At 45.9% G+C, this 288,358-nt stretch overlaps 1 protein-coding gene across 2 annotated transcripts; it reads left to right on the top strand.

The window, feature by feature from the left end:
• The first annotated feature begins 144,738 nt into the window (after nucleotides 1-144,738).
• On the top strand, nucleotides 144,739-266,079 carry Card11 (caspase recruitment domain family member 11). Of its 2 annotated transcripts, none has more exons than XM_051205226.1 (25): nucleotides 144,739-144,957; nucleotides 214,589-214,725; nucleotides 227,279-227,491; nucleotides 231,022-231,159; nucleotides 232,527-232,852; nucleotides 236,149-236,328; nucleotides 237,697-237,849; nucleotides 238,595-238,720; nucleotides 239,782-239,979; nucleotides 242,318-242,494; nucleotides 244,034-244,085; nucleotides 245,903-245,985; nucleotides 246,874-246,974; nucleotides 248,920-248,972; nucleotides 251,028-251,160; nucleotides 252,320-252,521; nucleotides 252,686-252,812; nucleotides 254,128-254,368; nucleotides 255,231-255,327; nucleotides 255,707-255,802; nucleotides 256,825-256,960; nucleotides 259,219-259,398; nucleotides 260,525-260,649; nucleotides 264,641-264,756; nucleotides 265,519-266,079. In XM_051205226.1, exons 2-25 carry the CDS (start codon nucleotides 214,719-214,721, stop codon nucleotides 265,721-265,723), a joined length of 3,465 nt encoding a protein of 1,154 aa, XP_051061183.1. In that variant the 5' UTR covers nucleotides 144,739-144,957; nucleotides 214,589-214,718; the 3' UTR covers nucleotides 265,724-266,079. The 2 variants fall into 2 exon arrangements, with proteins under 2 accessions (XP_051061183.1, XP_051061184.1); XM_051205227.1 differs by lacking the exon at nucleotides 144,739-144,957 and adding an exon at nucleotides 194,850-194,909.
• The last annotated feature ends 22,279 nt before the right edge of the window (nucleotides 266,080-288,358 follow it).

The following is a 288,358-nucleotide window of genomic DNA, read 5'->3' as shown; positions in this document are numbered from 1 at the left end:
CTCCCTTTGCATCTTGGTGAGCCTTAGTGTTTTGTAAGGTTCTCATTTGTATTTTAGAATTGGTAACCAAACCAAAACTTTTGAATACACACACACACACACACACACACACACACACACTCACTCACTCACTCACTCACTCACAGGGTTTTGTTTTCATTGTTGTTGGTCGGATTTTTTAAATAGTCACCTGGTGGGTTTTTCTTTATTTTGGGGGTGTTATGTTTTACTTTTGTTTTCATTTTGGGTGTTTGTTTTGAAACAGGTCTCATTCTGCTGCCCAGTCTGATAAGAGTTCTTGGTTTGTTGAGCCAGAGTGCTTGCTATATAGCTCAGGATGGTCTCAAACTTGTGATCCTCCTGCCTTTGCATCCTGGGTGCCCTGGTATTTGGCTCTTCTTTAAGCCAGAATCAGACTTATTTTGACTCTTGTTTATTTTCTTTATTTTGGTGATGTTGCTAGTGTTTCATTTGTTTGTTTTGTTTGAGATAGAGCTTTTTTCAGTCTGTGGCCCTGAGCTGGATGAACACAGTACTCATCTGCTTCAACTGCAGATGTAATCTGATTAGGAATGCTGTGTGCATATTCTTCACACCATATCTTGTCCATGGTGATGACTGTACTCACCTAAACCAGAGCTAATATAAATTGTTCCTCCTTTAAGTTGCCTATTGTCAGTCAGTAATAATTTTTACAAAGTGACTAATACAGATTGGTTTTCAACCTGCAATGAAGAGTTGAGTGGTTACTAGAATAGTTACTATTTGTTTCCTCCAAAAAAGTATCTGTGTGTATATGTGAAAGGGAGGGAGGGAGGGAGGAAAGGAATGGGAGTGTCTTTATGACATGATGCACACTGAGGGTCGAGGAACAACCGCAGATGTTGGTCTCACTTTCTACATTGATTAGACAAGGACTCTTGTGATTTGCTTCTGCTAGTTCAAGGTTAGCTGACCTGAGCATCCCTGGGGATTCTCTGTCTCCACCCTCCCATCTCATCATAGGAATGCTAGATTCACAGACAAATACTTTAAATGGGTTCTGGACCCATTTAAATGGGACTCTGGACTTTACTCACATAGCCACCTCCACAGCCTCTATTTAGTGTAAGCAAACAGTCTAGAAGCCATAATCCCAGTGCCTGGAAGGCAGGAGGAAGAGGATCATGAGCCTGAAGTTGCTCCAGTCTACACAGCAGTAAGACCATCTTGAAACAAAAACAAAAATCCCAAACCCCAAATCCAAATGAACAAAAATGCAAAAACATTCTAGAAGATTTAGACTTCACATCTGTTCCCCCCCCTTGAGTAAGTCACCCATCTTCCCTGTGATTTGGCAGCGCAGTCTAGTTTCAAAGCTCATCTCGGTGGCTGGAAACCAGCTGGTGTTCAATAAATACTTGAATAACTGAGCCAGAGAGCAAATGGGTATTTGGCAAGGTGGCGTCTTACAGCAAGGACTCTGAAAATTCATCTGGACTGTGAAGGCGGGACTCTGCAATGTTCCCGAGACTTCACAGGATCTGGAGCTCTGTATTCACGTGGCAGTCCCTCAAGTGTCTTTTGGACTGACTTGAATGTGAACACATTTTATTTGCTAAACATTGGCCACCATTTTCTCAGGCTGCATCTTAGCAACCGAGCCAGGGGAGGTTGAGGGAAGAGGTGGCTCCCTTGTACCTTCACACAGATATCTCTATGAACAGAAATGTTCCTGTCTTGGAATGGTGAGGATCTGAACAGCAGCATGGGCAGCATGTACCATCCACCAAACTATTATGTCTTCTTCAGAAAATGGCCATGGTCTTTTCCATGCTATCCTGACAGCACACACTGTCCTTGGCCTTGACAAGCCCATAATGCTCAAGTCCCATCCAGCAGCTGCCCAAGCCCTGCCCTGCATATTATCAAGATTATCATCTAGTAGGGTCTACTTCATCTACTGTGCAAAAGGAGGAGTTCATTTTTCCCTCACCCCTCACCCATCAAGACTAATGTCCAGTGGCCTGGAGATGTGACTCTGTTAGCTAAGTGCTTGCTTAGAATGAGGTTCCATCTTCAACATACTATAAACAAGGTGTGGAGGTACAAGCCTTTAACCCCAGCACTGGGGATATGAAAACTGATGAATTAGGAGTTCAAGGTCATCCTCGGATACATAAAGTCATGCATAGGACAGCTCAGACAGTCTCTGTCTGGAAGAAAGGAAAGAAGGAAGGAAGGAAGGAAGGTCGGTCCAATGTCACTTCCTTCCAGGAAGTCTTTCCACACTTCCCACACTAGAGACATCTGAATAACAGCCAAGAAAAGTGTGACCCTTCTTCCAAACCTATGTAGTATCTTGTCTCTATGAATAAACAGGTAAAGAACAAGACTAAGGAACCAGATTCTAAGATGACAATCTAATCTTAGCTTTTCAGAATTCTAATTCTGTGTGTGTGTGTGTGTGTGTGTGTGTGTGTGTGTGTGTGTGTGTGTGTAAGAGAGACAGAGAGAGGGAGAGAGAGAGAGTGAGAGGGAGGGAGAGAGAGAGATGGCTCACATATGAGTAGTAGAGGACAATTTGCATGAGTTTATTCTCTCCTCCTGCCATGTGGGCTCCAGAGATTGAACACAGTTGCCTGGTTTTGTGGCAGTTGTCTTACCAGCCCCTCTTCATGTTATTTTCTTGGTTGGTCTCTGTCTTCCTGTAGCCTCATTTCTTATTCTGCAATTTCCATGTGACACACTCTATGGTCCTACAATCTCTGAAGTTTGTACACTTATAATTGCCAGCATTTTAGATTTCTTGCTCCAGAGATGTTTTAAGTTTTTCCAAGAGAAAAGACTCCATCTTTTATAACGACAGAGGGGAAACTTCTGGTGGGCTGGGAATATCCTATACATTTGCAAAGGCAGTGGTCATAAAGATGTACCCATAGACCAACATCCATTGAGATTTGATAGTTAATTTTGACTACCAATTTTGTTAGATTAAAAATGCTTTGTTAGATTAAAAAAGGCAAAGAGGATGGCCCTGTGAAAATAGGAATTCATGTTCCAAGAACTCACAGAAAAACAGACAAGTTAATATGCTTGTAACCCCAGAGTTCATACAATGAGGTGCGAGGTGGAGACTGGAGATTCCCCAGAAACCTGCAGGACAGTGAGGCTGGCATACGCAGAAGTAAACAAAAGCTGCAATCTCACCCAAAGTGGAAGTCAAGGATGGACACCTGAGGCTATTTTCTGATCTCCAACGTGTGTGCCATGGTGTACACATGCTTGCACATACACACACACACATGAGTATGCATGTGTATGTAAAAACATCTGTACACCAGAAAGGTAAAAGAAACACATAGGCTGTTGATGAAGTGAAGTTTTCTGTGTATCTGTGAGGGGGTTTTCCAGAGAGGGGTAATTGAAGAGGGAAGACACTTGCTGAATGTGGACAGTGCCATCCCACAGCCAGGATGCTGGACTAAATAAAAAGTAAAGGAAAAGGAGCCTGGGTGTGGGGTGACACATGCCTACGCTCTCAGCCCTTGGGAGACAGTGGTGAGGTCGCCATAACTTTTGGGCTAGTGTGAGCTCTGTAGCAGGCTCCAAGGTAAACAGTGCTTTGTAGGAGACCCAATCTCCCTCTCTATCTCCCTCTCCCTCCCTCCCTCCCTCCTTCCCTCCTTCTCTCTTTCCCTCCCTCCCTCTGCTCCTCCCTTCTCCCCTCCATCCCTCCCTCTCTCTGTCTCTCTCTTTCTCAGAGGAAAGCCAGCTGTGACAGTCAGTGCTGTCAACTTGACAGCATCTAAAGTCACCTGGGAGATGGGCCTGTGGATGTATCTGTGGAGTGTTATCTTAACCACATTAATTATGAATGGGACCATTCCCTGGGCAGTGGATCCTTAACTATATAAAATGGAGACGGCAAGCTGTGTGCCAACATGCATTCACTATTCTCTGTTCTAAGGTAGGGATCCAGTGTGACCCCTCCAGCTCCTTCCACCATGCCTCTTCCCCGTCTGTTGCTATGTCTTTCCCACCATGACGAACTGTACCTTGAAATGTAAGTGAAGACTTGCCCTTTCTCCCTTAGGTTGCTTTTGTCCGGGCATTTTATCATAACGATGGAAAAGCAACCAACACATCAGTTCAACCCTGGCACCCTCTTTTCCTGCTTCCCACTCTGCCAAGATATGAACAAACAGCTTACAGCCACGGAGTCACCTGATCTGTGAAGTGTGAATATGCAGCCTCACTGCCTGCAGCCATGGACACAAACCCGCTTATAAATGTCTGACTGTGCCCATATGCATGTATATACAGTCACACATGCAGGCATTCAAACAGCTGTCTCAGAGCATTTTGTGCAGATTCGTTTCTGTCAAGGAAGAGGGTCTCTGCACGGAGTCACCTGGACATCTTCAGAGAGCCCTGGGGTCCAAGTCTGTCAAAAGCTTAGAGTGATGTGATGCACCAACTGGTGACTGGTGCCATTCACACATTGCTTGCTTAACCAATCAGTAGAGGATATTGCAACATGGGTACCACTGATCCAGCATTCAGTGAATAAAAAAACATTGCTTAGATGACTGGGCCACTCCTGAACATGTGAAATATCACTCTTATCCCTGGTCAAGTTGAAAACTTCACTTTTATTTTAGGAAGATGAGTTGTCATTCAAAGGAGTGCATTTGAAACCCACCTCTCTCTCGAGGGCTCAAACTGAGACCAGCAGTTGGCAGAGCCCACCTTTCTGATGAAGCTGGGTTTCTCTATGACCCTTGAAGACTCAAGAAGGGCCTCTTTCTACGGAAGGGAGGCTGAGCTCCACACTGACCATCCCCTCTGAGAGTTGTCACCTTTGTAGCTCCAGCAACAACATTGCAGCTGCCACCAGGCCCCAAGCATCTGCTAGGGACACACAGCTCCTCGGCCTTGTTATCTTTTCACTCCCAGGCAGGGACTTTGACCTCAGTCAGTCTGGGAGTTGGCAATCCACCAGCAAAGGTCCTGGAAATGTCAGGATGCCAACTCCCAGTCCTGAATTCAGAACAAACCTGATTTTCATCTCCAGCTTATCTTAACCAGGGTCTTACTTATTGCTAAGAGATCAAATGAGCACTTGGTAGGGAAGCGTCTAACTTACCTTGGCAGAGCTTGCTGGCTGTGACAAAGGCAGCTTCGAATCAAGCCTCCTTTTGTTCCCCGATGAGCAGATTTGCTTCCTGAAACCATGCAGTGGCTCAGCAAATAAGGGACAAATGTATGTATGTATGTTTGTATATCACATTCATCTATCACATTTCCATGAAATCCGTGGATATAAAATTTCATATATGTACACAGTATGTGCATATACATAGATGTGCACATGGACATGTATATAGGCACACCTGTGAGGGTGTTTTGATTCTCAGCGCTAGCACTTTGCGTCAAATTCAAAGCACAGCCCTGAGATCTCATCAAGGCTGCTGTTCAGTGAACTTGGCTGCAGTTTCGTGCACTCTACACAGTGAAAGAGTTTCTGTTGTGAGTTTCTCCCTGTGTATGCATTTTTTAAATGTCCCAGGCAGGCCACAAGGGAATGACAGTCCCAGGATTGAGTGCACGGAAGGAACATAGGAGAAATATGTGGGGCGGGCCGAAGTTCCCCCAACGCAGCAGCGGTAATCAACGGCAGGTTTGATTTGAGACTGCCAAGTATCGTCCCTGCTGATAGCTGTACCTTTTGTGAGCCGACGACATACAGGGTCTATACAGTGTTGCCAGCGGCTTTTGTGGACAGCCCTGTCATAAGCCCTCCACAAAGATCCAGTTATGTGGCTGTTGTTATGGGAACGGTACAATTATGGCCAAATTGAAGTGGTAAGGGGGGACAAACAAAAAAGGAAGTGGATTGGGGGTGGGCAAAATTGCTATTTCCATCCAGACGTATTTTGGTTGATCACCTGGACTCAGTGCAAACAGCAATCAGGACAAACAGGTAGCAGGAGCCCTGCGTGGCTCCAGGGATTGTAGAGCCGAGTCTGTGCTTTTCAAAAAAGAAATGTACCGTTAGGAAAGGAAATGCCACATCCTCTTGTTCTCTTTGTCATTTAAAAATATATCATTATTATCATTAATTATTATTATTATTATTAGTGCTATTGATGTGTGTGGCCATGTTGCACATGTGGAAGCCAGAGGACAAGTTGCAGGAGTCTGTCCTTACTGTGAATTTCTGGGATCTAAGTCAGGTCTGTAAGCACCTCTGCCTGCTTCCCCAGTCATTCTGCAAAAGCGTCCTTGTTGTGCATCAAAGCTTGCATGCTCAGCCCTGAGAGTCTCAGTTCCTCTTCTCTTACCCAAGTCCATTCATGTCTGGATTATGCCGTTTTGCAATTCAAGGTTTCTGATTAGCTAATTAAGCTACTGGTAAATAATCCACAAAGCTTTAAAAATATCTGTTATAAAATGTTTGATTAAGGACGATGGCCATGATTGAAAATAGAGGCAGAATTAGCACAGACATAGAATATATAAAAAGGAGAGAGAATCTCAGACATTTTAGAAATGAATACTACGTCAGCTAGAACAAAACCTCTGTGGGTGGACTTGACAGCAGAATGGAAAAGGCAGAACAAACATGAGTAGACTTAAAAGATTGAAGAACAGAAGCTAAATTTTGCTTGATGGTGCATGGCTGAGGCAGGAATATCACTGCAAGTTCAAGGTTAGCCTCTGATATATAATGAGTTTCAGGTCAGCATGGGGTATAGAGGGAGATCTTGTCTCAAAAACAAAACAAAAACAAAAAAAAAGAGAGTAGAAATCATCCAATATTAACAAAATACATGAGGGAACAAAAACACATGAATCTGTGGCAGTATAATAAAAGGTAGAAGGATCCGTCATCTGACTCCAGCAGAGGAGATGGGTGGATCTGAAAACAATACTCAAAGGAGCAGTGTCTGGAGTTTCCAAATTCAATGAGAGAAACAAATAAACTAGTTTCAAGGATTGAGTGAAAAGTCAGGTGTAATAGACCATGTGTGTGGCTTTAGGAAAGCATGAAGACTGAAAGTTCCAGGCCAGCCTGGGGTACATAATAGGGACTCTCAAAAACAAGCCAAGGGTCTAAAGCAGTAGTTCTCAACGTTGGCGGGTAGAATGACTCTTTCACAGGTCACCTAAGACCATTGGAAAACACAGATATTTACCTTATGATTTGCAATAGTAGCAAAACTACAGTTATGAAGTAGCAATGAAAATCATTTTATGGTTGGGCACCACCACAACATGAGAAACTGTTTTAAGGGTTGCAGCATTAGACAGGGTGAAAAACACTGGGCCAGAAGGATGAGTTAGTATGTTGTTGACTACTCTTGTACAAGACCTAGGTTCAGTTCCCAGCACAAACATTGTTGGATAGCTCACAAACACCTGCAACTCCAGTTCCAGGGAATCCAACAACGGCACCTGCGCTCATGTGGCATACACACACACACACACACACACACACACACACACACACACACACACACAATACATTTTAAAACCTCAAAGACAAGGTTCTTTAAGCCACAAACAGGATAAGGTGATGTAAATCTACATCATAGCCAAGGTTATGACAACTCTGGTTTTAAAAAGGAAGATACAGGCTGGTTATATGGCTCAGTGGGCTAGGCATTTGCCGTGCAAGCCTGATGATCTGAGCCTGATTCCCAGAACATGTGTAAAGACGGACGGAGAACCAACCCCACAAAGTCCTTGGACCTCTGCTATATGGAGCAGCATGCATCCTGCCCTTCCAGCCCCATTACAGGCACACAGACATGCCGAAGAAATAAATAAATACAGACCGAAGATAGGAAAAGCAGCAGGTGAGTCTCAAAGGCAAGAAATGAGATCTAACATAGGGAGAACTAGTTCATAGGACAGTACATTTCCCATCAGGAACCATGCCAACCCAGAATTTAACTTTTAGGGAAAACATTATTTTGTTTCATCATTTTGATGAGACAAAACAGAAACTTTAAAAGTTTATTTTTTTTCTGGCCTTGGAATCTTGCAATATTACCCTGGCTAGTCTCCAACACCTGGGTTCAAACGGTCTTTACATCTTTGCCTTCTGAGTAGTAGAGATGATGAATGTATGTGCAGATGTGTGTATATGTATGTGAGTTTGTCTAGGTAGAGAGAGAGATCGGAGGAAGGCAGTATTGGCTCTCTCCCTCCATCATACTCTATTTGAGACAGGTCCTCTCTCTAAATTTGAAGCTAAAGTTTTTTATTGTTTGTTTGTTGTTATTGTTGTTTTCTAGTTTGGCTGGCATTCATTAAGTCTTGGTGGTCATCCTGTCATAGCTCTTTCCTCTGGGCATAACAAGATGTCATCTTAGGCTTTGGCCCTGGTAGCCATGGCAACCAGAGTAGAACAATACAGTAGTAGCCAGGTTCATGATGATGGCAAGAGATCTGTTGGCTGGAGAGAGGGTCAAGACACCGTCACCTGAGAGTCTCCTTTTCAAATCTGCAGCAGATGCTGGGAAGTGATAGCGTGGTGTATGAGAAGTGGAAGGTTGAGTGAATGGGTGGGGGCTTCTGGATACAATTCCATGACGGAGTGGGACTTTGTGATGATACAGATGTTTAGGGGTGTCGCACTGCTTTTGCATATAATCTTTTCCCATGTTCTGTAATTTGAACTTCATGAACTTGTTTTTGGTCTGTTGGTGGTGGCCATTGTGGGTGGGCAGGCAGTTGCCTCTCCCCAGAAAGAGTTAACATAATACCTCCTATGAGTGCCCCATGGTGCTAGGGGTTAAAAGCCTAGGATATCTGCCTGTCTCTACTTCCCAATCTATAGGACAACCATGCCCAGCTTTTTATGTGGGTCCTTGGCATCAAGCTTAAGTCCTCATGTTCCTGCTTCGAGTATTTTAATGACAGCTATCTCCCCAGCCCACCCCCAAAGTCATTTGAAATATATGCACACAACTCTGTTCTCCCTCACCAAGTCCTGCCTGCAGTCAGGGGAAACTTTCCAAACCTTTTCTGACGGAGGGCAACAGTAATGCGATAACTGGACCCCATCCCAGCACCCCTCTTTTACACAAGAAGAGAGGAAAGAGCACACCTGAATGAATCTTCTGAAACCATTGCAGTGGGGATTGAGGCCACTTTAAAAAGATTTAATCACAAGATTGCCTACAGTCCTCCCTCCTTGGGATCTCACCGCCACATCAACAGGACTCCAGGATAATAACAGTGCATTATAGCAGAGAGCTCTGCAAGACATAGACTCTTCAAAAAGAAGTTTCCAGGGAAACCCAAAGACAATGGAAGAGGAAAAAAATACAGGGCATGAGAGGAAATGGGAGGCTCTGACACCTACAGCTCTGGTACACATTAAACACAGCTTGACGCCCTGAAGGATAAACATAAAATCTCACTAAAAAGCCTGTTTGCCTCTGCTCCCACTAGCTGATACATAACATCTGACTTTCAGTGGAAAATTACAGACATGCTAAGAAGCAATGGAGAAAATAGTTGAAGAGATAAAACAAGCATCCAAAGGGGGCTGAGACAGGGTCCAGATGCTGAGAACATCACGCTGGAAGTGTGAAATCACATGGCTAAAATACCAAGGCATCTGGTGGGGAGGGGAGAAAGGGCCACATGTGGGGGCCGATGAGCAGCGTATGGTGGCATGAGAGAGTGGGTATGGTAGCCATGAAATGAAGAAGAAAAGGAGCCGACTGTGAATGACCGGTGGGACAAGGGCAAAAGTTATGTCCCCATAGCAGGGATGCCAGGAAAAGAAGACACAGAACGAAGCAGAAGAAATACTTGAAATGCTAGCGATCCATGAGAACGCCCCAAAATTAATGATCGGTGATGAACCACACCCTTAAGAACCTCAGAGGTGACCGAAGAGGATCAATAACCCAAATTAGCACCCAGGAATGTGAGGGCCAAGCTTCAGAAAATTAAAGAAAATGAGAAAATCTTGAAGGATGGAAATAACTTGCCTAGAGAAGGGCATGGATGAGAAATTCATCAGACTTCTCTTCAGAAACTATGGGAGGAAGAAAGAGTGGAGTGAGGCATTTAAACACGCCAAGAGAGAAGGTTCACGGCAAAAGTGCATACCGAGGAGCTGAATTCTATTCCCAAGACCCATGCCAAAAAAGCCAGCATGGTGGTGCATGCTTGTCATCCCAGTACTGGTGAGGTGGAGACAGGAAGACCTCTAGTACTCTCTGGGTAGCCAACCCAGCCAAATCTGTATGTCTTAGAATGTGAGAGGCCCTGCCTCCAAGTAGAAGGTGCACAGTTTCTGAGGAATGACCTCTGGCTTCCACATTTACATACCCACATTGGCACACACTCACACACACACACACACACACACACACACACACACACGCACGCACGCACGCACGTGCACGCACACACACACAGACACACACACATTCCTTTAAACATTGAAAGGAAATATTATCTCAGGGAAAACTGATGGAATCTCCCACCGTAAGACTTCCTGTAAGAAATGTTAAAAATTCTTCAGGTAGAAGGACATGGTGTAGGTGAAGAACTCAGATCTACATAAAATATGTATAGAATTGGAAAAGGAATAAATAAAGACAATGTAAGTTTATTCATTTCTATCCTTAATCAAAGTAACAGATAACAATTTGTTCAAATTAAGGAAAATGGACTGGATAAGGATAACTTAGAAATAATAGTAATGCTGCAAGAATCTGAGAGAAAATTAAGAACCCTCTGCTACAGAAAACCTACACTATCCATAGCAATATTTGAGGGAGATTTGGAATGTATAATATAAACTGTAAGTCATTTCTTAAGGAAAATATAACTGCCATTCTAACTGGGGAGAGAAATGTAACCACAGAATGTCCAGTTACAGTCAGAGAAAGTTGAGAGACAGGAGAAAACAAAAAGAAAAGGGTCAGAAGGGAAAGGAAGGGAGTGGAAGTTGTGGAAGGAGAGAGGAGAGGAGGGAAGGAAATACGAAAACAGAGACACAGGGAAGAGAAAAGAAAGGAAACAGGAAGGGAGGGGAGGGCAGAGAGGACACAGAAGAGGAAAGTATGATGGTTAGTTTTAACTTTGACCCAAACTAGAATTACCTGGGGAGATAATTAATGAGGAATTAAATAGATCATGTTGACCTGCAGACATGCCTGTGGGAGATTATCTTGACTATCAATTGATATAGGAAAACCCAGCCCATTCTGGGTGGTTCCATTCCCTAGGCAGGAGATCCTGAACTGTGTAAGAAGAAGCTAGCTGAGGCCAAGCAAATGAAGTGAACAAGCAAGCAAGCAGCAAGCAAGCAAGCAAGCAAGCAAGCAGCAAGCAAGGGTGTGTTTATTCTCTGGTCTTGGCTAAGGATGTGGTATGCCTAACTGCTTGAGTTCCTGCCTTTATTTCCAGGGAAATGATGAACTGTAACTTAAAATTGTGGCAGAATAAACCCTTCCTACCCTCAGTTGCTGATTTGGACAGAGATTTTTATCACAGCAGCAGAAATGAAACTAGGAAAGAAGGGAAAGGATTGGAAGGAGGATTAGGAGAGAGGAAAAAAGGAGAGAGGAAAGTGAATTGGAAAGACAGGGAAAAGAAGAGGAGGGGAGGGAGGAAGAGGAAGGAAAGGGATGGGAGGAGAAAGGAGGAGGGGAGGGAAGGGAAGGAAGAGGAGACAAGGATTCTAAACAGTAAACAGTTACGTATGTGGTAGATACTAACACAGCATTAACAAGTTCAATTTGGAGAAGCCTCAGTCCCGTTCCTGTCACTCTCATGAGCTCTCCTGGACCACAGATAATTGCTGTCACTAATTTCCCCTTTTCACCCTTCTTCAGAAACACACACATACAGGGACACACATGCATGCACACACGCATCAGCATATTACAATTCTCTTTTACAACTTTGCTTTCTTTACCTTATATTGTGGATAATTATGCTAGCTTAGCTCTTAGATTTACTTTCACTGTAAATGGCCACACAATCTGCTCTCAGGAGTTAAGCAGGTTGGGCTTGGTTAGTACATGGGTGGGAGATCTTCCTTACTGTTGACACAGCTGTGTCTCAGTCACTTGCATGGAGATACCATTATTTATTTAACCATATTTTGCTATTAGAACTATGGGTGTAAGAACTAGCTTATTTGTATATTGCTTCATACTTCATACATCTCCAGAATAAATTCTTCATAGTGGGATTGATAGGATCAAAGGCAACTGCTATATTGTTAGTTAGCTACTTCCAGGATTCCTTATGTAGAAATTCTCCACTTTGTAGCATGGCCAGGAATGTCTAGGAAGACTTATATGGTATTTCTCTTTCAAAGTATCCAAGTCTTTCTCTTCCTCCTCCTTCTCTTCTTCTTTTTCCTCCTCCTACTCCTCCTCCCCTTTCTCTTCCTTCTTCTCCTCCTCCCACCCCTCCTCCTTCTTTTAAACAAGATGAAAGGTATTGCTTGGGTGACAAACATCAATTGACAGAGAGAACTTGAAAGCAGAAAGATGTATTTTGGCTCACAGTTACAGGGGGTTCAGGCCATCCAGGTGAGGAGGGTATGGCAGAAAAGACCCCTGGTCAGAAGCAGAGAAAGGTATAGCTGCAATCAGATAACTTCCTTTCCCTTCTTGTATTTCATCCAGCCCTGTAGCCTATGTTATGGGACCATCCACACTCGGGTGGGTGTTCTCTTAGAGGTAATCCTCTCAAATAACACCATAACACCTTATACACAAGCCCTTGGCTGTGCCTCATAAAGTCAATTTGACAGTGAAGATTAACCACATGGTAGTTTTCATTTCTATTCTCAGGGTGGCTTTAATTTCTGTGCCTCTTATTAGAGGAAGGGTTTCAGGAGAGTCGGGGGACCAGAGAAGTTCACACTGTGCAGGCCAGGAAGCAGATAGACATAAAAAAAGACACTGGTAGCATATAAAGCAATGGTAGAGAGACAAACATCACATCAGAATTTGATGGCAGGAACCACAAAGCTGTTAAAGGAAAGCAATTGTCAGGAAATAACTGCACAGCCAGATGAGCTAGTACTACTTGAGTGTGAGGGACAAGTAAAGCTATTTCAACATTTAAAAAAAAAATGAGGACAGAGGCAAGCAGATCTCTTAGTTTAAGGCCAACCTGGTCTTCAGTGTCAGTTCCGGGACAGCCAGGGCTACACAAAGAACCCCTGTCTCAAAAAACCAAATTAAAAATATTGTGGGTTAGTCGTACACTACGTAAAGGTGTATTGCTATGACTGATGTAATAAAAAGCTGAAGAGCCAATAGCTAAGCAGGAAGTGTAGGTGGGATTGCCACACACAGAGTGAAAGTAGGAGAAATCCAGGCGGGAGAGATAAATACAAAAGGAGACATGGAAGAAGCAGGATGGGCAATATGTGACAGAATGTAGATTAATAGAAATTGATTAATTTAAGTTATAAGAGCTAGTGAAAAACAAGGCTAAGCTAAGGCCACGATTTCATAATTAGTAAGTTTCCTTGTCTTTATTTGTGTGCTGGCAGCCCAAAGAAAAAAAATTCAAATACATATGGCACCCAGTGTGGGGCTAGAATATCCAAACTTAGGCCTAAGAAAGCTAAGAAAAGTTCCCAACAAGGAGCCAGTCATGGCTTCCTCATCCTGCAGTCTCTCAGACAGGCTAATGCTCAGCATACAGAAGCACAGCTGTCAGCCACTGCCTGTGGGCTACAGCCAGCAGCCAGTACCTTGGGCTAAGCTGAGTCATGATGACATGGCAGTTGAGGTTTGTCTCACACAGTCAGAGAACACTGCAGGCACTTAGTAAAGTCAAGTCCAGATACAAACAAAAGAAACCTCTGCAAAGGTACAGTGTGTTTTAAAATGTGCTTAGATAATAAAGAAAGAAAGAAAAATTGGCATTGACAGTTATAGAAAAACTGATTTAAAAAAAATAAAGTCTTTAAAGAAAGAACAAAGTAATATAAAAAAAAGCCACACAAAGATGAAAATACACAGAGTGTCTGCATCTTGTATGATGCTTTGTTGACCTTTAAGTTTTTAAAAATTTTAATAAACAAAAAACAATAGCTGCTAAGAGACAGTGGACTATGGCAACTGCTAAATTAAACCAACCTGTGTATTTTAAGACTGTATTAACTTCAAAATAGAAGCTAAAAATATGTTTCATTGGGAGGGAGGCTATGCCTTTGTTTCCACAGGAAACAAAAAGTTATGGTTCTCTTCAAAATGAATGAAGATCAGATTTGATTTGGGGAGGCCTCCTGAGGACCTTGGCACAGATGTCAGGAGAAAAGCCAAGAAAGACTATAGGACAGGTGATGTATATGCTGATCCCTCTACTATGGGAACAGCTCTAAGACTGGATGAGACATGATATATCTTGGTTATGGAGTCCTCATGATTTATTATTGCCATTATTATTATGTGCCATCCTTTCATATGTCATGGACAGAGGTTTAGTTGCACAGTCCAAACAGACTTATAAAGTTAACAGATGTCTTTTACCTGTTCAAACATAAAACAAAAAGAAAATCATCTTTAACTGACTTGTGCACAGTGCACATCCCATACTTATGTTAATACATGCATGTTGCCTTTAAAAATTTATGTGTTTTCAAGAATAAAGGACCAGACACTAATAAATATAAGTAGCCCAGGTGATCCAGCCTTTCAGAATGCATCTGTTGCAGTTTCCTCAAAAGTCTTTATACAGAACAACTTCAAAGTTGCTAACTGAGATGGTCCAGTCTCACAGACTATCCAGCCAAGACTTCAGAAAAGCTACATGTTCCCATCACACAGAAACTAAATAAAAATGATACAGCTAGCTCTCCTAGGGATTGACCATTATCCCATTTTTCTCTGGATACCCTAAAGATGCCTTCACTCTCAGGAAACAGAAAGTAATTATAAGAATATTATGTCCACATTCCCAAGAGGTGAGGTGGGTGGTATTTTGATCATTTTGTGGATTATAAATGTTTGTCATAGTTTAGTGGGGTTGGTTACAAGTTGTTACTGGTCATGGTAAGGGAGAAAACTGTAGAGGGGAGGCTTTTCTCCATTCTGCCTGTCCCACTGGACTAGTTTCTCTCCATCCACTGGGTCTCCACAGCCACTTAATAAAATAACCACTGTGAGGCTTAATATCAGTTACAATTGTTTGGCCAATGGCTTAGGCTTATTATTGGCTAGCTCTCTCTTAAATATTAACCCATCTCTAATAATCTGTGTATCACTACATGGTTATAGTTTACCAATAATGCCCTGGCATCTTGCTTACCCAGCAGCTACATGACATCTCGTGACCCTGCCTTCCTTTTCTCTGCATTATTGTTAGGATTGCCTGCCTAGCTAAATTCTGCCTGTCTAGCTTTATTCATCAACCAATAAAAACAACACATATTTGCAGCATATAGAAGGACATCCCACATCAGGAAACTAAGTAAGGGAGGTTGGATTCAATGATCTTTTTCTGTAAAGAAAAAGGGGGTTACAGGAATGATAGGATAAAAGACAGATTATTTAATCTACTTTTAACTAAAAAAAAAAAACTATTAATCTCCAATATTTTATATCGGTATGAATTTTTGTATATTGATACAAATTTAAGGGTTCTTATACTATATATATGCATATATACACACACACATATATATATATATATATATATATATATATATATATATTCTTGTATAAGGTATTGTACCTATACAGCTCATTTTAAGATGTAAAGTTCTAGTCCTTAAAAAAAACTATTAGGATAATTTTTAAAAAAAATTACAAGTTAGTAACTAGTCATCTATAATAATCGAACTTGTAAACATATTAAATATGTTTCAAGGTTAAAGAGATATATTCTAGATAGATAGGTGGTCTTCAAACACATCAGAGACCTACAGAATATGGCATTTAAAATGTTTTAATAACCTAATGTTTTTCATGACAGTGAGACATGTCTGCTACTGGTAGCACCATTTTAGTTCAAAGAAAGATGATGGGCATCCAAGAACCTTCATAGGGAGTTTGCTTTTATTGTGACAAAGTTAGCCACTGGGCAAAAGACTGCCTTTGCCTTGACTGCTGACAGTGTGCTATCCAAATTGGACAAGCAGGACATAAGGATAAAGGTAACAACTGAACTTTGCCATTACAACATAGAACAATTCCTGCTTCACCAAAAAGTCTGTCAGATGATATAGGTCCATAGGCTGAAGATGGATGCCCCAAAGTTGTGAAGGAACCTTGCATGACTGTCCAGACAGTCAGTTGTTTCTGTTATTTCTATAGTGTGTTCTGCACTTTCTGTTTACTCAGGGAACACTGTATCCTTCTCAGGTCTCTCGTGGGATTGAAGATGAGATAGTTATAGTTTTATAGTTTTCTTTGTGATCAAATTCAGAAAAACACTCACAAAAGAGGTGAAAATTTTATAGTGGTTGAAAGACATAAAAGCTTAAGTTTTTTAATCTAAGAAAATGTTCAGAGATCTAAAAGGATAGCTTTTGGTTGGTAATACAAGTTAAGAAAAAAAGTAAATTAGGAGCAAAACATTGGACTCACCAAGATAGGATACATAATGAAATATTTTCTCTAAATTTGCCACATACATGTAGACTGGACATTGTAAATGCAATTCTTACCTGGTAATTGTTTTCATTGCATGTAGTTTTACTATGTCAGAATTATAACCTTTCCTTTTAATTTAGACAAATGGGGGTAAATGTGGGATATCTGTATACTGTGTAAAGGTGTATTGCTGTGATTGGTATAATAAAAAGCTAAACAGCCAATAGCTAAGCAGAAGGTATAGGCAGGACATCTGGGTAGAGAGAGAAAGTAGGAGGAGAAATCTAGGCAGGTGACAGATGTGAGGAGACACAGAGAAAGCAGGATGTGGTGTGTGACAGAACTCAGATTGATAGAAATGGATTAATTCAAGTTATAAGGGCTAGTTAAAAGCAAGTCTAAACCAAGGCCAAGCTTTCATAATTAATAAGTCTCCGTCGTTATTTGTGAGCAGGTGGCCCAAAGAGAAAGAGAGTTTATGCCCAGATTACTTTCTCCTGAGGGAACCACTGAAGGGTGTGCTTCGGCAGCAAAGACAGTGCACTCTGATGAAGAAACAGGAAACAAAGGTAAGAAACATCATTAACTATGACAGCAAGTCTTGTGGGTTGGGTCCACTTCCATACATGCACATGTGAAGGCCCTCAGGTGTTTTCTGTCACTGTCCCGGAGGTGAGGAAATCCACATCCATGCATGCACATTCAAGTCCCCCTCTGGTGTTTTCTAACACTCTCCAGCTTGCATCATTTAAGACAGGATTTGTCACTGAACTCAGAGCTCCCCAGATCACTAGCCAGCAAGTCCCTGGGCTCCACCTCTCTCCTCCTTCCAGCCCTGGAGATTCCTGTGTATGTTATTCACTCCCAGCTTTTTTTCTCTATGTCTATGCTGGAAACTGAACTCAGGTCTTCATGTGCAGCAAGTGATTGGCCCTCTGATTATCTCTCCAGCCTGGCAAATCTTAACCATTGACTCTAAAACCAACCCTTACAAAGACAGCCTTGACGTCTGCAGAGGAAAAATGAGAAAGAAGGAACAGAATTCATTGTCTATTTCCTTGCTTGAGGGACAAGGACACCTTATGAGTCACAGTGAAAGAACTGGAGTGATTATCATTTCCAAGACAGAAGAAGAAAGAGGAGATGAAAAAAAAAAAAAAAAAAAAAAAAAAAAAAGCATTGTGAACCCACAGAAATCAGGAAAGGAAAGAAGGGAAGCATAATAAATAAGAAAACACAAAAGAAGACGACAGAATTAAATTAAATTAGAATGTATCCACAACCAAATAAATGTAATTCAGTTAAGTTGGGTTTTTTACATCTCATATTGGATTGGCTTAAGATCAAGGATACTTTCTTGGGTGTTGGAGATTTTTGTTTCTCTTATCCCCAGGACAAGGATTTACCTCTGTCTGTACCCCAGGCTATCTCAGCCTCCTGAGTGTTAGGATTACAGGTGTGTGCCACAACACCCAGTTTGTTTGGTGGAAAATATCTTATTCCATATGCCTATTGTACCAGTGTTGGTGGTTAGTGGAATGGTGTCATGTTCATATAGTGATGGCCTTCCTGCTGTGACCAACTTTAAAAGATCTTAGAAGACTGAGGAAAAGGACCTCAAGCACTCCACTAGAGTCTTTCAACTTCTTTTCTTTTTTTGTATTTTGTATGCCCAAAGTGTGTGTGTGTGTGTGTGCGTGCGTGCGTGCGTGCGTGCGTGCGTGTGTGTGTGTGTGTGTGTGTGTGTGTGTGTGTGTGTGTGTGTGTAGAGGCTGGAGGACCTCAGTTATCAATCCTCAGGTGCCATTCACTTTCCTTTATTGAGGCAGGGTCTCTCAGTTGGCCTGGAACTTTGCCAACTAAGCTAGGCAAGCTAGCCAGGAACTCCAGAAACTCTTCCTCTCAGTGGTGAGATTACAATTGTAGTCTGAGCCACAATGCCCAGCCCTCATGTGTACTCTGGGGACTGAACTCTGGTCCTCATGCTTGTAAAGCAAGCACTTTACTGACTTAGCCATCTCCTCACTCCCCTCCAACTCTTTATTTGGGCATCCATTCAACAAAGTTTCAAGTTCACCTGGCCAGTCTTTCATTCATTCTACTATCTTCCCCTTTTGCCCAGACATTTTAACCTGCAAGAGCTTTGACCTCCATGAGAGCTCCTGCTAACAGCAGATTTTTCTATGAAATCCCAAGTAGCTCATTCCTCCTTCCCAAGTTGAGAACAAAAACTATCAGGCCCTCTGCAAGCGCCCGCATTCCTGAGTCTAAATTAGCACAACATGCCTCCTGCACTCAGAACGCCTTTGATGTCTGTTCCTCTATTTTTATTTACCTCTTATTTTTTTTTCCATTTGCAGTAATTGAGAAATAAAGGTCCCAAACACAGGAACTAATGGGAACTCAGCGAGAGTGAAGTGAAGCCCTCTTTCCGTGTTCACAGACTCGCCAAGCATGGTGTACCACAGGACTGCCTGTCTCTTTCCTCGGATACTAGAATAATTAATTACTTGACTGTGACTTCTATTGGAGGTGCTTTTATTCTGGCTGACAGTCACATGCATATATAGACATGTCTTATGCTGCCGTTGAACATGGCTTTATTTAGAACATGTTCATTATTTCTTGGGTGATTTCACTCATAAGAAACTGAAGAAAATGAAGAGACAGTGGGGGAGTGAGCAGGAGGGATGTTTCTACTTTTTTTTTGTTTCCAACAAAAGGAAAAGAGGCTAATGCCATTGCAAAGAACTTGGCTGTCTCCCCAGGCTATGGGAGAATTGAGATGCACTGGAGAGCAGTCAAGGGTATGCTGGGGGGGGGGGGAACAGGCAGGGAGCCAAGGGCAAAGCCAAGGTTAGCAGCCTGTGGTGGGTCAGGTCTTTATTTGACCTTCTTTCCAAGGTTGGGAATGGATTTGAGGTCAGTGTATGCAGAGGAAACAACAGGAGTGGAGTGTCTCGGATTTAGCCTGCTTCCTCCTGGCAAATCCTGCCAGCCTCAATGCATGTCACTGGGGAGACTTCAATAATAAAAGCAATGCCTAAATATCACCATGTGTTTTGTTACATGTCAGGTACTTTCCAACCTGATCTCACTTCACCTTGAACTTAACTCTATGAAGTACATGCTGGAATCATCTCCAATTTATGGATGAGGAAACAGACTCACATTGGTTAACATTTGCTAAAAGTGGTTCAGCTCAGCATGCTAGAGCTAGGTTCTGAACGATGGCTGGTGTTGACTTTTCCTGTTAATGTTTCTTTCCCTTCCTTCCTTCCTTTTGTCCTTCCTTCCATTCTTTCTATCTTCTTTCACATGTATCTAAGAAATAGCCTCATGTAGCCCATATGTTCTACCACTGAGCCACGCCCCAGCCCCTCACTGGGAGATGCTAGGCAGGTGCTCTACCACTGAGCCATGCTCCACTGTTTTATATGTAGCTTTTATTTTCCCATGTAATTATCTTCCCATGTAATAGATGCTGCCATGCTCCTGCCTCAGCCTTCTGAATGCTGAGATTACAGTTCTGTGCCACCTGGCTGGCAGCCTCATTTATATGCATGAGTTCATTCACTCTCACAAGTGCCCTACTGGGCAGATACCTCAAGACCCAAGGAAGTCAGACCCTACATTGGAAACTGCCACCCAGCAAAACTTGCAAAGCCATTCATTCAGCACACAGTGTATGTGGGGTAGGGGGGCAATTGTTAATCTAACTGAAGAGCACCCCAGTATTCAAAGTTTAGCCATAACACGCCTCTGGTGAAAGAATTAAAGACAACAGAACATGATAGCACATGCCTGTGACCCCAACACTAAGGAGGCTGACAATGAGCCACACAGCAAGACCCTGTCTCAAGAAGAATGGAGAATAAAGGGAAGGAAGGAAGGGAGAGAGAGAGAGGAAGGGAGGGATGGAGGAAGGGAGGGAGGGAGGAAGGGAGGGAGGGAGGAAGAAAAGACAGGAAAATGAATTACAAATGATGTTAGCTTAAAACATACTCCCAGAGCCCAGCGCACACACAGTAGGGCTGGGTTATTGGTGAAGTTCTCACACTGTCCCTGTCCCTTCTTGGAGTGAACTCTAAAATCACAGTGCCACCCAGTTAAATGGGGGTAGTTTACTTGTGGAGGAAGAAGATCTGATGGCGACTAATCTTATTTTATCAGTGGATTGTCTGATTGATCGTTTTGTTTGCTTGTTTGTGTGGGTTACTTTTCTTTGTTTGCTTTTAAGATAGTCTAGCCTACAACTCACTATGTAGCCAAGGATGACCCTGAATTCTCGGTCTTCCCGCCTGTACTGTGCTGGAATCTCTGGTGTGTGTTGCCACACTTGGTTTAACCTTATTTTAATACAGGTACCTCTAAAAACTACCCTGGATCTGGAAACCTATTCAGCCAGACTGCCCCAATTTCTTACACAATAGCTATCTTAATGAAATCTCAAGTTCATTTACTAAGGGCCTCTTAAAAGTAAAGGGACCTATGTTCCCAATGCTGATGTTGAGATGGCTGGTGACTTGGGGGTGACCCAGGGGTCAATGGCCCTTCCTACAATAATGTTCTTGGAAGCAGACACACCTATTTGCCTTCTTCAAGGTAAATTACATGTACTGGCATGTGCATATATGTGTGTGTGCATGCACACTGTGTATTCAGATGAGAGTACATGTGTGAAACCAGGTGTATCCTTAGATTTCATTCCTCAGAAGCCATCCATTCATTTTGGGAGTCTCTCACTGAGACCTAGGGCGCACCAATTAGGGCCAGCAAATTCCAGGCATCCTCCTATCTCTGTTTGTCCCAGCATTGGAATCATAGGCATGTACCACCCTGCTTGGCTTTTTTATATAGGTGCTGGAGATCAAACTCAGATTGCCATGTTTACGTGCAAAGCATTTTATTTACTGAGCCATCTATCCAGACCTAGCTGATACATCTTTTCGACTGAAAATGGACCATGGGAACCCAACCCCCATTGCTCGCTTTCTGAAGCCTCCTCTCCACAGAGGTCCTCTCTGTACTTCAGCTGCTGCAAAGACAGAAGCCATCACCTGTGGGTGACAAGATGGTGCTACCTTGGTGGTGAGAGTAGAGAGGGTACAGTAAGGATTCCATCCTACCTGGGCTGAAATCCCAGCTCTGTGACCTTGGGCAGTATTACAACTTCTCTGGGTGTCATAATTTCTTCTTATGTGAAACAGGGGGTTTTGTTGCATGGATAAGATAGATCAAATTGCCTGTGTGAGATGATGCAAACAGTGCTTGGGACAGAAGCTCTCCTGGGGAATTCGGGGTAGATGTAATATGAATAGTAATACAAATAACAATAAACACTATTTTATTATAAAATGGAAATACGCGTGAATTCTCTAATCCAGGGAGCTCAGCTCCCAATTCTGTTGTTACAGATAGATTCCCCCCATGAAGACACTGAGATTTTCAACAGTACCTGGTATGTAAGGTCAGAGTCTGCCATAGGAAAGGCATTTGCTGGGGTTCGGGAGTATGACAAGTTAAGAAATAGCAGAGGCTGCGTGCTGGGGTAACCTTGTCTGTCTAGGACAAGGCCACACAAACCCTCCATATTCCCATCATTTACTTCATAAGCAATGAGTACAGCTGCTTGTATCCATGGGTGAAGAGGAACCAAACACTCATTAATCCCTCCATGGAGGGAGCCAGACAAAGTGGCTCCTTATAGCTCTTCTCACGGAGACCGGCTAGCCTCAGACAACAATACCTCCTGCACAGTCCCCTCTCTGCACCTGTCCATCTGTCTCCCCTCACCAGCTCTCTCTAGCTTTGTTTATGTGGAGAGTTTCCCCAGTCCTATCAAGCAGTTTCCTTGATGTTGCTGGAGTTATGGCATCAGAGCCTAGGCCAGGCAGCAGCAACAGCCCTAACAACCTGGGCGTGGCTGGTCACCCATTCGGCCAAACAGCTGCACAAAAAAAGGGAGGCAGAGTGTGCAGAATGCACACCTTTAATCCCAGCAGAAGCAGGGGAATCTGTGAGTCAAGGAGAGCATGGTCTACAGAGCGAGTTCCAGGACAGCCAGGGCTACACAGAGAAACCCTTTCTCAAAAGAACAACAACAACGAAAAACAAAAACAAAAAAACAAAAAAAAAAAAAAAAACAGAACAACATCAAAACAAACACCGCCGCAAAACAACAGTGAAAAGTGGAGAAAGGAGATTTGTTCGAGGTGGACAAATTGCGAAGAGGAATAAAGCGACCTCTCCCCTCTCTCAAGTTCCGACAGGAAGCCCAGGTTTAAATATCAAAGTGGACTCATGCAAGGTTTTGCCCTGCCCACCCCCCCACTCCCACCCCCAACCCCCACCCGCTCCCACTCCCACCCCCCCTCCCGCTCCCACCCCCACCCCCCCTCCCGCTCCCACCCCCACCCCCACGATTGCATCCTTCCAGTCTCTCCTGCAAAGTGGTCAGGAATGTGTAAATCTCTTCCTAGGATACAGATTTCTCCTCAGGCTGGCTGCCAGAGTTTTTCTTCTGCCAGGATGAGATTCTTGGAGGAAGGAGGAATTCCAGTTCCTCAGGGTGCATTTTTCACTGACCTGATGGTGGAAGGGAGCAGCACAAGCTTCTTTTTAGAATTCTCTGCTTCCTGCCAGGATGGTAACACTATTGAAACTGCTTCTCCCTGACTCAAGACCCCCCACCCCCCACCCCCACCCCCACCAATTCTCCCTCTAACAAGTTTTTCCTTGTAAAATCTGTGAATTTTTTTTTGAGGAAAAAGAGAGAAAAGAAACATCTCCTTCCACTCCAGCCCCCTACAAAAGGGTCTCCTAAGAGCTCTGTTTCTTGTGTTTGGAGAAGGTTTCTCTGTTCCTGTGGTTTCTCTCAGTTCATAAGACACAGAGTCACAACTTTCAAGTGGTCTCAAGAAAAGGAGTTCACAGAGGAAACTCCTGGGAGATGAAGAGTGACTCTCTCATTCTGTACAGGTGACTGCCCTCTCCCTGTGTGCCTCTTCTGCCCTCCTGCCCCACTCCTCTTATACTGGGCATGCATTTGAGTCTGGAGGGAAGGCACCGAAGTTTCCAGGTCTTTGTGTCTCTTTACAGTGAATTGTAGAGGTGCGCTGATAATTATAGGAGTGGAAATTGTTTATTATGAGAGAGAGGGCCAGATGAACTCCGAGATGCACCAGCACTTCTCTGCAGCTGACTCCAGAGGGTAGAAAGGAACCCTGGGGTCCCTCTGACTCTACCTCCTCAGCACTGGGATTGCAAGGGTATACCATCACACCTAGCTTTCTTAATGTGGGTTCTTGAGATCAACTCAGGTCCTCATGCATGCAAGGCAAACACTGGGCTATCACATCAGCCCCTAGTACAGGGGATCTGATTGGCTCCCAGAGCCCAGTCTTCACCTCTCTAGTCTAATCTGAGGCCAACATAAGAAGCGTGGCTACTTTGACAACTATACAGCAGTGGACACTTTTCTCCAAATGGGATCCATGAGGGTGATTTTCAGAATACTCCTTTGTTATAATTTGAATAATTTAAAAGCACCCTCCACAAGCTCATGTGTTGAACACTTGGTCCCTGATGCTAATACCATCTTGGAAGTAAGAGCTGCACAAATGCGAGGGCCTGAGTTTGAGAACCCAGCACCCATGTGAAAATTGAACATGGCTACACCTGCATTTCTAACCACAGCACTGTAGGGTGCAGAGACAGGAGGATTGGAGTGACTAGCTCCTTGCGTAGCCCTTCATCCAATGAGATACCTTGTCTCAAAGGGATACTCCTCTGGCCTCTGCACACACATGTAAAAGTATGTACATTTGGACACACATACATGTTCATATACCATACACAAAACATATATACGCAAAAAACTTATTTGAAAAAAAAATATGAGACTCAATTGTGCAGCTTTTATCTGTGAGCTTTGAAGATAACATCATTGTGTCATGGTGCCAAAAGTTTGGACACCCCCCAGAAGCTGTGAACACAATAAATCTTTCTTCCTTCAAGTTGTCCCCATGCGTTTCGGTCACAGTCACACAAGAGTAGCTTGTTAGTTACTCGTTCAAGCAGGGCTCAAGAAAGCCCTTAAAATTTCAATCTGATAAAACTGGACTTTTCAGAAATCAGTGTGTTAAAAAAAAAAAAAAAGCTCCAGTTGCTTACTTTGTTTAGTCCTGGCTTTCTGAAGCATCAGCTTTGCCTGTGGTAACATACCACATGGAAGAGAATTGGTTGTCTTTGTGTAGTTACAGACCCCACTGCAGGATGCTGAGGTTTCAACATGACCCAAATAGAAGTCAATTTCCCATCTATGCCATGCTCAATTTGACATTATATGTGTGTATGTATATACGTGTGTGTGTATATATATATATATATATATATATATATATATATATATATACACGTGTATATACACACACACGTTTTACTCAGTGAGTAAAGTGCTTGACACACAAGCATAAGCACCTGAGTTCAGGTCCTCAGTCCCCACATAAAAGGAAGACATGGTGTCATGTGCCTGTAACCCAGACATAAGAGGACCCATGAGGCTCACTATGAGGCTAGCCAGTCTAGCTGGTCAGTGAGCTCCATGTTCAGCAAGAATCCCCATCTCAGCAACTAAGGTGGAAGATACTCATCATTGACCTCTGGCCTCTACATCCATCATATATAAATGCATGCTTGTGCATGCATGAGTACACATACACACACACACACACACACACACCTGTACTTTTTGCCACTGTTCTAGCATGGGCACCCCTTTTTTCTTTTCTTTTTTCTTTTTTTGTTTACTCAGATTTTTTTTAAAATATGTTTTTCTTATTTTACATATCTATCCCAGTTCTCTCCCCCTCCCATACTCCCATCCCCCGTTCCCCCCCACCCGTCCACAGACTCCCCATCCCATCCCCCATCCAGTCCCCAGGGAGGGTGAGGCCTTCCATGAGCGATCATCAAAGTTTGTCAAATCACTTGGGGTAGGGCCTAGGCCCTCCCCATGTCTCTAGGCTAAGGGAGTATCCCTCCATGGGGAATGGGCTCCTGAAGTCTGTTCCTGCACTAGGGATTCATCCTGGTTCCACTGTCAGAGGTACCAGAGACTTCCCAGGCCTCCTAACTGAGACCCACCTTCAGGAGGTCTGGGTCGGTCTTATGCTGGTTTCCTAGCAATGAGTCTGGAAAACCCCTGTTTTTCTTTCACTAGTTCTAGCGTTTGAGGTCTCACTCTGCTGGCACTACTGTTTGTTGAATAATACAAAGGCAGCCGCCAAGGTAAAATAACGAGGACAGGCCTGTGTGACTGAGGTTGCCCTGCAAGGACCAAGTCAGGGATCCCCAATTAGGGGTTCACAAACAATGTGAAATGGCATGTTCTGAACAGACTTGCTGATAAGAATGTTCCAGCTAATTAAAATGTCACGGTTTCCTGGTCGGCCGAGATTTATCATTGGACTGGAAGGTAACACTTGTCCGCTGGTCAGTTCCTGCTGATAAGAAGTTCTGCCTGACAGTGACAGAGGTCTTTGATAAATAAAATATGGGGAAACAGATGAATTATTACTTAATAAATGCAGTATTGTCGGGTGATTTCCAGAGAGCAGAGGTTGTAAACTGGCAGCCTGTCGGACCAGCTGATGTGTGGAGAACTTTCACTCTGGCTACACAGGACTTGGGACTGTGTTGTATGAATTTGAGCCAACACACAAACAAGATACCCTCCTATGCAAATGGCTACTCTTCTCACATCCGTACATATATGTGCACTCCAAATCCACTGTGACTCCCTTTCAAACTTGCTAGCTGGGGCTGAGGCTCTCAGTGGAGAAAGTATTTCATGCCCTGGCACAAAGGCCTGAGTTCACATCCTCAATAGCCACATAGAAGCCAGTTGCAACACTGTGTCTGCTACCCAGTATGGAGGAGGTAGAGATCCATGGAGCACACTGAACAACTAGTCTGGCTGAATCCATGAGATCCAAGTTCAGTGAGAGACCCTGTTTTAAAAATAAAGTAGAGAGCAACTGAAGAAGACACCTAACATTGACCTCTAACCTCTAAACACACACACCTGTGCATGCAATACAAATAAGTGCACAGTACACACACACACACACACACACACACACACACACACACACACACACACACACAAAAGCACCCTACTTAAAAAGAGAAAGGAACTGAGAAAAGAAGCCAGGCAAGTGTCACCTAAGTATATTTGACCTTCCCTTGGTCCCTCTGATGGATAGTAAACCATGGCCTGGGCCTCAGTCTGGCCCAGCTTTCATGTTTGTTATTGAACTTTGGTTGCATTTTGTTTGTTTTGATGTGTTGTACAGTACTGAGGATGGAGCCTAAGGCCTCATTGGCTCATCCAAACTGGTAGGCGCTGGCTCCCATACAGAGTTGCAGTGGGAATAGAGTGGGGATGTGTGGCACATCCATGAATAACATAGGTATGGCTCCTTGCTTCTGAGATGCAGTTCTGAGCTTCTCTGAAATCCAGCTCCCTAAACAAAAATAGGAGACAGGACATGATCCTATTCCCACCCCCACCACACCAGTTTAATGCCCTTACAGCAGGGTCAACCCCAAGGACCAGATGTCCATAGGCCTGCTCCAGTGAGCTCACTGGGGAACGGAGGATGAAGATGCAGGAGGCTGAAATGGAGAGTCTGGGGGGGATTGGGGCACAGCCACTTTGACTTGGCTTTCCCACCTTTGTGCCATCAAAGGGAGGCACGATGGCAGAGCAAAGAACAATTTATATCGAGCTGATCTGAGGAAGAGATCTACCACCAGTAGTATTAACTCTCTATGGTTAGCTGTGGGCAGGCAGAACAACTCTCACCCTCGATTCCCACATTCCAACAACCTGATGGAAGCTGCAATGTTTACCGGATTCTTACAAGAGGAGAAACTGAGGCTCGTGAGATCAAGCGACTTGCCCATGCCATACTCTAGAACTCTTTTCCTTCCTGTAAAGGGACAGTTGACACACATGACCCTGATATCTTTCTGTGTGCATGCATGTGTGTATGTATATGTACATGTGTATATGTATTCATGCATTTGTGTTGGCAGATATGTACTTATGTGTGCACGTATGTGTGTATGTATGTGAGTATATGTATGTGTGAGTGTACGTGTGTGTTCACTCAGTGTGTGAACATTCGGAGACTAGAGTACACTGAGTACTCTCCTCAATCACTCTCCACCTTGTTTTTTGAAACAGGGTCTTTCACTGAACATGGAACTCACTAGTTGGGCTAATCTAGCTGTCCATGGAAATCCCAGGATTCATCTGTCACACACACATCCAGTGCTGGAGTTACAGGCCAGCTCTGTCATACTCAGGTTTTTACATTGGTGCTGGGGATCTGAACTCAGGTCCTCCTGCTTTCACAGCAAGCACTTTACCCACTGGACAATCTCCCTAGACTAGACTCATAGCATCTTACGTAGGATATTGAAAGCTCCAAAATTAGCCTCTGTCATAGCTACTGCTGAGTTACAGCAGGGACTGCCCATCCTGGGAGGCTGTCGCATCAAACCTAAGGTCCCTTTCAACTCATCTTCTGCCTCCCAGGCCAGTATCATTTTCCTATGTGATTGCTTTCCTGGAAATGGGACTGTAGAGATGGCCTGTTATCCCACCCCACTACAATCCTTACTACATTCAATTATCCTGGTTTATTGAGCTCTTTAAAGATACTTTATTGCTCTCCCCTTGCCATGAACCTAATCTCCGTGTTCCTCCAGCTTCCCTCCAGGGTTATTGCTCCATCAAGAGAAAGGTCACCACAGATTCAAAAGAAACAGAGAAAGAAGCCACCGAGAGATGACCCCATGTCAAGTTTGTTTTCACCAATATTAAATTGATTGATGAACGGGGAGGCTCAATGCCATATTTATCCCATCTCTCCTCAAGCTACATCTTGCTAGATGTCAGTCTTGGAACTAACAACTGTCATGACAAATAATAATAAGAATTCTGTGAATGTAACATTTTCTGGTGGACTTTACTGCATATGAAGATCTTAGCTCATTTGCAAACCAGTCCTGTGGTGTAAGCTGCTATTGCACATACTGGAAGATAAGAGCTGACAGAAAGTTCTGCTCTGGACAAGATGGAGTAGCCCTATTCTTCTGGGGCCCTTTCACTCACACAGCAAAAGAAAACCCTTGGGGCTGCCAAAAGGAATCAGTCAGTAAAAACTCATACCTTGCAAGCATGAGGAATTGGGTCTGGATCCCTAGAATTCAGGAGCGCAGATGCCTGTCTGTGATCCCAGTGAATGGGGGGGGGGGGGTAGATGGAAAGGAATGTTCTCAGTGTCCTGCAAAGAAAATAGAGGTAACAGTGTGGCGAGGCAAATTCTTCTTAAATTGAGAATGTTCCTTGTGCCTAGACCCAATCCAGGCTGGCAAGCACAGGGGAGGTGGGAACGTCACTGAGTTTTTAATTATAACACAGGTGGTGGCCATGCTGTATCCCATTGGTAGGAGCGTGACCTCATAATCTGACTTACTGGCTAGTTCACCTTCAGCAGAGGGAAGTGGTGAGGCTGAGTCAGGTCTCAGGAATGTCCAGGGGTGGGACGAATGGGCACGGATACCAGATTTTCTCAAGATAGGTTGTGGAATGTTGGCCTTTGGTAGGCTGAACACTTCTGATAAGGAAAATAATGTTTCTTACAACAGAGACAGATGGGTCCCTGGCAGCTAGTGACCTACATGGTGACATCCTGGGCCAATAAGACACACTTTCTCAAACAAAAGGGTAAAAGGTGCCTGAGGATAGACACCCAAAGTTAGCCTCTCACACACACACAAAACATACACACACACACACACACACACACACACACACACACACACACACTACACCAATTATCATAAGTGTGTTTCAACAAGCAACTATAAATTAGTAAACTTAGTAAAATATTATTAATAATAATAATTTAAAAAAAAACCCAAAGGACCAAATGGAAATCAGAGAACTGAAAAACCACATTTACCAAGGAGAAGAAAAGTCTCACTACATGGACTGGATGAGCATGACAGAGGAGCATCTCAGTGAATGTGGGCACAGCCACAGAACTCACTCTGGAGCCAAAATCAACTGGAAAAAAATAGTCTTAGAGGCCTGGAAGACAGTAAGAAAAGAACAAAAATTCTGAATCCCAAGAGAAGACAGAATTAGGCTGAAAAGGGACTCAGAGAGGTGTCTGCAGGAAGTGTCCCACATTTGGACAAAGACCATGAACCTGTTCATCCAAGAAGCTGAGGAAAACTGAAGTGTTACAAAACAACTTTTAACTAAAAGTTTAAAGATCCACATAATAAACTTCTGAAAGCTGACCCCCAAAATGTTTAAGTAACCAGAAGGGAAGCAGAACGTGTTTGGGAATGGTAAATTGAATGACAGCAGGGTTTGGCATTAGTGGGGATAAGGAAGTAGTTTGACACTTCCCAGTAGTAAAAGGCCTGTCAACTGTGAGAATGTCCTTCAGAATCAAAGACTGATGGGAAGGGGAGGGGGTGGCTGCTGAATTACCTGGCATGTAAACATAAAAGACCTAAGTTCAGATCTCCAGCACCAAGTGGAATGTAGAGGTGTAAATAGGTAACTCCCACACTTTGGGGGTGGTGAGATGCAGATATCCAGGGCTCACTGGCCAGCTCTTCTGGTGGAGTCAATGAGCTCCCAGTTCAATCAGAGGCACTGTCTCAAAAGAGAGTAGGACTGAAGAAGACATTCAATGTCAACCTTAGGCTTCTATGACCACATACGTGCATGTGAACATGACTGTATAGATATAACATGCATATGCACATATACACACACAGAGAGAGAGAGAGACAGAGAGAGAGAAAGAGAGAGAGAGAGCAGGGAATAACATCATTTTTAAGCAGAGGAAACACAAGCAGGTATTTTATTGGCTAATGATCTCATAAAGACTGTAATGTGAACAGCTGAAGCCCATTGAAACCCGGTGATGCTTGGACCACAACCTTCCCATCAAAGCAAGTCCCAGACCCAGCAGTGGGGCAGTGGGGAATGCGTTCATTTGGTGATCTGAAGCACTTCAGAGCCAGGGGCAAAGAAGCAGGGACACAATTTTGCAAGCCAGGGTCATGCTTCCTTGGCCAGCACCCAAGAAAGAAGGTGAACATTAGAGCCACTTGGAGAGAAGCAGAAATAGGCACAGGCCACCCCAGGGTCAGATCCCAGAGACAGGGAGGAATCTGGCCCCTGGGTCCTCATTGCTGCCTGACTCAGCTTGATGAAAGGAAAATGAACACCCTTGCTGCCCACCACCCAGAAGAGGGCAGGATGAAGCCCCATGGCTTAGTCTTCATGACATGGCCCCTGCAGACTCTCTAGGCTCTCCACCACCACCACCCCAGCCATGCTGTGTCCCTAGCAAAGCTGCAGGTCCCTGAATATGCCTTCTATTTGTCCTCCACCCTCATCTGTTCTGTATACCAAGTTCCTAAAATCTCCTTGGGTCTCTAGCAGGCTGCAAGATAATGGCAGATGGAATCAAAGAGGAGTCTATGCTTCCCCGGGTACAGCGTTGCACCCCTTGTTGGGTATAACTATCCCCTAACTCTTTCCCCAGGATGACCAAAGCAGGGGACTGATGCCAGGGCCTAGAATGTCCCTGTAGGGTTCTGCTGCTGCTGCCCAGGTGGTAGCTGGGATAGCAGTGCCGCTTTGCTGAGCTAATGTCCATTTGTATGTTGGTTTTGTCATTTCCTGCACTTCTCAATAATCTTTGGTATGGGGTTTGTTTTTAGGAGGGGGCCTCAAGATTAGTCACACTGTCCTCATTTTATTGGTTCTTTTGGTATGGGTATGCATATGTGTGCAACCATCAATCAAATCCAGGGAAAATACTGATAAGTCATACCCTTAGGCCCTCACTGGGTGATTCTAGGCAGGTGCTCTACCACTGAGCCATACCCCAGCCCCTCACTGGAGGATTCTAGGCAGGAGCTCTGCTGGTAAGCCACATCCCCCAGGCTCTCACAGGGAGAATTCTAGGCAAACACTCAATGGCTAAGCTCAAACCCTCTTCTTTGTTTCCAGTACTCAACTTCAAGCTGTCTTTTGCAGTCTCTCCCTGCCCCCATGAAGCCCATTTCCTTGACTCACCTGGTTCAGGCAGGTGAGAGGTACCTGAAAGCGCCAAATGGGAGAGAGAGCAAGAGGAAGGCCTCTGTGCTACCTTCTGTTTCAAAGATGCTCCAGGTGGCTGGGGGCAGGTGAGGTGGCTAGACTAAGAACCAGCCCTGCAACCGGCTGCCTGCCCAGATGAAGTACAGAGTCATCAGAGAATTCTAATTCTCCGCGTGACACGGCACAGGCTTCCTGCCTCTGGGCCCTAGGCATTAGGTTTGTCTCCCTTCACATCCTGTCTGGACACCTTTGACCTGGTCTCTTAGGCGCTGAGAGGAATGTGGGTCAGACTCTCTCTGACCCAGCTTGATAACAGAAGAGCTGATTTAGACTACAGCTTAAGCATGTAGCCTAGGCTCTGGGGATGTTGCTGGCTGCTCAGAAAAGATGCTATCAACCGGACAGGCAGAGTCTTGCTTCTTGTTTTCTGTGGAACTTCAGCAATTTTATCCGAGAAAGAATACTGGGCCCAGGGGAAGAGGCCCCAGAGGCACACATTCCTTTGTTTCTCTGTCCTCTGTTCCCCACACAACTCTCCTGGAAGGAATGAGGATCAATCTGGAGACATATGTCCCCACCCTTCTGCTGTCAGACCATCACAGACCCCAAGGATCTGGAATTTCCCCAGGAATATCACTCTGGGTGAAGGAGAAGGCCGAAGCCCCAAATGCCAGCCAGAAGGGGGATGAACTTGTCTCACAGGAAGAGACTTCATATAGTTCTGACAGGCTTGTCACCTTACAGGAGAGACAGAATCCCTGACAATGATGGGTCAATGATTAGCAGGACCACACTTTGACCAGAACAGCTTAGCTGCACAGTCTTCTTCAATTAAAAAGAAAAGCTTTTTGCATGCATATATATGTGGGTGCATGTGTGTATGTGCACGCATGCATGTCAGGCCATGATTGATGATGGGAACCTTGATTGTCCTTCATATATTGAAGCAGGAACCCAGAGCTCATCGATTTAACTAATCTAGCTATCTGGCTTGCCCTGGGACAGCCTCCTTCTCCCAAGTCCCGGGGTCACAGGCGGGCCACCATGACTGTCCAGCATTTACATAGGTGATGGCTACATAAACTCCAGCTTAGTAGGGCAAGTACGTGAAGCTTTGACTCAACTTGCCTTTTATTTAAATTTAAACCTCAGGAGAGAACCCCAGTGATGATCAAGGGAGGCCATGGGGCCTCTTTGTTCCCCCTGTGGCCACAATGAATAAGTTTCCTTTTTCTATTCTTCACCGTGCTTTGTATGCTTAATTGTCTTATTGGGGGAGCTGGGCTGAGCCTGGCTTGTCAGTGTTACCGTGGCCCAGGCCCTGACCGTGACAACTGTAGTGTTACCCATACCAGGTGCTGGCCCAGCCCAGGGCCTGTGATGGGCTGAGCCATACCCTATCAAATTATCACTTTGAGGTCCTAACCCCCAAGACTATAGGATGTGATTATATAAGGGGTTAGGGGGTTAGGGCATATAAAAAGGGAGGAAAGGAGGCGGGGAAGGGAGGAATGGAAGGCTGGGGAAGGAGGAGGAAGGGAGGAAGAGAAGGAGGAAGGAAGGATGGAAGGAGGGAGGGAGGCCTGGGAAGGAGGGGCTGACTTCTCTGAAAGCCATTAACTCCTCCCTATTACTGAGGAACCTGAAAGAATCTTCCGGGGTGCTGGCCTTTCCGCTCCCGGGTGCTGACTAGCTCGCTCTTGCCTTCTAGCCATCACCCTGCCTGGGCTTGTCCTTTGCTGCATGTGCCAGGTTCTCAAATGTGCCTCTCATCCTGACACCAGACTCTTACCAGATAAGGACAGAAGACTCCTGCCATCACATATTCTTCCAGAGTGGAGGCCATGTTGTCTGTGCCATGCCCGCCTCCTGGCAGATGAAGCTGGGCAGAAGTAGGGGAGGGGGACCTTTGTCTTACTCTTCCAGGAGTGTTAGGCCAGTGTGTCATTCACAAGCAGCCAGTGTGCCAGGAGGAGCTGAGTGGCTTCTTCAGAAAAATTAAGCAGGCCTGGCTGGGGAGACAGTTCAGTGGGTAAGACATTGCTGTGCAAGTGGGGGGCCTGAGTTCGAATTCTCAGAACCTCTGTGAAAGTGTGCAAGTGGGATCCTGTACTTCAGATCTGCAATGTCAACAGTCCTACGGGCCACTGAAGGCAAGAGGACTCCCAGAACCTGGCACATGCAACAAAGAACAAGAGATCCTGCCTCAGACATGATGGAAGGTGAGAACTGGCAATCAAATGTCTTCTGATAATTATACATGTGCTATCGCATTCACATGTCTGAGTTCATGCATATGAACAGGCACCACACACACACATCAAATAAAATAACCAAGTTACTAACCCCTCAGGCTAACACTGACAACAACTGGACCAGTGTGTAAGTCTCTGAGTAATTCATGTGGCTTTCAGAAAACTAATACTGGATCAGTATTTGAGGCCAAGCAACACCCATTTGTGGGTTAGAAATCAATGTACTTCAGCAATAAATGGGGGGAAACTTGGTCTCTAGTTAGCTTTCCCAAGAGTATTAAATAAAATTGCAATTTAGATGCAATCAGTAGACATTTATTGAGTGTCTATTCCATGCCTGTGAGATAGTAGGCTTTGTTGGGGGTGTAAAAGGGGACTAATTTTGGGAGCCCACTGCTGAAGTGACTTTGCTGTACTCACAGTGTCTAACTTAGCCTGGAAAATAACCAACAGAAACATCCCTGGCAACACCAAGAAAGTGAGGAAGGGAAAGGCAGACCTTTGCATCTGAGACCATAAGGCAAGTACAAGCTGAGAGAGGCACACATCCCTTCCCTGTGAGCTCAAATCCCACTCATAACTATGCATTCCTTCAGCTACATTTTGCCCTTTAACTAGAACTTTTAGAAGTAAGACAAATTCCAGGGTTAATGGGTAAATCTTTGGCCTCCTAAATGCTAGCAGCTTAGACTGAGTCCCAGCAAATAAAGCTGGGTGTGGTGGTGTGTGTTTGTAACACTAAGGCTGGAGCATGGATAGAGGACAACTTCTAGAGCTCAATGGCCAGCCACTTTTGCCCAATCAAGGAGCTCCAGGACCTTAGAGAGACCCCAACTCAAAAAAAAAAAATATGGAGTGATTGAGGGTAACACAAACCAGGCACATTTACTCACCTCAGCAATTCTAGGACATGGAGGCAGGCAGATCAAGAGTTCAAGGTTATCCTCAACTACATAATAAGTTTGACACCAGCCAAAAATGTACCTACTTTCCACCCTAGTGATACCTCTGGCAAATATCACCAATCAATCAACATCCTTTGCATTGGTAAGCAGAGTGAACCTCAGAAACCTCCTCAACATGGCCCTTCAGAAAACTCCCATCCAGGGATTCAGAGCATCGTGCACACAGGGAGGACAATATCTGGCTTTGTCTAGCATTTCTTGCATTGGTTGTCTTAGAAGTTTTTCCATGTTTATGCCCATGACCACAAAGCATTTGACAGCTGTGTAGCTTTACATGGTGTGTCTACGTCATGATTTATTTAACCAAGTTCTTCTTGGAGGCAATTTGGACAGTGTCCAGTTTTTCTGCAATTACTATTGCTCTAGATTGATGTTTCCTTCTACTTACTCCTTTGTGTAGACATGCAGGTGTTTCCACAAAATAGAGTGAACTCACATCAGCAGGCTCATAGCGTATGCTTTTGTGTTTTTGTAGACACTGTCCAGTTATAATACTGCATAACAAACATGGATCCAGCTGTGGTTGAGATCCCCACTGCCCAACCTCCCATGCACAGCATAATACCCATCTTTTTACCTTAATTTTATGAGTTGGCTTTCTATTACTATAACAAACACCCTAGATGATCAGCTTATAAAGACACAAAGTTTGTTTGGTCTCAAGGTTTTGGAGGTGTCTGACCATGATTGGTTAACTCTGTTGCTTTCAGCCTGTGATAGGGTGAAACTACTTACAGGGAAGTTGAAAATAAGCTACTTCCTCAATGACCTAAAATCCTCCCTCTGGGCTCCATCTCTCTGAGGCTCTAGCTCTCCCAATCACCCCATCTTGTGGACCATATCTATCAACCATGGGCTTTTGAGAGAAACTCCAGGTCCAAAGGCAGTGCCAATCTAAGGGCAGGCTATGGCACTGTTACTGCAAATTTCATTTCCTGTTTTGCTACTTAGGCTGAGCACATTTTGCAAGCCCATTAGCCAATCACATTTAACCTATAAAAAATGTCTCTTCATATTAATTAGGACAATTTGGGAAGAAGCAACAACAAAAGAAATGACTCAACTTTCAAAACTAAGAAATTTCTCTTGAGTGTGAGTTTAGTGTATATGTAAGGTGTGGGCTTATGTGTATGCACAAATAGTGCAGGTCAATGCTCGTGTGTGTGTGTGTGTGTGTGTGTGTGTGTGTGTGTGTGTGTGTGTGTGTGTGTGTGTACAGAGATGTGAAGTCCACAAGTCAATATCAGGCTCTGGGATTACTTATTCCTTCTGTCCTCTTAGGTGTAGTTAATTTTCCCTTCAAAGTGAAGTTTTCCTTTTTGTGTTCTCTGTAGAAGAGGATTGCCCTCTTTAGCTATGAACAAGATTGAGTCCATTAACTCTCCATCATGAAGGCATGAGAGCCTCGTGACTCACCCCTCCTCCTCCAGGATTAATAGAGAGTCAGCAATTAATATGAGCCATCCCCTGACCCCAATGGTATGTAAGTAATTAACTGCTGAGAGAAACAGAGAGATGTTATTTTCTCCAGTGTTGTAGCTGCCTGCACATCATCTATGCTCTGTGTAAGTAAACCCTGACTAAACTCATTGTTTGACCAAGCTAGACCTGGGTTTGCGCTGTCACTGGTACCCCACCTGGGGTGAATAGATGTTTGTTTATATACCTGGGGGAAGTTCATGTAATACAATCCCACAGGGGCACCCTGCTTGTAGGAACACTGTCTCTTCTCCCATTCAATCTCAAATACCATGGAGATTAATTCTGTTTGGAGCTCCACCAGTTTCTACAATATGGTCTGTTCCTTAAACAGGGATGCTGATGGTCAGGGGTGTGGTCAGAAACAGGAACACCTCTCAGAGCGTTGAACATTTGAAGCCACATAGTCATGATGGGTACAAAGGGTGACTTTGTGTGGAACCCAATGCTTGGTGCATCAGAAGGAACAGCCCAGTGTATCCTGGATCCTCAAATGACAAGTGATACTGAGTGAAGAGGCTACCTTAGACTCCCACTGTTTTTACCCAACTGCTGCACAGCTGAGGTGACCAAGGGGTGCACCACCAGACAGAGTTCCACTTGCACCCTCAAGCTTCTCCTGCTGGTTTCCTAATGAGTCTGAACAAGGGGACCTCCCTTCTGGCCGTGAACTCCTGGTTCAGGCCTACCTTTCACCCAACTACTCAAGAGTGAGCAGGAAAACTGAAGGTTCAATACCAGTCTGGCTACAGGGCTAGTCCAAGGCTGTCCTGAACAACTTAGTGAGACTCTGACTCAGGTGATAGCATGATGTGGTAGAGCACCTGCCTAGAATCCCCCAGAAAGGGGCTAGGGGTGGCTCAGTGGTAGAGCATCTGCCTAGAATCCCCCAGTGAGGGGCTGAGAGTGTGGCTTAGTGGTAGAGCACCTGCCTATGATTCTGCAGAGAGGAACTCAGCCCTCTACTCCAGCCATGTCCATATCCCCTTACTGGGGAACTCTACGCATGCACACATTCTTCTGCTGAGGTATAATCTGAACCCTTTTACTTTCTCTTCTAGGGCAGGTTCTCTAGGCTGGCTTTTAACTCCCTCCATAGCCTAGGAAGGCCTCAAGCTTCAATCCTCCTGCCTCTGCTTCTGGGGTACTGGGATGTCACTCTATATATCTTCCTTTGTCTATGAAATATCATTCTTGAATTTAGACCCAGTGGTCACCCTTTAGAGGCTCCAGAGGCTCCAGATGCCCTCTCCTGGCATCAGGAGGTTTACTACTGCCACTTAGCCTTAGCCACTGTTTCCCGATTGCCTTTCCCAGAGCTGGGACTGTTTTTGTAGAATATTCAGTGCCATAAAATGAAGCTCAGAGTGGCATACCTGGGCATCCACAGAGCCTGCTGGGAAAAATGTAGAGTACAGAAACTATTTATACAGCAAGGGGGTGTTTTGGCGAGAAGCTTACAACTGACGTTTAGAATTAATTTAGCACCTTGTCTGCTCCGAGGACATATGCCATGTGTCTAGAATTCTGACACCGTCAACACCATCTGTGCCTGCTGGATGTGGCGGAGAAGGACTGAGGAGGCCCTGATACAAGGACAGGCAGTTCCGGGTGGCGGCGACAATCACACCTCCTTCCGTGTGTGAACGCCACCGATGTGTATAGGACCCCAGACCTCCAATCAGCAAGCAGATGGTGCATGTCTTGGTTTGTAAAAAGCACCAGGAACAGACAATAAATAGTGGGGTGCAATCTGGGATCGGATGGAATGTGACCTGCACAGTGTGTTGTGTGGATTTGATAGGAGTGGGAGTCCAGGGGGTGGGGGAGGCGAGTGTGAGCAGGATATGTCCTCCAGGGCTGAATGGGGATTAAAATGGTCATTAGTGAGGATACTGGGTCTAGACCCAGGAATCAGAATCACCTGTGGATTAAATGACCACTCTGGGAGGTAAAACTCAGAGGCACTTAAGCTGTTGCTGATCACAGAGCTTCAAAGTCCCTTCTATCTTCCCCCTCCCCCGCCCCGTTTAAATACAAATGTGGAGGCTGAAAGCTCAGAGACAGAACCTTAAATCAGGTGACAGCCATGGGCCATGCTCACTAACACTGTTCAAGAAAGGAAGCAGGCTACCACCAGCCTTCAGTGTTTCACTTTCCCCATGGTACAAACATACAAAAACAAACAAACAAAAAGCCACATTGGGTTTTCTGTGATGTCAGATTCATCGTGCACTTAACAAATCTCTCTTCCCAGTTTGCATTCTTCCTCTTCTCCTTCTTCCGCTTCCCTCTCCTTCCCCTTCCCTATGTTCTACCTCTCCTTTCTCTGTCCTCTGTGTGTAAGTGGGGGTTTGGGAGACTGGGACTAGAGCTCAGGGTGCACATTATGATCAAACGCTTTACTTTTGAACCATGCCCCCAGCCCCTCACTGGGGGGGGGGGGGGACTCTAGGCAGGTATCCTACTACTTGAGTCATGTGCTCTGGCCCCCTTCTTACTTTTTATTTTTAAGCACAGTCTCTTTAAGTTGACATTGACTAGGATGGCCTTGAAATTGCCATTCCTCTGCTTCAGTCCCTAGTGTAGCTAGATAATAGAACTGAGGGTTACCATGACCAGCACCCTAGAAATCTTTCTGAGCATCACTGTAACATTTTGTAGCTTTAGCTACAAAAAGGAAAGAAAAGAAAAGGGAAGGAAGGAAAGAAGACAGGAAGGAAGGAAGGAAGGAAGGAAGGAAGGAAGGAAGGAAGGAAGGAGAGGACATCCCCACCTGCTGGAGTGACATTCCACTTGGAGTCATAGCAGGAGACCAGACAAATGACCAGCTAATTAGTCATGAAGAAAAGATGCTACAAGGAAGGATGGGAGCTGCAACACAGGCTGGACTTGCATGTTAATTTATGAGAGACAGAGAGTGTATATCTTTGTGTGCATGTAGAGGTCAGAGGATAACTTTCAGCTGTCTCCTTCCCTGCTAATGCCAGGAATTGAACTCAGGTTGTCAGTCTTGACAGCAAGTGCCTTTACCATTTGAGCCATATTGCCAGTTCCTAGATTTGCTAAATAAATTTATAACTGGGAAGGAGCCATTGAGAGGCGACCTCTGAAACAGGCAAATCACAAGCCATTGGGGAATGCAGAGAGCCAGTGTGGGGTGTCAGGGAGCCAAGGAGGGGTGTCAGGGAGACAAGGAAGAGGTTTCAGGGACTTAAGAAGGCAGAGGCATGTTGAGTTAAGGACATCAACTACCTGGAGAGGGAGACAGGAGAGACAAAGGTTCAAAGAGGGCCCAGGAGGTCAGGCCACCATGTAGTGACAGAGAACATGAGCTCAGAGTGTATGAGGACTTGAGGTTTGACTTGGTGTGCAATGAGGAGCCATCTAGGGGTTCCAAGAAGAGCAAGGGATCTGAGCCTCATTCAGAAGAACCCCCTATAGTGCTCCATAAGGGGTACACTGTGTCAGAACTCAGGTGAAAACAGCATTAAAAATGGGCCAGGTGTATTGACAAATATCTGTAATCCTAGCACCTGGAAATACAGCTGATGCAGGAGGGTCAAGAACTCAAGGCATCTTAGGCTATGCAGCGAGTGTCCGTCAAAACAAACTTTGGAGAAAGAGGACAGGATAGCATGTGTGAGGCTGTGGGTGCAAAAGTACTGCACAAAGAATAAAAAAGTTCAACTCCTAGCAGACATGGGGATCACACCTGTCACCCCAGCACTTAGGAGGCTGGAGCAGAAAGGTTCCGAATTTGAGCTACATACACAATTTTGAGGCCATGTCAGTATAGCTTCACTTGCATTGTGGTTTACTTACACACACACACACACACACACACACACACACACACACACACACTTTTGTGAGAGTTATGGGAAGAAATGTCATAAAAGGGCGACCCAGAAAGGCTCATTTTATCCTTGGAATATGCCGTTCATATCAAAAACATTTGGGCAAGTTTCTCTGACATCCACAGTGCAGACCCTACCGGCTTGCTCCCCACCTTCCATAGAAAGCCTACTCCAAAGAAGCACAAAGACACAGTGGGAAACCTGGGGGGAGGGGAGGGGGCTTGTTCACTCGAACACCAAGAACTCATGACTCCTTGACAAACTATTGAAAGTGCCTGGCCTAGTTATCCCCATCCATCAATGTAGACAGTCATGAACTCCGCATCTCAGGGCATTGAGATGAGATTGCAGAGGCTCAAGCATTACCAATGAATATGCTTAGCTTTTCCAAGTAGAGTTCTAGGGGGTGAAGCCAACACTTCTCAGCCTGTGTCCCTCATTCAAGCTGGGGCAAGGTGTGGCACATGTGCTTGCAGCCAGCAGCAAACATCTGCCCACTCAAAATAAATGCCTATTGTTTCAATGCTGGTGTCAGGGCACCCCACAGCACCCAACAGGAGGCAATTTCCAGGAACTTCTGCAAAGCCTGTGTTGACCCACTGAAAAGAATAAGCTAGCTTCTGTTCTCATCACAGAACACCCCCCCAAAAAAGTCTAAACGCCCCCACTCCCTGCAGCTAGCAATTTGCAAGAAATTGCTTTCCCCCTTTTCATTTAATAATCACCAAATTCATCCTCCAGTTGTACAAACTGAAAATCAGCTCATGAGCCGAGAATAACCTTGCCACCCATGGAACAAAAGAAAATGTTTAATTGGGCTTGCATGGAGTAAAACTTTCAAATAGGACAAGGAGGGGGTATATATAGTGAGAAGTTGCCACCCTCTCCTGACCTCTGACCCAGAGACTGCTGACAACACTTGTGCATCCTCCTAAGGGTGACATCTACATCTGCACTGCTGTTACACGCACGCGCGCTCTGTGTGTGTGTGTGTGTGTGTGTGTGAGAGAGAGAGAGAGAGAGAGAGAGAGAGAGAGAGAGAGAGAGAGAGAGAGAGAGAGAGAGAGAGAGAAATTAGTAAGGAAGAGTCAAGATGGAGAGTCTGGAGAAAGCAGAACCGCCAGCCCCCTCTCACTGGTAAGACCACGTGGAAATACATAGAAATGGGTTAATAATTAAGACAGAGCTAACTGATAAGAAACTAGTAACTGGCCAACAGAATTATATCAAATACAGAGTCTCTGTGTGTTATTTGGGGGCTGGCGCGGCGGCGGGACAAGACCGGCGGCGGGAGGAAAAACCCATACACCTTACATCCCTCTATCCCTCTCTCTACCTTATTTTTTTATGGTCAGGTTATGATGGTTAGTTTTAATTACCAACTTTGACACCACCTGGAATCACCAGAGAGAAGAGAGGCTCTCAGTGAGGAATTGTCTGGATCAAGTTAGCCTGTGGGCATGTCTGTAGGGCATTGTCTTAATTGATGTGGAAGACCCAGCCTTAGATGATACCATTCCCTTGGTTTGGGTTCTAAACTGTATGAGTATAAAGAGGGGCTGGACACAAGCAAGCGTACATGCAGTGGATTCCTTTAGCTGTGGATGCAGTGGGACTAGATGCTTTAAGTTCCAGGCTGATTTCTCCTCAGTGATGAACTATGAGCCAAGCAAGCCCTCTCTCCTCTAAGTCTTTTTTGTCAGAGCACTTTATTGTAGCAACAGAGATGAAATTCAGACACAGGGTACTGTGGTTTGAAGGTAAAGTGTCCCCCATAACCCCATGGGTTTGAATACTTGGTCTCCAGCTGGTGGTGATGTTTGGGAAGGGTTGTAGAACTATTAGGACATAGAGCTTCACTAGAGAGAGGGGGCCACAGGGAAGTGTGGTCTCTGTGCTTTCTTACTATATTTGCATTATAACCAGTCACCTGCTGCTCCTGCCACAATGGTTTGTGTGGTAGTTTGGATGAGAAAAGGCCCCCACAGGCTCAGGTATGCGAACACTTAGTCCCCAGATTGGTGGTGCTGTTTGGGAGGTCATGGAGTCCTTAGAAGTTAGAATTATGTCATTGGGGTGGACTTGGAGAATTTATAGCCTTTCTCCACTTTCAGTTCACTCAACTTCATGTTTGCAGTTGAATATGTGATCTTCCAAGCTTCCTACCCCAACTACCTGCTGCCATGCCTCCTCCCCTGCCATTATGGAGTCTCTTTCTGGAATGATAGGCCAAACCAACTCTTGCTTATGCTGACTGCGTCATGGAGTTTTATCACTGAAACAGAAAAATAACTAATGCAGTCTACAGCTTCCTAGAACTGTGAGCCAAAATATACCCTTCCTTTCTTACATTGCTTCTTCTCAGGTATTTTTAATCACAGCAATGAGGAATTAAACTAGCACTCAGGGCCTCTCACCTGGTGTTCGTTGAGTTAGTCAGTCTGGCTCATCAATGGGCACCAAGACCCTCCTGTCACTACCTGCCCGGTATTATGTTTATGGATGTGCACAGACCCACCCGACTTTTTACATGGGTACTGGGGATCTGAACTCAGGCTCTCGTGCTCCTAGTACACTTTACCAACTGAGCCATCTCCCCCAGCCCTTGTCTGTGGTATTGTTGAGACTAAGTCTCACCAGGATCCCACATTATAATGCCAGGGCATTCAAGGTGACCATCAGTGATTGGAATCACAGGTGGGCATTTCCTTGTAGCTTAGATTCCAAAGTCCTGCCAAATAAAAAATCAGAGTCAATATTATGTTTGACAAAGACCTTCAGGAGTTTAAAGCCAACCATGGATTTCTTTTGTCTGACTTTGCTTTTGAGATGAGGCTTTCCCAGGAGTGGCAGCACTTGGGGTGTCAGTGCCCTGCCCCTGTATATTTGTTAGGATGTGGGCCATGCCTCCTCTGCACTTAGGGGAGATGCTCTATTCAGGAAAAGTTCATGGGTACCCGAGTTCCGCGTCAGCCCTGCTGCTCCTCTAGCAGGAACTTACACTACAGGTGTGTTCACACAGGACAATGACAGAAACTCAGAAGAGGGAAGGCAACCCAAGTCAGCCCACAATGAGAGCTCTATATCTAACCATACAGATCTGGCCTCTTCTCTCCAACTGAATCATTTTTTTTCTTCCTTGCCTTGGAGCTCACAAGTGGACAAATATGAAATTGTCAATTTCCCAGGGCATCAGGCTTAGCTTACAGTTCCCTTGCTCTGGTCTGCCAGCAAGATGAATGGCCCCTTCCTAGGTGACAGTGACCCCAGGGATGGCCCTGATCCTCCCAGCAGCCTCTCCAGCCCCTTTTGCAGTTCCTGTCACTGCAAGAAGGAAGTCCCACTGCAGGCCACTTGCCCCCTTGATGAAGCATGCATGGGTCCTGAACCTTGACAGCCAGGGGAAACCAAGGGGAAAGAGCTGCTGGAACCTTCCCAGTTTCCATGCTTATGTCATCTAGACAGATGATGACTATGAACTGAGCAAGTATCAAAGCAGGAAACACCAGCCCCTTCTTGGGGGTGTTGACAGCTATAGAACATCCCTGGTCCCATTGATGAATTCCATCATGAACAGGGGTGTCTATTCCAGAAATTTCCTCATCTACTTCATCCTATTATCCTATCCCATCATGAGGCACCTCAGTGCTTTGCCCCCATTTAAATATTATTTAAAGACCATCCTTGGTAGGGGAAGGGGTGAGGCAAGGTGGAGGGCGGGGCTGAGTAAAGTGTCAGTTTAAGCAGAGCAAAGACAACAGGTTGTTCCCAATTCCTAATTTATGGACTGCAGGTCTCTGAGTCAATTTCCCACTGGGAGCAGCAGGTGGCTGAGAAGCAACAGCTAAACAGAAGGGAAGACTAGGGAAAATCTTCCAAAGGACACTGCAAAAGCCAGATGTCAGCCTGTGAATACATGGCTCCCTCCCTGATTAAAGAAAAAAAAATCCCTGAGCAAAATTTACAGCTAGCTGTTCACGGTTAATCCGAAACACCCGACACTATCAGGGCCCATAGGCAGCTTGTGATGGATGTTCTGAGGTGAAGAATTTTGTTTGTTGGCCACAAGTTTCCAATTAGGATTTCAAAGGGGCAACCTGAGAAGGGTCCAGGGATCAGAAGGACGAACAGAAGTCTCTTCTCAGGACTCCCAGGCAAGATAAGAGGAGCATGGAGCATAGGGTGAGTTCTCCAGCCTTCCCAGAATGGCCCAGTCTTGCTAGGAGGAGGGCAAAAATTGAACTGGGAGATAAGAAAACAGGAAAGTTGGAGCTCCTCGACAGTGTAAGGGCCCAAGTTCAAGCCCCAAAACCAATGTAAAAAGCCAAGCACAGTGGCAAATGCTTGTACTCCCATTGAGGGTGAGATGGGAGGCAGACAGGTGGATCCCTGGAACTTGCTGGCCAGTAGCCTAGCCTACTTGGTGAAGTTTAGGGCCAGTGAAAGACCCAGGATAAGGCCAATAAGGAAGTCACCTAAGGAATGACACCCAGGGTTGTCCTTTGAAGGCACACGTGCACACATACACACACTGGCACACATGTGCATACACGCATACATAAATGTATTAATGAGCATACGCACATACACACAGGCAAACATGCACATACACAGATGCATATATGCATACACACATAAGCACATGTACATGCACGCACACACATAGGCACACGCACAGGCACATGTGTGCATGCATGCAAATACACACAGGCATACATATACACAGAGAGACAAAACAAGAGACACCTTTCATAGTAGAAAGTGGAAAGTTTTGTTTTTGATTACTTAAAGAGCTGTCAGGGATTGGGAAGATGATTCAATGGATAAGGGTGCTTACTCTGCAAGCATCACCAGCGTTTCAATCTCCAGCATCTACATCAAAAGCCAGACATGGCTGTGTGTGCCAATAACCCCATCACTGAACAATAGACACAAGTGGCTGGCCAACCTTGCTGAAATGGCGAGTTTCCAGTTCAGTGAAAAACTCTGAATGGGGCAATAAGGTGCATCCTGCTCTGGCCTTTATTTGCATGTGTGTGTGTTCCTGTGTGGGCAGTTGCCTGTGTGTGTCCAAATGTGTGTACATTTGTATATAGGGCAGAAAGTCATATCTGCTCTCCTTCCTCAGAATACCACCTACCTGGGTTGTTGGGACAGTAGATTAGAACTCACCAAGCAGACTCCATGCCTGGCCAGTGAGGCCCAAGGATCCACCAGCCTCTGCCTTCCCAGCACCACTATGGGCAGCTTTTAAAAGTGGGCTCTGGGGATTAAATTTACATCTTCATGCTTGTATGGAGTGAGCCATCTCCCCATGCCTCTTTCCTCTTTTAAGTTACTTTCTCAGGTATTTTTGTCACAGTGATGAAAAGCTGCCACGTAATTTTATCTTCTTCAATGTTTTAAGAGTAACAAAACCAAACCCTGGAATAATTTGTCACAAGTATAGTTTAATGGATTATTTGCGACAGTGTGCCTCTATAGGGATGGGGCATTGTGAGCAATGCATTGTGGGGATATGCTAGGATTCTGCTCATGTGGGCCATACCCAGCAATGCTCCTGGGCAAAGAGCAAGTTTCATTGTGACCTCTTGGGTCTGGACCTTAAAGTTCAAAGTCAAAGAGTCATCTGCTAAGAGTTCTTGTTGCCAAGTCACAAATTCATTATAGAGAGAACACAAGAACAGAAACTATAGTTTTGGGGAAAGCAGTCATTGGGTGCAAATGTGTTTTGAGGCTTAGAGTCCAGTGAGTTGTGTAAATAAAGGGAGCTTTGCAAACTCCTTTTTAAAAGTTTCAGGGATGGCTCAGTTGGTAAAGAATTTGCCTTACAAATATGAGTACCTGAGTTTGAGCCCCAGAACCCACATTAAAACAGAACAGGGCCAGGCTGTGGTGTCGTACACCTTTAACTCCAGCACTCGGGAGGAAGGGGCAGGTGGATCACTGTGAGTTCTAGGCCAGCCTGGTCTACAAAGCTACACTGTCTTGAAAAACAAACAAAAAACAGAAATGGGCTGGGCATGGCAGCACATGCTTTTTACTCCCAGTGCTGCAGAGGCAAAGGCTGGAGGATCTCTGATGGCTTATTAGCCAGCCAGATGAGCCAAATCAGTGGGTTCTATGCACTCAAAAGCCCCAAAGTTAACAACATCTGAGAAATGACAGCTGAGGTTGTTCCTGGCCTCCACATACAGGTACATGAATGTTCATGCATCCACATGCACAGGCACACACAAGCATAGACACAAAACTTTCTCTTAAAAGATCTAGGGCCAAGGATGTATCTCAGTTGGTAGGGTGCTCATCTAGTAGGCACAAAAACTTGGGTTCGATCCCTAGCTGTGGGTAAATCAGCACTGATGACATATGGGTATAACCCCAGCACTTGGGAACTGGAAGCTGGAACATCAGAAGTTCAAGGTTATCCTTAATTAGTTACATAGGGAGTTCAAGAATGGCCTGAACTATATAGAATCCCATTGGAGCACAGGGGAAAAGGTTTGCATTTGAAACTACATTGATTACCCTGTTCCTGATTCCCACAGGGTTTTTTGTTGTTTTGTTTTGTTTTATACTTAGACATATTTTCAGACACTAGCAGTTCATTATTAGATTTATTCAAACACTCTACTCAGATTTAAAGGAATCTAAAAGTTTTGCCTCCTTACAACCCATTCCTTTACCATTTACAAATTTACAGATTAAAGGATATTAAATACTGGGATGACACAGAGACCTCCAAAAGGAACAGTCAGATGTCCCCTCTTTCCATCGTACCTCACAACAAAGATGGCTCATAGGAAGCATCAGGATCCCCAACAGTTGGTCACTTGTGGGGCTGGGACTGCTCGCCGTGAGAAAGCCATAGAGCCCTGCTCTGGAAGAATTTGTAATCCAGTGATGACCTAACAAGGTGAAAAGGCAATGGCAGGCATGCACCTGTCACCCAGCATTCAGCTGAGACAGAAAGATCATGAGTTCAAGACCAGCCCAATTCCTATATTTACACTCATGTGTCTCTATCAGCTTGTCATTATAGACTGTCCTGCCATGAATGTCCCATCTTCCCTGTGTTCATGCTGCTGTGGTTTGAGTGTGATCCCTACCCTCTGCCTCAGGCTCATGTATTTGAATACTCGGTCTCCAGATGGTGGTGGTGTTTGGGGAGGCTACAGAATCTGTGGGGTACAAGGCATGGCTGGTGAAGGTGGACAACTGAGAGGAGACCTTTGAAGTTTCATAGCCCTGCTTCTCTCTCACTTCTAGCTCAGATCTCCACTTCCATATCTGCTAACATGTAAGTAGTAATGTAATAAGATCTCACTGTCATAAACAGAGCTGCCCCCATCATGTCATCTAGACTTATCCACCATGATGGTCTGTGCTGTGAGAATTTCTCCCATGGGGAGATAAAACAAACAAAAAAAAACCTGTTCCTCCTCAAAAGGTCCCAATATCAAACCAAAGTCCAATTCCACTCAAGTTCCTTCAAGGAAACCAAGTAGTGTAGGGGGCTTATGTACAAAGAGTGGGTGAGGATTATGGGTAGGAACGTAGAAAAATGCAGAGAAGAGTCACTGGAAAGTCTATCCAGCATGGATGGTGGCCTCCCTTTAGCTGCATAAATAGAGTTCCTTCCGTTAGCATTACCTAGCCTTTATTCTTTCACACCTACTAGATACTGAAATCATGTATAGCTAGGGCAGAATTGCATATAAATGGCTGGAGAGAACAGCTGGGACCTCAGGTGAGGTTCCAGGGATCCTTGCCAACTTCTCCTTTGAGGGAATATCAATGTAAGGAGTACGGGTTTTTCCTCCCGCCGCCAGTCTTGTCCTGCCGCCGCACCAGCCCCAAATAATACACAGAGACTCTGTATTAGATATTATACTGTTGGCCAGTTACTACTTTCTTATCGGCTAGCTCTGTCTTAAGTGTTAACCCATTTGTGTTAATCTATGTATTTCCATGTGGTCTTCTTACCGGGAGCCGGCTGCCGTGTACTGCTCTCTCCAGACTCTCCATCTTGGCTCCTCCTTACTACTTCCTATTTCCTCCTTGTCTCTCCTATCTTCCTTTCCTATTGGCCAACAGTGCTTTATTATTACCCAGTATGAGAAACATACAGAATGACATCTCCCATCACATCAACAGTCAATATGCCTGCTCCAGACTGTATCCTGCAGCAGGCCCAGCTGATCAGATGGAGAGGGTGGCTGCTTCATTTGGAAGACTGAGTTCTACAATGGACAAACATCCCCTAAGACTGTGAGCCAAAATAAAACCTTCCTCCATTAAGCCATTTCTGTCAGATACTCTGTTCCAGCCACGAGAAAACCAATCCACATTTCCCGTGGCAGCATTGGTTCCTCCTATGATTGGAATGGAGTGTGATGGTGTGTCTGCTCCAACTGTAGATCCAAGGGAGTCCACGGTGTACTTTCTTCTTTCATCTTCTGCCATCAGCGTCAGTTGAGCATGCCTAGAGAAATGACTGTCTCAAGAGGAGGGGTGATGGGAGATGCCATTATGTATATATGTTTCTCATACTGGTTAATAAATAAAGCTCTGTTGGCCAATAGGAAAGGAAGATAGGAGGGACTAGGAGACAAGGAGGAAAGAGGAAGTAGGGAGGAGGAGTCAAGATGGAGAGTCTGGAGAGAACAGAACTGCCATTCCTCCACTCTCGGTAAGACCACGTGGAAATACATAGAAATGGGTTAATAATCAAGACAGAGCTAGCCGATAAGAAACTAGCACCTGGCCAACAGCATAATATCAAATACAGAGTCTCTGTGTGTTAATTGGGGCTGGTGCGGCGGCGGGACAAGACCAGCGGTGGCGGGAGGAAAAAACCGTACTCGTTACAGAGGGGAAACATTGATCAGACACATCTTGGCTAAGCTCACTGATCTAGTTTTATTTCTGCTGCCATCGTAAAACATCCTGGCCATCCCCCCCCCCAAGGTAACTTCAAAGAGAAAAGGTTTATTTTAGCTCACACATCTGGGTTACAGTCCATCACTGTGGGGACGGAAGTCATGGCAAGAACTTGAAACAACTAGTTACATCCCATCCACAGTCTAGAACAGAGGGAGTGAATGCAGGCACATCCATAGTCAAGAACACAGGGCGTGAATGCAGGCATGTTCCTTTGCTGTGCTCAGCTCCCTTCCTCTGCTCCCACTCAATGCAGGAATCCCTGCCTAGGGAATAATGCTGCCCACGTAGGCTTAGGTAGGCTTGATATACCCACATAAGCTAATTTTGGTATCCCTGCCCTCTGCCTCAGGCTTGCCCCCAGACCAACCCAGTGTAGACAACCCCTCATTCAAACTCTCTTTCCAGGTCACTCTAGATTGTGTTGAGTAGGCAAAGATAGCTATCACATTCAATCTGGTTTTTCCAAACTCCTACTGAACCTTGAAACCAACAAGACTGCTTTCAGCCACTGAGCTTTGGGGTCATTTGTTAAGCAGCGATTTCATAGCTGTAGATACCTGATACACCTCTTCCATAAACTGTTCAGTGATCCCGCTCCACATCTAGCTTCTCTGCATGCTTTTCCAGTATTGACTTCCTAAGCCCCTTCTTCAGCACCACCATTGATTTTCCAGTCCATCAATTTCCCTTATATTGACATTTCCATCTCCCTTGAGCCTTTCTCAAGCACATAGCTCCTCTCCTATCTGTCTCTGGCCATCCAGCCCTCACTCCCTCTCACCCCTGCATTTGGCCGTCCTCTCTTCCTTCCTTCTCTACCCACCTCTCCCTTCTTTGTAGCATGAACTGGTACTTGCTTCTCCAACTGTGTCCCAGTTCTCTCTTGCAGGAAAGAATTCAGCATCACTCTGAGAAAATATTATTCACACATGAAACACTGTCACCATTGACGGAGTAGGTGGATCCCACAGTGGGACTCAATGATCTCCAATGCCAAGACCTCCTGGCAGAGGAAGCCATGTTTGTGTATGACAAACTCAAGCTTGTCTGGCAGTGTGTAGTCTCTGCCAACAGCAGAGTCTGTGGACTGCAACTGCCATTTGACAGCATTTGTTAACATATTAATGACAAGAAAAGGCTTCTTGGCATAAATATCTTGTCCTTCAGTCTTCTACTCTGAAAGAAAGGACTGGATCCATAGGGGAAGGTTAAACAGGTCCAGAAAGAGCCAGTTTCTACTGGAGAGGACCCCTAGTTCCAACATTGCCTTCAAGTATGGGCTTTGAGGGGTGGTTGTTTTCTGTGCCTCAAGTCCCAAGTCACATGTCTGATTGCAAAGGACAGTAACCTGCACAGCTAATGAAAGGGATGCCTCTGTCAGGACATACCAGAAAAGATGGTATGCTAAGCTCAAGATGATTCAAGGTAAGCTTAGAGAGAGAGAGAGAGAGAGAGAGAGAGAGAGAGAGAGAGAGAGAGGCTACTTAGAATGATGGAAAAGGGGATAATAAAGATGTAGTTCATTTGGTAGAGTGATTACCTAATATGCATGAAGTCCTGGGTTTAAGTACCACATGGGATCAGATGTTCTCCTTGGCTACAAGTGGAGTTCAATGCCAGTCTTGGCAATGTGAATGTGAAACCACGTTGGCGTGTGTGTGTGTGTGTGTGTGTGTGTGTGTGTGTGTGTGTGTGTGTGAGAGAGAGAGAGAGAGAGAGAGAGAGAGAGAGAGAGAGAGAGACTGTGGCTGGTGGTACAGCAAGGCCACCTCCAAAGAAAGATAAGATACTGAGATACTGAAAAGGAGGATGTTCCACAGATAATTGCTTTAGAGGGACACAACTGTCCCAGCAGGATCCTACAAGGAAGGAGGTGGAAAACTCATTCCCTTGTCTGTCCTTCTGGACTGGGTTCTGTCTAGGGGCACCTGACCCAAACAGGAAGCCAAAAACAGGGTGGTCCATTCAGGTCAGCTTGCTGGGCTGTGAAGAGTGCATCTGGGTCTTAACAGGTCAAAATATACCCCAGCAGCTGTCTGGGGCTGGGCATTGCACTCTTCTGGATACCTCTGTACCAGTACCCCATCATCAGGAATCAGTACTCTTTCTCACCAATATGTTAAAGGACTGAGGAGATGGCTCAGTCAATAGAGTACTTGCCTTGCAAACATAAGGACCTGAGTCTAATCCCTACAACCCACATAAAAATGTCTGCCATGGTGACCTGTGCTTGTCATCCCAGTGCTGGGAAGGCAGAAACAGGATGATCCTTAGAGTTCACTGACAATCCAGCCAGTGAGACCCTGTCTCACTGGAGGTGAACAGTCCATGATGAATGACAGCCGAGGTTGTTCTCTGACCTCCTCAGGAACACACACACACACACAAACACAAACACACACCATAGTTGTATTGTGTAATGTCATAGAGACCCTCAACTGGTCAACATGTCCTGGATAAGAGACTGTAGACTGTTATAAATAATGTATACACATCACACCCCTCCTCACTAGCCTCAAGACTCTTTTCAGGAGAAGAAGCACAAATGTTGTCAGAACTAGAAGTGGCAGATAACACCAAAGGGATGGTGTCTTCTGAACACAACAAGACAGTTGCACAAATGAACTTACAGCAATTGTAATACCATGCCTAAGAATGGTACAAGCTCAAGCCAGACAAAACTCCAGCATGCACCGAGAGGTAGGCACTAAACCCTACCTCTAGCTGGAGAGCTATTGGCACTGACAACTGCTGAGAAAGAAATAATCAGTTTTCTTTAATTGTGTGACCCCTGGGAGACTGACCACAGGCCGGGGTGCCCTATACAAACTAGACTCAATAGGGTGGGGAATAAAGCTTGAAACTGTGTGAGCAGAGAGTTAATGGTGAATAGGATGGAGCTAGGAGGAGTTGGGGGAAGATTGAATATGATCAAAATACATTGTAGGAAATTCTCTAAGAAATAGTAAAAATGTTTTTAGGTAGTGTCAAATAAGCCCTGTGTCCATGTTAGAAGGAGAAGAAGGAGGAGGAGGAGGAGAAGGAGAAGAAGAAAAAGAAGAGAAGAAGGGAAAGTCTAATTGAACCACTTTAAATCTTACAACCAAATTCCAGGATAGAAGATGCTTTTGAGCCTCCAGGTTGCTCTGACAACCACTACTGGGGCACACCTCCCTCTGTAGGTGTCTTAGAATGACATGGGTTTGTTTGGTCATTGGTCATTCATTGTCTTTGTGTGAATTTCTGTGGAATGGACACAGAAGACTGGATGTGAATGCAGGGTCTTCTTCAGGTGGTAGCTCTACGAAGCATAGGTAGAGATTGGGAAAGTGAAGCCAGAGAAGGAACTCAGTAACAACAGCATCAAGCCAACTACAGCTGTGGCAACCGTGACTCAACTGCGGTATACTATAATCCTCCAAGCTGAGCTGGTTCAGACTGGATGGCCCTGAGTGTGATGTTTATAGTTATGTTTATATTGCATTTTGGAATATTTATTTATATTAAATATAATAAGATGAGTATATTAAATATGCATTTGTCTATATATGTCAGTCATTGGCTGAAGGATATTGAATGCATAGGCTTATTATTTCTCAGATGTTTTGGGGCTGGTGAGAGGACTCAAGGGGAACAGCTGCTTGCTGCTAAGCCTTGTTGACCTGAGTTCAGTGCCCAGAACCTACATGGTGGATGGAGAGAATGAACTTCTTCCAGTTGCCCTCTGATGTCTACTTGCTGTAGTATGAACAAATACATGCATATGTGCCCACCCACATACTCCACATACACACACACACACACACAAATATACATACATTTATTTTATATGTCTATACAAACCTTGAGCATTGTACTTCAGAGGCTTTTGTTTCCAGAGGCCAGGGTGTCCTTAGGTAGTGGGCATCATTGTCTCATTCACTCAGGATTTGTTTAATCACGTATGGTAAAACACTGGTACAGACACAACTGACAAGAGGAAAAAGAAGTCAGGCATGGTGGCAGATACCCATCATCCCAGCCCTCAGGCAACAAAGTGGAAAGGAATAAAAGGCTAGCCTGGACTACATGGAGACCACGTCTGTTTGTAGAACTCCATCCTCCAAAGGTAACAGCCATTACCATCTCTGCAAGAGCAGCCTTAAGTATCATAAGCATCACTCGAGATCAGAGTTTTTGACAGTTCCTTAGGGAAGGATCCCCCATGGAGAGGGTCATCTCCCATGCAGGGAGTGAGAGTTTCCAGTGATGTAGCTGTTTGGGGGTTACACATGCTTCCATAATTAATCCCCCACCCATGCTCTGTAAGTACCCTCACTTTGTGCTGTGGAAGTAACCCCCACCCAAGTTCAGTGATTCGGGTTGGACCCTGACAGAATTATTAGTCTATTGTTGGTCCACTATCTGAAGGAAGTAAATATTTTATTATGATGCCTTCCCAGAAAATGATCACCTTTTTATTGTATGTATTTGAGTGTGTGTGTGTGTGTGTGTGTGTGTGTGTGTGTGTGTGTGTGTGTGTGTGTGTATACATGTATCTACATGTGTGTGCACATGCACTGAGGAGCTGGGGCATGACTCAGTGGCAGAAGATTTTCCTAGAACTGGCCAATCACTAGGTCCTTGATTTTTATCCCCTGTTCTAAAAGAAAATAAAATAGATTGCTGGCATATAGACTCTAAAAGACTGGCTTATAGGTGACAGATGAGCTCAAAAGTGATCCATTTCTGGAAACTGAAAGAGCTGGCAAGGACTGTGACATCTAAGTCAACAAGGTTCCAAGATGTCAAAGCACCAGATAAGAACAGAAACTGTGGTTGTGCAAAAAGAAGGCCAGAATGAGAAAGAGGGTTATGACAGCATCTTTGACAGCCAACTGTTCACTAGGAAGTTATGTTCTACCACTGAGCCACACCACAGCCCCTCACTGGGGGATTCTAGGCAGCTGCTCTACTGCTGAGCCACACCCCAGTCCCTCACTGGGGGATTCTAGGCAGGCACTCTCACTGACCTGTATCTCCTTGGGAAAAGAAAGGCAGGGGAACTGCAGTGAATACTGGGTCTGTGTCCTTACCACCTGTGGAACATGGTCAGAGACTTTGGCTTTCCCCAAGAAAGCAGCACCATGTATTCCAGGAAGCCCAGGAATGTGTTCCTGGTTGAGTCTGGTTGTTGCCAGGCATGGGCACCAGGGATTCCCTCTTGTAGCCAATTCTCCAAGCAGTTGGGCACACACTGTCTTTCCCAGTGCCAGGGCTGGCCTGGAAGATACTACCCACTGGCTTTTCAGGACATACTGTCTTCTGCCAGATAAAAAGTTGTGTTCTGCTTTCTCTAAGGCCTTTTGGGGAATTTGTGGGTCTCTGGTTAAGGGTAATTAGAAAGGGGTGTGTGAAGAGTCCTAGTGGTGGAGAATGGGGTGGGTAGCACAGGGTAGGGGCCTGAGAACAGGCAGATCTATCCAGATGGGAAGGCTCTCATGTCAATAGCAACTTCCTCCTCATCCTCTCCCTCCTCTCCAACCCTCATCCTCATTCCCCTCCTTCCCTGCTCTCTTTCCTCCCCTTCTTCCTTCTCCCTCCTTTTTCTCCTCCTCTCCTCCTCTGTTGTCCTACCCCTCCTCCTCTACCAATACCTTCTCCCTTCTCTGCTCCTCCTTCCCTGTTCCTTCCCTCCTTCCTCCTATTTCTCCTTTATCGTTTGATTTACAGTGCTGCTGATGGAAGTCAGAGCCTCGCACATGCCAGGCAAGCACTCTACTACCTAACTACACCTATACTCTCAGCTGGCTGCCCTATTGGCTTCTACACACACATACACACACACACACATACACACACACACACACACACACACACACACACAATCCACTTTGAAAGATGGGTTCTTATTGAGTCTTCCAACACAAACATTCTTCAAATAAGACAATTAATTTTTCACATCCAAATCTCATCTTCCCAAATCCACAAGTTTTCTTTTACTAAACTCTGACCATGACTGTAGCTAGAAGTATTCAGCCCCAGTAAACATGAGAAAGCGCCCCTCAAAAGAAAAAGCATGGAGAAACAGCTGTGGGGAGGCTTGGGAAAGGAGTCTGTTTCTGTAACATCTGTGGAATTATTGCAGGGCTTTATTTATTTAGCTTCTGTATGTGTGTGGTGGTGTGCTTCACGTACAATGTTTACACCTATATACACACAATTATGGGGAGGCCAGAGGTTCAAGGCAGGTGTCTTCCTCCATTGCTCTACTCTACACTGTATTCTCTGAGGCAGGGTCTCTCACTGAACAAAAAGCTTGCTAATTTAGCTAGTCTGGTTAGCTGCAGGGATCCTTTGTCTCCATCTTTTAAGCATTGAGGTTGTAGGTGGGCCATAGTGATCATCTGACTCTTGGGAAGGTTGCTGGGGATCTGAACTCCAATCCCCATACTTGCAAGCAAGCTCTTTCTCTACTCAGCCATCTCTCGAGCCTGGTGGTTGGTTGGTTGGTTGGTTGGTTGGTTGGTTGGTTGGTTGGTTGGTTGGTTGGTTTCTTGAAACAAAGCCTGCTTCTAAAGTAGACTTTTGGCTTGTTTGTTTTTTTTTTTTTTTTTTTTCATTTTTTCCCCCAGTACTGAGAACTGAACCCACAACCTTATCCAGGCTGATCTTGAACATGCTATGTAACTCAGGCTATCCCAAACTTCCCAATCCTCCTTCCTTGGCCTGATGAGGGGCAGGATCACAGCTATACATCACACACTGCCTCAAGAGCGTCTCTGCAAGAACTATTTGTCACTTTCTCATCCCTGGATGGATCTCTTTCTGGGACCCTTCTCCCATAACTTCTGGAGCTGAGGCCTATCCGGTCTCCCAAGTTCTCACTCCCTGGGTAACCAACCAGGTCTCTGCTTCAAGAGAGCCTGGCAAAGAACATTTTTGGCTCAGCCTCCCCTGCCTCCAGTGTAGCATTGCGCAGAAATGCATAAAGCCCAGGACAGTTGCAAATGCCTCTCTTCATTATGATTTTTTTTCCTAGAGCTTGCTAATTAAATCATTAAAATTTTATCTTCACTTAACCATGGATAAAGAGCATTTGAAACATTTAATTAGTATGCTGCAAGAGAGCCACAGAGAAGCTAGGAATCCTTACAAGTTGAACCTGTTTAGAAAGGGAAGAGGAAGAGGTAGGGAGGGAGGGAAGCAAGGGGGTGAGATGGTTTCTTTACAAAGGAATTTGTAACTGCTTTCCTGTTTGTTTGTTTGTTTGTTTGTTTTATGAAAGCGGGGAATCATATCCAAAGAGCTGTATGTGTATGAGAGAGAGAGACAGAGACAGAGAGAGACAGAGACAGAGAGACAGGCAGAGAGAGACAGAGGGAGAGAATGCAAAGAGCAGAGATCACTGGAATTTCAGTGCTCTTAGCTCAGCTTCTAAATAGCATTTCCGAGTCTGCATAAATTTACATGTACCTCTCTGCATTCTCTGGCTCTCTCCCAGGCCTGACCAGCAAAATAAAATATCATGGAATAAAACTGGAGTGGTACAATGCCAAGGCTGGGGTAATATTCAACAGGTTAGGGGAAGAAGCCCTGTCAGCCCCATTGCCTTGGACCCCCTCCCCCCGGCTCCCTAAGCATTTCTTTCTTTCTTTTCATGCACACTTAGCTAGCTTGAACTCACAGTCTTCTGTCTCAGTCTCTCTGTAACCCAGGCTAGCCTCAAACTGGCAAATCTATTTTAGTCTCCAGGGTGCTGGGAGTACAGGTATTGGCTGCCTTTTGCTAACCATTTTCAATGACCTCCCATAATCCCATGACGACATCACAGTTAGCCATCAGTGTCTCTCTGTTGAGGAGCAATCTTTGATAATAACAGTCTTCTGAGGATGCAGTTACACAATGCAGCACATGGAGGCTTAGAGCAGCCAGCATTTCTTTTCTTGAAGTTCCAGAGGCCAGGAGTATGATCCAACAGCAACCTCCCACAGGTCCATCCTGGCTTCTCCCAGTTCCCAGCAGCCCCTGGCTTCCTGGTTTGTGTCCAAATCATTCCAGCGTCCCTCATGCACATTGTCTTCTCTGCCTATGTGTCTTTGTCCTCCTTCGCACACACATACAGCCATACTGAATCAGTGTTGTCCATCCTCTTGACCAACCTTAATTTAACTGCCTCTGCAAACACCCATTATTCCATGGGAAATAAGAATCTGGGAAACAATAGGCTCAAGGATGTTTATTCAGGGAGAAATCACTTACACCAGAAACAGATAACTGTGGCAGGTTCCCTATTCAAGGATGCCCCTGGATGCTTTCTGTCACAGACCAGGAAGTGAGAGAGAGCTGGGGTCTGGGACCCCAAACCTAGTCCCCAAAGGTCACGCCCACCTGTCCTCATGCCCCAGTGGGCATGGTCAGTGCAACAGGTGCTGGCAGGGTGGATATCTCACTACAACCCATTTCTTCCAATACAGCTGAATCCCCAGGTCCTGGAGGTCCACCTCCAACACCTCCTCAGGACACACCATTCACCTAGAAAAACAGCCCTGGGAGATTTGGAAGGTTGTCCAAGGTCGCACAGCTGGCTTATGAGTCATATTTCTTGTTACTAAACTCCAGGAGGCAAGCCAGAGAGAGAAGAGGCTGGAAAAAGACAGAGGTGGGGGTGGCCACCCAGCCTTACTTCTTAGCATCTGGCTAAGTATCTGGCAGCCTTGATGCAGAAGCAATGGCTTCTGATGGCTTCATGTGTGTGCTTGATGGAAATACAGGAATTGGATAGCCCAGTAATACAGGCCTGGGGAGGCAGTGACTTGAGATGCTCAAGTGGAAAGATCAGAAGCGCAAAGCAGCTAGGATGGACCACATGCAGAGAGAGTTGAAGACCAGCCTAGGCAACTCAGTGGGACCCAGTTTCAAAATGTAAAAGGAGAAAGCTGGGCAGAAGGCTCAGAAGTTAATTGAACTAGCAGCTCTTTCAGAGGGTCCAAGTTTAGTTCCCAGCCCCCACATCAAGTGGCTCACAACCAATTGTATCTGCAGCTCCAGCAGATCTAATGACATTCTCTGGTCTCCATGAGCACCTGCACACATGTCTCACACACACACACACACACACACACACACACACACACACACACACACACCTAAGTAAATAAATAAATAAAAGTAATCTTTATTAGTATAAAAAGATACTGGGGGCAGAACTCAGTGGTAGAGCACCTGACTAGAATCCCCCATGGAGGGACTGGGAGTGTGACTCAGTGGTAGAGAGCCCATCTAGAATACCCCAGTGACAGACTAGAGGTGTGGCTCAGTGATAGAACGTCTGCCTAGAATCCCAAAAAATGAGTAGGGTGGGGTGTGACTCAACGGTCAAGTGCCCACCCATGATTTGCAAAGGCCCTTGGGTTCCACCCTCAGTCCTGAAAAAGTTAAAGGAGTGAGTCTGTGGCCCCATGCTGAGAGTCAGACTCCCTTGGGCACTCTGGACCATTCACCAACTTTTCTGCAGGAGGAGATTAGACAAGGGAAGGATTCCCCCCATTAAACACAGTAATTATTCAAATCCTTTGAGGCAACCTGCAGGAACAAGTATGTAAAACATTAAAGGAAAACTTCTGGTAGGAGCTGCTATTATGCTGTCAAGTTGTGGCAAACACGAGGATGTCAGCGCTCAGAGAACACCATGATAGGAGGTAGTATGGAAAGCAGTGGTGACAGCTATTAACCTGATCTGTTTGTTAGGAGATAATGAGAGTATGCAATTCTTTGATTTCCGCTAACTGCTTTGAGAGCTTAACCCTTTGCTGGGAACCACCACTCTGCAGGGTGGAAGGTGCCATCTGATGGCACACCTCCCAGCAAGCTCACCTGTGTGAGCCAAGCAGGAATTTGGATGCTTTGAGAATAATAGACTCAAATCTAATAGTAACAGGGTTTGAATGGGTGACTTACTAGGTGTTTTTGGGAGCCAGGTGCACTGAAAGGGGGAGAAGGTGTCTGGCTGTTGCAAGGATCAGGGAGCCAGCCTCACCCCACCATCACCACCTGCCATTTGGTCCTCCTTGATGGAGGGAGATGCTGGGAAAGGCTTTTCCACCCACTCAGAGCAAAGGAAATCTCATGCTACGTTGCCAAGGAGTCAAAGAGGCCCTTGTGCCCAACTGTCCTGGTTACATTCTTGGGCTTGGCTGAGTCGGGTTGTGGCGGTTAGTTTTAATTGTCAACTATGACAGCCTAGAGTCACCTGGGAAGAGTCTGCATAAGGGACCATCTAGATCAGGTTGATTGGTCAGATAGTGGGAACCTGTCTTGACTGTTAGTTGCCCCAGCCCACTGTGGGTGGCGCCATTCCCTGATTCAGAGTGTATGAGAGTAAGGACAGTGAGCAGGGCGATTGGCAGGCATGCCTTCATTTCTCTCTGTTCTTGACTGGGGATGTCATGTGACCAGCTGCTTCAGGCTCTCCCTGCCTTGATTTCCCTGCAAGAATTGGCTGTAGCCTGGAGTTGTGAACAAGTCATTTTGTTGGAGCATTTTATCACAGCAATAGAAATAAAGGCAGACCAGAGGGCAGCCTCTTTCTTCTTTCCCTATTAACCTGAAACATTCCAACAAACAAAATAAGGAAAGAGTTTGTTAGGTGTGACTTCTCTATGGCTCTCCAGGGCTCCCTGGAGCTTTCAGATTGCCCTTGGTTCAGAGGTAACCAGGACTCAAGGAGAGCTCCTAAGTTGTTCTGAGTTATTCCAGATTGTCCTCTCATTCCTTCTTGGTGACCTTCCCTAGTCACCAAAGAGAAGCCTGTGTGCCTGACAGCTGACCATGTACTGCTCGGGAGAAAGTGCCCTGATTGATGGGTAACCCTGTGTACTAACATATGTCACGTTACCATGTTCTACTCATGAGATGTAGCATTAAAATGATAAAAAAATAAAGCCTGGTGTGGTGGTGCACCTATAATTCCAGGACTCAGGACTCTGAGGCAGGAGGATCACAAGTTCAAGACCAGCCTAGGATACAAATTGAGATTCTGTTTCAGAAACAAAACAAGGGGCTTGTGAGGTGGCCCACTGGGTAAGAGTTCTTGTTGCATAAGCCAGATGACTTAAGTTCAAATCCCCAGCACTCATGTAAAAATGGCCAAATAAATACTAGCACTGAATAAAACCTCTAGCATGATGGAGTGTGGAGACAGATAGATTTCTAAGTCTGCTGGCTACCACCCTAGCTCCTAGTTCAGTGAGAGGTACTGTTTCAAGAGAGTAAGATGGAGAGTTATGGGGTAGGATGCCCAGTGTCTTCTTCTGACCTCCACAGAGGTAGAAGTATACATGTATACCACATATACCACACACACACACATAAACACACACACAAAACACATATACACACAGATACAAACATTAATAGACACACACATCAACACATATACATACATGCACAGACACATACCTCATACACAAAATACACACAAAAATGCACATACACACAGACACAAACATTAACACATACATGAACACACACACTTAAGCACAGACACACAATCAACACCCATAACACAGGCCACAGGCATACACATATACATGCATACACAGACACATAGCTCATACACACATATATACATGCATAAACATATACACACACATACCATACACATACAGACACACAGACATAAACATAGATACATACCTCATACATACACAGAAACATACACACATGGATACACATATATAACACACACACCTCCCCACAATAATAATATATACATGATTTTAAAAGAAAATGGCAGTGATCTTGCAGTTGCTTAAAGACAGTTCCAGAGGATAGATGGATCCACTTCTCCTGCCTGACCTGGAAAGCCCCACCCACAGCTGCCTTGTCTGGGTCCAACTGCTGGAGGTATGCTCACAGTGCTAAGCTAAGCCTCTTTCCTGGTTCAGCTGTCCTCGCAGCTTGCTGGTCACAGTTTCCATTATGGCTGAACCCAATGCAACAGGTTCAGACTTTAGCAGGTAATCCAGAGGTCTGTGATTGAGACCCACACACCTGCTCAGACCACCATTGGCCCCACAGAACCTGGCAGCTTCTACCAGGGCAAACAAGCTAGACCTTCCCCTCCAAAATACTCACATGCATCACTAAGGGGAGGTAAGTTCACCCACCCTTGGCCATCATGTAGAAACTCCTGAACCCTGTGTCCTGGAGCTACTCTCAATCCTCTCCTATGAGTAAAAGAAAGAATTCTATTATCCCAGGGAGACACTAATTGTGTTGTATTTAGCGGTTAGAAATGAAACACACCAAGCTGGAGCTGGAGCTTGGTAGACAGGGTGCTTGTCTAGCATGGAGGGAGCCCTGAGCTTCATCCCCATCTTTGCATAAACCATGCAGGGTGGTGCATGCTGGGAATCCAAGCACTTCAGAGGTAGTGGCAATCATCCCTGGCTACATACTGATCCTGATGCCAGCCTGAGCTCCAGGAGACTCTGTCTCAAAACAAAAAACAAGACAAAGGGCTGGTGAGATGGTTTGGTATGCGAAGGTACTTGCTACTAAGCTTGACAACCATTCCTTCAGATATTATTTGTGTGTCCATGTGCATATTTATGTGTGCACTACTGCATATGTTTGTTTGTGTATATATGTGTGCATAAGTGAGTGTGTGGGAGGGGTTGTGGGTGTGTGGGTATGTGAATGTGTGCATGTGCACAAGGAGGCAAGAAGTTAGCCTGAGAGTGTCTCAATCACTATCCACCTTGCTTTTTGAGACAGGGTATCATGCTGAACCAGGAGCTCTCTGATTTATCTAGGATGGCTAGCCAGTGAGCCTCAGGGACCCTCCTGTCTCTACCTCCCCAGTGCCAGATTTACAGCCACACACAGAGAACCTGCCTTCATATGTGGGTACTTGGGATCTTAACTCAAGTCTTCATACTTGCAAGCTGAGCATTTTACCAACTGAGCCATTCCTGCTGATCCCTGAGCTGGTATCCTTTAATGAGCTCTAATAGGTCAATTTCCAGATCTCCTTGGAAAGAGAATCAAGGGATAACAAAGTAAACTTAGGGGACAGAGTCTTCCTTATCAACCCATCTTGTAGACACATACACTCAGGGCTGGCTGGCTTAACCCCTAAAGTATCTCAATCATTGTGCTATACTGCCCCCTAGGGGAGCATTAGGTGGTGGCAATGACCTTCCAAAGAGACTACATGGGAAATCAATCAGAAGCATGAAAAAACAATAGAAAGAAGAATCCTGATCTCCCACATAACTCTCATCTAGCTTAAATATGTTCTACCTCACACCCAATATTATGGTTTGTGTTTCCTCTACGGATGCCGGGGCAGCCTCAGAGCCTTTCAAAACAAATACTGGGACATTCCATCGCTTGATCTGGAAGCGTCTTTCCAAAACTAAGCACAATCCACCATTAAAGCTAAATCTAATCACAGCTCCTGACTATCGTCAAAGATAGCCATCTTATAAAGCACTGGGGATGGAACCCAGGGCCTTGACATGCTAGGTCCCTCACTGGGAAATTCTAGGCAGGTGCTCTACCACTGAGATACACCTCCAATCTTCTCCATCTTTAAGGATGCTGAGTTGTTTTGCATGGATCAACACCCCCAACATTAGAATAACAAGTTTCAGTGGGGTCTGCTTACCAAACTTCAGGTTGTTCCTATCTGTTCATCCAACATGTTCAGATGTTGATGCATGATACACATGTAAGGTAAGACAGAAAGGCTCTAGAACCCAGCCAGATGAGAAAAGGCTGGGACCTCTCCCAGTTCAAGACTGAAACCTTAGACTCAAGTTTCCTATGGTAGAAACATCCCTAATTTCGTGATGATTGATGTGGGTGCTTCCTCAGAGCCTTCAAATGCATACACGCCATACACATGCACACTCATACGAGCACATAACCACTGTCCACCAGAAAAAATATCTATCCACTTTACCCCACCTGTATCATTCATAATCCACCAGTTCATCCAGACTGACAGACTAAATTATATCTTCTTTTTTATAATTAAAAGATTTTAATTTGTACAAGTCTGTGTATGAGGTATATTCATGCACACAAGTGTGCATGTGCCTATGTATTCACTTGTGCCTATGTATTCACTCTCCCAAGTAGAGCCATGGGTTGATGTCACGTGTCTTTATTGCTCTCCACATTGTTTTTAGAGACAGGGTCTCTCACTGAACCTGACACTTGCCTGCCTCTTCAGCTAAGCTGGCCAGCCAGGAAGTCCCAGGAATTCTTGTGTCTCTAGACACAAGATCCCAGAGCTGAGATCATAGATGTATGCCTCCGTGCATAGCTTTTGCATGTGGATTCTGGAGATCCAAACTCTGTCCTAATGCTTGTGCTGCAAGCGCTTTTCCCTCCTTATCCATCTCCACAGCCCCATGGATGGTGCTTTCTAAGGCAGAGCTATGTAACTAAGTGTAGATGATTTCTTTTTGTTCCCATCACATCTCAGAACCCAACACAGTGAGTTCTGTGGCTGAGCAGCAAAGCCTTGTGGTGGCAAGTGCATGTCTAGCTTAGGGGAATTCATAATACCATTTCCAGGGCCTATAGGAACCCACCATATCCAGTTTATTTGTTCAATCCCTGTTCAGGACTGGCTAAGAGAGGAGAATTATTTGTACTCAAAAAGAAAGAAAGAAATATAAGAAGAAAAGGAAGAGAGAGAGAGAGAAACCAATCACTTTTGTATGGCTGCTTTTCAGGCTTCTGCCAGTCTCAATAAAAAGCAATAATAAAAAATAAAAATAAAAAATAATTCTTATTTCTTTTTCATATGGAAAAGTTCATTTCTGTTCTGCCACTGAGGGATGGTGTTATTGATTTATTTAAAATTGTTATACCAGATTACAACATTAAGATAGACACATGCATTAGCATGAGTGATAGCAAGAAGTTTGTTTCTGAGCAGAAAGTTGAGACGGCTGTGCCTACAAACATCCAGTGCCCCTTGTTCCCCTAATGGCAGGCACCTGCGGATGAATGACTCTACAGAAACTTGGCATTTCAGTTCATTTCTGCTATAATTGGCATGGTAACACATGCCAGTGTCTCCTGCTTGAGAGGGAAACGCAGAAGGACACACAATAGCTTCAGAAACGTTCCAGTTTCTTCCTAAAACTCTAGCGGAGAGATCTATAAATGGCAGGTTGGGCCTCACGCCCAGCAGAGCAATGGGTTTCTCAACATAAGGGCAGGGCCGACCTGGAAACCAGCTAGTTCAACTTCTTAAAAAGACCATGGCATCAGAAATTCCTCCTTGTCATCCCGGCAGTCGGGAGGTGAAGTCAGGAAGGTCAGGAGTTCCAGTCCAGCCTTGGATATATAATAAGTTCAAAGTCAGGCTGGGTTCATGACACTTTTCTCAAAAATCAACCAAGCAAAGACAATGGGAGGGGTGAGGGCTGTGGAGATGGCTCGGTAGATGAAGTACTTGCTACATCAACATGAGGGTCTGAGTTTAGATTCCCCCAAACACCTGACAGAACCAGGTGTGTGCTATAAACCCAGAACTGGGGAAGTGGAGACAGGTGGAAAGCCGGGCTCTCTGCTCAGCCACTCCAGCCTATGAACTCCAGGACAGAGAGACTCCAACTCAGAAAATAAGGTAGAAGACACCTAAGGAGTGACAACTGAGGGTGATCTCTGGGTTTTACATCCTCACACACAAGTGCACACACACACACACACACACACACACACACACACACAGTCCTGCCACTTTTGTGCAGTGTGCCCTTGGGAAGATTGGTTAGACCCTCTGAATGTTGAGATGGAAATGAATAATTGAAACATAGACAATGTTCTACCCCTTAGTCAGTAACTTGCAGTTGCTGACCACCATCAGACCATTAGATGTTGCTGACCCTAATCTCACCCCTTGCCAATCACATCCCCATTTCAGTACCCAGCCCTGGTTCTTTTGTGTGTGTGAAAGGGGCCCACATGCACATATATACTCCAGTCCTTGGAAGCCAAAAGACAACCTTGAGTGTCATCCCTCAGGACACAATCCACTTGTCTTCTGAGACTCCCACTGGCCAGCCAGCTCCAGGGACTCTCCTGTCTCTTCCTCCCCAGTGCTAGAGATTATAAGTGTACACAGCCACCAGACTGGCATTTTAAACATGCCTTCTGGGATTGAACTCTGCTCCTCTAGAAGAGAAGCAAGTGTTCTTGACTGCTGAGCCATCTCCCCACCCGTATCTTAGTCCTTGATGGTTGCTGTAGCCTATTCTAATTTTCATCGCTGCTGGCTTCTGACTTTATCATCCAGCCCATAATGTCTTTCTCCTTTCTCTCACATTAATATGAACCTTAAGGAACACACACACACAACAACAACAACAAAACAAAAAATCCCTTAAGTTAGTGGTTCTCAGCCTGTGAGTCATACCTCCACAAGGGTTGCATATCATATATTTACATTATGATTCATAAAAATAGCAAATTTGTTATGAAGCAACAACAAAATAATTATGTTTGAGGGTCACCATAACATGAGGGGCTGTATTAAAGGGTGGAAGCATTAAGAAGGTTGAGAATCAGAACCACCACTGCCTTACACATTCACCCCGTATTTAACACCCAATATGTCACAACAGTGGTGACTTCTCAAGGTCTCATTGCTTGACACAGATTCTCGCTGTGTATCTCAGGCTGGTCTTGAACTCAAGGTCATTCTGCCTTTACCTCCCAGTCATTGGGATTACAGGTATACCCCCTGCTCTTAGGTGCAGAAGCCTTCAATGTGTAATGACTTATTAAATGTTCATGACTCTTGCTATTGCTCCCATTACATGAATAGGAAGATGGAGATGTTGGGTGGAGGCATCCCAAAAGATAAATGGGCAGTTCACAGAGGAGAAAATAAAAATTGTCTTTCCAGCTTTGGGGGTAGAGTTCAGCCATGCTAAGCAGCCCGGGGAAGTGGGAACAACATCAATGGTGGGTAACCATCCTTCATTGTTAGATTAATAAATGAATCTATGTGCTAATAGCTTCTGATGCTGACCAGACTGTAGGAGGCCAGATTCTCCCTCACCTGGTTCTTGAGTGTAAATCTTTATGACCTTTAACAAAATTAGCCTTTGAAATATCCACTGAAATTTTAAATGTGAATCCCCTAAACATGTTGTCCCACTGCTCGGACAATCTTCTGGAGACCAGTAAAACCAGGGATGCCTAGAAAGCTTGGGTGGGAGATGTTCTTTTTTCATTTTCTTTTTATTATTTTTATTTTAAAACAATCTTATTTTATTAACCTATTGCTACCACTGGTGGCATTAGGAGAAAGGGGTTCTTACTGCCCTGCAACTATGTGACTGAAAAAGTAGAAAAACTTCAAGGATTCTTTTAGGGTTTTTTGTAATGGGGGTAGGGGGTAGAAAGAAATGAAGAAAGGTTTTATATTCTGGGAAACTATTTTCTATCTTGGTTGTGGTAGTAGAGTTTCTTAGAGATTAAACTGCAGGCCAGGTGCATACAAAGCAAGTGCTCTACCTCAGCCCCTCACTGGGGGATTCTAGGCAGGTGCTCTACCACTGAGCCACACCCCAGCCCCTCACTGGGGGATTCTAGGAAAGTGCTCTACCACTGTACTGCGCCCCCAGTCCCTCACTGTAAGGTTCTTGGCAGGTGTCCTACCACTGAGCTACATCTCCAGTCCTCAATATTTCAAGACAGGATATTTTCCAGAAGCCAAAGCTGGCCTGGACATCATGACTCTCCTGCTTCTGTCTACTGGATCTATATTGCACCTTTTAAGCAGGAAAATACAATACTATGTTCCCAGCTCATTCAAAACCCCCAGCAATTTCCTAAAATTACTAAAACTCTCTCTAACATTCGTCTAACAACCCACAAAGTATTTCGTTTTTGCATAACAGAGCATTTAAAACACCAATAACCTAATTATTTAACACTTAATGAACCCACTAGAGGATGTGTGTGTACACACTCCATATAATGTCTTCCTCCTCTACAGCAATTAGCATACCCTGTAATAAAAGCAAATGGGAAAGCAATATGCTAAAGACAGAGAATGGGGGGGGCAATGCAGTGAAGGAAAGCAAACAAGGGATGTTTCAATAACGGCAATCTCAGTTAAACTGCCTATTATCAATGGAGGAGGTGAGCAATGATGAGTGGTGGATGTCCCCACAATGGCTGGGGGTGGCACAATGGGAAAGACGTCTTCCCCTGTGAGTCCTTTCTCCTGTGAAGACCACATCTCCTTCTGGAGGCTGACTGAGAAATGTCCCCTGTAGGTTTGTGTATTTGGACATTTGGTCCTGGCTGGCCGTGCTGTTTGGGGGGTTATGAAGCCCTTAGGAGATGCAGCCTTGCTGGAGGAAGTGAACTTTGAGAGTTCATAGCCTCACTCCATTTAGAGTCCACTCTCTCAGATTCCTGTGTGTCAGAATGCAGCCTCTCAACTTCCTGCTCTGGCCAGTTACTGCTGTACCTCTCCTGCCATTATAGATTTCCCTTCTGAACCATAAACCCAAACAAACCTTTTCTTCCTTAAGCCTCTTTAGGTCATGGTGTTTTGCTATAGCAACAAAATGTAGATTATATACCCGGAGTCAACATCCCTTCCCAGACAGCTGTCACCCAGCAACCAGGAGATGAATTCTCAGCTTCCTGATCAAATTCACAGTCTAAACCTCAAGCAGATCTTGTTGTATCTCCACCAAGGACAACTTGTATATTTTTAAAGCCTTGGTTCTTACAAACCTAGAACATGTGTGTATGTGTATGTGTATATTTGTGTGTATGTATATTTACACGTGCATTTGTGTTATGTATGTATGTGTATATTTGTGTTTATGTGTATGTGTGTGTATCCGTGTGTGTGTGAGTGTATGTATATGTATACATATATATTTGTGTGTGTGTGTGTGTGTGTATGTGTGTGTGTGTGTGTGTTGGAGTAGACTTTTGGTGACCCCTTCATGCTCCTGTATGTAGCCCCAGCAAACTCACAGGCCCACCTTGCTGGACCTGGATGAACAGTTTCTAGAGTCAGTTGTCAGCCCCTCTCTAACATTTGCTCACATCTCCCAGAAGAAGAGTGTCTCTCCAAGCCACCTTAGGACTAACTCCAGACAAAACAGGGACAGTTTCAAGGACCCAGAGCATACTGGAATCATTGAAACAAGTCATCCCTGAGCGTTACAGATATGATTCAGTGTGTGTATCCTGATGACCCTAGGGTTGAGCTCTAGCATTGAAAAAAAATCAAAACCAAACAACAAAGCAAATGGCCCATGTTAACCCTGTCTGTCCATCCTTATGCATCGAAGCCATACTGAAGGCCCTCCTGACCAGTGTGAGTGCTTCCCAGCATGCCCAGCAGCATTCCCTGCCTCCCCATCCTGGGGATTTGTGAGTATAATCTTCCTCTGGGGCAATCATTTCTGTGAAAGCATGTCTCACCATCTGTGACAAAAACAAATTCTAAGTGCAATGAAAACAGCAGGCCTGCCTGCCAGGTGGAGCGCTGGCCCAGGGGACACAAGGAGATGTGTGTTGCCCTCTCTGGGGTCCACATGGCAGTGGCCAGAAAGGAGGAAGTACAATGCAGTGAAATGTGTCTACAGGCTTCACCTGGGGACCTAGGGAAGCTCAGCCAATGGGCTGCATGGGACAGAGAGGGCTGGAAGGAAGTGGGCTCCTCAGAAGTGGGAGGTTCAAGGGCAACCCGGGGGACAAGCTTGCATCTGTGGGTGCTCACACAAGAGAAAGCATGTGCGGGAGGGGCTGAGGCTGGAAAATACTGGCCTTGAAAGGATGAGGGTTGGAGGAAGTGAGGCTTGGATGGTGATGGAGATTCTAGTGAGGCAGGCAAGCATGGGAACCCCACTTGGCTTCACCAACACAAGCATCCTTTTCTCAAACATGTAATTACAATCTGGGAACCCCACCTTCATCAAGCCCCGTGCACACTCTTTTCTATGGGAGTCTATGCTCACTCCAAACCACAGCTCCCTAGAAATCCTCCCTTTGTGGCTAAACACATCCTGAAGCATGTTTTGGAACTCAGAGCAGTGGGTCAGTGCCACCTGGACCAGTTTTAGGTTCATATACAATAAAGCAAACTGTCCTCTGGGTGAACTTTTAGAAAAAAGTCCTTAGTTTGCCATCTTATTCATGCTTGGTTGTGCATATGTTTAAAATCAAATGCATTGTGGGAAAGGGCATGCACAATAAACAAAGGCTCACACAGCCCAAGCATGTCAATCAAAACAGAAAACCACCCTCACTCCACCCATAGCAATCAATACCTAAGGAACCCGGGAAGTCACCAGAGGTCCTTCAATTTCTTGCTTGCTCAGAGCTCTCCATTCTCTTACAGCATTACCTATCCTGTGCCTTCACTTTATAAACAAAATCCCTCCCTGCATCACTCTTTGTGCACACTTCTTCAAGTCTTTAAACAAGATGCCAAGTTGCTGAAAAGACATCCCATCTAGACAGACTGCTAGGGTAACACTAGCAAAAAAAAAAAAAAAAAAAAAAAAAAAAAAAAACTGCTGGGAGCTTTGGACCCTGTTAGACAGAGAGGGTCCCTAATAAGGGCAAGCTGAAACGGCGCTCGGCTCTGTAGTGAGATAGTCCTTCTGTGGCACTGACCACGCCCATTGGAGGTGGAGCCATGAGCGGAAGTGACCTGTGGAAGGAAGTTGGAGGGACAGCCGGGAAAAGCTCTCTTGCTTGCGTGACTCAGACAGGAGAGGGTTGAATTTCCTGGTGTTCATCTGTCTAGGTTGTAAGTTATTTCTCCCTGAATAAACATCTATTCGGCCTATTTGTTTATCCTGATCCTTATTTAACTGAGATGTCTATTTAACCGCGATATCTGGTGTCAGAAGTGGGATTAGGATTTTCACGGGACCTGGGTGAAGACGCCGCTCCCCTCCCCCACCTTCCCCAACGGGCAGGGTTTAACCAGGCTGGCCTCGAACTCGTGGGCAGTGCCACAGGGCAGTGCCACAGGGCTCAGATGGATGCCCGTAGATTCAAGGTGTGCACTGTTCAGTGTTATGATTGTGAAATGCTCACCTTAGGTTCACGTGATTGATGCTGCTAATCAGGGAGTTTAGCAAACCATTAGAAGGAGGAGCCTAGCTGGAAGGAGGGATCAGTGCACAGTTTTGATTGAGGTTATACATTGACCTACATTTCTATCCAAGCTCTTTATGTTTCCTAGTCTGAAGCTCACAGTGTCTGTGGCTACTGTAGCCCACATTGTCTATGACTCTTGTACCACACAGGGTCCATGGCTCCTGTAGCCCCAGATAGAGCCAATCCCGCTGCCACACCTTTTCTGTCATGGCGTCCTACATCCCCTTTAACTTCAAGCCCAAATAAGTCCTTCCTCCCTGAAGCTGCTTCTGTCAGCTCTTTTGTCATAGCGAGGAGAAAAGTAACTAACATTAACTCAGCTCCTTGAGCAGATGGAGGGAGCAGCTGTTGCAAGCAGAGATGTAGGAGCGGACAGTCTGGAGTCATTAGGGATGTGCCATCAGGTCTGTGACTGAAATATATGCGCTTTGGCTAGCAATGAGCAGAACAAGACTAGCCTGGGAGTCCCTTGACTCTAATCGGAAAACTGGGGGTTGCTGGGTCACATGGCTAGAGCGAGGGCAAGGGCAGCTTTGAACTAGGGGTTGGATCCTATATGGGAGCAAAGTGCTTCTTGAACACAGACCTGGTAGGGGAGGGGAGGTCTCGGAAGTCATGTGTTCTTGTCAGCATGCACTATAAACCTTGATTCCAGGGATCCATTTCCTCAAGGTTCACAAAACAGCTCTAACCTCTTGGGACTCGGTGTTCCAACAAATGAGCCTATGGGGGACAGGTCACACTGTGTGACCATCATGTAGAGCTTGCTTCCTTCTTTTCTCCCTCATCATTTCCCTCCTTTTCTTCCTCCCTTCCATCCACTCTAAGTCGTGTTTTGAGCATTAACCTATACAGGCATTAAAGAAACCCTGATACTGACTTCTTGTGATGTAAAAAAAGAAACGCCCAGTTTTACAACTTTTTCTTTTAAAGCTATGGTCTCATGTAGTCCAGGCTGGCTTTGACCTCACTATGTAGCTGAAAATAACCCTGACCTTGAGTCTGATATTCCTGCTCCTACTTCCCGAGTACTGGGATCACAGATGGATGCCACATTCAGTGTTGTCCAACACTCATGCTTACAGCAGGCAAGCACTCTACCAACTGAGCTATATGATCAGCCCTTAGAATGCCTCACTGAGGCAAGGCCATCCTCCTGCCCCAGCCTCCCAAGTGCTAAGATGACATGTGTGCATCACCATTCCTGGTCTCCAGTCTATTTTTTTTTTTCAAACTTAGAGTGAATGAGGGTTCGTTTACTCCAGATAAGGCCATGATGGTGAATGGGAAAATGTGTGGAGGAAGCCAGAACTTGTCAGGTGTCTTTCTCAGTTGCTATCTGCTTTTTCTTTTTTAAAAGCTTTTATGGTATTTTTAAAATTGTGTTCATATGTGTATGAGGCAGTTTTACAAATATGCATGCAGGTGCTGGTGGAGGCAGAAGGAGGCATCAGATGCCCTAGAGCTGGAGTTACAGGTGGTTGTGAGCTGCCTAGAAACCCAGGTCAGGTCCTCTGCAAGAGCAGTATATATTCTTAACTGCTGAGCCATATCTCCACCTTGTTTGTGAGGCACAGCTTCTCACTGAATCTAGACCTTGCCTATTGGAAAGACTGGCTGGCCAGTGAGCCCCAAGGATTGGCTGCATCTCCAGCAGAGGGGTTACAGATGCATGCTGCCATACACAGCTTTTTATGTGGGTGCTGTGGCATCAAACGCAGGTCCTCACCCTTTCTCAGAAAGCACTTGTCATTGTCCCACCACCAGCAGCCCTGTCTTACTTTAATGTTTAGACGTGGTAAGCCTTCTGCCATTGACCTTGGAGGTGTTCAAACATCCCACCCTCCTCAAATGGGGATTGCTTCTCATACTCTCTCCCAACTGTGCCCCTTGTCTCTGCTCTACCCTCATGGGTAAGACTCATGACCCCTACCCTCAGGTTGATTTCCTTACCCCCATTCTTCCCCCGTTCACACCGATTTCCTCCATAAGTGATTTCAATGCAGAATGGGCTCCTTCCTATGAGAGTTAACCGTGGAATAAATTGCAGCCATATTTTTCCCTTCTCATTTTTCTCCCTCGTGGTGCGTGCTTCATCATCTTAAAGATCCCTTTGTTTGACAGTTAAGTGCATTAGCGAAGACTGGAGTGATATTTCTTCTCTATTGTAATAATTATTTCCTCTTATAATTTCTGAGTTGTATCCGAGCTTCAAGCGTTGTTCCCCTAGCCCTTGAACATAAAGATCTCTACTGTCCTCCCATAGCACGTCAAACATACAGAAAAAGAAAGACATCAGCGAAACTGAGCAGACATATGTAGACCTCTTATAAGAATAAAGCAGAGAGCACTGATTATCTAAGCAGGGAGGAAAAGTGGGCCTTGTAAGAGAAATACTGGCAAATTCCATTTTCAGGAGCTCCAAACAAAGCCAGCATCACCATCAGGGTTTAGTGCAGCTCCTATCTTCTCTAATAATAAAGTAATTCTCTGCAGTAGTAGCCCAATTAGGAAGCTCAGATGTTTGTTCATCAAAGAATCGGAGAGGCCACCCAGAAAGTATCTGAGCACAGTTCAACATCACCATTGAAGTCCCATAGTTCCCTAGTGTAGAAAAGAAATGAAGCCACATAAGAGGAGCTTGGTCTGGAGTTGGGGGGGGGGGCGGGGGGAATGGTTCCATTGGGTAAAGTGCCTGATGCACAAACATGAAGGTTAGAGTTCAAGACTCAGAACCCATGTTAAACACTGAGTGTGGTGGTACATGCCTGCTACCCTGGCACAGGAAGGTACCCTGGGGCTCACTAACCAGGCAGCATAGTTGAGATGGGGAGCTCCAGGTCCAGTGAAGCTTGTTTCATAAGATCAGGAAGGTAGAAGTGATGGAAGATATCATTGGAAGAGCTGGAGAGATGGCTCAGCATCAAGAGCACATGCTGCTCTTGCAGAGGGTCCGAGTTTAGTTCCAAGCACCCATATCAGGTGCCTATAACTCCAGCTCCAGGTAAATCTAACCCCCTCTTTATGCCTTTGTGATTACCTGCACTAACATACGTACATCCCCACACAGACACACATGCACACATATAATTAAAAACAAAATAGATCTTTAAAACTATTTTTAAAAATTAAGGCAGAGTGATTAGATGGAGAGCAATTGAGAGAGACACTCTATGGTCTCCACATATATGCAATCCAACACATACACCACCCACCCACACACACACACACACACACGCATGCATGCACAGGCACACACATACATATACACCCGTGCAAGCACACACAAGAACGAATGAACACACACCCCTCCCCCCGCCCCCCCCACACTCCTTGGCCCAAAGCTTCAGTTTATTTCAACCTTAACCATCTATGTGTATGTCATTCTGGGGTTTTGAGACTGTTAGTAAACTCCCCATTCTGTAGGGTGAACCAAGAAGTTACTGACAGAGTTGACAAGGAACAGTGAAGTTGGAGCTACAAGCACAGTGATGGTGAACACTTATAATCCTAGAGCTGCAAGAGAGGAGGCAGACAGGGAAATCTCTGGAAGCTGGACAGCCAGCTAGCCTGGCCTATGCAGGGAAGTATATAGCGGTATATGCGTGTGTAAACATGCACGTGAGGCCAGAGGTGAGCCTTGGATGTCTTCATCAGTTGCTTTTCCACCTTGTTTTTTTTTTTTTTTTTTTGTTTCTTGTTTGTTTGCTTGTTTTGTTTGTTTTGTTTTGGGGTATTTTTGTTTTTTGTTTTTGAGACAGGATCTCTTACTGGCCCTGGAGCTCATCAACTGAGCTAGATTAGCTATCCATGGATCCCTAGGAACCTTCTTTCTCTAGCTGTCTAGTATTAGGATTACAAGTGTTCATGACTACACCTGACTTTTACACTGGTTCTGGGAGTGTGTGAACTCAGGTCCTCACGCCTGAGTGTAAGGCATGGAGCTCCCCCTCCCCACAGGCCATGAGATCTGTTTTGGTTTTAAGTCTTTTTTGTTTGTTTTTGTTTGTTTTTTTTGCATTTATCATTTATTTATTTATATGGTCAGGTAAAATAAGAAGTTGTTATTTTGTAACATAGTGTTAATTACTATAACTTCAAATATTCAAGAAGGATCCAATTCATACTTGCATATATGTATTTGCAGTTTGTGGCTTATTCCTCAACTGTGGTGACTTTATTCTTACCCTAGCTTCCTCAAAGCTTTCACAGGTCATACACACTACATGACAAGTTCCTTTTTGGTAGTATATGGCTAGTTTTATGTCATCTGAGGGGAGGGCAACTCAATTGAGAAAATGCTTTCATAATATTCCACTGTATGCAAACAAGCTTGGAGGGCATTTTCTCAATTAGTAATTGATGGAGTATGGACCAGCCCATTGTGGTCCTGGGTTCTATAAGAAAGCAGGCTGAGAAGCCCAGAGAAGCAAGCCAGTAAGCAGCACCCTTCCATGGCCTCTGCTTCAACTCCTGCCTCCAGATTCCTTCCCTATTTGAGTTCCTGTCCTGACTTCCTTCAATGATGGGGAAGTGTAAGCCAAATAAACCCTTTCCTCCCCAAATTTCTTTGGCCATGGTGTTTCATCACAGCAATAATAACCCTAAAACTGGCATTGTCCCTGAGTCCTCTCCCAGACTCCTCAGGTAGGTGTTTTGCCTCTGTTTCGTCTCCTTGCATACAACACAGAGCTTATGCACCGGGTCTCTCTGGCAGGAATCTGGTGAAGACTTGGTATTTAAAATAAAATGATTCTCAGCCATGCTGCCTCAGGAATACTAACTAGGATGTAACCTATGAAGGTTCCCCAGCTTCTAAATCTGGCAACGAGAGAACAGGAGGGTGGGAGGCAGGGAGGAAGAGAGGGAGCTATTTTTAATTCCTGGCCACGAAAAAAATTTTTAAATCCACACTAATATTATGAGTTCAGCTTGTTCTAACAATGAGTTCTGTTTCCGTAATTGTCCTGTCCACAGTCAGCGCTGGGAGAGGGAACAGAGAGCGGTGGTGACTTCTAATCGAAATCTCCATTTCCCAATGGTGGAGTGGAGGTGGGGTTTCTTTCATAGTCCCAGGAGAACCCCCGACAGAAGGAGATGGTGACCCTTCCCAGGGTTGAGCCATATGACTTGTAATTAATATTTAACACTGCTTTTAAAACTAAGTGACAGGCCCCTTAATCAGCACATACATTATCTGGGGTCAGGAGCAGAAGAAAGGCATGTATTGATTGAATTGCATTTTACCCCTCACCCCATTCACATGCCTCTGTGGCTATGGTGATCGATAAGGTCCACAGCGTCTAGATATTTTTAAAGTCTTTTGGGTGTGGCTGTTAAGCCAAGCCAACTCTTGCCCTGTGCATGGGATGCTGTGAGGGGAAGGCATGTTGGCTAGAAAGCTGCTTGTCTAAGGAGAGCAATTTTGTCTCCTTTTGCTGTCACCCCTGCATTGAGACAGTACACTGGCCTTTGAAGAAGATCACATGGATCCAGCATGTAGTTTCTCACTGGCTTTTGTGTATCGGCAGTGTTTAAAAACACAGAAGAGTACAGAGAATAACAGAACAAATTCCAGGTACTCAAGATGGACAAAAGCCAGATTCTCACTTTAAGGTTGTTTGTTTTATTTTGTTTAGTATAAAATAGATAAGGTTGGCATGGTGGTGCATGAACAGGCATATAATGCTACCACTTAAGAGGCTGAGGCTGGCAGATTGAAAGTTCAAGGTTAGGGTCTGAGCATGTAGCTCAGTTAACCCTGTGCTGGCATTGTATTTCTGAGACTACGAATTTGATCCCTAGCAACAAAAAGGAAAGGAAAGAAAGCTTGGACTAGCTCTGGCTACAGAGTGAGTTCCAGGCCAGCCTAGGCTGCAATGAGTCTAAAGGAAGCATCAGCTACATAAGTGAGTTCTGAGCCAGCTTAGACTATAGAGCTGAGACCCTGCTCATACCACATCTGACACCAAAGCTAAACCTTACAGATCAGCCCCCATCTGCAGGGTCTTTCCCTCCACGTGCTCTCTGCAATGGGGTGTGTGTCCTTGGTCATCACTGAACAATCTATAATAATACTGTCGGACTGCATGAGTTCCTAGGATTTGCTCCCCCTCTACCTCTTGATATTATATTTTGGTGATTAACTGCATTGCTGCATGCTGGTCTTGTTTATGTGCTCCAGCTGTTCAGACTTCTCCAGCTGTGTTCCTCTCTCCTTTGGTGATGGACATTTACATTCTTGTCTACAGAGTAAGGTAGAGGCTGAGGCTCTGTCTCAAAAAAAAAGAAAGAAAGAAAGAAAGGAAGGAAGGAAGGAAGGAAGGAAGGAAGGAAGGAAGGAAGGAAAAGAAAAAGAAAAAAGGAAAGGAAAGGAAAGATTGTGGTGGAGAGAAAGGTACAAAGTGAGAGATGAAGGTAAAGAAGAAACAAAAGAAAGAGAGAGAGAGAGAGAGAGAGAGAGAGAGAGAGAGAGAGAGAGAGAGAAGGGAAAAGACAGACTGATAGAATTTGAGGGTGTGAGCTAGAGTGGCCACTGTGGAAAATTTGTATGGCGGTTCTTCAAAAACAAAAACTACAGCTACTGCAATCCAGCTGTGCCATCCCTAGGTGTGTACTGAAGTCAGCACAACACAGCCATGGCTGAATATCCGTGTTTTGTCTTCTGGATTTTTGGTACAGAATTTCACTTGTAGCTCATGACAGTGATTCTGCCCCAGCCCCCCAATGCAGGATCATTGGCATGAGCCACTGTGGCCAGCAGTCGTGTTTACTACTACACTATTCACAACAGCTAAGATTTAGGATCAGCTTACACAACTGTCACCAGATGCACGAGTAAAGAAAGTGTGGCATCTACTCACAGAGGGGGTTTATTTAGTTACAAAGAAGGAAAGGGAAATCATGTCCTTTGCAGGAAAATTGATGGAACTGTAGATCACCATGTTAAATGATAAGTCGGGCTCCAAAAGATTAACATCTTATCTTCTGTGTGCACACGTGTGTATGAAAGGAGAAGGGGGCCTATATGGAGGGAGGAAGGGAAGCATCAGATGAGGAAGGGGAGGCAGGAAAAGGTACTGCAAGGTGTATTAGACTACTGTTACCTGTAACCCCCGGAAATAACAGACCAGTCTTGTGTTACAGATCTGCCATCCTAGCTATTCTAGAGGCTAAAGTGGGAGTGTATCAAATTCCGGACACCCTGCACTACAGAGGGAGTTCAAGGACAGCCTGGGCAAATAAGTGACACTTCATCTCAAAATAAAAAGTTAAAAAAAAAAAAAACCACTGAGGATGGATCTTAATGGTAGAGCACCTGCCTAGAATCCCCCAGTGAGGGACTGGGGGTGTGGCTTAGTGGTAAAGCACTTGCCTAGAATCCCCCAGTGAGGGGCTGGAGCGTGTGGCTCAGGAAAAGGATGCTTGCTGAGCATGGCTGAACCCCTGGATTCACTCCCCAATCCTAAAGGAAAAGAAAAAAAATGAAGTGTAACATCATGTAAAAGGCCTAGGAGCATTCAGGCATGTGTTAATGGCCCAATAAATATTCCTAACAGGAAATTCTAGCAAACAGAGCTTCCCTGTGGGTTCAGGCAAACTTTGCTCAGGAACCTTGACCAAGAGCTCCACAACGACACATAGTACACAGCATAACGCAGTCATGTCTGAAGTCTTCCAGGCACAGAGAGCTTCACTCTCCTGAATGTAGACTTTAGCGGTGTGGTGAGGGCAAAGCTATGCTCCATCCAGCCCTGCCTGGCTCTGCACCCGAAGAACACCTGGCCTCCCAAGTCTGGTAAAAACTCCCGGCGGAAAGAAGAAAGGAGTTTTCTGACAGGACAGAGACCGCACTGCCTACAGAGGCTGCCCCCATGCATGGGTCCAGGAAGAGGGTAGATTGGGCTTTCTCTGTAGGAGAAACAGCATCAGGAGGTGACATCATTTCTTCCCTTCCTCTGAGACGTCCCCTGCCAGCATTCCGAATGACAAGAAATTGCTCATTTCTGACATGGTTTCCTTTTCAAAGTGTTACTGTAAGAAGCATCCGGCCGCCTGGCTTCAAACATGGTTCAAATGGGGTGGGGGGGACTAATCTCGCTATTATTATTTATTTATTATTATATATAATATATTATATAATTATTTATTATTAATTAAACAAGATTTTCAAGATCATCCTGATCGACACAGGAAGATGTGAACCAGGCATCATACTAAATATTTTGCACCCAGCCCACCACACATTTAAGGGAGGGGCTTCCAAGCAAGTTTCCCTTCATAGTGAATTCAAATACCTACCTGTGCTGTCTGCTAGAGATGCTCCACAGGTGCGGATGCTGGGATATTTATTATTTCATGTTCCTTAGATTGACATTTGTGTGTGAGGACAAATGACTAATGTCTTGCTGGTCATTTGAACAGGTGTAAAGTAAAGATTACTTAACACTGTCTTTAGCTTCTGCTTTTGGTTATCTGTCAATAGATTCTCTGTAAAATGACAAATAAAACCTCTGGGGGAAAAATGATCAACATATAAGTAAGTGGGTTCTGTGCCCTGGTTGGTTGGGAGCAGACTTTCCCTTTTATGATCTTGTTACCATTGCAAATTTATGAATTCTAAAAAATTTAGAGACAATGTGAAATATTTAAATGCCTTTTAAAGACTCTGTATAGACGATGGAGCTGTAACCCCAGAGCATCCAACATGGTCTCACAAGCTGGAGGTTGGCTCTGAAAGGACTTGGCCTGGTCTGGCCTGAACTGTGTGTGATGCACGGATGTGTGTGGGTGCCAGCACACAGCAATTCAAGCATGGAGTGTCATCTAAAGGGATGGGGGGGAAAGGAAAAAAGAAATGCCTCAGTTGTGGTTGGTTTTATTTGAGACAGGATCTAGCCATGTGGTGCTGGCTAACCTGGAACTTCTGATCCTGTTGTCTCTGCCTCTTAGTACTGGGATTATGGACACATATCTAGGGTCTTATCACCAAGTCCCTCACTGGGGGATTCTAGGCAGGTGCTCTACCACTGAGCCACACCCCAGGCCCTCACTGGGGGATTCTAGGCAGATACGCTACCGACTTAGCTGTATCCTAACCATCTGTACAGAACATTAAAACAGGAATAAAACCCACTAACAGTCAATTTTTTTAATTATTACCATGTGCCAGCTAATCTACCCAATGCCAACTGTCTGCCTCTCTCCCCACTCTTTTCATTGTTCTAAATTCTACACAGTGTCGCAGTTACAGATGAGTGTAACTATACAGCTTCCAATTAGCACATTGTTTGATCTGTCCTCTCAATAAACAATGTGTTGGTTGTGAAGGATAATTTGGAGAAGTCCCAGGTACACAGTTGGAGCTCCATACATGGGGGGCTCAGCTGTGAATTGTTCCTATGAAATAGGCGCTCGCCAAGATTCTGGGCTGTTGGGCTTGTTTCTGTATATGGTTCAGGTCTTCAACTGTCATGCATAACACATTTCTGTGCTTAAACAGTAGATTCAGCATAAGCAATCACACAATTACTGCAAAGGCAAAGAAAGAATTTGTGTGATCTTGATTCTGCCTTTCTTTGTCCCCAATGAATTTTGCTTTGTTTAACATGTGAAACATAGCTCAGGCACTAAAGACACCTACTGACAAACCTAATCACCTGAGTTGGATCCTTAGGACACATGTGGTGGAGAAAAACAATTCTCATAGGTTGTCCTGTGATCTACACACACACACACACACACACACACTAAATTTTTAAAAACATTTTTAAATAAGAAAAAGAAATGAGGAGGGTCATATTTTTGTATGATATGTGCCTATTTTAATATGCATAAGAGATACCCCACTGAATCCAAATAATATGCATTACATGCAGAAGATAACCTTGTCTTATAGAACTACTTCTATAAAAACAAGCAGACTAAAGAATAACAGACTACATATAAATGCCTATGTGCTTAACACACTAGCCTTAACACATTGGCAGCACTCTACACTATTTGGTGCATGTGGTCTCAAGTTCAAGTCTATAAGTTTCTGCCCAAGTTGTGTCTGTAAGACTACATAGACCTTTCTCTACAATTAATCTCAGAATAAACTACATAAATACATATTACTGCCGCTACGAGAATCATGTAGGACATCATCACATTAGTTGTCTATTAGGTTATAATTGAATAGTGATGTGTTTGTATGTCAACTTGACAAGGGGTCAATTGTACTATAAGCTTTTGTCAATTTGACACAAACCTAGACATATCTGGGAAGAGAGAATCTTAACTGAAGAAAATACCATCATTAGTTTGAACTGCAGGCAAATCTGTAGTGCATTTTCTTAACTAATAGTTGACATGGGATAGCCTAGTTCACCAGAGGCAATGCCACACCTGGGCAGTATAAAAAGCAGGCTGAGCAAGACATGGGGAGCAACCCAGTGAGTGCCACCCCTCCATGGTCTCTATATCAGTTCTTGGAATTACGGGTGAGCCACCATACCTGCCCAGGATTCATGCAGGCCCTAGGGATCTAAACTCTGGTCCTCACATTTGTGGGTTAAGCACTTTGACCACAGAAGCACCTCCTCAGCCACACGCCTTATTTTTTGAGACAAGGTTTCTCACTGAACCTGGGGCTCATTGATTCTGCTGCTCTGCCTAGCCAACCAGTTCCAGAGACACATGCCCAGTTTTCCCGCCCTTCCCTGGTGTTATAACTATAGACACTACCTTTTATCTATGTGCTGGGGATCTGAACTTGGGTTCTCAGTCTTGCATGGCAGGTACTTTATCGAATCCCGTACTCCTAGACCCCAAGAGGACCTTTTGTCGCCTTCCTAAGCTCAAATCTTGTCCACGCTGATGGTTTAATTCAGAAGATTTAAAAAACAAAAATGTCTTTTAGTAAGGCACACAGAGTTGTGTTATGTCTCTGTCACTTGCATCCAGAAACTTCTGACAAATACATAAGCTGCTTTGACAAGACTTGCTACTTCCTAGAACAAGAAACCCACTCTTCCTTCCTTTGATGATGAAGCACCAGTTAATTTGTATGCAAATGAGACAGTGGCCTCCCCCTTATCAGCTGGACTTGATTTTGTTTTAAAAACAGAAACACACATTCTAGTTTATACAAATGGTACAATACAGGGCTACAGCCTGAAGCAAATATTTCTCTATGTTTTTTCCTCCTTCAGTTGCTAAGCACGACATCACTTGCTATGTAAAGGCTTTTGTAACCTTTGACACCAGTTGCTTCAGATCTTTCCTCCTGAGTGAAACTTTAGGCAGAAAGGGCTGGGTCAGGAGCTCTCATCCGAAAGCAAATCGCCCACAGCCCACATGATCGAAATGCAGAGTGTGTCTGTCTCTGCCAACTAGCACTCTAGAAAGAGCAATTGAGGGGAGATGAATGTATCCATGCCAGGTCTTGGTTAGCATGTCAGTACTGGGAGGCAATGACCCTAGATTCCTGTCAGAGAAGAACACAGATTGTGAAAGCCCTGACAAGGTGAAAGAGAAAGAAGGATCTCCATAAGATATTATTGAGCCACAGGTGTAAACTTGGGTACCACAGTGATGCTCCCAGTGATGGTGAGCCACAGGTGTAAGTTTAGGTACTACAGTGATGCTCCCAGTGATGGTGGGCTACAGGTATAAGCTTGGATACCACAATGATGCTCCCATGGACAGTGAGCCTAACTTCTAAAATAGCCATAATCTAGAAATATTTCTTTCTTCAGACTAGTGTTCTACTCTTTTAGAGCCTTAGCAAACTCTGAGAGAAAGCAGCAAGGACACTAGTGTGTGTGTGTGTGTGTGTGTGTGTGTGTGTGTGTGTGTGTGTGTGTGGTGTATGCACATGTTACTGTGTTTGTGCATGTATGAATGTAGGTGCATGTGCATGTGGGAATGCCCTTGTGTGGAGGCCAGAGGCAAATGTCAGGTGTCCTTCTCAATCACTCTGCACATTTTTGAGACAGCGTTATTCACTGCCTGGCCAGTAAACTCCAGGGGGTCCTCCTGTCTCAATGCACACAACCCAGCACTGGAATTACAGACACACACCATTGTACCTAGCTTTTTACCTGGGTTCTGGGGATCCAATTCAGGTCCTGGTATTTATGTGGCAAGTACTTTACTGATAGAGCTTGCTCGCTCCCCAGACCTAACTTCTAACAGTTCAGAAATCTTGGTTCCTTCATATCTATCTTCATTGTTTTAGGAGCTTTATTTGATTTTGTGTGTGTGTGTGTGTGTGTGTGTGTGTGTGTGTGTGTGTGTGGTCCATGCATGTGAGTGTGCACGCACACATATGCATGGGCCCACATGTGGAGACATGTAGGACATTGGTGCCTTTTTCTATTGCTTTCTGCCTAATTGCCTTGAGACACCATCTCTCACTATACTGGAGGCTTGCTGTTTGGGTTAATCTTGCTGACTAGCAAGCTCTCAGGAGCTGCCTGTCTCCTTCACCCAACCCTGCCATGTACATGCGTGAACACATGTGTGTGCGCATGCGCGCGCGCACACACACACACACACACACACACACACACACACACACTTTCAGAGTTTAATGAATTCTGAGAAAAGCACCAACATATCAACATCTTTTATATTCTCAATGGCTGCATTTATATCTCTACAATACAAAGTGACTTAACATGCATCCATTTACTGTCGTGCGGGGTCTGGAGGCTGAAGGCGGCTCAGGGTGCCTCATGGGTTCACAGTTAGACATTGCATAGCATGGTGTTGCACTTTGCATGAGAAATGTCCCCCACAAGCTCATATGCTTTAACCCTATTCCCCAGCTTGGGGCACTGAAAGAAGTGGGTGACTGAGGGCAGGCCTTGAAAGATGGCCACAAGCTGACCCTGTGTGTGCCTCAATGCTCTGCTTCCTGATGGTCAACCTTCATGGCAACATTGCCACAAATGTGAGCTAACCCCACCACCATGGTGGACTGAACCATTTCAAATTGTGAGCCAAAAAAGAAAAAGGATCCTGCGTCCCTTGAGTTGTTCCCATTGAGTGTCTGTTAACAGAAAGAAGACTAGTGGAGACTGGCGATAACTGGTGATGACTGGTGGTGGCTGGAAAGGGGCAGGGCACTGAAGCCTCTGCAGAATGCTGGCAGGCTGTGATCACCATCAAATAAAGGGCTCAGGGCTGAGACAAAGAAAGGTTCATTACAAGAAAATTCCACACTCTGGAGCAGCAGTTCTCAACCTGTGGGTCACAACCCCTTTGGGGTCACATATCAGATACCCTGCATATCAGATATTTACATTAGAATTCCAACAGTAGCAGGGTTAGAGTTATGAAGTAGCAACAAGACAATTCTGTGGTTGGGGTCACCACAACACTAGGAACTGTATTAAAGGGCTGCAGTGTTGGAAAAGTTGAGAACCATTGCTGTAGGGCATGTGGGCTTCTGAAGGGAGGGTCTCTTTGGTGGGATTTTGGGTAGCTCATTTTATGGGAGAACCTGAATCAAGAGAGCATTTCTCCTGAGTGGAAGTGGTGAAGGAAGGGCATTTTCTTGAAACAGGGTTCACTCCCCTTTTCAGTCCTTATGAGGACTTAAGTATTGTTCCTTGGAAGACATTCTTCTTGCATTACTATTATTATTATTATTATTATTAACATCAGCAGCAGCAGCACTTTGCTTCTTTGATACAGGGTCTCTCTATATAGTCCTGGCTATCCTGGAACTTATGTAGACCAGGCTGGCCTCTGCCTCCCAAGTGTTGGGATTAAAGGCATGTACTACCATGCTTTACCAATCCATTCCAATCCATCTGCCTTTTATTTATTTATTTATTTATTTATTTATTTATTTATTTATTTAGATCAGGGTCTCTTACTAGGACCTGGAAACAGATGATTAAGCTAGACTGTCTGGCCAGTGTCCTTGAGACCAGCCTGTATTTACCAGTATGCAAAGCTAAGATCACAAACCCACAATGTCACACCCAGCTTTTTACATGGGTGCTGTGGCTTGAACCCAGGTCCTCCTGCTTGTCCAGCAAGCATTTCACCCATCAAGCCACCTCCTCATCCCTGTTTTTGTTTCTGAGGTAACATCTCACTCTGCAGCCCAAGCAGGCCTTGAGCTGGATGTCCTCCTACGTTAGCCTCCCAAGTGCCTGGATGAGAGGCCTTGCACTGCCATGTGCAAGAACACATGAACACCCACAACTACATGCACACATTCCTTTTGGCAAAGACATGAGTCACACACACAAAGTGACAAAGGGCTTGGTCTCATTTCTGGGGGCGGGGCAGGCAGAAGAGGAGGGAGCAGAGTGGTTGATGGGCACTTGTGAAAGATGCTGGGGACACCAGGCTTAAGAAGGTAACTGTCTCACTTGAGTTGAGGATGAGGGCTCGAGAGAAGAAAGACATAGAGGTGGGGTGGACAGGCAGGTCCTACAAATGGGACTCAAGCCTTGGAAGCCACCCTCTTACCTGGAGGCCCTGTACCATCTCTGCATTGATCCCCGCATGGATGCTGCAGTCTCCCGCTCATCCGATGAATAGCAATGCTTCACTCTCGCCCTTGCTCTCCACATGACTGACAGCTTGGATCCATCAGAGGAAGGGCTCACAAGCTGCATCTGTCATTATTAAACAGAAATCGATAGGCACGTTCCGTGGAGGAGGCTGCAGGTCTGTAACAAGGCAGTGTTTCCTCTAATCTCCCAGACCCACCCCTGTTCCCCAGATCCAGGGTTTTCAGAGACCCTGTTGGAACTGAGTCCTAGAAACGAATGCATCAACCAAGGGGATTAATTGTGTGTGTGTGTGTGTGTGTGTGTGTGTGTGTGTGTGTGTGTGTGTGTGTGTTCATAAAGGTACAGGTACATATGCATGTGCTTGGGTATGAGTACATATGTTCACATGTTTGCACATGCATGTCCAGTTCACTTGTAAACCTCAGGTATTATTCCTTGTTACTATCCACCTTGATTTTTGAGATAGGACTCTCTTATTAGGGTATGGTGACCAGCCATCAAGCCCCATGAACCTGTCTTTGCCTCATCAGCACGGGGAATATAAGATCACACCACCATGACCAACTTTTTTTTTTTACATAGTATCCTAATCAGCTTTAGTTGTCACTGACATAGCCTAGGGATATTTGAGAAAGGAGTCTCAATTAATGGATTGCCTGGGTCAGGCTGACCTGTGGGCCTGTCTGTGGGTGGATGTCTTAACTGTTGATTGATAACAGGAGAACCTAATCCACTGTGGGTGACACCATTCCCTAGGCCGGGGGCTGTGAGTGAGCCAGCTAGACATGTTCTCCATGGTTTGTGCTTCAAGTTCTTGTTTGATTTCCTTCTAGTTGTGTGCCTGTAGGTGTTGTTGAAGCATCCTGTATCACTTCAAATGCCTTTGCCTTGACCTCCAACCTCAGCAGCCAGTGCCTGTCTCTTCAAACAAGCAGCTACCTTCTTCCTTCTGGAGCCTATATCCCTGCTCAGCACAAAGAACTGGTCTTACCTGAGTATGGAGCATGGTTACACCCTAACAATCTCCCATCACTATATAATAGGCAACCTTCACAGTTATCTCTGTGTGCATGCGTGCGTGCGTGTGTGTGTGTGTGTGTGTGTGTGTGTGTGTGTGTGTGTGTGTGTGTGAATGTAGGTGGGTGGTAATAGTATTTGTATGTGGGCATCTGTACACACATATGTATAGAAACATGATATTAATTTCCAATATCTTCCTCTATCAGTCTCCACCTTTTTTTTTTTTTTTCCCAAACAAGTGCTCTCACTGAACCTGAAGCTCACTAATGCTAGACTGGCTATCCATCAAGACCACAGGACCTACTTGTCTTGACCACCCCAGAACTAGAATTATAGATACTCACCAATATGTCCCACTTTCAGATGGGTGCTGAGGATCTGAAATCAAGTCTTCATGCTTGTGCAGTAAGGACTCTACCCACTAAGCCATCTTTCAAACTCAGTCATTTAAATGTAAGAAAACATTGGCCACACCATTTCTGTGGGGTTGGGAGTTTGTGGGTGTTCTAATTTCCTTTCTGTTGCTGCACTCTGACCAAAGGCTCTGATTTATACTTCTGTGTCACAGAACACAACTGAGGGAAGTCCAGGCAGGAACTTGAAGGCTGGACTGCTTGCTACTTCACACTGTTTTACCTCCAACCAAGGAACTCATTTCACAGCTGGAAAAGTAATACAGAAATTATGAAGGATGCTTCTTGTTGCTCAACTAGGTCTCTTATACAGCCCAGGGCTGGCCATCTGCCTAGGGAGTGGTGCTGTCCACAGTGGGCTGGGACTCTCTGTTTCCATTAACTATCAGGACAGACATGCCCACAGGTCAATTTGATCTTGGAAATCCCACAACTCACGTTCTCTTCCCAGGTAATTCTACTTCTATCAAGTTGACAGTTAAAACTAGCCAGTGCATGGGGATTCCTCTCCTAGATGGCCTCTGGTTCAGTCTTACATGATATCAGCAGAGGGGCGCTGTATCTAAAGGTCCATGAGCACTTAGGACAGCCACCACTGTGATGATGTCATACCAAGGCCAAGCTATTAGGTGGCTCTGGGAAGGAGGCCCCCAGCTCCTTGCCACTTGGGACTCTGAATTGAATATCCTCACAGCTCAGTGACCAGCTTCTTCCAGAGAAGAAGAAAAAGGGAGAGCTTATAAGGACCTTAGTGTCTAGCCTGAAGCCACACATTATCTTTTTCATAGTGTCCCCTGTTTCGAGATGGGAGGTGCTGTGCCAGGCTCCAGATCCTAGTATGGAAACTTCTTGGAGCTGCCATGCAAATGCTATTTTCCATGATACCATGCCCTCCAGAGCCTCTTTCTGTTTATGGACCTGACCCCTGATCTGTAGTCAATCTTGCTTGGATCTGTCCTTATTTTTCCTTTTCCTTTACTTCATTTTGATTACCTTAGCTTATCTTAGTTTAGCTTAGCTTAGCTTAGCTTACTTTATTACTGGGACAGAACCTAGGACTTCAAGCATGTTAAATAATTGCTCTACTACCAAGCCAATCCCTAACTCCCAGTGGGATTCTAGGCAGGTGCTCTACCACTGAGCCACACCTCTAACCCCTCACTAGGGGATTCTAGGCAGGTGCTCTACTGCTGACCACTGAGATATAGCACCAACCTTTTAAAATAAACAGACACCATTTTATTTTAGGACAGGATCTCACACTACATTGTCCAACCTGAGCTTTTACTTGCTTTCTATCCCAGGGATTTTCCGATTGTTCTGCCTCAGCTTTGTAAGTAGCTGGGATCACAGGCTGTGCACCCAACCTAACAGCATTTCTCCTCTGGAGACTTTCACCTTCCCATGGACACTCGCACAAAGATTTGCAGCAAATTCCCAGTGTGTGACATCCAACCTCCACAGCTCCTTTCTGCTTCTCACACCTTCTCACACCATCAGAGTGCCACTGGGAGCCTCACCCTCCTTTGCAGTGTCCCTGGCTTGCCCACAACAGTCCCCTTCTCTCGTGTGTCTCTATAGTCATTAGCTGAGATCCAGTCAGAACAGAGTGAGTGACCATCCAGGTCCCAGGACCAGTGATAACTTTTTAAAAAGGTGGTCCTGAGGATTGGGCCCAGATCCAAGAGTTCTACCCTTGAGCTAATTACCCAACTCCCACCAATATCCTCTGCTAACTCCCAGATGGCCCTTCATAGCAGTTATCACTGTCTGCCTTTCACAGGAGCAATTTCTTTGTGTGTGCATATATGCAGTTATATGTGTACACATGTGCATGCATGTAAAAGCCAGAGGGCAAACCTGAGTGCCATTCCGCGGGGTTTCAAATCTTTCCCTCAAGATAGTATCTCTCACTAGCCTGGAGCATACCTTGCAGGTTATCTGTCAAGTTACTACACCCCCAGCGCCCCCCGCCCCCCGTCTCTGCCTCCCTGTCTGGTATTACAAGCACACATCACCACACTAAACTTTATATAGACTCACATCCTCACACCTGCAACAAAGCACTTTACCACCCAAGCCATCTCCCCAGTCCATAGGAAAGAGCTCTACTTGAAGAAAATAAGCAAAATATTTAAATTCAGATAGTTTGCCTCAGAGCTGTCACTTAGACCCACATCTGGAACGTCTGGAGCTTACATCTGCTCCTTGGTCATTCTCTCTAGCTGCTGCTGAGGTCCAATCCTCATACAGGAGGCTACAGATGAAGACAGAGATAAAAGTCACAGCTGTCAGTCACCCCATCCTGTGGTCCACATCTACTTTTACTGGCACACTGATGACTTCAATACCCACACTGGGAAACCCCAGTATGCATTTGCTTTTCCTGCTTTGACCAGCCCAGGGCTGTGGTCATTCTGGTGAGAGCATATAGACCTCTGCTGTGTTACCTTCTCAGCCTCAACTCCCACAATTCAGAAACTCCACATCCTCTGAGCTCCAGACATCCTGCCTAGCTGCTGCAGGTAGAAACACCTCCTCTCAGACAAAATGGTCTTCTTCTCTCACACTTGGAGTGAGCCTGAGTATGTAGGCTTGGTGGAGTTCATACTAATGCCCCTTAGTCATTCTTTCCAGCTGCTGCCGAGGTCCAACCTTCTTACAGGAGGCTACAGATGGAGATTAAGTCAGGACAGGAACTCACCTATGCAGTTTGGTGCATAGGTGAGATCTGCTTTAGAAATGACTCAGTGGGTGAAGCACTTAGCATAAGACAGACGACCTGAGTTCAACCCCCAGAACTCAGAGTGGGAGAGGAGAACCAATTCCTAAAAGTGGTCCTCTAGCCTCATCATTCAGGACTCTTCTCCGAGCCAACTGCAGCCATCTTGAGTTTGGCTGGGCCTGCTCATTACAGCTGGGCTTGTTAACAGTTGACCTTCCCTTTTGGAAGGAAAGAAGGAGGGGTCAAGGAACCTTCTTCACCTTAGTGTCTAGCCAACTCTCCCAACCAGTTATATGTAATTTTGCCCTAACATCATATTGCTTGGAATCTCTCTGAGAAGGGCTAAAAGAGATAGATTGGGATATAAAGAATATTCTAGCTACACACCCGTGGGTGTCAGATCCAAAGGAAACTCCAAGCATTTGTTAGGATTTCTATTGCTGTGATGAAACACCATGACCAAAAAAAAACCTTGGGGAGGAAAAGGTTTATTTAACTTATACTTCACAACACTGTTCATTACTGAAGGAAGTCAGGACAGAAACTCAAAACAGGGTAGGAACCTGGAGGAAGGAGGTAATGCAGATGTCATGGAGGGGTGCTGATCACTGGATTGCTCCTCTTGGCTTGCTCAGCCTTCTTTCTTATAGAAGTCAGGACCCCCTCTTTCTTCTCTCTCTCTCTCTCTCTCTCTCTCTCTCTCTCTCTCTCTCTCTCTCTCTCTCTCTCTCTCTCTCTCCTTCCCTCTCTCTGCTCCTGATTCTCTCATGGCCAGATCCACTCTGTTGGCTTTGTTCAGTCTACTACTTTCTCTCTCTGCCATGGATTCTTTCAGATGCCTCTAGCCATTCTCTCTCTCTCTCTCTCTCTCTCTCTCTCTCCATTCTCTCTCTCTCTCTTTCTCATATCTACATCTACAATAAAAACTTACCCCTTAGCTAGGCAGTGGTGCATATCTTTAATCCCAGCACTAGGGAGGCAGAGGCAGGTGGATCTGTGAGTTCAAGGCCAGCTAAGACTACACAGAGAAACACTGTCTTGGGGAAAACAAAAGACAAAAAAAAAAAAAAAAAAAAAGAAAGAAAGAAAGAAAAAGAAAAAAAAGCTTTCCTCTTAACTAAAACATGGAGATATCATGTGGTCAGTTTGTAAAATAGGGAGCCATCATCATGCTGGATGCTAGCTTTTCACTGTAGTCACCCTGGCTGCTTTAAGCCACTCAGTCTCCCACAACTCTCCTCTCCTGTTTCCTGTAAGTCTAATAAACCCAGTGGTTTCCCAGAGTGAACTTTGGTAGATAGCACCTTGGTTTGCTCTTGGGACCAGGGAAGGATGGGTAGCCATTGTTTACCTCTCCCTCAGGGAAGAAATTTTAACAACATACCTCCACAAGCACAACATGGAATGCTCACACATGCACACAGGCATCGATAATCCAAAATAAGATAATTTTAAAAGAAAGAAATGGCATCATTTGGGAACTGATCAGAGGTCTCAATGGTAAAGTGCTTACTGTAGAAGCATGAGGACCTAAATTTGATCCTCAGAACCCATACAAAAAGAAAGCCATGTGTGGTAGTGCATGCTTATAATACAATTGCTGAACAAATACAAACAGATGGATCCCTGGAACTCAGTGGCCAACTAAACCAGCTGAATCAGCAAGCTCCAATCCAGTGAAGAGATCCTGCCTCAAAACATCAAAGCAGGCAGCGTCCTGAGGAATGACACCCAAGACTGATGTCTAGCCTCCAGTCATACCTTCAATCATATGCATGGACACCAGCACACAACCAAGTATGTGCACACAAACACACATACCACACATACAATTGCTGTCCCTCCATTCACATTCACACCATCCTTCCTCTGTGCAAACATTCCTCTCTAGACTGATAACCTGCTGAACCCCTTGAGGGCACAGGGGTCTTCACCATACAGAATGGTTCAAATGACCCATGGAGAAAGAGCAATCCATCAGTCAGTGCTTCTGGTTGCCTTCCACAGGTTAGCTCTTTATAGTCAAAGATGTCTCCTACTGCTCTCCAACCACAGGGAAATAGAATGAAGTTCTGCAAATGCAGATAATTAGTCCCAATCTGTTTATGGGCTGGTCAGAGCTGTTGGGCTATAGAAATACAGTTCAGAAGCTGTCAGCAGCAGCTTTTGAAAAAGTGTGTGTGTGTGTGTGTAGAGAGAGGGGGGGGATTGAGGGAGGGAGGAAGAGAGAGAGTGAGGGAGGGAGGGAGAGAGGAAGGGAGGGAGGGAGGGAAGGAGAGAGGGAGAGCTCAGTTAGTAAAATGTTTGCCTTATAAGCATAAGGATCTGAGTTCAATTCTACAAACACCAATATAAAAAAGGCAGGTGTGGTAGTGTGAGCTTGTAAGCCCGGTACAGGGAGATGGAGACAAGAGGCTTGATGGGAGATATTCTGTACACATGTTTCTCTTATTGGTTAATGAATAAAGCACTGTTGGCCAGTAGGAAAGCAAGATAGGCAGGACTAGGAGATGAGGAGGAGAGAGGAAGTAGTAGGGAAGAGTCAACATGTAGAGACTTGAAAGAACAGAGATCTGGGTCCTCTCTCCGGTAAGATGAGACCATGTGGAAATACTAGAAATGGGTTAATATTTAAGACAGAGCTAGCCGATAAACTAGTAACTGGCCAACAGCTTTATATCTAGTACAGCCTCTCTGTGTGTTATTTGGGGCTGGCATGGCACGGGGACCAGGCTGGCGGAAAAACTACCCTTAACAGGCTCACTGGCCAGCTAGTCTAGCCTGATTGGTAAACTCCAGGACAATTAAGAGACCCTATCTCAAAGAAGGTGAATTGCATTCCTGAGGTTGTCCTCTGGCCTCCACACTCATGTGCAACACTCATACACACACACACACACACACACACACACACATTAAAGAAATGATAATAATAGATCTTTTGGGAAAGAAAAACAGCATTGAGCTGGAGAGAAGGCTCAGTGAATAAAATGCTTGCAATGCAAACTTGAGGACCTGAGTTTGAGCCCCCCCCACACACACACGATGTAAAAAGCCAGGCATGGCTATGTGTACCTATAACCTCAGAACAGAGGAGCAGAGACAGGGTTCCCTGGAGATGCTGGCCAGTCAGTCCAGCTGAACCAGTGAGTTCCAGGCTGAGTGAGAAATTTTGCATTAAAAAGTAAATCTAGAGAGCAATCTAGAGAGATTGCTCAGTGGTCAAGAGCAATGGCTGTTCTTACAGAGCACCCAAGTTTAGTCCCAAGTGGCTGTACATAACTATCTTTAACTCCAGTTTTAGGGAGTCCATAGCTTCTTCTGACATCTCTGGGCTCCTGCACATGCATGGTACACATAAACACATTCTGGCATACACACACATATGAATGTAAAATAAAATAAATATTTTTAAAGGTAGAGCGTGACTTAGGAAAACACCCAGAGTTAACTTCTGACCTATATATATGCATATGAACACAAGAATATTTCATACTAAAAACGAAAGAAAGGAAGGAAGGAAGGAAGAAAGCAACTATGTGGTCGGCTCTATAGCCAGCTGCTATGACCAAGAGCGTCAGAAATAGACGCACATTGGCACATACTTGTAATCCTAGCAACCAGGTAGGAGGGTCTCCACAAGTTCCAGGCCAGCCTGGGCTACATAACAAAACCATGTCTCAAAAAAAAAAAATCAAAGAGAGAGAGAGAGAGTCACAGGCAGTTGGGGGAGATGGCTGAGAAAAGTGGCCGTATGTGGTTTCCACTTCAAAATATATTTGGTGCTCTCACAGGCAACTAAATATGTATGTGATGCAGAATAAAACTCATGAGCCAAAATCCAAACAAAAAAGAAAAAATCTTGGACCTCTTCCTGCCTTGGAATGCATCCTGGGGGAAGTTTCCTACAAAGCCAAAGAAAATACAAGGTTAGCCTTTTGTAGGGAAGTCACACAATCAGCTCTACAAGAGTTTGGGAAGGCCTAGCCTGAATTACCATAGTTTAAGAGCAGATGGAAGACAGAAGGAAGCTTCCCGGGCAGGCCCTGGGGAAAGGAAGAGGACTGAGGCTCCTAATCTTTCTGTAAACCTTCAATGCCCTTTATTTATTCAGTATCACTCTGCATACATTGTGTTACTGTGTTGGTTATTTTTCTGTTGCTATGACCGAAGGACTCCATAAGGTGAAATTTAGCATAAGTAGGAATGGTTTATTTTGCCTCCATAGTCTACTGTGTTGGGGAAGGCATAGTGGTGGGAAATGAGGCCAGAAATGATGCTGGACTACAAAATCTCAAAGCCCACCCACCCAATGACACTCTTCCTCCAGCAAAACTCTGCATCCCAAGAGTCCTATCTCTTTCCTAAACCCCTATCATCTGGGGACCAAATGTCCAAACACATGAGTCTACTAGGGACAGTTCACACTTAAACCACAACATATGGTAGGAAGCTATCTTTAGTGCTAAGTACAAGGGTCATCCAGAAACCTCATACATCACATCCAAGCCCTGGATGGTCTTAAAGGCCAGCTTCTCCATGCACCCTGAGCTTCTTCATCTCAGAAGTTCCCAGTAGGAGAGGCTCAGAGGGGTGTCAACAGAGTGTTCATCCACAGAGAGCCAGGTAGGTGCACGGCCTTTCCTTACCTGGCCTTAGGGATGGCTCAGCATCACCACCTGCTACATTCTTTTGGTTTTAACCATCACATTGGATTGTCCAGTCTGAATCCAAATGGAGAAGTGTTGGGATCTCTATATCACTTGGGGCATAGCAAAGCCTCCCTGAAGAAGCACAGAGAAAATATTGAGTAGAATGAGGGTATACCCATTCCAAACCATGCCTGCTTCTTTCCACCCACCCTCTGCATTTGCTAGAATACAAACCACCTGTGCCTCCCCTAATACCTGTGGCAGTGTTTGTGTAGAATCTGCCAGTGAGCGAATGAGAACATGGACACAGAAGCAGAGCTCCTGCCTGCAATCTGACAATAAGAGGGCTGGAGCATGACTCAGTGGTAGAGCACCTGCCTAGAATCCCCCAGTGAGGGGTTAGAAGTGTGACACATGACAGTAAGGATCTGAAGAGCAGTGGAACACCTGCCTAGGATCCCCCAGTGAAGATCTAGAGGCCTGGCTCAGCAGTACAGGACCTGCCTAGACCATGCCAGGGAAGGCCTGAGGGCAGATCGACAGGTGACTACGCCAGCCCCCCCCCTCTACAGTCCTATTCTGGTTTGAGCGAGAATAACTCCATAGTCTCATAAGTTTGAATGCTTGGTTCCCAGCTAGTGGAAACATTGAGAAGGATTAGGAGGTGTGGTCTTGTTGGAGGAAACATGTCTTTGGGCTTTGAGGCTTCAAAAGCCCATATCAGGACCAATTTATCTTTCTCCCCCCCCCCCACCTCTGCTCCCTGCAGATCAGGATATAAATCTCGTAGTCTGCTCCAGCACCACACCTGTCTGCTTCCGGACATGATGATCATGGACTAAAACTGTAAGCAAGCCCCCAATCAAATGATTTCTTTTGTAAGAGTTGCCTTGGTCATGGTGTCTCTTTGAAGCAATAGACCTAACAGTCCTAACAGTCAAATATGTCTCTTGCACCCCACCAGGATCACCTGATGTTCCCAGAACAAAGTTAAAGGGCCTGCCATGACACAAAGATGCCTGCAGTCTGACCTCTGCACACCTCCCAGTCATCTCCCCAAGAGTTTGAAGGGCATCCCCCTCACTGACTGGTACTCAGACATCAGACTCCGTGTACTGTACGCTCCTGCCAGTGTGTCACTTTCCTCTGCTCACTTCAGGGTGACACTAGCTGAAAGTTAGCAGAGGAGACACTGGGGTTAGAAGGTGGAAGTACACCATGTGCCTAAGCTCTGTGGCTCCTGTTAGCTTTACCCACTCCCTGTGGACTTTTAGTTCCAACATTAAGGGCCTCCAATTCAAAAAAACAAAATAAATAAAAAACAAAACAAAAAACAAACAAATCTGGGTTAGGGTTATGCTCAATCTCATCTGACCAGGGTAGGCCTGGAAGTCAAGAGAGCATGAACTTCCCTTTTCTAAGAACAGCTCAGATGGAATTTGGAAAGGTGGAAGTCAAAAATAGGGAAAGGGAAGTGAAGTGAGGGCCCACAGTCAGATGGAAACAGAACTTGAGTCCCAGGGTTTCATGGTATCTTCATAAGAATGTGAACACTCAGGAGAGGAAGGCAGGGGATCTTGGGTTCCAGGCCAGTTAAGTAAAAAGACCTTATTTCAAACAAACAAAACAAACAACAAAGTCAAGTATGGTGACACAGACCTGAAACTCCAGTTACTTGGAAGCTGGGGCAAAAGAAATGCAAGTTTAAGTTTGACCCAGACAACTTAATGAGACTCTGACTCAAAAAGCAAAAAGTTACCTGAGGGTATAGCTCGGTTATACCTACCTAGAATCCCCCAGTAAGGGGCTGGGGCATAGCTCAGTGGTAGAGCACCTGCCTAGAATCCCCCAATGAGGGGCTGGGAATGTGGATCAGTGACAGAGCACTTTCTCCAATGTGCAAAGTTCTGGGTTCAGAAAAAAAAAAAAAAAAAAAAAAAAGGAAAGTTCTGTTCCTACTTGTCTTGTGCATCATTTGAACTGCATTAACTTTAATAGCCAGTTAAAAGTGTCTGTCTTGAGGCAAAATGGAAATTCAGTAATTTTTGTGAGGTTTTTTTTTCCAAATTAAAATGATAATAAAACTACTTTGGAAAAGAATATAAGAAAACTGACTTAAAGAGGCCCAGATACATCTGTCTGTCAGTCTCACTGGCATAAATAGAACTAATCCACACATTTAAGTGGCTTCATGGTGTGACTCTATTGAGTTTCCTGGGCGAACACTGTCTGTGTAGAATGCTGTTAGCTATGATTTGCTGTTCTCTAATTTATTAGATTCCATCTACATGGTGCTGTACTTATTTTAACAAAGAGGTTTTTAAACAAATAGAAATAAATGTAGATTTAATTTATTTCTTCACGTGAAGAATTTTCAAGAAAATCAATTTTCATTTGCACAGGTATCTCAGGAGCCTGGCATCCCTCTTACTTCATGCTTACTCCTTCCATTGCTGGCATGTATGTGACAGATGGCTTCATTTCCCCAACATGGTTCTATTGCTTGATATATATATATATGTGTGTGTGTGTGTGTGTGTGTGTGTGTGTGTGTGTGTGTGTGTGTATATATATATATATATATGGCCCATTAAAGGTCTTACTTAAAATGACAAAAATCACTAAGCTTAAGTCGACTTCGTCTTATTATGTTTATTTACTTTTAGTGTGTGTGTTTGTGTCCACCTGTCATAGCCCATGTGTGGAAGTCAGAGGACAATTTACAGGAGTCATTTCTCTGTTCCCACCATGTAGGTCCCAGGGATCAAACTCTAGTCATCAGGTTTGGTGGCTGGAACCGTTATCTGCTGAACCATCTCAGTGACTCCTGCATAGTCTAATTTATTCAGGCAAACAAAAGACATCCAGGAAGGTGAGTGGTGCCCAGAGCAGTGATACATGTTTGATTTCATTTGCAGTCCCTGGGCATCTGTTCATTAACAGATCTGTAATAGCATCAAAATGGAACAAGGGGTCTCCACCCCAGCATGAGAAGGTCTAAGGATGAAGTCTCCCTCCTCTTTTAGAAATTGCATTTCTTGGGACAAGGGAATGCCTGAGATGGCTGCCCCCACAGTTATAAAGCTGGTAGATCTTAGGTCTTGGGTCTGCTTCTAAGGGGTCCAGTTGAAGCGTGTTTGTGTGTGTGTGTGTGTGTGTGTGTGTGTAGCAGAGTTTGATGTCAGCTATCTTCCTCAGTCATGCTAAACCTCAATTTTTTCTATTAAATTTATTTATTTATTTATTGGGGCAAGGGTCACATGTTTCAGATGCACCATGACATACATGTGGAGGTCACAAGACAATTTGCAAGAGTCAGTTTTCTCCTTCTGCCATGTGGGTCCCGAGGATGGAACACAGGTGGTCAGGGGTGCTGGCAAGAACCTTTACTCTGCCCCATCCACCTGATGTTTTGAGACAGGGTGTCTCAATGGACCTGAGAGTTCACTGATCAGGCTAGACTGGCTGGTCAGCAAAGTCCTGCCTGTGCCTCCCCATCCAGTACTGGGGTGTCAGACATGAGCCACCATATGTACCTTTAAGCAGGTGTTGGAGATCTGCACTCAGATCCTCGTGTTCATGGAATGAGCACTTTACTAAGAGATCCATCTCTCAACCCTCTTGGTTATACTTTTCTTGGTGCCTTCAGCCTTGAGTGGAGAGGAGACAGTCCAGCTATCGAGAGCCCGACACTCCTGGAGTGATCAATATGCTCACATTCAGAGGTCAGCGGGTGACTGACCAGAAGGAAAGGAGACAGGCAGAGGATGAATACGGAGATGTGGGGCCTTTCTTCTTCTTGTACTCACCACGTAGACCTGAGAAAGGATGGGGCTTTATACGGAAGCAGCCTGTTATACATATTCAGGGAGCAAATATTTGTTGAACTAAGAATACAAGGCTTAGCTTCCATATCCACACGAACTGATCATGTTTTAAGAGCAGTGAGGTCTGGCGGTTGAGTTGAAAGGATGAAAGTCTTCCCAGGGTCGACACCTCACTCCCTGCAAGTCCCTTCTCCCCTCCCAGGCTCCCCGAATTCCCACCAGCAGATTCATTAGAATTTTCATGAGCACCATAGTGAGAGTGTCACTGGTCCCTGTAGTTGTTTCAGGGATGCACAAGGCACAAAAGTCCTGGAAAGTCCCTCAATGAAAATAAAAGGAAAAAAAGGAGATTGAAGAGCTTTTTAGCTATCTCTTATCCAATGCTGTGCATCTGGGAAGGGAAACCAATCAACTTAATGAAACATAGAAAATGTTTGCTCCAACTGCTGTCCTCCCATTCCAACACATTTTTTTTTCTTTTGCCTACTTTGTGTCAAGTACCATAGTAGATGTTAGGATAGTGATGGTGAATGAAATAGACATGTCTTGTTCTTATTAGAAAAGACAGGTATTACAGACTCACTTGGAACATGATCTCAACAATGGCATGAGCCTGGTATGATGGGAAATTCTAGAGGCTAGTTTGCCTTGGGAAACACTACCCTGTGGTCATGGTTTTTAAAGCTTATTTAATGAGATAGGGGGCTAGTCTGTAGCTCAACCAGGCTTTGAACTCTCTCTGTAGCCAAGATCAGTCTCAAACTCAGGGCAATCTTCCTGCAGTGAGTATCACCATATCCACTGGGTTCTCAAGGGTTTGTTTGTTTGATTGATTATTTATTGAGATGTGGTCTTACTACATAGCCCTGGTTGGCCTGAAATGCTCTATATAGAGCAGGCTGGCCTCAAACTCATAGAGATCTATTTCCTAAGTGCTGGGATTAAATGTGTACACCCCCTACATCCAGCCTCTCACGTATTTTTTAAGGGAAACTTTTCTCTCTTTTTCAGTTTCTTTATCATTACTATTATATTTATATTATCTAAAACAATTTTCAAATCCAAATATATTTTGATCATATCCTTCCCCTCCCCTGAGTCCTTCCAGATCCTCTCCCCCTCCCTACCCACCCAATTTTAATTTCTTTCTCAAAAAAGGAATAAAAATCCTATACAACAAGAAAACAAAATAAAAACACATCCAAAAAGATTTTTTAAAAACTATAACAAATAAAAGCACACACAAAAAAAGTGAAATCCAATTATATCTTGGTCAACTACTCCTGACCATGAGGCCTGTCCTAGAGTGGTTGATATACCCGCTGTCACTCTGTTGGAGATACCCAGCAGGTATAAATAACAATTCAGTTCCTAAACTTAATCCTCATGGCTAGGTTTTCATTCATTCATTCATTCATTGTGAAGGCAGGTGACAAAACAAACCAACAGAAGAAAAAGAGCCCAAGAAAAGGGACAAGAAACAGAGACTCACTCATTTGTACACTCAGGAATCCCATAAGAACATTAAACTGGAAGCCATACTAACTAAATACACAGAGGTGCAGACCCATGCAAGCCCTGTTTGTGCTGCTTCAGTCTCTGTGAGTTTGTTTGAGCTTTGATTATGCTGATTTAGAGGGCTTTGTTTGCTTGGTGTCCTCCATCCCCTCTGACTGTTAAACTCTTTCGGCCTCCTCTTCCACAGGGCTCCCTGAGCTCTGAGGGGAGGGATTTGATACAGACATCCTGTTTAGGCCCAGTCCTTCACTCTAGACTAGTGTGTCTCTGTATTTGTTCCCATCTGCTATAGGAGGAAACTTACAATGGCTGAGCAAGGCACTGACTTACGAGTATAGCAGAATATCATTAGGAGTTATTTTATTGCTATACATTTTTTTAAATACCAGTGTTACTTGGTTTTATCCTAGGTGCCTGAGCTATCTCATTCAGTTCTTGGTCACCCAAGTAGTGTCATGTTTGGGTACCGTCTCATGGAGTGGGCTGTAAGTCAAATCAATTACTGGTTGGTTGGTTATTCCCATAAGCTCTATGCCACCATTGCCCTAGCATATCTTGCAGGCTGTACACCATTATAGATGAAAGGTTGGTGGCTGGCTTGGCATTTATGCTTGTGTTTTAAGAGCATATAGAGTACCAAAGATGCTGGAACATAGGGGTTAAGGATTGATGTAGGCACCACCTCGACTTCTCCATGTTCAATGAGTTGTGTAGGTGTCATCTTTAGCAATGATGCTATACCATCAGTTTGTGAAAGCTATTAGGGAAACTTTGATGATCAAAGTACTCAAGAGCTCATCCTCCAGGCTGGAGAGAAATGGCTCAGTGGTTAAAAGCACTTGCTGTTCTTGCATAGGATCAGGGTTCAGTTCCCAAGCACCCACGTGATGGCTCACAACCACCTATAACTCCAGTTCCAAGGGATCTGGCATCTCTTTTGGCCCTTGTGTACAACAGACATGCCTTGAGTGAGTTGCAGTCATTCATCCATGTAGACAACACACTTCTACACATAAAATTTAAAAAATAAAGATAAACCCACCCTCCATCCTCTGCTACTCCCAAGCTCTTGTACAAGATGACAGCTGCATCAGGGAGACCAAAAAAAGTCATTACAGACACAGAAACCCAATCTTCACCTCAAAGGGGATGACATAGTGTATTCTGGAGGCAAATATGAGTGGCAGTGACTATGGAACATATATTTATCTCCAAGTTCGTATTAAAATATGGTAACAGTTTGATGAAATTGAAATTTTATAGTAACAGAACATAGGAAATCATAAATCAAAGCACTTCTCAAATACATTGGTGGAAATGGCAGAGAGGTTTTTTTGGGGGGGTTGGTTTTGTTGTTGGTTTTTTTTTTTTTTGTTATGGCAAAGCAGAGAAACCTCTGTTATAGGCCTGGAGCACTATCTGACAATACACTTAGCCTTTTGGTTGGTGGAAGCTGGGGGGTCTGTTAACAAAGCCAAAAGGTCTTATCTATTAGTCACAAGGATGCCAAGTCAAACAGAGATGGGCAAGGGATGGCTATTAAGGGGACTGAACACATCTTGACATAAATTTAACTAGGCTCCAGACCTGCAACATCCCAACCTGCCCACAATCACTGATGTTCTGATCAGGCCATTAGCCTTGCAGAAGGCTCGGCAAGAGGTGTGAATCTTTCCAGGAACTTTGGTTCACACTATGTTCCAATTTGTGTTCACTTTCAAAGCAAGCCATATCACGCTGGAAATGCAGACAGCATTTTCAAATGGATTCAGTCAGAGACACCCACTGGAAGGTGTTGTTGGATTACACATCTGACAGTCCTTTGGTCTGAAGGACTAACTGAGAGCTCCAGGTTCAAGATTAAGGTTCCAATGGACTTTATGTAGAATCTGCCTAAGGGAATGATAAGAATAGTACATCCTTGTTGAAGTCTAAGACTGGATGGGACAATGGCTCAATGCATGAAGCACTTGTGCAAGCACGAGGTCCTGAATTTGAAACCTCGGTGCACTGTAAAAGCTACTGTGGTGGCATGCACCTGTAACTCCAGCATTGACAGGAAGGGCACAGAGACTGGAGGATCCTCAGAGCTCACTGCACAGTGAGTCCAGCAGAAGCAGTGAGCTCCACAGTCACTGTGAAACACTGTCTCAAAATAATAATAAAATATCTGGTGATTGAGGGAGACCCCAGATGTTCACATCTGTTTGCCACACATACACACACACACACACACAGAGAGAGAGAGAGAGAGAGAGAAAGAGAGAGAGGGAGAGATATGCATGGGTGAGCACACACATCCTCACATATGCATACAACAACAAATTGAAAAAAAATCAAACAAACAAAAAAGAACAAGGGGCTAGCAAGGTGGCTCAGTAGGCAAAGGAGCTTGCTGCCAAGCTTGATGACCTGAGTGACCTAAGCTTAATCCCCAGAACCCACACAGTGGAAGGAGAGAACTCACTCCTGTAAATTATCCTAAATAAATGTAATGATGGGAGATGTCATTCTGTACATATGTTTCTCTTATTGGTTAATGAATAAAGCACTGTTGGCTAATAGGACTAGGAGACAAGGAGGAAAGAGGAAGTAGTAGGGAGGAGATTCAAGATGGAGGACGGAGAGAGAATACCAGCCCCTCTCTCCAGTAAGATAAGACCACGTGGAAGTACTTAGATTAATAGAAATGGGTTAATATTTAAGACAGAGCTAGCCAGTAATAAACTAGTAACTGGCCAACAGAATTATATCTAATACAGCATCTCTGTGTATTATTGGGGGCTAGCGTGGTGGTGGGACAAGACCGGCAGGGAAAACTTACTCATAACAAATGTAATGTTTTTTTAAACTAAGCAAGACTCATTAGCACCCTAGGCTTTTCCATTCTTTTTGTTTCAAGGCAGGATGGCCTGAAACATGCAATCCTCCTGCCTCAGTTTTCACGTATTGGGACACAGGCACTCTGGATGAACACAGTTCCTCTGCTCTCTGGAAGAAGTCTGGCTTCTAGCTCTTTGCTTTCAGAAATCCCACACTGGAAGTACACAGTAAAACCAGGGCCTGGAGTAGGTTCCAGAATCCAAAAATTACCAAGCAAAACCCGAAGCTGAGGGGAGACAGCCTTTGGTTCAGGAAACACAAGATGGCTCCTGTCACCTCCTGCTGTGTAATTAAAGCTGGGGAAACTGGCACCACATCTCTTCACAGGTAAGGAGCACAGTAATTCACTGTTCTGTAAAACTTTAACACCTTGGCTAGACACACATGCCCCTCCCCTTTCCTCACAACAAAGAATATTCCCCTGTCTCTTTCATAGTGGATGGGGCATGTGGGCAGGGCAGGGAGGTCTCTGAAGAGATCATCATTCTTCTTGCATGTTGGAACTTGAGTGACACTTCAGAGCATGGACACTGTATTCTCACAAGGCAATTTGCTTTTCTAATGAGGTTTTAACAGTGACATATTTAGGGAATTATGTGCAAGCTGTCCCAAATTGAGGTCTAGTCAAGGCTGCACTTTGATTATGCAATTGCAGCAAGCCCCCAAGAGACAGAAAGTGATTAAACATTTCTTCTATGCTACATTCTGTTAAATGTACCACTGACTGCAATACGGAGAGCTGGTGTGTGTGTGTGTGTGTGTGTGTGTGTGTGTGTGTGTGTGTGTGTGTTCTGCTCCTCCATGCCTTTCAACTCTTCATGGGCTGGACTCAGGGCCTCCTACAAGCTAGGCAGAAACTGGCATGGAACCATGCCCCCAGCCCCTCACTAGGGGATTCTAGGCAGGTGCTCTACCACTGAGCCACAGCTCTAGCCCCTCACTGGGGGAGTCTAAGTAGGTGCTTTACCACTGAGCCATAGCCCAGTCCCTCACTGGGATTCTAGGCAGGTGTTCTACCACTGAGCCATAGCCCAGTCCCTCACTGGGATTCTAGGCAGGTGCTCAACCACTGAGCCATAGCCCAGTCCCTCACTGGGATTCTAGGCAGGTGCTCAACCACTGAGCCATGCTCTCAGCCCTCTTCTTACTTTTTGTTTTGAGATAGAGTCTCACTGTAAATTGCCTAGGTTGGTCTGGGTCTCATTCTAAGACTTGAAACTTTGCATCCTCCTGCCTCAGTCTGAGTGTCTGGGATGACAGTTCTGTGCCATCACATTTGGTTCTTCTCTGGATTTGAAGGAGGGAAGTTTTGGGGGTTGAGAAGGGGCCCAGGCTTCCAGATGAGGTCACTAACCAAAGCTATGGTAAATTCAAAAGCTTTTCTGATCTTGTAACCACACTGGGAAGCCTGGGTGTGGTTGTAACCAGCTGGGAAGAAGTGACTTCTCATATGATCTGGAGAAAACCCTACAAGATCTGGAGTTTCGGCCTTGCTGTCCCATTTACAAAGGCACATTTATCTGCTCTAGGACTGAGTGTTTCCTTTCCCATGTTTGATGTGTGTGTGTGTGTGTGTGTGTGTGTACATACAAGCTAATGTGTATGTAGATATATTTCTGATTATTGTTGTATGTATATATGTGTACCTACGTGTGAAGAAGTCAACCAGAAATCAACTTCAGCTGCCATTTCTCAGACACTGATCTACCTTACAGTTTATTATTTTATTTTATTATTTTATTTAATTTTTAAGCAGGGTCTCTCACTGACCCTGGAACTTGCCAAGTAGTTTACCTTGCTTGGCCAGCAAGGCCTAGGGGTTCTCCAGTCTCTGCCTTTCCCATTATTTTGTTTTTGAAGATAAGAGTCTTATTATGCAGCCCAATCTGACCTCCAACTCAGAGCAATCATCCTGCTGCATCCTCTTAAGTGCAGGAATTATAGCCATGTTACCACTATGCCCAGCTGTGGGTTTCTGAGACAGGGTTTTACTACGTAGCCTAAACTGACCTTGGACTCGAAATCCTCCTGCCTCAACTTCCTCAATGCTGAAGTTTCAGCCCTGTAACACCAAACCTGGCCGCTCAACCCCTCCATTTCTGTTGCCTTAAGCCTCTCTGCTTCCTCCTTTAGGCCTTGACAGAGCTGAGCAGTTTTGTGTAAAACATGTGTGTGATATGTGTGGGTGTGTCTGCACATGTGTTCATGTTTGTGTTTGTGAGTTCAGTCATGCATGTGGAGGTCAGAGGACAACCTTAGTGGCAATCCTTGCCATCCACTTTGAGACAGGTTGGCTAATTCATTCTATCCTGCCTGTGCCACTGGCCCGTCATCTTCTGCGGGTTCTCTTCTCTGTTACCCATCTTAAGTAGGAGAATTGGGATTGCAGATGTTTACAACCCCAATCTAATTTTACCCAAATCCGGGGAAACCTGAACTGAGATCCTGACACTTGACCAGGAACTGCTTTACCTACAGAGCCACCATCCCCAGCCGCCTTCACACTTCCTCTTGGGAGTTGAGTCCTGAGAAAGACCCCGAAGCTGCAGTCTCAGATGAAGTTCTCCTTCCCCACTTTTCCAGGCGTGCTTGCAGCCGCGGCCGTCTGCCAGCAGCTTCCTAACTCCCTGACATTAAACAAAAGCGAAACGGGAGCTTTTCCTAATTGAGGATCATAATCAAGAATCTGTCATGGGGTCGCTTAGAAATTAATTCAGCTTGATCGCTCTTCAGACCTTCACTAAGGAACCGCTGTTCTCCCTGACACCACCGTGTCCCGCTTCATCCCATATTAGCTCCCTAACAAGGCTGCATGCTCAGCTCGAAGCTCACAAATTAGAAAAACGGGCAGCGATCCTGCAGCTCTCTCCCCGGATTAGTGACGGGCTTGTCTCCAGGCTTCCACATCTTTCTGTGGAAGCCAAAATTGGTTCCAAATGTAACTTTCTGTTTAATCTCCCCTACCATGTGTCGTCATTATGCTACAATTAGTTAATTAATTAATTGGCTAATTAATTAATTAAAAAAGACTTTCACCTAGTTACCCATCTTGTGGAAACTAGAACAGTGTGTTGAAGGGTACAGTTAATGAAACTTTAAGAAAAAAGTGTAGATGCCCTCTGGCTGCTGAAAATATGGCCATTTTCCCCCTGAGTTTCTGGGAAGGGGTAGCTAGGGAATGGATAGTTCTAGATGGGCAAGGACATATCAGTAAAAGCCATATGTTATCCCCCTACTGACATTTCCACTTCCAGATCCACTTGCAGCAGACATTTTATTTATCTATTTTGGACAGGTGTTGTGTAGCCCAGGCTGGTCTTGAACTCACTGCATAGCCAAAGATGACCTAGACCTTCTGACCTCCCTGTCTCCACCTCCCCATTGCTTCCAGGCAAGTGTCCCATTAGACAGTGCTAGGGATGGAACCAAGGGCTCTGCGCATGCTAGGCAAGCACTCTACCCACTGAACTACAGTCCCGGTTCAGCAACTGACATCTTGATCCACACAGCTCAGGACCCTTGGGTTCCTATGCCAACCAGCTACTTCATCCTGCCATGCTTATAGGTATATTATTTTCTGTCTGGTGTCCCCATCCTCCTCACCTGTAAAATACAATGGTCACAACCCACCACCCAGGGAGGCTGGGGGATTAAGGGTGGTACAGAAAACAGCAGGGCCCAACACTAAGGAGGCCAGGGTAGGGGGTTTGTGAGTTTGAGAGCAGCCTGTTTCCTACCTTTCACACTTAAGTGGCTTTCCCTTGCATTGAAGTCTAGGGTCTTTCTAAAGGTACAGATATAAATCAAATCCCTGCCATACGGGCTAGGGAGATGGCTCAGCCAGTAAGGTGCCTGCTGTGCAAACCTGAGTACCTGATTTCAGATACCCAGCACCCATGTAGCAAAGGCCTGGCCTAGCGGCCCATGCATGTATCCCAAAGCTGAAGTGAGTGGAGGCAGGTGGATACCTGGGCTTGCTGGCAGTTGGCCTAGCCTATGTGGTCAATTCTAAGCCAGCAAAAGACTCTGCCTCAATAATCAAGGTGGACAGGAGTTAAGGACCGACCCCTAAGGTTGTCCTCTGTCCTTTGCATGCATGTGCTCATACTCATACTCATGCAAACACACACCCACACCCCACACTCCTGCATACACAATCACAGTTACAAGTGTAAAAGGCCCAGCTTGGAGTGCAACCCCTTTATCCTCCGATTCTTATCTGTGGGAAATCACAAGGCCCTGTGGTATCAGGATCCCACCCTCCACCCCAGGCAGAGGTAGCTGCTAAAACAGGAAGTAGTTGTCCACACAGTAAGACTGAGACTGCCAGCAAAGCTGAGGAGAAAGATGAAGAAAAGAAAAACAGTGTGCTTGCTGTGCGGACTAATTTTCATAAAATTAACATGATAGTGTATAATAACATTCCCGATATAACGTTTTTTCCCAATTAATATTTATAACCGTGCACGGATTAAATCATACTTTTGTGATTATGTTAATCATCATTTTTAAGCCTTATTCAGGTCCAGAGATAACGGCTGCCTGCACTTTTTGTTTTGTTTTGTTTCCTTTTCTTTTTGAGACAGTCTTCCTACATAGCCCAGGCTAGCCTCAAATTCTCAATCCTTTAGCCTTGGCCTCCAGTGTGCAGGTATTACAGGCGCATGCTGTCGTGCCTGGCTTTTTCTTTTGTTGGCTTTTGTCTATAGAATGTTCTAGTGACATTCTAAATTCTTCCAAGAGAGAGCCATTGTAACTTTAATAATGGTGGCACACACTCACATAGGCATCTGCCCCTGGAACTGAATTCTTAGACATCTGGCTTGAAAAGGCTTCTGGATTTTATGTTTCCTTCTCCAAATCTCCCTCTTTTGCATATGTTAAACATAACTGAAAGGGTAGTTATGATGCAGTCAGCTCCCACGGCCCTCCTGAACCTCTGTCTTATGGTGGGACTGTTGCCTCCTGGGATATAGGTCTGGGGCAAGCATGAGGAGACAGAATACCCAGCAGGCCAATGCAGGCAGAGCTGCAGCCTGCACCACAGCCTGTCTGCTCTCCCCTGTCCCTCAGCTGTGGGTTCTCCAGCTCCATTGGGCTTCCTAGCTTTGTGCACAGAAGCCACACACCCCACCCCACGGGCAGCACAGGAAGCTGCATCAAGTTTGTGGGCTGTTGGCAGTGAGCAAACCTTACCTGACTGTCTGACTGTTCTTCCTTTCCCAGCAACAGATTTTTTTGTTTATGTTTTTGTATCCGTTTGAGGACTGAAGAGATGGTTCAGCTCCTGTGAAGTGAAAGGATCCGAGTTTGCACTCCCAGCTCCCATGCTGCACACCCAAGTGCTTAGAAAAAGTGACTGCTGAGTGCTCAGCCCTAAATGGGACATCTATACCATCTATACCTCCTCATGGCCCAGGGACCATCAAGGAAGCTTGGCAGAAGATGGGGAAGACAGCTCTGGAACACTAGCTTCTGGACATGACATGATCCTGGTACCTGTGAACTCACAACCACTGCGGTTGCCTGCACACAATCAAGCCACATCAGGTCAACATACCAGCATGGCTAGGGCCTGTGAGCTCTTCCCCCACCCATGATTGGAAGCTGTTGGCTGCAAGGGGAGAGAAGAGTCAGTTTTCTTCAAAGGCATAGGCACTGCTCCAGACCCATACCCATGGATATGAGCTACACTAACTGTTATAACAAAAACATGAAGTTGGCAAGGAGACATGATGGAGGGACATGGAGAAGGAAATTAGAGGGTAGATATGATCAAAATTTATTGTATACATGTATGAAATTCTCAAAGAATGAATAATTACACACACACACACACACACACACACACACACACACATCCAGATGCAGAGCATTCACTTCTAATCCCAGCACTGAGGGACACAGAGATATTCCTGAGGCTCACTGGCCAGCCAGGCTAGTTGCATCTATGAGCCCTGCCTCAAGAACTAAGGTGGTGAACAATTGATGGAGAAAGACATTTAGCCACCAACTTCTGGCCTCCATACATGTGCACACACACGCTAACACATGCTAACACTTGCACTCATATCCGCACATACATAAGTGAAAGAAAGATGACAGAAATGTGACCTATCTACAGTTTCTCACCAGCCACCTGCTGAGTCCTGAGCTATTTACCAACCCACTATAAGAAAGTATCACTGGCCAGACAGCTCAAGAGTAACAGGGCATGCCATGCCGTGGAGGCCTGATCAAGATCAAGGGGTCTCAGCTTATTTCCTAATGAGGACTGGGAAGGAAGAGATGGGTCTTCCCATCTCCAGGTTATCTGCCACCAAGCTTTGATGACCCTTGCTGTGTGCAACTTACTTAGGGGAGAAAGGCCTTATTTTAGCTTGCAGTTCCAGGTTTCTGCCCATCACAGCTGGGAATTCAATGCAAGAATATAAAGCAACTAGTCATATCACACCCACAGGTGAGAGGAGAGAGAAATGAATGCAGGCGAACTTAGCAACCAGCTGTCTCTTACGCATCCAGGCTCCAAAACCAGGAATGATGCTGGCCACCTCCAGGCTGGGTCTTTGCACAGGATACAGCAATCAAGACAATCCCATCATCATTGCCCCAACACAAACACAAGCCAACCTGACCTAGCTAACCCATCATTGAGCCTATATTCTCTGGAGATTCCAGATTGTATCTGGTTGACATTGCATAGGAGAGATGGATGTTGGTGTCCAGCTGACATTTAGTCCTTTTCTTCAGTCCAGGACCTCAGCCCATAGGATGGCCCTGCCTACAGTGAGGGTGGGTCAGTTCACCTAATCTAGAAACCCCCACACAGACATCCCCAGAGCTCCTCCCTCGCCCACTCCAGTGGTAATTGACAATTAAGATGAACCACCACCAGGCCTTCCCCAAAGACCTTATCTTAACTTGGTTATGTGGGAAGGCCCTATTTCCCAATAAGGCTGCATGCACAGGCTAGGATTTCAGCTTTGATGGGCTCATGACCATATCTAAAAGAGGCCCCTCCTCCATCTCTCTTCCCATGGAAAGGAAGGGGTATATACAGAATTAGTAAGAGGCTATTAAGCCCCTCTGGGGACTCTAGTGGTTGCTTTGGGCAGCCCAGAGGGGACTCCAGAAATACAGGACACCCAGAACTGTCTTCAGGCTGGAGATCTCTGCCCTGTTTGGATAGGTGCCACATACTGCTTCTCTGAGGGTGGATGTGACTCAAGCCAGCACCCTCTGTAGCACAGGGCTCTCGCCTGCTCTGGAGAGGACACGAGGCTTCACCTCATGATTTCAAGGACACAGGCTGAGCTAGCTGCTCCCTCCAGGTCTCCCTTCACATGATAAACTGAAAGCCCTCTGAAAGGCAAAATAACCCTTTCCTGGAGATGGCTCAGTTAGTAAAGAACTGACTCCACAAACATGGGAACCTAAATTCTAATCCCTAGCACCCATATAAAGATTCGGGTGGTGATATACAGCTGTAATCCAGCTCTGGGGAGGCAGAGATAAGAGTCTCCCTGGGGCTCACTAGCCAGGCAGTCTAGCTGACTAACAAGCCCAGGCAGGTTCCATGGGGAACACTGTCTCAGAAACAGAGACTGATTAAGAAAGATGCCTGGATGTCAACCTCTGGCCTTCATGTATGTGTGTACATACACACACACATACACACTCTTAACACACCAACAAAAAATACATGTAAATAAATCAAACCTTTCTTGCATTGTTTTCTGTCATGTGCTGTGGCCACAGTGGTGTGAAAGTATCTAATGCCATACATAAATATTTATCAGGTTAGTTAATTAGCCCACCCACCAATTAGCAAAACCCTGCAACCAGGGACTTCATGGGAAATCTGTGGCACACTCCCATTAGCTGATAAAAAGTAAACACAAAAGGAAAGAAAGAATGCAATGAGTTTCCATTCTTTGAAGGCTCTGAGGAATTGACTGCCCAGCTGCTAACAAACAGCTGAGGGGCTGGAGAGGTACCAGGAAGCCATTTTTCCCAGTGAGGCCACAGCTCATGGGTTGGGAGGATTTAGTAAATGGGCCCTGGAGGAATGAGAACAAATGTGCTTTCCCATGCTGGGCCGGACCCTGCCACCTCTGTAAGGGAAAAGTGATAGCTCCTGAAGCAGGTGGAGTGTCACTGCTGTTTGTATTGCTGACACGTGTTCTGAGCTAACATCAAGAGCCAGTGTGAGGGAGGGCAGGATCTGGGGTGACAAGCTACCTTCAAATGTTCCTGTATTAGTTACCGTGTGTGTGTGTGTGTGTGTGTGTGTGTGTGTGTGTGTGTGTGTGTGTGTGTGTGTGTGTGTGTGTGTGTGTGTAAGTGCATGCCTCCTATGGCTTGGCATATGGAGGTTAGAAGATGACCTTGAATGTCCATCCTCATCTTCTATGGTATTCTAGTCAGGCTCCCGTGTTATTTGCTGCTGTACACATCGGGCTAACTAGCTTGTGTGATTCCAAGGATTCCTGTCTCCCTCTCCTCTCCGATCCTGTGTAGAAGCACTGGGTGTATAGACACACACTACTGGGTCCAGCTTTAGGTGAACTCTGAGGGTTTAAACTCAGGTCCTCATCCTTGTGAGACAAGCACTTGGCCCCCTAAGACATCTCCCTGACTCCTGTATCAGGGACTTGTACCATCACCTTGACAAATACCCAAGGAACACCGAACAGCTTCAAGAGAGGAACTACTCTTAGATGACAGTTCCTCTGCTTTCAGTCCATAGTTGCTTGGCCCTGTGCATGTGGGTGGAACAGGATGGTAGTGGAAATGAGTGACAGAGGAACTTCTTCATGGCAGGCAGGAAGCACAAAGACAGACAGGAAACAGGGTCTGAGTGTAATCTTCAATGGCCTGTCTCTCTACCCTACCTCCTCTAGTTAGGCCTTGCCTCTTGAATCTTCCACAATGTCTCAGAACAGCAGTCCCATCTGGGGACTGTTGCATGTAAAATAAAAGACCCAGGGACAGATACTGGGGTTCAAGCTTCAAGGCGAAGATCAGAAAAGCAAAGTAACGGTCCATTAACTCTTACCACTACCTCAGGCTGAATGGGCTAACCCTGCTGCCTCTCCTCATCGTGACTGGAGAATCCGGAGGCTGAATTTCTTTCTATCCTCAATGTGGCTGGAGAATGAACCCCTCATACTGAGCTCTGTTCCTGTCTTACATGAGTCCTGGGATGAAAGGCCTGTGATCCCAAGTGCTGAGATCATCTTTGTGTGAACTGTTTCTCTTTAGGACTGGATATATTTCATGTAGCTCAGTGTGACCTTGAACTAGAATTAAAGGTGTGTACCACCACCACCTAGCTTCTGGGTGCTGGGATTAAAGGTGTGTATCACCACTGCCTGACCTCTAAAGCGTGAGACTGACTTTGCTTTTTGAATTCTCAGACAAGCTTTAATAAATCATAAATAATATCACCACAGGGGAGACCAAGTGTTCAAACCAGCACAGTTGACATGACCAGTGAAGGATTCCCACAGAGACCCCTCCTAGCCTTTCACCTCATTTGAGGCTGTCCCTGGTTTGCTGCTAGGTATCCTCCTGCCTCCACCTCCCCTCTCACCACAGACGCGTTCAGTGTTCATCTTTATGCGGGTTCTGATCTTAGGTCCTTACACTTTTGTGGTGGAGCTTTAACCATTGAGTTTTCTCCTGCCATCCCCTCCACCCCCTTCTTAGCTTAACCATGCAGTTCCCAAGCATGAACTTTACAGCTGACAGTGTCTCTTTACAATGTCTAGAGGTTGGTCATGCCTGCAACCCAGGTAGGAGTGCTCAGCCATGGCCACCCCACTGCACAGAGAGGAGAACCGAAGCAAAGAGCTTACAGCAGCTTCCTTCCCGCCCCTTCCTGTCACAAGTCCTCACAGGGGAACCTCTTATGGGAATGAGATGACCCAGGGAGGGGAGTCCCTCAAACAGCTCAGAAGGTGGGCCTTACGATTTCCCATCAGCCCTCAGCGACTTCTAGGCTTGCTTGTTTTGTCATTGTCATTCGTGGCTGGCTGGCCCATGGCAAAGACTTGCTCAACCACAAGAGAAAATGCATCCCTGCCAGTGTCTGCAAGACCAGCTTCACAGACTGAACATGTAGCTGTTGTTCCAGACCCTGGGTGTGACTGGGGACTCGAGACAGGCATCCGGGCACCCAGAGACCTTCAATGTTTTCAGTGCATCCAAGCCCTAAACAGCAGATCAAGCCAAAGCCACCTGCTGGGGAGGTGACTTCCCCTCAGCTCCTGTGTCCTTCTGTTCCCAGCCCAGTTGCTGGAAAGTAAATGTTACATCGTGAATTCTCTCCTAACACATCAGTGGTCCATGACCGGGGCTTCGTCCCCGGCAGAGAGGCTCATCCATCACTGCCAGTAAGTGGGATGCAGGTTTTCAGAGTTCTTGGCAAAATGCACTTTCTCAAAGCCTGCACCTGTTCTAGGACCTGCTGCCAGGGTGGAAGGATGGCTTGAGAGGATCTGGGTCTGAGCTGCCCTTCTTCAAGGTGACTGAGAGCAGTGTCACATGCAGTGGGCAGTCTAGGGGGTGTCACCTCAGTGCCAGGAGTAGCAACCAAGGTAGGAAAAATTCACTTAGGAAATGACATAAGCTATCAAGAAGGGGGGACGGTCTTCTAATATGCAAAAGGATGCAAAACGGCAGTCTCTAAGTGCACTGAATGGGAAAGAGTCCGCCCTGGGGTCATGCTGGCTCTACAACAAGGGCAGAGCTCTTACAGAAGACCACATTTAACCAAAGAGCCCAGACCCTTAGAACAATACCACCTCTGCTTCTGATGCTTGCAAAAGTATCAAACAAAACAAAATAACAATAACAGTTGACTGTGATGGTACACGCTTGTGATTCCAGTGCTGGGGAGGCAGAGGCAAGAGGATCCCTGAAACTAAGGAGGTAGCCAGCCTAGTCTGCTTAGTGAATTCCAGGTTCAGCGAGAGACCCTGTTTCAAATCAGGTTTAATGAAAGACATTGTCTCAAAAAACACAATGGAGAACAATCAAGGAAGACACCCAACATTGCCCTATAGTCTCCGTATGCACACAAACACATACACTGCACAGCCAAATAAGTAAAAAGGCTTTAAACCTAATACCAAGATATATGGCTCCTGAAGACTTTCTCTCTCTCTCTCTCTCTCTCTCTCTCTCTCTCTCTCTCTCTCTCTCTCACACACACACACACACACACACACACACACACACACACACACACACCGTAACTAAGGCTTACTCTCACTCACGATGGCATTTTCCCCTGCTCAGGACATTTTACAGGTGTGCAGGTGTGACATTGAGTTCCTTAGGAGAAAGCCCTGGCATGTGTCATACGTAAATGAATTAATAATACCAAAGTCCACTTGCATTCTGGCCCAAACTCCCCATCTCAAGATAGCAGGCTCCTGCTTTTCAAATATATGGTGTCTTGCCTCTGCCATGGTGTGTGAGGACAAAATAGTAAATATTATCTCCATCTTCTCTGGCCATCAGGGGAGGACGGGTAGAAAAGGAAGTCGTAATTCTCTTTGCCAACATGAACAGTCACCTTGTGGCTATTACCCTAGCCCGAACTTGATGCTCGGTGCTCTCTGCTTGGTCTTCCAGCTGTTTCAAAAGGAACAGCCTGGGGAGAGCTGGAAATGTTAAAGTGGATGCCAGCGTTCCTCTTCACTGAGAAAGTAGATGAGAAAGGAAGAAAAGGAGTGGGGAGGGAGGGGAGAAAGATGAAGGGAGGGACGGAGGGAGGGAGGGAGGGAAGCCCTGGGTTTCACGTCCAGCACTGGCACGAACTGGATCAGTCCTGCATGCCTGTAATCTCAGCACTTGGGAAGTAGAGGCGGGAGGATCAGAAATTTAAGTTCATCTTTGGCTACATAAGAATTTGGAGACCAGCCTGGACTACATAGGACCCTGACTCACTGGAATGAAAGAATGAATGAATGAATGAATGAATGAATGAATGAATGACCAATCCAATGCCCCCTGCTGAATGGTCTCTTACCCAAGGCTGACTGGCCCTCTTAGCCCTAACTGGCATACACCCTCTAGCAAACCTCCAGAGCATTCATTGATTTGGTACTTGTTTTGAAACAGTCTTGGTCATGACCACAGCCCCCCCTCAGCAATGCCCCTCATGTTGGGACACCTGTCCTGGTGGCCTCTGTCTACTGCCACCAAAGATTATTGGCTTCTTGTCCATGTTGCCTTTTAAATCACAACATGTCCTTTAGGTATTATCCCCAGATGCCACACATCTCCATGCAAAACTGGCCCCAAGCTTCTTCTCTTTCCAGTCACTTCCCTCTGGCAGGAGTATGTCTTTTCCTGGTTCTGTCTAAGGCTCTGCAGTGTGTCTGTTTAGCTTCCTGATGACACTGTACCTCTTCTGGTCCCCAGGGCCTTTGCTGCTCCCTGGATGTCCAGTTGCCCATCTTCACAATGACCCTTGTGAGTCTCCCAACTTCAGCCATTTGATAGATTACAAACTTCTGCTTGTATTTGCACAGGAAGTTCATCATTAGCCCTGAGGCATTTTGTTAAACTTCTCTGAGAAAGATGTTGGAGAAAATAAATCCTCCTATTGTATTATACTCCTTGGAGAGCCGGGCTCAGCTCTCTGCCTCATTTTCCTCTTCACGGTTAGTTCTTTTTAGCCACTGAATTCATTTTCAGGGTCCAGAGCAGTTTCTAACATCCCCATTTTTGTCAGGAGGGTCTTAGTCACCAAAGTTAATTTTGCTCATATTGCAACATGTTTGAAAATAACTGTGAATCTTGTTTCTCTTAATTTGCCGTGTTGTACCAGTGAGTAGCAATCAGAACTGAACTACCATTGTTCAAGGAAGTTGCTCACGTATTAAAGAGCTGTTGAGAGTCATCAAGCAGGACAAAGCTGGGCTCAAGGAAAGCTCTATACCAAAGTGATGTTAGCTCAGGGTCCCCAGGAAGAGAGTCCCTTGGATCTAGGACCTTAGGGGTTGTATTTGTTTCAGCCTCCAAAGATTGTCAAAGTTCCACCATCTGTCTCTCTAAATCCCTGGCAGGCAAGCTGAAGGCTGGATTCACAGGGTGGCTCTGTGCCCATTAGGAATGCGAGCCTTTTTATTTCCTTGTAAAGAAATCTCTGGCTCCTTTCAAGGCTGCCCAAAAGAAATAGGGCTGTCAAGGAAGAACTTTGTATTTAGTTCAATGAGGTTATTCTTCATTTATTTCCCAGAAAGCAATCTGCTCTGTACTCTAGGGAAGGAAGCAGGGCATACATCAGCAGAGACTTCTAGGGGTCTTACCAGTGCTGGGCAGATAACCCTCTACCACTAAGCCACACATCCCAGCCCCTCACTGGGTGATTCTAGGCAGGGGTTCTAACACTGAGCTATCATACCCCAGCCCCTCACAGAGGGATTCTAGGCAGGTGCTCTACCACTGAGACATGACCCCAGACCAGGATTGAGGGCTTTCTGAGAAGTTGTTATTAAACTTGGGGGATCACAACTTGCTCCCTAAGTCAGGTCTGGCCATCTATCCTCAGTAAATCAATAAAAAAAAAGAAGAAACAAATTAATAGTGGTATGCAGGAAAGGAGATATATTGATTATTCAATGTGGACACATTAGGAAGAGGGACAATGGGATTGGTGGAAGCCCCCAGTCTGTCCTTAAGGCCCCAAAACAAGATCAAAGTTTAGAAAGAGACCTAGGATATGCATATCTCAGCAATCCCAGTCAAGGTGTGGTCCCACCCACCACTGGCCCATCCTTGTCTGGGCTCCAGCCACACCTTGTAAGGTGGTCTGAAAAGCTGTTAGGACTCTGTAAAACATTCTTGGAAACACATTTCCCCTTCTGGTGAGGCTTTTTCCTTCTCCCAGGCTGAGATTTCTAGGAATGTGTCCATTTCTTTGGGGTCCTCCGCGTCTATAGTGTGATGGTCAGCTTGAGTGTCTCTTTAGAATAGCTTCATTTCTGCCATGCTGGCTACAAAGTGGTGAGTCTACACCTGTCTGAAACCAACCCCTGCAGCTGAGTAAGTAGGCTTTCTCTTGAGCCTCACAGAGGGTCTAATTGCCACTGTTATTTAACACATATAGAATTCCTGGGATACCCCGAGAATCATTAGACATTTTGTAGATAAATCCTGTGTGTTCCTTTGTGCTTAATTTCAGAGAAATTTACCTTCAACGAGTGGCTGCAGAGCCCAGGCTCCTAGCTGGCTCAGCATTTCTGCTCACCACCTCCAAACTCCTCCTCTTTCCCAACCAAGTCCCTTAACCATGTCAGACAGTTCTGGAATTGGGAGATCCTGAGGTGAATTACTTTCTATAGCAAGGGATAGTTTTGTTATTGTTGTTTTGCGTGTGCACATGTGCATTTGTTTGTCCAAGTCTGTGTGTGTGCACACATGCACATGTGTGTCCATAGGTGTGTGTGCGCGTGTGTGCATGCACACACACACACACACTGCTGGCTTGCTCACATAGATGTCTGCGGGTGTCATTCCTCAGGCATCCGTCTTTTCTTTTTATTTTGAGGCAGGGTCCTTCACAAGCCTGGAATTTGACAACTAGGCTAGGATGGCTGGAGAACCCCTGTCCTCCTGTCTCCCCCTTGCCAGATTAGCAACATATACCACCATGCCTGGCTTTGTATGTGGATTCTGGGGCTCAAACTTGGGTCCTCATGCTTGTGTGGCAAGCACTTCACCCACTAAGCGATTCCCCCAGCTCCCAAAGGCCATTAGTGGATAATTGGATTCCAAATGATTTAATTTTTTATGATCAAATTTTTATATTCAAAATGAAAAGTCTAGCGATCCTCGGGATTGAGAGCAAAATGCTCCCATTTCTTCAGCCCTCCTGGAACCGATACCCTTTGTCTTGTGACCCTGCAGCATTTCACCAGCAGATGCCACCAATCTGAACCCACTGACTCCAGTCTGGCCATGTGACTTACAATGATGCAGCAAAAATGGGCCAAGCCAGTCAGCAGGCTAGCCTTCAAGACTATGTGCACAGGTGCTGTCTGTCTTGGAATGCTGTCGTCTCCATAGCAACAAGTCAACTCTTGCCTGAGCATATAACACCCTGGGACTGCAGCTCACCCACAACAGAGGTGAATGCAACCAAGATGTTGAGGTCTGAGACCTGGGCGTGTCCTAACTCATAAATGGAGGACATCTTTCCATCCACACAGTATTTTGTTTCCTGGCATTGTATACAGTAATGGACACTTCTGCTAAGTTCTGGGTGCTGTGTCTGCTCTGGTGTCATGAGAAATATCTACCCATGATTCCTAGATTTTCCAGGGGCTTAAAGTTTGTCTGTGGAGTTTTCCAAACCAGCAACTCTGTGTTTGCTACTTTTGTGCTACTGTGACCAGATGCCTGATGAAAACAGTTAAGAGAAGAAAGGTTTGTTTTGGCTCATGGTTTTAGGGGAGTTTGGGTCCATCATTTCAGGGAAGGCATGACAGTGGGAATGAGTGTCTGGGGCTCCTCACATCTTATAAGACAGGAAGCAAGAGTGAAACCAGAGTCAGCATAAGCTATTGACTAAGTCAGGGTTTCCATTACTGCAATAAAACACTATGACCAAAACAGCAAGTTGGGTGGGCAGTGATTTGGCTTACATTTGCTGTTCATTATCTAAGGAACTCAGGACAGGAACTCAGGCAGGGCAGGGACTTGGAGTCAGGACCTGCTGCAGAGGCCATGGAGGAGAACTTGCTCAGCCTGTTTTCTTATAGAACTCAGGACCACCAGTCTATCAATGTCACCACTCACAATGGGCTGGGCCCTCCCTATTGATCACTAATTAAGAAAATGTCTTACAGTTGGATCCTTGGGTGGCATTTTCCCAATTGAGATTCCTTCCTTTTAGATAAGTCTAGCTTGTTTGTCAAGTTGCCATAAGATTAGCCATCACAGATACAAAGACCCACCCCCTAGTATCCTACAAACTAGGATTTATGTTCACAAGTTTTCACAGTCCCCCAAACAGACACCTGAGGGAGCCCCAGTGTTCAAAACGCATGAGTTTGCTGGGGACTGTGCTGGGTAATCGTGTCAGTTTGAAGGGACTTAGAATCACCATACAAATGAACCTCTGAGGTGTCTGTAAGGGAGTTTCCAGATTAGGTTGACGAAGTGAAAAGACCCACCCTGCATGTGGACAGCACCATTCTGTGGTCCAGAGTCCTGGACTGAATACAAAGGAGAAAGTGAGCTGAGCACCAGCATCCATCTCTCTCTGCTTCCTGACTATGGATGCTGTGTGATCAGCTGCCTCACGCTCCTGCTTCCATGGCTTTGCCGCCATAGTGAGCTAAAGGAAACTTCTCCTTTCTTCCTTAAATTACTTTTATCGGGTATTTTGTCACAACAGCAAGAAGAACAGCAATGAATATAGAGCCCTTTTATATTTAAACTGTAACCAGCCCCAAACTCAGGGCCAGTTATACATGTGTGTCTAAGACACACATAGCACTATCTAGAGCAGTGGTTCTCAACCTTCCTAATGCTGTGACCCTTTAATACAATTCCTCATGTTGTGGTGACCTGACCCACAACCATAAAATTATTTTTGCTACTATGTCACAACTGTAACTTTGCTACTGTTATGAACCATAATGTAAATATCTGGTATGTGACCCACGAGTTGAGAACCTTTGGTTTGGAACCACACATTGTTTGGCCTTCATTCTCATTATCTACCTTGATTCAAGAGGCCCAGAAGAAGCACAGAGAACAACATAGTATTCTCTTTGCACCTTAACTCTCATTCACATAAACATTTGAGTTTTTGCAGCCCCAGGCAACAGCTTGTTCCTTTTTAATTAACTTGCCTTTATTGATTTTCCACATTCATCATCAAACACCAACATACTTTCATGTATGTCTATGAAATCAGCACTTACCCAACATAGTGTTCTGGGCCATACTAGTACTCCAGGCCACATAGGATGCTCCCTGCTGTGCAGGCCTTTTCATTGTGGGGAGCCTCAGAATGTCTCAGTGGAGAATTGATGTGTGTTCATTTCTGTTTGTTGGGATTGGTCATCGAACCAATGTTCTTGTGCATGTTAAGGTATGCTCCAAATCACACCCCAGCCCCTCACTGTGGGATTCTAGGCAGGTGCTCTACTGCTGAGCCATGCCTCTAGCCCCTCTTGCTGGCATTTCTCAGTCCCTTCGCCTTACTTTTTGGTGAAGGGTTTCTCACCAATTTGACTAGAGTGACTAGCCTCCTGCATTTGTCTCTCCAGCACTGGGATTCCAAGTGCATGCTTCGCTGTGTGGCTTTTTGTGTGGATTCTTTAGGACTGAACTCAGGTCCTGGTGCTTCTGCAGCCAGCACTTTACTTGATGAGCTATCTCCATAAATCAAAAGACTTTATAGAAAGTATACCTCCCTCCCATACTGTGGTGCACCTCCTGCCCCAACTCCTTTGATTTAGGTCTTATAGGGCAAAACCTCTGACTTTACTAAAGTACAGAGAGCCCTGCTGACGATACTCTTAGCTGTCAACACTCTGGGCATAACATCGGATCTTCCCAGAACTTCCAGTCCACCTATCAGCTTGGCAGATGGGAAGTTTACTAGTGTCTACTGCACATGTCAGTTTCTTAAAATACACTCGTGTGTGTGTGTGTGTGTGTGTGTGTGTGTGTGTGTTACATGCACACATATCTATATGTAACATGCATATACATCTACCATAGGTGCCCACACATATACTCATCTTGTTGATTCTGTATCTATGGAGAACACAGACAGACATCTCCATGTTCCTGGCCATAAACTCCCAATAGAAGAATTTGGAGACCATATCAGTTAGTTTTCACTGCTATGACAAAATTCCCATCAAAAGTAAATTAGTGAAGGGTGGGCTCATTTTGATTCACAACCTGAGGGTACATCCCATCATGGCTGGGAAGGCATGGCAACAGGAGCATGGTCATACCGTGTCTGCACTCAGGAATCAGAGAGATGGATGCTGGTCCTCAGTTTGATATCTCCTTTTTCTTTAGTTAAAGACCCACGGAATGGTACTGCCTGTATTCTGGGTGGGGCCTCAATGAGGAAACTCCCTCAGAGAGATGCCCAGGGTTGTGTCCCTTAAGTGATTCCAGGCCCTGTCAAGGGTTGTCAGTCAATACAAACCATTACAGAGATTCTCCCCATGTGCCGGTCTGTAAAGCCAGATTCCAACAGATGTACAAGTCATGCAACACAGCCATGTATGGTGGGCCCAATGTGGGGGATGGGGTGAGGATGGCTGCAAACCAAGGGCGCAGTCAGAGCTTCAGCAGCCACAGCTATGTAAGGCACCATCAGGAACAGCAATCACCTACTAGGGGCTAGTTCAGGGGTCTGTGAGTCGACAGGTGAGTGTCTATCACACATGTATCAGCAAAAACATTATTTGGAAGTTCCACTGGATTGGTATCCAGTGGATGCCACTTATCAAGAGGCTTGGGTCTTATCCACATGATCCCTTAAGCAGCCTGGGTTTGGTCACCACATGGCATCTGGGGTCTAAAGAAGGCACCCCTGTGATGTCAGGTCCACCTTCAGGGATTATACAGAATTACTTTAGCTGGTTAAAGCCAACCTCAAGTGCATCAGGATTCAGGATGGGAAAGTGGCCAAGAGTAGAAATACCAGATGGTGTGGCTCACAGGGTGGATGGTACTCTGCTAAAATGCAAAAGAGAGTTTAACTTTAAAGACACTTCCAAGACACACTTCAACACCCGCTGAAAATTTCCTTTACAAACCAGAAATCTGGAGTGGAACTGTCCATGTGTCCTTAGCATTTCCTCACTGACTATCCTGATTTCAAAGCTAGCCCATCCACCCTGAAGTGTGTCTCAGTGCTGTCTTTCTTTTTCATGGCTTAGTAATATTTCCATTGTGTGGCTGTTCTAGAATGCACCTTCCCATCCACACTTCCATTTGGTGGATATGATGGTTGTTTTGAACATTGTGAATAGACTGACGTGGATCTTCAGGTACAATTGATACAATATAGGGTTTGGTTTTGTTTCAGGGTTTTGTTTTGTTTTGTTGTTTTTGTTTTTTTAAGCCACACTCTCAAAAGCCAATCTTATATGAAAATATAGGTTCTTTGGTTCCCAAGCTAACAAATATTTCTGGATCATGTTAGAACTAGATAGAGCCAAGAAATGTGTGAGGAGGTGGGCAGCCTTCCAGGTCCTAGCTGTGTCTGAGATGATTTTAACAATGAATCAGAACCAGAAAATTGCTCTGGTCAAATCCTTCCCAGATGTTCAGAAAACACAGATAAAGCCACCTGGTGGTTCAGTTTCTGGGGGGGGGGAGGAGAATGAGTTTGATATCACTCTTTCCTTCTAAAGACAAATGCATGTACATGTACTCATGTGCACACATACACTCGTGTGCACACACATTAATTCATGTCTATATGTGCTCGTGTGCACACATGTGCATGTACATACTCATGTACACACAATTCATTCGTACACACATTAATATATGTACACACACTCCTGCAAACACACACTCATGTGTACACACAGGCATATGCAATATACATTCATGTGCACCCACTCACTACTCATGAAGACATACATGTTTATGTGCACAAGCAGTAATGTGACTGCACATATGTGTGCAGGTGCACACATACACAAAATTACTGCTGAACCCAGGGACAGCACCATCATTTTTAATACTAGAAGGGTTCCCCTAGCCCCTCCCAGGATAGTGGCTTTGTTTGTTTGTTTTCTGTGTGTGTTTGCAGGTGCATGCATGCCACCACATGTATGTGAAGATTAGAGGTGTCAGTCCAAACCATCCACCTTGTCTGAAACTAGGTCCCCCTTTTGTTCTTTGCTGCTGTGTCTGCTAGGCTAGATAGCCCAGGGGCTTCTGAGCATCTTCCTTTCTCTGCCTCCCACCTCACCACAGGAACACTGGGATTACATATATGTGTGCTACTCTGTCAGGCTTTACATGGCTTTGGGAGGATTCAAACTCAGGTCTCCACGATTGTGCAGCAAATGCTTTACCCCAGCTTTGTTTCATCATTCCAAGTCCAGGAGAGTTCCTACCAGGAACAACAGCATCTAAGAAAACATGAAGATCTGGTCAGAACAAAAAAGACCCCAACATCCCCAGCCTTGGCCCTCTGCTTTTCATGGGTCTATAGAACTGACACTGTTGCTCTATTTTGAAAGAAACATTGCCACCCCCAGGGGCTCTGGAGGTCTGGGGCTTTGAGTTACAACTTGGGATCTCAATAAATGTTGTCTGTTTTACAAAATTAATTATCTTGGTCATTTGAATGTTTTCCCCCAAACATAATATAATCTCATTACAGACTACTCCATACCAGAGTGAATCAGGAGCCAAATTCCATTTAGGAAATTGAAGGTAATTTAGAGTTATATGATTTGAAGGGGGAAAAAAGGAAGAAACTCCTTTCTTTGCTAAATGCTAATTTGGTCCTACTCCATAATGTAAAAGTGACTTTCATTTGCTTGGGAATTGCTGTAAGCGGGGGGGGGGGGGGGGGCAGTAAAGGCTCACTTTGAAATGTTTGAGTAAATTCTCTAGGCATCTTTGTGAAGGAAGTAAAGGACAAAATGCCAATGGACTTCCATAAGACAGAATTTGCCCACTGGTGTTCCATGGGAAATGTAGCCCTTGAAACCATAAGCAGTGAAGAACCCAGACAAAACCCAGGAGAAGCAGAGAAAGAGAGGCCAGTCCACTGTGTAGTTTGAACATAGGCAGAGTAAGTCAGCTCAGCTGTTGTAAATAAGGGTATGTATTAGCTCAGGAGCTGTAACAAAAATGTATCTAGTTGCTGTAACAAAAATGTATCTATTCATTCAGCTGATATAACAAAAGGATACATATTATCCCAGTTGCTACTATAAAGAGGTTTGTATTGGCTAGCTTGGCTGCTGTAACAAGAGAGTGTATTTTTGTTCAACTGTTATTTTAAAAAGGGATGAACATCAGTTCAGTTACAATAACAAAAAGGTGTGCAGTTGTCAGCTGAGTGCTGTAACAAAATGGCATATATTAGCTCAGCTCCTATAACAAAGGTAGATTAGTCAGCTCATGAACAAAATAACCCTCAGCTGGGTGGTTTAACATTAGAAGCCTATTTCCTCACACTTTGAGAATCTGAAAGTCTGAGCTTGGAATATCATCAGCATGTTGGCAGCTCCTGAAGCCTCACCCTTGACTTGTAGATGCTGTCTTCTCACAGCATCTCCATGTGGTTGTCTCTATTTCCTCCTGGTGTTCTGATCTTCTCTCTTTTTCACCATCTTTATAAAATGCAAGCATTCAGATTGGATGCCGGTCTGTTAAGGTTTGAATCTGAGCACTTGTCCCTAGCAGGTGGCACTGTTTTAAAGGTCACAGCCCTTTTAGAGGGCAGAGCCTGATCGGCAGATGTAGTTTTCGAGGAGCGAACATTTGCAGGTTATGCCCACCCTTGGTTATGGAGACTTCTCTGTAATTCCTGATTCACTGTGATCTGAATAGCAGGTCCATGTCACACTCACTCTGCCTATGTGTCTGTCTGCCAAAGTGGGCTGAAGCCCCGAAGAAGCCCTGAAGCCCTGAGCTAAAATAAATGCTCCTTTTAAGTTGTTTCTGTCATGCATTTTATCACAGTGATACAGAAATAACTACTGCAGTAAGATCACCTGGAAATAGGGTTTTAGTAGGTGCCATGAGAGATGATGCCATCTTGAATTCACACTGCAAACCCAATAATAACTATGATTGCTAGTTGTTGTTTGGAGATGCCAGAAACACAAATCACATCTCTCTCTCTCACTCTCTCTCTCTCTCTCTCTCTCTCTCTCTCTCTCTCCTCCCTTCCTCTCTTCCTCTCTCTCTTCCCCTCCCTCCCTTCCTCCCTTCCTCTCTTCCTCTCTCTCTCTTCCTCTCGATCCCTCCCTACCTCACAACTAGAAATTTGGGAGAAAGATGTGATGACCCAGAGTGAACTGGCTGCAGCTTCCACTCCTGTCTACCGCTGTTGACAGCAGCATCGGCCTCAGTCTAACTCTTACCTCCTCTCCTCCTCACCTGTTCCTCAGTCAAGGGCCCTCCGGCTCCTTTCATCCTTAATGTCTGTTTTCCCAACGCTTATTTTTGGAAACAAAGTAAGTAAACAAAGGAAGAGCTAGAATTCGACTTGATCCCAAAGAATTCCAGCCAAATAAACTGGGTCTTCCTTCTTCTTTTTGGTTTCTTGCTGCCTACAAGGCTCTCAAGGGTCCTGTGTGTCACTAATTTGTTGCCTTTGGGAAAAGCATTTATGCAGAACTGTTAGGAACATTGAAGGTGGAGAGATGATAGGGTGCTTCCTGAGTGTGACCTCTGACCCCAAGGGCCCATCACCCATTACCAGGGTATTCTGGTTTCATTCTGTTACTGTGACAAATGCCACTATGGAGAGCAGCTTGGGAGGACCCTGTTTCAGCTTACAGGTCACAGTCTCTCACTGGGGGAAGTCAGGACAGGAATTCCAGCAGGAACTTGAAACAGAAACCATGGAAGGATGCTGCTTCCTGGCATGCTCACAGACTCATTCTTCCTTATCCAGTCCAGGACTGCTTGCCCAGGGAATTGCACTGCCCTAAGTGGGCCTGGCCTTCCCTCATATATTCACAACCAAGATTGACCTATCTGGGTGGTCTCTCCATTGAGATGCCCATCTGGGGTGTCTTGAGTTGTGTCAAGTTGACAGTTATCCCTAGGTCAGAGGGAAGCAGACGTCACCGTAGGGTTTGGACTCCTCTTCAGTGTAGTATTGTTTGAAACCTCCAGATTATAACTTCCCACCTTTTATCTGTCCTTTAGTTAAAAACAGATAACAGAAGCTCAGGAGAAGGCTCAATGGGTAAAATACTTGTTTGCAAGTGTGCGGATCTGAGTTTGGATCCCAAGAAATCACATAAAAACTCAAGTTGTACACCTATCACACTAGTACTAGGGAGACAGGAGTGAAGACAGGTGGATCGCTGGAAGTCCCTGGGCTAGGTAACCTTGCCTACTTGATGAACTTTCAGGACAGTGAAAACCCGTGTCTCCAACAGTTGACAGCTGCTTGTTAGAGTTTCATTTCTGTTTCTGTGATGAAATGCCTTGCCTAATAGCAGCTTGGGAGAGAAAGGGTTTATTTAGTTCACAGATCCAGGGTATTGTCCATCATTGTGGCGAACTCAAACAGTTGTTCCAATCATATCCACCATCAATAGTAGGGAGAAATAATACTCCTGCCAGGATGGCTAAAATTAGAAACACCAATGACAACTTATGCTGGAAAGGATGTGGAGAAAGGGGAACACTCCTCCACTGCTGGTAGGAGTGCAAACTTGTACAGCCATTTTGGAGATCAGTATTTTCCTCAGGAAAATGGGAATCAGTCTACCACAGGACCGAGCAATCCCACTCTTAGGCATATACCCAAATGATCCACATCCATGCAACAAAGACATGTGCTCAACTATGTTCGTAGCAGCATTATTTGTAATAGCAAGAACCTGGAAGTAATGTAGATGCCCCTAGACTGAAGAATGGATAAAGAAGATGTGGCACATTTACACAATGGAACACTACTCTGCGGGGGGAAAACAGTGGAATCTTGAAATTCGCAGGCAAGTGGATGGCACTTGAAGAAACCATCCTGAATGAGGTAACCCAGTCACAAAAAAGAGGAACATGGTATGTACTCACTCATATATGGATGTTAGACCTAGAGCAAAGCATCACCAGCCTATAATTCACACCTCCAGAGGAACTAGGATACACAGAGGATTCTACTACTATGTCCATAGTCAGAACTCCACAACTTAACAGTGGTCTGCTGAAGTCAGTCCCTCACAGAAGGGGAAAGAGACAAGATCTTCTGAGCATATTGGGAGTAGAGGGGGGCAAGGTGAGTGAAGAGGGAGCTAGGAGAAAGAGAAGGGGAGATGAAAGCCCGTGGGACTAGGAAGATTGAGTCAGGAGAGGAATAGTCGAAAGGGGAGAGAGAGAGAGAGAGAGAGAGAGAGAGAGAGAGAGAGAGAGAGAGAGAGAGAGAGAGAGCATAGAGGAGGGAGTCATTATAGGTTTGGAGAGAAAATTAACTCTACAGAAATGTCCAGAGACCTACAAGACTGACCCCAACTGACAATTTGAGCAACAGTGGAAAGGCTACCATAAATGCCCTTCCTTGATAATGAGATTGATGACTAACTTATCCACCATCATGGAGCCCTCATCTAGTAGCTGATGGAAACAGAAGCAGATACCCACAACTAAACACTGAGCCAAACTGGAATCCAGATGCAGAGAGGGAGGACAAGACCAGACTACAGAAACCCACAGAGACAGCTGACCTGTACAAGGGGGAGCTAATGGGCCCCCAGACTGATAGCTGGGAATCCAGCATTGGACCGACTCAGACCCCCTGAACATGGGTCTCAGTTAGAAGGCCTGGGCAGTCTAAGGGACCTCTGACAGTGGAACTAGGATGCATTCGTGGTGCACAAAAGGACCTTGCCGACACATTCCCCATTGAGGGATACTCCCTTAACCTAGAGGCAGGAGGGAGGGCCTAGTCCCTACTCCAAATGACTTAGATGGCCCCTCCTGGACGCCATCATCCTACAGGTGGAGTGGGGGGGATGAGAGGGGAAGGTGGTTGGGGGGGCATGGGAAGGTAGGAGAGAGGGAAAGAGGGAAGGAGGAATGGAGGGAGGGAGAGGGAACTGGGATCGATATGTAAAATAAAAATAAAAAAAGAGTGGGGAGAAATAAATGTATGTTTGCTTGCTCACTTGCTTGCTTATTTGTTTGCTGGAGCTCATCTCACTTTCTCTACTCACACATTTCAGTATCCCCTGCTTAGGGAATAGTGTCACCCACAGTGGGCTGGGTCTTTTCACATCAATTAACATAGTGAAGACAATCCCTGACAGACATGCCCTTAGCCTAATCCAATGTAGATAATTCCTCACTGAGACTCTATTCCCAGGTGATTCTAGTGTGCATCAAGTTGGCATTCTGACCACCATACAGAAGGATTTTTGAAGCCTAAGTCAGTGAGTTCCAAGTTTAGTGAGAGACCCTGCCTCAAAAATAAATAAATAAATAAATAAATAAATAAATAAATAAATAAAGTGGAAGGTCACTGAGATGACTCAGTGGGTAGGCAAAGGCACCTGCTGCCAAATGTGACAACCTGAGTTTGATCTACTGAACTACATAGTGGAAGGAGAAAACTGATTCCCGGGAGTTCTCCTCTATGTTTCATACCTATGCCATTGTACACATATTCCCCTCACATAATGGATGATTGATAGGTGGAAAGTTACATGGGTAGATAGATGATAGATGGATGAGTATTTTTAATGAGAAGGAAGAGCCGTTAAGGAAGACATTCAACATTGACCTCTGGCCTCCAGAGCACATATGTACATGCACATACATGTACACATGCACACACACACACACACACACAGAGGCAGAGATTAGCCAGCCATCAGAGTGACCAAGGTGGGTATCATAGAATGGTCCTGCTAGGATCTTAGGGAGATCAGATGTACTCTAGAGAGCCAGGGATGTCTTCTTCCTTCCAGTCATCCATGCAGAGCCATTCTACATGGCTCAACTATAGAGGAGAAAGCCCATGGTCAGAGTCCAGGTGGTGACTCCCGGGAAGGTTGGGCTTATCCCCAGTAGTGAGTACAGGGCCAGGGATGAGAGCTTGACAGCTCCCTCCCCCTTGACAGCCAAAAGCCAAAAGCGACGGATACTTCCTCTTTCAAAACAACCTGTTAATGCCTAGTTCATCTAGAAAAAGTACTCTCTCGGAAGGCTGTGTATAAGAAAACCATCTTTTGCCCTTTTCCAACTCTGCATAGACTACAGAGCATCCCAGAATCTCTGCCTGGCCAGCTCGAGACCTTGAACATTGAGGTGACACCTGCAGGTGACATCTTTTATTCAAAGGCACCTGGCTAATGCCCAAGCTCAGTAGCAAAGCAACATTTACAAAACTTTCCACTCTGAAGCAACGAGGAGAGGGTTGGAGGAGGAAAGGGAGGGGGCCAGGCTGGTGGCTACAGGTGGGGGTGCTACTTCATACAAAAAAGAAACTGAAAGAAATGGTGGGGACTCGGGATTTCACAGTGAGTCCAAGGCAGAGCCTGGATGCTTGGATGTGTGCAGATCTGGGACCTACAGCCCCACTACCCTGTGCTCTCTGGACACAGGTCCCAGAGCCTTGCAGTTCAGCTCTGAAGGTGTGTGCCCTCAGACTTCTGTGCTAGGTTGTGAGAGAAGCAGTAAAGGGACACACACCATTGCTGCCCACAGAAGAACATGTGTGTACATCAGAAAGGATTAGGACCCAAAGGACCCAGGAAAAGTGAAGTGAGCCTTAGTACACTAAGGATAGAATAGAGAGGCATCTCTATGCTAGGGGCAGGCAAAAAAATGATACATTGTAGCCATAAAACCAACTGTGATTGGCTACAAATAAAACCAATCTACCAGAAAGCCTACACAATGTCACTAATCAACCACCCTCTCCCTGGTAATTAATCTTGGGTAAATGTAAATTCCAAACAATTGCTTGGTTACCTTTGGATTTTAATAATATATATGTGAGCCTCAAATTGGTGCATTGTTTATTCCTTGAATATAGGAACTCACTCAGAGAACTCTACCTTAGGATATGCCCTCAAAGTACACCTTCCCTGACACATGCCTTGTTTCAAGAATGAGTTACCATGGCAACCCACTCTGGCTACTTCTAGTGGTCCTAGCCCAGGCAATTAGGCAAGAAAAAGAAATGAATGGTATCCAGATAGGAAAAGAAATACAATCATTCCTATTCTCAGATGGCGAGGTTTTGTAGAAAACCCAAGGAATCCACTGAAAACTATCACGAGTAATAAATGAGTTCTGCAAGCTTGAAAAATGCGAGATCAATAGCTAAAAATCAATTGGGATGGGCTGCATCAATTGGGATGTAGCTGGTTGGGACACCATACTTTAATGAAAATTGCTGTGCCCAGAGAATACAGACAGGTCCAGAGCATCTGAGGAGTTATTAACAAAATATTAAAATATTTAATTTCTCTAGTCAGGTACTTCAAAATTATACAGGCTATTTCTATGCTGTCAGTTAGCTTCAGCTTACACAAAATGCTGAAGAAAGTGTGTGAGTTTGAGTGTATGTGAATGTGATGTAAGCATGAACATATATGTGAGTTATTTGAGAATGTGGATTTGAATGTGTGTGAGTTTGAATGTGTGAGTTTTAATGTATGAGTTTAAGTGCATGTAAGTTTGAACATGTGTGAGTGTGTTTGTGTGAAGGGATGTGTTTGCATGAGTGTATGAGTTCCGTAGGAGGAGAACAGATGTGTGAAAGTGTTTGAATGTATGAGGTGTGCTGTGTACATGTTTATGTGATGTATATGTATATGTATAACATGGTAAATAAGAATCTGGGAGATGATAGGCTGATGAATGTTTTTTGGGGAGAAATCACTCACACCACAAACAGATGACTGCTGCAGGTTCCCATCCCAAAGATGTCTCCGGATGCTCTGTCTCTGACCAGGAAGCAAGACAGCAACCTGGGGTCCAGGACCACAGACCTTGTCCCCCCAGGTCATGCCCACACCTATCACCACACCCCAATGGGCACAGTCAGAGCACCAAGTGTGGGTGGGGTGGATATCCCACTACATATATGTTATGTATATGTTATGTTGTTATGTTATGTGTTATGTTATACTACACAGCCTTATGTCCTGGTTAGTTACAGTTTAGACATTTGAGAAGAGAACCTCAAATGAAGAGTATCCTATGTCAGATTGGCTTGTGGGGATGTCTGTAGGGAATTCTTTTGATTGTTCATTGATGTGAGAGGATCCAGCCCACTTTGGGTGGCACCATCCCTAGGCAGGTGGTCCTGAACTGTAAGAAAGCTAGCTAAGCATGAGTCTGGGAACCAACCAGCAAGCAGCAGCCTCCAAAGCTCCTGCTACACTCCTTTGTGAGTCAGCTCCCTGGTATGGAATAACAATTAGGCCTGTCTTCAAGTTCCTGCCTTGAGCTCCCTCAGTGATGGACTATGATGTACAAATATAAGCAAAAACAAACCAGTTTCTCTCCTACAGCATCACTTTTGGCCAGATTGTTTTGTTATGATAACATAAATTAAAGGAGAGCACCCTAATAACAAAAGTAGCATGGTACCAACCCCCAGACACACATCAGTGAAATAAAATAGAAGAACCAGGTGTAAACCTACACAGCTACAGACAACTGATTTTTTGACAAAGATGGCTCAAACATATGTTTTTTTTTTTTTCCTTAGATCATATCTTAACCAGAAAGTCCTGGGAAAACTGGATAGCTACATGTGGAAAAATGAAATTAGACCCTTATCTCTGACTCTGTATAAAATCAACTCCAAGTGGGCCAAATACCTTAATGCTAAGACCTGAATATATGAAACCGCCAAAAGGAAAACACTTCAAGAAATTGCTGAAGGTGAGGACTCTCTCTGAACAGGACTCTGTCTCACAGGAAATGATGCCAGCAACTGATGAATGGAATTCCATGGCATGAAAAACTTCCCCACAGCAAAGGAAGCAATCAAATGAGGGCCAACCTACAGAATGTAAGTAAACTTCTTTGCTGGCTTCCCATCTGACAAAAGGTTCACACCTGGAATAGTCAAAGAATTTTCAAATTCTCAACAACAAGCCATCTGACTTCCCAGTCAATAAGTGGACTGTGTAATTGCAGAGAGTTTTCCAAATACAAAATACAAATGGCTGATAAACGGGAAAAACAAATGTTCAACACACTTGACATCAGAGATGAAAATTAAAACTGTATTATGATTTCATCTCACCTCAGTCAGAAAGGCAGCCATCAAGAAAACAAATGGCAACAAATGCTGATGAGGATGGGAACAAAAAGGAATCTTTGTATACAAGTGGTGGGTGTGTAAACTGGTTAAGCTAGAATGGAAATCAGTAACGGGAGAGGGTCTCAAATACCCAGAAGTAGATCTGCCATAGGAATCTGCAAAATCTCTCCTGTTTAACCGGAGGATACCAAAGCAACACATCGCAAAGACACTCACACATGAATGTTTCTTTCAGCACCTTCTCAGTCACTAAGTCACTGAAGCCAACCTAGGGATCCGTCAACAGAAGAATGAATAAAGTACTTGTGGTTTGTGTGCACAATGGAACTATTTCCAGTCATAATGAAGAATGGTGTGGTGCAATTTACAAGGAAGTGAATGCCATATTAAGCAAAGTCCATTTCAGAAAGACACATGGCACATTATTTTTTTCAATTGTGGGTCCTAGATTTTATAGAGATTCATAAACCCACATATGTACAGATGCTGTGAAAGTAGAAGTGAAACCATCTAGGGGACCAAAGGGAACTGGTTGGAGGGGGAAGGGCAGTGGAGATGTGGGAAACATGCACAAGTATATTTCATGAAAATATGCTTGCATAAAAATGGCCTTGTGTAGCCAGTGTAATAAAATAAAGGATGCAGCAGTAGACTTAGGCTAGGGAGATGGCTCAATGGTTAAGAGTGCTTGGTATACAAGCATGAAGATATGAGCTTGGATCCCAGGACATCACATAAAAAGCTGGGTATGGCCCCACACATTCCTATAACCCCAACACTGAAGGAAAGTAGCAGAGATGGGGGGGTCACTATGGTTTGCTGGCTACAACCCTCAGTGAAAAACATAAGCTCCAAGAGACCTTGTGCCAAAGATAGTGATGGAGAAGGATGTTTGATGCTTCTGCGCATGCACACACACACACACACACACAGAGAGAGAGAGAGAGAGAGAGAGTGAGAGAGAGAGAGAGAGAGAGAGAGAGAGAGTACATAAAAAGCACATTTAATTTTACATGATGTAAAAAACCCCAAGGCTTAAACTAGAGAAGTCCAAGTATGTTCAGGCTCAGAAAGTCATCCAGCGTTTTATGTAATGGGCACTGTCACATATCAGCATCCATAGTGATAAGTTGACAGGTGGGTGTCACTCACAAATGGCTCTTTTCTCCATCAGCTGGACTGATCTGGTAAAATCAGTGCCCAGCTGAACCTTCAGGAAGTACACAGGCGTATGCACACACATACCGAGAGAGGCCTCATAAAACCCAGACTACTATAAACCAGTTTGAGAACCACTGAAGTGAGGATGCCTGTGTTTAAAGTGGCCCATTCCATAAGCCACAACATTCGTATTTTTAATGAGGCCTGACTTTCCCACTCAAACACTCTGTGCTAAAAACAGACATAACTCAGGGCCATTGCCGGGTGTGTCGCCAGATGCTGTCTCTAAAAGAAAAGTTGGAGGAAGAGAAGGGGGGGGGGAAGCAGTTGTTGGACATAGTGATAGATGCATAGGGCTACATAACTTCCATTTTTAAAACCTGGGGACCAAAAGCAAAGATCCAGGCACTCTGAAGTTCCATGCAGAGAGGAGCAGATCAGCTTGATGGAGCACCTTTTAGGCCTCAGGTAACCCAGAGCGTTTTAAAGCCTAATCAGTTACACACTGGTAATACAGTCCCGAAAGACAAACAAAGCATCCATTATGTGCTGGCCCTGATCGCTCACACACACCGCTGGTCATTACATGATTATTCATTATTGATGCAGAGCTGGGAGTGTATCCACCACACTGAAATGGATGTAATGTGCCAATTACCCTAATGCTGATTAACTGAGAGGGAAAATGATGGTCAGTTTTCAGCAACTGTCTTCTCCCCATCACTCTGGTGAGGAAAAATAAAGCAGAAAGTGGGATGATTCTTCATGTGACCAACATCATCTGCCAATGGCAAAAAATGGCACCTCTGTTAGGAAGAATAGGCCAGTGAGGCTTGGACCAAACCCTTCAGTCCCTCCATGTAACGCCTCTGCCTTAATAATAATAATAATAAACTCTATGTGTGTGCACATATGTGTATGTACGTGTGTATGCATATATGTGTGTACATACACATGTGTGCATGTGTATATGTGTTTACATGTATGTGTATATGCATATATGTCTATGTATAGCACATGTGTATATGTGTGTCCATGCATATATGTGTGTGTGTATGTATACTCGTGTATGTGTGTTCATGCACACATATGTATGTAGCATGTATGTGTGTATGTGTGCATTATGTGTATGTGTGTGCATGGACATGTATGTATGTGTGTGTGTACATACTCATGTGTGGCTGTACTTACACACATACCATTATGTATGTGTTAAGGTCAGAGAACAACTTTGGGTATCAGTCCCCACTGTGCACCTTGCTTAACAGTTTCTTGTCCACACAAAACTAGCAAGCTCACAGGCTTCTGAGTCTCCTCTCTCTGCCTCCCATCTTCCCACAAAAGAGCTGAAATTACTGATATGTGCCACTTCATCCAGTTCCATGTGGGCCTAGGACCCAAACTCAGGTCCTCACACCTATTTCATCATTCACCCATCTCGTCATCTCCTCAGCCCAGGGCTCCTGTCCTGACTTAAAATTGTTGCACAAATGCCTCCATGGTGGTACCATTGTGGATTAAATTTCAAGGTAGCTTTGCTCCCAGTGAAACATATAGCAATATAGTATTTCCTAACTCAAGCTATGGAGAATTGTTGAGTCTATTGCCAGCCTACAGATGGGAACACTTCCATCTTGGAAGGAAGCCACACTTTCTGGAAGAATTAAGCAACAACATTATTGCGTTAACAAAAGAAAGAAAGGAAGAAAAAAATCTAAAACAAGTCAAGGGTCATTTAAGCTCAGCATAACGAAAAGCCAATGGGCCTTTCAGTGCGTTGCTTTTTATTGGTGGAGAGAGGCCATAAACATAGACACATGGATGCCTTTCTAGAATTTTCTCTGCATAGGGAGATGGCAGGGAAACAATGTGAAATTAAGAGATTCGAGCTTGCAGGGGCAAGAGAGAGCAATAACGTCATAAAAGTCTAAAAGTACGTAAAACATAATTAAGACCGAAGGTTGGTGTAGCTATTTTGAAAGGGTGTTCACAGGCAAGATGGCAGTTAGGTACAGCATCTGGGAGAGGACGCAGCATTATTAATTCTCAGATCAATAGTTTGTGAAATGCCTCTTTACTGTCTCAAGCGTGTGACTGTTGCTCTGATAAGGAATGATTTTCTTAGAGTCAGAAGCAGCAATGGCAGCGGCCAGGGATGGCTCTCTGGAGGGGAAGACAGGAAGGGGGCTGAGTGAAGAAGGGGTCATTGAAAAGACAGACATGCAGCTCCCCTGGGCACCTGTGCTCATTCCATTTGCTTTTTGGCACAGTATGGAAATGTCTGCAAAGGGCATTGGGATGAAGGCTGAGCCACCCACCCCTGGGGAAAAGCTCAGCCTCCCATCTTCCCCTGTTCTCTGATCACTTTAGGGGGCTTTGGGATCCCTAAATTAGTGCAGAAAGCTAATGTTTGTCACTGGAAGGGAATGGAAGACAGGAGATGTGCGCCACATGCAGGGAAGATGTAGGAGATAATAGGGAGAGAGGGAGTGCAGAAAGCAAGCTGAGGACTCAGGGACTGGGCCCCACCTCAGAAGCAGAATCAAATTCTGCATCTGAGACAAGAATGCCCAGGCTGATGCATACTCAGATGCTCCCTCTCTCCTTCCCTTCCTCTCCATCTCTCCCACTTCCCTTCCCTCTCTCCCCGTCTCCTTCCCCCCCCTCTCTCTTTCTCTCTATCTATCTCCCTCCCTTTCCTTTTCTGCCTCCCTTTCTCCCTCTCTCTCCCACTCTCTCCCTCCCGTATCTAGCTCTCTCTCCCCCTCCCTCCCTTCTTCGTGTGTGTGTGTGTGTGTGTGTGTGTGTGTGTGTGTGTGTGTGTGTGTGTGTTTATGTGGTCAACAAGATTCAGAGGCTATCCTGTCTCTGCCTCTCAGCACTGGGATTAAAAGCACATGCCACCACACCCAGTCCTCTCTATTCCTCACACAGGGAACCCACAGCTAACTAGCTGCCTATGGTAGAAGTCACAATCCAACAGGAGGCTGCTTCTGTAGGCATCTCAGGCCCAGAGTCTCCCCTCCAACACGTGCATGATAAGGCCATTTAGGTTTTCCTCCTCCCTCTCTTGCTCTCTCCATAATTTTCACCAGAATGTGTATGCATGCATCCCAGGACCAGGTTGTGTCTGTTCAAATGGAAACTAGCCCTCAGAGCATTGCACCTCGGAGGATGCCATCTTGAGGCACATGGTTGACTGATGTTTTTCCCAGGTCCTTTGGAAGGAATGACTGGGACTGGTGGTCTCCAGGAGGTGGGCAGAGGAGACAAAGAGAAGATGCTGAAGAATTTGGTTCTGCAAACACAGTGCTGTATCCAGTTCTGTCTCCAGACCTAATGGAGGTTTCATTCCCAAGCAGCTCTTCATTCCCTGGGGAAGGTGAGAACCCAGTCCAACACCGGACACCAGGGACCCTCAGAGAGGGAGGTGATGGGAGATATATGTTTCTCGTACTGGTTAATGAATAAAGCACTGTTGGCCAATAGGAAAGGAAGATAGGAGGGACTAGGAGACAAGGAGGAAAGGGGAAGGAGTAAGGAGGAGTCAAGATGGAAGAAGGAGAGAGTAGAACGCCGGCGGCCTCTCTCTCCGGTAAGATAAGACCACTTGGAGATTAATAGAAATGGGTTAATACTTAAGACAGAACTAGCTGATAAGAAACAAGTAACTGGCCAACAGAATTATATCAAATACAGAGTCTCAGTGTGTTAATTGGGGCTGGTGCAGTGGCGGGACAAGACAAGGCGGCGGGTGGAAAAACCTTACTCCTTACAGAGACGAATAGTGTTTTGTGTCATCCAAGAGCTAGGTATCAAGACACATTCCATTCTAGCCAGGTGGTTCATGGTAAAGAGGGGGCATTAACTACATACCTAAGCCTAGGGAATGGAGGTTCAGGACATCCAGCCTCCCTTTCCCACATGCTCAGACACCAGGAGAAGTTAGAGGGAGGAGCCAGCTATAGGAGAGATCGCCTTCATTCCAGAAAGACCAAATGTTGCCTACAAGGACTGAAAGAGGACTAAGGTGGACTAGATTTCAGTCAGACAGTACTAAAGGGTGGTTTTAGGGTTTTTGTTTTTGTTTGTTTGTTTGTTTGTTTTGTTTTGTTTTTCTCCTAACACACACGAGGGCCCCAGAAGAAAGACACCAAGTAACATGTTAGGGCATATGGGTAACCCTACACAAGCCACCCAGCCATGATAATATGGATATGTGAAGAGACAGAGATTAGGAAATAAACCAAGAGCGGCCCTCTCTGGCTTTTCCTACTCACTGGGACACTGTCCTAACATGTTTTCTGTTACTGTGGTAAAATATTGACTGAAAGCGACTTGGGGAGGAAAGGGTTTAGTTCATCTTATAGCCACAGTCCATGCTAAAGAGAAGTCAGGGCAGGAACTCAAGGCAAACCTGGAGGCGGGAACTGAAGCAAAGGCCATAGAGGAGTGCTGCTCACTGGCTTGTGCTCAAGGCTAGACTTTCCTTCAGCTGCCTGCCTTATACTTCCCAGGGCCAGCTGCCTGGATGTGGCATCAACAGTGGCAGGGCACTCCCACAACCCGCATCACAACCGCCTCTCAGACTAGCCTACAATCTGATGGTTCACACATTAACCCTGCACCACAACCGCCTCTCAGACTAGCCTACAATCTGATGGTTCACACAATAACCCCGCATCACAAAACCACCTCTCAGACTAGCCTACAATCTGATGGTTCACACAATAACCCCGCATCATAACCGCCTCACAGACTAGCCTACAATCTGATGGTTCACACAATAACCCTGCACCACAAAACCGCCTCCCAGACTAGCCTACAATCTGATGGTTCACACAATAACCCTGCATCACAACCGCCTCTCAGACTACCCTACAATCTGATGGTTCACACAATAACCCTGCATCACAAAACTGCCTCACACACTAGACTACAATCTGATGGAGGCCTTTTCTCAAATGAGGTGCTTCTTTCAAAGTGACTCTAGTTTGTGTCAAACTGGTAAAAAACTAACCAGCACGCGCGCACACACACACACACACACACACACACACACAAATGTATAACACACACACATACATACATACATACATAACACACAAACACACACATTTCCTGAAACAATGCTTTGTTTTTTTTTACTCTGTGAGTCAGAGGAGATGGATAATTCACTAAAGTATTAGAAATGCAAACACAAGGACCTGAGTTCAATTTTCAGAACACATGTCAAAAAAGTTTAAAGCATAGTAGTGCATGTTTGTGATCCTAGGACAGAAATAAGCAGAGAAAACCTACACACACACACACACACACACACACACACTTTTTTTTTTCTTTCTGAAAGATGTAGAAACAGTGCCAGAGCACAAAGTGCAATGTTTGGAAGATAATTTGTCTTCTAGAACTCATATGGGAGTTCAAGTCACCAGGTCTTATGCTAATGGTGAAGAGGGTAGAAACATAATCCAACAGTGGCATTTGCAAGTGTGGCCTTTGAGAGGGTGATTAGATTAGATAAGGTCATTGGGAAGGAGGCTCCAAGATTACACCTTCAAGGCTTTCTAGGAAGAAGGAAACAACACCACCAAAAGATACACATACTCTGCCCACAATGTGACAGGCCAACCACAGCCCTTGACAGAGCCTGTGCCATATTTCTTGGACTTCTGGTCAACCTAACCATGGCCTAAATAGAACTCTTTTATTTATAACTCTATAATATAGCCTGTTAACAGTAGTAGTAATAATAATAATAATAAAACTGGCTGACACAGCACATAGGGCAAGCAGCAAATACATGCACAGCCTTATTTATTTCCTTTCTAGTTAGTCCTTAAGAATCACCATTTTTACCAAATCTTGGTGGATCTGACCTAAAACTTAGTCCAGTACTCTACTTCAAAATGATCTTTCTGTTATCTGTTGAGGGTTTTGGTTTGGTTTTTTGGTTTGTTCATTTGTTTGGTTTTTTTATTTGTTTTTTGTTTGTTTGTTTGTTTGTTTTTTGTGTGTAAGATCAGTGATATATACTGATTTTTCTCCCCTTGGTCACTATACTCATTAATTTTTTTCATTATTGTGGCAAACTACCTGACAAGGCAGCCTAACAGAAGGAGTGGTTATATTGACTCAGTTTGAAGGGTACGGTCTGAATGTGAGGTAAGCAATCACATAGTATCTGGAAGCAGAGAGAAAAAATATTGTGCTCAACTCTCTTTATCCTTTTTATTCAGCCAACAACCTTAGCCTGCATTCAGGATGTGTCTTCCTGTGTTGATTATCCTAATCTAGAAAATTCCTCGCACACCTGTCTGGAGATTTGTATCCATAGAGATTCTAAACCCCATTAAGTTGACAACAAAGATTTAACCATCACGGTACCTGAGGCAATGCTTATTTTTGTCCTTTTTTTTTTATATTTTCATGTATGCTTGTGCACATGCATGAGGTGCACACATATATTTGTGCGCATGTGTGTAAGCCAGAAATCAACATCAGTGTTCTCTCTACATCACTGAACTTTTTTTTTTTTTTTTTTTTTTTTGAGGGTGACTCTCTCAGTGAACCTGGAACTAATCAGTTGGTCTAGTCTGACTGGCCAGTGAGCTCCAGAGATCCTTCCTTCTCCATCTCCCCCTCACTGGGGCTGTAGACATTCAACACTACACTTGGCTATTTCATGGGCACTGAACAGCAGGCACTTTACCCACTGAGCCATCTCCTCGGCCCATTTGGTCATGTCTCTTATCCCCCTGGGTGTCTCTCAGTCTTTCTTGGATCCCATGTCTTCTCTTGCCACATCCCTTTTTCATTTTATGCTAGTTCACTGTCTGGAAACTTGCTTCCCAAGGACTGTGGGAAGTAAATCGCTAACACTCCCTGCATATCTGAGAATGCATACGTTTGTTTTGCTCCTGCCTTTGATTGATTATTCCACTGAATACAGAACTCCAAGTTTGAAGTCAATTTCCCTGACAAGGCAGAGAGGCCTCACTTCACTGTCTGTTGTTCATCAGGAGCAGCTCTGAGAACTCAGAACAGATTAGATGCACATTCTGTATTCATGCTTTTCCTGTAAGTTTTCAGAATTTTCTCACTGCCCCTCGATGCTCGATGCTCATTCCTGCCCAAAACATCCTGTGGCTATATCTGAGTGAAGATCTTTGTATGTCTGTGTATGTACATGTATGTGTAGGAGTGTGTGTGTGTGTGTGTGTGTGTGTGTGTGTGTGTGTGAGTGATTGCCTATGGAGGCCAGAAGACAACCTTAGAGTTCTTCCTTAATTTCTTTTTATTTACTTATTTGTGCATGTGTGCATCCATCTGTGTGTGTGTGTATGTGTGTGTGTGTGTGTGTGTGTGTGTGTGTGTGTGTGTGTGTACCCATCACAGTGCAAGTATAAAGTCAGAGGATGATTTTCCAGAGTCATTTCTCTCCTTCCACCATATGGTTCCCAGAGATCAAACTCAGTGGTCATTCTTCATAGTGGGTGCTTGTACCCCCTCCGCCATCTCATGTGTCCTCCACCATATTTGTTGAGACAGCATCATGACTGCCATGCTCCCATCATGCTCCCTGTCATGATGGACTAAACCTCTGAAACTGTAATTGCACCCCTAATTAAATGTTTTCTAAGAGCGGCCTTGGTCATAGTGTCTCTTCACATCGATAGAACACTGACTAAGATACCAATCAAGGATGATCTTGAACTCCTGCACCTCTCCAGTGCTAGGAGTACAGCCCTACCATCCTGCCTGGTGTATGTAGTGCTGGTGTTGGAACCCAAAGCTTTGAGCACTCTGCTATTGTCCCAAACTTTAATCGGAGTTGGATCACTGTCACCTGGATGGAGGGAAAAGGCTCATGAGCCTTAGGAAGTAAATATATCTCCCAAGTTCCAGGAAAGATGAAACTTACAAGGTTCATAAGGAGATGCAGCAGTGGATACTGGGGAGGAGACATCAGCCTATGTAGCCATATGCAAGAGATGTAGAGAGCTTTAGGGCTGTGGCTCCCTACATGACCATGCTGGCAGAGGCTGGCTTTGGGTAATGCAGCAGCCTTCAAGTTATCCATGTTCCTGTCACCAACTCCTCACCCACAGTCCTGTAAGGAATCCCAGTAAACTCACTGGGTCCCCAACTGATCTCCAACAGAGTTGACTCTGGTCTGTTGTAGGTACACTCTCAGGGTGGATAACCATGTGTGCACATCTCCCCAGAAAATGTTCATTCTTCTACCAAATAGCTACAGTCTCACCCCGTGCCTGAATCTTTCAAGCCATTGACTTCAGCCCCTGTTTGTGAACATCCAAGTGATGGATGTGATATTTATCTTGCCTCTTCCAGTGTCTGCAGGAGGTAAGGCTGGCTGGGCTGGCTCATAGCAGACACAGCCAAGGCATCAGCAAGCTGTCTTTTCTGCAGGGAAGTGGCCCACAGTCTGGCATGTGGGGCCCTGTCCTTGTGTAGACCAGTCCAAACCAGATAACAGAAATGGAGACTCAGCATTTTGAGACTTTATAACATGCTTGACATTGTCATGGTAGCCAAGCGTGATTGGTCAGTTTGTATCTTAAGTGTCTTTTTAAACTTCCATTTTCTAGTAATTAATTTTTATTATATTTTACAAAACAATCAACCCATAACAGATTAGACATTTTTTTAACATTTGGTTTTACCTTTTGGTGGGAGAGAGGGGTTCTTGCTATATAGTCCAGGTATATAGTCCAGGCTAGCCTCAAACTGGTGATCCTCCTACCTCAGACTCTGGAGTACAGGAATTACAGTATGTACCACCACACCTTAGACATTTATTTTAAAGGGGTGGGGGAGTGTCTTATACCGCAGAACATTCTAGAAGCACTGCTGTTATGAGATTCTGCCATTTGGGCCTGAGGTAGTTGCTACAATGTTGAAATTAGAGCACATGTGGTGTGGTGACTGACATGAGACTGTCCCAAGATCAGGCCCACAGCATTCTCTCCAAGAAGCTTCAAGGCTCCTGTCCCTCTGCCCCTCACTGAGGAGACGTAGCAGTTAACAGTTACCAGGGAAACCTGTTTTTTTTTCAGCTTTGTGTGTTGCTGTTCCATGAGTGAGGCCATAGGTTCAACTCACACCCTCCAAATGAAGACCCTCTGTCTTCTTTAATGTTTACATATGTGGGCTTCTGTGTGTGGACAGAACTGTGCACATATGTGTATGTTTAAGTAGAAGCCAGAGGTTGACCCCAGATGTTTTCTTCAATCACTCCTCACTTCTTTATTGACTCAGGACCAATTATTGCACCCAGAGCTTGCAGACGCATCTAGTCTAACTAGTCAACTAGCCTTGGGAATCCCATCTCTCCTTCCCACAGGCTGAGACTACAGGTGGGCCGCCATGCCATGCCATGCCTGCCCACGGTGTGCAAGGCCACTGGGGATCTGAATACTGGTTCTTACACTTATGCTACAAGCCCTTCATCTGCTGAGCCATTTCTCTAGTCCCTGCCTGGCCTGGTAGATATGACACATTCCATCTCTCCTGTCTTATAAACTTGCAGCCCATCAACTAACTTTAGATCTTCCTCAGAAATATCTGATCTCCATTTGGGCTCCATAAAATGTCTAAGTAGGCTAACATGTAAATTTACTTCAGTATACTCAAAAGTTTCTCAGTGACAGAATCAAAGACCAGATCCTAGATATAGGTTAAGATCAACTAAAATTAAATGGAACTTACAATGCAATGCCTATTCATAGCAGCCACTCACCCAGCACTCCGTAGCCAGAAGTAGCTAGATGCTGACATAGTTAGACTGTGAGGTTCTGTGTCTTCATGAGGGTTTTGTATCACACGGTACACACATTGACCAAAACTCATTTCATCACAGCCAAAACCTGCCTTTAAAGTTAAGGGGCTAGAGAGATGGCTCATTGTTTAAGAGTCATTGCTATTGTTGCAAAAGACCCGAGTTCTGCTCCTAACATCCACACCAGATGACTCACCAACACCTGAGATCCAGGGGACCAAATATTCTCTACTGGCCCCTGCAGGCACCTACACTCACGTGTGCACACAAGTGCGTGCACACACACACTTACAGACATAACACACATACACACACACACATATATATGTACATAGTTTTAAAATAATATATATTTAAATATATAATGTATAATAATATATTATATAATATATTATCATTATAAAATATATAATACTATATTTAAATATTATTTATAGCACATTAAATAATGTATATTTTAAAATTATATATACATATATGTGTATATAGAGAGAGGGGCGGGGAGAGACAGAGACCCACATGTAAATTGTTACCTTTAAAAATTCTCTGAGTAGAGCTTGATGACACCTCAGTAGGTTAAGCCTTACAAACATGAAGATTTGAGCTCCATTTCCCAGAATCCATGTGACAGCATGTATTTGTCACTAAGCACTGGGGCAGCAGAGATAGGTGTGTCCCTGGGACTCACTGGCCAGCCAGCCTAGCCCAATTAGTGAATTCCAAGTTATGATAGACTCTGTCTCAAAAAAAAAAAGTATACAACACCTTATAATCAGTACCCAAGGCTAAAACATACATGCACACACACATGCAAGTATACACACAAGAAAGCATACACACACATAAAATAATTTAACTTAATATTTAAAAATAAAAGTAAAAAGAGGCCTAAAGACATGGTTTGCTTGATATATTGAAGCTGATATATATGTGCTGTCCTGGGTCCAATCCCCAATAAGAAGACAAACCCAGTTCTCCCATCAGCGGCATACAGGATGGACTATGTAGAGGGTACCTTACCAGTGTCTGCTACCTGTTAGGAAATGCATCCAATGGATGGAGAAATTATGATGCACCAAAACATCAATTATAGGTGGGAAATCGTGGATATCATTATCTCATTCTTCTAAACTTTCTGAAAGTTTAACGTTTTTAAGACGATTTGGGTGGGGAGAAGCCAAGTCTTAGCGAGCTACACCTGCATCCAATCCCATCTGTGTACCAAGGACTGAAGACCGAGTCAGACAGAAGAACAAAGGAAGCCTAGGCTCGCTTCTAGTCCCTGAAAGTTCATGACCAGATGTTGGGGAGAGAAACCTAACAAGTCCAACATACAGGACAGAGGAAAGACAACCAAGCCATGTGATAGAATGTTGATTAATAGAAACATGTAAATTAAGTTATAAGAGCTAGTTAGAAAAAAGCCCAAGTTAAGGCCAAGCTTTCATAATTAATCATAAGTCTCCATGTCATTGTTTGTGGGCTGGTGGTCCTGATGAGAAAGTGCTATTATAACCAGGGGATAGGGATGGAACTCGGCAGGAAAACACCTGCCTATGATCCCCCAGTGAGGGGATTGGGGTGTGGCTTAGCAGCAGAATGTCTGCTTATTATGCAGAAGACCCTTGACTAAATCTTCATCGATTTAAAAATGAAAAGGAGCAATGTTCCTGAATGAGCAAAACCAGTCTCAGATGGGGCTGAGTGTGCTGCTATCAGGTGGGGACAGTGACTGGAAGGGGACCATGGAGGAGAAACAGAAGTGTCATGTTTTGATGGAACGCGGTGTGGGTGTGAACTACACGTTTTGTTCAGTTGGTGAGAAGCTGTCACCCTGGTGTATGTGCCCTGTGTACATCTGCATACACTTCAGTCATTTTAAACCTTGTGGACTCCTTTCTCCCCTTACATGGGGCAGGGGGAGAGCTCTTCTTTATAGATTCAAAAGTTTCTAGAGGGCTCAGCAGGTGAGAGCTCTTGCTGTGCGAGCAGGGGGACCTGAGTTCATAGCCCAAGCACCCCCACGGAAAGCAGGGTTTGGCCTGATCTGCAAGCCCAATGCTGTGAAGTTGGAAACAAGGTGGTCACTGTGCTTGCCACCCGCCCAGCTCCAGGTCAGCAAGAGACTCAAGGGAAGAAGGCAGAGAATGATTCATAAAGCCAGACACAGACGTTATCTTTTAGAAACCAGTGCAAAGTACCCCACGCCCATCCCACACTTGAAACAGTAATCATAATTAACTTTTTAACGAGTTTGCTCTCAAGGCAAGCCTATTTCTCTGAGCTCAGTGTTGGGGACCATGTGCTGGCTATTTATTTTAGAGGCGTTGTCTTTCTGGTTCCTGGTTCCATTTCTCAGCAAACTTGAGACACCCATGGTAGGATCAGCTGCCATCCTCCACATTACCCCTCCCACTGAAGAAATCCATGACCCCCCATTCCAAACTATCCTAGAAAACCTAAAAGAGGGGACTCCCCTCCTAAGCCCACAATGGGACCCTGTGGTTGACAGATCAGGCTGGCCCAGCTTCACCCCTTGTAAAGTAGGGTGACCTGGCCACCTTGGACTCAGCATCCAGGTCCCCTGATCCAGGGCCATCAATGCCCTCACCCCAGACCCACCCCTTAACCCATTACAGCCAGGCCCCCAAAGCCTTAGGCTCAAACTCTGCCCCTCCCCCTTCCTTATCTCCTTTTCTAACCTTTTGCAATTTTTTTCAAGTCTCATTTCCTGTCGGGTTTTGCATTTTCTTCCCCGCCCCTACCAGCCTATGACACACTTTCTCTCTGTCTCCTCTTTCTTCTCTATCTCCTCCCTTTGAGTCCTCTGATCTCGGGAGTCCTGGCCCCTGGCATCCCTACGGGTCTCCAAGGCCCAGGGAAGGTGGCAACCTCAGACAGGTGCATGCTGGGGGCCAGAGCCCAGCACTGGAGGAAGCTGGAGGCCTGCGTGGCGGAAGCACCCAGAATCTGAGGAGCATGAACGACCCAGGTAGGTGCAGCAGGGCTGGAGACCGAGAGGAGGACATGAAGAGGGGATGCTTCAGGGACACCAGCTGTGCTGTGGAGGCAGTAGGGCAGGTGGTGTCCAGGGGCGGTAAGGATTCCACTCGTCAGGCCCCTCCCCTGCCTTTCTCTCTCCTCCCCGGCCCTCTCTAAGGCTTTGGGGAATGAACAGAGCCCTCCGGGCCATGCTTCCTCCAGCCCCAGTCAGCTCCACTAGGTGCCTGCCCCAAAGGCTGGAGTAAAGGTTGGCTGCCACCTGAATGGCCGGAAGTTTGCAGGGCACAGCTGAGCCTAACTCACTGACTCTTGAGAGGCTCCTTACTTCTCCAAAGAGAGAGGACAGGGCAAAGATGGCCCTCCTGTGACGTGTATATTTGGGGAGCAATGGCCTGAGGCTTAAAGTCTCCTCCCTAAGCTTGATGGGAAGGTTGAAGAGCTCTTCTGTTCCTTAGAGGTTCTGAATGTGGGAGAGAGTGACACATCGCCTGGGGATTTATTTATGCTGTGAGGAGCAGAGGTGGCCACCTGCAGGACCGCTAAGAACTATTGCCTACCCTGCACTTCCTGTCACTGTCATAGCAAGCTTAGCATCGATCTCCATATGACCAGCCAGCTGAATTTGTAGTTTGAGAAAAGAATTTTTTTCCTTGTGACATTTATGACTTTTCTGGAAGGTATAACCTACTAGAAGGGAGGGGAGGGGGTCCCTCACCCAACATTTATTTTTTTACCTTCTCATGCATAATGTGTGCTGGAACCCTCAGGCGGTAAATCAGTTAGTGTGCAGATAGGAATTTGAAGGCAGCACTTCATGCTGGTGCCTTCCCTGAATCTCATTGTCACCATCCTCAAGGCATCTGTGAAGAGAAAATAGATCCCCCCTGGGCCTGCCATGGGTACTTCCAGGGTAAAGCCAGCAGCCGTCCACCTTGCGACATCACGGTGAAGTGGCCTGCACCTGTACAGATTCTAATAGCAACATACCAGAAAGGCAGGCTGGTCCGTCACCACCCCCGCAGCTTTGAACCTGCATAAGAACAATCCTCTGGGTGAATGGAAAGGAAAATCACTAGGGCATATATTTGTAGGCAAAACTCACAAGATTGCCAGGTGCTCTGGAAGCTGGAGGAAGCTGAGGCTGAAGGACTTGGAGTTCCAGGCTAGCCTGGGCTATTCAATTCAGAGAACGCCTAAAGAGACAAAACTCTCATGAGGACGCTAATGCTTTTGTCTGGGTCTATCAGTGAGTGAGTACTTCCTGAGTGGCTCTGTGCCTGACACATGGGGGCCATAGAAGCAATGTGAACCGTGAGACTGCTTGCCCTGAGATGCCTATCTTGCAGGCAGTAGGCTCTGATGACAAAGAACTCAGAGGAAAGGTATGAGAGACACTCAGGGGTCAGCAAGGATCCCAGGCTGAGGCTAGCCGTGTTTGGACTTCCTTCACCATTTTCTTGTACAGCTTTACAGAACCTTTCCTATAAGAGATTTTTTTCATGGGACTATGGGGCTATGTTTTAAGGAAAGAAAGTGGGATGAGGGTCAAGCACTGTGCCACACCCTGGCCCCTCACTGGGGGATTCTAGGCAGGTGCTCTACCACTGAGCCATACCCTCAGCCCCTGACTGGGGGATTCTAGGCAGGTGCTCTACCACTGAGCCAAGCCCCTAGCCCCTCACTGGGCTATCTCTGTCTGTGTGTGTGTGTGTGTGTGTGTGTGTGTCTGTCTGTCTATCTGTCTGTCTATCTGTCTCCTCTCTCTCTCCTTCCCTCCCCCCTTCCTTCCTCTCCCCCCTCTCCCCCCACCGCACCCCTCACCCTCCACCTCCCGAGAGAGGATCTCACCTATCCAGGCCAGCTCTTTGAATTCTTTGAATTCATTTTGTAACCAAGGCTGGGCTTTCATCATGCCATCCTCCTGCCTCAGGTTCCAAAGTATCTGGGAGGATAGGATAGGCTTTCACTACCAGGCCCAGCTTCCCTGATGTGTTTTTAAAACTGCTTTTGCTTCTCTCTGCTTTCAAGGTCCAAATGAAGAGGCATTGTTTTGTCTTATATGGGCCAGTTTCTCAGACCATGGCTTGGCTTGCTGTTTTGTGAAGTCAGATTTGTGATAAGTGAATTAAAATAGTACACAACATCAAAGGGAGGGGGCAGCAGGGGCCAGTGTTCCATTTCAGTGTCTGGGGCCTAGATTGATTGAAAAGCCTGGGACCAGCCTGCTGCCTGTCAAGCTCTGTGGTGCCATCCTCTAATAGAGCCAGAGGTCCACTCTTGCAGTTTTCAGCATCTCTATGGCAGTGGTTCTCAATCTTTGGGTGTCCACCCCCTTGGGGGGGTCAAGTAACCCTTTTCCAGGGGTCACCTAAGACCTTGAAAAACACAGATATTTACATTATAATTCATAACAGTAGCAAAATTACAGTTACGAAGTAGCAACAAAAATAATTTTATAGTTGCAGACAACCTGTGTTCAGTTTCTAGCAGTCACACCACAGCTCACAAGCACCTTTAAGTCCAGCTTCAGGAGATACAACACCCTCTTCTGGCCTCCTTGGGAGCTGCACTTACATGTGAATACCCACACAGAGACATACAAATACACGTGTTGTTTGAAGTAAATCCTTTTTTAAACCTTTTAAAGGGGAGATGGACCTACCACTTACTGTCTTTGCTATAAATAACCAAGCCGCAGGTATAGATCCAAGGTTAAAGTTTGAGGCCAAATTTGGAGGCACAGTACCACTGACTGCTTACACTATGTATAACCCAGGCTGTCTCAGCCTTGGTTTCCCTATTTACAATCCCAGTCCTATATAGGATGAGTGTGAGAATTAAAAGAAATAAGAAAGTCATGCTCAGGAAATCTACCCTGGAAATAAACTGCTCCCACTTGTGTGGCTGCATCACTCAAGCCGGCTGGAAAATACTAGGATTGATTGAAATCTGGGAACAAAAAGAAAAGCAAAAGACAGCTTTCAAAAAAGCCCCTCAAAAAATGTTTTCTGCTGAAGAAAATTGGCAGGGTTTTGTTTGGATTTTTTGCAATGCCAGGGTCTGAACCCAGGGACTCACTCAAGTTAGACAAGGGCTCTATCACTAAGTCATGCCTCTATTCCCTCGCTGGGGGATTCTAGACAAGAGCTCTACCACTGGGCCACCTTCCAGCCCCTTATTAGGGGATTCTAGGCAGGTGCTCTACCACTGAGCCATTGCCAAGCCCCTAACTGGGGGCCTCTTTGCAAATTCTCTGCCACAGCAATCACATCCCTGACCCCACAGAAAAATAACAAGGGACAGATTCCCAGACACCATCTTTTTCACCCAGCCATGCCACATGGGAAGAGCACAGATCTTACAAAGCACCTATGCAGAATACAGCCCATACACACCCCTGCACTCTCCTCTAGAGACCCTGCTCTCTGGCCCAGCAGTTTTAATGGGAGACTCTTTTCAGAAAGGTAACCTTTCAGACAGTGATTTGCTCAAGGGCTCAGAGATTATAACGATCCCTCTCAGATTTGTGTAATGGGTGGCCAAGGCCCAATGCCAGGAGTAATAAAAGCTCACCACCAGGTCCTTCTGCCTGGCAATTGCTCCCTCTTCCCGCCTTTGGCTCCTCCTCCCACTACATCTGCTCCATGCAGTACTGTGGCCCACACATTCCTTTCTAACTGGATGTTAGCAAGTTCTAACTGCAGGTTGAGCAAGAGAAGGGTGTGCAAACTTAATTTCAAACCCCCACCCATATGCTTTATATGTTAGATTAGCATCGTCCTTCCTGCCTCCCTCTCACTGAGGAATTTGCAGACATTAGGGTGAAGGCCATCCCCACCCTCATGCTCTGCCCTAGATTCCTTTTCACCTAGAGGGAATAAAGCCAGCACCTGCCGGAACTCTTTTTTTCTCTGGGCACTGTCACCCCTGGTAGTGACCTCATTGTTAGGAAGCAAGATGCTTTACGAGAAGATCTAGAGACTTGGAGCCAGATGACCAGCCTGCTGTCCCAGCTTTGCTCCCTATGAGCTGTGGGACCTCAGCAAAGTGATCACAAAATAATGCCATCCCAGGAGCTACAGAGATGTCTCTGTGGTCGAAGGCTTGTTGCTCTTGCAGAGGGTCTGGGTTCAGTTCCTAGCACCCTCGTGGTGGCACACAACTGTCTCTAGCTCCAGTTCCAAGGTATCTGACATTCTCTCTGGCCTCTGTGGGCACTGGGTGCACATATGGTGTATATACATATATGAGAGTAAAAACAAATAAATTCTGAAGCAAAAATTTACCTTCCCAGCCTAGGGAAATGGCTCCATAAAGCATTTGCTTTGCAAACATGAGGTCCAGAATTTGATCCTTAGCACTTAGTGTAAAAATCCAGGACATGTCCAGAGGTGGGCAATGATGTAAATGATGTCATTCCTGATGATAATGCTCAAGACTGTCTTCTGGCTTCAGAGTGAATTTAAACAACAGTAACAACAACAACAACAACAACAACACACACACACACACCTGTTCCCTAAGTTGATTTGATAGTCCAGGTCTATCATCCCAACTATTTAGAAGGCTGAGGCAGGAGGATGGCAAGTTCAAGTTCAACAAGAGCTACAGTGAGTTCAAACAATCTGGGCAACTTGGTGAGACCCTCCCTGTCTGTCTAAAATATTTTTTTTTTAGAAAGTAAAGGTATCATCCCTAAAGTAACACAGATGGTGCTTTTATGTGAAGCTAGTGTGTCACAGTGCTCCAGGGCATCTGCTTTCAAGTTTTCTTTTTGCTTTAATTATTACGAGGATAGGAAGCAGAGCAAAGTGAAAGGTGCAAAACAGAGTAGGCAAGACAGAGTCCTTTCCTTAATAAATAAAGAGCACTTGTAAATCAATTAGACACTGGAATCTGATAACTATCTTGAAGGGTACAAATAAAAATTCGTTTAGGATATGTGAGCTAGATGGTCCCTTTCAAAGTGACTCAACTCTAGGCCACAGACAGAACAAGTGTGTGGGTGTCACAGGATAGACCATGGTGGAACTTCAACTACTCCAGAGGAAGAGAGTTCAACCTAGCTGAGAAAGTGCTAAAGGAGACAAACAAACAGAAAAGAGGCAGAGCAATCAACACCTAATTACATTGAATCCACGTGAAGTAAGTAAAGGGGAATGCTGGACTGGAAACATTCAAAACAGTTTGATGGGGAAAGGGTGAGGCAGAAAAGATACCTCGCCATAATGCTGGGGCACTAAGGAGGATGGAAAGCTCAAGGCCAGCCTAGCCTACATAACAAATAGGGGAAGAAGGTTGAGGAGAGGGCTGCTCAGTGCATAGAGAGCTCACTGCACAGACTTGAGGCCCTGTGTCCAGATCCCTAGCACTCACGTGAAAGTTGAGTGCTGTGGCAGGCTTTCTTAACCAGCCAGCTCTGAGTAGGGGGAGCTGAGACAGGAGGAGACACGAGTCTAGACCATCAGTGAGCTCCAGGTTCAGTAAGAGACTGTCTCAAAGACTCCCAAAGTCAATGTCTGATCTCCACAGGCATGCCTATGTGTGAGTGTGCATATACACTCATGTGTGCACACACAAATTAGGAAAAAGAGAAAGGGGAGGGTAAAACCCAACCATAGCAAATGGGAAGGGGGTCAGGTAGCTTCACACACTGTTGACCATGTACCTCAGTGTGTGAGTGAATAAACCTCATAGCTCAAGAATTCTGCTTGTGAGCCACTATCTCACAGACATGCTTGCACAAGCAGACATTCATGCAGGTTCAGTTTATTGCAGGGTAGGACTAGTCACACAATGGATGCTATGAAGGCATTGATGAGAACAAGGTAGGCTTTCAGGGACCCTTATGTGTGGAAGACATCACTAAAATAGCTGTAAGATGCTACTTATGCCAGCACCTCTGGGGAAGATACGATGCTTGGAGATTGAAAATATTTATCTTGGATCCTTTTTTTCACCCAAAATTTGTATGTGCGTTTGTATACATGTCTCTGTGTGTACATATGTAATATAGAGCATGTATACATGTATGTGCATGTGTACATGCATTGTACGTGTGTGTGTTTATGTATATGTGCCTTATACGTGTGTGCATATATATGTGTGTGCACATGTGTATACATGTATACGTGTGTGTGTGTGTATAGAGACAAGGAGTCAGCCTCGGGTATTGTTCCCTGGAGCTGTCCACTCTGTTTTGAGACGAGGTCTCACCAGCCCACAGCTCACTGATTAGATTGGATTGGTTGGCCAGTGAAGTCTATAGATCCTTCTGCCTCCACCCCAGTGTTGGAGTTTCAAGCATGCACCTGCAGGACCAAATTTATGTCTGTGCTGGGGATTGAACTGAGGGAGGTTCCTCATGCTTGCATAGCAAGTGCTTTGCTGAGAGAGACACATGCCCCTGCCCCAAGCCCTTGTCTGAAACATTTTTAAAGCTGTGAGTTGAGTTCTAGGTTTTAGAAATTTCATCTCACCAAAACCTAACAGCATTTCCTTTAGTGCTGTGTATCCATTTCAACTCTGTTCCTCCATGAGAGCACTGGAGAAACTCCAGGCAGTAGCCTCTGTTGTAATGCAAAACTAATGCCCATCATTGAAAAAAATGTATTTTACTTCATTTACTACTGTTGTTGTTGTCGTCGTCTTAGTTTTCATTCATATTTTCATTGCTGTGAAGAGAGACCATGACCATGGCAACTTTTGTTATCCTTTCTTCCCCACTCCTATTCCTTCCTCCCCTTCTACCTTACATCCTGCACCTCATGTTCTCAATTTACTCAGGAGATTTTGTCTTTTTCCCCTTCCTAGGCAGATCCATGTATGTCTCTCTTAAGGTTCTCTTTGTTACCTAGGTTCTCTGGGCTTGTAGTCTGCATGTTTGTTATCCTTTGCTTTACATCTAATATCCACTTATGAGTGAGTACATACCGTGTTTGCCTTTCTGGGTCTGGGTTACCTCACTCAGAATGGCTTTTTCTAGATCCATCCATTTGCCTGCAAATTTCAAGATGTCTTTGTTTTTTACTGCTAAGTAGTACTCCATTGTGTACACATTTTCTCCATCCATTCTTCAGTTGAGGGGCATCTAGGTTGTTTCCAGGTTCTGGTTATTAAGAATAATGTTACTATGAACATAGTTGAGCAAACATCCTCGTGGTATGAGTGTACATACATCCTCTGGGTATATGCCCAAAAGTGGTAATGCTGGGTCTTGGAGTAGATGGATTCCCAGTTTTTTGAGGAACTTCTAAACTGATATCCAAAGTGGCTGTACAAGTTTGCACTCCCACCAACAATGGAAGAGTGTTCCCCTTACTCCACATCTTCTCCAACAAAAGCTGTCATCTGAGTTTTTTTTTTTTTTTTTTTTTTTTTTTTTTTTTTTTTTGGTTTTTTTGTTGTTGTTGTTGTTTTTTATCTTAGTCATCCTGACAGGTATAAGATGGAATCTCAGAGTTGTTTTGATTTGCATTTCCCTGATGACTAAAAATGTTGAGCATTTCCTTAAATGTCTTTCAGCCATTTGTGATTCCTCTGTTGATACTTCTATGTTTAGATATGTACTAAATTCTGGATTATTTGATCTTTTGATGTTGAATTTCTTGAGTTCTTTATTTCAGAGATCAATCTTCTGTCAGATTTTGGGGTTGGTGAAGATCCATTCCATAGGGAGCCATTTTGTCTTGCTGGCTGTGTTCTTTGCTTTAAAGAAGCTCCTCAGTTTCAGGAGGTCCCATTCATTCATTGTTGCTTTCAGTGTCTGTGCTACTGGTGTTATATTTAGGAAGTGGTCTCCTATGACCATGGCAGCTCTTATAAAGAAAACATTTTATTGGGGTGGTTCGTTTACAGTTTCAGAGGTCCATTCCATTATCATCATGACAGTGAGCATGGCAGAGTGCAGGCAGATGTGGTACTGGAGCTGAGCGTCCTACATCTTACAGGCAACAGGAAGTCAACTGAGGGAAGCTTGAGAAAAGAGACCTCAAAGCCTGCCCCCACAGAGACACACTTCCTCCAACAAGGCCACACCTCCTTTTGGGGCCTTTTGGGGCCATTTTTTCTCAAACTACCATATTACTTATTATTACTATTATTAATTATTAACATGTTTGTGTATTTTGTTTGCATGTATGTCTATGCACCACATGTGTGCCTGGTGACCACAGAGGCCAGCAGAGGATGTAGAATCCCCTGGAACTGGAATTACCAGTTGTAAGTCACCACCTGGGTGCTGGGAATTGGATCTGCATTAGAGCTTTTAATTGCTGGGCCATCTCTCCAGCTGCTGTTCATTTGTCTATTTTGAGACAGGGCCTTACTACATAGCCCTGGCTAGCCTGGAACTTGCTATGTAGACTAGGATAGTCTCAAAGAAACAGAGATCCTCCTGCTTCTGCCTCTTGCCACCACACCACACATGGCATCATTTCTTTTATTGTTTTTGTATGTATATGTTTTTGAGTGTATGTGCACATATATATTTAAGTGTACACACATATGTGAACTCAGAATAGGATTTGGGTGACCTTCTCCATCACTCAGCACCTTCCTCTCGTGAGAGAAGCAAAGCTGGAGGCAGGCTAATAGGCAGCAAGCCCCAGCACTCCAGCTGTTTCCCCACACACACACAAGCATGTGACCGCACCCTGCTCTTATGTAGGCACTGTAGATTTGAACTCAGGTCCTCATCATTGCTCAGCAAACACTCTCACTGAGTCATCTCCCTGGCTCAGGATTTGATTTCATTAAGATAGAACATTCACTGTACGCTCCAGTATTACACATTCAGCTCATGAGTTTGCTTTTGTTTCCTAAGACGGGGCTACATAAGGCAACTTTAATACAAAAATAAAATACGTATTTTGAGCACATTCCCCCATCACCCTTCCCTGACTCTCTCCTCCCCTAGGTAGTTTCACTTCTATCTCCATGACATCTGCACATAGTGCTCTTGGGCAGCTATAGAAAATCTAGGACGACGGAGATTTCACGTATACATGTGGAGCCAATCATTAGGCATGGGTCATTCATAGACACCCAGGGTGCCTCTCACAAGCTCTTCCAACAGCCAACCCCAATATAAACTCTCTCCTACATTCTGTGAGCCTTGCTTTGTCTTTCCTGACCTTCACATGGATGCAGCCATACAGCATCGTTTCATCTCTGGCCTCTTTTTCTCAGCAGGCCTGGGGAACTCCTCCATGTTGGGTATTGCTGAGGCTGCACAGCACATTCTACATACACATTTACCGTAATTTTTTTCCCGTTCTACCACCAGTAAGCATTGCAATGTGGTGAAAGATGTACATGGGCCTGGGAATACAGCTCAGTGGTAGAGTGCTTGCCTAGTTCTTGTGAGGCTCTAGATTTAATCCTCAGCACTGAGAACAAAACAAAACAAAAGGTGTACTTAGGTTAGACAACCAGATTCAGCTTGATTAAGACCAGTTTCGATGGCAATGTGTCAATGTCCCAAGTATCCTAATCTAAATGAGTAGGTACTTTCTCCTCCTGTGGCAGTTTGAATGAAAATGTGCCTCCCCTCCCGCCATGGAGTCACGTATTTGAATATTTGACCCCCAGTTGGTAGACTGCTTGGGAAGGATGAGGAGGTGTGGCCTTATTGGGGAAGGTGTGTCACTGAGAGTGGGCTTTGAGATTTCAAAAGCCCATGTCGGGCTCAGTCTGTCTCTTTGCCCCCATCTTTTGGATCAAATGTAAGCTCTCAGCTACTGCTCCCAGGCCATAGCTGCCTACCACCATGGTCTCCGCCGTGATGGTCAGGGACTTATCCTCTGAAACTGTAAGCAACTCCCTAGTTAGATGCCTCCTTTTATAAGTTGGCTTGTTCACAGTAGTGGAACTGAGACACCTCCCCAGCATGCTTAGCCAAGACACTGACTTTGACAGTGGCATTGTCACAGAGTGTCCTCCTCCTGGCCTGTTTGGTCTAATGCTTGCTGGTCTTGGCATTCAAGGTGAACACAGATGTGGAGATGCCCTCTGTCTTTCTCATAGAGGAGCCCATGAGTGGTGGATGGGATGACCACCTGTGCTCAGTGTGTTTTTCTCCCAGTGGCTGGCTTCACAGCCTAGGAATCTCAGGGTCCCTCTTTTATTAATTTTTTGGGGTTCATGTGGCACAGCTTATGTGTGGTGGTCAGAAGATAGCTTGTGGGAGTCAAATCTCTTCTTCCACCATGTGAGCCCCAGAGATCAGAGATGGAATGCAGGTTGCCGGACTTGGCTGCAAGCACCTTTACCTGTGGAGCAGACTTGCAAACACTATTTATTTTTTTAGTCTGCTGGGCCAGCAGCACTTTAGACTTGGGGAATTATTACTAGTACCAAATAAAGCTGCATTTTATTGACACTGATAATTTGCTTGTTGCCTCCAGAAAGGGATTTGTAACTCACTAAAGCCTTAGAAGCAGAAATGGCTTTTTTAAAAAAGATATTTGCATGTAATTGGGCATTTGGTTCTGGGGAAATGTTTGATTGAGTAACAGTGGCATTACCTGAGTCTTCCCAAGCCTTCTGTCTCCCGGTCCTCAGTGGTTTTAAAAAAATGCAACTTGTTGGGCCAGCAAGATGACTGGGGGCCTGGAGAGGGCAGAACCCAAAAGGAGAGAGCCCATTGTCTTCTGATCACAATGCACACACTATGACAGATGTGCTTCTGTGACTGCGCACACATACACATTGAATGCAGTTTTCTTTTTTTTTTTTTTTTTAATCAACTTGTGATGGGAGATGTCATTCTGTAAATATGTTTCTCATACTGTTAATGAATAAAGCACTGTTGGCCAATAGGAAATCAAGATAGGCGGGGCTAGGAGATAAGGAGGATTGCAGAAAGTAGTAAGGGGAGTCAAGATGGAGAGAAGGGAGAGAACAGAGCTGCCAGCCCCCGCTCTCCGGTAAGATCACGTAGAAATACATAGAAATAGGTTAATAATTAAGACAAAACTATCTGATAAAAAACTAGTACCTGGCCAACAGCATTATATCAAATACAGAGACTCTGTATTAATTGGGGCTGGTGTGGTGGCGGGACAAGACCAGCGGTGGGAGGAAAAACCTTACTCCTTACAGACTTGTGCTGGGCTTACTGATGCATGACTGTAATCCTGGGCTCTGGAGGATGAAGCAAAAGTATTGTAGGTTTGAAGCTAGCCTGAGCTACATGGTGAGTTCCAGATCAGCCTGAGCTACATAGTAAGACCTTGTTTGTTTGCTTGCTTGCTTGCTTGCTTGCTTGCTTGCTTGTTTAGAAAAACAACATGAGGACCGGGTCTAGGAAGTGGCTCCATGGGTAAGAGCACTTGCTGTGCAAGCATGAGGGCCTGAGTTCAAAGCCCAGCACCCATGGTAAAAACCAAGCATGGCTGCATGGCTGCTCATGCCAGAATCCACAGCATTGGAGAGTGGAGCCAGGCAAATCCTGGGAGCTCACTGGCTGATCAGCCTCTCTCACTGAGCTTCCTGTTCAGTGAGAGACTATGTGTCAAGGAATGAAGACACAGTGATAGAGAAAGCCACTGCCAACACACACACACTGAAACTTTTAAAATTCCACCCTAAATAAGCAATATAATAAATGTATGTTTAATGTACTTTAAGGGAGGGACTTTGACTTGGGGTTGGATCACTGAGCTACAGGACAATCTTGGCCAAGTCCCATCACTCCACAGAGTGATTCAAAGGAGGAGATCAAATGGGACTTGATATTGTGGGGGTGGAGTGGGGGAACACTCCATTTTGCAGGCCAATTCCAGTCAACTGCTAATAGCTTCCAGGAGCATTTCACAGAGAATCCAAGCTCAGTGGTAGAATGCTCTGGGATCAATTGCTGATGCCTGCTGTGGTCAGGAGTCTGAAAGGGGCAGCCTGGACACTCTTTCCTCTTCTCTAACAGCTATAAAACTCCATGGTGACCTTGTGACTTTGAACAAATCACTTCACTGCCCCTAAGATTTTTGTTTCTTCATGAAACAAGATGAAGATGAATAATCTTTGCCTTCCTGTTCCACGAAATTGCTCAGAGGCGCTTAGGAGCTAAGTGGGTGAAAAATGGTGATGGGAGCAACAGAACCTTCTGTAAAGTGAAGTTTGATTTTTATTAATTGACCTCTCTGGGCATGTATCCTGTCATCCGTCGTGGTCTCTTTTGCACCAGCCTTCTCTCTGACCTTGAGCATCCTTCTTCCTCTGAAAGATAGGACCATTTGACTTCCCTGGGGTCACAAAGAAATGGAGTAAATACAGATGTTGAATACACGCTATGGTCCTTCAGTAATGTAAGGTCTTTTATCTTTAACTGTGTGAGTGTGTGTGTGTGTGTCTATGTGTACAGTTATGCATATGGCAGCCAGAGGTCAACCTTGAATGTTATTCTTAGGAGTCACCCATCTTGGATTTTTCTTTTTCTTTTTCTTTTTTTTTTTTTTTTATTTTAGGCAGTTGTTGGCAAGGGGAGGCTGTGGTTTTCATGGCCCAGCATGCATGTGGAGGTCAGAGGATAATTTGCAAGAAGTTGGTTCTCTCTTTCTATCACATAGGTCTCAGGAGTCAAATGTAGACCATCAGGCTTGACAGAAAGCTCCATTATTCCCAGAGCTGTCTCACTAGCCCTCATACTGTTTCAGGGGGACAGACTCTCCCTCCCTGAGATCTGGAGTTAACCAGGTTAGCAAGGCTGGCTGGTCACCAAGCTCTAAGAAGGTGCCCATCTCCAAGTCCCCAGCACTGGGATTACACAATCATACCACCACACCCAGCCTTTTCACATGGGTTTGGGGGGGGTTGAACTTGTGTCCTCATGCTTGTGCAATGAACTCTTTACCAACTGGGCCATTTCCCTGGGTCACAACTCAACATCTTTAACAACTGGCCATGTGCAAGTCCAGCATTCCTTCTTGCATAACAGAACCCCCTGAGCTCCTGGTCTGTACTACTGCCCTTGCCATTGATGCCTCTACCCACCAGGTGGGGGAAGCATCTTCTCCACATTCATTTTGATTTCCCTTAGGGCCCATCCTTCTTGCACAGATCTCTAAGGTGAATTGAGTTCTCCAGTTGGGTAGTTAGGAGCACTCCATCATTCTGGCAGCTGTGTAGGAAAGCTCTGATGGATCAGTGGGATCAACCCACAACTCTGGGGATTCCAGTGGAAATACCCAGACATATCTATCTTTGTCACCAGACAAATGTGTCCCTGTGCCTAAATTCACAAGCCCTCTTCCTTTCATCTTGAAGGCTGCTAACCTCTTATACCACCATCCATAGAGAGCCTGTAGATTGCCAGATCCTGTGTGTATTAACATCTCCCAGCAGTTACTTGGAGCTATCAGTCTATTTGGTTTAATCAAAGCTTCCAGGTGCTTCTTCTTGCCGGTGGTGTATACCAAGTTAGGTTTGCCGAGTGACTGTCTAGGCCCTTATTTACTAACATGTGTGTTTTTATGGCAATTATCTCTCCTGCTTTTTACTTCAGGCTTCTATGGTGATCGGTGTTTGTTGTGGTGCGAAATGATACACATTCAGATTTTTCCAAGACACAAAAGCGTAAGCTTTTATTTTTTTCCTGGTTTGATTTTTTTTTTTCATTTTCTTTTAGCAACAGATAGAGGACTTGAGTTTCCTGCCATGCTGGAAACACTGAATCAGACTCTTGTTTTCTTTAAAATCTGAAAATCTCAGCCAGGAGGCAAGAATCAAAGAGGCTGTTGGAGGTGGTGTCTGTAGGCTGAGGTACAGCCCCTTCCCAGGGAATGTTCTGGGGGAGGGGCATGGCCACCTACACAGACAGTAAGATTGCCCAACTCAAAGTACTCCTTATAGGAGGGCATTGGGAAGATGTTCCATCAGTTAAGTTCTGAGCTCCAGCCCAGAATCAACATTTAAAAGAAGGAGAAAGGGGAGGGGAAGGAGAGAAGAAGAGGAGGAGGGAGAGGAAGGAGAGGAAGAAGGGAGAAGGAGGGGGAGGAGGAGAAAACTAGGTATAGTAACATTCAGTTGTAATAGAATATAATATTGGGGACATGAGGACAGACAGGTGGACAGATGCCTGGGGCAAACTCACTGGCCAGACAGCCTAGTCGAATCAGGGGAGCCCCAAGCCAGTAAGAGGTCCTGTTTCAAGAGTAACAAGGCAATTGGCTTCTAAGAAGCAACACACATGGCTTCTACACACACATGCATCTACATGTATGAACACACACACACACACACACACACAAGTAAGAAAAAGACTGGACCAGTGAGACTCAGTGGTAAGGATGCTTATCCCTGGGACCCATGTGGCAGAAGGAATGAGCAAACACCTCAGAGTCATCCTCTACCCTCCGTACATGCACCATGGGCACCTATGTGCTGTGTGAGCACGTGGGAGCACACACATATGATAAAACAATTAAATGTTGCAGGAGCTTGAGCAATGCTTGCCACTTCCTCCCATGATTTGTTCCTTCGGGTAGCTCAATACCTAGTGTCACCCACAGAGTAACCATTGTGATGAGCATGCCCTGCCGTCACCGGCCCTGTGACCTTAGGTCACTGAGCTATGCTTCCACTCTTATCTAATAAATGGGGATAAATCAGGAGTTGGCCCCCATCTGTAAGCCCAGCTCTCAGGAAATAGAGAAGGATCGGGAGTTCGAGGTCTTTCTCAGCTACATAGAGAGTGTGAGGCCAGCCTGGGCTAGATAAGACCCTGTCTTGAAAAGGAAGAAAAGGAAGAGGAAGCGGTGCTGGAGCTAGAGAGGGGTGGGAAGGAGGCAGGCAGGCAGGTCCTGAGGGCTCACAGACTTCGGTCAGTCATCTCGGGAGTGGGCTCCCGATGGTAGGGCTTCTCTCCCTTCTTGCTTTTATATAACCTCTGAAGCCATAAGCAAATTCTCACCAAATGTAGCCCCTTGACCTTGGACTTCCCAGCCTCTAAAAACACAAGCCAAAGACATTTGTGTCCATTGTACATGACCCACTCTATGGTTTTCTGTTCCAGCAGCAGGTGTGGACTAAGACACACATGCACATGTGCACACACCATATACATATAATACCATACACATGCACAACACATAAACACACACATATACACACATACATGCATTTAACACACACCCGGGAACTACCATGTACACTCTGATATGTACTCAGGGACAGAATACTGGAAATGTAGCTCAGTGGGTAGAGCGCTTCCCTCGAATGCATAAGGCCCTCTGTTCCATCCCCATACCTGGTTAAATCAGGTATAGTGAGTGGCATTTACCTGTAATCATGGCATTGAGGAGACAGAGACATGAGTACCAGAAGTTCAAGGTCATCCTTGACTACATGGTAAATTGGAAGCCAGGCACTGTCTCAAAAAAGTACATCAATGAAGTACATCATCTGTTGTCATAGTTAGTACTTAAGAGACTAGAATCACCTGGAAAAGGTCTCAAGAACTGTCTTTATCAGGTTGTCTGTGGACAAGTCAGTAAGGGATTACTCTGATTGGTATGGGAGGACCTCCCACACTGTGGGCAGGACCATTCCCTTGGCAGGTAGTCCTTAGCTAAATAAAGAAGTTAGTGAACAAGCCAGCAAGCAGCGTTCCTCCTTGGTTTCTGCTTCGGGCTCCTTCTTACTCAGGATGGACTGATAGACTGTGATCTGGACATGTACGACAAATAAACCCTTAAGTTGCTTTTGGTTGAGTGTTTCATCACAGCAGCAGCAAGAATACTGCAACATCTGTTGAGACAGATGTGAAACAGCCAGGTACAAGATAACACAGTTGCCTTGAATGATGAGCTAGGAATCCGGCTGACCAGAAGAAGTACAACAAGACCTCCTGAATCTGAGAAAAGATAGATGAGTGGAAAGAAGGGCCTATGCAAGGCTAAGACAAGGCCAAGGAGGTGGCTCGGTATGAGGCCCAGAGTCCTGTCCTCAGAACCCATGTTATTAAAAAAAAAAAAATGAGACGGTGTACATGACTGTGTACATCTGTGATCCCAGTACCAGGGAGGCGGAGACAAGTGGACCCCTGGGATTATTGGTCAGCTAGCCCAGCCTTATCTGTGGGCTCTGAGGTCAGCGAGATGCCCTGCTTCAAAAACAAAGTGGGCATGGGGAGATGGGTAAGAGTGCTTGCTGTGAAAGTGTGGGGACCTGAATTTAACTCTCCAGCATGCAGGTAAAAAAGTTGGCCGTGCACGTCTGTAACCCAGCACCGCGGAGAGTGGGGATAGGAGGACTGCTGTGTCTTGCTGGCTGCCAGCCTAAATCCAAGCTCAGAGAGAGACCTCATCTCAAAGGAATAAAACAGAGAGTGACAGAGCAGGGCATGTAGTGTCCTTTTTCATCCCATACATGAAAGCATGGCCAGCTGCACAGACACACACAGACACACACACACACACACACACACACACACACACACACACACATACAATGTGTTGATAAAAGACATGGGGACAAGGGTGGGAGGGTGAGAGGCCACCACAAGCTTGGAATGCTGTGCCAAGGAGGGCAGATGCTGTCCTACAGGCGAAGCCGAGCCACTGGGGCACCGGAGCAAGGGCTGCAAGCCAGGACGGATGGACGGGTTACAGAGATCACGAACAGCAGTTAGGAGAACAGATGGGACCCTCGAGGCAAGAGGCAAGCCCTCATTTAATTGGACAGAGGCCAGGCAGAGTTTTATTGCTACTCCGTGAAATTTTGCACTGAAGTGCAACACACACACACACACACACACACATACACACACACACACACTTGAGAGCCATACAGCTGCTGAGTGTGTGTTTTTATGATTGTCACAAAGTGTTCACATACTCCTGAGGGACTCTGAAGCAAGAACAGATCACAGAAAGCTAAAAATCAATATTGTAGGGTGGTGATTTCTAACACAGTAGGAACTTTTAGTTATGTATGCCCCAAGTAATAAAAAAGGAGAACGTAAGCCCAGGTCTCGCATTCATCTCTGCTTCCTGACTACGCATCAATGTCTCCAGTGGCTTCACACTCCTGCCGCCTTGACTCCCCACCATAGTGGATTAAAACCTCAAACTGGGACCCAAAATAAATTCCCTGTTTTAGATTCATTTCTGTTACTGTGATAAAATACTCTGACCAAAAAAAAAAAAACAAAAAAAAAACCTTAACCTTAGTTCCAGGTTTCCAGGTTACAGATCATAATCACGGGGAAGTCCAGGCAGGAACTTCATGCAGATGATCACATCACATCCACGGTCAAGAGTGGAGAACAAATGCCTGCACACCCCGCTCTCAGCTCCTTTTCTTCACTTGTCCAGTCCAGGATCCCCTGCCTAGGGAATGCTACCCCCCACAGAGGGATGGGTGTTTCCACATCAATGAACATTCAAGACTATCCCCCACAGACATGACCTAAGTCCCTCACCGAGACGCTTTCCAGGTAAACCTGCACTATGTCAAGGTGGCTATTGAAACCATCACACACTTCATTGCATACATTGCTTTTTTCAGTATTTTTGTCACCTCACTAGCAAAAGTGAACTAATACACGTTAAGAGTTATATTCTGTAAAGCACACTCATTTTAAGCACATACTCAGTGGATTAAGCACATACTCAGTGTGTTTTCATAAATGTCTTTAGCCATATAGCCACAATCTCAATTGTGTGGCTCAGTGATAGAGCACCTGCCTAGAATCCCCCAGTGAGGGGCTGCACTGGGCCAAAAAGCTGCCTCACGTCTTGTTAACTCAACATGGTCCCTGGGTCAGCAACATCCACCTGTATCTGGACCATCAGAAAGGGTTTCTCAGTCCCCACCCTGAGCCTGCTGGATTCAAATTTCCATTTTGACAAGTTGGTAAGGGACTCTGTGTGTACATTTAGACAACCCAAATTCCCAGAGAGAAGGAGAGTTGACAATCCCAAAATGCTGCCCCCCCCAACACAAATAGCATAACCTGAAGCAGATCCAGAGTAAATTATGTATGATTGAGTTTGAGGAGAACAACGCAGGGGCGGGGTGGGGACAGGAATAAGGAAAATGCTGAATGGGAAGGAAAACAAGCTGGCCTGATCCCTGGACCACAGACTTGTTCTTCCCAGGCCTGACCCCTAAAGACCTGACAGCATGGGAGAACTGTGAGGGCAAGATTTGGGGACATTGTGGCTTTTGGGAAAGCTGCTTCTAGCTCTCTGTTATGGACCAGAATTGAGGAAGCCATCCAACCAAACATGTGGCAAAAAAAAAAAAAAAAAAAAAAAAAAAACACCTAATTTAGAAATTTTTGATTTTTTTAAAAGTTTTTGTTTGTAATACTGGACATTGAATTCAGTGCCTTGTTCATGGAAGATGCTCTGCCACTGAGCCACACCCCAACCCCTCACTGGGGGATTCTAGGCAGGTGCTCTACCACTGAGCCACACCCCAGCCCCTCACTGGGGGATTCTAGGCAGGTGTGATTCTGTTGAGCTATATCAAGGACCCTTTGTACATTTTATTTTGAGAAAGGGTCTCCCTAAGTAGGTCAGTTAGGCCTTGATCCTATAATTCTCCTGTCGGAGCTTCCCAAACCCTGAGATTGTAGGCATGAAGTTCCACATCCATTTCTGCAGTTTTAAATGTAAATTAAATCTCTTTTAAAAAAAAAAAACACTTATTTATTTATTTAGTCGTGTATGTGAGTGGATCATTTTCTAACCAGGGAAGTCCTGTTCTGGAGCTGGCAAATGAATCTAATAACTCAAGAAGGACTGTGATGGGAGCGGAATGAGTTTCCTTTGGCAGCAGGCCAGTGGGTAGAAAATGGATAGTTTTCACCCCTCTCCTATTTCTTAGGCACAAAAACTTATCTAAGGTTACTGTGAGTCAATTTTTTTATTTTTTTAGTTTTTAAAGCAGAATCTCAGCTCATTAGCCCAGGTTGGCTTGAACTTACTATGTAGCTGAGGTTAGCTTCAAACTCACGGCCCTGCAGTTCTGGCATTCCTAATTCCTTTTAGGACCTCTCCTTTCCTAGCATCCCTGCTTTCTGTTCACCTTACCCATTACTCCCACTTGCTCCTCATCCCCCACCTCATGGCATCTGCACATGAGTCATCGTTGTCCCAGCCCCTGTCTGATCACCCTCAGCATCTGTCCACATCACTGCCAGAGCCGGCTCTGACGCCCCTTCATCTACAGAGTGTGGCTTTATTTGGATGTTGGTCCTCACTTTGTGGCACGCCTTGTGTTTTTTGTTTGTTTGTTTCCATGATGGCTGTATCTACTGTGTTGAGGAATAACGGCTGAGGTTTGGGTCTGTGGAAGTAGCTCAGCTCTGAACTGTCCCAGAATTCAAGTTTGGTTCCCAGCACCATGCTGAGGCTCCAGGGATCCAGGGCCCTCTTCTGGTCTCTTAGTGTACTGCATGAAGGTGCACAAACCCCCACAGACACATAGCATGCATGGAATTAAAACATTCTTTTACATCTTTTTTCGAACAGATAGAGAGACTATGCGGTGGGAGGGCCCATGTATTTAGGATCTGTTTAATGTGTGCTGTAGTTAGAGACACTCAAAGCTTCCAATTACTGAGTCTGCCCTCACTGGCCCCGGGCATCCCTGTGTCCTCCTCATCATAGCTCAGACCTTCTGCAGCCGCTTCAGCTATAATTCACTATTACTTGGTGCCATAGGGGCATAGCCGGAGTTTTAGCGCGAAAGTTCAAGCTGCCGCAACCATGACAGGCTAGGTCCAGCCACCCATCCCACCAAAATGCTGAGAAAGACACCTTGTGCTGTCCAGCAGAGATGGGAGAATTAACCAATGTTACCACCATAAACAATGAGCACCAAGGCCACCTTCAGGGACTGACAGGAGATTCAGGTTTAAGCTGACAAGGAATTGGAGCATGTGGCAAGAGGCACAGATGAAGCGGCCCTGGTCAAGGTGGGGGCTGGTGGGTTGTCCTCCCAGTTCTTGCTGTGCAAGGTGTTCCGAAGAAGTCCTGATTGCCGCCATGGCTTGGTGGAGCCAGCTGTATCTCCCAGGACAGATATTTCTGCTCCAGTGGGAGCCTTCAGCATCATGGATGACTGCCCAGCCTCATCCCATTTGGGCAGAGTCTGTTCACAGGCTCCTTCTTGCTATAGAGTTGGGTCAGGTCCCTCACAATGAAGATGCTTGAGTTGAGTCCTGCTGTTCGTGGAATACCTGGTGACTCACGGGGAAAGTTGAGGAGGCCGATGCAGAGTCAGGAGGCCCAGCAAGAAGTTCGTGAGGCCAGCAATGGAGGTCCTCATTCAGGTATTCTGGATAAGTGTGGGCAAAGGAAAATGTGTTTTATAAACTACCACTACCACTTAGTGTTATAGTGGGACATTCTATGTCACTCTCAAAGGTTGAGTCACAGGACCAGAGCCAGCCCCTCCCCTGGCCAGAAGCGGTGATGCAATAGCCAGTGTGCATCCATGGCCCTCATAGCCTTCTGGGGTTCACAGAGAATATTCTGATGGAATCCTGACCTTAGATCCCCCCTAAAGAAGCCTTGGAGGGGCGTGGCATTCTCTAGCCTCACTGACGTTATCCTCATTCCTGCTGTTATTGAGGGGCCCTCAGTTGGGCCCATACTAAATTAATTTTTATTTTTTTATTTTCTTTTGTAATTGGGCTCTGCTCAACTTACTGTAGAAGCTTTGAGGAGTTCAATTTAAAGCCAGAGAGATAAGAAACTAGAGCTGCCACCAGCTTCCTGACCTACCTGCATGTTCAATGTGGCTTCTAATGTTCACCACTTGGGGGCAGCTCTTTATGACCTCTTAAAGCTGCAGGATGACGGTTTTGGTGCCCTGGGGCTGTACTGAAAAGACAGGACCTCAGCAGGCTCATTACCTTCCCATGCCCCCTCATGCCCTCTCTGTTCCTACTTAGACTTCCCCTAGGGTCAAAGGGGCACACAGTCTCCTGGCAGTTAAGGGGATGGTGGGTTGGCCCCAACCTGTGACCAGTGTTCATATAAAGAACTTCAAATCACACCTTCAAGAGGCAGAAGCTCACTGGATAAAGTGCTTGCTGTGCAAACATAAAGACCCAAGTTTAGTTCCCTGGTTCCCATATACAGCCAGACTTGTCCTTAACCCCAGTATCTCTATCCAGAGAAAGGAGACAGAGACAGGAAAATCCTCCAAAGCTCAAGGACAACTCTCCTGGTGTGCAGTTGAGAAAGACAGATAGCCTGGCTCAAACAAAGTGAAAGGCAAGGATCCATGCTCAGGGTGTGTGCTGATGTCCACGTGCAGGCAATGGCCCATACATGAACATCAACACACATATATATACACATGTCCCCCACCACACACACATACAGTAAAAAAAAATCAAACAAAAACTCCACCAAGACTCCCTGCACTTAATGCCTGCATCAGGCTCAGCGCTTGCCCAAGCCCAGCAGGCTGCACTCATTCCCCTGACCTCTGACCCATGGCCCTTGCCTTCCTGCTTTCCTGCCAGTTCTCTCCAACACAGCTGCCTCCCTTATCTGACTTGGTGGTGGAAAGAAGCCATGTCCTGGACTGTGGTTCGGTAGTAGGATGTTTGCCTAGCATACAGGAAGCCCTGGGTTCAGTCCCACAGAATCTGATGATTCGTGCCCATTGCACTAGCACTTGGGATATGGATGTAGGAAGATCAGAAGTTTAAAGTTATCTTCAGATAAGCAGTTTGGGGGTCTTCTGGGTTCCAAGAATCCCTGCCTCAAAAGCAAACAAACAAACAAAAATCAATCAAGGGACGGGGCTAAAGAAACGGCTCAGTGGGTAAGAGCATTTGCTGTGCAAGAATGAGGGCCTGAGATAGGATCCCAGCACACACCCAATGAGCTGGAAGGGGCTACCTGCACCTGTAACCACACAGCTGTGGAGGATTGCTAGGGTTTGCCAGCTGTCAGGATAGCTCCAACCTCATGGGAGATATTGTTGCATGGAAGTAAGGCAGATAGTGATAGAACAAGATACTACTAACATGTACATACACTGTGAACACACATACACACACACATACACACACACACACACACACAGAGGGGGGGGAGAAACTGTAGTACAAATGCAAACAGCTGCAGCCATTGCAGGAAAGAAACATCTAGGCAGCTCCATTAGAGTTACCATGGTGGTTAATACCTATTAATTTAATGTCTGTGGCATTTGCCTGCAGGTCATAAGAAGGCGTCAGATTCCGTGGACTAGAGTTACAGATAGTGAACCACCATGTGGGTGCTATGAGCTAAAGTCAGGTCCTCTACAAGAGTAGTTAAGTGTTCTTAACCACAGAGCCATCTCTCCAGCCCATGATGATTAATCTTGATCACCAGTTTGAATTAAGAATTACCTAGGAGACACATCTCTGGGCAGGTATATGAAGAACTATCCAGAAAGACTGGGGTGTGGCTCAGTGACAGAGCACCTGCCTAGAATTCCCCAGTGAGGGTTTGCATTTGTCTCAGTGGTAGATCGGCTGCCTAGAATCCTTGCTCTGATGTTGGAGATTCCCCATCTCTCTAAGCCCTGGCTCTGTAACTGTGAGATGAGTGCTATGTTGGCCCACTTTTTGCTTCTGTGACTAAATACCTGAAAAAACTACTTAAAAGAAGGGAAGTTTCACTTTGGCTCACAGTTTCGGAGCGTTTCCTTTGTGGACACTTCATTGGGGTTGGGCATGACCATTGTGGTGACAGGAGAGTGTGGTGGAGGGGAACTGTTGGCTCACACCAGACAGGAAATAGAAACAGAGACACAGCAACTGGCCAGGGCAAGACACATCCCCAAGTATCCACCCCCAGTGACCACCTTCCTCCAATTAGACTCCACCTCCCAAAGATTCCAGAACCTCCCAGGAAAGCACCACCATCTGGGACTCAAGAGTCAAACACATGAGCCTGTGAGGGACAGTTCCTTGACAAGTGACAGCAAGTGTAATGTTTGTGTATCACAGACACATGCAAGTAGGGTATCAGCTGTAAGATGCTTGGAGCCGCAAGCAGTCAAGTCAGCCAACAAGGGCGATCGTTATAGGTATTTATGATCCCAATTTCCTCCCCTGCCCTTGTTTGGATTTTCACATTAATCACCAAACAACCCCCTCTCCCTGGTTAGTTAGGGTGACCTTCTAATTTATTATCCAAACCCGGGTGCTTTTTGTTTTAATTAACATCCAGAAAATTGACTCCCTTTGGCATGTAGTGCTATGAATTTTAATGCCTGTGTGGGCTCATGTAACCACCACAGCAATCTGGACTCAGAATGACTCCATCCTTCCAAAATAACTCACCAGAACTGCTCCTCCGTGACACACCTGCTTCTCTTCCCAACCCTGATACTATTGTTGTGCTGGAGCATTGTGGTTTTCTCTTTGCAAAAGATAGTCTATCAGTAACTTCTATTCTATAAGATGCAGGTTTTTAACACTACCCTCATTCACTGAATCACCCACTATTTTGGAGATTTATCCATGTTATTGTATGTATGAGTAGGGTTTTTTTTTTTCATTTTTTGTTGTTCAGTAATATTCCATTGTATGGATGTACCATATTTGTTAATTCACCACTTGATGGACACTTACATTGATATGGTTTGGAGCAGTTTGTGTATAGCTGTGTATACACATCAGTTTGCAAGGTTTTGTGTGAATGCAAGTTTACATTTTTCTAGGGTGAATACATATATACGAATGGCATTTCTTAGTTTTATAAAAAAAAATGACTGAGCTGCTTCACAATGTGTGCTTGTTATTTGGAAGTAGCAGGGATTGAACCTTGGGACCTCATGAATGCTAGGCAGGTGCTGTAACGCTGAGTGTTGGCAGTCCCACCCGTGAGTTCTAGTCACTGCAGGTCTTATCAGGGCTTGGTATAGTTGGTACTTTTTTCAGTTGGAACAATGAATACTAGCTCTGAGGAATGTCGTCTCAAATGTGGTTTTTATTTGACTTTCCTTTGTGGTCAGTGTTGCCCGTTATGACTTCAGTGTGATGGTGGTGCTGTCTGGGGAGTTTGTGAACCCTTGGAACAGGGAGTCTGGAGTGCAGACACAGGAATGTAGGGATGGGGCTAAAAATACCAGACTCTAACACAGCATCATGTCCAGCCTGCCTGCTCTCTCTCTCTCTCTCTCTCTCTCTCTCTCTCTCTCTCTCTCTCTCTCTCTCTCTCTGTTTCTTGTTCTCTCTCTCTGCTTCTCATCCAGTGGACTGAGCCATAAATTCCCACTGCCACAGATGCACGCTGCTCCTATCACCATGCCTTCCCTGCCAATTCCCCTACACCAATTTAATCCCTCCTCCCTTCAGTTGTGTCTGTCTGATAGTCACAATGATATGAAAAGCAGCTAACACAACACTGAAACATTTTTGTAGTAGTATGTGCACAGTTGAACACATGCATGTGCTTACATAAGCACATGTGTACAATGTATCTGGAGTCCTGGGGTGGGGCACAGTGTCATCCACCTCTTTATTTTTTGAGACAGGGTCTCTCGCAGGCCTAGAACTCATTGTGTAGGCCAGCAGCTTCCAGATCCCCAGTTCTCGGATTACAGGTATACATCACTACATCCAGAAGTTTTTAAAACAATTCTTTTGAAAATTTATTTTATTATATGTGTATGGGTGTTTACTTGCAGCTATATCTGTATACCATGTGCATGCTGTGCTCATGAAGGCCAGAAGAGGGCATCAGACACTCCGGTACTGGAGTTATAGATGGCTGTGAGACAATTGGGTGTGCTAGGAATCGAAACTGAGTCTTCTGAAAGAGTAACCAGTGCTCTTCACCACTGGACCATCTCTCTAGCCCATGCCGGATCTAATAGAAAATTCTTTATTGTTATTTTAATTTTGACATCATGTATGTATGTGATGCATTATGATGACATTATCCTAACTACCCTCTCACATCCCTCCTTCCTTGCCTTCCTCCCTTCTTCCTACTCTCCCTTCCGTTCTTCTGTCTTTGTTCCTTCTTCTGTGATGGAACCATGCATGCAGCCATAGCCATGTTTGCATTGATCAAACTGCATCCAGAAAACAGAGCCCATCACCCACATGCCCATCCTTCAATTCCCACCTTCCCGCCAACACTTCTGTGGTATTCCCTGAGCCTCTGAGGGGCTCACAGATGTCCTATTTGGGGCCAAGCACTCAACAATCATTTACTGGAAACACTTTGCCCAGTTACATGTCCCCATGTTGACCACACACATGCTTCTTGTTTAAACAGATGATCCACTGTGAATTCATTTTTGTGTAAGATCTAAGATGTAGTAAAGGTTTGTTTTTTGGATAACAATGGAGAATTCTTCAAGTACCATTCACTAGGACCTGCTCTTCCCATGTTGCATTGCATTTGAACCTTATTTTAAAAATCCCCGTTAGCCATGTGTGTTTCTGGGATTTTTTTTCTCTGTGCATGGTGTTATCCCCTGACCCTTGTGTCTGCCCTTTCTCCAATATATGACACTACAAAGTCTGGTCACTAGAGGAGTTTTTAGGGTCTGAAAAGAAAAACGGGTTTTTAAAACTGTCGTGACTATTTTAGTTTCTTTTTCTTTCCCTATAAGAAAATATAAGATTCAGCTGGTCTGTGTCTACAAAAATAAAGCTAGGACTTTATTGCCTTTGAGTTGAATCGACACATCAGCTCGTCAAGTATATTTAAGTCTTGTTTGAGTTCCTTCATCTGTGTTTTATAGTTTTCTATAAACTGGCATTGCACTCGTTTTGTGAATTTTACTTAATTTGTTTTGTGGGTTGTGGGGAGCGCCTTTAAATTACACCAAGTATTGGAGGGGGTGTGTCAGTTTTGTCCTGTGACAAGCACCCTAGAGAAATAGTCTCACTCCTAAGGAGAAATGGCTTTGTTGGGTTCCTGGTGTAAGATGTTTCAACCCCAGGTCAGCGGGATCTGTTACTTCCACAGCAGGAGTGTGTGGCAGGGCCGCTTACCTCAAAGAGAGTAACAGAGGGGCAGGGCTGAGACATACCCTCCACAGGCATGCCCCAACAGCATGCTTCCGTCAACCAGATGCACCTTCACCTCCCCACAGTCCCATCACCCCCACAATGAATGGTCCAGCTGCATTCCAAATACGTCAGTCTGAGCCTTCTTCTAATTGAGTGGCTCAGTCTAGTGAAGTTGACTGTCATGGTCACAATTACCCATCACAAAGTGACTCCAGTCTTTCATGACTTGTTATTAATACTCACCTTCTACTACAGAGGGGGGGAGCATTTACCTAGGTCAGAGGTCAACATGGAACTGTCAATCATCTTAAGTCATCTCAGCTACTGTAACAAAATACTAGGAACTGTGTGGTTTGTAAACAACATTTATTTCTCACAGTCCAAGATCAAGAAGCTGGCAGGTAAAGGCTCCCTTCATCTTAGATGATGCCTTCCTGTTGGTTTTGCACATGTTAGTGGGGACCAGACATGTCTGTAGGCCTATTTTGTCAAGGTATTCCCACCTGTCCTATGCTTTAATAGTTGGCATGACACATCAATTACCTGAGAAGAGACTCTCAATTGAATTATTGTCTGGATCAGATAGGCATGTGGGCATATCTGTGGCAAATTATCTTGATTGTTAATTGATGTGGTAGGATCCATCCCACTGTGAATGGCAGCATTCCCTAAGCAGGTGGTCTTGTATTGATTGTTATTTGATGTAAGCAATCCAGCCCACTATGGGCAGCAACATTCCCTAGGCAGGTGGTTCTGGAATGTATAAGAAAGCTAGCTGGGCATAAGTCTGTCTACCTGGCAGCAAGCAGCATTCACCATGGTTCTTCTCTTAGTTCTGAGGCTGTGAAGTGAGTTCCTTATTCAGATAATACTGTGGAAGAGCAAGCAATCTAGTCTTCAAGTCCCTGTCTTGACTTCCCTCAGTGATGGACTGCGACCTGGAACTGTAAGTCACACAAACCCTTTCTCCCTCAGTTGCCTCTGAGTGTTCATCACAGCAACAGAAACTGGGACTCCACCCTTGTGAGGGCTTGATCCTTTTGGCAGAATCACTTCCACAGTCCTAATTGTGTAGAGGGGACCTCAGTGTATGTTTCTGAAGAGTAAGCAGTCACTCTGACGATAGCCTCAGGTGTGGGGGCCATGCTGAGTCTGTTACCTAATTGCCACCCAAAGTGACTGGACTGGTTTAAGACCAAGATGGGGGGATACTATCAAATGTAGGTATGTGTGTGAATATATACATTTGTATGTGCATGGATACATATGCACCTGTGTACACATGCTTGTAAAGGTCACAAGTCAAACTCCAGGTCTATTCTCAATCACTCTCCAAATATTTGAAAGATTTATTTATTTATTTTATTATTTTATTTTTTTTTTTTTTTTGTGTGTGTGTGTGTGTACACCACATGGATGCAGTACCCACAGAGTTCAAAGAAGAGCATTTGAGCCACTGGAGTTAAAGGTGTCCTGAGATACCATGTGGATGCTGGGAACTGAACTCAGGCTCTCTGCAAGAGTGTCCAGTGCTCTAACTACTGAGCCACCTCTCCAGCCCCATTCCCATCTTTTGTTAAATTTTTTAAGTTATGTGTAAGCATGCGTATGTACAAGTACATGTGCACATGAATGTAGATGCCTACAGAAGCCAGAGGTTTCATTTCTCAATAGAACTGGAGTTACAGGCAACTGTGAGCTACCCAGCTTGGGTGCTGTGAACTGAACTCCTGTCCTCTGTAAGAGCAGTGCATATTCTTAACTGCTGAGCCATCTCTCTGGTCCCTCCGCCTTATTTTCAAGTCAGAGTCTCTTGCTGAACCTGCAGCCCACTGATTTGGCTAGACTGACTGGCCAGAGAGCACCTGGGATCCTCCTGCCTCCACCCTCCACAACTGGGATTACAAGTGTGCACCACCACACCCAGCTTTTATGTGGGCATCGGGGGATCCAAACTCATGTCTTCACACCTGCATAGAAAGTCCTTTACCCACTGGGCCATCTCCCCATTGCCCAGTTTACAGCTCGGGCATTCATGTGACCTACATTCCCACACATTTCCAGCCCTATTAGCAGCCTCCTTGTCATTGTGGTTCTTTGACCATAGGTAAGCTTTGGTGACTTGCTGTCCCTGCCTGCATTTCTGGCTCTCCTCTGCCTTGTGCCTTGTCTTTCTCTTATTGATAGTGTGAGTGTTCATCGGCATTTTGTATATTACAGATGTTTCCCTGGATCATAACTTATATTTTAACTTTGTCATGCTGTTTTTCACCAGGCTGGAGTTTTAAATTATGATGTACTTTGAAGCATCAATCTTTTCCCAAATGACATTAGCATATTATGCCTTGTTTAAGGAGGCCTTTCCTATCCCAAGGTTATAAACATATTTTAATGTTTTCCCTCTAATACATCTGGAATTTATTATTTAATTTCTAAGTCATTCATCTATCTGCAGATTATTTTGGCAAAGGGACAGGGAAAACATAATGTTTTTTACAACTTTGCTAGCATATGATCAAATACTTATTTTATATTTATATTTATTTTATTCTCTACATTGTTTTATGATATAGCTCTAGCTATTCACTCATATTTAATTTTGTATGTGTGTCAGAGGTGTGTGTATATGCCTTAACATGTGTGGAGATAAGAGGACACCCTGTTCAAGGCAGAGTCCACTATTGTTTGCCATTGTGTGCAATTGGCTCAATGGCCTGTGAGCCTCCTGTCTATAATGCTTTGGTTGTACTAAACCTGCTTCTAGGAAGAGAGTCTCACTGAGCGATTAGCTTGTGGGCATATCTGAGGGAGACTGTTTTAATTAAATTAACTGATGTAGAAACATCCAGTCCACCATAGGTAGTAGCATTCCCTAAGCAGGATGTCCTGGACTGCGTAAGAGTGGAGAATTTATGCAGAGTGCAAGCAAGCTCCACACCCGACTGCAACCTGGAAGTATGAGTTACAATTAACCCTTTTTCTTCAAAGATGCACTTTTGTCTAGGTATTTTATCACAGCAACAAGGATGAACCAGAGCATGGTGATTCCCCTGCCCCCACCTCCTAACCCATCTCATCACAGAAACATCGATGTAACAGATGTATATTTCTGTGCCTGGCTTTCCTAAGTTCTCGAGATTTGAACTCAGGTCCTTGCCCTTGCACGGCAAGCATTTTACTCACTGAGCTATCCCCCCACCCCGTGCACTAAATATTGTCTTGTATGTGGATTATTGACTCATCTTTTGCTCATTGTTCTAATTCTCTGCTTCCGAACCCCTGAGCCTATCATTTTCTACCATGCTGTCTTCTGATTCAGGAGCCTGCATTTTGTCACCTGGCTGAACTTTCCCATCAGTGCAGATGTTTCATATTATTGTTATTGTTCATCTGTAAAGACTTAATTTGCATTTTAAACTTCTTGCTTGTACTTTGGAGATAATAACATTTGCGTTCTTTAAATTTTCTAGCATTGGGGCTAACAAAACAGCTCACTGGGCAAAGGTGCTTGCTGCCAAGCCTAATGACCTGAGCTTCATCCCTAGGGCCCACACAGAGAATGGAGAAAACTGGCTCCCAAAATTTGTCCTCTGACACCTACACATGTGCACTGTGGTTCCAATGTTCACATACACACTCACATGCATGCACACACAAATAAAGAAATATAACAAAAATTTAGAATAAAAAAAATCACTGTGTTTTTGCCAGCGAATAAGCCATATGTTATTCCTGCTTTTTGTTATTGTTGGAATTTTCCTTGGTGTCTAATACATGGTGAACTTTCATGAAATCTGTTAGGAATTTGCATCTGTGCTTTGTTGGGCTCTGAGCCCCTCTGAGAACAAATCCTTTATTTTGCCATTTGTAATGTACTCTTTTGTTCCCTTTTCTGAGAAAGAACCTTCTGAGTGTGATGACATCTTTACTGATTCACTTGTATTTCTCTGGATTTTGCTCTGGGTACTTTAAAGCCGATATTAGCATGAAAACTTCAAAGCAGCTGGTGACTATGTGGGGGGGGGAGTGTGTGTGTGTGTGTATGGGTGTGTGTATGTGTAGGTCTTAAGTTTGTATGTTCTTGATTTTCCTTTTTTTAGAGCATACTTGATATGTACTGTCTTTGTATATAGTTTTGTATCAAGCCTGAATCTTTTCTTTAGACTAAAAGGGGAATTGTAGTGAGATAGTCACTTCTCCGGCACCTGTTGCACTAACCATGCCCATTGGGGTGGGGAAAGGCATGGATATGACCTGGGAGAACTAGGTCTAGGATCTGGGACTTGCTTCCTGGTTAGAGACAGATAGTATCTAGAGGCATCCTTGGCATGGGAACCTGCTGGCGGTTATCTGTCTCTGTTGTAAGTGATTTCTCCCTAAATAAACACCCATCATCCTATTTTTCCCCTATCCTTATTTATCCACAGTGTGTGTGTGTGTGTGTGTCTGTGTCTGTGTCTGTCTGTGTGTGCATATGTGTATGTCTCTGTGCATGTGAGTATACGTATGTATGTCTGTAAGTATGTGTGTGTGTCTGTATGTGTGTGTGTGTGTGTGTGTTAGGGGAAAGTATGTGTGTGTCTGTGTGTGTGTCTGTGTGTGTGAATATATGTATATGTTTCTGTAAGTATGTGTGTGTGTCTGTGTGTGTGTCTGTGTTGGGAGGAAGTATTGTGTGTGTGTGTGTGTGTATATATATATGTGTGTTTGTAAGTATGTGTGTGTGTTTGTGAGTATGTGTGTGATGGGAGAGGTCATTCTGTATATGTTTCTCATACTGGTTAATAAATAAACACTGTTGGCCAATAGGAAAGGAAGATAGGAGGGACTAGGAGACAAGGAGGAAGAGGAAGTAGTAAGGAGGAGTCAAGATGGAGAGTCTGGAGAGAGCTGGACGCCAGCCGCCTCCCCGGTAAGAGAAGGCCATGTGAAAATACATAGATCAGCAGAAATGGGTTAATACTTAAGACAAAGCTAGCCAATAAGAAACTAGTACCTGGCCAACAGTATAATATCAAATACAGAGTCTCTGTGCGTTATTTGGGGCTGGCGCGGCGGCGGGACAAGACCAGCTACGGCAGGCAGAAAAACCATACACCTTACGTGTGTGTGTGTGTGTGTGTGTGTGTGTGTAAGTATATGTGTGTCTGTGAGTATTTGTGTGTGTGTGTGTTGTGGAATGTATGTGTCTATGTTTGTGTATGTGCATCCGTGTGTGTGTCTGTATGTCTGTGTGTATATCTGTGTGTGCATGTTTGGAAGTATGTGTGTGTGCATTTATGTATGTACATCTGTATGTCTGTGTGTCTGTCTGTGTGTGTATTTGTCTCTGTGTTGTTTTGTGGGGGGAATATGTGTGTGTTCATTTGTGTATGTGCATCTGTATGTCTCTATGTATGTCTGTGTGTGTGTGTGGGTGTGTTATCTGTGTGTGTGTGTGTGCTCATGAGTTAATACAGGTTTGCTTAGATGTGTGTGCACACACCACCATGCCACCATGCCTGGTATTTTTACATGGATGCTGAGGCTCTAATCTCAGGTCGTTAGGCTATATGACAACTTTCTTGCCAACTGAGCCATAGCCCCAGCCCTGGTAACTCCTCTTTGTCCCTTTAAAATCTGTAACTCTTAAATTCTATTGTATTATAAAAGAACGGCAGTCCTTTATTGCCTTTATGTATTTATTTATTTATGTGTGCCTCGTTGTAACAGACTCAGTTTAACTTAATTCTCACATCCTCTTTCTCTCATCTATCTATCTATCTATCTATCTACTTAGGTTTTTGAGACAAGTGTGATCCAGGCTGGCCTTGCCCTCCCATGTAGCTGAGGATGACTTTGAACTGGCCCTCCTCTCTGCTATTCTGAGATATGTGACAGCATTCTCAGCCTTAATCCTCTCCTCAGTAACTCTGTCTTGGAGTACAGTGATAGTCTGACGACCTGGGGGTTTAGAACTTCAGCGTGTCAGCATGGGGGACAAGTCTCCAGTGTGTCACAGGCATTGTCTTCCTGTCATCTCCTGTTCCTTCCTTTTGAGGCTCCTCTCTCTTCATGGCCCATGTACAACTTTTACCAGTTTTTTTTTTTTTTAAGGACTGTGGGGTCTGGAAACATTGTGAGTCTTTAAATGTACAGCAAAAAAAAACTTTTCCCCCATTTTTTGAACACTTGTGTCATTGTTTAGCTAAACATAGAATTCTAATTACAAACTTATTCTTCCTTAGAACTTTTAATCTACCACCCATTGTCTTCTTGCAGCTGAGATTGTTAGTGGCTGCCTGTCATTCTTTTTATTTGTTAATTTGAGGGTGAGTGTTCATTTAAGATAGGGTCTCATGTAGCCCAGGTTGGCCTCCAACTCAGTATATAACCTAAAATGACCTTAAGCTCCTCATCTTCCTGCCTCCACCTCTCCTGCCCTGCTTTTACCCGTTGGTTTATGTGATGCTGGAGGTGGTACCCAGAGCTTCCTGGGTGCTAAGCAAGCACTCTATTCATGCCCAGTCTCATCCTACTACACAGATAGCATATTTCTGCAAACTCTGGGAGGGTTTTCCTACCTTCTCCCACCAAGCAACTTAGATAGCCCTTTCCAGTCCTTTAGCTTAGTAACTTTGTTGTAAGCTACGTCTATTCATGAGGTCAATCCACCTGCAGTTTCTCCTCTGTGTGCTTGAGTAGCATCTCCCACGTCCTTTAGGGGATGGGAAGCATGTTTTCTTTGGGGGTATTTTGTTTTGCTTTGTTGGTTGGTTGGTTGGTTGGTTGGTTGGTTGGTTGGTCTCAACAGCACCTCATGTAACCCAGGCTAGCCTTGAATTTTCTAAGTAGTTGAGGGTGACCTCCAACTCCTGATCCCATTGCCTCGACTTCTACAGTGCCAGTTTACAGGCATGCACTAATGCATCCAGTTTTAAAGTAAGCTTTGTTTTGGTGACTCCGCTCTGTCCCTGGTGGCGTACCCACTAGCTTTGCCTTTCTCTGATGGCCAGTGTTGCTAGTGAGAGGGCCATCATCCAGGGGATGTTCTCCCCGGTTTGTCTACCATGGCTACATCTGCTCACTGTAACCTTTTATGAGGGAAAGGTGCTGCCGACTGTGATGAGAGAAAGATGCTGGATTCAATGCATCCTACTCCTCCCAGATTCTCCCTGGCCCTTCCTCTCTGACCTCCAAACCCCATGTCCATGTAGGAAGTCACCCCCATGTCCTGCTGTGTTACCACAGGTGGATGAGGAGAATTTGCAGAAGGGTTGACAGCCCCACATCAGACAGGTTCTGAATTGTTCTCTTGGAGCTGTTCCTGGTGCATGGCTACTCACGTCTTGGAGGCAGCCTTTCCTTCAGCCTATGCATTAGGGCAGCTACTGAAAGATTTCTTGTTCACTCCATTAGGAGTGGGAGAGAGGGGGAACTGTATTTAGCATGTGTGTATCTTATCTTCAAACTGCCTGTGTGATACCATCTGCTAACCTTGCCCAATTAGTAAATCGAAAGGCCACCCAGTTTTCTTCTTCCCCGCCTTTCTCCTTGAAATTCTTTTTTGCACAAGACTGGTCTAGTTGGTGCTTGCCTATAATCCCAGTATTCAGTAGGTAGAGGCAGGATGATTGTCATGAGTTCAAGGCCAGCCTGGATTATATAGTAAGATTCCATATCAAAAAGAGAAACAAGCTAGGACACAGTTCCATGGTAGAGAGCTTGCCCAGCATGTGCATGGCCCCAGTTTCAACCTAAGAGCTCTAGATGTGGATAAATAAACAGAAGAATTCTTTTTGTTGCCAGTTCCTCTCTTCCTGCTCTTTGAATCTAAGGCACAATCCAGCATCTTCTATATTATCCATAGAGTCCATATGTTTGGACCCTGTGTTATTTTAATTGTGTTAGAGGAAGCATGGGCAGTAGGCTTCTGCAGTGGGCACCTTAACTTTACATCATGCCAGCCCCAGGGGCCTCTGTTCTTGCCTGTCTTGTCTTCTTACATATTAATGAGTGTAATTTACATATTGATCATCTCCCTCCCCAACTTCTTGTGACTTGCAGTCTGTCCCCTGTGTCTTCATTCACACCCAGCCAAAGGTGTTTAATAATAAAACAGGACCCAAAGCGGGATTTTTGTCCTTGCCACATAAGACCTTCTCCAGAGTTTTAAAATGATATTCAGCACAAGCTTGGCCTGGTGGTGTGTATATACAAACCCGGCACTTGGGAGGTGGAAGCAGGAGGATCAGAAGTTGAAGACCAGCCTCTGCTACATATCAAGTTTGAGGCTAGCCTGGGCTACATAACAAGATCCTATCTCAAAAATTTTTACTCAGTACACATAAATATGTGTTCCTACAAGTAACCCAGTTAGGCAATAGCATCATCATGAGATAACTTTCAGGAAATCCTGCCCGAGCTGGCAAGATGGCTCAGTGTAAAATCATTTGCCTTGCAAGACTGACAGCCTCAGTTCAATCATGGAAACCATGTGGCAGAAGAACCTGGAGGGGATAGCTCGGTAGGTGAATCACCTGCCATACAACCATGAGAACCAGAGTTTGGATCCCCTGCACCCATGTAAATGTCAAGGGAACATGGCAGTCCACACATAACCCCAGCCTCAGAAGGTAGACACGGGATCTCCTGGATCAGGTGGGCTAGCTAGACAAGCTCTATCAGTGACCTCTGGGTTTGGTGGAGAGACCCTGCCTCAGAGAATAAGGCAAAGAGTGATCAAGACAGACTACCAATATTAGACTCTGGCCTCCTCATGGGCACCCATCTGTACACAGGCATGCGCCCACACACATGCCAACATAATTCTAGAAGTAACCCCAGAGAGTCAGTGGACTCAGACATTGCTGTCTTCTGGGAAAGCCTACACTCTCAGGTTTATGAGAGAGAGACTCCCTTGTAATCCAGGCTGGCTTTGAACTCACTATGTAGTTCAAGCTGGTCTGGAACTCCAGATCCTCCTGAATATACCTCAGCACAACATGTGACTTTGGACTTCCCAGTAGTTCACAGAGTGTATGGAAGACCAGGGCCTGAGAGGCAAGGGACTGACACATGAGCACGTGTGTGACCAACTGCCAACAAAGGTGACTGACCAGAGGCCATGGGAGTGATGCCACAAGGCAGAATGCAAATTGATACACTGACCTCAACCAGCAGAGAAGAGCATGCGTTATCACAGAGAGAAGAAGAGCCTCTTTAGAAAATCATGATCCCACTTTCACATGGGTGTTGTTGAACTTACTGGTTTGAAAAAGATCTGTGAGGCAGGCATAGCCGGACACATCCGTGGTGTAGAACTCAGGATGCTAAAGCAGGAGGATGGTGAGTTCCAGGCTAGAATGGATGCCTAGGAAGACACTGGTTCAAAATAAAAACCATAGGCTGGAACTCAACAGTAGATCCCTTGCCTAGAATCCCCCAGTGAAGAGCACAAGTGTGGCTCAGTGGTAGAGCACCTGCCTAGAATCCCCAGTGAGGACCGGAGTGTTGCTCAGTGGAAAAGCACTTATCTAGAATCCCCCAGTGAGGGGCTAGGGTGTAGCTCAGTGGTAAAGCACCTATCTAAAATCTCCAGTGAGGGGCTGGGGTGTGGCTCAGTGGTAGAACACCTGCCTAGAAATCCCCAGCGAGGGACTCAGTGGTAGATTGCTTGCCTAGCATGGGCAAGGCTCTGAGTTCTGCCCCCAGTACTGCAAAGGAATAAAACCCTGGAGAAACTAAGGTGGAGAAAATTCCTTGTAACTTCTGAAATATACCCTGGGGGTTAGTGAGCCACGCTTGACTCATTCTCTGGAAGAGGAAGCATGTGGTGTTGGAGCTGTGATTAAATGGATCCCTGTGTCAGCTACAGAAACAAGTGTGTTAAGGATGGCGCATCAGCCCCAACTGTGTGTGACCTCGTTTTATTGCCCTGTGATGTGACCTCAGCATTACTTAAGTGGGGATGGTGTGTTTTTTATTGCACTTTCCCCATCTTCCTCCCGCGGCTGCCCATATTTTGTGCCACACTCCCGGTCTTTCGTCAGCCACCGTCCATTACTGTCATCCTGCCTGTCGCCCTCGCCTGACGTCCTTGCAGTGGGTGCCAAATGGAGTTGTCCTGGTTAAATAAACCGTGCGAGACTGAACTACAGAGGAGAGACTGAAATCCAAACACCTGGAGGGAGCTGACAGGAACTAGGTATCAAGGTATGTCAGTTGTTACTGGCAGAAGGAGGAAAGTATTAGCATGTAGAATGCTGTAGATGGATCAGGACCAGTGCTGGGAAACCGGAAATCATTGCCCAAGTCTCTGGGAACTCTGCCTTCTCGTTTGTGGTGTGTGGCTGAGTTTCCCGTTCATCTTTCTATGATGAATTTTTATTTCCAGCTGCCCAGCTGCAGACATGAATGATTAGATTATTTTTAAGAAAAGGAGGAGCTGGGGAGATGGCTCAGTGAGTAAAGTGGAGATGTGAGGGCCAGAGTTTGGATCCCTAAGACCCATGTAAAGCTGGATGTGGAACTGTGCCTCTATAATCACAGTGATCCTGCAGCAAGATGGGAACCCCTGGGAGCTTGTGGGCTGGTTGTCCCATCACGCACTGCAGTGAACTATAAAGAGATGCTGTCTCAAACACCGCAAAGTTGAGAACCCACACCCAAGGTTGTCCTCTGACCTCCATATTCATATGGTATCATGTGCATACCTGCACACACACACACACACACACACTCACACACACCATACACATAAAATAAAATATTTTCAGATATGGCTAATTGTATGTCACTTGGCTCCCCATTGAGGCAGTAGGAAAATGAATGGAAAATTAACTGGCTGTGATGCAGATCCTGGCCATCCATTACTCATCAGACCTGAGACAGGTCACCCAACCATTCCAGATGGTATCTTGCTAATCCACAAAATTCAAATGGTTCCAGAACCTTCCTTACAGAGTCATTTTAAGGATGCAATGAAGCTAAGTACACAATGTATCCCAGCACCTCAGGAGGCTGAGGTAGGATTACAAGTTCAAAGTCAGCCTATATTACATAGCTAGTTCTGGGTCTGATGTGCATACATACACAGAGAGAGAGAGAGAGAGAGAGAGAGAGAGAGAGAGAGAGAGAGAGACAGAGAGAGAGAGAGAGAGAATGTACATGTAGTTCAGTGATAGAGCATTTACTTACAGCCCATCAGTAAGAGGTTCTTTGGCTAGGCAGTGGATAACTTAACTAGAATCCCCCAGTGAGGGGCTAGGGGTGTGGCTCAGTTGTAGAGCACCTGCCTAGAATCCCCCAGTGAGGGGCTAGGATGTAATCCAGTAGTAGAGTACCTGCCAATTCCACCCACAGAATAAGGGGAAAAGGGGGATTTATATATAGTGCCTTTACATATTTAACCCCAAGGGTAATGGCAGTCTCAGGTGACAGACAAGCAGACATGTTACTCCTAATGCTACCAGCCAACCAGGACCAGAATCAAAATACAGATTCCCAGCCTGAGGTGTAGCTCAGTAGGTGGAGTGCTTGCCCAGAATGCACTAAACTGTGGGTTCTAGGACCAGCAAAGCATAAACCAGTTGTGGTGCACACACTGTAATGCTAGCATACGTGAGGATAAAGGATCAAGGTCACCCTCAGCTACCTAGCAGGTTGAAAGTTAGCCTGGGTTACACGAGCCCCTATCTCTGGAGGGGGGGGAGAAAAGAAAAGAACTCTTAATTAAATGAAATACAGGTTCCCAAGCCTCTGCTCTGCCCTGCTATGTTAGAATCTACGTTCAACAAGATTCGCAGCTGGGCTATCGACCCCAATGGTCAAGAACCTCCTTGTGTTTTTAGGTTAATTTTAGTCAATTGAACAAACATATCTGTGTTATGCTATGTTATGAAGTCAAGAAAATAATTGATGCCACTGGAAGGATTCACCCACCGAGCCCAAATGCTCTCTGGAGTTTCTAAATCTGACTCATTACAGGGAGGGGGAAATGGCCCCAAGAGGGTGGCTTTTTTCCCAAGGAACATCAAAGTTGTGGCTGCGTGGTCTATAAAAGCCACCCACCAGGAGGCAGCAACGGGTGGGTGGAGCCACAGTCTACACCTGCAGCATCCTTGCCAGAGAGGGCAGCTGACCTGGGCTGTGGTTGCCAGGATGGGCACAGCGGGGCTGGGGGCTGGGAACCTTGATTCCTCCCACCTGGGCCTGTCCTCAGGTGGGTCTCCTCCTGCTAGTATGTGCCTGAGTTTAGAGTGAGTGTACCAGGAGACAGGCAGGGCCACACAGAAAGAGAAGAGGGAGAAGGGGACAGGGAATACAGGGGTGAAGAGATGGAGGGAAACGTGTAGACACAGCACAAGGCAATTGCCCCTTCCTCCAACTATGCCTCCCCGCCCCCACTACCCTCTCCTCTTCTCTTCTTGCTCCACCCCCTCTCTGGCTTTTTTTTTTTAAGATGAGGTCTTGCCACGTAGCCCTGGTGGGCCTCAGACTCTCAATCCCCCGCCTCAGCTTCCTGAGAGCCAGGATGACAGGCATACCCAGCGCACCAGGCTCTAGTTCCTTTCAGGTGTTTTGAGAGTCTCCCATGCTCTGGTTCCTACTCCTGCTTCTCTCATTTTTATTAGATTTATTAGATTTGCTGCTCTGCCCTCCTATGGGTGGATATTATGGGCGGAGCCATTCAGGTATTCATGCACACTTCCCAGCCCACGGATATGTCTTCATTCTTCCCAAGTACATCCCTACAGTTGCACTGGGGTTGAAATCAGTTGGTATAGGGCAGCTTAGCATGCAGGAAGCCCTGGCTCCATCACCAGGAGTGGCCATACACACCTGCCATCCCAGCAATAAGGGGGTGAAGGCAGGAGAGCCAGACAACCAAAGTCATCCTCAACCACAAAGATAATTCAAAACCAACCTGGGCTACGTGAGGCCCTGTCCCAAAAATTAAAAATTAGAGGCCAGTGAAATGACCCAGCAGGTGAAGGTGCTTGTCCTTCAAGTCCAATGACCAAAATTCAACTTCTAGAACCCATGTAAGGGTGAAAGGAGGGAATGGGCACAAGGTTGTTCTCTGACCTGCACATGCGTGTCATGGGCGTGTACCCACAAGCACACTTGTTCGCTTGTAATAAATGTACTTGCTTAATTCACAGGCTTTTGAGTCTTAGAACCCCAGATGTCCACTGAATCACGGGGATCAGGTTGTTCAATTTTCCAAACAGCTATGTGGTTTGACACCTGCCCCACCCTTCTCCTGTGTGACTGTTTCAGTTGCCACACACCTCAGCACCTCATTCACTGAGTTTTAAATATTCACCATGCTATCAGATGTGTTTCTGTGTTTGTGTGTGTGTGTGTGTGTGTGGTGTGTGTGTGTGTGTGTGTGTGGTGTGTATAGTTGAGTATGTGTGTGTCTGTACTGTATTGGTGTGTGTGTGTGTGGTGTGTGTGTATGTGGTATGTGTGTGTGTGGTTGTATATGTGTGTGGTTGTGTATGTGTGTGGTGTGTATAGTTGAGTATGTGTGTGTCTGTAGTGTATTGGTGTATGTGTGTGTGGTGTGTGTGTGTGGTGTGTGTGTGTGGTGTGTGTGTGTGTGTGTGTGTGGTGTGTGAGTGTGATATGCGAGTATGAAGGTCACAGGACAACCTCTGTGCTGGTCCTTACTTTCCTCTTTGAGGCTGCATCTCTTGTTTGCTCTTGCATACACCAGCCTGCTGGCCCAAGAGCTTCCAGGGATTTGCTGGTCTCCCATCTCCCAGCTCACTGGAGGAGCGCTGCGATCACAGGTGCAGGCTATCATGGGCTCTGAGGATTTGAACTCAGATCCTCATCTTGCACAGCAATCATTACCCCACTGAGATGTCTCACCAGCCCCCTCACTGGAGTTTTAATTTGCATGAGCCAATGACAAATGGCATGGAGCATTTTCTCCTGCATTTATTGGCCATTCGTGTCTCTTCTTTTCTGAAATGCCTGTTTAAACCTTAGCATATTTTTTATTGGGCTATTCATTCTTAAAGCTTTTATGTGAACAATATTTTGTCAGCTATATGTCTTGAAACTATTTTTCTCCAAGTGTATGGCTTACCTGCTTATATTATTAGTAACATTTCTGATATGCAGTTGCTTATTTTGATGAATTTCTTTCCCAATTTGTGGCTCTGTGCTTTCTGGAGTTCTGAAATAATCTTCACCAACTTCATGTTGAGGTTGTTTTATGACAGGTGTAATGATGTACACACCTGTAATACCAGCGTTCAGGAGGCCGGACAGGTGGATGGAGAGGTGGGAACCAGCCTGGACCACATAGTGAGACCTCATCTCAAAAATACAATTAAAGTCTTACATTTTTCTTCCTGGAAAATTACAGATTTGAATTTGACTTCTAAGTCTGCAATCTGGGGCTGCCAAGAAGATGGCTCTGTCAATCAAGTGCTTGCAAATGTGAGGATCTGAGCTGCGATTCTCAGCAGCCCAGGAAAAGCTGAGTCTGGCAGCCCAGGTCTGTCCCTAGGCTCTAGGGGTGCGGTGTGGCTCAATGGTTAAAAACACACCTGCTCTTACAGAAGGCCTCAAGTTCAATTCCCAGTACCCACACTGTGAGGGCAGCTCACAATCACTTGTAACTCCAGCTCCAGGGGATCCAATGCCTTTTTCTGACCTCTGCAGGCAACTGCACTTATGTACATAAACCCACACATAGACATGCATAAAATTTAAAATCTTTTTAAAATACAAACTAGAGGCTGAAGAGATGGCATGTGTTGCTCTTGCAGAGAACCCTGCATACCCGTTCAGGTCCTGGCATACCCGTGATGGTTAACAACCATCCATAAGTCCACTTCCAGTGGATCCAACACCCTTCAAGGTTACCAGACACATGGTTCACACACATTCACACAGGAAAAAAATACTCATGCAAGTAAAATAAAATAAAATTGACCTTAAAATCAATATATAAAGCAGTGATGGATTGGATGAAGATACCCAAATGCTGACATCAGCCTCCACACACATGCACATACATGTGTACACACTCATACACAGACGCATATATAAGCTATACACTTTTGAACAAACCACAAAACCAAAAGCCTTCACTCTTCCTCCCAGACTGCTTTGTGTACAGTATGAGGCGGGAACTGAGGTTCACCTTCCCCTGTAGATAGCTGCTTGCTGCAACTCCAGGTTTGAAAGACTTCTCTTGCCACCAAATTATCTTGGTGCCCTTGTCAAAATTAATCCACTCTATAAATGTACATCTGCTTTCAGACTCACCATAACAACAGATAATGGCTTTTCCATCTGCTTTATCCACTTACTACTTAGCCTGACCCCTAAATCATACTCACTATTTCTTGATCTGTGTGACTTTACAGCAGCCCTTGAAATGGAGTCACATAAGTCCCTTGCTTTTATCCCTCTTGCTATGCAGAGTCTCTTGCTTTTCTTTCATTTTTATGGGCTATGTATGTGGCACATGCATGTGAGTGTGTAGGTTCACACCAATGTGCAGGCATGCATAGGCCAGAGCAGGATGCTGGGTGTCTTCCCACATCACACTCCACCTCTTTGCATTGAGACCAGTCCTCACTGAGCCAGAAGCTATTTTGGCTTGACTGGCTGGTCAGCAAGCTCCAGAGATCTACCTGTTTCCACTCACCTCCTCCACCCCCCACCAGTGCTGGACTTATAGCCCAGTGTAGCCTCACTAAGCCACACCCACACATGGACCCTGCAAATTCAAACTCCGGCCCTCATGCTTTCATGAGGCATCTCTCCTGACCTCCTGCTTTTCTGTATACATTTATGAATTCTTTTGCTAACACTCAACCAGAAAACCTAACTAGGATTTCACTGGAATGCACTGAGGCTCCAGACCACTGTAAGGTATTCTCTTAACAATATTGAACAATCTTACGGTCCATGAACATGGTATATCCATCCATTTGGTTTAAGACTCCTCAAATTTTCTTGGCATTCTTTGTATTTTCAATGTGGACATTTCTCACATCTTTAATACATTTAAATCCTAAGCATGTGATATTTTTATATGTCAGGTTTTGTTGAGTTTTGTGTATTGATCTTCTGTCCTATATCCTTGCTAACTTGGTGAATATTTGTTGTTAGTTATTATTAATTGATTCCTCTTGATTCTAGATTTTTCTGTAGCCCCTTTTAGATTCTAAAGGTAATTGCATTGTCTGAGAAATATGGTAGTTGAACTCTTTCTTTTCAAATTTCACCTTCCTTATTTCCTTTTCTTATATTTTTAGATTGGATTGGAACTCTAATATGTTGAATAAAATAGGATAGCATGACTATTCTGGCTTTCTGACAGGATGGTCTTGAATTTGCTATGTAGTTCAGCCTGGCCTCAAACTCATAATCCCCCTGCTTCAGTCACCATGTTGGGATTCTAAGCATACACTAACTTGCCCAGCATAGGAAAGTGGTTATTGTTTGGAGGGCAACCCCATCCACACTAAGTTCCTGAGAGGTTTGAATATGTGCAGTATTTCCTGTGGAACAAATGTCTATTCTCCCAGATAGAGCACCAATGACAGATCAAAGAAATTATCCCACTCAGATCTAAAGTTTATTGGGATTATTTACAGAAGTGTGAGTGAGGGTTTACTTACAGAACATGGTTAATTCAAAGGCAGCTTCATCAGGGAAAAAACAAAAACAAAACCTCAGCACAGATACAGGTGCAGTCAATCTGCATCCCTGGAGCTCTCTGCATGTCTTACAGGTCACTCCATGGAGCCACCATCAATTGTTATTGTTTCTATAACCATGGTAATTTACATGCAAATAACTTGTGAATCCTGTAAGTTTCAAGAACTTCTTGAGACTGGTGAGTTTGACTTACTTCCTGACACTTACACAATCTCCCTCCTCACTTTAGCAAAGAATATTTTAGTTCAAGGAAATAGCTACAAAACAAATGGACACTAAATTTTGCCAAATGATTTTTTTTGCAGTCTACTGATGGCAAGCATGAGGACTTGAGTTCAAATCTCCTAGCCTATGTAAAACTGGGTTCAGTAATATGTGTTCCTATAATTTCTGCTCCTATGGAAAAAAATGGGAGGCAGAGATAGACACATCCTGGGAAGCTCAAGAGCCAGCTAGCCAGGCAAACACATCAACAAACAAGAAACAGGAGCTAGTTGATTAACATGTTCAGCCTTAAACAATAGACTGTCACAACCTGAAGTTGTCTTCTACCTCCCACACATGTGAGATGCCACTTACATACCATTCTTGAACACACACTCACATCACACACAAACACATACACATGGAGGCATTGAATGTTAAAAAATAAAGGGACCCTGCAGTTCTGGCTGCTGTGTTTTTTGACTGTCACTTAAGTCCAGGTGATTGGCAGTATTACTCTAATCTTCCACGATTTTTATCTACAAGTCCTAATATTTAGCAAAAGAGGACTATTGAAATGGATAACTACCAGGCAAAAAAGACCACAAAGCTCCGCGTAGGCAGTTGAAACAACTGAAAAAAAAAAAACAATATAAAACAATATAAAGGCAGATTCTTGAACTGGTGGGGGGGACGCAGTCAGTTGAGTGTTTTACAAGCAAAGGACCCAAGTTCAGTCATCAGTACCCACATTAAGAAAAACATGGGTGCAGTGTCCTTTAGGAGGCAGCAGATTGCTGGGTCTCACAGGAAGCTGCAGCAAATGGATGAGATCTAGGCCAATGAGAGACCCCATCTCAGGAAATAAAAAGTATAGCACCTGAAGAATGGCACCCAAGGTTGACCTCTGACCTGCACTTACATGAGTACACACACACACACACACACACACACACACACACCACTCTATCCATTAAGAAGAAGAAAAGAGGGAGAAATGGAGGGAGGGAGGGAAGATAGGTAGACTAACTTTCTCTTTCAGTTATACTGCTGACTGAGTTCTGTATCTCTGGCTGGAACACATATCTCATATTCTTTTCTCTTGTGAATTGGGTGTATGTCTGTGAAATGCCCTTCTTACAGCTTTTTTTTGTGTATGCACAGTGCTTCCCTCTTTACTTTCTCTGGGCCTTAGATAGTTTTTAAAAGTGTGTGTGTGTGTTTTGCTTGCATGTGTTTCTGTGTACTAAGTGCATGCAGTACCCACAGAGGCCAGAAGAGGGCATCAGATTCCCCTGGAACTGGAGTTACAGGTAGTTGTGAGTCACCTTGTGGGTGCTGGGAACTGAACTCAGGTCCTCTTGCAAAAGCAGCCAGTGCACTTAACCACTGAGCTCTGAGCCATCTCTCCAGCTTCTTTCTCTGGGTCTTTACAGTGAAAGTGTGTGTGTGTGTGTGTGTGTGTGTGTGTGTGTATGGTAATCAGTAAACTACTGAAATCTTTTTTAATCCACTCATCTTAGAGTTTTCACATTCAACATGATACCCCCCTCACCTGCTAACCTCTGCCATCTATGTGTGTCATCTTTCTGACACATCTTCTTGTTCAATTTTCCCTTTCTTTCTTTTTGTGTGCATGTGTCTGTGTACATGCATGCACATGTGTGTGTGTAGAGGCCAGTGGTCATCATAAATTATCTTTCTTAATTTTTGAGACAGAATTTCTCACTGAACCCAAAGCTCAGCTAGTCAACTTGACTGACTGACCAGTGACCACCAGGGATCCTCTTGCCTCCTCCCTCCCAACTCGTGGCCCTAGGATTATAGACCTAAACCACTGCACCTGGCGTATTTAAACATGAGTTTTGTAGATCTGAACTCAGATCCTCATGCTTGGGCAACAAGCATGTTATCAGTGAGGCCGGACCTTTCTTGCTTTCTGCGGGCATGCCCAGGACCTTTCTGGTGCTCCATTTGTGTCCCTCCACTGGCTTGATAGCCTGGCTCTGTGTTTTATCTCTGTGCACTCGCTGCTCCTCCATGGCTTTTAAAGTGGGTCTTTAAGTTACTCTAGACTATTTTATAATAATGTTATATGACTTCACATATACCATAGACTTTACAGTCACATCATTTCATTAACCCTCTGTTGTCCTTTGTGGTATTGTCTTCCGCCTGATTTCTACCTCTATTATACACTGCACAATCCATTATTATTTTGGCTTTAGGCAGTCACATTTGAAAGAAATTAAGAATGACTTTAGAATAATCAGTTAACTCAGTACCTTCTGTATCATAACACTCTTCTGTAGTTCATGTATATCAAAGCTTCATCCAGTACCATTTTTTCTTCAGCCTGAGAAATGTCCCTCAGCAGGGTGTGGTGGCACATGCCTATGACCCCAGCACTTGAGAAGATCGGGCAGGAGGACAGAAAGTTGTAGGCCACCATGTGTTACTGTAATCATTTTCATTGTCAACTTGACTGATCTAGAATCTCCCAGGAAACAAATTTCTGGTTGTGTGTGTGAGGAATAATATGGATTAGGACTGTTGAGGCAGGAATCCCCACGGTGAAGTGGGCAGCACCATTTCTTGAGCCATGTTTCAGACTGAATAAAAAGAATAAAGTGAGCTAAACACCAGCATCCCTCTCTGTGCTTCCTGACTGTGGACGCAATGTGAGCAGCTCCTTCACACTCCTGCCATCATGCCTTCCCCGCCATGCTGGACTGTGTACCCTCAGACTGTGAGCTAAAATGAATCTTTCGTTCCATTAGTTGCTTTTGTCACTGGTAAGCTAACATCAAAGGGGGTACTGACTAACTTACTGCTCAGGTGGGAAATCCCTGCCTCAGCACTGTCTGTTAGAGAGAGTTACAGACTGCCTCAGGAGGGTGTCTGTAAGGATGTGTAAAAGGATTAGAGAAGACTGATGCTACACTATGGCTTAGGCGGAAGCTAATGTTCTTCTTTTAAAAGATTTGCTTTTTAATCTGTGTGCTGGTATTTTGCTTGCATATATAACCATGTACCACATGTGTACCTAGTGCCGATGAAGGCCAAAAGAAGGTCTTATCTCCCCTGAAACTGGAGTTGCAGATGGTTGTGAGCCACCACATGAGTGCTGAGAATTGAATCCAGATCTTCTGGAAGAGCAGTCAATCCTCTTAACCATGTGGTGATCTTTCAGGCCCCAGAGGCTAGATTCTAACATTACATTCTTATAATTGGATTCAGAATATCTAGGCAAGCTTGAGAAGCTGTAAGCCTAACAAATTACGTGTGATGCGATATTGATATTGATGCTGATGCTGGTGATGATGATGTTGGTGATGGATGGTACTGATGGTGCTGGTGATGATGATGTTGGTAAAGTTGCTGATAGTGATGCTGATGATGGTACTGATGCTAAAGCTGATGGAGATGTTGGTTATGATGTTGATGGTGCTGGTGATGATGTTGGTAATGTTGCTGATACTAATACTGATGATGCTGCTGATGCTAAAGCTGATGGAGATGTTAGTTATGATGTTGATAGTGCTGGTGATGATGTTGGTAATGTTGCTGATTTGATGCTGGTCCTGATGAAAATGATATTGGTAATGGTGCTGATGCTGATGATGGTGATGGATCTGGAGCTCATGCTGGTACTGACTCTGTAGTCCACTTTGCTTCAAAAGGCATTTGAGTCTGTGAGCAGGGTTTGCATGAGGCACTAAACCCAGAAAGTGAAGAGAAATGGTAATGGTTTTCAAAAGCCCATTTTTCTTCCAAACATTTGATGTTTTCAGCCAGTTGTACCCATTGAACTAACAGCCGTGCCTGAAGGCATTCAGGCTACAGCACCTCAGACATGTCGGTGCTGACCCAGGAAAATTCCTGCAGAGCCTCAAGGAGCCAAAACCCAGGCTCTTCTTTCTTGTTCAGGAGCCAAAATCCAAATGCAGTAAGCTTCTGATTTTTTTTAATCCCTCAAAAACTCTATTACTTTCCACTATAAGCTTTTTTCTAGTTTGTAATGATATGTGCTCTGACTGCAGACAAATTCTACAGTGCCATGTTGTGGACTCTGTGCCCTCTTCACATCTAACCATGTTCACTGTTCTCAATGGGTGGGTCTGTGTCCCTGCTCCTATGTACACAGCACACAAGATCGAGTGTCCAGAAATAATGCCTGAATAATTAATGACACAGCCTTATGCCATCTGAACAGGCAAGGACTTCACAGTCATGCAAATGACCCTGTGTGTGAAGACACTTTGCAGGACCAGAGTTAGGTCAGCAATGACCATGTGAGCTTGTTTTTTCCTGGCTTATTTAAGAGATTCACAATCGAGTTTTAACTTCAGCTTCTTGGATAATGTACAGAACAAACTGGTTGTTTGTTTGTACTCCTTTAGAAGGAGTTATGCAGGAAAGGTGCAAGCCAGGCCAGGCTTGCAAGGCAGACAGGACCAGCTGGGGAAACCCGGATTTACAGCGACAATTTGCTAAAGAACTGACTTGTACAAGAAGTCCTGGGACACACCCCATGCAGGCTACAGAATCTGAAAAGCCAATGGCTGACCCACTCCAAGTCCAAAGGCTTGAGAGCAAGGGGGCCCAGTGGAGCCCTGGAGTCCAAAGTCTCTGCAGTCTATGGGTAGGAAATGTTGAAGATGCAGCACAAGAGAGAGAGAGCCCTCTTGAATTAGTTACCTGTCCCCTCACAGTAACAAAACACCTGATAAAAAGCAACTTAAGGGGGAAGGGTTTATTGCGGCTCACACTTCAAGGGTGCACAGTCCATCATGATAAGAAGAGCATGGTGGCAGGAATGTAGGCAGTTAGTCACACTGCACTTGCCACTGGGAAGCAGAAGGAATGATTGCTGGTGCTTAGCTTGATTTTGGAACCTTAGTCCATGGAATGATGCTGCAAACATCCAGGGTGAGTTGCCTTCCTCAGTTTATGTAATTGGTGATTCTAAATGCCAGGACACTGTCAATCAAGATTAACTATCAGTTCTGGCCTGCTGTGCGCCACCCTGAATAGATGCAAGGGGCCCACCTATGCTGACAGTGGGTATTCTTCACCCATAGCAAATGCTCATACCCACATATGTCACCATGCCCCCTCCCCAACTGCCTGGGCAGCATTTGGCTCAACTAAGCCAAAACATAAAATCAAGCATCACAATATATGGTCATTGTGCATAGAAGTACCCAGAAACTCAAGGTGGAGTCACAGAAGCTGAGTGAGCAGCCATTCCTCATCCTCTGGCCACAGACTTCCCCTCTGTAGTCCCCAGCTAATCACAAGTGGCCATAGGAAAGACCCAGCCAGGGACAGGTGGGTGGAGGAGGGGAAAGAGTTAATAGGATGATGAGCCCTTCTTTATGTGGCTCTCTGCATCTTTACTCTGGCTTCCCTGGCAACTTCATTAGCAGCAAGCTGCTAATTAAATCTCATATTTATGGTCAGAAAATAAAATCATTGGACCTTTCTGAAATAGGATTTTATGAGTTTGGGCTTAGGCAGCTGAGTCAGCAGTTGAGGGCTGGGGCTGTTTAGAATCTCAGTTTCAAGACGGAAATAAATAAAGCAAACAGAGCCAGCATGTTTCTGAGTCCCTTGGACTGGTTTGTGACAGGCTTAAGCAAGACAGACCTCCACCCACTCAGAAATGAAGATCCTATCCAGTATTTGGAGCTTGAGGTTTGAACCTGCAGCTCCTAGATAAAACAACTATGCTCTGTTTCTGTGTCCTCAAGCTTCTTTGGGGGATCCACAGGGTTCTTTTCTGGGTAATATTTTTCTTGCTGTATTGGAGGCACTCTTGGTACGAACACATCAGAAGTACCCCAGTGCCACTTCTTTGTTGTGTGGGATTCAGTGGATGCCACCTTCCTTGAAAGGTTCCCAGCATACCCTTTCCTGTGGCTTGGGGAGCTTTCTCTACTCAGCTACTGCCAATGAGAGAGGTTAAAACAACAGGGATTGGGTCTCTCACAATGTGGACATAGGTGTCCAACATCATGGTGTCCGTGGTTTTGGGGGGAAAACCTTGCTGCCTTTCCCAACTCTATTGTTTGTTTTGTTGTTGTTGTTGTTGTTTGTGTGTTTATTTTTTGACAAGGTTTCTCTGTGTCTCTTTGGCCATCATAGAACTCTGTAGACCAGGCTGGCCTCAAACTCACAGAGATCCACCTGCCTCTGCCTGCCATGTGTGTTATACACTGGTGTATATGGAACTGTGTGTATGTGGATATAGAGGGCAAAGGTCAATGTCAATGTTTCCCTGGGTTATTTCTACTCGGTGGGTTTTTGTTCTTGTTTTGTTGTTTACTTGTGAGTGTGTTTGTGTGATGTGTATATGTCAGTGTTTGATGTGTGTGTGTGTGTCTATGATGTGTGTATCTATGTGTATGTGTGTATGGACACATGTGCCACAGTTCTTCTGTAGAGGTAAGAGGACCACTTATTTTCTGTCCTTCCATCTTTACGTAGGTTCTGGGGATCCAACTCAGGTCCTCAGAAGCTTGTACAGCCAGTGTCTTTACTTACTGAGCCATCTCACTGGCTCTCCACGAACCTGGAGAGAACTGATTAGCTAGACTGACTAGTCAGTGAAATATGAGGATCTGCCCCTCCCCGTCCCCAGGCACTAGGACTATAATCAAATGCCATGTACCTGGCTTAGTTTTTTTTGGGGGGGGTTCCCCTGTTTTGGAGGCAGAGTCTCACACTGTAGCCCGGTCTAGGCTAGCCTCAAGCTTGCCATCCCCCTGCCTTAACCCAGCAATTAGGATGATCCGTACCACCACATCCGTCTTCAGGTTCTGCTCAGAATAAAACAAAAAAGAGAAGTATAGAGCCCACCACAGCCTCCCTTTGCACCTGCTAAAAATAGAGACAGCCTCCTCAGAGTGCAGCAGCCACTTGGGCTTCCGGGGGAAGGTTACGGCAGCCTGCCAGTATCAGCACTTTCCGGGTGCCTTGTACCCCACAGCAGAGAACAGGGAATCTGAGAGACTCATTGGATAGATGCTCCTGCCAGGCCCAGGACACAGCTGGTGTGTAAACCCGTGAGTACATTTCCCCCACAATCCCTCTGTGGCCCTCATGAACAGAGCTGGTGGAGCTGTGTTCAAGGTCTACCAGTGTTGGTCTCCAAACCTGGTCCTTTTGCTCTTGCCTGTGTGTGTGTGTGTGTGTGTGTGTGTGTGTGTGTGTGTGTATGTGTGTGTGTGTGTGTGTGTGCGCGCGCGCGCGCTTGGGGCCTTCAAATATGTCCCTTTTTTGGGGTTTCTCCCCCAGTGCTTGGGATGGAGCCTAGAGCTGGGCAAGCTTTCTACCATTGAGTTACATACATCACCAGCCCTGATTTTTTTGCAATGGAGACTCACTGTGTAACCCATGCTGACCAGAAATCCCCCTGCCTCTTCCTCCAGTGTTGGGATGACAGGAACATACCACCATGTGTGACCCCTTTCTTTGTAAACTAAATTTGATGTGGAGTCTCAACTGCCAGGGCCCCTATATCACACTTGGCTGGGCTTGTACTGAGCCCAGAATTGGCCCACAGAAGGCTCCCCAGAAACCCCGTTGTTCCATGGGAACAATATGATCTCGTGGTGCCTGTTGTCACAGGTGAGAGTCTTGTTTCTTCTGACTAAGCACACAGTCACAGTTGAGGAGCAGGGTTGGTACCCAGAGTGTGTTTTCTGGGAGGTTGGAGATGTTCGCAGCCCCCTCTGGGGAGGATTAGAGGTTGTATGTCATATTTGCTTTCAGAAGTGTCTCTCAGAAATGCGGCACTCCAGCCTGGTAGCCCCACAGAGAAGTGGTCTCTCTGCTGGGGAAGGATTCTTTCCCCCCCCCCACCCCAGCCCAGCACTGTCAGTTGGTCCCTGGGGGTGTTGCTTAAGTTTGCATATATGAGATGGGGTGTTGGTGCTGTCCAGCAAAATGCCCAAGGCCACCCTGGAACACATACACTTGAAAGGAACATCAGCCATGGGCAGGTTAAGCCCTTTCCCCAAATCCCAGAGCAAGATTGGGAACCCCAAAGATACACACACACACACACACACACACACACACACACACTTAGGAGCTGTTGGAGCCCAGCAGAATATTTGACTCTGGGCTAGAGGCGTGTGAAATGTCTTGGGGAAACGCAACTTGAGGCTTTAGAAGGGGCTGAGGAGATGGCTGAGAAAGTAAAGCGCTTATCTTGTAAGGATGAGGCCCCAAGTTCAATCCCTAAAACTCCCTTTAAAGGTTAAATCCAGACATGGTGCCTCTTGCAATCCCAGCTCAGACAAGACAGGGGTTAGAGACAGGAGGATCCCTGGAGCTCAATGACCAACTAGCCTGCTTACTTGGTGAAGTTCCAGGCCAGTGAGAGACCCTGCCTCAGAGGGAAGCACTTGAGGAATGACAGTGACAGCTGAGATTGTCCTTTGACTTTCACACACATACACACACTCACACACACACACACACACAGACTCACACTCATATACACACTTGTGCACACTCACACCTGTTCACCTTCACACACAGGTGAATGCACACACATATGCATAAAAGAGAGTGAGAGAGACTTCAGAAGCCCCTGGAGCTCTTTTGTTCACCAGAGACAAGAGACCACAGCTGGCTTTTAGGGGATTAAACTGACTTCAGTGGGTTGAAAAGGCAACCAGAGCTGCTGTGATGGATGGTTCACACCTCACATGTAGTCCTAGAACTTGGGAGGCTGACACAGAAGATCTCAATTTAGAGTCCAGACTGGATAAGCTAGTGAGTTCCAGGCAAGCCTAGACACAGTCTCAAAAAGAAAAGCAGAAAAAAAAATTGGGGCCTAGGGAAATGGCTCAGGCAGTTAAAGTGCTTGTGATACAAGCAAGGGGTCAAAGTCCAGATGCAGAACCCATGTAAAGGCTAGTAGGTATGGCAACCTACTTATAATCCCAGCCACAAATGGTAGCCATGGGGAATGCCTGGAGCAAGCTAACTATAGAGACCAGCCACATGTATGAGCTTTGGGTTTGATTGGGAGACCCTGCCTCAGTGGATAAGATGGGAGAGAGATTGAGTGATTCCCCACTTCAACCTCAGACCTCCACACACATGTGCCCATGAATAAAAGAAAAATAAAAAAGCCAGCAGGGCTTAGAGGTGCCTTTGAGTTCAGCACACGATGCACCCATGCCACACTGTGGTGCAGACAGTTTGGAGTCACCCGTTCTCACAACTCCAGGCCAAGCCCAGCCTGGAAACCTTCAAGCCCGGCTCACTGGGTGGACTCACTGACACTCCAGACAGAAAGATGGAAAGACTCAGAGACAGGAAGAACAGTTCCCGGAATCCCAGGCCTCGTCAAGCTGACTGACAGCTCCAGGGTGTCCTTCTGACAGGGTTCTTGCTTCACTACGTGGGATTCTATCACTGGCACACACATGCAAGACTACACACTGGCACCTAACTTCCTGTCATTCATCTGCAGGTCAAGAAGTCAGAAGTGGTCCCTGGGCATAGAGTTCCAAGTTCACTCACTTGTGTTTGGCATCTGTGTAATGTGTTTTTAGTACAGCTGAGATATAGGAAACATTGAACATCAAAAAGATGATGTGGTTTTTCTGTTTACCCCCTCCCCCCACTATGTAGCTCTGGCTGTCCTGGAACTCGCTGTATAGACCAGGCTGGCATTAAACTCAGAAAGCTACACCAGCCTCTGCCTCCCCAGTGCTGGAATGAAAGGCACATGCCACTATTGCCCATAGATCTAATATTTCAATAAAGAAAATATAAGAGGACCTTAAAGTCTTGAAGCCAACAGTCTCATCTAAGGACACTTTTGTTACAGTATGAATGGATCATAAAAAGGGAAACAAGGATGTCTCTGCCTTGAGAAAGCAAATAGGGTTATCTTAAGATGGCTCACTGCTGACGCCTCTCATTGTACTCAGGTGGAAAGTGTGAATCAAAGTTTTGTTTTGTTTTGTTTTGTTTTGTTTTTAAGTTTCAAGATCACCAGTGGCTTCAAAGCAGGTGAACAGGTCTCCGGGAAATTACTCAGATTCTGTTCAAGTGTCTTGTGGTCTCAGGAGCTCTCCGCAGGAGGGATGTGTGTAATTTGAGCTAGTTCTGGCCTTCCTTGGCTGGCTAGCCCTGCCATTCGCCCCCGCCACCCCACTGGCTCCTTTCTCTGTGTTTCCTTTCTTCATTTCTCTTTCCCTTTCACACCCCTGCACCTGTTTGTGCTAAATAAAACTGAGTTCTTGTTCCCTTTTCTCTCGAAAGCCCAAGTCGTCATTGTCTGTCCCACACACCCCCAACCACACAGGCATGCGCACACACAACACATTTCTTTCCCTCATCTGGCTTAACTCCATTCCTGCCTTCAGCATCCCGCAAAAGTCCCTCCCACAATTTCAGGTTCTCCAGCATCACTTCCTCCGGGAACTTCAGGTTTGACAAGCCATAGGCATTCTCCATTAACAGGCTACTGGGCTACCTCCAGGGCACAAGCCCAGCACCCAGTTCCCCTCATCCATAGCATCCTCTCTCCCATTGCCTAGTCATGAACAACAACAAAAAGATGGCACTTGTGGTCAGGTTGTCTTGGGGTTGGAGTCCTCATGAGTTTGCACCTGGTACCTGCTCCCACAAGCTCCAGAAATTGTAACAGCATTTATGTTCACTTACAGAGGTGAAATTTGTAGAGCTTAGCACCCACTATCTCTTTTTCTTTTGCTGCATACATTTATCGGGGAACACCAGAAGAGGGCGTCAGAGCCCCTGGAACCAGAGTTGTTATTGGGTGTGAGCTGCCCAATAAGTGTGCTGCCTCCTCTGCAAAAGCAGTATCCACTATTAACCCTTGAGCCATCTCTCCAGCCCCTTACCTTATTGCCTGTCTGTGTCTGTCTGTCTGTCTGTCTCCATTGTCATGAAACATCCTGATTGGGCTAGGCTAACACACAAATACATACATGCTTTTTACTAACTGAGCCATCTCTCCAGCCCTACATTCAACACTGTTCTTAAAGTTGAACATGTTGGTAGCATTTCGTGCAGTCACAACATTTTCCAGCCATCACTTTTACCTAGTGCCAAAATGTCTTCCTAAGTGAGTTGGGGGAGGGTGCACTTATACATTTGTGAAACGTGTGTATGTATGTTTGTACTGTGGAGGGCAAAAGTCCACCTCAGGTATCTTCCACAATTGCTCTGCCCCTTACTATTTATTTGTTTGTCTGTTTGCTTATTATTTGAGAGAGAGCTTGATATGCTGTTAGTATGAAAGTCAGAGGACAACTTATTAGAGTCTGCTGGCTCCCTCTGCTATGTGGGTCCTGAGGATCAAGTTCAGGTCATTGTCAGACTCGATGGTGGGTGCTTTTATCCTCTACATCATCTCACTAGCACGTACCCTATACTTTGAAATAGGGCCACTCAGTAAACCTGAAGCTCACTGATTCAAGTAAGACTGGCTGGCCAGCAAGCCTGTCTCTACCTTCCTAGGGCTAGGATTACTGGTTCATGCTTCTGGCCCCCACTTTTTACATGGGTGCTGCAGATCTGAACTCAAATCCACATGCATGCACTACAAGTACTTTACCCACTGAGTCATCTCCCCAGCAACAAATTCCAAAATATCCTCATCTCCACAAAAGGAGACCTGGTACACCCTAGCAGTTACCCTCTTCAGTGACCCTTCCCTACCCCTAGCAACTGTAGTCATCCCCAGTATTTGAAGGGGACATTGGGTACCACCATTTATGGATACCCATAGCCCTGCTGAAAAGTGGCACAGTGTTTCCAATAAACACATCCCTAGGATGCTTATCATTGGCAACAAAAACGGCAAGACTGTGTAAATAGTTGCCATGCTATGTTGTTTAGGGAATGTAGGCAAGGACAGGACTCTGGGGCTGGGGAGATGGCTAAATGAATGCCTTAGTTGTATTTCCTGTGGTCATAATAAAATGCTTTGACAAAAGCAACTTTGGGGACAAAGAGTTTATTTGGCTCAAAGTTCCGGGTTACTGTCAATCCCTGTGGGGAAGCCATGCAGGCAGCAGGAACTTGAAGGAGCTTGTCACATTCACAGCCAGCAGCAGAGAAGTGAGTTGTGCTCATTTCCTTGTGCTCAGTTCCTTTTCCCTTATACCGTCTGGGATTCCCTGTCCGGGGAACGGCTCCACCCACAGTGGGAAAGTCTTCCTAGCTCACTTAACATAGCCAAGACAATCCCTTGAGCAATCATCTCTCTTCCTAGTTACAAAATATCTTGTGGGGGGAGGAAGGGGCATGCCACTTATGTGTTTGTGAATGCATGTTTGTGTGCATGTGTGTTTGCATGTGCAGACATCTGGAAGTCAAAAGTCCACGTCAGGGGTCTCTTTCAATCGTTCTCTTCAGTTTTATATTTATTTATATAATTATGAAAGAAAGGCAGAATGCTACAATGTGTAATATGCAGCTCAGGAGTCTGTTCCGCCAAGTGGATCCTGGGAGCAGATACACTCCAGACCAACCTGATCTAGATGGCCCCTCAGTGAGACTCCCCAGGTGATTCTAAACTGTGTTTAGACAGCTGAAACCGACCAGCACAGAGGGTAAATCACTGCTGTGAAAACTTGAGGATCTGAGTTCAGGTCATCCATGCCTGTAACTCAAGTTCACAGGGGACAGGGCAGGAGGATCCTGGGGCTCGCTGGCTATCCAGCCTAGCTGAATCACCACTGAGCTCCATGTTTAGTGAGAGGACCTTTTTAAAAAAGAATAGGTGGAAATCCTTAGAGGAAGACACCCAACATCAGCATTAGGCCTCTACATGTACATACACAGGTGAGAGCATGCGCGCGCGCGCACACACACACACACACACACACACACACATATTCAATACAGATGTAACTTTTCCTTTTGAATATTTCTAGTCCTCACTTTAGGTAACTCTTGGCTAGATTTGCCCATTGCATTCTTCGCCACTGGATTATTTTCCTCCTTCTAATGTCCCTACGGCTCATTCATGTGGCAGCGTGTGTCAAAAACACGTTCTTTTTTTTAACAACCAAGTAATACTTTACACATACACAAGTGCTCTTTGTTTCAGATGTCAGTGGCTCTGTGGGTCCAGGGCTTTGGGGACCTTACAGAGGCAGATGACAGGAGGTGAGAAAAGGGAAGGCAATCCCCAGTGCCGGATGCATCGGAAGAAGCAGAAGAGCTCTGACACCCCTAACTCATGTTCCCCATTCACCCCATTGTCTACTTTGTGCAGGCTGAACCTGAGCTGGCCCTTCCAGGAAGCCAGTTAGAGAAGCCAGCAGCTACTGCCAGCCTTCCCGAGCTGCCATTTGGCTCTGCTCCGGAACACTTTATAGCAATTAATTACATCCAACCCTTGATTATCTCAAGTAATAGGGGACAGAATAACAGAGCTAATTGAAGATCGGGGTGTGGGGGTCTGTGCCGTAGGAGAGCTATTTACTTTGTGGTTAATTACTAGTAAAGAAACCCTTTCTGGTCCCCCACTCCCTCACACATGCACCATCTCCCTCTCCCATGCCCAACCCTAATATTTAATTGGATTTGAAAGCCTATTTTTGTTCTCAACATAGTGGCTGCTCAATTAATGTATTTAACTAGCAGGTTCCCCTGGTAGCATCTTGGCAGAGCATTGGGGGATGGGAAAGCAGGCCAGTTTCTGCCGCTATCTGCTCCTCCATGGGAATGCTCCTTGTTAAAACCATGGTGGGATTGAGAGATCCACATGAAGGCACTGGGCCAGATTCTTCTACAAAAGCCGTCTCCCTGCATACGGGAGAAGGATAAGGGGAGAAGATGGTGATCTGGAGCCTCCTCGCATGGACCGCCAATCCAGACATTGAGGAATGGCTGGTAGCTGCTGCTCTCTGCAGCTCTGTCTCCCTGTAGTTATTTGAACACTTCGCTTCTCTCCTGTTCCTGTCCAGTTGAAAGCTAAGAGCCTCTGCCATGTTCTGATGTTCCCCAACAGCAGCATCTTGCCTGATCCACTTTCGTCCCAGGAAGTTCAGCCAAGTCTAACCCTGTCCTGGATCAGATCACAGACACCCAAGCAAGAAGTCACAGAATGGAGGCTGGCTGCCTTTTCAGCTCCTGGCACCACCTTGGATACTATGGACACTTCCTATCTGCGACCTGTTCCACCCTGGTGTCTGTTGCTAGCTTATTAGTAAGTCATTCCATTCTCCATTTCTGAGATGGATTGAGAGCCAGCTGCACTTAAATGGCACAGCTCAAAGGCATCGCCACCCAGGTCTCCAGGAATCTCTCTCCCAAAACTCACCTAGCAATTTGACACAGGGATGGAACAGTAGCCAGTTTCTTGTAATCTGGTAAATGGTGGTGGTATCTGAATGTCAGTTCTCTAAGAATTAGAATCCTACATCAGGGTCAGGGTGTATCTCAGCAGGGGATGGTCTGAGTAGAATCCCCCAATGAGGAGCTGAGGGAGTGACTCAGTGGTAGAGCACCTGCCTAGAATTCCCCCAGTGAGGGGCTGGGAATACGGTTCAGCATTACAGTACTGGTTTAGGAAATGAAAGGTGTTTTATATCTAATCCTAACATGGAAGAAAGGAAGGAAGGAAAAAAGGAAGGAAGGGGAAATTCCTAGGATCCCACAAACAAAACCAAACTCCATAATCCTTCATTGAGCCTTTTGCAAGGCTGCAGAAAGTGCTCCTCCATTTTGATGCCCCCCCCCCCGTGGCAGGAGCACACAGCAGACACCATCCCTATCTGGGGGTGTGGTAAAACACAATGTTTCGGGAAGGAGCCCATGCAGTGCTCAGCTGGAGAGACAGTTGCTGGCTCCTCTTTACTCTCCTGGTAAGAACGGTTTGTGACAAGCAGGCTATGTCCCGCAGGTCAGACACTGAAGAGATGTCTCTCATAGACTTCATGACTGATGGAGAGGGAGAGATGGATTGGCACTTAGCTACAAACTGCAGGCACAGCAAAAAACACTGGGGACAAACGAAGGGCACCGGAGCCCATAGGCAGGCTGTGGCAGCGGCAGCCTTCCCCACACATGGGCTAGGGAAAGAAGGTCTTATCGGCTGAATGGAAGCTTCTATGACAAGGAAAAAGAAAGGCAGCATTTATCCATTGGAAATCAATCAGCTCATAAATATTAAACGCCCACTTATGTAAGATGCTTGCTAAGCCACAGGGTGTACAAGGAAAGATGAGAGAGGTCCTCACCTGGAGATAACTACACAGTAGATATAAAAAGATACTGACATCCCCAAGGAAGGGGATCTCAAGTCAAAGATCCTGGCAGGATAACTGAGGAGAGCACTTCTGATTTTCCCCTAAATGCTACTGAGGATGGAAGGAATCGTGCAGAACGATGTCGAGACTAAACAGCTCGGTCTCCAGTTCACTGTTGACTCATTGGTACTGCCGACATTGTCTAGGTTATTGTTATTCATCCAGCTTCATTAATCAAAAAGTTCATTAATCAGAGAGGTTGAGCGACACACCCAAGGATACGCAGTAGGCCATGCCAAAACTGCAGTTCCAACCCAGGGCTCTCTTCCAGGTTGGTTTTTGACATCAAGGCCAGGGAGGGGAGCTGTCCAACTCTTTGCATTTGACTTCCTTCCTGCTTGCTTAGTATAGGATTTTATGATCCTTCCCCTACACTCCATCCTTCTTTAGATCTCACTTGTCACCAACAAACCCAACTGACATGAAGCTCTATTGGAGTGGGAGGTCTCTCTTCCTTATTTGTGGCTGCTCTGCCCACCCAACTAAGGCAACAACAGATAGAACCACCTGCCATAACAAACCCACCTCCTGCTTTTCCTGCTGCCCGGAAATGGACCCACTGAACACAGAGCCAAGAGTCTGCAACTTTGACTTCATTGAAAAGTTCCAGAAAAATGAGAAAACTGAAGCCTAAGCAAAGCCCAGAACCTCTGCTCCTGCACCTGGGGTTAGCTGGACCTAAAGGCCTCTTAAGGAAGATTGTGGAGCCTAGGACTGGAGTCGTAGTCAGTGGTCATACGGCATGCATGCATGAAGCCCCATGTCCCATGCACTGTACTGCATAAACCAGGTGTGGGGCTGCACACCTGAAATCTCAGCACACTGGAGGATCAAGCGCATTCATAGATATACAGTGATTTTAAGGCCAGCCTAGATTGTATGAGGACCTAAGGGGGTAGCGGGAGGAGAAAAGACAAAGACAGAGAGACAGGAGAACCTTGAAGTCCCATGCAACAATAGCAAAGTCACTCCTAAGTGCCCTCCTGGACACTTTCCTGGCATGGCGGGGAGGGCTTGGGTCTCTGGCCTCAAATGTAAGACGATCCTGGCACAATAATGGGAGAATTTGAAAACGGGAGACTCAAGTCAAGTGTGGTGGCACACACCTGTAATCTGGGCACTGGGAGGCTGAGGCAGGAAGCTCACTGTGAGTTTGAGACCATTCAGGCCACACCATGGGTTTAGGTCAGCATGGGCTGTACAGCAAGATCTTGTCTCAAAATAAAAATAAATTAGAGGACCCAGCACCATGGGCCATTATAAGAGAGTTGAGGCCTACGCTTTTCCAGTTATCAACCCAGTTGTTGGGAAAAGCCAGCTGAGTCCTCTTCAAATACATGGAAATGTGTTTGGAAGTGCAAACTGCACCCACCTGCTCCTGTGATATTTCATAACACGTGTGGCCCTGCAGCTGGAAATGCATGGAAAATCAATCGCCACATCGATTCTCCACAGAAGTTCAGTTCTTATAAATGCAAAAGCTCACCCTGTGAGCCACCACCCAAAGAGCCTCAGGGGCAGCACCCTGAGCTGCAGAGCCAGCTCTGGCCTGAGAGATAGCGTCACCGATGCTGCAAACGGTGGCCCTGCCATCTGCTTGAGATTCAAATTCACCCTTCAAACACAGATAGCCTGGACTGCAATCCCAGCTGCCTGGGCCTCCACTCCTCTCTCTTTCCTCCTCCTTGGCACCCAATCTTCTCTGCAGCTTTTCTCCCATCAGGCCTTGGAGCTTGTGTATGCTTCTGTCCTTCCTGAATGCTGCTCTTCCCTGCCTCCTTCCTTGTCTGTGTTGCTCACCTGTCTTCTCGTTGGTTAAACCCTATGAGAGTTCAATTTCTCCTTTGCCTATGTATTCTCCTGACTTCCATATATATTTGCTAAATCATATGAGCAAATAAGTGATTGAGTGAGTGTATAAATGAATGAGCCAGTGAAAGAGGGATTGACTGAGTGAATGAGTGGGTGAAAGAGGGAATGGATGATCGGATGAATGAGAAAGTGGGTGCATGAGTAAATGAGTGAGTGAATAAATGACTGAAAAGTAGATGAATGAGTAACTAAATGAATCAACAATGAATGAGTGATCATGACTGAATGATAAGTGATTGCGTGAGTGAATGAATGAATGAGAGAATCAATGAGTGAGTGGTGAGTGAGTGAGTGAGTGAGTGAGTGAGTGAGTGAGTGAATACAGCTCAGGTCACTTTGGGATAGCCCACCGGACTTTGCAAGCCATCCCTGGATGATGTCTAGAAATATGGCCTCCTCTTCCATCTTGACCTTGTCACACCTCCCTGAGGCTCCTGTGCCCCCAGAGGTGGTGTATGAGGAGAAAATATAAGAGACATTTAGAAATTCTGCTCCCCATTCTGGATGGTGCCTGGGTGGGGCTCCTGTTTGATGATGCTGGTGACCTTTCCCATGCAATTGGGGACCATCAGACCTTTTCTCTTAGCAGGTTATCAGTCCCACCCCAGGCATTTATGTGTTAGCCTTGTCTCCCCAGAGCAGGATTCTACTGGTTAATGCTAGCAGAAGGCACTACTTCCCTGCATGTTCTGTGCATTCCTCAGACTGTCTCCCGATGCCCCAGATCAAAAGGCAACTTTTGATCCCTGCTGCCTCTGCTTGCCAAGTTTGATTTCCATCTCTGAGACTGTTTTCCAGGCTGGGATCTGGAAGCCTGTGCATGCTCTTCCTTTTCTCCATAGCCCTAGGCTAGCAACTAGCTAGAGTCCAACACAGGTCACCTCCCACTGGATGCACAGCCGGCCTGGGATAAACAGCAAGATGGGGTTCAGTGCACCAAGGTATTGAGCTGCCACGGCTCCCTGGTGCCATGAAAGAGGGTGCCACTGGGGGTGGGGGGAACCACATAACTACGTGTGCTGCAGCGTCTAACACTTGCAATCATTAGTTCTTCTTGATTGGCGGATGCTGATGGAAGTTCTGTGACGGTGGTGCATCACCACCAAGGCTCATATCATTACAGCATTTGATTCCACAACTGTGTTTTGAAGAAAAAAAAAAAGTTGAGACAAGGTCTCATGTAGACTAGGCTGACCTTACACCCTCCATGTGGCCAAACCTTAAACTCCTGGTTCTCCTGCCCCCATTTCCTGAGTACTAAATTCCAGGCATTCACCACAGTGCCCAGTTTTTGGAGTACTGAGGATGGCACCCAGGATTTCATGCATGCTAGGCAAGCACTCTACCAACTGATATTGCTCCAGCCCTCTACAAACACTTACTGAAGTCCTGTAATATCTCCAGATAGCAGCACAGGGACAGTGGGTTCCTGGCTTCCTCTCTCTCAACCCCAAGCATAGAAAGACTGCCAAGTTGTCCCCATGTACACCAGAGGGACAGATTTCATTGTACCTGCAGCTAGAGCAAGCGATCCACCTGGGAAAGCACTCAGGAGTTTTGATTGGAATCAGCATGTGTCCTCAGTCACCATGGGCCACAGCAGGAGGGGACAGTATTTCATCAAAGCCAAGTCTCCCCTCTCCCTGCCAACCACTCCTACAAAGGCTGAGCTTCCTGAGAACTCCAAAGTAGGTGACCTCGCTCTGGGATTTGCCCTGGGTCCCAGTGGCCCTCCACACTGTGTTGTGCACACTGCTCTGGGACCCGTACAGGACAAACATCCACAAAGAGCCAGAATGCAAAATTGGTGTGCATTCCTGGGCTATTTAAATCTGTCAGTCCTAATTGTGTTTTCCTTCAAACACTTTTCCACAGAACTGTTAGAAAAATGAATGTTGGGAAGGGGGGCATGGGAGAGCACTATCCTTTGGTAAGATTAGAAGTGTGTGTCCTTCCAAATTTCACTATACACATCCGAAACTACTAGAGAAAATGTCTGGGAGTTGAGGGTGGGAGAGATGAGATTTGGACGTTGCCCTTGGGCTCCAGGCTTGATAATGCACCATAGCCTCTGTGATGGTTAATCTGTATTGTCAACTTGGCTGGGTTTATTTTTATTACATGTGTACGCATATGCATGCACACATGTATGCAGTGAACATATATTCCATGAGCACATGTAGAAGCCAAAAGACAAATTGTGAGAGTCAATTCCTTCTGCCATGTTGGTTCTGGGAATCAAATTCAAGTCTTCAGGCTTGGTGGCAAAGTGCCTTTATCTAGAGCCATCTTTCAGCCTTGCTTGAATGGATTTAGAGCCACCATGGAAGCAAACCTCTGGGTGTGTCTGTGATGGGGTTTCTAGCTTAGGTTAATGAAGGAAGGAGTCCCGCTCTAATTGTGGGTAGCATCACCCCTTAAGCTGAGGTCCCGGGCTGAATCAAAAAGGAACAAGATGAACACCAGTATTTGTCTCTCTGCTTCCTGATTGAGGATGCCGTGTGACCCGCTGCCTCGGGCACGTGCTACCGTGATGAACAGTGGTGCCTCAGACAGTGAAGCAAAACAAGCCCTTCCCCACTGCAGCTGCTTGTTGGGTATTTGATGGCAGTAATAGGCAAGTGGCTAGTGCACCCTCCCTTGCTTCCTATGGAAGTGCCTTCTCATCTTCATTGGCACCAAGCGGAGATATCTTAATCCACAGACCCTTGATCCTCTGCCCGTGTCCCCTAATGGTAGACATCCATAGCCTCCTAAGGGTTGTAGCTGACTGTGAATATTCCATGAATCCTGGTGCTTGGGAGCCTGCCTGGGATTAGTGTGATGTTCTCTTGGACGGATGGTGTTTTTTTTTAAAAAAGCTGTCTGTGATGCAGTTGAGGACACACGTGTCCACAGACTAAGGAGAGCTGATGAGAGAAGGGATGGGTCCGACAGGCCTTATGGAAAATGGGGGGGGGGGGCTGTGTTTTCTGTTTCTGAACAATCAAGGACATGTTGAGGACCTGAGAAATTACCCAAGCAGCTGGGTGTGATGAATGGTTGGGCTGATGCCCATAGTCAGGGATCCAAGAATGAACTGCAGATGGCCAACCACTTGACAGTGGTGGAGTCTGTCGATTCCCATTTCCTAGGTAACACTCATGTCCTGTTCTGCTAACCGCTCGGAACTGCCTCTTTAATTTCACCCCTGCAACACTTTTGATGTGGGTAGCATTTAGTTTTTCCCAATGGCTTGCTGTTGTGCCTTTGTAGCAAAAATCTCTTCTGTAGTCTCCTGTGTCAGAACACTCGGTTCCCAGCAGGTGGCGCTGTTTTTGGAGTTGTGGGGCAGGTCTCAGGGGGGTGGTTATAGACTTTAAGGCTGTTAGTCCCAACCCACTTCCATCCTCTTTCTACTTCTTGATCTATGGAAAGATAAGCAAGCAGCATCCTACTCCTGCCACCCTGCCTTCACCACCACAATGGACTGTGTACCCTCAAACCATGAGCCAAAGCCAACCCTTCCTCCTTTAGGCTGCTTCTCATGAGGTATCTGGTCACAGCAATGCCCACTCCACTGTCATCAGTGAACAAAATGCACAAGGGCAGAAAGATGGGACAGGTTACTTCATCTTAGGGACCAGGAATGTATGACCAGAAGAAATGTAGATAAAAGGTGTGGCTCTTACTCATCATGTACACCTGTTGTGGATATATTCACCCGCAAGTAATAAAAGTATAATCTGATTTTGTATCTTCTAGTGATTTCGTTTTTATCAAAATCAAAAATACAAAAGTGAGCTCCAGGATACCACCAGTGGCCCAAGGCTCTTTAGTCACAAAGTAGCTCTTCTGTTTCCAAATGTCACATCCACATTCCAGATAAAAAGACAAGTTAAAGACTCTTCCTATCCGTTTCTGCCCCCTCTATAGAGTTTTCCTAGTTGGATGTGATGGCACATATTTGTATATCCAACATTTTAGAAACTGAAACAATAGGATCATGAATTTGAGGATAGCTAGACTACCCAGCAGGCCCTGGGGAAAAAAAGGAAGAGAAGACTGGGAGAGTAAAGGATGAGGAGAGAGAAAGAGGAAAAGGGAAGGAGAGCATCCACAGCATCCACAGATGTCTTGTGCAGAACGTCCCACTCAGCCGTAACTGTTTCGGACAGCCACAGCTAGCTGCAAGGGAAGCTGGGACCACAGTTTCTGAGATGAGTGCAGTTAATACCACAGAGAAACTAGAAAATCTGTTAGCAAATAAGAGAGGATGGATATGTTTGGCAGCTGGCAGTGTCTGCCACTCCACTGTGAATTTAAAATGATAATTGCTGCTTTCAAAATATGTATCCATGAAGCTGTGCTGATTGCTGTACACATGTTAATTGATGGGAAACATTACCCTGTCAATATTTCGGTTGAGCAAGCTTAGACGAGATAGACAGAAGTTAGCAAGGTAACTGGAAAATGAAAGAGAGTTATGCAGGGAGAGATTTCCAACTGCCTCTGTAAGTACCCTGTTTCCAAGAATGGAGGGGATTATTTGGGGCGAAAGGTGGGCCATGAGGGTGGTTCTGATCCACTTGCATAATGCTCCCATCTCGGGGTTACGAATGTTGTATGCACTGGGCATCTGGGTACAGACCAGTGTCTCTATGGTCCTTACCTTCAGCGATAGATCATCCTGTTAAAAGTCATTTCTCTCTCTCTCTCTCTCTCTCTCTCTCTCTCTCTCTCTCTCTCTCTCTCTTTCTCTCTCTTTCTTTCTCTCTCTCTCTCTCCAGGAGCCCTTTCAATTAAGTGGGGGTTTCACTGGAATAATTAAACCCTGTGTATCAGGCCACTCACTCCAATCACCCACAAAACTCAATTAAGAGACATGCATTTATCTCACTGATGCTGACCCATGCTGGGTTGGCTCTTGTAGATAAGACATGGGTTTTGGTCATACAAAACAGCTCCTCCAGGCTGTTAAGAGTATGGTGTTGCTTGCTCTTGCAGAGGACCCTGGTTCAGTTCCCAGCACCCATATCAGTTCACAACTACCCTTAATTTCAGCCCTGGGATATAAGATTCCCTCTTCTGGCCACCACAGGCACCTGTGCATACACACACACACTAACACACACACACACACTAAAATAAAATAAATAAATCTTAACCTTTCTGAAAGGCCTGGAGTTTTTTGGGCATGAGACAATAGAAATCTTAGGTTTATTTTATTCAAGATGAGATATTTGTTTTATTAACTGGTCTTACAAATACATATTGATGATATATTAAGAGAAAAGCCCTGTGCTGTGCTACTGGGAATATAGATGTCTCTAAACCTCCAATAGGATCTGCTCCAACAGAGGAAATTAATAAAGCAGTAAGAGAACAATAGGTTCTCAAGAGGCAGATGATATCATTGGAGAGAGTGGCTGAGAAGGAGCTGGCCAAAACTGCAGCACGGTCAGCATAGGACCATGGACTAAATCCTCATTATCCAACAATATGGTGGTTGGTGATGCCTTAAAACGAATACATCAACAAGCTCTGTTTACAAATACCCATTCCCAACACTTAGCCTTCCCTCCCACATTTCATTATGGCATACCATACTTGTTAGTGTTAGTGCTTATGTAAATACTATGCCTCATAAGCCAACTTGTATGTTGTGATTGGATTTTGTGGGGTTTTGGGGATTGAGGGGTTGCTTTTTGCTGAAGTCAACAATGCCTTTTCCCATCTATTTGGGGTTTGTTTTTTTGTTTTTTTTTTTTTTTTTTTTTTTGGTTGCTTTTTGGTTTTTTGTTTTTTAGTATCATTAATTTTTCTCATTCTGCTTTCAGGTTTGTCAATTGCCTGATAGTATTACTTCCCAGGTATGAAATATATCGAATAACTGTTCAGTATTCCCCCTGGCAGCCTGCATTTGGGCAACCTTCCTGATGCTATTGAAGTTTTAGCTGCTTTCCCTACTGAGACCCCTTGCCTCCCAAGCCCCCATCTTTCTCCTTGCTGCTTTATTCATTTCTTCTGCTGGAGCAGATCCTCTAGGGCTGCCTAAGAAAAGGCACACAGAAAGTAGAGATTCTAACTTTATGAAAATGTGTCAACCTGTCCTATCTAGCATTAACTATCAACTAGAAGTACCTGAGAAATTGTCTTTATTAGGTTGGTCTGTACAAGTGTCTGTGAGGGATTGTCTTGATTGCCTTAATTGATGTAGGAGGGCCCAGCCCACTGTGGCTGGCACCATTCCCCAGTAGTCCTCAGCAATACAAGAAGTGTAGTCAAGAACAAGCCAGAAAGCAGCAATCCCTCCATGGTTTCTGCTTCAAGTTCCTACTTTAGGTCCTGCCCTGGCTGCCCTTAGTGATAAATTATAATCTGGAAGTGTAAGCCAAATAAACCTTCTCCTCCCCAAGTTGCTTTCTGTCATTGTGTTTGTCGCAGCAAGACAGTAAACGAAACATCCATCTTATTTTCATATATGGCAAGTCGTTTGGGTACTCAAAATTTAAAGATATTTTCTTTAAAAATCAGTGAAGCCCTTGCCCCACCGTGTTTCGGTTTCTTTGTGGCATGTCCCACTTTCTTCCCCTCAGCAGGGAGCCTGAACTTTTCCTTCTGGGCGACTCCAGGGTCTTCTCTTAATTGCTGGTGATGGGAAATCTCAGAATGGCATAGTGAGGAACAGGTTTCCCACCAGTCATTTCAGTAAGCATTCTAGAGGCCCTTTGAACAGGAGGGCGATGCCCATACATTCTGAAAAATCTCTACATTACTCCTTGGTTTATTTTTCCACCCTTGAAGGTTACTAAAATAGAGACACAATCTGTGTTCTCTTTCTGGGATTTGTGTTCGTCTTTAGATCTTTGCCATTGACCTCCATTTTCTTATCTTCCTTCTTCAACTTTTTATGAGACAGAGCCCCACTATGTAGCCCAGGCTGGTCTGTAACTCATGGTCCTCTGCTGCCTCATACTGCCTGGGTCTGGGATTATAAACCTGTACTAAGGAAGCCTGGTCAAATAGTTTTTTGTTTTTAAGTGTTTCTCTTATTGGATTCATTGTTACAGGTGTCTCTTATCAGTTTGGTCTTGGACTCAGTCTAAAGTAGAAATCCTATATCAATCCTTCCTTGGTGCTCTCTCTATTTATCCTTAGGTGGGAGGCAACAAAATACCAGTGTATGAATTTTACCTATGATCTGGTGGCCTTCCCGGTGGACCAGCCCAAATAGGCCATCTGAGAATTTGGTTTAAGTCTAGCCTGAGCTTATATAGGAACGTGGCCACTGCAAGAAATTTTGTGGACATAATTTCTGGTCATAATCCTTTTAAAAAGTTAACCTTTTTTGCAACCAGTTCCAGAGACTGTGTGTTAGCTGTGTGGAATCAGAGACCCGGATCCACATTCTCTCTTCATACTGATGTAACCAGCTTTTATTTTCTTGGCACTAAAATGGCCAAGGTGACAATGTACCATTATTCCCCAAGTAGTTCAGTTGTCTATCTCAGTGCAATGGGCCAAACACCTGACAAGAAGCAACTTAAGGAAGGAATGGTTTCTTTTGGTTCAGGTGATACGGTCCATCAGGTCCAGGAAGCCATACCGTTGGAACAGCTCCTAAACATGACATCAGGAGGCTAGTTGCTCACATCCCTGAAGATCAGAAGTTGGGGAGAGGGTAATGCCAGTGTCCACATCAATTTTCCCTTTATCCCCTCTTTGTTTAGTCTATGACCCCAGCCTGTAAGATGATGCCATATACATTCAGTGTGATCTTTCTCTCCTCAATTAATCCTCCTTGGGATGCCCCCACAGATATGCCTAGAGGCTTGCCTCTCTAAAGTTATGTGTCTTCTTCAATCCAGTCAGGTGACAGTTTAAATTAACCATCACAGACACTGGCATACAAGGAACAGTCTGTAAGTATTAGGGGTAGCAATTTCCGTCATTGAGTATGACTGGAAGTCAATATCAAAAGCAATCAAGAAATCAATTTATCAAAACAGAGTCCTAAAATTTCCCCTGGCTTTGGGACCAAGTTCTCAAATGCTATAATCAAACTTCCAAGACCCAAACGAAAATTCTCAGCCTCCCTGTTGGCAGCCCTGGACCTCACTTTCCCCAATTGGTACTGATACACCATAAAGTTAGAAAAGCAAGGAAGGACGGTAATACAAAGCCCTCAAACCTGTTTTCTCTTTCTTACTATTAAAACTTTTCTCATAACCGAAAATAAATCCTTGAAAAAAACCTCTTCTGTGAATTCAAAAACAAGCACATGTCCTCTAAAGGAAAATTGCGTGAAGGGCCATGTCTGAGCCCCAGCAGCAATGTGAACATCTGGGTATAGTGGTTTGTACTTTCATCTCAGTGCTGGGGAGACAGAGACAGGCAGATTCCTGGGACTCACTGGAAAAGGCACCAAGCCTAATCAGTGAAACCCAGGCCACTGAAATACCCTGTCTCAAATACTAAGATAGCCAGCTCCTAAGAAACAGCACTCAAGGTTGATCTCTGGCCTCCACGTGCACATACATACAAGCACACATGAATATACGCAGACACAAATGTTTGTGGAAGGATGGCAATCCCTTTGCTCATTGGCCTGTGGCTTCCTCATCTCCCATGAGACATTTTGATCTCAAGTCACCTCTTTCCTCATCACTAACCACATCCCAAGGCAACCATGTATGTGTCTGCCCTTACCCCAGCTGCACAGCAGACAGAGGTACTGTCCTCAAGAGATGCATGGTCCTACCACATCCTACAGCCAAAGACTGCTGACAGCCCATCCCAAGCTGCCAGACGCCCAGGGAGAACCAATGTCACTGGTGATTAATGCTCAAGGCTCAAACTAAGCAAGCTCCTGATTACATCTCAGTGCTCACAGTCCTTGTCACTTGAAAGACGAAAGGACCCCTGGGGTTCTAGGAACCTATCAGAGCAAGCATCCATCCTCTCTTGACCTCCACTGGCTTTGTACCTCAACATTCCTTCCCTCTTCTGAACCTACTTTCCCAGAAGGAAAGCTGAGCTTGCCCCTCTCCCCTCAAAAAAATCCCACAGCCACCACTGGGCTCCCAGCATGACTGAGCAATGGTCATCAATGCCCGTGTCAGTCACCATGAGAAACACCACCTTTGGGAAATTACAGAGGGTGTGCACTGTGGCAGGTTCCAAGTCCACAGCAGGCTGGAGGCCAAAGATGTAATTCATAATGAAGGGAAGTCTTAGGGGTCAGAAGGAGGATCCCTGTCCAGGAACTAACAAATTTGTAGCTGAGTAGAACATCTCCATTCTGCAAGTCGCTTGAACATCTCCCACACGCGCTGCCAGTGACCCCAGGGCTACCACGGGCCCATCTCTCCATCTTCTGAAGTCTCAGTATGTAGGTGTGGTCAATGGATGTCTAGAGCTAACCTCCTGCAGCTGATGATGCTCTTGTGCCTAACACTGTACCTCGAGAGAGATAGCATTGGTCTTTCATTTCCCAGCACAGAACCTTTTAGATCCTTGATTGTTTTCCTTCCTCTCCCGCCTCTACCCTTCCTTGACAATCTTTCTCTTTTCAGATTCTGGTCATATCCAGTCCAGTTTCAACAACACACTGGCCCAAAGAAGAAGGACAGCACATAGCCAGAAAGTGTGACCATCAGATCTGGATAACAGTTCCACGGGTCTTGTTTACAGAACACCGACCATATGCCAGGTACTGTACTAGCTCCTCTATATCAGAAAGCTAAGACCAGTAAGTAGTTGCTTTCCTGTTGCTTGGCAAAATGCCTGACAAAGTCAGCTTAAGGAACAAAGGGTTTATTGTGGCTCATTGTTGGAGGGCACAGTCCATCATGGCGGCTGTGATTAGGAAGCTGAAAGAGATGAATGCTGGTCCTGAGTTCGACTTCTCTTCCTGTCTCTTCAGTCAAGAACCCCAGCCCCAGGGATGCTGATGTCCACATTAAGGTGGTGGTGGGGCTTCCCTCATTAATTAGCCTCATCTAAATAACCTCAAGTGTTCCCAGGGGCTTAACTCCTAAATGATTCAAGTTGACAGTCAATATGAGGTGACCTAAGACTTCACATAGAGAAGGAAAGCCCAACTCTGGGGACAGTTAAAGGAAAGCCCAGCATGCCTGGCATGTGGTTTGTGATGATGTTGGCAGGAAGTAATCTACAGAAGCTTTTACAAGTCAAAATCAAGGGTCTTCTTTTAATTTTATTTATGTGTGTACCTATATGTGTGTTTTGATGTGGGGGTATGCATGTGTGTGTATCACTGCGTATGTGTACAAATACATGTGGTGGTCAGAGGACCTCAGTGCTGGTCCTCAGTCGCCTTCCACCTCTTTTTTGAGATGGAATTCTTACTGACCTGAAACTTCACCCCTTAGTCTAGGCTGTCTAGCCTTGGGGTTCCAGGAGTCTTCCTGATTCTGCCTCCCAACATGAGGATTACAGATGTGTGTTTCCATACCCAGATTTTTATAAAGATACTAGGGATCTCAGCTCAGGTCCTCATGCTTGCAAGACAAGCCCTTTACTGACTGAGCTGCCGCCCCAGTTCCCAAGATATGTTTTAAAGACAGGTCACTGTGCAGCCCAGGCTGGCCTCAGACTTGTGATTCTCTGGTCTCTGCCTCCCCAGTGCTAAAATCACAAGTGTACCACCATGCCTGGTTAACATCAGTATTTGAATGGTTATTATAACAATGAGAGAAAGCCACATGATAAAAAAAAAAAACTGTAAATGAAAGAGGCTGGAGGCAGGCAGTGGTGGTGCACCCCGCTAACACCACCACTTAGGAGGCAAGCAGATCTCTGAGTTCAGACAGCTGTGATGGGGTTTGTGTAATGGGAAATGGTCTTCCTGGGATATACTCTTTGGTGAAGATGACCACTGTGGTCTGGGGTTAGACTCAGCTGGAAGCCAGATTCTGTGAAGGTTAAGTCAGGTTTGGCAGAGCCAGGACTCAAGCAGGTTAGACACAAACCATCCACCACCATAGGCTGTAAAAATCCAATCTCTGTACCCAGGGTAGCATGTGAAGGCCAGATGCTTTCAAGAAATGTAACACAGAAACTTAACAAACCTCACTGGGGTGGTCCCAAGTGAAGAGCATGGGCCAGACTCAGTAACAGTATCTAGAGGGGAAAGTAAACTGGAAATTGAGTCTGTGATGTTTGAATCTTTTGAGACTGACCCATAGTCCTTGCCTGTAAACTATTCTGTACATACTAAAAATGTATATATAATATGCACACATGACAACAAATGAAAAAAACCACACTTGCTGTGTCATCAACTGTGATCTAGAGTTGCATCAATGATGGCCTCTGGATACCCTTCCGGGATCACATCTGGCTGGCTCTTCCCCTCAGGAGAAGCCACCATTCTGATGTTTCTCTATTTGGGAGAAGGGAGTATTGAGGATGGAACACAGAATCTCATGCATGTTACAGTAAGTACTCTACCACTGAGTCACACTAGACAGGTGTTCTACCACTGAGCCACACCCCAGCCCCTCACTGGGGGATTCTAGGCAGGTGCTCTACCACCCACAAACCCTTTTTAATTTTTTGAATTTGAGGCATGGTCTCTCTGTGTTGCCAAGGCTCACCCTGAACTGATTGTGTAGCCCAGGCAGGCCTTTCACTTGTGATTTCCCTGCCTCAGACTCCTGCCTAGCAAGGATACCAGACATGACTCACCTGGCATGGCTTAAATGGGATGACTTCTGTGAAGGTTCTAACATGATATCTGGAACACTGTGCCACTTCCGTAGGTTTTGTGATTTCCCTTCTGCAGGCCCCAGTATGCTGCTAGGGCTTAGTCTTGTGGCTTTTTTGTGTCAGTGACTGACTCTCATGTGGAATTCTGAGCCCCTCCAGGGGGAGGAACCATGGCACTCACTGGATCTCACAAGCTGTTGGTCTTTTCTGAGCACCTCTTGACCCATGGTGCCTGAGCCACACGTGACACAGGATGCTAGAGATGTATCAGTTCCCATGACACCACAGGCCTGTGACAACCTTGTCTCTGAGGTCCCCATCATGCCGGCTTAAGGAGGAAGGTTTCGACACAGTCATTTCCTGCATAGCGGACTGCCCTGTCAAGCAGAGAGCCTCAGGGAGCATCTCTGTGGCAATAAGCACCCTGGGAATGAATGGTTTCACACATGCTGTGTCTCTGAAGGGCAGGAAGCCATGCTTCCTAGACTCTCTCCTACTGAGCCCCCAGATGTGAACTCTCAGCGCCTGGCTTGCAGCTCTCTGGACAGCAGGTCTTTGCACAGAGTCACACATTTATTTACTGTCCAGGGCTTTGGGCTGTGCATCACAGAGGGCTGGCTTCACATGGCTCGGGGCAACAAGGCACCCACTCACAGATGAAGGAGCCTTTTCTAACTGGGGACACGACTTCAGGTTGATTAAGTCAGTGTCCTGATTGCCCTGACTTCATCCTTTCTGCTGTGATTAAGTTCCCTGACAGGTACGGGGGTTTGTTTTAGCTCACAGTTTCAGGTTATAGTCCACCATTGGGGGAAGTCAAGGCTGGAACTCAAGGAAGCTGGTTACAGCACATATTCAGTCAAAACACAGACAATGAATGCTGTGTGTTTAATGTTCAGCTTGTGTTCTCTACTCATACATAGTTCAGGACCCCCACACACAACCCCCCAGGGAGTGGTACAGCCCACAGCCAGCTGGGTCTTCCAGGTCAAACAGTCCAATTGAAAAAATTCCCTCACAGGGATCTCTACAGGCCAACCTGTTCTAGACAATCCCTCGCTGAAACTCTCTTCCCCGTGATTCTATCATAGCTAAAACCAACCATAATCGTCAGGGACCATGGAGAAACAGAGCAGGGAAGGATGGACAGAGGTTGGTCATTGGGCACCGAGTTTCTATTAGATGGGGAGCAAGATGTTCTAGCATGCTATCACACAGTTGAATGACTAAAGAGAACTGTTCTGTGTCTCAGAAGACCAATAGAGTGGCTTAGGAGATATTTCAGTGGTTAAAGCATAAACATGAGGATCTGAACTCAGATCCCTAGCACCCATTTAAGTAATAGATAGGTGCTAATGTGGCAGCCCATTTGTAATCCCAGCACTCAGGAAACAGACAAGGGATCCCCTGGAGCAAGCTGGGTAAGCCCTGGGTTCAGAATCTAACATCAATTGGCTCACACATGCAAGTACATGTGCAAATGTATGCAAACACACACATACACACACAAAATACAGTTTGGAAGTCTGTAATGTGCCGTTGTTGTCTAACAATGCATCACATGTGAACTGAATCCTTGATTTCTGTCCACTTCAGTCTAGTTTTGGCTCATCACAGAAAACAGATATTTTACTCAAGAACAAACTCCCACAAAATCAGTAAATCAGTTTAATAGGGTGGCCAGCAAAGGCCTACAGCAAGAACCAGACACTGTGCATGCTGGCCAGAAATGATGAACATCCAAGACTCATAGAGAAAGGACCTAAGTCGTCTATGAGGAGAGGTGACCCCAGGCCCCTGTCTCATGGGACCTGGTGGCTGTCTCCCTGAGGCCTCATTGCACTGACCCTTCCTCTGCTCACTCACCCATACTCTACCCTCATGACTGCAACATCCCTGGGTTTCTGCTTTCCTGTGGTCCAGCTGGAAGCTGTATAATTGCTTCAGAGTCATCTTCTGATTCAGTTTCCTAAACAGAGAGAGAGAGAGAGAGAGAGAGCCTCTCCTTGGCCACATATACAAAACTCGGGGCTTAGAAATTTGTGGGTGCCATCTTCCTTAAGCTGGAGCATGACCAGGGAGATTTATTTGGCATTAACAAGGTGTCAAGGCAGTGACTTTCAGAGAAGACATGGTTGAGTGTAGATATTAAAGAAACAAACCTCACTGGACTTTGTTAACCTTTCACAAATATGAAGAAATGAAATGGCACATCCCTGACTGACCAATGGACTAGAGAAGAAATCTCCAAGTTAGTTGCATCAGTGCATGGGAAAGTTGGTTACATCGGTGAAAACAGAGCCAAGGCAGAACTCCAAGGAAGAACCATAGCTCTGCATGCCTGCACTTGAAGGGAAGACAATCCCAGGTTAGTGAGCAGAAGAAAGAAATGATAAAGAACTGAGACAAATAGATGTGAGATGGACAGGGAATGGAAAATGCCAGTGAACCCTGGAGTTGGGAGTCGGATGGTCGTATTTTGTCGTTGGTTTGGTTTCTGTGTGTGTGTGTGTGTGTGTGTGTGTGTGTGTGTGTGTGTGTGTATGCACAAATGTTTTCAGATGCAAGACCAGGACAGCTTCAGTTATTGTGCTCAAGGGTGCAACCTACCTCCTTTGAGACAGTGTCTCTCACTGAACCTGGAGCTCACCACTTGAGCCCTAGGAATCTTCCTGTCTCCACCTCCCCAGCACTGGGATTACAGCCCACACCTCTGATTTTTGGTGGAATCTGGGAATTGAACTCAGGTCCTCATGCTTGTGCAACAAGCACTTTACCCACTGAGGCATTCCCACCAGCCTTTAGGATGGCTCCCTTGACAAAACTTCAGCTACACTAGAGAAAGAAAGAAAAAAAGAAAGGAAGGAAGGAAGGAAGGAAGGAAAATGACCCTGATTATTAGAATGGGGACTAGAAAGGGTATTGTAGCTGACTTTACAGAGGTAAAAAGAGTTGGGACAATAGCCATAAGAAACTGTCACCAAAAAATCAGGACAACTTGAGGGAGACAGATTCCTAGAATGACACAGATGGCCAGAGCGTATAAACTGACCCATGGCAAGTAAGAAGAGTGATCCCATCAAAATAACAATGAGTCTGGGGAAATGACTCCATCAGGAAAGAATTTGGCACTGCTTATGTGAGGACCTGAGTTTGATACCCAGAAGCTATGTTAAAAAAAAGGGGGGGTCAAGACCAGGCTGGGGAAGCCCACAGAAACAGCTGATCTGAACAAGGGGGAGCTCATGGATCCCAGACTGATAGCTGGGAAACCAGCATTGGACTGACCCAGACCCTCTGAATGTGGGTGTCAGTTAGGAGGTCTGGGCAGCCTATGGGGCCTCTGATAATGGATCAGTATTTATCCCTAGTTTACAAATGGACTTTGGGAGCCCATTCCACATAGATGGATACCCTCTCAGCCTAGACACATGGGGGGGGAGGGCCTAAGCCCTGCTCCAAATGATGTGACAGACTTTGAAGATTCCCCCATGGAAAGCCTCACCCTCCCTGGGGAGCAGAAATGGGATGCGGTAAGGGGTCTGTGGAGGACAGGGGAGTAGGGGGAGAGAGGGAACTGGGATTGACATGTGAAACAAGATTGTTTATAATATAAATTTTAAAACTGAAAAAAAAAAAAGACATGAGGCCCTCTGGTACTTGCTGGCTAATCCAACTCACTTGGAAAGTTCCCAAGCAGTAAGAGACCCTGTCTCAAAATTCAAAGTAAGGTGGATGGTATCTGAGGGACAACACCTAAGGCTGGCCCCTGACTTCCATACATGCACAAACACACACAAGTGACCCCAACACACAAAAAGGGACTTATGCTCACATGTCTTTAGTTGTAAGCTTGGCTGAGCAAGTGAAATTTTAATACTGGGTCTCCAAAAACTCTTCCAAAAAGTTGAACAAGAAAGAATACTTCCTTCCCAGACATTCCTATCAGACTAGAATGACCCTGAACTCAGAACCAGACATCATAGGAAAAGAAAAACCACAGACCCTCAGATGAATAACTCTTATGAATACAAATGCAAATCCTCTTTATTTTAAACCTAGGGAATTGAATCAAGTAGTGTGTGTGTGTGTGAGAGAGAGAGAGAGAGAGAGAGAGAGAGAGAGAGAGAGAGAGAGAGAGAGAGAGACTAAATGGGATTCATCCTTGGGGTGCAGGGTTTAATTAACGTCTGAAAATCAGTTCATGGAACACACCATGCTGATAGAATCTTAAAAGCCACATGATCATCTCAATAGACACAGGAAAGTCTGGTTTAACAAAATCAGAATCGATGAACCATTAATGACAGTAATGATGGTCAACAAAGCAGGAATGTGAGGGAAGTTCCTGAGTCTAATAAATGACATCTATTATGGGAAAAAGAGAGGAAGAGGGAGGGAAAGAGAGAAAATCATGTTATGTGGTAAAGGAGGGATGATTTGCCCCTAAGATCAGGAACAAGACAAGTGTCCATTCTTCTACTTCTGACTACTTGGGTGCTAGGCAGGGCAAATGGGTATGAAGGAGAAATAAAGACAAAAGAGTTGCAGGGGTGGATAGAGGTAGGCTGTTTGCCTAGAATCTCATAGTAAGAGCTGGAGACATGAATCAGCAGTTAAGTACCTGCCTAGAACCCCCCCATGAAGGACTGGGTGCATGATCCAATGGTAGAGCACCTGCCTAGAATCCCCCAGTGAGGGGCTGGGGTATGGCTCAATGGCAGAGCACCTGCCTAGAATTATCCAGTGAGAAACTAGGGGCAAGGCTCAATGGTAGAGTTCTGACCTAGAAAGCTCATGGCCTGGGTTGAATCATCAGCACCACAAAACTATATCCATTAGAGTGTGCATGCATACACACACACACACACACACACACACACACACACACACACACACCTAGATTGGAAAGACCTAAGTAAAAATATATGACATTACATGATCTTATACATAGATAATCTTAAAGCCCCTACTAAGGAATACTCAAAATAATAAATTATTTCAAATGGCATGGGCTTCCTAAAGGCCAGAGCCCCCTGCCACCAGCTGTGCCACTCTGAGGACCATGTCTTTACATACAGATTTTTTAGTGTCATTCAACACCCACACTATAAAATTCCCTGAAAACTATAAAGCATTACTGGGGAAAATTAAAGATTTAAAGTCAACACACGAAAATCAATTGTGTGTTTGTACACCATCGATGAACATTCCTCAAATGAAGTTAAGAAAGTAAAGCCCATTTATAATCATTGGAATAATAAAAGCATGTAGGAATAAATTTAACAAAAGAAATGCAAGATTTACTTGCTGTATTAGTGAGGTTTCTGACATTATAATGAAATTCCCTGATACATGATGCTTTGGAAGTAAAAGCAGGTCACATTCCTGAAGAGTCAAGTCGAAGATCAGATGGCACACTGGTTTTGGCCTCTGGTGAGGACATCCCATCATGATGAAAGAGAATGTCAAGTCAGAAAGGACAGAGAGAGCAGAGAGGAAGACAAGGAGAGAGGGAGAGAGAGAGAGAGAGAGAGAGAGAGAGAGAGAGAGAGAGAGAGAGCAAGGGGAAGAAGGGGAGGGAGCGATTGGTGATTTTCTGAATCCTACACCCATACATCCAAACTGTATCATACACTACCAATTATAAACCATTGCTGAAAAAAAATTGAAGAAGATAATAGATCTAGGGGAAGCCATCCCATGTTTGTGGATCACAAGACTTGATCTTGTTGGACAGCAACAGCCCCCAACTGGCTCTTCATATTCAGTGGGTACACTATCAGAATACCAGCTAGCTTTTTGTGGAAATTGACAAGTGAGGGCCTGGGGAGATGGTTCAGTTCCATGCAAGTCAATTCCCATCACACACATAAAAAGCCAGGCACAGCAGTGAACATCTGTAACATCAGCACTAGGAAGGCAGAGATAGGCGAATACCTGGATCTCACTGGCCAAACACCCTAGCCAAATTGATGAGCTCTGGGTTCACTGAGAGACCCTTCCAAAATCTAATTGGAGAGCAATTGAGAAAGACACCAAACATCAGCTTCAGGTTCCATGTGCACATTCATGCACACATGCGCACATGAGTACATGCACATGCACATACATGCATACACACAACATGCACATCCAAAGAAACTAACTAATGGATCCTAAAATTTTAAGGGGGCACCTAGTAGCCAAAGCCATGTTTAAAAAAAGAAAGAAAGAAAGGATTGGAAAACTCCTATTTTCCAAAGTCAATGCCTACTACAAATCTACGTGAACCTAGATGACATAGTGCTGGCATGAAAATATTGATCAGTGCAATGGTATTAAGATCCTGGGGACAAACACTGGTATTAACCACCTTATTTTCAGAGTATCAGGGTCATTCAGTAGGGAAAGATTAGATTTTTCACCGAATCATTCTTGGTAACTACATATCTATACATGTAGTCATACACATATACTCAAAAATAGAGTTTTTATCTAGAAAAAGGAAGAGGAAGGAGAAGGAAGGAAGGAAGGAAGGAAGGAAGGAAGGAAGGAAGGAAGGAAGGAAGGAAAAATGCAGTTGGATCTTTTTGTGACTTGAATGTGAAGTGCTCCCCTAGGGCTCATGGGTTTAAACATGTGGCTACAGCTAGCAATGCTGTTTGGGAAGGCTGTGTTGATGGAGGAGGTAGGTAGCTGGAGGTGAGTCTTGAGGCTTTATAGTCCAAACTCACTTCCTGTTCATTCTTTCCTTCCTGACTGTGGGATGTATCGTGACCAGCTGCTCCTTCCAATATGCCTCCTCACCATGATGAAATGGTCCCCTCCAGCTATAAGCCAGAACAAATGCTTTCCCCTCAAGTTGATTTTGTCAGAGTATTTATCACAACAGCAGGAACAAGTCCCTACCTCACACCACAAGCAAAGTTTAATGAGATGGATCATAAGCCTTGATAGAAAAGTTAAAATATAAAACTGCAACAAAAAAAATGTAAGTCTTCATTGCTTCACTATTAGACAATGGCTGTTTTATAAATGCTGGCATACAAAGGCAAATGTTCAACAAATTGAACTACATCTAAATTTAAAAGTGATGGGTCGAAGAAGTGGCTCAGCAGGCAAAGGCATGTGCCACCATGCCTGTCAACCTGAGTTCAGTCTCAGAGGCCCACATGGTGGAAATGGAACCAACTCCCCCATGTTGCCTCCTGACCTCCACAATACATGCCCTGGTACACACTTACCCATGTACACACACACACACACACACACACACACACACACACACACAATTAAAGCATATGAAACCAACAGTCTTATACACAGTGAGAATATAATTGACAGAACGAGAGAAAATACTTGCAAGTTAGGTATCTGATGACAGTCTTGCACACTGTCTAGCACCAATGAGAAATGGTGCCCCTTGCCACACTGTGACAGGTCCCCAAAATGTAACACATCCCTTCCTCAGTATGGAAGTGAAGTGTACTTGCTGTGGAAACATAAGAACCTGGGCTGCAATTCCCAGCATGAGTGTAGAAAGCCAGGTGGGGCTGTGCTGCGGAGTTAGAAACAGCAAGGTCATTGGGGCTTGGGAACCACCAGTCTACCTCCAGGGTCAGTGAAGGACCTTGTCTCAGAGCAATAGAGCAGGGAGTGACAAAGTGGAACACCCAGTTCTCAGTGCTACTCAAAGGAATAAAAAACATATATCCACACAAAACCCCGTCCGTGCATGTCCCAAGCAGCCTTGTTCATCAAATTACCTAAGAAGGTAGAAAGAACTCAAACATCCATCGGTGCATGAAGAGCTAAACAAACTGTCAGTCAACACAGGGAACAGTCATTTGACAGTGCATGTGTGTTCACCTGTGTGGGGTGTACCTGTGTGCGCTCTAGTGTCATCTTCAGGTTCTGTCTACCATGGGATTTTGAGACAGGGTCTCTCACTGGGCTGGAACCCACTAAGTAGTCAAGGCCAGCTGTCCAGGACTCATTGTCTTTGCCACCTCAGAGCTGGGATTGCAGGTGTGCACTACTATGCCCAGTTTTTTTTTTTTTTTTTTTTTTTTTTTTTTTTTTTTTTTAATGCCAGTTCTAGAAATCAAACTCAGAGTCTCCTTTGACTCCCCAGTCTTGATTGACAGTTTTGGAGAAAGTGCTTACACGATGTCCTAAGCAAAAGAACCAAGTCACAGAAGGCTGGAAATCCTCTGATTCTGTTATATAGAAAAGGCAATTTTGTATGTGTTGACAGTTTTAATTACCAACACAGTGTAGAATAGAGTCATACCTTAGAATAGAGTCTCAGTGAGGGAGTGTCCAGATCAGCTTGACCTGTGGGCGTGTCTAGAGGCAAGGTGCTTAGATTACATTAATTGCTGTGAATCATTCCCTGGGCTTGGGTTTTGAAATGCCTTAGAGCAGAGAAAATGAGCTGAGCCCTTCCATGCATGCATTCGTTTCTCTCTGCTCTCAACTATGTGTGTGGTATGACCAGCTGCTTCAACTCCCTGCTTTGTCTTCCCTGCAATGATGGACTGTGAGCTGGAATCCTGAGCTAACATTAACCCTGTCTTCCCTAAGTTGTTATCTTTTTAGAGTATTTTATCACAGCCAGAGAAACAAAACTGGCTTCAACAAAACTGGGGCGCCGTGGAAACAGAAAGTACATTAGTTGTTGCCAGCAGCTGGAGACGTAGGTGTTGGAGGGAAATGAATGGCTAGGGTTTCTTTTTGAAATAAATGAAAATGTTTTCAATTGATTGTGGTGACTGTCTCAGTTTGTGAACCATTGAACTGTACACATTAAAAAGATGAATCACATGGCACATGAAATATGGCCCAATAAAGAACGCTGTTTTGAAAGGAAGGGAGGGAGCCAGGGAGGAAAGAAGGAGGTGGGGAGGGCAGATTGATACTTGCTTCAAATGGTAGAAATTTGAAAATAGTGTTAAAAAAAAAATATGTCCACAAAAGATTGCATATTTTGAATCTGTGCATAGGCAAAACCACTGACAGAAAGCAGTTTTTTCACAGAAAGTGATTGCAGATGAGGACAGTTTAGAAATCAAGAGTGGCTGCTAATTGGAACTGGGGAGGTAATCCAGTGGAGAGTGATTGCTGCATAAATAAAAGGACCTGGATTCAGACTCTGCACCCATGTAAAAAGCCAGGCAGGATGCTCACTCCTGTAACCCTGGTGAATAGGGGTTTGATGGATGTCAGCCCAGTCCCAGGTCGTGAGAGACCCTGTCTCAGGCCCAGTGAGAGACCCTGTCTCAGGCCCAGTGAGAGACCCTGTCTCAGACCCAGTGAGAGACCCTGTCTCAGACCCAGTGAGAGACCCTGTCTCAGGCCCAGTGAGAGACCCTGTCTCAGGCCCAGTGAGAGACCCTGTCTCAGACCCAGTGAGAGACCCTGTCTCAGACCTAGTGAGAGACCCTGTCTCAGGCCCAGTGAGAGACCCTGTCTCAGGCCCAGTAAGAGACCCTGTCTCAAAGGAGTAAAGAAGAGATGATCAGGACACCTAATTTCTGCAGCTTCCATTTGTGCACACAGGAGCACATACCCACATACATGCATGTGCACATGCATGATGCATGCATAAACACACACACACACACACAAAACTGAGTAATATTCCAAAGAAATATTTTCTTCAAAAGAGTATCCACTAATAGATAAAAGGTTTCTTTCAGAAAAGACAAAAGTATCCTAAAAATATTAGGCCACTGTGATAAATGAACAACATCATAGTATGCTTAAAAGGATTTATATTGGAGACAGAGCTCAGTGGCTAAGGGCACTTACTGCTCTTGCAGAGGACCCAGATTCAGTTCTGAGCACCAAACCCAGCAGTTCACAACCACCTGTAATTCCAGGTCCAGGGAATCTGACAGCCTTTTCTAGCCTTCATGAGCATCTACACATCATACAAGGTGCACAAACTCTCACAGGCACACATAAATACATAGTTTAAGTCATATTAAAGTGAAAATTTTTACAGTGTTTAAGTTATATCTCATTAGAGCTACATTTAAAAGATGAACTAATTAGATCTATATATACCCACCTAAATAAACCTGAAAAATATAGAAGGAAGAAAGCTATATCAAAAGAGATACAGATGGTATGGTATTGTTTGGGCAGAATTTGAAAGCAAATGATATTATATAAATATTGTATGGAGAAAGATATATTCTTAGGAAGATGAAACCTGCATAGGAAGAGCACACCCCAACAACAGGACTTTCCATCGCTCCCTCTGAACTATCCTTTAATAATGCTACAGCTCATCTTTCTATTGTTTAGTGTTTAGTATATAAGAAAATTTATACTTGTATTTATGTCCCCATCCCCTTCTCCCTTGGATAAAAGGCAGTATGTTCTACTCATTTTTCTGTGCTATACTTTTTTTTTTTTTTTTTTTTTTTTTTTTTTTTTTGAGCCTGGCAATATATTCCAGCCATCACTCCACTCCCAAGTGTTTTATGGCATTGTTCCTTAGAGGCTGTTTTATTAACCTTGTTGGGGTTTATACCTCACAGGAGGAGGGCCAGCTATGGATGACTACATGGAGACGCTGAAGGATGAAGAGGATGCCCTGTGGGAGAATGTAGAATGCAACCGGCACATGCTGAGCCGATACATCAATCCTGCCAAGCTCACCCCCTACCTGCGCCAGTGCAAGGTCATAGATGAGCAAGACGAAGATGAGGTGCTCAATGCGCCCATGCTTCCATCCAAAATCAACCGCGCAGGTAAGAGTGGAAAGGAAGATGAGTGTGCCACACATGGCCAGTCACGGGACTGCTTCTGATTTAGCTGGACTAAGGTGGGGCTCATCTAGACATGGAGTTCCATTCCAGGGTACAGAGATGTTGTGTTACTCCACTTTTCCCAGTGAGGTTTGAATGAATGTCTACCCACCCCAGCTAGGAACCAATGACAGACCAAGGATTCAGCTCCACCCAAGTCTGTCTGAGGGAACCAATGAGTTACTTATCAAGGTACTTGCAGGAGCATGGGTGAGGAGTTACATGAGCACGGATGGTATTACTTACAGAATGTAGATGAAGGGTCATTAGAAGAGCATGGAAGTCCTTTCGAGAGTATGGGTGAGTGGTTGCTTTTGTGGGAAAATGTGTCCTTACAGTGTGAGGGTTTCCTCACAGGAGCCCGATTGAGGGGCTCCCCACAGGAGCCTGGGTAACAGGTCCCTCACAGGGGCATAGGTGACTCTGGAAGCATCAGCACAGAAGTTCCGCCCCAACATGATCACAGACTCTCCAAACCTGCATCCCTGAGCTTTCTGTACAACTTGCAGGCAGCTCCAATGAAGAATTTCCTCCCCTCAGCAATTGCCACTGCCTATGAAACATCTGGGAAAGGGCTGGAAAAAATCCCCTGAACTTCATGAGGCCTAAGTCTTGACACTTGCCTGAGCATCCCTGGTCGTCCCTCCAGGTTGGAATGTTATACCTAGAGGAAACAACATGAGTAGACCACTCCATGCACTGTCTAAGTTTGGTGTGTGCAGAACTCAAAATCAATGAATTTAAAGGGAGGGTACATATTTTACTTTTACAAGCCTACCCTGACATTTAGCATTGTCTTACATTATGAGTGTTGGCAGGCAACAGATCACACTGCTGATTAGCAACACCTGTGACTTTGTCAATAGTAAAAAACAACAGGGAGGTCTGTATCATATCACAGTTCTGCAGATGCCCTCGGGTGTGTTTTCACTCATCCCAGTCATTAGACCTGTCAGAAGAACTTGTTGTTTAATGCATTAATAAAGGAAGTCATTAAGTACCAAATCACAAACTCCCTTAATATTTGAGAGCTGTATTTTATTATACTTGGGTTCCTCTGTGATCTGATGTATGTAATGTTTTAAAATGCTATTTTGCTGAGAGATGAAGCTATGGGGTTGATCACCTGCCTAGAATCCCCCAGTGAGGGGCTGAGGGTGTGGTTCAATGGTAGAGTGCCTAGTATGCACAAGGCCCTGGTTTCCATCTCCAGCTTCACAAAAATATATATTATATTCTGTTCTGAGAAGAAATTCACAGGCTTTCTAGTGGTTCATAACACTTGCTCAACTTTATTGTACTTTTTCATGCATCCATGTTTGTGTGCTCATCTCTGTATTGGGCACAGGGTCACACTACACAATGTTTTTTCTTTCTGTGGACCACAGTTGGAAGGGTTTGGAAATCCCCATCCCACAGCAGGGCTGATGACAAGTGGTCGGCAAGCCTCCACCGCCTCTTGTATCCATGGAAGCCAGCCTTAATTAAGCACAGCATGTTTTCCCACTGAGTTTGGATGCCACTTTGGAATCCTTTTCAATACAGTGCTCCAGGCAGCCTCAACCAAACAGTCAAGACTGACACACAATGAAATTGATCCTTTCTGTTCTAGGAAAACGGTGGAGTGTTAGGAACCTCAAGGGAAGTGATATCTGAAAATATTTAAAGAAAGATGATGATGTATAAACAGTAAGAGAAATCAGTAGTGTCTTCTCCCTTGTTTTTTGTTGATACAACAAAAACCTGAAGTAGGGGAGTTTATAAAGAAAAAAAAAGTGTGTTAAACTCAGTTTTGGCTCAGCTCTGGTGAAAGACTTCCTATTCATGTTGTATGATAGCAGGGACATATGGTTGGGGAAAGGATGACATCACCAGGACACCAGAGGGACTTTTCAGGAGCATAGCCCTGAATGACTTTAGGATCCCACACACACACACACACACACACACACACACACACACACACACACACACACACATTTTAAAGGTCCCAACACTAAGTGTCTTCTCTAGAATTCAGGACCAAGCTCCTAACACATAAACCTCTGGGAGGACAAAATAGAATTCAAACCACAGCAAGTGGGATGGATGCTGGAAACTGCTGGAAGGATTCCACATAAAACTATCTCTAGGATGTGCAAGATTCCCAAAGAACAGATCTGTGCCCCTTTCCTATGACTTTCCGAGCCTTGCAGATGTATTGGTTACCTTTTGTTGTTATAACAAAATACCTGACAAGAGGCAACTTAAGGGAGAGAAAGGTTTGTTTTGGCTCATAGTCAGAGGTGACTTGGTCCATCATGACTGGTCACATTGCATCTACACACAGGAAGCTGAGCATAAACAGGAAATGGGGCTATGAAACCTCAAGGCCTTCCTCCAGTGACTGTCTTCCTCCAGCAAGACTCCACCTCTTAAAGGTTCCAAAACTTTCCCAAACAGTGCTACCAGCTAGGGACCAAATGTTCAAATATGGGAGCCTTTGAAAGACATCTCATATTCAAACCATAGCTTGCAAATATTTGTCTTCCTGCTCTGAATCCTAGGGAGCCAGGCCACTGTTATACCATAGACTCCCAATCTTCTCCAATCACAGGAGAACGGGTGCCAGAATGCTTAGGTGTTGTGTTCCACTTTGTGCGGTTTGTTTTTTGTTGTCTTTTTGTGGTACTTGAAGATCAAAATCAGGGTCTTGCATATGTAACGCAATTGCTCTACCACTGAGCTACATCCCCAGGCCTTTCATGGTTCATTTATATGGCTCATGGTTCATAGCACTAGTAGATTGGGAATATCTTTGAAACTGCTGGTTTATGGCTCTCTCTGGCAATAAAGCCATCTATCCAGGTTTTATCAATTTATTGACACACTGAACATTCATGGACTCTGCCAAGAGCCTGGCTCTTTGATTCGCATTGTCCAGACTCCATGCTATGACTCAAGAATGAGAGAATTTGATGAGACTTTGGGTGTGGAGACTTTGGGTGTGCTCTAATGATAGTGCTGGGGAGGTAGAGGCAGGCTGACACTCACTAGCCAAACAGTCTAGCTTGGCACCCTGTAGGCCAGCAAAAGGCCCTGAATCAAAAGTAGGGAGTGTCTGAGAGAGTTATAGCCCCCCTATCATATGTTAGCACCACTTGAATCCCTCTATATAGGAAGTTTATATGACACACACAGCCCACGGCTCAGGGATCATTAAGAAAGAGGAAGCAGAAAGAATGTAAGAGCCAGAGGTAGACACTGTCTGAAAGAAAAAAAACAAAACAGTATTTGTCAGACATGACAGGGACGTTGTACCTTCAATTCACAGTAGCTATGACTGCATGTATAAGACCCAAACAAGATAAAGCCAGCCAAAATATCAGCCTAGGTAGGAGAAGTTATCATGAAGTCTCACCACTAGCTGAGGAACTATTGGCATCGAATCCAATACATTCTCACAGTTTGGACTGACCTCACCACCCCCACAGGCCGATTGTTGGACATTCTTCACACCAAGGGACAAAGGGGCTATGTGGTCTTCCTGGAGAGTCTGGAGTTCTACTACCCAGAACTTTACAAGCTGGTGACAGGAAAGGAGCCCACCCGGAGGTTCTCCACCATTGTGGGTAAGTGGCTTTGCTACTAGGGACATGGGGACTCTAGCAGAATGGTGTGTGTGTGTGTGTGTGTGTGTGTGTGTGTGTGTGTGTGTGTGTGTGTGTGTGTTCCTCAGAGGGATAGTGACATGATGGACTCCTGGACTGTCCATCACTTACTTTGACTGATAACAGGAGATAGGTGATGGGCACAAACTGAAGCAAGGGTTAAGAGAAGTGGATGCTCATGAATCACCCCTCCAAACAGTGCGGCAGTCATGGCCAAGTTCATTCTACCCGTGGAATCTTCCCTCCTACAAGGTCTTGAATCGGTTTACTCTCTACCTGGTGTCCAGACCCCAAGATCCCATCAGCTCCCTTTACCCATCCAACACTTGCTGTGGTGGTCTTGTCACATTTATCAGCCCAGACACAAGGCACAGGCCGTTAATGTGATCACAAGGTCCCCATATGCTACATGCTCCAATTCTTCCAGCATATTCTCTGCCCCACCTCTCCCTTCTTCCCTCCGTCTCTTTCTAAAATTGTTCCTCTGTCCCTCCAAAACTCAACCTTTACCTCCCCACATGACACGCTCATGATCACCATGCCTATACTGTGTGGGATACTCATGCCTATATTGTTGTCATCATTTGATTTTTTTTAACATCTGTCTTTCTTATTGTACAGTAAAGTCTATTACAGCCAAAGCCTGTTTGGCCCACGTTGAACCCCCACTGCCTAGCAGGAATTAAGAGTTCAGTAAATACTGCTAACCAGGCCTGATAGTTCAGGCTTATAATCCCAGATACTTGAGAGGCTGAGATAGGCAAATTCAAGGTGAAGGCCAGCCTGGATGACTCAGTGACACTTTAATCTCCAAAATGTTATAAAGCACTGGAGTTATAGCTAAGTGCTATAGTTTGATTCCCCAGCATTGCAATAAATAAAATGTTGGCAGCTGTATTAGTTACTTTTTTTTTTTGTTCCTGTAGCAAAATACTAAAGCAATTTAAAGAAGGAAGGTTTCTTCCTTGAGGGTACAAGTCCATCATGGTGAGGGTATGGTGGCAGGAGCATGAGGCGGCCAATCATATGGTATCTGCAGTCAGGAAGCAGAAAGAGATGGATGCAGGTGCTCAGCTCTCTTTCTGCTTTCTATTCAATCTGGGGCCCCAGCCTGAGAGATGGTGCAGCCTCCAGTTAGGGTAGGTCTTCCCTCCTCGGTTAACCTCGTCTAGATAATCCCCCACAGATGTGCCCAGTGGTTTGCCACCCAGGTGATTCTAGATCCCCCTCCGATTGGCAATGGAGACCATCACAGTGAGTGTATGAGTGAGTGACACCATCCCTGCCTCATGCATGCCTCAGGCCTGACTGAGTATGCCTCTCCACAGTGGAGGAGGGCCATGAGGGCCTCACACACTTCCTGATGAATGAGGTCATCAAACTGCAGCAGCAGGTGAAAGCCAAGGACCTTCAGCGCTGTGAGCTGCTGGCCAAGTCCAGGCAGCTGGAGGATGAGAAGAAGCAGCTGACCCTGACTCGAGTGGAGCTGCTCACCTTCCAGGAGCGGTACTACAAGATGAAGGAAGAACGGGACAGCTACAATGATGAGCTGGTTAAGGTCAAGGATGACAACTACAACTTAGCCATGCGCTATGCGCAGCTCAGTGAGGAGAAAAACATGGCAGTGATGAGGAGCCGTGACCTCCAACTTGAGGTGAGGACACCCGTGCTCCAGCTGAACCGAGGGTAGGGGAAAGAAATGTCCCTAGGGCTCAAGACCCCTAAAGGGCCATGTGCAGACGTGCCCCACAGCCCTCCCCCAGCTTTGTGTCCAAGACAAGCGAGGGGAGACGGAGGGTGTAGGACGCAGGCTCTTAGGCTCTAGAGCCGCCTACACCAGTGTATTTCAAGCCAATGGGCCTTAGAAGCTTAGTCTTCCACCTAGATACACCCAGGGTGATGGGCCTATGTATACCCTGAATATCTTCAGGCTCATGCATAAAAGCTCACAGGAAGTTATGGAACCTAGATCTACATTGAACATGTGCAGATACGGGCACACAGACCCTGTGCCAGAAAAGATGAGGACATGTTGTAGACTAGGGGCTAAAGGCATGTGAAGGGACATAGGACATCCAGGGATGCATATTGTGATGCTTACAAAACTTAATAAGATGGGTAGCACCTGTCAGGTGGGTGTAAACTCTGGAGAGCCTGTATTCGCAGAGCTCAGCATGCTTCCTGGCACATGAGGTAATCAGGATGTTTATCAGGGAAAAAAACACCGGCCAAATGAATTTACCTCCTAAGTGGAAAAGACTTAAGATTTGCTTCATTTCAATTTTTTGTTTATCTGTTTGTTTTTTGTTTTCCTGAGACAGGGTTTTGCTATATAGCCCAGTCTGGCCTTGAACCTCCATTCCTCCTGCCTCAACCTCACAAATTCTGGGATTACAGGCATGTCCTCATCTTCCCTTTGATTTATTGAAACACACATATTCCTAGCTGTGTTCCAGGAGTATGAGCCTTAAAAATAATATGCCTTCATGGAACGCCAGGATAAGCCACCTGATTGTTTGAAATGCATCAAGAATAGAAAGAAGATAAGCCATGCATAGCAGTTTAGACCTGTAATCCCAGCGCTCAGGAAGTTGAGGCAGGAGGGTCACAAGTTTCCATGCCAGCTCAGCCCATGCTACATAACGAAAGAGCAAGACCCTGTCTAAAAACAAAAAGGAGGATGAAGAATGAGGAGTGAGGGATGCTGGTTATCACTCCCCCAAAGTTGCAGGGAGCACCATGGGAAATTGGACAGAAAGAATGGAAAAACAGAGAAAGGGGTGGAGTGTTGTAGAACTCTGTCTTCCAGACATTACTTGGCCATTACACTCTTGAACTCCCAGTAGTTGTGGTTAAATGCACAAGATTGGGTCCAATATGCCCCAGTCCTCCTTAAGGAGCTATAAACAGTCCATGGTTTCTGAGGGAGGGGAAGGTATTTCCTTCAACAGTGTAGCCAATAATAAGGTGTCTATATTCCTGTCAATAACCCTTTGCCTCTTCCCCTATAAAAACAACCCTAATGAAACTCACTCTGCCCCCCTTCAAAGGGGGAAGCCTAGTTGGGAAGAGGAAGGGATCAACACGAGTAGGAGGGGACAAGAGAGGTTAATAGGGTGAAAAGGATAAAAATAAGTAAGTAAGTAAATAAATAATAAAGGGTATACATGCACGAAAATGTCAGAATGAAACCCATTGCCATGTATAATTAATACATGTAACAAATATTTTTTTAAAAAAATAAGAGAGTAAGGAAGCAAGGCATGCAAGTCAGAAATGGGGGGGGGGGCACAGACCAAATAGGTGACCTCTTGGCTCTTTCTGTCTTCTTAAATGGCTGTAGAAACAGTGAGCCTGGAGCCAAATGAGCAAATGGCACAAAGGGAGGAGGAGATATGATGTGGGTCCAGATCACAGGGGCACGGTAAGAACTCTGGGATTTATTCTCCCAGTGATGGGAAGCCACTGACGGATTGCGAGCTGGGACATGACAGCTGATTTATGGCTCTGGAGGCTTGCTCTGGCTGCCGGGTAGAAAGCAGATTCTTGGGATATTTATTAAGCACCTGCCACGAGTAAGACACTATGCTAAGCACTGCAGGGGGATACAGGGATAAATAACCTGAGCTCTGCTCAGGTCACGTACAATTTAATGAAGTAGACTGGTCAGTAAACAAGCAGTGAGAATTCAAGTGGATTGAGTCTTCATTTCAGTTAAGATCATGAAGCTGGGCATGGAGGGTGCATGATTACACTCCCAACACTAGGGAGAATGAGGCAAGAGAATCACAAGTTCAAGGCCAGCACTAGCTATATAACAAGACTGAGGCCAGTCTTGGTTACACAACAAGACTTTGCGTAGGAAAATAAGGGAAGGCTGGAGAGATGCCTTAGCAGTTAGGAGCACTTGATGCTCTTCCAGGGGAACCAGGTTCAGCTCCCTGCATCCTCACGACAGCTCACAGTCATCTGCAACTCCACTTTCAGGATGTCTGATGCCCTCATCTGGCCTTTGTGAGCACAAAAATGTGGTGCAGACAAAACACTCATTCCCATAGAATAAATAATCTTTTTAGAATGTTCTATATTTCAGAGTTCAGATTTTCACTTCTGACTTTATGGCCTTGTTGGCTATGGCCTCGGGATTGCAGGCTGTTTGTTGACTTGTTTGTCCTTGGGCTTGGTTTGTTTTTTTTTTGTTTGTTTGTTTGTTTTTCATTTGTACAAGATGATATTGGAAATGGTATCTGTGCTCTAGGATTGTTGAGATAACACCATCAATCTTTAGCGTGTCTCACACATGTGTGAGACTGGAAGTCAGGACCAACCTGAACTTCAAAGATGCTGAATAGGAATTGATTTTGTGAATAAAGAAGAGGCCTCTAGGCTGTCTACTTGGGATTTGGAAAAATCAGCTTGTAGCAGAGACTTAGAAGTTTCTTTACTAGAACTTTATTTTAAATTATGCTCCAATAGATGAATGGATGAATGGATGGTAGCAATATAAATGGATAAACAGATGAATTGATGGATGGATGGACAAATGATGGATGGATGGATGGACAGATGGATGTTAGTGATATTAGGGGTTGCATGTGTTGGGGAATACATATGCAAGTATGGATGTATGAATTTGAAGACCACAGGACAGGTTTTTTCAGACACCACTCACCTTGTATTTTGAGATGGGACTTTCACTGGCCTATACCTCACCTAGTAGGCTAGGCTGGCTGGTAGTGATCCCAGAGCTCTGCCTGTCTTTCTACCTTCTCAGCACTTGGATTACAGGCATGTACCACCTTGTCCAGTTTTTTATGTGGGCCCTAGGAATCCAAACTCAAGTCCTGATGCTCAGATGGCAAGTACTTCACCAACCGAGCAATTTCCTCGCCCTCTTCCCAACATCTCTTGCCAGCTGTCCCACCCCTCTGCTAACATGGATATTTTTAGATTGACCAACTCAAGCATCGATTGAACAAGATGGAGGAGGAATGTAAGCTGGAGAGAAATCAGTCCTTGAAGCTCAAGAATGACATTGAGAACCGGCCAAAGAAGGAGCAGGTCCTGGAACTGGAACGGGAGAACGAGATGCTGAAGACCAAGATCCAGGAGCTGCAGTCCATCATCCAGGTGAGAAACAACATTCTTATGTAGGTGAGGGGGAGGTGGGGAAGGGTGGGTGTGGCGGGGAGCACCTGCTAGAGGATGATTGACAAGTCCCAGCTTACCAGCTACAGTGTCCCAGGCAATGCATGTCAGCTTGGAACTGCACATTCTCCCAATGTAAAGTAGAAGTGACTCCAACCCCTCTTGGCGGGAGCTTGACATTATATAAAAGGTATTTTTGTTTGGTTGGGCTTTGGGCTTTTGTTGTTTTAGGAAAAAAAGATAAGGTGTTTGTTTTTTGTTTTGGTGTGGTTTTGGCTTTGGTTTTGTCAGACCTAGTTGTGCAGTTCTATCATCCCAGGTACTTGGGAGGCTGAGGCTAGAGTATTGCAAGATTGAGGCCTCCCTAGTATAACAGAGTGAATTCGAGGGCAGCCAGGGCAACTTAGTGAGATGTCTAAAATTTTAAATGTTTAAAGAGGAGTAATGATATAGTTCAGTGTTAGAACATCTACTTAGAACACCCCAGTGAGGACTGGAGTGTGGTTCAGTGGTAGAGTACCTGCCTAGAATCCTCCAGTAAGGGGCTGGGGTGTAGCTCAGAGATAGAGCAACTGCCTATAATTCCCCAGTGAGGGGCTGGGTCATGGCTCAGTGGTAGAGCACCTGACTCAGATGCCCAATGCCCTGGGTTCAATCCCCAGTACTGTTGGCAATGCCTTGAATATTCTAGGCAAAGTCTCTATCACTGAACTCCATCCTCAGCCCTTATTATAGGTGATAATAAAAAAAAAAAGACAAATGAGAATATCATCCACATGGAAACCATAGCTCTGGGAGAAGAGAATATTCTGGAAACCTTAGAGATCCCTGAACACTCTACTGAATGTGCTCCAACCTCAAGGCGTCCCACATTTATCACTCGAAAAGGTGTGGGTACAGAAGGAGATTATCACTGAGGGTCAATGCTTCAAAACATATATGAAAGGGAAGAAAACACATCTCCATCCTTCTAGAATGATCCCCCACACCTGCCTGGGGCTCGGGGCTCTTGGAGCAGAGACTGAGTCCCAGATTAGCAGGATCTGGTTAGTTGAGATTTCAGAGGGATAGCCGAATGCAGAGGTGGCCCCCTTTCTTGTCCCCTCTGAAGTATCTTGAGGAGCCACAGATGTTTCTCTGGGATCCAGTAAGAACTGGGATAGAACAATGGGCTGGGGACTCCCTGCTTCTTTACAGATAATAAACTCAAAAAATGATAATAAACTGCCAAAAAGACCCAAGACAATCCCCTGCTGCATCTGCTTCATGCCACAAAACCTTGGGGCTGCCTGGGACTAGCCCTTTTGTTCTCCTCCTTCTGTACTCACCTCTGTCCCCAATACCATCCAGGCTGGAAAGCGCAGTCTGCCTGACTCAGACAAGGCCATCTTGGACATCCTGGAGCATGACCGGAAGGAGGCGCTAGAGGACCGGCAGGAACTGGTCAACAAAATTTACAACCTGCAAGAGGAAGTTCGCCAGGCGGAGGAACTGCGGGACAAGGTGGGAACACCATAGAAGCCAGGTCATTCCCTGGTAGCATGCATAGACACATGTTAGCAGGAATCTCTGATATCAAACCCTGGTCTGAATTGCCATCCAGCATCCCAACATCCACCCCCATTGTAGTTTGTAAATGATGAGTGTTAATGAAGTCTCCACCTTTCCCCTTGCCTGTCCAATCCGCCACCAAGGATGTATCTCCGTGGTCCATCCCTCAACAATCCACTGGTGATTGGCCAGCCTCCTCCTATAGTCAGTCCCTCTTGATCAGATAACTGGCCATCAAGACCAACTAACACACCAAATCAGGGAGGGGATAAGCCAGCTGCAGGCACTAAGCAAATAGTCATTGGACTGGGGAAATGACTCAGACTGTAAAGTGCAACCATAAGAATTTAGATTCCTGGCATCCATTTCTAAAGCCAGGCATCCTAGTGCTTTAGAAGTGGAGACTAGAGGATGCCTGGGGGTGGCTGACCAGCCATTGAGCTCCAGGTTCTGTGAAAGGCCATATCTCAAGAACAATATCTTGATGTTGGCCTCTGGCCAATCATTCACACATGGATTTACATGAATGAGAATGCGCTCATGATCACACATATATACAACACACACGCACACCACATACATACACACCACACACAACACACACACTCACAACACATGCGCGCACACACACACACAAGTTGTTATCCTTATCCTACTGATGGCTTAGTACCACATTGTTCTCTCCTACTGCTCGCAGTACCTGGAGGAGAAGGAGGACCTGGAACTCAAGTGCTCAACCCTGGGCAAGGACTGTGAAATGTACAAGCACCGCATGAACACCGTCATGCTGCAGCTGGAGGAAGTGGAGCGAGAGCGTGACCAGGTATAGTGCCACCCTGGGCATGGTGACTGTGAGGCTGACCAGCAGTGTCCATGGAACACGATGTCTATTTGACTGTGGTCTGTGGTCCTGTGGTCCATGCACCTGACCACACGGAGATTCCTCATGAATCCATCTTTCCTATCTGTAGCTCAGAGATAAACTCCATCCTGGGACAAGGGGGTCATAACACACAGGCCTTAGGGGGTCATGGGAGCCTGAGCTGCACCCCAGTGGCTCTCATAAGAGAACATAGTGCTTACCTGGTCTGGTGAAATGAGGAAGTTAAATCCCACTCATAAAGTGTATGCCCAAGACAAGGTACCTCCCCCCCCCCCGAAGGCTCAGTATCCTCATATGTAAAATACAAATAGTTACCAAAACAGCACCCCACCCACATTGGCATGGTACAGACCCTGAGGGTGGTGAGGGTACAACACAGCTCTTCACAATTGTGCCTAGTACATGGCAAGAGCAGGCTACACAGCTGTAGGATTGCAGAATGCAGAAGAGAGAAATTGGCATGCCCAAGCCTCAGGGATAAACTGGGTATGCTAGTGCAGGCCAGCTCTCTCAGCATTTAGGAGGCAGAAACAGGAGAATCATAAGCTCAAGACCTGCTGAGGCTATAAGAGTGAGCTCAACACCAATTGCATAATTTAGTGAGACCCTGCCTCAAAATACAAAATAAGAAAATAGCTGGAATGGAGGGATATGTGCCTAGAATACCCAGTGAGGGGCTGGAGTGTGGCTCAGTGATAGAGCACCTGCCTAGAATCCCCCAGTGAGGGGCTGGAGTGTGACTCAGTGGTAGAGCACCTGCCTAGAATCCCCCAGTGAGGGGCTGGAGTGTGGCTCAGTGGTAGAGCTCCTGCCTAGAATCCCCCAGTGAGGGGCTGGGGTGTGGCCTAGTGGTAGACTCTAGGTTCAATCTATAATATCTCTCGGGGAAAGGAAGTGAAATGCACAGTGGTCCCTTTGCTTGACATCTGAACTGGAGTTAATACATATCTCTGACCATATTTTAGTTCACTTGGGATGAACACATAGCTCTTCCTTGGCAGGCCTTCCACTCCCGAGATGAGGCACAGACTCAATACTCACAGTGCTTAATTGAGAAGGACAAATACCGGAAGCAGATCCGAGAGCTAGAGGAGAAGAACGATGAAATGCGAATTGAGATGGTACGGAGGGAGGCCTGCATTGTCAACCTGGAGAGCAAGCTCCGGCGCCTGTCTAAGGACAGTGGCAGCCTCGACCAGGTAGGTGTAGCCAGCCATGTCCCCATACCCACAGCTGTTCATCCTTCAAATCCCTGCTGAGGGGTGACCAGGGCAACCCCATCTCACATCACCATCATTTCATGAATGTGCACAAAATTGGGTAGAAGCCACCCATTTCAAAGATAGGGGCCTATGAAATGACTCAGTGGGTAAAGGTACTTGTCACTATGCCTGATGACCTCAGTTCCGTCCCTGGGACCCACGTAGTCCCAGGAAGGACAAAACTAATACCCTCAAAATTAGAAGTTTCAGTGACATTCTGGGATGGCCACCTTCTGGCTGAGTGACTCAGATCACTTTTCCAAGTTGCCATGCCTGTCTGTAGACCACAGCCAGCAATGAGCCATCCTTGGTACTGTCTGGTAATGTGGAAGGTCATCATGATTAAGACACCCTGTGCTTATTAAAGTCTCCAGTGCCCTTGGGTGAAAACTCATTAGTAGACAGTGAGGTGGGTGCACATTGCATCTCCCAGGAGCCCCTGTGACATCTAGAAATGAAGGAACACTGCTGCCATTCCTTCAGGTGACGTGATTGCAGTAACTGAACATCTTTAGATTCTGTCCTGGGCAGAGGCTGCATAATCCCGTAAAAATACCGCAGCTCAAGCTAGAAAGATGACTCTGTGGGAAAAGTGCTTCCCAGAAAGTCATGAGAAGCTGAGTTCAATTTAAAAAAAGAAAAAAGAAAAAAGGCCAAACATGGTGGCACTCACCAACAATCCCAGTGCTGGAGAGGTGAGACATGCAGGTCCTTGGAGCTCACTCATCAGCCAGTCCATATTATTGTGAGTTACAGGTCTGGTGAGAGACTCTGTCTCAAAAACAAAAGGTGATGGCATCAGAGTAATGACCCCAAAGGTTATTCTCTGACCTCTGCATACTTATGCATGCACGCCTCACACACATGGCAGAAACATTACACAGACACACACGCACACCACATAGGAACTACCCTGATAGAAAGTGATAGGCAATTAAATCCTCATTTTCAAAGAAAGGGAATACAGAATCAACAGTTGGGCACAGGCAAAACCATGGCATCTGAACAGGGTTGTATGTTTCAAGTTCAAAGGCATCATGAAACCCATGGAGGAGGCCTTCCCTTTTGGGTTCCAGAAAGACTCCTTACTTTGGGAGTTCTGGAGATCACAGGTGTAAGGAGTACGGTTTTTCCTGCCTGCCACCAGTCTAGTCCTGCTGCCGCACCTGCCCCAATTAACACACAGAGACTCTTAGGGTTAGGGTTAGGGTTAGGGTTAGGGTTAGGGTTAGGGTTCTTTTAGTCTTTCTAAATGTTAATGGGCTAAATGTTGTTAACTGTGATTCTTATTTTATAACTGTTGTGTTATATATTTTGCTATGTTAAGGTTAAAACCCTTCTTTTTATTTAGACAGAAAAGAGGAGATGATGGGAGATGTATATATGTTTCTCATACTGGTTAATGAATAAAGCACTGTTGGCCAATAGGAAAGGAAGATAGGAGGGACTCAGAGACAAGGAGGAAAGAGAAAGTAAAAAGGAGGGGTCAAGATGGAGAGTCTGGAAAAGACAGAACCGCCAGCCGCCTCTTCCTGGTAAAACCACGTGGAAATACATAGAAATGAGTTAATAATTAAGACAAAACTAGCCAATAAGAAACAAGTAACTGACCAACAAAATTATATCAAATACAAAGTCTCAGTGTGTTAATTGGGGCTGGTGCGACGGCGGGACAAGACCAGGCAGCGGGCGAAAAAACCCTACTCCTTACACACAGGCTCTAGCCTGACTTCCCCTGGCCACATGTACCACTCAGCTTCCAGTCTTGCCAACATGCCTCTTTCTCAGGGAGACCTTCCCTGACTCCTGTACTGGAACTCAGGAGCCCCTGTGCTATGATTTCATCCTGTGGACATGACAGTTAATAATTTGTGTGAGCCCCGCCCAGGCCCCTCTATAGTCATCCCAGTACTAGACACAAGCCTCCTTAATGAGTAACCTCTAGATGTCTCCATGAATCTGGAGTTTTCTCACCATACTGGGCAATGAGCGTACAGATGGCATTCTGGCCCTAGAGATGGCATGAGCCAAGACCAAGGGGCAGATGCAGCCAGTAGGTGGCCAACAAAGTGAAGCAGGAGAAATAGGAAGAGGAGACAGACCCATGTAAAGGTGTGCTGACAAGCCATGGCATCCAGGTGGACATTTGGGAGGAGTCAGAAAAGAACAGCCCAGGCTGAGTGTCAAGCTTGATACCCAAGGGAAAAAGTAACTGTCAGCCAATCTTCTTTATGCTTATTATCAGTTCTCCCTCATGTTCATCCCTCTGCCTCAGAGTCTGCCTAGACACCTTCCTGCTACCATCATCTCACAGAACCTTGGAGACACCAGCCCCAGGACCAATGGCCAGGAAGCTGATGATTCTTCAACCTCAGAAGAATCTCCCGAAGACAACAAGTACTTTCTGCACTACCACCCACCCCGACGCCGGATGAACCTAAAGGGCATTCAGGTATCCAGGAGCAGGGGTGGGAGGCAGATGGTGGCATGGGAACCCCATGCAGGTAGGGATGGCACTTGGCTATGCTTGGGTATGAGTTGACCTGTTATAGCCCTGGACAGAAATCATCCCTGCTTGTGATGTTCATTTGTTTTGAAAGCAAGAGTGTGTATGGGAGAATTGTCTTCAGATTCCTTTCCCATGCCCTGTCACGTTGATTGGTTCCCAGGGAAAGCCATGACATGTGGCTGGCTCTGAGAGAGTTCATGAGTCAGTGGGTGGGTGAATGGGAGGATGGATGTGTGGTTACATTGATTGATGAATGTATGAATGAATGGAAGGTTGGGTAGGTAGGAGGATGAAGAGCTGGATGGATGGGAGAATGAATGGCTGATGGATGAATGGATAATTACATGGGTGGATGAATGGATAGTTAATGATGATTGATTACATGGATGAATAGGATGGTGGATGATGGCTGGCTGGATAGATGAATGGATAGTTACAAGAATGGATGGCGGACTGATGGATGAGTAAGTGGGTAGATGGATGGATTGATGGATGAAATGATTACATGGATAGATGGGATGATAGCTGTATGAGTGGATGGGAAGATGGGTGGTTAGATAGTTATATGGATAAATGGTAGACCGGTGAATGGGTGGATGGATTGTTGGGAGGGTAAATGGATAGTGAGTGGATATGTGGACGAATGGATCATTATATGGATGGACAATGGATGGATGAATAGATGGGGGATGGATAGATGGATGGATATAGATAGATAGATAGATAGATAGATAGATAGATAGGTAGATAGGTAGCTTGTTGCATGGATGGATGATTGATGAATAGATGATGGATTGATGGGTGTGTAGATGGATTAATTGATAGGAGGATGGATGACAGATGGTTACATAGATAAATGGATAAAGTTACATGGATGGATAATAGATTAATTGATGGATGGATGATGAATAAATAAATGGATGGATGGATGGATGGATGGATGGATGGATGGTGAATAGATGTGTGGATGAATAAATATTTCCATGCATGGATGAATGATGCATTGATAAGTGAGTGGATAGTAAATGAATGGGTAGATGATTAGTTCATGGATAGGATCACCTCATCAGGGCCTAACTATCCCTGCCTCTCTATGCTCATGGGTATGCTCATGGGTAGCTCAAGGGTAGCATGTATGACCAAAGGTGACAGGCAGCTCCTCTGGAGCCCAGCCACTCATGGAGGTCCCCTGCACTCATGTCATCTTGGCACACAGTTCTCCTGTGCCTCAGTATTTTAGATCCCTGTTCAGGGGCTCCCTTGAAGGAGGTTCATCTGGACCACCAGTTGGCTGATCCAGGCCCTGAGGTGGAGGAGGCCACATCTTGTCCCAGATGCAGGAGAATGGCATCCTATGTGGGGGCCAAGCAGCTGTGGAACTGGTGGCTTGTTTTATTTTTCTCTTAGCTACAGTGACGTGTGTCTAGGGCCTTGTTTGATTTGTGTCCTCTGTCTTGTATCTTCCCCTCCCCTCCCTTTCAGCTTCAGAGAGCCAAATCCCCCATCAGCATGAAGCAAGCATCTGAGTTTCAAGGTTAGTGGGCTGCCGGGATCCTTTTCGCCCTTGCTCATCTGTCACTCTGCCTCTCTTATTCCATCTGTTTCTCCCTCTACAGTGACAGACCCTGCAAGTTCAACCTGGGCTAGGCCTCAGGGGTATCAGGGTGGTGAGCATCAATCAGTTAGTAACTAATGCTCACCATCATTTAAAGTGTGCAGTGGTTTGTGTATCACCTCTGTGGCTCTCTTGGCCAAACAGAGCATCTTTAATTAATTTATGTTTTTGCATGAGTATTTGTATGATGTCCACATGTGTATGTGAATGCACATGTGGTTTTGCATGTGGGAGTCTTCATCAATTGCTTCTCATCTTTATTCATTGAGGTAGGATCTCTCAGTTGAACCCAGCGCTCATGGATAAGAGTAGTTTGGCTTGATAGCCAGGTTGCTTGTCTCTGCTTTCTGAGCATTGGAATTATAAGCTGGCTACTGTTCTTTCTGAACGTGTACATGAATGCCCGATATCCAAACTCATACCTGCACAGCACCTACAGAGCCACCTCCCTAAGCCTTGAACTGAGCTCATCAACAAAGGGACCTTTGCCCTTCTTCAGCCAAGATTCCAGTTGGCAGTGCCCAGCTATGTGAGGCTGCCAGTTCAGGTATAAACTCCAAGGCATATGGTCTTCAGGATTCCTCTCTCAGCCTCACACCAGCTCTGCAAGAGAAGGCTTGCAAGACAAACAAAACTCCTGCTACATGGCAGGTGCTACCCCAGAGCATGTTCACAGGGAGGAGGTGGAAAGTGCCCAATGTCAGCCCAACTGCAGGGAAGTTAGGGACATTGATTTAAGTGGAACCTGTAAGTGGGAGGCTAAGTCCATGGATATGGGCTGTGCAGAGGGAGAAGCAGAGAGAGTGGGGTGAACCCAGGAAGCACAGGGTGAACAAAAGAGTTCTGAGGGTATGACCTCACGGCCCAGAGGTCATCCTGACCACCTCAGCTTCACTCTACGTTAGTGACTTAGGGGAGGGAGGGAGAGAAGAGTCCAGACAGAAATTCCCCTTGTAGCTATATTGGGTGTCTCAGGCTTTATCCAATTGTAATGTGTAAAGGTCCTGGAGAGCCTATGGAATACAGATAAACTGTCCCCCTTACAAAGAAGGGGAAGGATGCTAACGGATCAGGGGGAGTGCTTCATCACTGCTCATCAGGCCTGACAGGCCACCTAGTGTGAGGGGCACATGGACAAAATGGGCACTTGTGTCTACGTGGCTGTGCACTCACACAGGTCTAGGCACCTCAGGGTGCAGGTAGAGAAACGCGTAGATGGTCATGCAAACTCCCAGCAGCTCCTGAAGAACAAGGGACAACAAGGAGGGCTTTGCCCAGGTGACAACTTACCCCTCTTTTGCTATGTTCTGCCATCATGTTTGTTGAGCAGGAAAAGGTGGGACCAGTTTTGATGATGGGAAAACCAGACAAGAGTTTTTCCTGTCTACCCAATGCTTCCTCGTGGTGATGGTGGTGGTGGGTGTGCTCTGTGAGTCCTCAGAGACAGGTCATGTGGTTTAGTCTTAAATGGTGCCACCCTTGGCCAGCCTGACTCCAGGCAGGATATATTATCCTGAAAAAGCATGCCACCGACAGTAGAGTGAGGGTTTTACAGTTGTTGCTCCATGGAACCATGGAAGGCAGAGCAAGCTCCTGATTTGCTGTCCCCACACATGCATGTCAGGGGGACCCCCCCCCAACCCCAGCAAGAGGCTTTAACTTCCCTCTCCCTCCCCTTTCTCTCCTGTATTTTTGTGCCCACTTCTTCCTGTTTCTTGCAACTCTGATGAGGACAGTCAAGGGGCACGAAGAGGACTTCACAGACGGCAGTCCCAGTTCCTCCCACTCACTGCCTGTCACCAGCTCTTTCTCCAAGATGGTGAGCTGCCCCTGGTTCCCACTCCATTTGCACACCCCCCTGAGTCCCCTGGCTGAGCCTGGGGCCTCACTGATGTTTATTTAAAGAAGTTTCTCTTTCCCCTGCTCAGCAATGTATTCACACCTTCCTGCCACCTCCTTTCCCAATTTAACACTTGATGGGAGGAGGAGGAGACAGCCCTCCTAAGGGGCAGTGCAAAAGCTGCCCCGAAAGAATTCTGCAACTTCGCAGCCCCAGGCAACCTAGGCCACTCTCCCTGGATTCTGCAGGCAGGTTAGGGGGCTGCTGGAGCCGAAGCAGAGGGAGCACTCCCACCTCTGGACAAAGCTAAGCAGGGTCCCAGCCTTCAGTTGCATCCAGGTTATCTATTTGTCTCTGCAGAAGGCACAAGATTAGAAATTCTAAGCCTGAGGGGTGCCCTGGGAAAAATGTCAGCTCAACTTCTCAAATCAGACCCTGAGGGAGGTAGAAATTTGGTAATGGATGTACAACAGTCTGGTATCAGCTCCCATGCCAAAACCCAAGGTATTTGCCCCCCCCCACTTCACACTCACCATGTCCAAAGCACAGCCCACTGATGGGTGCAGCTGGGGGCCACAGAGCCCAGCCTGTGCGGGATCATGAGGCCTCCCAGCTCAGTGGTTCCCGTCTGCTTCTCCCAGCCAGCAGCTGTGGAAGCAGCTGTGCTCCAAGCTCCACTGACTGCCCCAGGGCTGAGCCCAGCCTCCTCCAGCCAAGGTCATGCTAAAAACCAGCTCACTCAGCCCATGCTGCCCAAGTTGGAGCGGGAAGATCCCAAGTTAAATTTAGTTCCCGTGTATATAATATTTATGCCCGCAGAGGCATCTCGGATAAATATCCGGTAACACAGCTGTGCCGTGTTCACAGCAGCCCCACCGGAGCCGCAGCAGTATCATGTCAATCACTGCAGAGCCCCCGGGAAATGACTCCATAGTCAGACGCTGCAAGGAAGATACACCGCACCGCAGGTGAGTAGCAGGTGGAAGTCTTAGCTGTCTGACTGTCCCATCTCCAAGCCCCCAAGTTGGCATAAACTCCTTAGGCCTCTCAACAATATAAAAGGGAAGGGAGAAGTAGACCCACTGACCGCTATCCCAACTACCCCACTGGGGTAGCTGAGGCTTGGAGGTGGGGAAACATTCTCTTTTGCTGTCCTGAGGTCCCTCAGACCTTAGTTTTCTTTTTTTCACCCAAAGAGTGGGAGATAAACAAGGACTTCCTCCCACCTCCTGCAAAAACCAATTTTTTTTCCTTCTTACACAGTAGCCAGATGTCCCAGTTACACTCCACTCAAAGTCAGGGGAGATAACTCAATAGAGAAGTTGCATTGCAAGCACAAAAGCCTGAATTCAGTCCCCTAGAACCTACTTTCACAAAGCCAGGCATGAAGCCAGCAGAATGGCTCAGCAGGTTAAGGGCACTTGCTGACAAGCTTGATAATCTTGGGTTCCTACCCCTAGAATTCATGATGGAAATAGAGAACCAACTCCAGAAAGTTGATCTCTAACCTCTACGTGGACACACACATGCACATTTGCATGTGCACACTTACAATAATGTCATTTTTAAAGTGGAGACTGGAGAGGTGGTTCAGTGATTAAGAGTACTTGCTGCTCGTGTAGAGGACATGGGTTTGGCTCCCAGAATCCATATGGTGGCTCACAGTTGTCTGTAACTCCAGTTCCAAGGGATCCGACTTCCTTCTGGCCTCCACAAGTCACCAGGGACATGCATGGTGTGCATGCATACATGGAAGTAAAACATTAATACACATCAATTACAAATAAATAAATCTTAAAATAAAATTAATGGCAAGCATGGTGGCATGTGCTTGTAACCCCAGCAAGGAAATAGGTAGGATGCTCGGGCTTGCTGGCCAGCCAACGTAGCCTAATTCTGTGGTTCTCAACCTTCCTAATACTATGGTGACCCCCAACCATAAAATCATTTTTATTGCTACTTTATAACTATAATTTTGTTGCTGTTACAAATTGTAAATATCTGATATGCAACCCCTGTGAAAGTGTCCTAAGGGTCCTTAAACACACACACACACACACACACACACACACACACACACACACACACACCTGCAAAGGGTTACAACCCACAGATTGAGAACGGCTGATCTCATTTGCATTCCAGACGAGTCACAGGCTCTGCCTTAAGAGACACAGCTTGTCCTTTGGCCTTCACATACACACAAATATACACCATCGGCCCCCACACACACATACATACACACACACATACACATGCCACAGCCAGATGCTGGTGGCTTCTGAGAGAACTGGATTCACACCCTAGTGTGCCTGGGGCCTGGGTTTAGGCATCTCAGCCACCACCTTTCCTGGAAGGGTCTAAACACCTGCCAGCACTCATCTGTAAGAATATAAGCCTGATCCCCCTAGCAGCCACACCTTCTGGACATCTTGGACCAATTTTCATAGTAGTTACTGAAGTCTCTTGTCCTACCTATAACCACCTTGGCCAGCCCAGGATTCAAATCCCACCCACCCCTTCCTAGAGGTTCACCACTGCCTCAGAGCCATCCCAGCAGTCACAGGTGGCAAATGTGTGGTACAAATGACAAACAGGCTGTGTGGGCTTCTGGGAAATCCATACCCCAGGCTGACCTCCACTCACCTGCCCTTTCTGTGTCCTCCTCAGCCACTGTGAGACATGGTCTATGCAGGTCACAAAGGCCACCTTCCCTGCAGATTTAGTCCCTCTTCCTTACATACTCTAGCTTCATTCCACCCTCTTCATCCTCCCCTCCCATACTGCCCTCTTAGAAGCAAGGCCTGATGGGAAGCTAGAACCTTCCAGAAGTTCCTCCCACTTTGTTCCCCTGCAGCACACACTCACACCAGTGTCCTTCTCCCCCCTCCCACCCCTGCTTGTGTCTTGCAGCACAGTGGAAGAAGACAATGATAGCTGTGGGTTTGACACCTTGGACCTTGATGGTGTGTATCTGCCAGGTCCAAAGGGGCCATGGTGACCCAGGAGGGAAGGATCTGTCCAGAGAGGGACTCAAAAAAGGACATGAGAGAAGATCTGATCATAGGCTCCAGCCAGAGACCAAAGTAGTTCTGTGATTTATAGGCAGAACCAGCTGCTCGATTGAAGTAAAAAGAGAAATGGTGGATTTTAAAATAGTAATGATTCTAGGACTCCAACTGTGGCCATAGGGTGATTTCCTACAATCCCCCAGTGAGGGGCTGGGGTGTGGCTCAGTGGTAGAACACCTGCCTAGAATCCCCCAGTGAGGGATTATAAGTGGCTAAGTTGGTCTAGTATTTGCCTAGAATGCTCAAAGTCCTGGGTTCTACCCCAGCCCCCTATAAACTAGTACATTACTGTGGTCCTAGCACTAGGTAGGTAGATGTAGGTTTATTTGGAGTTCAAGGTCATCCTCAGCACTTAGAGAATTGGAGGCCAGCCTGGGCTACATGAAACTGGAGGTGGAGGCCAGGACTGAGTTTAGGGGATGGTCCTCAAATATGCCATTCTAGGGATACTGGCATTATCTCAGGTGTACATAGGCTGTATAGAGAGCCAGAAGCAAGGGCCTGGACCCCAGGGACACCGAGCACATGTATGGCCCTCAACGGCCTGCGCCTCCCAGCCAGGGATCCCAGCTCAGTCCAGCCCAATATTCCTGCTGGCAGAGACCATGGTGTTAGCACCATGAACCCAAGGCATCTGCCTGGCTGGATCACTGAGAGGGAGGAAAGCCTGAAGATGCCCCCCCAGCACTCCCTTCATGTCTCAAGTGTCCCCAGAGCCCTGCCCTGCTCATGTGTTAGGCTCCTGTGCCTCAGAGTCCTGCAGGTGTGCTCTTCCAGAACACACACACGCATTCCAGTCCTCCCCAGTCCCCATCCCTGCCCCTGGCTAGCAGAGGTCACCAGCAGACAAAATGGAAAGATTAGCGATCCTCCATAATTGGGGGCCATCATAAGCTATCAAGTGTTAAAGAGGGGTTAGCACCTAATGGAGGCTGGGTAATGAAAGGAACTCAACGAGTTTTAGAATGGGGAAGCCTGGAAGTGAATCCTGGGCAGGCGTCCAAAGTATGTTGCTGGTGTTGGGAGAAATTCTTATGCAGAATTGGCCTTTGTTATCAGCTGCAATCAGGACCAGTGTTTCTCTCACCCTGGTGGCTCTGTTCCAGCCAGCATCGCCCCCTGGGAACTTAAAGTCCAGCTGAGGTGGGAGAAAAAGATGGGGACCCCAGGCCCCTACCAACCCAGAGTCTGAGAGTCAGTGGAGGATGGTGAGACTGCAGAGGGGGGCACCCCAAAGTGAGAAGCCCAGAGCTCACTTCCAAGACAGAACTGGGAGCTGGAGAGATGGCTTAATGGCTAAGTGTTCTTGCTCCACAACCATGAGGACTGGAGCTTGGACCCCAGCATCCGCACAGCGAGCAGCATGTCCCTGCAAACCCTCACTCTGAGGGGCACAGAGATGAGAAGACCTCAGGGCCTTGGCTGTCCTCCTGCCAACCTAAGAAGGCATGAGCCCCAGGTTCAGGTAGAGACCCTGCAGCACAGGAATAGGCAGAAAACAATAGAGGAGGGTACTAGATGTCCTCTTCTGGCCTCCTCCTAACTCCCTACCTATCTGGTGAGGCTCCTTAAGAAGAGAGGCAGGGGGATGTCTTTTTTTAACTTGACCATCTATCCTGATGGCAGGAGACAGGTAGGGTAGAGTCAGGACTGCAGGATTCTGATCCCAGATCCCTGCATCTGGGTGCACACCTGTAACCGTAGCACTTGAGAGATGGAGGTAGGAGAGTGGCAAGTTTGAGCACAACCTGGGTTACATGGTGCAACCCTGTGTGCTGCCTCTGGAGGGAAGCCTACTCTCTTCAGATTCCAGTCTACAGAGCTATGCTACAGGGCTACTCAGCTCCTGGAGGCACTGCCCACTCAATGTCATGGGGTGAGTGGGAGGGATGGCCCTAAATGCTCCCCCTAAGGCACCTAAGTCCTGACAGGCTCCCCACTCCTCTGCAGATGACAATCACGAACGCTCCTCCTTCGGACCCCCCTCCATCCACTCCTCTTCCTCCTCACACCAGTCAGAGGGACTGGATGCCTACGACTTGGAGCAGGTCAACCTCATGTTCCGGAAGTTCTCTTTAGAAAGGTATGGAAACAGAGCTAGGGAGATGGCTCAGATGGGTATAAGAATTGCCACACATGCATGAAGACCTGAGTTCAAATCCCCAAGACCCATCCATGCAAGCTCCAGACACAATAAGAGACACCAAAACACAAGGAGGACTGAGGAACAATGCCTGCACTTAACCTCTGGCCTCCACATGCACACACACACACACACACACACACACACACACACACACTGTTGTAATTTTTTTTAAGGCACAAGAAAGAAAGACATCATGCAACAGACTTAAGCAGAGCGGCTTTTTATTAGGGGAAAGGGATCACAAAAAGGGGGAAGGGGAGTGGGGAGACCAACCTCTTGGGACAGGAACGGAGAGAGAGGAAAGAGGCAGAGAGAGAGAGAGAGGATGGGAGGTGGGCAGGGCCCTTTTAAAGGGAAAGGTAGTGAATGTGGACAGGTGGTGCTCTTAGTGGCTGCAGCTGAGGGCATATCCTGTCAGAACTCCAAGAGCAGAACAGTACAAATGCCTAAATACTAACACACACACACAGAGAGAGAGAGAGAGAGAGAGAGAGAGAGAGAGAGAGAGAGAGAGAGAGAACAGAACAGATATAGGACCAGGGATGGGAGTGGCCAAATTGAAACTCGGGATGGGACCCGAGGCCCTCACCCTCTCAGTTCCCTACAGAGGGGACCATCTGTGTGCTCCAAGACAAAACTCAGAGTCTCAGTCACTCAGACTAGGGATGTGGTTCAGTTGGGAGGGTGCTCACCCAGCACACATGAATCCCTGGACTCCATCCTCAGCACCTCATACATCAGGCAAGGTGGTACACACCTATAATCCCAGCACTTAGGAGGTAGAGGCAGGAGGATGAGAAGTTCAAGGTTATTTTCAGCTACCTAGTGAGTTGGAAGCTAGCCTGTGCTACACAGGACCTATCTCAAGATGGGGTTTGGGGTGCACATAAAGAATCACTCCTTCTGTTCCTTGGCTATCCCAGATAAGAAGCCACACAGAGGAAGGGGCAAGCAGTCAGTCCTATATCATGGGACCAGGAAGGTGGCCCCTTGGAACCTGGAGGCTCCCAAGCCTCCAGAACACATGCAGTCATGCCACCAGCATCCTTCCCCAGCCTGTCCTGAGCCCAACTACCTATTTTATTTCCCAACTCAGGCCCTTCCGGCCATCAGTCACATCTGGGGGCCATGTGCGGGGAACTGGCCCCTTGGTTCAGCACACAACCCTGAATGGTGATGGCCTCATTACCCAGCTCACCTTGTTGGGTGGCAATGCACGAGGGAGCTTCATTCACTCCGTCAAGCCAGGCTCGCTGGCCGAGAGGGCTGGATTACGTGAAGGCCACCAACTACTGCTGGTAAGAGATAGAGGGGAGAAGCTGTGGGGTGTCCCCAGGCCTTTCTCTTCTATGTGTATGCATGAGATGCCCCTTTGTCTGGAGAAGGATGCTCCCATGGGAAGCAGCCTTGTCCCCACCATGCTGCTACCCATCCAAACTAACAGCTTGATTTTGCCCTGTAGCTGGAAGGCTGCATCCGAGGTGAAAGGCAGAGTGTTCCTTTGGATGCTTGCACAAAGGAAGAAGCCCGTTGGACCATCCAGAGGTGCAGTGGCCCCATCATCCTGCACTACAAGGTCAACCATGAAGGTAAAGCCTGAATCAGACCTGGTCCACACAAGAGTGGGGTACGGGGCTCCTACGCTGAGCCTCCCCCTTGCTTATCTGTGCCCCATGAGAAGTGGGCCACATCCCGACCCAAGAGGAAATCTGTGATTTCCTGGGGTGGGGATGACAATGTTCTGTGTCACCCTGAACAAGTCCACAAACCTCCTAGAGAAACACAGAGGTCGCAGCTCCAGCATCCAGGCTTGCCCTTCTCTCTGCAAGGGTGACTGCTGAAGCACATCTGGGCCCCTGGCAGGCAGCCCTGCCTCCCTGCCTGGCCCAGTCCCCACCCCCATCCCCACCCCCACCCCCCAGCAGCCCTTCTGCCTGGTGATGACTTGGATTCTCATTCTCACCTCTGGGTTTTCCTGCGTGATTGCCTCTGCAGCTGGGTCTTATTTTTAACCACAGTAATCATGAATATTTGAGCAGAGCATAAATAGCCCAGCCTGCTTCTCCAAGCCGCCCTCCTGCCCCTTACCAGTAGCACCCTGGTGCAGAGGATAGCACTATGGAGCCCATTCACCCCCACTCATGGGACATGCTCCTACCAGCTCCTGATTTTGATCTTCCCAATTCTATGCAAGATAGAGATAGATAGATAGATAGATAGATAGATAGATAGATAGATAGATAGATAGATAGATAGGGCTGCAAAGTAAGTTGCGCCCCTAGAGGTGAATGGCAGCATAGCACTCCAGGCTAGATTACTGAGAGAGGCCCCTAGCCCCAGAGTAGAGGTCAGACTCAAGGATGCTTCCAGTTACAAGAGAGTCTGAGCCAGTGCTGGACTACACTAGGAAACCTCAGAAGGACCCATTATAAAATCTCTGTTTCTCCATGCCAACCCAACTGCCTGGAATATCCTTTGGCCATGGATAACCTAGGAGCTCTCTTGTTACAACTCGAAGTACTTGTTTATGTTTGTACAGCATGAGGTACAGATAGCTAAGGCAGGAGCAACCAGGATAAGGTTAACCTGATAGGGCCTGCTGGCAGAGAGTTCAGAGTAGGAGCTATCCATGTGTATGCATTTGTGTATAGCCTACTGCGTGTTAAGTACCAGTTGGCAAGAGCCTTGTGATGGTGGAGAAGGCATGGAGACCACAATACAGATGTTTAATAAGTTAAACATTATAGTTCAGCATCAATTTTAGCTCCACACTTCCTGGAAGCCCAAATGAAAAAGGAACCCCACAAATGGCGTAGCTGCCCATTCACAGGAAGAAGACAGGCACACACACACTGATGAGGTCATCTCCAGGGTGCTTAAGTGTTTGGATTGTATCCCCCTCAGGATACCGGAAGCTGCTGAAGGAGATGGAGGATGGTGTGATCACATCAGGGGACTCATTCTATATCCGCCTGAACCTAAACATCTCCAGCCAGCTGGATGCCTGCTCCATGTCCCTGAAGTGTGACGATGTGGTGCATGTCCTGGATACCATGTACCAGGACAGGCATGAGTGGCTATGTGCACGAGTTGACCCCTTCACAGACCAAGACCTGGACATGGGCACCATCCCTAGCTACAGCCGGTGAGTAGGTGAAGGAAGGGGAGGCTCTGAGACCACCCCAGGCCAGCAACCCCCTCAGCCTGAAGAACTGGGAGATTCTGGTACTTCCTTCTGTATAAAGCATCCTTACACTAGCAAGGACAACACTGTGTCCTCACAAAGAGTCCTAGCTCCCTCATTCTGTTCAGTGACCACTAAGCATGCTGTAGAGCTCTCTACCACTGAGCCACACCCCAGCCCCTCACTGGGGGATTTTAGGCAGGTGCTCTACCACTGAGCCACACCACAGCCCCTCACTGGGGGATTCTAGGCAGGTCCTCTACCACTGAGCTTCGTCCCCAACATGCTTTACTTTTTTTTAACTTTTCAATAGTCTGACTAGAGTTGAACTTTCTGTCTTGTGCCCTTAACCCTTCCCCTCCTAGGACAACTTGGATGACAGTCCCACCTGGCCTTTGCTTTTTATCTGAGGTTCAGGATCAGGGAGAAGGGATGGACTCCAGAGCCCTGGGAATTGTTGGGCAAATGTTCTGTCTTTGAGCCATGCCCAGTCCTTTAGTCATTTCTTTTTAAATCATCCTGGGCTGAAATCCAGCAGGTGTCAGGGATATTTGGGTGTCTGTACTTCCACATAGTGACACCTGTTCTTCTGGGCCCTTGCTGCTGCTTGGCCAGTCACCAGCAAATGGGTCTTGGCCAGTCAGATGGTCAGTGCATGACCCCAGGTGCAAGGACATGATCCCACAGCTGGTCTGCAGGACACTGTACCCCAAGCCCAATGGGAGCCCAGTGTTGCACGGGGACTCCTGAAGCCTCGTTCCTCCCATCTGTGTTTGCAGGGTGCAGTTCTAACCCTGATGTTGCTCCCATGTCCCCTCCCCAGGGCTCAACAGCTTCTCTTGGTGAAGCTCCAGCGACTCGTTCACAGGGGCAGCCGAGAGGAGGCAGACAGTGCTCACCACACCCTGCGCAGCCTCCGGGTAAGAAAAGAGAGGTGATGGGGACAGGGGACCTTACAGCTTCCCTGTTCTTTCCTGCATGTAAGAGGCAGAAGCCAGCCATGTGGCCACGTCATCAGGAAGATGCACTGCATCTCCCTTCAGAAAGGGAGCCCTGCCATGAGCTCTCCCCAGCTGTAACTTAGGGGATTCAATGCATCTTGCCCCCCATCATCTCACTCTGCTCTCAGATACAAGCAGTTGCTTTCTCCCAGCCACTGCTGTCCAGCTGCTGGTCTTTGATGTTGCACCTTGACACACAGGCTGGAGGGGACTTGGGGACAGGTGGCCCTCTCTCTACAGCAGGCTCACACTCAGGAGCCCCTTGCTCAGCCCGGGCTGACTGACAAACTCATTTCAGAACACCCTGCAGCCCGAAGAGACGCTTTCAACCAGCGACCCCCGTGTCAGCCCCCGCCTCTCCAGAGCAAGTTTTTTCTTTGGCCAGCTCCTTCAGGTAAGGCTGGTGATGGGAAGCCTGCTGACTTTTCTAGTGTAGTTTGCCAGGGCTCTGCACTCTGCCTACCAAGAAGAGATGCCAGTGTAGAAATAACAAGACTTTGTATTCCTGGGCCTCTTGTGACTTCTCACAGCGCCTGGCTTCTTCCATCCCATTTTATCCTCACAGTGACAGGTCTGTAGATAGACTCCACGCCTGCTGGAAGCCAGTTTCGCTTTCATAAAAGATTTGAAGAAACTTCAGGCCAAAAGAGCTTCAACAACTCAGCTGCTAAAATATGATAGAAAAATCACATGTGCTATATCAGGAAGAGGAAAGGAACCCTCCAGATATTTAGGCCAGTTTACTTCCTCTGAAGGAGCATTAAACTTACCCGAGCATCCCGGTGGCCAAGGAGATAAGGGATACCCAGCAGGTGCCTTGGAAACAGTTCAGATCTTTCAGGACTAGAAAAACTCTTTTCCTCCTTGTACTTAATTTCAAAAGAAAATATATTTGGAGGGCAGATAGTACAAGGACCACCGACAAGTCTGTTGTGTGATTCCATATACCTTCAGGTTCAGTCTCTATAGCCATTCCTGTATTGATAGTTGAAAGAGGCAAAGAATGTGAGTGTGAAGCCCAGAGCACATCTCCTGTATGGTGCTGCATTAATTAGACGCTGATGCAGCAAGTGCACCTTGACCCCAAAACCCAGGTGGACACAAGTATGAGACAGAGACCGACAGGTGGGAGGAGGCCCTGCAGAGCATGAGGCCTCCTTAAGGCAGTGTCATTTACCACGACATTGTCAGATCCGTGTGTCAAGCTGTGGGATAGCAGCTAGAGTGTCCCCGCGTCTCATGCAGATTCTGGCTCTTTACAACAAGGGTGCTCTGCCCTGGGCCCCCAGAGTAGAGTCAAGGTTGGAACAAAGGCCTGGCTGGTTTTGTCTGCCTCATGCAGCTCAATCTGACTCAAGACTGGACGCCAAGAGAATTCTGTCCTGCCCTCCCAACCCGCCCTCCTTCTCTTCACAGTTTGTCAGCCGGTCAGAAAACAAGTACAAACGAATGAACAGCAATGAACGTGTGAGGATCATCTCTGGGAGCCCCCTGGGGAGCCTCTCCCGGTCCTCGCTGGATGCCACCAAACTCCTGACAGAGAAGCATGAAGGTGTGTGATGACCTGCCCTCGCCCCAGCCCAGCAGTGTCATGTCTGGGCTGGCCTCACGGTGCCAGTCACATCTGTCCCTGTGATGAGTTTAAGAGGCAGAATGAACAGAAGATGGAGCAGGCTGAAGAGATGGCCCTATCAGTAACGTGCTTAACCCAAAATCATTATAATGTGTGCTTACAATCCCAGCACAGGGGAGGCAGAGGCAGGAGGCTACCTGGAGTTCACTGGCCAGCTATTCTGGTCATTGATGAGCCATCCTGATTGAGTGAGAGACCCTGTCTCAAAAAATAAGGTAGAGAGTGATTGAGAAAGGCACCCAATGAGACACCCAATATCTACTTCTGGCCTGTGTACTCAAGTGCATGTACACACACACAGAGGGGGGGGAGCATAGTAGTACACATCTATAATACCAGGATTTAGTCAACTACAGCAGGAAAATTGTTATGGGTTTTAAGCCAGCTTGGGCTGCATCATGAGATCCTGTTTCAAACAAAATAAAACAAAGGAACAAAAGGATGCATGAGAATACCCATCCTGCTCTGTCAGATTTGTCATCTTCCTGTTCCCCATGACTCCCCGGGGTGATATCCTCACCCAGCTCTGACCTGCCTGACATCTGTCATTGTCCCTGTAAGCCCAGATGCCCACATTGAAGGAAGCCATTTGCCAAGACTTATTTACTTACTGATTACTCTCCCACTGAGTCTCTGTTTCATTTACTTAGCTGGTAAAAAGCCATCCAGTAACCTGCCCCAGATGAAGGTGAGCCAGCTCCTTCTTGCATCCCTCTCTGTCCAGGATGGATTCTCTTGGAGACAGGGAAGCAGACCCCAAGTATGGATGATCAAGAAGACCTCTTTGTACCCATGCTGGGCAAGCTAGGGACAAAGGAAAAGGGACAGAGCCCTCGTTCTTGGAACTGGGTCTCCAGATGCCTGGAGCTGGCCTTAGCAGATCTCCTAGCCTTGGGACTTGGGGGAACAGAGGACTGTGCCTTCCATGAAAGACCCCAAAGCTTTGCCCTATATCCCTGGCATATTGCCACCTGATCCTCTCTGCTGCCCCTCACTCTCCTGCTTTCACCCATCTGTCTGCCTGAACCATCACATTACATTGCTGTTCTGGGGGAGTCCCTATCTATTCACACCAGACAGAGAGGGCAACACCAACCCAAGGAGCAAGTCCAGCCAAATCTACTGTGGTGAACCCCACAGTTTATTAGGGCTGGTCACAGGAACATGGGCAATTCATGCCACTGCATCTTCAGAAAGGTCCCACTACAGTAAGGGTGATGACTCACAAAAGTGGCATCCCCAGAGCTCCTGACACAACTTGCAAACAGCTCCACTGAAGACTCAACAATTGTTTACTGCCTCTGTAATCTGAGAAGGGGGCTTGCATGTGCACTTGGCCAGAGGACCTCTAGTATTATTTTCAGTCATCTTCCACTTTAGTGGGTTTTGTTGTTTGGGTTACAACTTCTGTTTTATTTTACTTTTCATTTACTTTACATTCTTGCCACATGAATGCAGTACCCACAGGGACCAGAAGAAGGCGATGAACCCTCTGTAGCTAGAGTTACAGGTAGTTGTGAGTTACCTGATGTGGGCGCTGGGATCTGAACAGCATGTGCTCTTAACTGTTGACTGATCTCTTCAGCCCCCCTTCTTGTTTTTGAGACAAGCTCTCTCATTGGCCTGGCCACCCTGATGAGGCTAGATTAACTGACCAGCAAGCTCCTAGGGATCTGATACACCTCTCTCTGCCTCCCCAGCACTGCGATTATAAGTGTGCACACTACACAGAGTGTTTACATGGGTTCTAGAGATGAATGCAAGTCTTCACACACTTTTGCAGCAAGTGCTGTGCCCATTAAGCCAGCCCCAGCCCCTCAGTTCTGCAGGTTTCTGCACTTGGAGTGAACATTTCAATCAGAAAAGTTACCACTGCATAGCTAGCTCTACTCCTAGTCACAAGCCACAGCCCTATTCTAAGAAGATATTCTTAGTCTCATGAGGTGGCCCATACTTCAGAACCCATGAGGGTTCCTGTGTATCTTGTGTGTCTCCCCCACAGTCCCCTTAGAGGCATTCCTGGATGTCCAAAATAGCTCCAAGATACCTGTGTCCCTTCCCAGTTACCAGAGGCCTCTAGACTCCATGGGGCCATGAGGGTAACAAAGCCTCCATACCCTAAATGTGCCTTTGGACAGGGCAGGCTCTGACAGCCCACTGCTTCTATCCTCCACCAGAACTGGACCCTGAGAATGAGCTCAGCCGGAACCTCACCCTGATCCCCTACAGTCTAGTTCGAGCCTTCCACTGTGAACGCCGCCGACCTGTGCTCTTCACACCCACCATGCTGGCCAAGACACTGGTGCAGAAGCTGCTCAACTCAGGAGGCGCCATGGAGTTCACCATCTGCAAGTCAGGTGAGTATGGCCAGATGGCAGAGGAACACAGGCCTCTGGAGCCCATCACTAGTGTGACTCAGCCTCCTCCCCTTATTCTCCCCTCCCTCTATTTCATTGGTCCCCCTCCTCTTCTTCATCCATCCGTGCCAGGAAGCCTGCCTACCCCCTTCCCACTTCTCCTCAATGTTCTCACAAAAGGCAACCAACCCATCACTGTACCCACTAAGTCACTTCATAATGGATATGTAACCCACATAACTTCGCTCAAGCTAGATCATGGCTGCTTGAGTGTAACAGTGTCTTTTAACGCCTTTTTAATCCTAATGCTTGACCATGAGCAAAATCCTGTGAGTGCTAGGTAAATAGATGGGTTGGTGGGTAGATAGACAGATGGGTGGATAGATGGCTGGATGTGTGGGTAGGTGGGTGGATAGGTTGGTAAGTGGGTAGGTAAATTGATGGATGGTGGATGGATGATATATGAAAATAAATAGTAGGTAGATGGGTGCTACATGCTAGGGAAATGGTAAATGGATGGATGGTAGATGATGGAAACATAGAGTATGGATAGATGGATGGTTGATGGGTGGATAGGTAGTAGGTAGATAGATGGTAGACACTTGGGAGATGGATGAGTGAGTGAATGGATGAACAGATAGATGATGAATGGATGGATGGTATATAGATGGACAGGTGAGTAGATGGATAAATGGTGAATAATTGGATAATGGTTGGGTAGGTTGATGATAGATGGGTGGATAATGGATGGGCAGGTGGAGGGATACATAGAGGATAAATAGACATATGAGTGGGTAGTCATGTGGGGCTGGCTCCATAGGTAAATTTCTTGGTTGAACTGTACTTGTTGTTGAGCCACAATACCTGAACTAGTTTTTCTAGTGATACTCACAACTGAAAAGCCAGAACATGAGTGTCCACTAAGTCCCTGCTCCATAATCTATCATAAAGAGCATGAACTTGGTCCCACCCTCAAGGAGCTTCCCCATCTAGTAGAGAAAATGAGGTTCCATTTAACCATAGTGGGAATAGACCAGGTGGCCCAGGAGGAAACAGGTAGGGCCTGGAAGTGATGACTACCACAAATACCACTTGCCACCCTGGGCACCAACTCCCCTCTCTGCAGATATTGTCACAAGAGATGAGTTCCTCCGGAAGCAGAAGACAGAGACCATCATCTACTCCCGGGAAAAGAACCCCAACACCTTTGAATGCATCGTCCCTGCCAACATTGAGGCTGTGGCAGCCAAGGTGAGGGACATTCTGTGAAGCACTGAGTCATGGGCAAGGGTAGGTGGCCACAGGTATGGCCATCGTTTCTCTCTACTCAGGCCCCAGATCACTCTCTTCCTCCAACCTTTGTCCTCAGGTCTCTGATGTGGGCTTGTGTTTTAAAATTCACTGTTGTTTTCTGTTTCTGCCAATGGCCTGGTGTTGGTTCATATTAGCTAAGGGTGTGTGTGTGTGTGTGTGTGTGTGTGTGTGTGTGTGTGTGTGTGTTATGTAAGAGAGGGAGTAGGAAGGAGAAAAGGGAGGGAGAGGAAGACAAGGGGGAGAGGGAGAGAGAAGGGAGGGAGAGAAGAAGCATGTACTAGGGTGAGATGGAAACACATTCTACTTTGCTCTCTGCCACTATGATAAAGACCACGAAACAAAAGCAACTTGGGGAGGAAAGGGTTTATTTCACCTAACATCTCTCAGGTCCCACCCCATCACTGAAGGAAGTTAGCCCAGGAACTCTAGGGAAGAACCTAGAAGCAGGCAGTGAAGCAGAAGCCACGGAAGATCACTGCTTGCGGGTTTGCTCCTCATGGCTTGCCCAGCCCGCTTTCTTATACAACCCAGGGCCACTTGCCTAGGTGTGGCACCGTCCACAGTGGGCTGGGCCCTTCCACACCAATCACTAATCAAGAAAGCGCCCACAGGTTTGTTTCATGGGCAATGTGATGAAAGCAATTCCTCAACTGAGGTTCCCTCTTCCCGGGTTAGCGCATGTCAATTTGACTACATAAATAAATAAACAGCACGGGGTGGGTATCAGGTGTCCCACTCACCCATGGGAAAGAGAAACAGAAGAGTCACAGGCAGCCACCCAGGAACATCACAGTGTGCGAGTTAGATTCCTCTGGAGCTAGATGAGGTGACCCTGAGTGATCCCTAAGGGACAAGCTGATGCTGATCAGCTTTAAAACATGGAGTTTGTCCTTGCTCTGAGACTTGAGAGCTATGGCAGGGGAGGGGACAGCACCCTTGGGGGTAGCAGGAGCCAATAAACTGGCTTGCCATACAGGTGGGTGGTCACATGTACACCGTCCCCATGTGTCACTGACATGCACAGATGAAGGCAGAGCCAACATTTTTGCCAGCATCAATGAGGCCATTTGGTTGACTCTTTTTACATCTGAGTCAGAAGGCAGCATGTGTGTGTGTGTTCATGTGTGAGAAAGTATATATGTGTATGTGTGTGTGTCAAAATCAGAGGACAACCTTGGATGTCATTACTCAGGTGTCATTACTGAGGTGATGGCTGAGTTAGTTAATTGCAGCTATGTAAGAATGAGGAACTGAATTCAGTCTTCAGAACCCACATGAAGATCAAGCATGGTACCCATGCACCACAATCCCAGCACTAAGGAGGGAGAGACAGGAGGTGTGCTGGCTAATTTTATGTCAACTTGACACAAGCTAGAATTATCTGAAAGGAGGAAACCTCAATTGAGAAATTGCCTCCATTAGACCCAGCTATAGGACATTTTCTTAGTGACTGATGTGGGAGGGCCCAGCCTATGGTGGGTGGTGCCATCTCTAGGCTGGTGGTCCTGGGTTGTATAAGAAAGCAAGCTGAGCAAGCCATGAGGAGCAAGTCAGTAAACAGCACCCCTCCATGGCCTCTGCATCAGCTCCTGCCTCCAGGCTCCTGTCCTGCTTGAGTTCCTGTCCTAACTTCTTTTGATGATGAATATCAATGTGGAAGTGTAAGCTAAATAAACCCTTTCTGAAGGAGGGGTTTAAATGAATCCGCCAGACCCAAGATAAGTGATAAATAGGTCTTTATTAGGGAAGCACTTACACAGATATGACTAAATAACCGCCACAGTCTTCCTGCTCCAGAAGATGCAGTCTCTGCCCTTCCGATGTTCTCTGCCACCCAAGAGAGCTCGAATCAGCCCCTCTTCTACCTTATAATGGGTCACATCTGCCTGAAGCCACACCCAAAGGGTGTGGCCACCACTACAAGTTCACTGGCAAGGCAAGATGCCACTACACCTTTCCTCCCCAGGTTGCTTTTGGTCATGGTTTTTCACCACAGCAACAGTCACCCCGACTAAGACAGGAGGAGTCCTGAGGCTCACTCACCAGCACTAGTCAACTTAAGCAAATCAGTGAGCCCCAGGCCAAGAGAGAGACTCTGTCTCAAAGGAAACAAGGATGCCTGGCCCTGAGGATTGGCTCTACGGTTGCCTCCTCTTGCCTTGCATCCACATGCACACACACAAACACACAAAACATCTGAACCATATTACAAAGGAAATTAGAGGCCATCCTGGGCTACCTGAGATCCTATTTCAAAAAACAAAGTCAGGTCCTTTTGGGGGGGGTCTAGTGACAGGGACAAGAAAGTGGGTATAGTCAAAGGCAAGATGGATTCTAAGAAAATTGTCACCCTGCCAGCCAGGGTTAGAGGAGAATCAGTGAGAGGAAGAAAGTGGAGGTGGGGCTCAGGCTGTGTCTATCTTTAGCCTGGGTGCCAGCTCCACAGTGTGCAGAGAAAACTTCATAGAGCCTGGTAATACTATATCCTCCCTCCTCCCTCGTTTTCCACACTCCTCCTCTGCTTTGTCTCAATCCCTCCTCTTCTCTGTCCTCCCTCCTTCTCCTCCTCCTCCACCACCTCTAGTTTTTCTCACTATAGCTTAGACTGGCCTGAAAACTAGCTAGAGAGTCTCCTACCCCCTGCCTCTTAAGTGACAGGGCTACAATCATGCACTGCCTATGTATGTATGTATGTATGTATGTATGTATGTATGTATGTATGTATAGATAGATAGATATTCTGGTTTTTGTTTGGTTGTGATTTTAAGATAATTTTTGTTTAATTGTGTGTGTGTGTATCAATGTGTGTGTTTGTTATCAGTATATGTGTGTGTCAGAGTGTGTGTGTGTCAGTGTGTATGTGTGTCAGAGTGTGTCTGAGAGAGAGAGAGAGAGAGAGAGAGAGTGTGTGTGTGTGTGTGTGTGTGTGTGTGTGTGTGTGTGTGTGTGTGTGCATATGAGCACAGTGCCCATAGAGGTCAAAGGAGAATATCACATTCCCTAGAGCTAGATTTTTTAAGTGGTTGTGAGCTGCCACATAGGTGCTGGGATCTGAACTCAGGTCCTCTTCAAGAGCAGCAGGTACTCTTAACCACTGAGCCATCTCTCCAGCCTTTGTTTTCTTGTTTTTTAGACACATTCGCCAGCCTGGAACTGGCTATGTAGCCCAGGCTGCCCTCCAATCACTATCCTCCTGCCTCTGTTTCCCAAGTGTTAGGATCACAGGTGTGTACCACCACACCTGGCTTTTTATATTGTTTCTTTTCTTCCTCCCTCCCTCCATCCCTCCCTGCCTCCCTCCCTTCCTTCCTTCCTCTTTTTCCTAGGTGAGTCTGGCCAAACCCATGATGCTCCTGTCCCACCCTCCCACGTGCTGGAACTGCGGGCACACACCCTATGCCCAACTTTCTATGTTCCTTCTCTTGTTTAGTTTGGCTTGGTCTTTTAGACAGGTCTCTCTCACCATGTAGTCCAGGCTGACCTAAAATCCTCAGTTGTCCTGCCTCAGCCTCCTGTAGGCTAGAAAAGCAGTTGTGCTTTTTGTCTCTTTGATTAAAAATAAATTAATTTTTTTTTAAGTGATGCCTTCAGCCAAGTAGGAAGCATCATTTTCCACAAATAGCAAGCTCCTAGGTAAGCAGGTAGCCTTGAGATCCCTCCACCAGGAAGCCTCCCTTCCTGACATTACCAGGAGCCCCATGAAGACTGGGGGCCAAGTATCCATTGCAAGCCTGCCCCTCCCCGCCCCCGACTGGACCTAGGCAGTTAATGTCACTGCACTCAGTGAAGAGAGACTAGAGGTATGGGGCTCCAGCCTCACAAGGCCCACTTTTGAAGTTTCCTAATTCAGTCTGGCACCCAGGCTTGGCCTGGCACCTATAAGGGTGTGTGTACCACTGCTGACAGCAGCTAGTGTGCTTGCTTGCAGAATAAACACTGCCTGCTAGAGGCCGGAATCAGCTGTGTGCGCGACCTGATCAAGTGCAAGGTGTACCCCATCGTACTGCTCATCCGGGTGAGCGAGAAGAACATCAAACGGTTCCGGTAAGGACACCCCAGTCCCCACACCTGACCCCACACCATGCTCTGCCCACCCCTTCTCAGAATCCTGGATGCTGGGACATGTAACACTGACCCTGAGCACAGAGGGGCAGATGCTGGGACACCTATGTAAGACACAATGGGATGAACGTGGCCATCAGAGAGGGCCTATCAACTTCCTGCCATTGAAATGAAGTACCTGAGAAGGGGGAAAGTAGCCAGATGTGGTTGTGCAGGCCTGACATCCTGACCACTTGGAAGGATCACAAGTTTGAAGTCAGCCTGGTAGAATAGTATTCAATCTTGAAAAAGGAGACTATTCTAACACCTGCCATAATAGTGACACTTAAGGATAGGATGCTATGAAATCCGCCCATAGACAGACACCACATGGTTCCACTTACAGGAAGTCAGAAATGCAGAATGTTGGGAGCCAGCTACTGAGGAAGATAGATGGGGTGGAGTTTATGTTTAGTTAGGACAAAATTTCCATTTGGGATGATGACCAGATTCTGGAATGAAACAGGTTCTCCCCACATAGCCCAGGCTAGCCTTGAACTCATATTACCCCAAACTGGTCTCAAACTCTTCAGTAGTGTTAAATACTCTGACTGCTTGTAACCCCAGCATTCAGAAGGTAGAGGCAGCAGATGTCAGACATGTGTGGTCCAGTGTCCCAGGCAGGCAACTATGCAATCCAGACTTCTGTCTCATACTGTGGGTATCCAGCCCTGCAGCCTCCCTGTGTCTTCCCTTGCCATCTAGGAAGCTGCTACCACGACCAGAGACTGAGGAGGAATTCCTGCGTGTATGCAGGCTCAAAGAGAAGGAACTAGAGGCACTACCCTGCCTCTATGCCACGGTGGAGGCTGAGATGTGGAGCAGTGTGGAGGAGCTGCTCCGTGTCCTCAAAGACAAAATCGTGGAGGAACAGCGCAAGACCATCTGGGTAGATGAGGACCAGCTGTGAGCCCGTCTGAGTCTGAGCCACTGGACACAGACACAGGAATCCTAGACCCCTGGCAACAAAGTCACCAGAAACCACCTGGTGGAAGGTCAGGCCCTGCTGATGTGAACAGAGATGAGCAAGCACAGGATGCTGAGCCCGGGGCCCAAACCCAGCAGCCCCTCAGTGGCCAGAGCAGTAGTTGAATGTAAATGCATGGGACAGGGACTAACTACCTGCAAAGTGCAGACCTCCAATAGCCAGAGTGGCTGCCAGCCCTAGGGGAAGCACAAAGCACACATTCCAGGTGGGCTGGGTCCTGGGAGACAGGACTCCTCCCATACCCTTCTTTCTCTTGCATTAAATTTTCCCCAGTTGTTTATTGTTGATCAGATCCTTTGCAGGGGTATAGTTTCTCAGCTATGGGTAGGACCTCGGGAGCCATTCCCACCCCTGAAGGTCCTGATCAAATTTTATTGGTTTGATCCCGAATAGACAACCACAGCACTCACACAGCCCTGTGAGTGCAATGCACTGTCATGTCCAGACAACAGAATTTCACAGCTCTCCTCCCCATACTCAGACTTGTGCAATCTATACACACACCACACACACACACACACACACACACACACACACACACACACACACACACTTAGCATGAGAGGGTTGATATAGATGCCACACCTACAACTGAGCACTTACAATCACTTACACTCAGCACTCACCAGTTACCAGTCTGGGCAATAATCAATGCTGGATGCACACAAGAGCTTCTCTGACCAGGGTTGAGAGCAGTACACTTCTACAGATACGTTATGGCAAATATCACAGGTTGAATCTCCACTGGTTTTGTCACGTAATCAAGATACCAATTATCCCTATCTTTGTTCTCATTTTTGGAAGGGACAGGGGTGGGGGGTGGGGGCTCTGGAGAGATGGCTCGGAAGTTAAGAACACTGACTGCTCTTCCAGAGGTCCAGAGTTCAATCCCTAGCAACCACATGGTGCCTCACAACCATCTGTAATGAGATACAGTGCCCCCTTCTGGCCTGCAGGTGTACCATGCAGACAGAACACTGTATCCATAAAAAATAAATAAATCTGAGGAAAAAACAAAAACAGCATAGTGCAGCTTCTACCATTTTCAAAAGATCCCCAATATTAGGAAGTGGGGAGTGGGTAGCCTCGAGAGCCAGTGGACACTGGTTCTCTCCTCATGACCCATCTTTAATCTGCCAAGTAGCCAGGCACCTTTCAAATCAACAGCCCTGGCAAAGCCAGCAAGCATGAAGCCTGCTCTTTCCAGAACAGCCCATGGAAACAAGCTAGCTGCTCTGGGTCGGCTGAGGTGCAGCTGTAGCCATTTAAGTTGAGATAAAGTGCCTAGTGAGGAGCCAAGGGGCCAAAGGGCCAAAGCTCCCACCTGGACAAAGCCTGAAACGATGGTAAGTTTTCTCCAAGCAGAGGCCATCACACTTCCACTTAGAAGTCTCGCCAAGGGGACAGATGTGACCGGAAAGGAGTCTCGGATAAAAGGTCTGCTGCTTTATTTCTATTTATTTATTTAAGTTTGAAAGCCTCAGGCTGGCTGGGCAGGAAAAATCAACTGTACTTTCGTGGAGTTTGGGGGTGGAGTACAGAGTGAAGATCTTGAAAAGGAATGGGTATCAGGTGCTCTCTTCCTCCAAGGATGACCAAGCTCCAGCATGCAAGCCTGGGGGCAGATCCAGGAAGACAAGGGTGGAGTTGGCAGGGAGGGATGGAAGGAGGTTCCCCCCCAACACCCCACACTGTCTACATTGACCTCAAGTCAACACTGCCTCAAAGTCCCCAGGCTCCCAGGCCTTGCCCTCCCTCACACAGGCTTATCAGGGCCTCTCTGGAAGGAACACTCACATATAGGCAGAGCCCAAAGCTGTGCGGGAAAGGGGATGTGGGAGGCAGGAGGAGAGATAAAGGGGTCCTTTCTGTATTGTTTGGACGCGGAAGTTATGAGTGCACCCACCTCTACCCCAACTCCTTTAAAGCCAGTGCCTGGTTCAAAATCATATTGAAAGTTTCCACTCTGGCTGTGTGGCTGGAAGTGAGCCCCTGTGGGAATTGTTTTTCTCACGTACACTGTGTCAAGTTCACATTTGGTTCTGAGCCCCCACCCCCACCCCCACCCCACCCCACCTGGTGCCTGTCTGACCAGTGGTGATGCGGGAAGGAGACAGGCTGGGAAATTGCACTCTCCTCTAGCTATATATCTGAAGGCGGAGGAAGAGGAAGAGAGAGGGTAAGAGGGAGGCGCAATGACTAAGCAGGAGCAGGGCACTTGCTGGCCAGTGAACCCCAAGGATCCCTGGGAAGGCAAGCCCATGCTTACCTGGCTTGGTGACATGTGTTCTGGCGGTTGAACTCAGCTCCCCAAGCTTGTCATACAAGCACTTTACCAACCAGGCTGTCTCCCAACCAACCTACCAGCCTAAGTTTGAGTAATGAGCGTCTGGGAATTGAAGCCATGAAAGCCTGTCAAAATGTCGTTTTAAAAATGTATTTACTTATTTTAACATTTAGTGTGTATGTGTGGGCTATGGCACCACATGTGAGACCAGGGGACAGACTCTTCTCTCCTCCCACAGCATAGCTCTTGGGGAGCAAACTCAGGTCACCAGGCTTAGTGACAAGCAACTCTACCTGCTGAGCCATCTCACAGACAGAGTGTCTCACTGCTGACACTCTGCCTATGATTTGTCCAATCTGTGGCTGGGGCTTTCAGTCAGGGGTGGCTCCAGGGCAGACCCCAAACATACACAACAGAGCCTGGAGCGTGTAGGAAGCATCAAGTAGCTAAATGCTGCAAGGCTAGGAGCCAAGGTCAGTGCACATGAAGCCAGCCCAATCATGCCTCCAGCACTCAGAAAAGAACCTGGTGTTTGGGAACATTCCAAGCAATGTTTTAGAGCCTGTTGCTGGCCTCCTGTGGACTCAAGGCTCCCAAAGGCTAAAGGGCCCAGGGTCCAGGATCCTTTCTGCTATCTTACAAAAGTGATCCTGGCCCTGGGCATGGCTAGGAGTGAGCTGTTTAGTAACATAAGCATTAGGAGTACAGATCCTACAATCAAAACTGGAGCCCAAGTTGCTGGGGATGTAGCTTAGCTGGTAGAGTGTTTGTCTAGTGCTCAGGCAGTAGACATAGGAGGATCAGATGTTTATGACACATCCTGGACTGTGTGAAATCCTATATAATAAGGAGATAGATAGATAGATAGATAGATAGATAGATAGATAGATAGATAGATAGATAGATAGATGTTCTAAAAGGACCTTGAGGAACTGGGGATGATGTTCAGTGGGTAGAGTGCTTGCTTTATGTGCATGAGTTCCTGGGTTTCATCCTCAGCAACACGCACACGCGCGCGCGCGCACACACACACACACACACACACACACACACACACACACACACAAAATCTGGAACCTTGGATATCTGTCCTAGAACTCACCTCTGAAAGAGCTCATGTCATTCTGTCCCTAGAGACCCTGGCTGCTCCAAATGATCAAATTCAAAGGCCACATGTTGTCCTTTCCTTGGTTGGAGGTGAAGGTCACTGTGGTATGAACAGCTGGGCTGGCCCTGGTTCTCCCGGAGTGAGGGATGCCAGACCCCTTGGCTGCAACTGACCCTCGCTGGATGGAGAAGGACACCCAAAGGGAGAAAGCCTCAACCCTCCCGAGACCAGAGTCAGTCCCAACAGTGCTCTCAGCCCAGCAGAGACAGGCACTGAAGTTTTCAGAACTCTGATGCATTTGGAGCCCAGGTCAAGGGAAGGTGGCTTGTGAAACCTGCCCCAGGCAGCTCCTGCTGGTACAGACAAACAGCACAGGCATGGGCCCACAGACTTGGAGTTGGGGGCTTGGTGGGGACAGGTGTCAGGGAAAATCTCTGGTGGCTGACTGATCTAGGAAACACTTGTTACACTTGTTGGGTTCCTGTGTCCATCAATCCTGCCTCAGTCCTTCATACTTTATTACCATCACCAGTCTGCAGATTTACAGCTGTCTTCACCGGAATTACCATCCGTGTGGCATTTTCCAAGGACTCTCTCCTCTCTCTCTCTCTCTCTCTCTCTCTCTCTCTCTCTCTCTCTCTCTCTCTCTCTCTCTCTCTCTCTCCCTCTCCAGAAAAAAAGTGAGCGAGAGAAAGACAGAGAGGATTGCTTGGAAGGTTTCTAGCACCCTCTAGTGGTAGAAATGGCTTTGCTGTGCCCTCCATGTACCTGGGTGTGTATACATGCTTATTTAGGTATTTATACATGTGAGGGTGTTAAGGTGCACATGTTTACATGTGTGTTCTAGCACATTGTGTATGCACATTTGAGTACATGGACATGTGAGTGTGTGTGTTTGTGTGTGTGTGTGTGTGTATGGCTGTGGCCATTCAGGTGTTCTCTCATGTGATGAGCTGAGGGTCATATCTGTGGGGGACACATTTGGGCACAGTCTCTCAACATGAATGCCTCCAGCAGCCTCAACACCTCCATGCTGTGATAGTCATCTGTCCCCCAAACTGAGTAGATCCAGCTTCCAACAACTGTCCCCCTCAAACCCTCTGATCCAACTTTCAGACAGAGAGGTGGAAGTCAGGAAGTGGGGGGCATAGAGGAAACCTTGATTTCCCTACCCAGAATTCTACAATCCTAGATGTTCTAATGCACAGAGATGTGGCATGACCTTATGCATCGCTTGCTTGAGCAAGACTAACAATAGAAGCAGTAGGATAGCCATTCTGGGCTCCTCCTAGCCCTTCCCCAGCCCACTACTCCAAAGGCCAAAACTCTAGAAGCCATTCCCCCAAATCCTACTGTGGTGGTTTAAATGAAAATGCCCCAATAGGGTAATGGGGAGTGGCATTATTTGAAAGGATTAGGAGGAGCAGCCTTGTCGGAGTAGGTATGGACTTATTAGAGGAAGTAAATAAAGTGATCATAGATGTTAACCTCAGGCCTCTACATGCATACATACACACACACACACACACACACACACACACACACACACACGTGCATGTGTATTCGCGTGCACATGCATGCAAACACATACTACAAATGCATTACAATTCATAAAACACATATACATACCAAAGAAGAACCTGCACAGGAAGTATTAGGATTCCACAGAGCTGGAAGCCAAGAACACAGCAAGTTCATTCTATACCTCTGCAGTTTTCAGTGCTTGAACTGATTTGCTCAGAGATAGTACAGTCAGGGAAAGTGGTGCACACCTATCCTGAGTACTTTGTAGACTGAGGCAGGAGGATCAAGAATTCCTGGGCTAGGTAGATAGAGAGATAGACAGACAGACATGACATGACATTAGCCTTCAGAGGAGACTCAGACCCCTTCAAGGGTGGCTGGGAGAGTGGATGTCAGATGTTCATCCTCCTGTCCCTGCACCTGCTGTGTGTGTAAGATGTCATACCTCACAGCCCCTGACCTCCTGACCCACTGTCTCCATCAATCTTAGGAATCCCCTTCGCCTTCCCTTCAGCACTTAGCGGTTAACTCACTCGAGGGGCTCTGCTGTCAGTGAAGGTGTGCACTCTGTAACCACAGCCTACTACAACCTTGATACCATCGCAGGCAGGGTACAGGGAGCTCCCGGCATGCAATGTGTGAGATGGTTTAGGAGGTGAAGAAAGTGGTATATATCCTGGAGATGACATGTGTGTGATATATAATATGAGACCATGAAATATATTGATGATCTTGATTTTCTGTTATCGTCTATCATTGGCAAGAAATGCAGGCTTCCCATAAGTTCATAAATTATGGTGATGCATACCCTTCCTCTCCCCCACTCCCCTCCTTTCTCTTTGAAAAAAAAAAGTGTCTGTGTGTGTGATCTGCCTCCTGAGTGCCTGGTTTGCAGGTGTGGGCCACCATGCTTGCCTTACAAAGTCCCCTTTTATAGCCCAACCACTGGAATTGATAAAGTGAGGTGACAACTGGGCTGATAGTCCCTTCCACAAAGTACTTGCTGCTCAAGCATGGGGACCTGAGTTCCTCAATCCATGAAAATAGTCAGTTACAGATAGCTCACAGCTATCTGTAACTCCAATTCCAGAGGCTCTGACGCCCTCTTCTGGCCTCTGTGGGCACTGCACATAAATAGTAGTTATATGTGCTGGCAAAATATCCATGCACATAAGAAAATAAAAATAAATAGATCTTTTGGGAGAAGATGGCTCAGCAGACAAAGGCCCTTACCACACAAGACTCATGATCTGAGCTGGAGCTCTGGATCGCACATAAAGAGGAACTGATTTCACAATGTTCTCCATATGCATGCTGTGTCGTGTGCGCCCACACCTGTACCCATACACACAAAATAAACAAATAAATGTAAAGACCTGAAATAAAATAGATCTTTCTGAAAACTGACAGCTCCTATGAGTGCCACCTGAACTTGAACTCTGGCCTCCACACACACACACACATACCCACAAAAGTGTGCAAGCGTGCACATATGCTACATACCAGGAAATGTGGTTATACTAAAAGATTAGTTGTGATGGCAGAGGCTATGTGGGTGCTGAAGAAAGCTCTTTGCCCCAGTTAGGTGTCTGATCCTAAAAACTACTTGCGCTGCCTGTGGGATACACTCCAGTGCTGGCTGGGCCACCTGGAACGTGGGACATCTTTTCTTATACACCAAGGGACCAGACGCACACTAAATAACATGCAGGTGGCACTGGAAATTAAGAATATATGAATGACAGGACCTCCAACCTCCTCCTTCTCCTCCTTGTCCTCCTTCTCCTCCTTCTCTCCCTCCTCTCTCTCTCTCTCTCTCTCTCTCTCTCTCTCTCTCTCTCTCTCTCTCTCTGACACTCCAGGGGAAACATCCCTCCCTCCCTTTCTCACATCCCCATCATTTCAAATTCACCACAGATCTACCTAAGCACTAGCCCCACCTCCCATTAGTTCAGCCGTGTAACCTCAGACAAATATTTCTACCTGGGCCTGGGTCTCTCCACCTGCCAAATCAAAGGTGACCTGGGATGTAGCTCCGTGGAAGAACACCTGCCTATAATACCCCCAGTGAGGATCTCACTGTCTTCCGAAGATGTCTTCAGCATAGCCTGGGATTGTTTGTACCTCTTTGATGAACAGCCCTATGTCTAACACAATGGTCCTCGGCCTTTCTAAAGCTGCAACCCTTTAACACAGTTCCTTATGGGGATCCCCCAACCATAATTTTTTTGTTGCTACTTCATAGCTGTAATTTTGCTAGTTATGAATTGTAATATAAGTATCTGTGTTTTCTGATGGTCTTAGGCAACCCCTATGACCCCAAAGGGGTTACATGGAACTAACCCAGATGCCCAATATCCATAGCTGCAGGGTGGTCATGGGAAGAGGTCCATAGGCCCCCAGGCATCAAATCAAAGGCTAGCTTTTCTCTTACAGGTGGAGGCCACTTGTGGAGAGTAGTACAAGATGAGCCTATAGGGATTCCCATAGGTCTACCAGCAGGGGACAGCAAAACACAAGTCCTAGTCATGGCTCCCAAGCAGGTCAGGGTAGAGCCAAAGCCCTTTTGCTCTCCTTCCTGCCTCACCCTCACAGGATGCCAGGCCCCTTCCTGTCCCATCCTCCAACCAGGATGATTGTGAACTTCTCAGCCCCTCTGTCAGCATGCCCCAAAGAAAGCATTGTCTGCTGGGGATCGTGGTGCATGCCTTTAACCCCAGAAAACAGGAGAGGCAGTGGAATTTCTGTGAATTCAAAGCCAACCTGTCTACAGAGTGAGTTATAGGCCAACCAGGGGCTACACAGTGAAACCCTGTACAAAAAAAAAAAAAAAAAAAAGGGGAGAAGAGGAAGGGAGGAAGGGAAGGAGGGGGAAGGGAGGGAGAGAGGGAGGGAAGGAGGGAGAGGGGGAGGAAGGGAAGGAGGGGGAAGGGAGGGAGAGAGAGAGGGAAGGAGGGAGAGAGGGAGGAAGGGAGGGACGGAGGGAGGAAGGAAGGAAGGAAACTATATCTTCCTTTGGCAGTTGAATAGATTCTGTGGGCATGACACAGTGACATTCGCACAGAATGGAAAGTCTCCACGAAGAACTGAGGTCCTACCATCTTTGTCTTCCTAGGACCAGGGCTCAGAAACCCACTTCACCATCCAGTCCTTAAGACATCCTGAGATGCAGATGCATACATCACCTCTAACACACCAAAGAGGAAACTGAGGCTCAGGGAACAGATGGGACTTCCCCAGCCAAACACTGTAGCAGACATTAGAAACAAATCTGTGATCCAGGCAAGCTGACATCCTATGGTCACTCAGCTCATGATGAGAGGTGGTACAGCTATGATGACACCCATGGGAAACAGTGGCCAGCACAGAGCATGCCCTGAGGAAGACCAAATATCATGGGAGCCATCAGGAATTGGTGTGGCATGATGTGATTTGGTTTGGTAATGGCATGTCCCACTATATAGCCCAGGCTGGCCTGGAGTTGACTAAGTGTCCCAGCCTGGTCTTGAACCATCTGAGACTCTCTTGTCTCAACCAAATGTTGGGATTACAGGTGTGTACTTCTACACCTGGCTGCACAGGGGTTCCAATGTGTAATCTTTGGAGACACATAGGAGAGGTGAAGGAGTCGGGGGGCACAGTGAGCCCCCAAGAGCCATTGTAATTTCCTTATTGCAGCAGTGTCTTCCCCCTTGTGCCTGGAAAACAGTGTTCCCACAGAGAAGGATGGGGACCCTTCAGATGAGCATCTAGACTTCTACAGCTGGACGAAATGGCCTGATGGAGGCTGCACCTGCCCAGAGCCCAGAGCTCTGGGACCTTGAAATTTGAAGATGAAGCTAAGCATGGTAGTGTACACCTGTGACCCCAGCACTTGGACAGCTAAGGCATAAGAATTGCAAGGTTGAGTTCAGCCTGTGCTATATAGCAAATGCTAGGCCATCCAAGGTAGATTGGTAGAATACTTGCCATATGAGCAAGCATGAGGACTCAGGTTTGGAGCCCTGTGACCTGCATGAGAAATAAAACGTGGCAGTATGAGCCTATTGTCCTAGAGGTAGGGAGGCAGAGATGCCTGGAGCTCTGCGGTCAGCCAGCCCAGCCAAGACTGAGCTCCTGGAGAGAGGCTGGCTTGGTGAGAAAAGTGTTTGCCACACAAGCTTGAGGACCTGAGTTTGAATCCCAGTAACTCAAATCAAAAGCATGCACATTCATGCATGCATTAATAATCCCAGTGCTCCTGTGGTGAGAAGGGAAATGGAGATAGGAGATTCCCAGAAGCCTATGAGCCAGCTAGCTTGGCATACACAGTGGCAAAACCCTGTCTCAAACATGCGGAAAAACAAGGATTGACGCTCCAGGATGTCTCTGACCTCCACAACTCACTGTGGTATCTGCACATCATGCTCACACACACAATATCCACATAGAAAGATTTTTACAATAATCATACGGGGATCAATTAAGGAGTGTGTCCAACATTGACCTCTGACCTCCATGCACATGTGTGTGTGAACACGTACACATAGAGCACACCCAAAAGAGTTTTAGGGTGCTTGTGCCCCCAGGATGACCACTCCTCTCTCCTGTAGGACTTGACTATAAGCTCTTCTTGCAGAAGACCACCCTTCCAGGAGCTAAGCCCACCTTCCCTAGGGCCAGCCCTGACCTCCCACTGTGAGCTGGGATATAAATTAAAATTCAATTTCATTAGAGCCAGTGAGCAATCAATCCCTAGCTGGGCTAACAATGTGGGGCAGGGGGCCTCCCTGCCTCCTGATGCTGTAATTCACTTGGCCTCCCCCGCTCTTGTTCCCAAACTGCTAGAGCTGCACTTTCCAACCAAATTTATGGTCCTGGCAGCGTCTGGGGCCTGAGTTACAGCTGCAGGTTTGATCGGGGACTGCATTATTCTGCATCTAATCCTTGCGCCTGACAGCCAGGGAAAGGCCTGGTGTTCTCCCAAGCTAGGCATTGTCCTCTGGCCAGCTAGGCTCAGGTGGAAGCCAAGAGGTCCCAGGCCTAGGCCCCAAGCCACACACCCATACAGGACAGCTGCTATCCCAGAGCTCGGCCCACATCGGTGCTGACGTCTGCCATGAACTGTTGGTTGCATTAAATTTGGAAAAAGGGGAAAGAATGGAATCCCAAGTCATAAAGCCATAAACTGAGGCATGGAGGGGTCACTTGAAGGTCCAGCAAGAGGACTCTGAGCAAGTGTATCTTGGAAATTTTTGGAAATACTTCCCAAGAATGCACAGAGGCCATGTCCTTGGGTTCCAAAGCAGTACTGCCAACATGAGCCAAAAGCAACTACCCATACATCACAGAGCAAGGGAATTAAGGGTTCTCATAGCACACACACACACACACACACACACACACACACTGTGTATGTGTGTGTACATTCACACACATATGCAAGTTGTATATATATGTGTGTGTGTGTGTGTGTGTGTGTGTGTGTACACAGATGTAGTACAAACGATGGAGAACATTAGTAGATACCAGATCACCACACATATGTGATCACATGCCATATGAGCATACGTGTACATAGAGGTATATACAGAAGGTAGAGTAGAACATTAGTATACTACTAATCACTCTCCACCTTCCTTCCCTTGGGAATGAGTCTCTCTGTAGCTCAAACTAGCCTAGAATTCCCAGAATGCCACTCCTGCTTCCTCAGCCCTACCAATGCTGGGAAAAGCATGTTTTGTAACCTTATTTGTTTTTATGTGCACTGGTATTTTGCTGGTGTGGTAAAGGTGCCTGGATCCTATGGAACTACAATTACAGACAATTGTGAGCTACCATGAACGTGCTGGAAATTGAACCTGGGTCCTCTGGAAGAGCAGCCAGTGCTCTTAACTACTGAGCCATTTCTCCATCCCTTATTTTATTTTTTATGGCAAAGATCCTGATTGAACCCAAGGCTTTGCACATGCTAGGGAAATGACATACCACTAAGCCACATTCAAGCCCCTCATTGGGGGATTCTAGGCAGGTGTTCTATCACTGAGCCACAACCCAGCCCCTCACCAGGAGATTCTAGGCAGGTGCTCTACCACTGAGCCACATCCCCCACGCTTTACCATTGAGCTATGTCCTCATCCCAAAGACTTTCTTTAAGATGCATGTTCTCCTTGCAGAACATCTGGCTACATCTAAAAGTTTCTACCTCCCCATGAGGGAATCAGATGTTACTTACTGACCCAGAGTGATCTATAATCCTGCATCCTCCCACAAAGGGGACCCTGGGTACCTTTCATTAGAACTGGGCCACTGGGCCAGACTCCTTGACCTCTAATCTCTTTGACTGGCCTTGGGGATACGCAGTACACAGAGATCAGACAAAAGAAGTAAGAGAAAGTCTGGTCTAAAACCGGGTCCTCTGGCGGCAGCATGCCCCACGCCCACGCTTCTTACAGAGGTCTACTGGGGGACAGTAGGAGCAATCTAAGTCAGTTTCAGGTCCCAGATAAACCCACAGCCTCCACAAAATGAGGATGAACATGTGTGCCATCGTGAAGGAGTTCCTGGGACCCCAGCAGAGGATCTGCCCCACCCCCACCCCGGTACCCCCACCCCAGTAGGGACCCAGCAAAGGCAGCTTCTGCCCCCACTTTGCAGGGTTCTCCTTTGAGAAACAGTATTTTAGTAGAGCCTCATTTGTAAGCCTGAGAGCTACCTGTAGCTCTCAGAAGGCATCCCTGCCTCCCGGGGAATCTTAGGGTTTGATGGAGAATTAATGCCCATGGAAGACTGTTATACAGGACTCCTCCACCCCCATCCCAGGCACCACGCCATCTTTAGGAGTTTGGTTGAGCCTGCTGGAAAAGGATCACCACCACTGACTGTTGATGTTCCCCCATAGGAGAGGGTAGGGAGAGTCATAGGACCCTTGCCTTAGTATCCAGCCTCTCTCCCAACCAGTTGTATGCAATTCTGCCTTGCACTATGGCTTTGGGGCCTCTGGGAAGGGCTAGAAGACATAAGCATCATCGTCCATGCTGGGTAAAGCCCCCCCCCCAGTTTGGCTGCTTTAAGTTCACCCATGCTCCTGCCCATAATTCCTCACTTACTGCCCTGTAAGTAAGACTAATAAACTGATTCCTGGGTGCCCTTTGGTGACATTGTACTTTTGTTTGTCACTGGGACCTTAGGAGGAAGAGGAGATGTCTATGTCTCACCCAGGAAAGGAGCCTTAGCAGCTGAGATGCAAACATAGCAAAGTGAGTCGTGCCAGCCTGGGAAGCCATCCAACCAAGTCTGTCACCACTTTATCTTAGCTGTCATTCTCAAGTCCAGGCCACTGTCACCTCTCATGGGCCACAGAAAAGTTCTCCTCCCTTCCATGCAGGCTCCCTGCAGTCTACTACCTTGCCAGTAGCAAGAGGGCCAGTGTGTGTGTGTGTGAGAGAGAGAGAGAGAGAGAGAGAGAGAGAGAGAGAGAGAGAGAGAGAGAGAGAGAGACATGCACACATGTCATATATTGGAGGTCACCACCATGTGGATTCTGGGAACCGAACTCAGATCATCAGGCTTGACAGCAAGTGTCTTTCTCCACTCACTGAGCCATCTGGAGCCAGCTCCCTAGCTGTCTTTTTTGACTTCTGTTTTGAAACAGGTTTTCTCTTAGTTGCCTGTGCTGTCCCTGCAGTCTATCCTCCTGCCTCAGCCTCCCAAGTAACTACGATGACAGATCTGTGCCACTATGCCCAAATAACATTATTGATTGAGTGTTGGAAATCAAATGGGGTTTGTGAGAATTATAGGGTGGTCTGCTAACTGCAGAAATTGAAGAGGTGTTCCGGGGCGGGTCGTATAAACAACACTGACAGACATAAAATGGAACCTGAGTAGGAGGGACAAGTAGCCCAAAGAAAGTTCTGCCTGTTTGGGAAGCTGAAAGAGATAAGCGTGGAAGACTCAAGGCAATCTCCTCATTGGTGCATTACAGAGCCATAACTTGGCATGACCTTCCCTCCACCATGATAATCCCAGACACCAGGTCCCCAGCCTTCAAGTTCACACTGGCAGGGCACAGGAAAGACCTGACTCAGCTCCTTAGGCAGCAAACAGACAGCCTCTTCCTCTTCAGCCAGGACACACCAGAGGGTCATCCTTCCCAGCCATGCATGGCTTCTGGTGGGAAGCAAAAAGGACCCCTTCCTCCTCTGCATGCTCACCCAGTTTCTTTGTAAGTCAAAATGTATTTTTCCCTTTTCCTAATTAACTCCCTGCCACCCTGCTTGCAGTAAAGGCTGATTTATTTCCAACTTTTTGCATTCAGGCAACGGGCTATTTAATTTCCACTGTGTGGACTCCAGCACATCGTCTCAATGAAACACAGATCCCTCACCCATGAGCATCTTGCCAGCGCTCCTCCATCTTCCTGCTAGCCACAGCTCTGCTGTCTAGGCTGTGGCTGTAGATCATGTAGGCTCTCCTTTACCACAATACCCTTCGACTTTTGGCCACACCTGTCAGTGGGCTTGGGAGTCTATTTGCTGAGCCAACATCAGTGGCTCACTCATGCAGGCAAACCCAGCCTTGGACAGGTCCTGGACATTTAGTACACAGGGAAACTGGAATTGAAACTGTACACCTGCCTGCCCTCAACCCACATACAGGCAATCCTCACGTGTGTCTAGGGAGTGTCCTCTGGCAGGGAGCACACTTGCTTATCCACCAGGCATCTCAGGTATCAAGGAAAGCAGGTGCCTTTGGAGATGATAAATGAAGGAGGAGGATACCAAGGTTTGGAAAAGGGGAGCAGAAATAGGACAGCCAGTTCAGCTGAATTGGCAAGTTCCAGGTACAGTGAGAGGTCCTGTCTCAAGAAAGCAAGATGGCTGTGGCTGGCATCTAAGGAATAACACCAGAGGTTATCTCTGACCTACACACACACCTGCATGACAGGCACATACCTCCACATCCCACCTGCATTCATATTTACACTCAAGAAAAGTAGAGTCTCAGGGTCACCTGCACCTTAGATTCAGAACATCTGGGGGCTATGCAGGTTCCAAGATTGCCCTCTGTTCTCATGACCACTCAAGCCCAAGCAATGCCATCAACCATGTGTGACCTCCTTATTCCATGTGTGTAAGACTCCAGCCAAGGTTTGATCTCAACATCACAGCATAATGTGGTCTGTTGTGGTTAATCTTGATTGCCAACTTGAGGGGACCAATCAAGAGACTTGTCCCTGGGTAGGTCTGTGAGGGCATTACCCTGAAGGGCTAACAGGTAGGAGGAGACCTTCCCCAGAATGGGCAGCACCATCTGGTGGTCCAAGGGGAAAGTGGTGCTTTGCCTGTCTACCTTTCCTCCTTGCCTATGAGTGTTATCTACACTGATGCCACTGCAGCAATCCTTTACTAACACCAGAATCTAGCTTCTTCAGTCTCCTAACCCTGAGGCTAGAAGTGGGCCCAGGGTATAACCCTCAAGGCCCACATGAGATATATTTCCTCTGGCTGGACTATGCTTCCTGAAGGTTCCACAACATCCCTAATCAGCTCTGCCAAGTGTTCAAATGCATGTGTGTGTGTGTGTGTGTGTGTGTGTGTGTGTTGAGGGGGTGGATATGTCATATCCAAACAAAACAACTACAACTGCTATCTAAATTATCCACGTTCAGGTCTTGTTCTAGTTTTCCTTGGATATGTCCTTCTATTCCCTTTCTCTTCTGCCTACCAAGCTCCTGTTCACCCTTTGATACCCAGCCCAAGTGGCTTCTGCTCACCCTTTGATACTCAGCCCAAATGTCCCCTTCTTCCCATTTGTACTTACCAATTTCCTCACACCATCTTCAAGTGTCTGGTACAAATGCAAATGATCTTTGTTTTAGAGCTGGTTTTGCTCTTGCAAGGTAAGAAGGCTCACCTGTCCTACTCATAATAAACTGTGACTGCTGTGATCATAGGTACCAGTAATTAGGGTTCAAATATCTACCTTTGAAAGACAGTGTAAGGGACAATGCAAGGGATTATAGCTATTGGCAGCTGAAGACTTGACTTGTTAGTAATTGTCCCAGGAGGGGCTTTGAGCCCTCCCACTGTGGTGTGGTGATGGACTGGAGTCAGCTCAGATTAGCTCTGTAAAGGTCTTTCTTCCCAGTTTAGAATTCAATGGCATTATGCTGCCTGTCAAAAAACTGCCATGGTGGAACTATTTACATCAGAGAAACTGGCGAATGAAATCAATTAGGTTTTTGATCTCCTTGCCTTCATGTCTGTGGGTGTCCTGACACTGTCACAAAATGCCTGAGCTAATCAACCCAAAAAGGAAGAGAAGGGGGGTCGGAAGACTCCACTTCTCTTGAGTATAAATATAGATGCAGGTGGGATGTGGAGGTATGTGCCTGTCATGCAGGTGTGTGTGGAGGTCAGAGATAACCTCGGGTGTCATTCCTTAGATGCCAGCCACAGCCACCTTGCTTTCTTGAGACAGGACCTCTCACTGTACCTGGAACTTGCCAATTCAGCTAAACTGGCTGTCCTATTTCTACCTCCCCAGTCCTGGGATTTACAAATGTTTCCCATGATGCCCTGATTTTTATATGAAGTCTAGGCTTCATGCCTGTGAGGCCAGTGCTGTACTGACTGAGCATCTCCCCGGCCCCAGAATCCAGGTCTCTAATAAGCTCCCTGTAGGTGTTGCCTACTGATGGAGCTCTGACTGCAAGCCTGTCCTGGAACATGAAGCCAGCCAGCCTAAGCAGAAAGATCGGAGGGCCAGAGAAAGCTTGGACAACATTCTCAGCGCTGGCAATGGGCCTATGCTGCCTGGCTAAGACAGGGCTGGTCTTAAGCACAGCAATATAAGGTTGGAAAGTTGACTCAGTGATTAAAAACATTGACTGCTCTTGCAAGAGTCCTGAGCCAATTCCCAACATCCACATAGTGCGTGGGAGCTCACAACCATCTATAATGGGATTTGATGCCCTCTTCTGGTGTGCAGGTATACATGCAGACTGAGGGCACATACATTTAAAATAACTAAATAAATTTTTTTAAAAAAAGCAATAGAGTCAAGGAAGAGACCTACAGGCCACAGAGTTCCCAGAAGCCAGCCTAGTGACTGGGTATGGTGACAATGGGTTGTGCCCTCACTCCTCAAGCTCCCAAGCTTCCTCAGTTTCCCCAGCTGCATAGTGAAAGGATTTAGTCGAAATAATTTAGGGATCTAAATTCTGCCAATTTCACCTACCATTACAGAACTTACATAAGTCTCCCTCCAGGCCCTTCCAGGCCTCAGAGTCACACCTGTCAGTCCATGGTGGACACTGTCCTGGGAGCTAAAGGTCATGATAGCCTTTACGGAAGAGCAAGCTGAGGCAGAGACTTGCAAAGCCAAAGTTACCACCAGTTGGCAGCTTAGAATAAGGGTGGGAAGTTAGGCTATGTCACTACCTGGCTTAGACTGAGCATAGCCAGGCCTGGCCACAGAGCTCTGTGATGGGCAGAGAGACAAGAGGGCCTGGATACCCCACAGAAGGGGTGATACCTTTATAGCCAAAGAGGTGGACTGGGGCATGGCCAGAAGGGAGGGTTATAATAAAAAGAGACAGACAGACAGACAATAGTTTGCTTCACATGGAGCCAGAAATACCAGCCCAGTGGTCGAGTGACTCATCAAGTTCTGAAATCTTCCTGGGTGTTGTAATAGATTATTCCAGAACTCAGTTATATAGGCTAGAGTCTGGATAGGCCAGTCTAGCCTAAAATCTGGAGGGAACTCTTGAAGTTTGACCCTTGAACCCTAAACTAAGCCCTAGCATAGGAGCTGGACTAGTTCTCTGGGAGAGGTGGCAGTGGAGGGATTTTTGCCCTCTAGAATCAGCTGAGCACTCGTGTCTGGCCTGCAATCTTGGAAGGTTGCTAATATTGATGGATGGCCAAGGCAGAATCTGATGGGCAGTGGGCAAATGATGCTAGAATATCAACTTTAGCATTCCCCACTTAAGGGCGCACAGACACGGGGGGGGGGGGAGAGAAAGAGAGAGATCTACAGCTGCCTAGACCTGTGCTTATGGTGCTGGTCACACCTGTCAGGTTCTCGGGGAGCAAACACAGGTAAGTGCTAATGAGAATGAACAGCAGGCTACACACAGAACTCAAAAAAGATTTCTCCAGTGCCCTTAGCAGCTTCTTTATGTGACATGAGCGACCCCTGGTGGTCCAAAACAGAATTTCACGTTCTGTTCCTCATGGTAGAGACTCCCTTACTCCAAGGTTCTCCAAGGGGCCACCACTGAGAGGAGCAGCAACTTCGCTCGCTGGTACCTGAGGACAAGGCAAGGATGCATGGATATGAGTTCACACCCTCTCCTAGCCAGAAGGCCATTCATTTATTCACTTCTACAGTAAATTCTGTATCCCAGACCAGACGGATGGATAAGGAACAGCGTGACAGGCTTCACGGAATTTGCACCTAAGAATTAAGTGGGAAATGAGTGTGCCTGTAAGAAGCTCAGCCTCACTGGGTAAGATGACTCAGTAAGTAAAGGCTCCTCCTGCCAAGTCAAAGGACCTGTGTTCAATCCTGAGACACACATGGCCGAAGAAGAGAACCAACTCCCAAAGGTTTTCCTCCGATCTCTGTGAGTTCTGAAGCATATATACATGAACATACAAATGCATATGAGAGAGGGGGGAGAGAGAGAGAGATGAAGAGACGATCATCTGTAACCTCAGCACTCCAGAAACTCAAGCAAGAGGATCATCTGAGGCCCACCTGGACTACACAGGCAGACCCTGCTTCAAAATGTAAAAAAGATTATTTCACTGGGCAGTGGTGGTACACACCTTTAATCCCAACACTCAGGAAGTAGAGGCAGGTGAATCTCTGTGAGCTCAAGGCCAGCCCAGTCTATAGAGCCAGTTCCAAGACAATCAAGGCTACCAAAGAAACCCTGTCTCTGGGGGAGGGAGCATTATTATAAAGATTATTTCATTCAGGTTTAAGGGCTGTGGAATTTTACAAAACACAGGAACACAGTCCAAAAACCTTTCTCATCACCTTCAGTAAACCTGGCCCCAGCCTTGTCTCCAAACATTTGGTGCCTAGAGCTCTCCGTGAATCAAAATGCATTATATATGACAGCTAAAATGTCACTACAAAACCAGCTGCTTTGTACGACAAATATACTCTGAATCAGTCCCTTGTGTTGCTGTGACACCACAACACCTGACTAGAAGTGACCTGAAGGAAGGCAGGGTTCTTTTGGGCTCACCGTTTGAGGGTGCAACAGACGGATTGCAAGTAAGGAAGGCAGAGTAGCAGGAGCATGGGGTGTCTAGTCATGTGGCGTCCCCTTTCAGGAAGCAGAAGGAGCCGGTCCTGTGCTCAGCTTTCTGTTCTGTATTCAGCCCAGGACCCTAGCCCATAGGATGGTGTAACCCATGTTCAAGGTAGATCTTCCCATTTCAACTCACCTAGTCTAGAAACTCCCTCACAGGCATGCCCAGAAACGTGTCTCCTACATGATTTAAGATCCTGGAAAGTTGGACATTCAAGCAGGAATAGGGAAGCAAATTGAAGACTTGAAAACCTCAGCACAGGCCCCTTAGATGCTGACCCCCAAATGGCTGCCTTGGATTGAACAATGACCCAATAGCAGACTATGGTGGTTTGGGAGTATTTTCTCCTTGCCTCTCCCTTCCCCCACACCTCATCATCTTCCTGGTCCCCCTCCTTCCCCTCCCCATTGTCCTCCTCATCCCTCCCTCCCCTAGTGTCTTCCCTGTCTCCAAACGTCTCCTCTCCCCAGTCTTCTCCATGTTGCCCTCCCTCCCTTCCTAGCCCCTGGGTCCCTTCTGTCTCCCTTGATGCCCTCCATCCCCCACTCATCTTTCTTCTTGTCGTCCTCCTTTCCCTCTTTTTGTCCTCTCTCCTTGAAGCCTGAACTGCACGCTAAGCCCCCAAAAAGGGAGTAGGGTCAGGGGCTGAGAGCACAGGTGTGGAACTGTTTGTCCCCCCCTCCTCCCCCTCATGCTCTCCCTCCTCCTCTCTTCCTCCCCCTCCTCTCACTCATCTCCTTTTCTTACTCAGTTGTCCCTTTTTACCCTCCCCATGGTGATTTGAATAAGAATGGACCACCGGGGAGTGGCACTATTTGAAAGGATTATAGGGACTAGGAGGTGTGGCCTTATTGGAGGCGCGTGTCTCTGTGGGGTGGACTTTGAGATTTCAAAAGCCCATGCCTAGGGATCAGGATGTAGCTCTCAGCTACTGCTCCAGCACCTGTTTGCATGCTTCCATGCTCCTCACCACGGTAACCAATGGACTAAATGACTGAAACTGTGAGCAAGCCCCCAATTAAATGCATTCTTTGTAGAGTTGCCTTAGCCATGGCGTTGCTTTACAGCAATAGAACACTGACTAGGACATCCCCGCTCTGCTCCCCACCCCTCCTCGCCCTTCCCCCTCCTCTTGTGACTTTTCTTGTCCTTGCCTTCCAGCCCTCTTCATCTCTCCCACCTCCTGTGACTCCTCCCTTTTCCTCCTTGTCCCCTCTCCTCCCGCTCTCCCCCTCCTCTTCTCTCCTCCCTTCTCCCCCTCTTCCTCTTCCCTTCCCACCCCCTTCTCTTCTTCCTGGTCAGCCCCTCCCTTCTGTTCCCCTCCCCTTCATTCTTCCTCCTCAGCCCAAGTTGGTTTTACAGGAAGTGACAAGAAGACCATGTTATCAGATCTGAGATGGAAGTTTCCTTATGGGGGACATAGAGGGTTAGAGGCAGGGTTTCTCTGTGTAGCCTTGGCTGTCCTGGGACTCTCTCCATAGACCAGGCTATCCTGGTCTCACAGAGATCCGCCTGTCTCTGCCTCCCAAGTGCTGAAATTAAAGGTGGACATCACCACCACCAGGCTGAGATGGAAACTTTTGATTCAACTAGGCCAACCTTTTTATTGCCCCAAAATTTCCAGGCCTCAGGAAAGGGACAGGAAGCCAAGGATGGAAAGGACAGGCTAAAAGGCAAGTGAGTCATCATCTGGGAAAGGAAAACCATTTACTATGTGTCCCACAGAAATCAGAGCTGCAAACACATAGCATACTCATCCTCGGGCCCTGAAGAGCCCCGGTGCCCAGCCAACATTGCCAGGAACAGGCTGTTCCCTCTGCCCAGGACACTTGAAGCCCCAATTTGGGCAGGATGGCCTGGCCTCTGCCCCCAACTCTGTCCAGAAGTCTGGTTCTCAGACAACTTCACTGGCTCTTGGAAAGGTCCCAGCATCCTACAGTTCTGGTCTTTGAATAAGAGGACCTGGCTTTTCACAGCCTCCCAGTGTGCACAGTGCCCTTCTAGGTATTGCCTCAGGAGGGTGTCACATTCTTGATACCACCAGTTGCCTCCATCTCACTGGGAACAGGCTCGGAGTACAACCTGTCCACATGACTAGTAGATGACAGAAATAGGGAAGATCAGGGTACACTTGATTCACTGGTGATGTCGCCATGTGTTGGTTGGTGACGTGGGCTTAATGTCAAGACAGCTCTTCATACTGACCAAATATTCTGCACACCAGCAAGTTCAAGATGAGCACTGTTGAGACAGCCTGGATCCCAAGGGAGAGGACCCATAGGGGAGGCCTAAGCCAAGAAAAAATAGAAAGTAAAATACATTGGTATTTAAAGCCACACAGAAACTAAACCTATAGGCATATTAGTAGTGGGAATCTGAGGCAGGAGGATTGCAAATATCTTCCTGGTCTAGAAAGTAAATTCAAAGCCAACCTGGATAATTTAATGAGGCCCTGTCTCAAAGTTTAAAAGTGAAGGACTGGAAATATGGCTTATTATGTAAAGGCCTGTGTCACCAAGCTGATAATCTAAGTTAGATCCCAGAAATCCATCTCCTAAAAGTTGTCTGCGTGTACACACACACACACACACACACACACACACACACACACAGAGTGTAATAAATATATAAAAGAAAATGAAAATAAATAAATTAAATAAGTAAAACTAAAAATAAAGGGCAAAAGACTGGGAATGTAACTCAGTGATAGAACACCTGGCTAGAATTCTCCAGTGAGGCTGGGTTTGTGCAACTCAGTGGTAGAGCACCTGCTTAGAATTCCCCAGTGAGGGGCTGGGGTGTGGCTCAGTGGTGGAGCACTTGCCTAGAATGCCACAGTGAGGGGCTCAAGTATTACACAGTGGTAGAGTCCAATGCTGGTGTTATAAGGCTCTAGATTCAAACCCATTACCGTTAAAATAGAGAGAGACAGACAAAAGCTTTTTTTATTAACTGTACTGTAACCTAACTTATTGTTGCTGGGACAACTCTTGGAGGCAATGTAATCCAAGGGTTTGAGCTTGAGGACCTGGCTGACTGTTTTGAAATCCTGGTTCTACCAGCTTCTAGTTAAGAGCTGTTGGGCACTTAGCTAAATATCATCACTGTGTCTTTTTGTGAAGACATAGGGACATAATGTAGGAACAATAGTAGGACAATAGACATGACATAAGGGTTGGTGTGATGGCTCAGTGGGTAAAAGACCTTGCTGAATAAGGAGGATGACTTAAATCCAATCCCTGGAACTGCCTACATTGAGTTGGCTTGTGGGCATGTCTATGGGAGATTGTCTTAATTGTCTTAACTGATATAAGAAAATCTACCCACTGTGGATAGCACCATTCCCTAGGCAGGGAGTTCTGAGCTATATAAGAATAGAGAAACATAATGAGCATGCCTGCATTCATTTCTCTCTGCTCTTGACTCTGGATGTCTTTAAGTTCCTGCCTTGGCTTCCCCACATTGATGGACAGTGGCCTAGGATTGAAAGCTAGAATAAGTCCCTTTCTCCCTTAAGCTGCTTTTTTGTCAAAGTATTTTATCATAGTAACATATATAAAATTAGGATACCATCTCCCTCCAATTCTCTCTTTTCAAGCTTAACTTCTCCAGAGAAGCATTACTCAACTCTAAATTCTACCATGCCACCAAATTGGGCCCAGCTACCATGATCTTCCATCCAGGTAGATGAGTGGGTGTGTGAGCGGATGGATGGATGGATGGATGGACTAGTGGAACTCCAGGATTTTCATTCTTGCTTCTTAACAAATTTAAGATTATGGTATAAACATATTTTGTCTGTCTCCCTGAGTTCATCCATGAGGGAAGGGCTACATCCATCAAGGTGAGCCTGGAGACCCGGAATTCCGGTATGGCATGGAAGACTGGCTGAAGGATGGAGACTAGAGGAATGAGTTGGTGGATGGAAGAATTAGTGAGTGGGTGTGTGAGTGGATAGAATACATGGGAGGATAAAAGGATGGATAAGTGGGATGATGGGACAGGGAAGGAAGGAGGAATGGATAGTCAGATAAGTGAAGATAAGAATGGACAGATAGGAGGATGGATGGATGGAGTTATATGACTTTTCCTGGGGAGACATAAACTAACATCCCTTCAGCTCAGATAAGGGACTGATGACAGACCAAAGAAACTGATCCACCCAAGTCTATCTTTGTAAATCCCCGAGTTTTATTTGGATTAGTTGCAGGAATAAGATGGGGAATTTCTTACAAAAATGTAGGTGATTCAAAGGCAGCTTTATCACTCAAAAGACCACCTCAGCATGGATGAAGACTCACAAAAGCTATATTCCCTAGAGT

Source organism: Phodopus roborovskii, unplaced genomic scaffold (assembly GCF_943737965.1).
Source record: "Phodopus roborovskii unplaced genomic scaffold, PHOROB, whole genome shotgun sequence".
Classification (NCBI taxonomy): Eukaryota; Metazoa; Chordata; class Mammalia; order Rodentia; family Cricetidae; genus Phodopus; species Phodopus roborovskii.
Note: the sequence above shows the minus strand (reverse complement) of the source record. Positions and strands in the feature narration are given on the sequence as shown.

What these genes read in the sequence shown, in the direction of transcription:
- Card11 (XM_051205226.1), top strand. An exon ending in GCCGTGACCTCCAACTTGAG is followed by an intron (nt 232,853 to 236,148) that starts GTGAGGACACCC and finishes GGATATTTTTAG; the next exon opens with ATTGACCAACTCAAGCATCG. An exon ending in CTACAAGGTCAACCATGAAG is followed by an intron (nt 252,813 to 254,127) that starts GTAAAGCCTGAA and finishes TATCCCCCTCAG; the next exon opens with GATACCGGAAGCTGCTGAAG.